General features: G+C 42.5%; 6 protein-coding genes and 1 non-coding gene across 13 annotated transcripts; 3 read left to right on the top strand and 4 right to left on the bottom strand.

The window, feature by feature from the left end:
* Positions 1 to 1,852: 1,852 nt before the first annotated feature.
* Positions 1,853 to 13,856, bottom strand: PLA2G15 (phospholipase A2 group XV). Of its 2 annotated transcripts, none has more exons than XM_047078634.1 (6): positions 13,662 to 13,856; positions 10,657 to 10,813; positions 6,523 to 6,641; positions 6,180 to 6,278; positions 5,555 to 5,779; positions 1,853 to 3,787 (listed from the first exon to the last, which is right to left on the bottom strand). In XM_047078634.1, the coding sequence occupies exons 1-6, from the start codon at positions 13,774 to 13,776 to the stop codon at positions 3,276 to 3,278; spliced, it is 1,227 nt and encodes a 408-aa protein (XP_046934590.1). In that variant the 5' UTR covers positions 13,777 to 13,856; the 3' UTR covers positions 1,853 to 3,275. The 2 variants fall into 2 exon arrangements, with proteins under 2 accessions (XP_046934590.1, XP_046934591.1); XM_047078635.1 differs by having other exon boundaries at positions 3,585 to 3,787; positions 5,555 to 5,654.
* A 7,480-nt stretch (positions 13,857 to 21,336) lies between these two features.
* ESRP2 (epithelial splicing regulatory protein 2) lies at positions 21,337 to 28,439 on the top strand. The gene is made up of 15 exons (XM_047078633.1): positions 21,337 to 21,598; positions 21,687 to 21,815; positions 23,272 to 23,385; positions 23,495 to 23,609; positions 23,944 to 24,042; positions 24,262 to 24,316; positions 24,359 to 24,496; positions 24,575 to 24,707; positions 24,794 to 24,836; positions 24,995 to 25,296; positions 25,410 to 25,622; positions 25,732 to 25,930; positions 26,078 to 26,264; positions 26,574 to 26,739; positions 26,816 to 28,439. The coding sequence occupies exons 1-15, from the start codon at positions 21,401 to 21,403 to the stop codon at positions 26,903 to 26,905; spliced, it is 2,181 nt and encodes a 726-aa protein (XP_046934589.1). The 5' UTR covers positions 21,337 to 21,400; the 3' UTR covers positions 26,906 to 28,439.
* Positions 28,440 to 28,499: 60 nt separating this feature from the next.
* On the bottom strand, positions 28,500 to 166,192 carry NFATC3 (nuclear factor of activated T cells 3). Of its 4 annotated transcripts, none has more exons than XM_047078632.1 (11): positions 165,825 to 166,192; positions 125,006 to 126,140; positions 122,150 to 122,312; positions 91,859 to 92,058; positions 84,603 to 84,775; positions 80,391 to 80,531; positions 73,343 to 73,398; positions 72,199 to 72,325; positions 60,328 to 61,335; positions 41,967 to 42,096; positions 28,500 to 30,754 (listed from the first exon to the last, which is right to left on the bottom strand). In XM_047078632.1, the coding sequence occupies exons 1-11, from the start codon at positions 165,925 to 165,927 to the stop codon at positions 30,472 to 30,474; spliced, it is 3,519 nt and encodes a 1,172-aa protein (XP_046934588.1). In that variant the 5' UTR covers positions 165,928 to 166,192; the 3' UTR covers positions 28,500 to 30,471. The 4 variants fall into 4 exon arrangements, with proteins under 4 accessions (XP_046934588.1, XP_046934584.1, XP_046934586.1 ...); XM_047078629.1 differs by having other exon boundaries at positions 30,665 to 30,754; positions 41,967 to 42,070; XM_047078628.1 differs by lacking the exon at positions 41,967 to 42,096 and having other exon boundaries at positions 30,538 to 30,754.
* LOC124511983 (U6 spliceosomal RNA) lies at positions 31,283 to 31,389 on the bottom strand. Its single transcript, XR_006962021.1, has one exon. It is a non-coding gene; the product is annotated as a U6 spliceosomal RNA (small nuclear RNA).
* Positions 166,193 to 171,604: 5,412 nt separating the features above from the next.
* Positions 171,605 to 221,791, bottom strand: DUS2 (dihydrouridine synthase 2). 3 transcript variants are annotated; one of them, XM_047078626.1, is made up of 16 exons: positions 221,706 to 221,791; positions 208,731 to 208,873; positions 196,812 to 196,857; positions 194,166 to 194,257; positions 193,332 to 193,375; positions 191,647 to 191,707; positions 188,319 to 188,366; positions 183,519 to 183,584; positions 183,263 to 183,333; positions 180,944 to 181,030; positions 179,421 to 179,589; positions 176,751 to 176,872; positions 175,060 to 175,209; positions 173,629 to 173,716; positions 172,415 to 172,488; positions 171,605 to 172,176 (listed from the first exon to the last, which is right to left on the bottom strand). In XM_047078626.1, exons 2-16 carry the CDS (start codon positions 208,854 to 208,856, stop codon positions 171,939 to 171,941), a joined length of 1,482 nt encoding a protein of 493 aa, XP_046934582.1. In that variant the 5' UTR covers positions 208,857 to 208,873; positions 221,706 to 221,791; the 3' UTR covers positions 171,605 to 171,938. The 3 variants fall into 3 exon arrangements, with proteins under 3 accessions (XP_046934582.1, XP_046934581.1, XP_046934583.1); XM_047078625.1 differs by having other exon boundaries at positions 221,274 to 221,757; XM_047078627.1 differs by lacking the exons at positions 188,319 to 188,366; positions 191,647 to 191,707; positions 193,332 to 193,375; ... (2 more) ...; positions 208,731 to 208,873; positions 221,706 to 221,791 and adding an exon at positions 183,996 to 184,186.
* Positions 221,792 to 221,853: 62 nt separating this feature from the next.
* DDX28 (DEAD-box helicase 28) lies at positions 221,854 to 224,372 on the top strand. The gene has a single exon (XM_047079242.1). The coding sequence runs from the start codon at positions 221,855 to 221,857 to the stop codon at positions 223,472 to 223,474; it is 1,620 nt and encodes a 539-aa protein (XP_046935198.1). The 5' UTR covers position 221,854; the 3' UTR covers positions 223,475 to 224,372.
* Positions 224,373 to 226,760: 2,388 nt separating this feature from the next.
* DPEP2NB (DPEP2 neighbor) lies at positions 226,761 to 228,005 on the top strand. Its single transcript, XM_047077407.1, has 2 exons — positions 226,761 to 226,806; positions 227,487 to 228,005. The coding sequence occupies exons 1-2, from the start codon at positions 226,761 to 226,763 to the stop codon at positions 227,783 to 227,785; spliced, it is 345 nt and encodes a 114-aa protein (XP_046933363.1). The 3' UTR covers positions 227,786 to 228,005.
* Positions 228,006 to 229,487: the final 1,482 nt, after the last annotated feature.

Below are 229,487 nucleotides of genomic sequence, written 5' to 3'. Positions count from 1 at the left end.
TCCTCTACCTCGGCTGCTGCTTCACCATCTCCTTCTAGGGGTCCTTTCCTTCTGGTAGCTCTGGGGCTCTTCTAGGGTCTCTCTGACCTCTTGGACAGCTGAGCCTTCCCCCTTAGCTTCCTGTCCACAACCTCAAGCCATAGCTCTCTCCTGGGCCATGGAGTCATTTCCCACAGACACGTGTTTACACCTGCACATCCTATAGTTTGAGACTGACCATACCCAATCTCCTGCTCTGCATCACCCAATGACGCAGCCAGAGATGGGCAGCACCCTGGAAGCTTCCTCCTCCTGCCCCCCAAAGACCTGCAGGTTTTCTCATGGTTTTCTTCTCCCCAGTTATAGTAGCCTCCCAATCCCTACCCTGTTCCCTCTAACCCATCCCCATAGGATAGGGATTGCTCCTAAAATACACATGGGAATGACTGTATCTCCTCTGCCTAAAAACACTTCCATTCTCCTATAGACCTGAGACAGTGATCCTTGAAGGACCCTCATTGCTACTGCGCTCCTTGTGCTCTCTGCTTGGAATACCGTCCTTTAGTGTGAATGAGAGTATGTGCATATTTGGAATCTTTAGAATCTGACCCTTTGTCCCCTGGATCCATTCCTTCTGCTTCTCTGGCCAGGCAAAGTAAGAACTCTGCTCATATGTGTCACTCGGTGGCAGCCAGTCCACTTACCCTTGCAACAGCCACATACATGACCTGCCAGCATCCAGATCTCTGGCTCTGCTCACACCCAGTTATAACAACTCACCATCTGAAAGCCCATTATGCACCAAACACCGAATTGGATGTTCTCCAGCACCATCAGTGTTCCTCAGGACCACCCTGCAGGATACATTTATTCGGCCCCATTCCGCAGATAAGCAAGCTGAGGCTCAGAAAAGTTGGGAGACTCCGTATGTAGTAGCCTGGAGCTGGTAGAACTCAGATTTGGACCCCAGTAGCGTGAACTATAGCCTGCTATGACTCCATGCCCTCTCTCTGCAGCTGTGAAATCGAACATGGCAGTGGGGCTGAAACAGGTCAGGGGTGAGTAGGCAGCTGTAAGGCCACCACAAGGGGGAGTAGGGGATGGTGGCTGTCAGGGCAGAGCTGGGAGTCAGGCTGGGCAGGACCTGGAGGTAAGGACCTTTTGTGTTGTCATCCTTTCACCAAGGCCAGCAATTACAGCTGGACCTGTGTATCCCTTGGCACCTTCCCCCTCTTTGGGCCACATTTCTTCCAGGTTTTGCCAATAAATAGTGCTGTGAGAGGGTTCAGAGTGCCCTCTAGTGGCCCAGGGTGTATTGAAGCCTGAAGCCCAGGCTGGCCCAGGGCAGGAACTGGGGCTCTCACCACCCCACTGCCGCCAACCCCCACTCTGGGCTCTGCACCATAGAATTAAGGCTTGGATGCCATCCCTATGCATGTTTCCCTGTCTCCGGCTCTGTTTCTCTGTCTTTATCCATCTCCACTTGGTTCCCAGTGTTGTTCCTTGTCTCTGTCCACACCTAGTCTCAGCCTAGTCTCTCCTCTTCTGTCAGTCTCTGTCCCCAGAGAGGGACAGACAGTGGGCAAACTGAAGAAACAAAGAAGGATGGCATCCTAAAAAAAACTCTAGGGTCAAAAGACACTGAGACCTGAAAGATGAGAGAGGACAAAAAGGCTGGGAACGAGAGTCCAGCCAGGGTGACCTGCAGGATCGTCCTCAGCCCCCAGCTGTGGGGCAGCATGTGGGGTTTATACACCAAGCAGGAGTAGAGGGAGGCAGGACGCTACCTCTCTAGCGTCTTCACCCCTCCACCCCTCCATTACCTCCCTCTTTTCATGCTCAGAAGAGACTCTAAGCCAGGGCACTTTACAGCATCCAGAGTATTTTTATTGCCAGAATCAAGGTACAGCCTGCTCAGAGCCCCAGTATGGAGCACACCACTCAGGAATAAAAGGAGAGAGATGCTGGGTATGTTCACAATACAAAAAAATCCAGCTCCACAGAAATCTTGTGGCAGAGCAGCACAGTCCAGCCTGACTGTGGCTCTGGGGTCCCATCCTAGAGGTTAGACTCAAGTCTTGGCCTAGAGCCATTGACCACTTGGAGATCACTGCCACCAAGGCAGATCCAGATTCTCCATCCCTGCTATTATAGGGAGATCCATGCAGCACCTCTGGAAAGGAAGGAAATTACCAGGGGAGCCCCAGGGCACCTGGCTCTTTCAGGGGCGACTCAAGCTTCTGGGTTAGTCTCTGCAGACTAAACACCACTGAACTGCCTGGTGGGAGTAGGTGCTGGGCAAAGTGGGAAAGAGTCCTACCTCCTCTCAGCTCTGCACCAGCCCACACGGGTGCTAGAAAAACCCTAGGGCTGGGTGGCAACGTGGTGGTGGATTTAGCAGGGATACCCCGAGCTGCCTTAGCTGCTTCCTTGAGTTCTCTTTCTTCATGAATACCTAAAAGGCCATGGCACTGGCCCTGCTCTCATCCTTGAACCACATTCCCAGAGGGAAGGGAGCCAGCATCAATACTGTGGGTAACAGCCCAACCACAGGAGTCAAGGCTCCTGGAACGCAGCCCCCAAGAACTAGAGGGCCATATGCTGCCCAATCCTGAGCTAGGCTGTTCTTGGAGGTGAGGGAGGTAGGAGTGAATGTCCCAGGACCTGGGAACCATGGAGAACACAACTCGCCCCTGCCTGCAGGAGGAACCAGGCTGCCTCCAGAAAGCCACAGTCAAGCTGTTGAGCAACTAGGCCACAGGGAAGCCAGCAGCTCCAGCCACCCACAGCCACTAGCAAGCCTACCTGTGGCTAGTGTGTGGGAAGGATCCCCTAGGGACCAGACCATCCCTGGGACCTTTAGGGACAGGAACCACACCTCAGTAATATCCCCCACAGGAAGGCTAAGGGGCCAGGGCCCAGTGGGTAAATGTGAAAAGGCCACAGGGGTAGGAGAAACAAATGACCCCTCAGTCCAGGATTGAGGCCAGGTGCCAGCCAGTCCACCTGCGGAGCCAGTCCTGAGGTCACAGCAATTCCATCATCATCATCAGCAGCAGCAGCAGCAGCATTCTTTTCAGCAAGGATCCCTCAAGTGAGTCCAGACTATTTCTTCTTTCCTCACATCCACAGAGAAAAGGATAAGAAACAGCACTTCCCAATGGCAGATATTTCACAACCCCAGACTGAGGACATTAGACAGTCAGTCACAAACTGCTAACCTCACGGGCCACGGTAGCCAAGAGAAGCAGGTGTGGCCACGCCATCCCACAGCCCTGCCTGGCACAGGAATCGAATCAGGGCCCAAGAAGCACACGTTTCAGATAGGCGAGGGTAGTGGCGTTGGCCAGCATCTCGATGTGCTCGCTGCCCGGGAGCGCCTGCAGTGACACTTGGTGCTCCTGGCGGCTGCGCCAGGCCTGGCACTGCAGGGCGCTCTGCAAGTTCACAGTGCCGTCGCCATCACCAAAGCAGATTTTGGGATCACGGTCTGGGAAGCTCTCATAGTAGAAGGAGTCTGGCGTGGGGACACCAGTGCCATAGAGGCAGTGCAGCGGCACGCCAGGGGGCACCGTGGCTTCGACCAGCCCCTCCGTGTCCTGCCGCATGAGCCATCCATCTTTGAAGCCAATGTCCTGGAAGAACTGGCGGTAGTCCCGCAGCGTGTAGTTGGCTGTGGGTGTACGCACGAAGATCTTCTCAGGGGACCAGGTATAGTTGTAGGGCAGCAGCCAGCTGGTGGAGACGGCAGACCGCTGCTGCTCCCGAATCTTCAGGGGCCCAATGACTGGGATCCGATTGTTGTCTCCTGCAGGGAGACGGCTTTCTCAGTCTGTGCTCAGGACAAGCTGGCAGGGCAGCACGGTCCCCACCAGGCCCCCCGCTGGGCCCCAGTCAGGGGCCCGGTCAGCACTCCAGCACCTCTACACCGTCATCCTCATTATAACTCCCCCACGGTTCCCTTTATTTTTGCTCTATCTGGGAAGCACACCGCCATGACTAGTTTCTTTCCTTCTGCATTTCCTCACCAGAGGTTTAGGCAGCACATACCCACAAGGTGATTCATTGTGTAAACAGTACCCTCCTCTGAGCATTTGTTACCAGGCTTGTGGGCACTGACCTTGTGGAAGGTGAATCAGCAGGCTGTCAGCCCAGGGACACATTCATCTTTCTCTTTTCTTACACTGAGTTACAAAAACATTTTTCTTTTCCTAGGCTCAGACCTGCAGCCAGCCAGCCCTGGTCGTACCCCACTCTCCTACGTGTCACTGACCTGGGTAGCCAGGCCTTCGGGAGACACAGCAGGAGGGGAGGCTGCAGGCAGAGCGAGAGTCCTTCTCACACAGGAATGCCAACAAAACAGAGCCAGGGAGGCCTCTGAGGAGTGAGCCAGAACTTGGAAACAGGGGCCCTCTGACCTATTCAGGACCCTGGCCATCCACCAACCCACCTTCTGACTGACCAACAGACTTTCAGCTCTGCCTTGTGAGATCTGGCTGTAGGACCCCTGAGGAAAGAAAAGCCCCTAGCTAGGGGTCCATGACTACCACCCCACCCCCTACCCTACCCCTGATCCAGACTGCCGGGACCTGACAGAACAGTTTCCCAGAATCTGAGGCAGAGATCTAAGGAGACTCACAGGGAAGCTCTGAAAGGCTGAGACCTGAACCTCACCACGGTTCCCTGTCTCAAATTCACGCGGGCCCACATCTGTCCTTTTAGGTCCAGGTTGGACAGAGTAGATGGCTGTCATGAGTCCTTGTTATATCCGGACTCGTTGTCCAGCCAATCCAAGGTCACTACCGGGAGAGGCACTGTGTCTGACCTGATTGCAACCATCAGTTGTCCAGCAAGTAGGTCAGGCAGTGTTGATGACATGAGGAAGAAAGTTCCTCAGACGCTTGGCATAGTGGCTCGTGGCTCCTAAAATGAGGGGCCACGGGTTCAGTCCCAGTCCTAGCAGAGGGAGGAAAGCCCCATGGCTATAGCTGGCAGGCTCTGATAGCCCTGAAAAGGCAGGTGGATTGGGGAGAAACAGGGAAGGAGGTGACTTTGCCAACTGCCAGGCAAGCAGGCCCAAAGAAATCTGCACCTGCTTCCTCCCTGTGTTACCCACAAAGGCTCCCTGCTGCCACAGATGGACGTATGACTCATAAACAGGAAACTGGATTCCAACCTTTCTTCCCTGGGGCAAAGGTGGGCATGAAGAAGGAAAGATGAGGGTAAGAGAAAGGGAGAAGGCTCCCTCAAATAACTTTGGGTCAAACCAAGTTAGGCCAGCCAGGCCAGAGCATAGTGTACATGTGTACACCTGTGCACAAGCAAATACCTGAGTGACCAACAGTTGTGCCACTCCGTGTACATGCCGCAAAAAAACTTACACAGATAACAAGAGCCATCCACTAGAGAGATGAAATTAATTAATGATAGATCCTCTTTTGGAAAAGGAGATGTTTAAAAAAGCATCCCACTCTGGAGAAGAGACATGAGGGTGGCCCAGGAGGACACTGTAGAAGGAAAGAGAGGGCACCATCCCTGACATCAGCCCCCCAAACTGGGTCAGGCAGGGTCTTACCTGAGGCCAGGACACGCAAAGTCTTGGCCACGCCCCCCCAGGGCGCACCCAGTGCCACAAAAGCACGGATATACTTGTTCTTCCAGGCCTGTGGCTGCCGCTGCAGAAAGTAGAGTGTGTACATGTTGCCCATGCTGTGGGCAACCAGCACCACAGGGCCCCCATACAGCTGATGCATCTCCTCGATCATCTCCCGGAGAGCCAGGAAGTAGGGCCCGTTTTCATCTGTAGGCCAGAGCCAGGCGGTGGTCAGGAAGGAAGGGTCCTGGGGCCTGAACCATTGAATGTTTTTCAGGCCAGATCCAGGACTAGGCGGGTGGGGAAAATGCTAAAATCCAACTGGGAGTGGTCTGGTTTTCCCTCCTTTTGCAGGAAAGGAGGAAATGTAGGAGGTCCTTTCCCCCTCCCCAGCCTCATTATCTCTCCCCAGGGCTCAGAGGCCCAGAAATCCTAGGGTGAGGGGTGGAGAAGGACAGGACAGATTGACCAGTGGTGGTAGCTGTGACTGCTAGGCTAGACACCAGAGGCCCTGGGGGACAGGGGAGAGCCCAGGGCCCCTGGGGGCTGTGACCTCCTCGTCCCCACCTCCTAAGACCTCAGAGAGGAAGCAAGAGTGACCACTTACTTGGGGCTCGGCGCCAGTCGTAGGGGGCCCCCCGGACATCCTCACCCCGTGTGTAGCCCCAGCCCACAAGACTCTCTACCATGGTATGGAAATAGGAACCTGTAGACAGAAATGTATGAGAATTGTAGAAAGGACAGCCAGTGCCAGCCACCCACACCACACCCAACAAGGAGACTGTGACATCTACTGTAGGAAGATCCCTGAAGGAGTGCTATAAGGCTCTGTGCCTACACTGATTAGAGACAGTTTACAGGCTCATTTCAAACTAATAGCATTCCTCCCACTCTAGGAATACAGAACTTCCAGCCCCATTCCCTGGAGGGCATGAGGAAGGGCTACATACCCACACTGCTTCTGCTGGGGTCCAGGAACTCCAGTGAGAAAGTCTTCCCAAAGCCAGGAACACGCACATCTACACCATCTGGAAACTGGGTGGCCCGGGATGTTCTGTTGTAAACCAGCCTGTCGGGGGTGGGGGTGGGGATATTGAGCTGGTGATCCAGAGATGACACTGAACATGGTGTGTCCTAATACTTCCCTGTATCCTAAGCCACACTCCCTTACTATTCTCATGTCTGATAAGAAGTATATAAAAAGTAACAAACTTTATAAAGCACAAATCAGAGTAACCAAGTCCAACAGAGGACCCCGAACAAGACTCATTCCAAAGATTAAACCCAGGGCCCCTGTCAAGGCAATATTTTCTTCTCCTCAATGTCATCAACCTCAGAAAGCAGGTCTTGGATTTGGTTGGAAAAGGGAAGTACCAGGCCTGGCTCTGCCATCAACATCATGCTTGACCCAAAAGGCAGGTAGCCTAATCTTACAGGCTCCCATTCCCCATCTCCATGGATTTAGCTCCTACCACCCACCACAATACATCACAGGGCAAAGGAGATGGTAAGTGCAGCATACAGACCCAAACAGAGAAACCACCACCTTAGGGCCTGAACACCTGTGGCTGTTGTGTGGGTGGGTGGGCAAGGTCTGGAAAAATGATGGGACAGCGTGGTGGGAGACAGAAGGAAAGCTTTGTACTAGGCCAGGAACTTGGTTCTGGCCTCCCTGATACCAAGGAGGCAAATGTGCCCAAGAAAACACAGGTGGCTAGACCTGAAGTCCTTGGTGGTCCTGAGTCCTAATCCCCATAAGATCAGCCACAGAAAGCTGACCAAGATACCCAATATAGACCTAAATAATAGGTCCAGGGGGCCCACTTTCTCTAAGGTGATCTGTAGATTATCCCTACAGAAAAGTGTTGAAAACTTTCTACAAGGACAAAGCAGCTCTGTGCCAGATGAAAGTCTAAACAAGTCAGATGTCCCATGAAGGTAGACAAGCCACTCTCAGTATCAGCCTGCACCTCCGATTGGCAGTACCTGAGACCATGTCTCTGGTGTAAAAATAGAATTGCAGATCAACAGCCCAGAAATAACCCTGATCACATACAAAAGAGGAAAGAGTCAACAAAGCAGGCATCAGAAACAACAGGGAAAGGCAAGCCACCTGAAGAACTAACTATCTCCAGAAAAAAAATTTTAATTTGTGAGACTCCATTCAGCTCAAACATTTACTGAGCACCAATTTGTTCCTGGTTCTACCGCTGTAAAGATAAACGAAATATACCTTCTTTCTCTGCCCCTCTGCTGCTTGCACTCTGTCTCTGTATCTCTCTCTCAAAAATAAATAAACATTAAAAAAAAAAAAAAAGATAAAAGAGATATGCAACCTCTGCCTTCAGTGAGCTGTCTTAGCTCGGGGTCACATAATTCTGGGTTCAAATCTTGATTCTGCCACTCATTAGCTGAGTGACCCTAGGCAACTTTGTAACCTTTTTGAGCTTCCAGGTTTCCTCATCTGTAAACAAGGTTGAAAACAGTACCTGTTTCATAGGGTTGCTGTAAGACTAAATGAAAGAAAGTATGTAGCACAGGCTGTGCCTATATTCAATAAGTGATAATTTTCAATACAGTATTATTTTATTATCAGGGAAACATCCTTGGAAACAAAGTTTGGCAACTGATAAGGATTAAAGGGAATAGACATGTTGCATGGAAGAAGGAAAGGTTAAGAGTTCTGGGGGAGTGGCAGGGGAAACTTTACAGAGGGACCAGGCTCAGGTTTTAAAGGGTGAATGGGGGGCAACTGGGTGGCTCAGTCGGTTAAGTGTCTGACTTCAGCTCAGGTCATGATCTCAAAGTTTGTGAGTTCGAGCCCCACATCAGGGTCTGTGCTGACAGTGCAGAACCTGCTTGGATCCTCTGTCTCTCTCTCTCTCTCTCTCTCTCTCTGTCCCTCCCCTGCTCACTCTCTCCTTCTCGCTCTTAAAAACAAATAAACATTAAAAAAAAAAATTAAAGAGTGAATGGAGGGAATTTATCAGGCAAAGGGTATAGAGCTAGATTCCAGGCTGAAAGTATAAAGACATGGAGACATGGTATGTCCCAGGAGGAACAAGAAGTTGAGGGGCCAGTGAGTGGTCAACTCAGAGGCAAGGGAAGGGATGGAGGCCACGTTGAGGCTATGAATAGGGGCTGAAGCATAGAATCCACATGTAAGGGGGTGCCTGGCTGGCTCAGTCAGTAGAGCATGCAAATTTTATATCAAGGTTGTGAGTTTGAGCCCTACGTTGGATGTAGAGATTATTTAAAAATAAAATCTTCTGGGATGCCTGGGTGGCTCAGTTGGTTGTGCGTCCAGCTTCGGCTCCGGTCTTGATCTCACAGTTCATGGGTTCAGGCCCCACATCGGGCTCTCTGCTGTCAGCACAGAGACTGTTTTGGATCCTCTGTCCCCGCCCCCCCACCTCTCTCAGCTCTTTCCCTGCTCACTCTCTCAAAAATAATAAATAAAAAAAATAAGTAAAATCTTCTGGCCAACTAATCTTTGACAAAGCAGGAAAGAATATCCAATGGAATAAAGACAGTCTCTTCAGCAAAAGGTGCTGGGAAAACTGGACAGCGACATGCAGAAAAATGAACCTGGACCACTTTCTTACACCATACATAAAAATAAACTCAAAGTGGATGAAAGACCTAAATGTAAGACAGGAAGCCATCAAAATCCTAAAGGAGAAAGCAGGTAAAAACCTCTCTGACCTTGGCCACAGCAACATCTTACTCAACACCTCTCCAGAGGCAAGGGAAACAAAATCAAAAATGAACTATTGGTACCTCATCGAAACAAAAAGCTTCTGCACAGCAAAGGAAACAATCAGAAAGACTAAAAGGCAACTGACAGAATGGGAGAAGATATTTGCAAATGACATATCAGATAAAGGGTGAATATCCAAAATCTATACAGAACCTGTCAAACTCAACACTCAAAAAACAAATAATCCAGTGAAGAAATGGGCAAGACATGAATAGACACTTCTCCAAAGAAGACACCCAGATGGCTGACAGATACATGAAAAAATGCTCAACATCATCATCATCCGGGAAATACAAATCAAAACCACAATGAGATACCACTTCACACCTGTCACAATGGCTAACATTAACAACTGAGGCAACAACAAATGTTGATGAGGATGCAGAGAAAGAGGATCTCTTTTGCACTGCTGGTGGGAATGCAAACTGGTGCAGTCACTCCGGAAACAGTATGGAGGTTCCTCAAAAAATTAAAAATAGAACTACCTTATGACCCAGCAGTTGCACTACAAGGTATTTATCCCAGGGATACAGGTGTGCTGTTTCGAAGGGGCACGTGCACCCCAATGTTTATAGCAGTGCTATTCACAATAGTCAAAGTATGGAAACAGCCCAAATGTCCATCGATGGATGAATGGATAAAGGAGAATTGGTGAGTATATATACAATGGAGTATTATCAGCAATCAAAAAGAATGAAATCTTGCCATTTGCAACTATGTGCATGGAACTAGAGAGTATTATGCTAAGTGAAATTAGTCAGTTAGAGAAAGACAAATATCATATGACTTCACTCATATGAGGAATTTAAGATACAAAACAGATGAACATAAGGGAAGAGAAGCAAAAATAATATAAAAACAGGGAGGGGGACAAAACATAAGAGACTCTTAAATACAGAGAACAAACAGAGGGTTACTGGAGGGGTTGTGGGAGGGGGGATGGGCTAAATGGGTAAGGGGCATTAAGGAATCTACTCCTGAAATCATTGTTGCACTATATGCTAACTAACTTGGATGGAAATTTAAAAATCAATCAGTCAGTTAATTAATTAATTAAAATCTTAAAAAAAAAAAAAAAGAATCCATGCATAGGGTGTAAAGCACAAGGCATGAACTAGACAGAGTAGAGCCAAGAGCTGCAAGAAAGGGAGGAAGAAAGTTCTGTCTCCGAGAGTGCAGAGGTGGTGCTGACTAGACAGGGGAAATGAGAAGGGCAAGAGGTCAGTGACCTCAGGGTCTGTTGAAGCAGGGATGAGACAGAAATAGGTTCTAGAAATTTCTTTAGGCTCGGTGAGCAGCACCCCATCTGTGCCCCAGCCCCCACCTGATGTTGTCGATCCAGCAGTCAATGATGACAGGTAGCAGCAGCTCGAGGTTCAGCCAGAGGGTGAAGTAGTTGTCCGTCCTCTTGGAGCAGAGGTAGTGTACGACCGTTGGCTTGTCCAGCTTTGCCTCCAGCTGGTTGCCCAAATCACCAGGCACTGCAGGGGGACACAGAACAGTCATGAGGCCCTGGACCGGCAGGCTGGAGATCCTTGAGACTTGAACCCAAAGGCCTCCTACTATAGCTGTCCCAGGCTACAGAGTAGGCCCTTGTTTATTCAAAGGAATGGCAAACAGGACAAAGCACTGGGCCACTTAACTAGCCAAAACTGAATCCAGAGAAGGCACTCTAGGACAGGCTTGTGGACAGGGGTGGCAATGAACAGAAACACAGTTGAGAGAAGTTCATAATGGTACCTGCCAACCTCTTGAGAGCCCAGTAATCTTCCAGAGGGCAGATCATCTGGAGGGCCCTAGGCTCTCAGCACACCTGGACCCTGTGTCAGAGATGGCTACCCTGAAACAACACAACAGTCCAGCCACAGCCAGGTAGGGGAGGGTGTGACAAGGCCCAAGGATAACTTCTCTCTGCCCAAGCGAGTCTAGTCAGTCTATACACACAGAGCCCTCAGGCCCTTGTGACACTCAAACCCATCCCCATGGCTTCATCACCCAACATTCAAGGCCCTTCCCAGAATATTGTTCCCATTGACCTTTCAGGCCTCACTTGGTTCTACATGCCATGCTCTTGCATCTTCCAAGCATATCACCATTTAGGATCCATGATCACTGAGTGAACCATCAGCTCTTGGCTCTCCTGGGCATTCTTTGGGTTCTACAAACCTAGCCCTGCACAGGGCATGCCCTCCCTTTGCATCATCTCACAGTGTCCTCAGGACAACCATGAGATGCAGTTCACCTCCCTTAACCTCCAGTTCACCTGCGTTCACCTCCCTTAACAACACAGATGCAGAAATGGGGAGTCCTCAGCATGACAGTGCAGAGACCTTGGTCACTGTCTCCAGCAAAGAGGAAATGGCTAAAGGAGGAAGTCACCAGATTTGCTGTGCCTGAATGCTCTTTGTCCTGGATAGACTGTGTGGCCTCTAAAAATAGCAGTGGTCATTTCCTAAGCCCCTTTTTGCCTAAAACTAGGACAAAAGACATCCATATAACTTTCACCTCAAATAACGCTGGGAGAGAACATCCTTACTATGCTCACTTTACAGATGAGGAGACTGAGGTTGGGGTAGATATGACTTGTTACAGTCCTCCACCAGCCCAGAGTCTTCTGTATCACTTCTTTGGTCTCTACCACCAATTTGGGTCTCACTCATAGAAGGTGGTCACCCTTGGAGGCTGATCCTCTGATGGTCCCTGCTGTGTGTACAGGAACAGCTCCTCCACTGCCCACCATGGGGTTTCCCAGGATTAATGCCAACAGCTTCACTCTCTGAGAAGCTGGGCAGATTAGGATTCTGTGACTCTGGCTGTGGCGTAAGGCTCCTCTGCTGTGACCTAGGATAAGCAAGAACTGAACTGAATGAATTGAGTATAGTTAGCATCAATCCAAGCAAAAAGGCTGCCACACATCAGGGACCCCATCAGGGACCACACATTTCCCGATGTCACACCCGTCATACTCAGAACTCCTTAGGCCTACCCATGACTTCTTGTGTGCTTACAGGATAAAGTCTAGATGAGCCAACCAGTCACAAGCCCTGCACAATTCACTCCTCCCCTAACTCCATTTCAGACATCCTGGATTGCTTACCTCTCTCCCTCTGAGATGTAATTTCCTCTGCCTGTAATTTCCTCTCTCCTGGCCTCACCTATAGCCACATTCTCCAGGCAGCCTTCCCTAACTGGATTGGGAGACTCTTTGTGCTTACCCAATACAGACCTCATCTCTAGGGATCCCTGTAAACTTAGGGAACACAGGGCCTAGTCTGCCCAAATCCCATGGTGAACCTGAACCCAGCATCCCCCTGGAGTATTTCCTGGCCTAGAACTCCCGGTGGGAACCCCCAGGGACCACATTGTCAGCCAACCCTACCCTTCTGTGATCTGCATCACCCCCATTAAAATACCCCCATCAGAAAGAACATGGGGGTCATGCTGCAGCACACTCAGTATGTGACATATACCTCAGCATGTCTCTGCCCTTATGAATCCTAGCTGGCCACCAACTCAATGCTTGAATGAGGCATCCAAGGCCCCCAAGACAGAGAAATCTCATCTCTGCCCACCACCACAAGGAAACACGGTGGTTCCTGTATAATTACGGGGGCCAGGGCCAAGGGGTTGGCCAGGAAGGTCATCTAGACCCAACATAGCCCAGTCCAAATTGGTCTGGAAAGGGTAAGATGCTCCCTGACATCTGTTCGTAGCCATTGTCCCAACCCTTACCTCTGTCTTTAGCCATCCTCAGATTCCCTTAGGCCTCCTTCCTCAGGCCAATGCCACCCATTTGGTAAGTTGGGGAGGGGGGGTGTCTTAGTGGCAGGATAGGAGAGTCATTCTTTCCCCCAAAAGCTTCCTTTCAGTAATGCCTCCTGAAACACATGTGGCTGGAAGAGTCGAGAGAGACAGCCTCCTAGCCATGCCCAAATCAACAATTGAGGACCCTGGAGACCAACTCCGAGAACACCCTATCCCCCCGCTGACCCTCAGGAGTGGGGCCAAAGGATCTCGGTCTCTCCAGCTAAAAAATGGACATAAAGCGAGGCAAAGGTTGGGAATGACGTAGATAGCAATACTGATAGACAACAGAACAGCAGCCCTCCCATTTACCCCATATTCTACAGGGGAAGGTGAAGAGAGGTTGACCACACCCGCGCCCAGCATGGCGAGAGGTGGACGGACCGAACCAGGTGACAAGACAGACAGTCATATGCTCCCCCACCCCACGCTTAGAGCACAGCAGATCTGGAAGACGGCTCCGCCCCGCACCCCGTCCTGCCGGATGCACGAGCAAACGGACCCACGACTGTACGCGCGCCTCACCCAGCACCACAGGAGGGGGACGTCCGACCGGGAGCGCCGGGTCTACGAGCAGCAGGAGGAACAGGAGGCCACCCAGGAGCAGCGCCGCAGAGTAGGGACAGAGGCGAAGACCCATTGCGTGCCACGGCCGCTACAGGTCCAAGGTGCGGATTCAGCGCCCTGGGAGGGCGCCTAGGCCGGGGCGGCGGCGAAGAGCTTAACCCCCCCGCCCACAGTAGACCACAGCCGCCGGGCCAATCAGGATCCATCTTACCCAAACGGCCTGCCAATAGGAACTCGCCGCCAGACACGTCCCTCCCGTTTGGAGCTCGCTGCCTCTCCCCTGCGGATCCCCTGCCAGCTCCTTGGACCTTGCTGCGCGCCGAGCGCATCGATCGATCCAGGCTCAGCCTGGCTTCTCTGCCCTGAGTCCCCGACCGGTCGCACCCAACTCGCCGCTGCTGGAGACCCAGCACAGCTTTGAGTGTCCACAATCCACGCTGCGCAGCCCGATTCCTGGTGCGTCCCTGCTTTGGGATCTGGAACGGGCTGGGCCGAGGGAGGATTCAGGGTCCAGTGCTTGCAGCTGCTGAGAAACCCTGGTCAGAGCAAGAAGAAGGGGAGAAGTGAGTCTCGGAAAGTTCTTGGGCCTTAGGGGACCGGGAGCTGACCAGGACCTTTGTGCAAACCCTACACCGATTCTATACACCCTGTTCCGATGTCACCTGGGTTCAGGCAACGGGTTCAGGGACCCCCCTGCGTCTGTCCAGGGTGTAGGAATAGGGGCAGGACAGGTCGAGGCTAGGTCAATGTGTTTCGTTTCCGAGTGAGAGGGCTCCCCTCCTGTTTTAGTTGCGCGCAGTATGGAGCCACAACATCAGACTGAGCGGTACTCGCGCCCAGTTGAAAGTGGGTTTGAACCTCAACCTTGCACCATGGCCCATCAGCAAATTTCCCAGCAGAGCAGGGCAGGGACTTCGGAGTCCACCTCCCATCCCAGGCAAACTGGGGATCCAGAGAGGGCAGAGGCTCCCTGCTAGAGGAATCAGAGGTGAACAGAGTGGGTAGATCCGAGGGCTGGTAATACGGCCAGCACCATGGGTCACCCTATGATAGGGAGACCAGCATGTTTGAAAACTGGAAGTCTTGATCCTCCACACACCTCCTCCTGAGGGTTAGACAACACCCTGATCATCCCCTGGCTGGTCTCAAGACCTCTAGCCCACCCATTCCTTCCTTCCTTCCTCTTGGTCAATGGCAACACTTTCTAGCCTTTCAGAGTGCTGCTAGTAGTCACCATTTTGGCCTTCCCTTCTGTGTTCTTATAACATTGGTGGTTGGAGTACCTTACTTTTTTTTTTTAATGTTTTTAATTTATTTTTGAGAGAGAGATTGCACAAGTTGGACAGAGGGAGAAAAAGGGGAACAGAGGATCTGCAGCAGGCTCTGCGCTGACAGCAGTGAGCCCAATGTGGGGCTTGAACTCACAAACTGCGAAATCATAACCTGAGCTGAAGTCGGTGAATGGTGAAATCATGACCTGAAGCGAAGGCGGATGCTCAATCAGCTAAGCCACCCAGGTGGCCCTAGAGTAGCTTACTCTTTTAAGGTCCACCTATCTCCCACCTCAGGCCCTGGCAAGGACCCAAAACTTCTGCCTCCCTCCATCCTAGAACCCAGAAGAGGGGTTGCCAAGGACCAATCTGTTGCAGGCCCACGGTGGGAGACCATAGAGATGATTTTGTCAGTACTAGGGACAGGCAAAAGTCCACGGCCAAGAGTTAAGTGAAGGGAGGGTAGGCATCAGGATGGCCTGGGTTGCTTTGGACTTTGGATAGTCTGAATGTCTTGTCAACCCAGCAGCCTCAGGTGACCATGGACCCTTCACAGGGTGGCCCTGTCCTCTGGAGCAGTTCCGTGGTGCCCCAGTCCCACAGGCCTTGCAGATGATAGGAACCATGGCCATCGGGGAGAGGATGTTAAGGCCTAGTCACAATGATCTGTGCTGGCACTGTGGAGAGGAGAGGAGTCAGAAGGTAAGGGTCTCCCTTTCTCACAATGACCCTGTCATCCACATGAACCTCCTGGCTGCAGAGCTGGGTTCATCCTGGACTCTAGATACTTCCCTGATTCTCAGACCCACAACCAGGTGGTCACCAAGTCTTGCCAGCTCTACCTTCCCAATGCCAAACTTTCACCCCCAAAGTAGCCTCCTTGCTGATATCCCAATTTATGCCCTTATTCCTATGGATTTCTCTCTCTGTGTCAGGTTGTCATCATTAAACATTAAATCGGGTCCATCACTGTCTGCCTAACCCCACACATAATCCTCCTACTGCATGCATCATATGCATCTCAGTCATAGTGAGTGAGGACCCTGCAGGGGACTCTGACCTTTTCCCCCAACTTCCACCTCCCCTCTCTCCCAGATCCCTCATCTCCAGCTTCAATAGCTCGTTGGATCTATTCATCCTTGCGTAAGACAACTGAAAAATCCCTCAAGTTACCAATAGTTATTTGGGTAAAGATTTTTTTTTTTTTTATGGCTTCAAAGGTTTGTTTTTTGCCTTACTGATACAGTATAAAAGGGGAAAGAATTCAGAAACTATTTCCTAAAGTAGATGAATGATACAAATGTTAGTGTGATGCTGTACACTTCAGTTTTATACAGCAAACTGTTCCAACTGTCAGCTTATGGGTGAGTTAGCAAGAAACATTACATGAATTAATTTTAAGATGTAAGCATATTTACATACTTGCTTATTTAGTTTTGAAAATCTAGTGTTCTTTACCCCATGGCAGTCAAGACTGGGGCTTAATGCAAGATGTTTCAGCATGCTTCGCCATTTGCTTTTATGCATATGACAATAAATGCAGTTTTGAAAAAAAAAAATAACCTCATTCTCCCTCAGGACTTCTGCACTTGTTGCATTGGGATCACTCTGCAGCCCCCATTTTGGGGGACTTAATTGAGCTCTGTATTTAGGTCTCAGCCCAGACATGACCATTGATTGACTCTGAAGCAGGCCCTACTTGGCTCCTATCAGAATATAATCGCCGGAAGAGCAAGCCCCTCACCTGCCCATTACTGGGGCTATTGCCTTCTTTGGTTACTAGTTACCACCAGCACAGTCCCAGGCACACAGCAGGTGCTTAACATATATTTAATGAATGAGTGATACACCCCCCGCACCCCCCCCCACCGCCTTCTCTAACCCTTCCCCCTTCCAGGATATGGTCCTAGTGCCAGTCAGACCTGGAGGAGAGAAGGAACTGAGAGGTCCACAGGGCTGGATGTGAATTCTGGAAAATATTGGGAAAGAAGGATAATATTCCTGTGGAGAACACTCTGGGCAAAGGCCAGATGTGGGAATAAGCCCAGAGACTGGGGAGTCAGGTCAGGTGTGGTATCTTTCTCAGGAGAGAATCCAGCCAACAGCCTTTGCCTTTTCTCTTTTACTGGGCCCTTTGCATTCCCTCTTGCTCACCCAAGTTCCAAGCTCCCCTATCTGGACCAGGTGTGTGCCTGGGCTTAGGGCAACCCAACCAAGACCAGGGCTTCTGAGCTGAGCCCATTTGAAGGCCAACTGATTCTCCCTTAAAGCTCATGGCTCATGAGGCTCTTATTCTTCTGCTCCTAGTGCCTCTCTGAGGTCATGAGAGGCCAGACTCGGGGGTTCTGAACAGGGGCCCAGAACAGGGTGTCTAACCTGGTTTAGGCATCAAAGAATGTTGCCTGGAGGAAGAATTATTAGAGATGGGTTTTGAAGGATAAGTAAGAATTTGCCAGGAAAACAATAGGAGTAGGTAGGTGGGTGGTCCAGACAGGGAGCTTAGTATGTGCAGCAGCCTGAAGACCTGAACAATCACACTGTGTCTGGGGTATGTGGTGGGTGGGAGTGGAAGAGAGGTTGAGGGTTCTGAAAACCAAGCTTAACAACTTGGTGTATGTCCAGGAAGCCCGGAGCCACAAAGATGCTCAAGCTGGAGGGAGGCAGGATCAAGGGTCTTCCCTTTTCACTTCTCTCCTGGAGCATTGCCCTAGGCGGAGCTCTCCAGTGGAAGATCCTCCTTCCAGCCTCAACACCTTGTTCAGGGGACAGAGTCAGTGCGCCCTCTGGTGGGTACTCAACAGCTATATGGCAAAGGCGCGTAGCTGGGAACCTGTATGGAGGGGCAATGCACTGGCTACCCTGGAGACCCAGGAGATAAGAAAGGGTAGTAGCGATTGACCCAATTGCCGGCCAAGGGGCTGCGGAGGGTGGGGATGGGCCTGAGCTTGGGAGTGTGGATCGCCTCTGTGGATACCACAAGGCACCCCACTGTAGAATCCTTCCTAGAGGGGTGCCTGGCTGGCTCAGTCAGTAGAGCATGTGATTCTTGATCTGAGGTTGTGAGTTGCAGCCCCATTTTGAGTGTAGAGATTACTTAAAAATACAATCTTTAAAAAAAGGAATCGTCTCCTGCAGTGGGATATTTTCTGGCTTGGGGGGGGAGAGAGAGAGAGAGAGAGAGAGAGAGAGAGAGAGAGAGAGAGAGAGAGAGGAGGGTGCTTTTACACCACTTCTAGACACCCTGTAGGTCCACAAGGATGGTCACACTCCCGGTCCCATGTAACGATCTCCACTCTGTATCTGTCCCAACTTTCACGTCCCAAAGGCTGGAGTGCCACTGGCCTTTGTAGCAGGCCTCAAAGAGCCAAGGTAAGGATGGGATTCCACAAGCTTGTGGTCTAGCTCACAGGACCAAGTTCCTTGCCCCCAAGTACCTGGATTACAGTTTGGGAAATGCAATAGGCTGGACCATCGGAGCCTTACCCTTTTCACCCACCTGATTTCCAGTTCATTCACTAACGATTCATGACTCTAGTAGCTGGGCTGGGATGGGAGACATTCCCAGTGAAATACAGAAATCTCAAACTACAGTGGGGGGACCCTGCTACAGAGGGTAGGGGACGTGAGAGGAGAAAATCTGGAGGAAGAGCACGGGTTAACTAGGGCAAGGGTTGGGTTGGTAGGAGAGGAAATAGCACACACAGATAAGACTCTCGAGGAAAAACCCCTTATCCCCAGGTAAGGTTACTAGTTCTGAAATAGCCAAAGGCTAAAGGTGCAAAGCACTTAGACAACTATTTATTCATTCATTGTCTTGAGCAAGTACTATGTGCCAGGTGCACTGATAGGCACTGAGGATGAGCCTGTCCTTTAGGATCTGATGTTTGGGTGGGGGTGATGTAGGGAGACAATCAATAAACGTTCTATTGTGTTAGAAGTTACTTTAGTGTTGGGGGAAAGGAGTGAAGGTTGTTTCCTATTAGTGGTATGATCTGGGAGGACCCATCTGAAGATAAGTAAAGGAGCTCAGCAACGCAGGGGCTCTAACGTTATTTTAAAGAATTTAGTTTTTCAAGAAGAGTCCAAGCACTATAAATTGTCATGCAGGAGGGCGTGGGCGGATGGGCGCGCAGGAGCTTAGGGGAGCCGCCGCACCCTGCCAGGACGGATAGAGCTGCCACACTGGACAAGTTACTTCTTTTTTTTTTTTTCTTTTTTTTTTTTAATGTTTATTTATTTTTGAGAGAGAGAGAGAGAGAAAGAGAGAGCGCGCGCGAGCGCAGGGGGAGGGGCAGAGAGACAGGGAGACACAGAATCTGAAGCAGGCTCCAGGCTCTGAGCTGTCAGCACAGAACTCAACATGGGGCTCGAACCCACGAACCGTGAAATCATGACCTGAGCCGAAGTCGGAAGCTTAGCCGACTAAGCCACCCAGGTGCCCCAAGGACAAGTTATTTCAAGAGGGTGGCTTCTCTGAGGAGCTGGCGACGTCGAGACCCACGCAGAAGGAAAAATACGGAAAGGCCTAGCGCGAAGGTTGAACGGATGGGGGCGCCAGGAAGGGTCAGACCGAGATCAAGTAAGCACCCAGATGGCAGGGTGCTGACTCCGGGAGACAGGAGCCCGACAAGGAACAATGTACCTCAAGGGAGTTTAGGAGTGCCGCTGGGGTGAAGAGTTTACTGCAAAGGCTTGGATAGAGGAAGCCCCAACTCCGCCTGGCGCAGGCGCGCTCCAGGAAGGGTACGGGAGGAGCCTTACTTCGTTGTTGGGCCCTGCCCGGAGAACAAATATTTGACATTCCAGGCTTATCTAAAAGGGTGCAGGACCCGAAGAGCGACGTTTCCCCCTCCCCCAGGGCCTGATTGGCCTAGCGTTTCCGCCAGTGGGGACCAGCGGGCAGGCGCCCGAGTGGGCGGTCCCCAAAGGGGCGGATACCTGCCCAAACCAGGGGGAAGCACTAATCGCCCGTAGCCCCTAGAGGCTGGAATACCTGCTCCCTCCATACCGCCGAGTCCCGGCGCGAGTCACTTCCGTACTGGACACCTCAGTCTCTTTATCTGTTAAGTAGGGACGCGTTGAAGTGTGGGTTCAGTGGTCAAGGTCTCGGAAGCGCCCCCTCCACCCTGGGCTCTTTCTCCGTCGTCCGAAGGTCCACGCAGAGCCCAGCCCTTACGAAAGCGCGAGGCGCGGCTCTTGCCTCAGTTTTGGCGCGGGCTTGACAATCCCACGTCCCTTCTTCCCGCCGGACTCTTCAGTTTCTCAGTCATATAAATGGGAGAACTTAGGGTAGTCCGGAGCGGTCTGGAAACGCGCCGTAAAGGAGCCTCACTAAGCACAATCGGGCGAAAGGGTGTTGGGAGCCCTCCACGCGCGACGGTCCTTATTGGTTTGCTTGTCTCGGACGGAGAAGAGACAGGATCTGCAGCGCTCACGCCCCCATTACACGGCCAGTGCGCTCACATCTCCAGGCAACAGGCCCGTCGTCAAGCTGGGAGGGCGACGAAAACAGGCTGGAGTCTCCACCTGGGGTAGAGGTGAGGCTCGTGGCCCAGATCATCCGGCTTAGCCCCGTCTCCCAGTGGCGCTCTCTGGAGTTGGAACGGGGCGCTTTCTGCTTACCAAGTACCGAGGCCTGCACACCTCCTACTGGGTTTTGGCATCGAAGGCACTTCCTGGAGCCAGGCTAAGGCCAGGTCTTCACACCTGTGTGGACGAGCCCTGACCTGTGACTTCTGGTCTCTCGACCCCGTGGCTCTTAGGACCTCTGTTGATCCCTGACCCTCCCCCCAATCCCATTGGCTTATGGTGACTTCCCCCCCCCCTCCACGCCTAAGGGTGATATCCAATAACTCACCGCCCTCTTTGACCTTTGGTGACTTCTACCATCCCCAGACCGGCCGTCGTGACCCCCACAGCCCCTAGACTGCCTTCTGGTGATTTTCACAAATCCCGTGTGACCCTTAGGGACTGCAGAAAGCCCCTGGCTTTGCATTTTTCTTGGCGTAGGCCTCATGGTGGGGAGGGACTTGGAGGAAGATGAGATCGCCCCAGTAGTTAGGCAGGGCACGCTGGTGGAGCGGGAGTCCGGGCCATGAGCGCGAATCCCGACCCGGCGTCAGAGCGCGCTTGCCCTGCGTTAGGCTCTAGCAGCCTTCTCCCTCGGTTCCCCAAGACGCCCTCGGTCACGTGGCCGGCGGGGAGGACAGGTAACTCGCCCAGAGAGGGCGGGGGCCAGTAGCCGCCCCGCCCCTCGGGGCGCAGCGGGCGGGTCTCAGCAGCGCCCACTGCGCCAGCCGGGCTGCAGGTGCCGCCCCCGACACACGGTGTCCCGCCCAAACTGATTCGTGTCTGCCGTCGGCCGGTGCGTGCGTGCACCTCGTCGGTCCGCGTGTGTCTGGCCGAGCTCCCCCTTCCTCAGCGGCCATGACTCCGCCGCCTCCCCAGCCACCGCCCCCGGGCTCGAACCCCGCCTCAGACTCCGCCACCGACCCCCGCCCAGGACCTGGACCCCTAGTCGTACTGTTCGGAGCCACGGCCGGTGCGATGGGGCCGGACCTGGGCTCCGACGAGACCGACTTAATCCTCCTAGTCTGGCAAGTGGTGGAGCCGAGGAGCCGTCAGGTACGATGAAAAGGGGGCAGCAGGGTGTCCAGGTTGTTTTAGGATCTGAGGCGAACAGTGGATGATCGGTTACCCCCGCCGCTCGTAGGTGGGGACGTTGCACAAGTCATTGGTTCGCGCTGAGGCGGCCGCACTGAGTCCGCAGTGCCGCGAGGCGAGCGGCCTGAGCGCCGACAGCTTGGCGCGGGCCGAACCGCTGGACAAGGTGCTGCAGCAGGTGAGTGCTGGGGCCCGGGTGAGTGGAGACATGGCCGGGCCGCGGGACATTTCTTGGCGGGAGAGGAGGCAGGCGGCAGGGCCTGGCATGCTGCGACCAACTGGCCTGGGCGGTAGGACGAGTTCCTGTTGTTTAAAAATTTCAGAGATTCCCGCGTGTGCCGGCCATTCGTGGGGGCACCTTACTTTTCAGCCTTTCCAGGGATCCACTCCTACTGAGCCGCGGGATGGAGGCTACGAGACCCCTGCTAGGGTCCCGGCCGGCGTGGCTGTGAGGCTGAGACGCCTCTGGGGACCTGCCTGGCCAGGTCTCCCAGAAAAGCAGTCGGAAGCCAAAAGGGCCGAGGGACCTGGTCTTGGCCATAGGTCACGGTCCCTGCCGCCTGCGTCCTCGGCCCACCCACCCTCCTAGGAGACGCAGGAGCGGGGGCGTAGGGCGGGGTCTGCCTCAGAGGCAGACGCCGCCAGGTGTAAGCTGCTCGTCTAGGCCTGTCCCGGCCGGCTGGCCAGGCGTGGGCGCTGTCCGGACCCCGCCTGGAGGCTACCTGACTCCTGAGTGCAAAGGCCCGGGGTGCCTCCCAGCCCTGGCTGGAGTGGGAGGCGGTTCCCATTGCTGTTTTCTTTTCACTACTGTACTTACCCTGTGCCTGACTCTTAAGTGTAATGAGTTTAAGTGCTTTACACGCACAAATACTTTCCTTTCTCAACAACTCCTCCGGTGGTTCTTGATTTAGGTACAAAGATGTTGAACCTGAGCCTGCTCCTGAAGGGCTCCCAGGCTAGCCCGTACTTGGGGAGTGTGCTGAAGGAGAACTGGGTTGGTTTGCTCTGGGCCCCCGCTTAGTGCTTATACCTGTTCTCCAGAGGTAGTAAGGCTGCTGGAGACTGGGCGAGGAGTCCCCCCGCCCCCCCCCCCCACCATGAGTAAACAAGCCCGTGCCAGCCGGTCGATAGGGTGTGGGTCAAAGCTCATGCTGCCCCTGGCGTCCAGGTATGGGGCTCTGTCCTTGGATTTCCTCTGCTTCTTGGTTGGTCAGACTTAAGAGGCGGGGCTGCCATTGACCGTGAGCCAGCTGGGCCTCAGGCAGGATTGGGCCTCCCCCACCTGTCTGAGGGTGGTGCCTGGTCAGGGACAGGTTTAACCTGCTTTGCCCCACCCCTTCCCACCTGCTTATCCCACTCCACCAGGTGTTTGCTCTGGCACCACTCCAGACTCTTGGAGTGTGTGTGATGGGGGCTTGGGTGATATGTGACTACCCCCATTTGGCCTGGAAGAAGTGACCGTGGACTGGGGGAGAAAAGGGACACAGAGCCAGACCCAACAGGTGTGGCCAACTCCTCCCCAGGCAGGGTAGGGCTGAACATCTAGCTGAACCAGCTTTGCAGCCTGTGCCCTCCCTCCTCCTGCCCACCCAGCTGTGAGTCTGTCTGTCTCTCTCCCCACTCCCTATCCCCAGTTCTCACAGCTGGTGAGCGGGGATGTGGCTCTGCTGGGCGGGGGCCCCTACATGCTATGCACTGATGGGCAGCAGCTGCTGCGACAGGTCCTGCACCCTGAGGCCTCCAGGAAGGTATGCCACTGAGGGCACAACAGGGGGTAGGGTTCCCAGGACCCCCATCGTGGGGGTGGGCAGGGCAGCTCAGTTCCCTCCATTCATGCCCACTCCCATGTGCCCCTAGAACCTGGTGCTCCCCGACACCTTCTTCTCCTTCTACGACCTCCGCAGAGAATTCCATGTGCAGCACCCAAGTGCCTGCCCTGCCAGGGAGCTCACCGTGGCCACCATGGCACAGGGTATCTGTGACCCCAGCAGGGTTAGGGTGGAGGGGAAGCCGCAGGCAGTTTTTGAGTATGTGCATCCTAGAGGGTTATGTGAACACATGCAAGTTTACATTATCTGCTGAGTCCTTGAGGGCACATGCCTCTGTGTCTGTGCTGGGGTGCACTTGAAATATGGACATATGTTTGCATATGTCTGGGATGGGGACTTGTAAGGGCATATATTACCTGGATCCAAACAAATGTTTGCCGGGACTCTGCATTTGTCCATGTAGGGGACTTGGACCTAGGTGGGACCAAGATTGGTGCTCATGCTGGGATTTCCTCACTGTTACTTCCCTGTTCATAGACCTGGGGCTGGAGACAGATGCCACAGAGGATGACTTTGGGGTCTGGGAAGTGAAGACAATGGTAGCTGTCATCCTCCACCTGCTCGAAGGGCCCAGTGGTAAGGTTCCCCTCGCCACCTGTCACCTGCTCTCAGGACTGGGTGAATGTCTACCTCTTAACTTTCTCAAAGTCCCCCTCCCCACTTGTTACTTTCTTTGAGACCACAGGTAGATGCTCCTTTGTCACCTCATCCCCCTCAACTGTCCTCTTTTTGCAGAGCTTGGTGGGGAGACCCCCTCCACCAGACCCTGCTGACCCCCATGCCATCTCCTCTCAGGTCAATTGTTTTCGAAGGCAGAGGTGGTAAAGCAGAAATATGAGACAGGTCCTTGGTGAGTGTGGGGGCAGGGGTGGGGGTGACAATAGCTGGACAGCTCTGATTCTGTGCCCTGCCCCCACAGCAGCAAGGCCGATGTGGTGGACAGTGAGACTGTAGTTCGGGCCCGTGGGCTGCCCTGGCAGTCATCAGACCAGGACGTGGCTCGATTCTTCAAAGGACTCAACATTGCCAGGTGGGTACAGCAGGCAGGATGGGTGGCTCAGGAGGGCAGGCCCGCCCAGGAAGCACTAACCCAGCACTGGCTCCGCAGGGGTGGTGTAGCACTCTGCCTCAACGCCCAGGGCCGCAGAAATGGCGAGGCTCTCATCCGGTTTGTGGACAGCGAGCAGCGGGACCTAGCGCTGCAGAGACACAAGCACCACATGGGTGTCCGCTATATTGAGGTGGGGCTTTGGGCTGGGAGTGAAGAAAGACAGAGCTGAGGCCAGCCAGGCTGGAGACCCATGGGCTGCCCCCACTGTACCCACAGGTATATAAAGCAACAGGAGAAGAGTTTGTCAAGATTGCAGGGGGTGAGTGTGCTCCCAACAGCACCTAGTTCCCTTGGTTCTTGATCCATGTCCCACTTGCCCACCACCCCCTGCCTTTCTGCTCCCCTGTGCCAGGTGTAGGTGGGTATTTGGAAGGGCACAAATGGAGTCAGTAGGTGACTCCCATGCCTCCCACCAAGGCACATCACTAGAGGTGGCTCGTTTCCTGTCACGGGAAGATCAAGTGATTCTGCGGCTACGGGGACTGCCCTTCTCAGCTGGGCCGGCAGATGTGCTAGGCTTTCTGGGGCCAGAGTGCCCGGTGACTGGGGGTGCTGATGGGCTGCTCTTTGTGCGCCACCCTGACGGCCGGCCCACTGGTGATGCCTTTGCCCTCTTTGCCTGTGAGGAGCTGGCACAGGCTGCGCTGCGCAGGCACAAGGGCATACTGGGTAAGCGATACATTGAACTCTTCCGGAGCACTGCGGCCGAGGTGCAGCAGGTGAGCACCCAGGGCTTTCCCTACCCTCTGTGTGATTCTCCAGGGTGCCCCTTCCGTCCCCTGTGCACCGGCCCTACTCGGCATGACTAGCCTGTTGCTGCCTTCCTTACCAGGTCCTCAACCGCTATGCATCCAGCCCACTCCTTCCTACACTCACTGCTCCACTGCTGCCCATCCCCTTTCCACTGGCAGCTGGGACTGGGAGAGATTGTGTACGCCTTCGAGGCCTGCCCTACACAGCCACCATTGAAGACATCCTTAGCTTTCTGGGGGACGCAGCTGCTGACATCCGGCCCCACGGTGTGCACATGGTGCTCAATCAGCAGGTGAAGCTGCTGCCAGTGGGGAGACACACGTAACTAGGAAGGGGTGTGTGGTTGGGAGTAAGGCATTCTTGCATACGACAGATTGCTTACAAGACCACCATGTGTACAGGGCCGGCCGTCAGGTGATGCTTTCATCCAGATGACATCAGCAGAGCGGGCTTTAGCTGCTGCTCAGCGTTGCCATAAGAAAGTGATGAAGGAACGCTACGTGGAAGTGGTTCCCTGCTCCACAGAGGAGATGAGCCGTGTGCTGATGGGAGGCACCTTGGGCCGTAGTGGCTTGTCCCCTCCACCCTGCAAGCTGCCCTGTGAGTGTCTCAGGGGCTGGGGAAAGGAGGCATGTGGGGGCCAAGCTGTTATAATTCTCACTTTCTACAGTGGGGACTCCTTTCTGACTGCCTCATCCAGGGCAGTGCTGGGCTCCCTGCAGATGCACTCTCTACTTCTGCCTCCAGGCCTCTCACCACCCACCTACGCCACCTTCCAGGCCACCCCAACACTCATTCCCACTGAGACGGCAGCTCTATATCCCTCTTCAGCACTGCTCCCGGCTGCTAGGGTGCCTGCTGCCCCCACCCCTGTTGCCTACTACCCAGGGCCAGCCACTCAACTCTACATGAACTACACAGCTTACTACCCCAGGTATCTGCTGCTAAGAAAACTCCAGTCTTGTCCCCATCCTGGTTTGGGGGAGGGTCATGATCCCCTTCCTGCACCAGATAATCCAAGGTCTGTTAGAGCTCAGACTTATACTAAGATGGACACGGGAGTGACAGATGTGGCCTGGCTGATGCCATCTACAAATCAGAATGGAGATGACTCTGTAGAGGCAGAGGTTTTAGGCAGGAAGAAATGAACTAAACAAGGCACAGGCAAAGGAAGAGGGAGGCAGGTCTTGGTCTAGGCCATAAATGGGACTGCTTTCCTAAATTCCTGCCTCTCCCATCCTAGCCCCCCAGTTTCCCCCACCACTGTGGGCTACCTCACCACGCCCCCTGCTGCCCTGGCCTCTGCTTCCACCTCAGTGTTGTCCCAGCCAGGAGCCCTGGTCCGTATGCAGGGTGTCCCATATACCACTGGTATGAAGGATCTGCTCAGCATCTTCCAGGCCTATCAGGTGAGGTGTGGCTGGAGGGCTTGGGAACCTGATTGAGGCTGGAGCTTCCTCCCCTAAATCTCTTTCCCTTCTGCAGTTAGCCCCTGATGACTACACCAGTTTGATGCCTGTTGGTGACCCGCCTCGCACTGTGCTACAGGCCCCCAAAGAGTGGGTGTGTTTGTAGGTGAGGGAGCCAGGAGGTAAGAGCTGGCTGATGTCTAACATGACTCTCTTGCATCCAGAAAACCAGCACCCTCAACCAGGTGGCTTCTTTCTGGCTTGTCCAAGCTCTCAGAAAGCACCTAGAGGAGCTCAAGCCCTAGCTCCACCTCCCACTTATTGCCCTGCCTGTTCACCCCAAAGATGATGGCTGGACCCTGCATGCAGGACTGGGGGTGGAATTGTGTTACCCTGCTCCCAACGGCCTGATCTGGGCCTCCTGAGTAGCACCGAGAGCCTTTGGTCAGCTTTGGCCATGGCCCATACCCTCAGATTCTGTGGGGCTGGTGTCCACAGCAGGCTTGTTTCCTTTTTAAAAATGTAAGTCCGGGTGCCTTCAACGTATGACTCCTGGGAACTTCTGAGTAAAGATCCCAATGTTCTACCTTCCCCTATCCCTCCTAGTAGGGGGCAGGGAGGCAGAGAGTGCTGGCCCCAGCTCCCACGATACTTGGACCTCAATGGCCACGTTGTGCCAGGTGGTCCCATCTAAGGGACCTCCAGCTTGGCACAAGCTTTGTGGCAAAATCACAAGCTGTTTTGATGGACTATACTGCAATATCCCCAGAGGACACTAGGGGGCAGGAGGCCCTCACAAAAACTCAGGCTCAAATTTTAAAGGGGACTTTCTGCCTACTTTTCATGCACACCTTGGGCAGGCCAGTTGTCCTGAACTCAGCAGACACCGTGGAATGTCCTTTGCACCCATTAGAGGGTACAGAACTGAAGCTTCGGAAGGAATTTGGAACTCTACTCACTCCTCCGTAAAATAAACAAAGGTTCTAACCAAGTGGACTTTTTAAAAGCCAAAGTCTCCTGAGCTTTGGACCCCAGAGTGAGGGGCTCCATACCTGCCCCAGGCAGAGGAAAACTCAGGCAGATTTCAAGGACACCGTTGACCGATCACCATTTATTATTTCAGCACTGTAACTGAGGAACCTGAATTGCTGGCTCTTCTCTGTTATTTGTGTAAGGAGCACTATACTCCTACAAAAGGTTTTAAAATACAAAATATGTAAGAAAACAATCCCAAGTGCTGTAAACACAACTGAGATCCAGTTCCTTAACTGAACATTGCCCATTTTATAAAATATAAGGTTTCAAACTTTAGCTCACCTGAGCCTTAAAGATGACCATCTGTTCGGAGTATTAAAAACAGGGCTTCATAGGCAGACCCAGCAGAGCTCTAGTGATAGTGGTTAGCCCTGGGCAGGGTAGGTTGCCCTTCAGACAGTAACACCACATGTGCACCTGAAGACAAGACCTCTGTTCCCTTTCAAGCTGTTTTCAGCCATGTTTCTGTGTGTATCTCTAGTAAGCAGAAGACTGCTTAACCCATGTCTCAATTCAAGATCTAGCACAGGCTGGAAGGGGTAGGAGTGGGTGCTAGGACATGCCCAGTTGCTAAACGTTGCTACTGAAGTCAACTTGCATAGTTCAGTGGATGTGTGCTTTAACACCACTTATGTTGCACAAAGGATTAAAGTCTTTACCTCCAAAGCCAAAAAATATTGACTCGTAAGCCAAAGATTTTACAAAATGATACAAGACTGCTCATATAGTATATAAAGCTCTATTTTAAAATTTAACTTTTATTTTAAATAGGAAAGCATTTCTAGTGCTACAGGCATCAAGGTATTTAAAAGGCATCAAAATTTGGTGCATAGCAACTCTGGATCATAGAGGCTTTTATTCTTGAGGGCAGCAGAGCAACCCCCAAAGGGTCTTGTAAGGGGAACTCTTACAAGAACCTCCTGTGAGGCAGCTACCCCAGGGGCAAGAGGGCGGAGGCAAGTCTGACCAGCTGTCTGAAACTTCGAGTCAGGGGCCGCCTCCCACAACCCCTCCAAACCAAAGGAAGCTGTGGGCTTCCAACTACAGGCCCTGAAGCAAATCTCACTATCCACACTCTGACATAAAACTTACTTTAAAAAGAAAATCTAAAAACACCCTGCTCCAGGAGGGACCAGAGTGATTTGCTGAAGGACAGACATTTTTCTCTAACTAGTTTTAAGGAAAAAATATAAATCATCATGGTTTAAAGAAAAAGAAAAAAAAAACAACCCATACTTCATCCTGTAGGAGGTCAACAGCTCCTACCCGGCTGACTAGAGGTGGTGGGCAACAAACTGGCTCCCGCTGCCTAGGCCCCACTTGGCTTCAATAGAGAGTCCTGGCATCCAGAACTCCTAATCCCCAGGAGTAACAACATCAAGCCCTTTGACCAGCTCAGCACACTGTCACACATAATAGGCACTCAAAAAATTTGCTTCCTGAATAAATGAAATTACATGATTTCGTTTGAAAACATACTGCAAGCTTCAGGGGCTTTGAAATGGGCCCGGCCTTAGAACAGGTACCTAATCCCATTAAAGGGAGGGATAAAGGGGGGTTTGGAAAAAGCACCCAACTCGGGCACCTCCTTTGGTAGACAGCAGGCTGGAGTTTCTTGCTGGCCCCGGCCTTGGGCACCAGCCTCACCAGCAGCAGCACCAGGGTATCTTTGGTGTGGAGGGTCAGGTCTGTGATGCTACTGCATGTTTGGGTTTGCCCCAAAGCCTTTGGGGGAAAAGGCTGGTTTTAGGCCACGTAGACGGGACACGGTAGGCCAGAATAATTTTAGACTGTAAACAGAATGAGGGATAAGCTTTCCATGCCAATGTGAATCTTAAAAGCTCCCATCTGGAGTCCTGCATTTTCTCTACTGTTCTAAAGCATAGCTCATTTGTGCTTAGCTTCTGACACAGCATGGCCTCTAGAAATTAGTTAGAACCAGCAAATTTGCCTAAACCATCATGAGACTGTGGCTTCAAAGGTTACAGAGCAGCCAAATGAGGATACTCCCATGTGGAAAAGGTCTGGGACCAGAGGGCACAAAAGGGAAAAGCAGTCCACAGCCTACTTGTTTGCAGGATGGCAAGATATTAAAGCTACGAAGCTAAAACAACCCACCTTTCAAAGTCACCTTATGCGTAGCTATCTTACCCAAGGCCCTGAGGCAAAAAAGCAATTTCAACATGGAGTCAGTATGGAGAGATTGCAGAAAGATCACCTAGAAAGTTACAAAAGGCTATGCTCTGGAATGTCATTTAATATTCCAACACTTCAATGATTGGAATGGTCTCCTCTTACTTTAATAGTTTACTTTTATAAAGAGGTATGAGCTACATTTGGCTTTATTTCCTATAAATCTATGAAAGGCTTTAGGACATGCTGTTTCTGAGGCATAGGTGTGGGCTTGGGAGAATTTTTTTTTTTTCTATTATGTTTGCCTCTGGAAGGTTTTATCAAAAGTTCCTACTTTAAAAATAATCATCAAAGCTAAAGAGTCCTTCAAATGACCATAAAGGAGTACAAATCACCAATCATAGCTAAGCAACCAGGTCACTTGCAAAAGCAGCACCTCTGAAATGCGAGAGCCTGCTGCATTCACTCAAAAGCACCCATCATATAAAAGTATCCTATTTAAATATAAAAAGCAAAGCTCATTTCCCCAAAGCGCAGTCTATGCTGCTCTTGTTCTTTCACAATCTACCCAAGGCCTGAGGTGGAGGAATGCTGATTTCCCCACATATAGTGATCCCAACTCCTGGCGCCAGTCCTGAAGGCCACAGAGTTGGGAACCCAAGGTCCAAGGAGAGAAACATGCTGAGAAGTACATGGTGGTAGACACATGGCTGCAGGGAGCACTGTCAGAGCCCATCGGATCTTCCCAAATCCAGGGAATCGGGACCAGGGAGGGGAGCCTGCCTGCTCGCCCCTGTTCCTTGGGAAACAGAAATCTGGGACATGTCTCTCCCAATTATCTCGTTCACTGAAAAACAAGAAAAGGGAGAGTGATTAGTGACCTCTGTGTGACTGACCATATGATGCTTAATGGCGAGTTCCACTTCAAAGACATTTTTTCCCTCTCCATGGTTTTCTATAAAGGTAAATGCAGTGCTTTAAAGCCTGCTCCTGGATGGAATGAAGACCTCCTTCCAGAAGCTGTTCAGACACCTCTTTCCCTTTCAGTTCAGTTTGGGTTGGGAAGGGAGATGGCTCAGAGAATAGGAAACATTTTTACCCTCCCTCTAAAAGCTTATGCTCTAGAGCAAAGGATAGGATATATCTGAAATGTGTTAACATTCACCTAACTTTTCCTTAATTTACATCTCTACAGGAGGGTTTTCCCTTTCTGATTCCTGCAGTGTACCCTGTATGAAAAGTGAATGAAAATAAATACTTTGGTGAGACTAAGAGATTTGGGAGTTATTTTGTTATGCTAATAAACCATTCTTTACTATATGGGCCTTTTTTATTGTTTCTCATCCTTTCAGAAAAGACCTTGCTTTTTCTTTTTTTTAACATGGACCACTTTGTGAATTTGCATGTCATCCTTGCGCAGGGGCCATGCTAATCTTCTCCGTATCGTTCCAATTTTGGTATATGCACTGCTGAAGCGAGCACCTTGCTTTTTGTTGGTTTCTGTGACAAGCCAAGCATTCCTAGAAGCATAGTGCTCTGTGAGGTCTAATACAAAAAACTCCAATCTTAAGAAATGAGTATGGAAAGAAAACCCCAAAGTCCCCCTCAGTAAGAACCTTCAGTTCTCTCATCATGAGAATTCTTTTGCTTTGAAATGAAAATTCTTTGCTTTGTCAACTGAAGATTATACTCCTAAGCCTATATTCAAAAGAACTGAAAACATACGTCCACATAAAAACTTACGCCTGGGTGGTTCAGCTGGTTGAGCATCTGACTCTTGATTTCAGCTCAGGTTATCATCTCATAGTTGTGGGATTGAGCCCCACATCAGGCTCCACACTGAGCTGAGTGTGGAGCCTGCTTGGGATTCTCACTTTCCCTCCCCCTCTCCCTCACTTGTATGCCTGCATACTCTCTCAAGATACACATTAAAAACAAAAAAACAAAAAAACTTTGTACCTGAATACAAATTCATAGCAGCATTTTCATAATAGCCCTGAAGTAGAAACAACCCAAATACCTACCAGGTGATGAATGGATAAGCAAATTATGGGCTATCCATAGAGGGAAATACTATTCAGCTTTAAAAAGAAATGAAGGGGTGCCTGGGTGGCTCAGTCGGTTGGGCGTCCAACTTCAGCTCAGGTCACGATCTCGTGGTCTGTGAGTTCGAGCCCCGCATCGGGCTCTGGGCTGATGGCTCAGAGCCTGGAGCCTGCTTCCGATTCTGTGTCTCCCTCTCTCTCTGCCCCTCCCCCGTTCATGCTCTGTCTCTCTCTGTCTCAAAAATAAATAAACGTTAAAAAAATTAAAATAAAAAAAATAAAAAGAAATGAAATTCTAATACATGCTACAGCATAGGTGAACTTTGAAAGAATTATGCTAAGTGAAAGAAATCAGACACAAAAGATCATATATTGTCTGATTCCATTTGTATAAAACAGCCAGGACTGACTAACCACACAGACAGAAAATAGGTGGTTGACAGAGGAGTTATGGTGAGGAAGAAATGGGGGATGACTGCTAACAGGTATGGGATTTCTTTTTGGAGTAATAAAAATTTTCTAAAATGAGATAGTGGTGATATTGCAGAACTCTGTGAATATACTAAAACCACTGAATGGTATATTCTCAAGGGTGAATTTTATAGCAATAAATTATATCTCAATTCAGCTGTTATAAACAAAAATAGGCCAAGACAAAAAAAGTTCTATACTTAGAATGTGATGTGATCATAGAGCCAAGAAGACACTAATAGTCACTTAAAAAAGCTTCAAGTATTAACAGCTTTTTTTTTTTTTCTTTCAAAGAGAGAGAATTGAGAGAGACAGCATGAGCAGGAGCCCAATGCAAGGTTTGATCCCATGACCCTGGACAGTGACCTCAGCCCAAATTAAGAGTACAATGCTCAACCACTGAGCCACCCAGGCGCCCCTTTCAAGTATTAACATCCAATCTTTTTACAGTTTAGGTAATTTAAAAAAATTTTTTCAAATTCATATACTCATGGCTATCAGAAGGGAACATTCACTTCATATTTATTGAGCATCTATGAGAGTTTGCAACTGAAATTTTGTATCTTATTTCAATCTTCACAACATTTTAAGATAACTATTACCCCACTTTACAGATCAGTTAACTGAGGCTTTGACAGTTCACCTAATTTGCTCAGTAAATAGTGGGATCAATTTCCAAAAACTTATCACTTCTTGGAGGCCAAGAGTAGAGAAACTGGTGGGGGGGAGGGGGGAATCATTTAGACAAAGAAGATGCAAAAGATCCAGACACATGTGTTGATGCCAGGGGAGGGAGAATGAGTGTGTTAACAGAGAGGAGAGGGAGTCAGGAAAGAGAGAATATAAAGGGGACATAAATAGACAAGGCAGCCGTTGGCACCTGTTATTCCAAGCCACATAACGAGCAAGGAACAGTGTTTTCAGTGTGGATTCCATGTTTAAGTCAATGGGCTAGTCTCATGCTGAGAGGGAGCCCAAGGATGGCCCATGATCTCCATGCATAACCTCTAACATAATACATCACATTAGATTATCAGTAGGGGTCATCATTATCTGTCTCTCCAATAGCCTGTGAGCTCCTGAAGGGCAAGGACCTTACTAATGAGGAAACATCAATTTCAGATGACTGAATAAATGGATCCTAATTCAATACAATTACTTGGAGACTACTGGGAACTAGTATACTAGTTCACTAGGTGATAGGATAGGAAGGGGACCAGAGAATGTTATTAAAACTAACACATGACATCTGATTTTGATTTTGACAGTCTCTATGTGTCTATTTTAGACAGGTCTCCCAGCTGTGGCAACAAGCCAAATATAGAAGCAAGTACCAGCTGTCAGTCATCTTTTCCCAACACTTATCCTTTCCAAGGATGGTGACTTCAGAGATGTTCCAAGTTGCCATGTAACATTGTTAAATTATCTCACTGTTCAAGTTTTAAAACTACAAGGTGATTACAAATGGTGCTTTATCATCATCAAAAACCAGGACGCCTGGGTAGCTCTGTCAGTTGAACATCCAACTTTGGTTCAGGTCACAATCTCAGTCCATAGGTTTGAGCCCTGCGTCAGGCCCTGTGCTGACAGCTCAGATCCTGGAGCCTGCTTCGAATTCTGTCTTCCTTTCTCTGTCCCTCTCCTGCTTGTGTGCACACACTCTCTCTCTCAAAAATAAACATTAAAAAAAAATAAAAAGACACCCCCCCCAATACAATGTATTGTTTTCCTGTGTCTTTATGAGAAAGTCAGTGCTTACATTTTGAGGATGAGGGTATATATCCAGCATTATCCACCCACTTACCAAGTACACTTTGATGAGAAACACATCATTTTTTAAGGTAGCCAGGTGATGCTGTTTATAGCAAAAGCCTGATCAAAGCTATGTTATTTCTGCTCCCCTTAATCAAAGTTCTGTTGTTCTTTTGCCTGTTGTGCCTAATCTCACACAGTTGAAGCAATCTGGAAGGTTCCTTGACTGGGATTTAAGACTATAATAAAGCTAAGATTTTGCACAAAAAAAGCACTCAGGCTGACTATACTCAAACATACTTTAACACATAATATTAATACATAATAATTAGTCAGTAGATTTAAGTTCCAGTAGGGCAGGGACATTATCTATCTTGTTCTCCACCAAACCCTTAGAGCTTGGTACATTCTGAGTGCTGAGTAAAATTAACTTGCCAAGTTAATCTTTTAATATAATTTGGGGACTTGGAAAAACAACAAGAATTATGCTCAAATAATTGCTACAGGTGAATAGTGAATATGAATTTTAGGACAAGGAGTCAGAACTACAACAAAGCACTCCTTTTGCCATCCTTTAGCAATGACTCGAGCGCAGTGCGGTATACAGAGTCCACTGCTCTTCTTTGCTTTTCACTTCTCCCTAAGGCTGGGAGCTTTGGGCTTGGGCGCCTACCTCTAGATTCCTGAAATATCTTTCCATTGTGATCAAAATTTGAGCGTCAACTTAAGCAAGTTAAAATTATTACTGGTAAACAAACTTATGGTGTAATTTACATGTAAATTATCAGCAATATTTACAAAACAATATTTAAGTTACTTTTTAAAAACATTTTTTTAATATTTATTTTTGAGAGAGAGACAGAATGTGAGTGGGGGAGGGGCAAAGAGAGAGGGAGACACAGAATCCGAAGCAGGCTCCAGGCTCCGAGCTGTCAGCACAGAGCGTGCTGCGGGGCTTCCTGAGTATAGATGACATGTTGCATTAGTTTCAAGTGAACAACTTAAGTGATTTGACATTAAGTTATTTCTCAAAAATACTAAGGCTTACAACTTCATTTTCCACTTTCTTTTAATATATATATATGCATGAATTTATTCATTTATTTAAACCCTAGTCTAGAAAGTATGTGAGATGGCTTTTTTTTCCCACCAATTTAAGAGCAGAAAGAGTTGTATACCCCTACTATACAATTTTATCATTTCTCTCCTTTAAAGAGTAAAGTGAATTAAAAACATAGAACAAGAGTCAACAACCCTCAACACCCATGTGAACAGGTTATATGGGTCACAGCATTTGGCCCACTTGTGACAGGTGCCATCAACTCCCACTAACCCAACACCTGGATTGTCTGTGCCACCACAACAGAAGCAGTCAGAACCATCAGCAATATTTGCTGTAAGAACAATTTTTTTATACAAAAATTGCTATCCAAATTACCAGTCCATTGGAATGCTATTTCTCCACAAAAGAATATGGTGTCTGAGTAACAAAAGGCCTCTTATTTAGAGCTTAAGGTTTCAGAGCTAGAGCTGACAAGCATGGTATGGTATGAAATCTCACCACCCGGGGGAGAGGGGCTGGGTAACCCAAGACACTGCTTCTGGAGTAGGCAGATACACAGTCATATATGCAAAAGCCCAAAGGGCCTTTCTAACAAGCAACTGAACATCTTGGAGCATTTTTGTAAAGTATTTCTGGGTATAATTAGACTCCATTTATGTGTTATTTCATCTTGAAACTGCAATGAACATTCATCCAAGTTTGGCAAATTCACCTTTTCTTCCCTTCCCTGTACCCCAAGTTAAAAGTATTGTCTGGTGAACAATTTTATGGAGACATTATTGTTTTAAGCTTATTTATTTATGTATTTAGAGAGAGAGAGAGAGAGACAGACAGACAGACAGACAGACTGGGGAGCTGGATCTGCACTGCCAGTGTGTAGCCCAATGCAGGCTTGAACTCATACACCATGAGACCATGACCTGAGCCGAAATCAAGAGTTGGGATGTCTTAACAACTGAGCCACCCAGGCACCCCGGAGAAGTTTTTTGGGTTTTTTTAGTTTTTAATTTTTTTTTTTTTTATGTTTTATTTATTTTTGAGAGAGAGAGGGATAGTGCATGAGCAGGGGAGGGGCAGGGGGAGTGAGACACAGAATCCAAAAAAGGCTCCAGGCTCTGAGCTGTCAGCACAGAGCCTGACACAGGGCTTGAACCCACAAACTTTGAGATCATGACCCGAACCAAAGTCAAACACCTAATGGACTGAGCCACCCGGGTGCCCCTGGAGAAGTTATTTTTTACAAAATGAAGATTGCAATCATTTTCTGAATTTTACTTGAAATGAAAAAATGAGAAATTTGGAAATAAATAGAAATGATTTTAAATGGATGAGAAATATAGAATAATAAACCATAAAGTAATACTAGAACAGTTTTGCTAAGATAGACTTAGGTTTTTGATGAGTTGTAAGAATACCATCTAAACTAAATACATTAAATAACTGAATTCACTGATTTATGGCATGACCTGAAGAATTAATCTGTATTTATCAAAGTTTGATTAACATACCTTCTTAAGCTAAAGACAAAAAAAAAAAGAAAAAAAAAAGTTCCTGAAAATTTAGAAGGTGTCTATATAATAGACTGCTAACTGTCCTAATTCATTCTTAAGTAATTGAATTTAACTTGTCACATGGCCACTTAGCTACAAACTACATTCACAGCTTCCCTTTCATAGGTAAGTATGGCCACATAATTTGTTCTTTTCCAATGAAATGTGAATAAAAGTGTATCTTACTCACTGCAGACTCAATAACCTACTTCCCTTCCTTTCCCCCTACCTCTAGCTTCAAAGTGGTGACTCTACTCTGACAATACCTAAGGAAATACAGGAACAATGAAATAAAGGAATCCTTATCTCTGGATTAACCTGTGGTGTAAGAGAAACTTCCAATGTGGTAAAGCCACTGTATTTGGAATCTCTATTATAGTAACCTAGCTTATACTGTTAACAAAAATAAAACTCACCACCATAAAGTAACACAGAAAGAATAATTATTTTAAGAACCAAAATAACCAGTTTGAGCTTTATCACACCAAGTTTTTAACTAAGTCATTTTAAAATTCACCCTGAATACTAGACAATTTCCAACCACAGGACAACCTGAATATATATATACAGATCAAAAGAGATCTTTTACTTTTAACACTAGCTTAAAAAAAAAGTTTATATATTTGTTTTTGAGAGAGAAAGAGACAACATGAACAGGGGAGGGGTAGAGAGAGAGGGAGAGAATCCCAAGCAGGTTCTGCACTGCCAGTGCAGAGCCTGACTTGGGGGTCAACCTCATGGACTGTGAGATCATGACCTGAGCTGAAATCAAGAGTTGGACACTGGGGCGCCTGGGTGGCGCAGTCGGTTAAGCGTCCGACTTCAGCCAGGTCACGATCTCGCGGTCCGGGAGTTCGAGCCCCGCGTCGGGCTCTGGGCTTATGGCTCAGAGCCTGGAGCCTGTTTCCGATTCTGTGTCTCCCTCTCTCTCTGCCCCTCCCCCGTTCATGCTCTGTGTCTCTCTGTCCCAAAAATAAATAAACGTTGAAAAAAAAAAAAAAAAAATTTAAAAAAAAAAAAAAAAAAAAAAAAAAAAAAAAGAGTTGGACACTTAACCGATTAGCCACCCAGGCGCCCCTTCACACTAGCTTTTAATACGAGTACAGGAAAATTATGACACTTGTTTTCAATGAACCTGACTAGAGGGGTATCAGTCTTGTTACTGAGAGTCCTTTCTTTTTTAAGAAATTTCTTATGTGTATGATGCTATACTCAGTGTCATACAGACCTTTCCTCTAAAAAAGGTTGTAACTCAAAACATTATTCAAAGAAAAACAATATATCTCCAGCTGAGTAAACACTACACAGGTACCTTAAAGTGTATTCAAGTACCAGCATGTATCCTTTTGTATCAGCAAAAAGTGAAATGTGAAAAAATAAAACCCCCAAATCAAAAACCACTTCTTTTTTGCGTTAAGACGTTGGATTCAGAAGAATTTTAAGATTATAAGAAGATTCCTTCCTTATACCTATTTTTTGTCACATTGTACATTTTCTGTGAATAGTCTTGTCCACTTTAAAAAAATTTTTTTAATGTTTATTTATTTTTGAAGGAGAGAGACAGATCATGAGTGGGGGAGGGGCAGAGAGAGAGGGAGACACAGAACCTGAAGCAGGCTCCAGGGTCCAGGCTGTCAGCACAGAGCCCGATGCGGGGCTTGAACTCACGGACCGGACCGTGAGTGAGATCATGATGTGGGCCGAAGTCGGACACTCAACCGACTGAGCCACCCAGGCGCCCCCTGTCCATTTCTAAATACATACTGTTGACACCCAAATTTCTGACCTCCAGGGGCCTAACCTGAGCTCCAAAGCCATAAATCTACATGGCGCATTCACCATCTGAGCTACAGATGCTATATGCTTCCCTCTTCAAGACATGCTCCAAGAATTTTTCTTCACTCTTCCAGCTCTTCAACTGATCTACCTACCTTCCCTTCTGGATCTTTCTCAACATTGAGAAGTATGGTATGTCTATCTTAAACAAGCAAGCAAACAAATAAAAACCCTAGACTCCATGTAACCCTCTATATCTATTTTTTTCTTTCATTGCTTAACTTTTTTTTTTTTTTTTTGGAGGACTTGGCAAAGAAAGCTTTTTTGTTTGTTTAGAGAGGGAACAAGTGAGTGAGGAGCGGGGGGGGGGGGGGAGAGGGAGGAGAGGGAGAGAGAGAGACAGAGAGAGAGAGAGAGAAACAGAATATCCCACGAGGGACAGAGAAAAAGACTGGGAGAGAGAAGCAGGACTCACCCAAAGCAGGCCCCAACTGAAGCATGCCCTGTGTTCACCTGATGCAGGACTTGAACTCGCAAACTGTGAGACCATGACCTGAGCTGAAGTCAGATGCTTAACCAACTGAACCACCCCCAGGTGCTATGATTGCTTAATATCTTAAAGGAGTTATCTACACTGCCTGCTGTTTCTATGTTCTTACTTCCTGTTCACCCCTTAGTCATACATTGATCCCCTCATTCCACAGAAATGCTTCTTACCAAGATCACTAGGACCAACTTACTTATTGCTTCATGCATGGGAAGAGCTATGGGGTAAACTCTAAAAGAGAGCAAACTTTAATCTTTGGTTCAGCTGAGATATAACTAGGGTGAATTACTTAATCTTCCAGCTATAAAACAGACAAGTCATGGGGTTGTAATGTACAGCATAGGAAATATAGTCAATAATATTGTAGTAACTTTTTATGGTGACAGGTGGCAACTAGCCTTATCACAAGCATCATTTTGTAATGTATAAAAATAGCAAACTGGGTGTTGTATGGAAATCAATTTGACAATAAATTTCATATATTGAAAAAAAAATAAATAAATAAAAAATAAATAAAAATAAATAAAATGGTAACAAAAAAAAATAGAAAATCACTGTGATAGACACCTGAAACGTAACAGAATATTATATGTCAACTATACTTCAATTAAAAAAAAAAAACCTTCAGGTTATAACTCTCCTTAGACAGATGCAGGAATTTAGTTGCTATTTCTACTCCTCTCATGACTAGAGACAAGAGTGATGTGAGACCAGGGTAGGCTCAGTTTCTGGGAGAAGCCAATGTTTTGGTGCCTTGTCTAATCAGGAGGCTTAGTATCTCATATATAAAGATCTGGGTAGTTCCCTTCCAAATCTAAATGCATTAAATTTAAATTCAAATGGCATGTTGAGAATTACAACTTATATATTTATAATTTCTATCACATATGTTCTCAGTGGCTTTCAGAGTCTTTATTCTATTTCTCAATTAGAAAAAATTTTCAGGAAGCACCTGGGTGGCTCAGTTGGTTAAGCGTCCGACTTCAGCTCAGGTCATGATCTCATGGCTTGTGAGTTCAAGCCCCGCGTTGGGCTCTGTGCTGACAGCTCAGAGCCTGGAGCCTGTTTCAGATTCTGTGTCTCCCTCTCTCTCTGCCCCTCCCCTGCTCATGCTCTGACTCTCTGTGTCTCAAAAATAAATAAAAACATTTAAAAAAAATTTTTTTTTCATGGGTGCCTGGGTGGCTCAGTCGGTTGGGCGTCCGACTTCAGCTCAGGTCATGATCTCACAGTTGGTGGGTTTGAACCCCATGCCGGGCTCTGTGCTGACAGGTCGGAGCTTGGAGCCTGCTTCGGATTCTGTGCCTCCCTCTCTCTCTGCCCCTCCTCTGCTCGCTCTGTCTCTCAAAAATAAATAAAAATGTTGAAAAAAAATTTTTAAATCTTTTTCATAATATTTATTTTTGAGAGAAAGAGAGTGAGCATGAGCAGGCAGAGAGAGAGGAAGACACAGAATCTGAAGCAGACTCCAGGCTCTGAGCAGTCAGCACAGAGCCCAACTCAGGGTTCAAACTCATGAGCCGTGAGATCATGACCTGAGCCGAAGTCAGATACTTAAACAAACTCAGCCACCCAGGCACCCCTCAGAAGCTTTCAGAGTCTTCAAAGAAAGGAGCTGCATGATAGTGAGGGAGAGTTGTGTTCCTGGTGGGTTGCTGAGGTAGAGTGGCCTGAGGCCCAGCCCCCTCCCTCATGCAGACTTCACTTATATGGATTCTTTCCAAATGGAGTCCCAGAAGAATTATTAGTAATGCACACATGGGTCTACAGGGGAGGCTCAAGGGTAAAGGATCCAGGTTTCCTCTGGCACATGGATAAAATGTCCTGCTTTATTTTCATTCCAAACTGTCTCACGTCAAAACTTAAGAGTACTTGATTGACCAGAGATGAGCAGACTTATACACTTGACTGACAACCAAGTTTACTCAGCACCCAAGCCACAGAATTTTTTTAAAGTTTATTTACTTATTTTGAAAGAGAAAGAGAGGTGGAGAAAGAGGGAGAAAGAGAGAATCCCAAGCAGGCTCTGCACTGTCAGCACAGAGCTTGATGCTGGCTTCGATTTCATGAACTGTGAGATTATGACCTGAACTGAAATCAAGAGTCAGATGCTTAACCAACTGAGGCACCTAGGCACCCCCAAGCCATAGAATTCTTACAGATGGGCTTCTCTGCTTTGATTTAATAAATTCAGTTAAACACTTGCTTTCTACTCAAACCAGATTAAATTCATAAGTACTAGTGTACAAGCCTGAATATGGTTCGATTTATAAAGTAGTTTTGGGGTGCTTGGGTGGGTCAGTTGAGCCTCCAACTTCGGCTCAGGTCATTATCTCATGGTTCATGGGTTCAGGCCTTGCATCAGGCTCATTGCTGTCAGCATGGACCTTGCTTTGGATCCTCAGTACCCTTCTCTCTCTGCCCTTCCCCAGCTCACGTTCTCTCTCTCAAAAATAAATAAATAAATAAAAAGCAGAGTCTTGGGGCCCTGGGTGGCTCAGTCAGTTAAGCATCTGACTCTTGATTTTGGCTCAGGTCATGATCTCACAGTTCCTGGGATCGGGCTCTGCCCTGACAGCGTAGAGCCTGCTTGGGATTCTCTCCCCCTCTCAGCCCCTCCCCCACTTACACAAGTTCTCACTCTTTCTCTTAAAATAAATAAATAAACATTAAAAAAAGTTTTTTTTTAATAAAAAGCAGAGTCTTGCAGTCAAAGTGTAGCTCCAAAGATAATGAGTGGACCTACCAAGATGCCCATGTATACCCCATCCTCTGTAGCACATGCAAATCCAGCCACTGCATGCAAATACCAGACTTGGGTATAAAAACAATGACACATTTCAATCAACACTCACCCTCTAGATTCTCCAGAAAGGAGCTGGACATGAGAGCTCACTGTGGTTAGGCCATTTCTCTGCTGAACCTGATGGCTGGTGTTCCAAGTCAGACATAAACTGGTCTGTGTCAAAGAAGACAACATCACTACTGAATGGAACAAACCAGAAAGTAACTTAATCTACTACATGCCCAGCCTGTTTTTTCTATAATAGAGGAATTTAATCATCCTTTGTCTGTCAATCACTACATAAAATGGCTCACCAAATTACATTAGATAATATGAATATTGGAGTCTAGAGAATTTAGGTAATGGCTGATTGATTTCCTAAAATTAAAAGGGCAATAATTTTAAAGGTCATGATGATGGTTTCAGCAATTTTATTTTATTTTTATTTATTTATTTTTTAAGCAAACTCTACCTCCAACACGGGGCTCGAAATCATGACCCCAAGATGAAGAGTCACATACTCTACTGAATGAGTAAGCCAGGTGCCCCATTTTCTGCAATTTTATATGACATATTTAGTCTTAAACAAAATAGTTTATATTATATTGAATATTAGTAGTTCCCAAATACTTGCCCAAGGCTACATCAAAATTATCACTTAATAAAAACAGAAACTCCTGGGTTCCACTTTAGGCCACAGAATCAAAATGTGTAAGGGCAGAAACCCTAAAAACTTCATGCACAGGTAAGTTTAGGGGTCATGGAGGAATATTTTTTAAACTAAAGTGCACATTTATTTGTAAGATTATGAAATCAATTCAGCAAGTTGAGATCAGTATCTTTTTAAAAAGAAATAGAACAAAACAGACCATAGTAGGCTGCATCTTCTTTAATAAGAGTTAAGAACTGGCCTTTGAGGGGCACCTGGGTGGTTCAGTTGGTTAAGCATCAAACTTTGGCCCAGGTCATGATCTCATGGCTTGTGGGTTTGAGCTCCATGCTGGGCTCTGTGCTAACAGCCTGGAGCCTGCTTCAGATTCTGTCTCCCTCCCTCTGTCTCTCCCCTGCTTGTGCTCTGCCCCTCTCTCTCTCTCTCTCAAGAATAAATAAACATTAAAAAGAATTAAAAAAAATAACTGGCCTTTGAGACTTTCATGTTAGTTGTATATATATTTTTGTTTGTTATGTACTAGGTCATGCTATAAAACTTACTTTTTTAATGTTTATTTTTGAGAGAGAAAGCATGAGCAGGGGAAGGGCAGAGAGAGAGGAAAGAGGATCTGAAGTGGGCTCTGCTCTGACGGCACCAAGCCTGACGTGGGGCTCGAACTCATGAATTGTGAGATCATGACCTGAGCTGAAGTCAGACACTCAAATGACTGAGCCACCCAGGTGCCCCAAACTTACTTCTTATTGTAGGAAGCTATCCAAAATGTTTAAAAGTCACTGTAGTCAAGAAGAGTCACCACTGGTCAGTTTTGTGATAATGGCTGACACATTCAGATGGCCAGTTAGAGAGCCCCAACACAAGGGATGAGAAGCCTCTTCCTTTGGTCTCTAAGGATTTATTTTTAGCCTTTGTTTGCTCAACCTCAAGCAAAAGCACCTAACCTTTTAGACTCTAGAAGAATGCTTATTTTATCTTAGCAGAGGAGAATCTGTATATAGTCTCTGTGAATAATAATCAATACCCTTGTCTTAGGTTGATAAAGGAGGTAAAATAAAGGAGGAGGCAATCTGTGCAAAATGCAGCCTTAATTAAGAAGTCAAAACAAAACACAAAAGCCAGAAATTCTTCGTGTTTACAGGCAAAATTTTCCTAAGCTTATTACTAAACTTGAGATCATTCACCAAGTTTTCAAAGGGGATTTAAGGATTACAGTATATGTGAAATATTTTATTTATTTTTTAAAATGTTTATTTTTGAGAGAGAGAGAGAGAGAGAGAGAACGCAGGGAAGAGGCAGAAAGGGAGTTGGAGGATCCGAAGCAGCTCTGTGCTGGCAGCAGAGAGAGTGATGCAGGGCTCAAACTTACAAACTGTGAGATCGTGACCTGAGCCAAAATCCACCCAAGCGCCCCATGTGAAGTATTTTAGAGACTGAATATGTATAGTCAAAAGTCTCCTTTCTGTGGATGCCCAATCTCCACAACTGAATCCTCCAAAACAGACATGAAGGTATAGACCATGTGATTCAAGGTACAGTAGCACATAAATAAGAAGAAAGAAGCCCAGGAACAAAGCTAAGAGGCCAACAGATCCTAGTGACTTCTATGAGTTGGTTTATGCAATGGTAGTTTCATACTGTGCTTATGGAAAGCTGTCCTTAAGACAGCTTTCTATTTCTTGAAACATTGTTGACAGATTCAAAAAATACCTGATTCGTTTTTTCCTATCACAAAAACTTTGACAAAACTCTTGAAGAAGAATTAGCATCAATCCTCTCTTAAACTCTTCCAAAAGATTAAAGAAGAAGGAATACTTCCTACTCATTCCAAGGTCAACGTTACTGATGCCAAAGCTAGACAAAGACACTACAAGTAAAGAAAACTACACAATGCACCCTATGAATACAGATGCAAAACTCCTCAACAAATACTAACAAACCAAATTCAGTAGTATATTAAAAGTACTACAGCAAAAATGAACTACTGGGACCTCATCAAAATAAAAAGCTTCTGCACAGCAAAGGAAACAATCAGCAAAACTAAAAGGCAACCGACAGAATGGGAGAAGATACGTGCAAACGACCTATCAGATAAAGGGTTAGTATCCAAAATCTATAAAGAACTTATCAAACTCAACGCCCACAAAACAAATAATCCAGTGAAGAAATGGGCGAAAGACATGAATAGACACTTTTCCAAAAAAACATCCAGATGGCCAACCAACACATGAAAAAATGCTCAACATCACTCATCATCAGGGAAATACAAATCGAAACCACAATGAAATACCACCTCACACCTGTCAGAAAAGCTAACATTAACAACTCAGTCAACAACAGATGTTGGCGAGGATGCGGAGAAAGAGGATCTCTTGCATTCCTGGGGGAATACAAGCTGGTATAGCCACTCCGGAAAACAGTATGGAGGTTCCTCAAAAAATTAAAAATAGAACTACCCTACGACCCAGCAACTGCACTACTAAGTATTTATCCAAGGGATACAGGTATGCTGTTTCCAAGGGACACATGCACCCCAATGTTAATAGCAGCACTATCAACAATAGCCAAAGTATGGAAGGAGCCCAAATGTCCCATCGATGGATGAATGGATAAAGAAGATGTGGTATATATACAATGGAGTATTACTCAGCTATCAAAAAGGATGAAATCTTGCCGTTTGCAACTACGTGGATGGAACTAGAGGGTCTTATGCTAAGCAAAATTAGTCAGTCAGAGAAAGACAAATATCCTACCACTTCATTCATATGAGGACTTTAAGACACAGAACAGATGAACATAAGGGAAGGGAAGCAAAAATAATATAAAAACAGGGAGGGGACAAAACAGAAGAGACTCTTAAATATGGAGAACAGAGGGTTACTAGAGGAGTTGTGGGAGGGGGGATGGGCAAGGGGCATTAAGGAATCTACTCCTGAAATCATTGCTAAACTATATACTAATTTGGATATAAATTAAAAAAATAAAATTAAAAAAAAAGTACTACACATCAAGGCCAAGTGAGATTTATTCTCAGAATGCAAAGATGGTTCAGGATATGCAAGGCAACAAATGTAATTTACTATGTATTAGAATGAAGGATAAAACATTACAGATGATCTCAATTGACACAGAAGAAGCATCTGACAAAATTCAATTCACTTTCAAGAAAAAAAATACCCAATAAACTAGGACTAGAAGGGAATTTCCTCCACATGATAAAAAGGCCATACATGACACATCATACTCAGTGGTGAAAGACTGAAAGTTTTTTCCCTGAGATTAAGAACATGATAAGGATGTCCACTTTTGCCACTTCAATTCAAAACAATACTAGAATTTCCAGCCAGAGCAATTAGGCTAAAGAAATTTTTTTAAAGGCATACAAATTGGAAAGGAAGAGGTAAAATTATCTCTGTTCACAAATGACGTGATCTTACACATAGAAAGCTTGGAAGAATCAACATATAAAAAATATTAGCATTAATAAACTAAGTCAGTAGTTACAGGATATAAAATCAACAGACAATACTGAGTTGTGTTCTATACACTTTCAATGAACAACCAAGAAGGAAATTTAAAAATCAATTCCATTTACAATAACATCAAAAAGAATAAAATATTTAGGAATTAGCCAAGGAGGAATAGGATTTATACACTGAAAACTAAACATTGGTGGAAGAAATTAAGGTTTCTAAATAAATGGAAAACATCCCATGTTCGTGGATTGGGAGACTAATATTTTTAAGATGATAATATTACCCAATATTCAGATTCAATTTGTTGTTCCAAGTACAGATTCAATTTTTAGCAATTCCTAACAAAATCACAATACCATCTTCACAGAAATAGAAAAACCAATCCAGAAATTCATATGGAATCTCAAAGAACCAAGAAGAGCCAAAACAGGTTTGAAAATAAGAACAAAGATAGAAGGGTCTCATTTCCTGATTTCAAAACTTACTACAAAGGTACAGTAATCAAAACATGATACTGGCATAAGGACATATGTACACACCAAAGGAACAGAGAGGCCAGAAACAAATCCTCACAATATATGCTCAATTCATTTTCAAACATTCAATGGGGAAAAGGCAGTCTTTTTAACACACAATACATGTTTCCACTGGATATCCACATGTAAAAGAATGGAAGCTGGACTCCTATTTCACTCCATATACAAAGTTAACTCAAAATAGACCAGAGACTTAAGAGCTAATATAAAACTCTTGGGGCATCCGGGTGGCTCAGCTGGTTGAGGGTCCGACTTGATTTCAGCTCAAGTCATGATCTCATGGTTCATGAGATTGAGCCCCACCTTGGCTTCTCCACTGACAGTGTGGAGCATGCTTGAAATTCTCTCTCCCTCTCTCTCTCTCTCTCTCTCTCTGCCCCTCCCCTGCTCACATGCTGTCTCTCAAACATTAAAAAATTTTTTAAACATTGCATCCGGATCATTAAAATAATAAATAATAAAAAATAATAATAAAATAAATAATAAATTTAAAAATAAAATATATAATAAAATAATAAAATATATAATAAAAACAATAAATACTTATAATTATTAAAATAATAATTTTTTAAAAATAATAATAAAATTATAAAACTCTTAGAAGAAGAAAACATGGGGTAAATAAATCTTCATGACCCTGGAGATTTAAATAGAACTCTAAAAGCACTGGCAATAAAAGAAAACATAGATTACAAGGACTTCATCAAAATTAAAAACCTCAAAGGACACTATCATGAGTGGAGAGAGGGGCACTTAGTTGGCTTAGTCAGTAGAGCACAGTGCGGCTCTTGATCTCTGGGTTGTGAGTTCAAGCCCCAAACTAGGTGTAGAGATTAAAAAAAATTTTTTTTAAATCTTAAAAAAAATAAAAAGAGAGTGAAGAGAGAGCACAAAGAGTGGGAGAAAATTTCTGTAAATAATACATCAAGTAAGAGATGAGTATCCAAAATGTATCAAGAACTCCTACAACTCAACAACAAAAAAACAATGAGAAAATGAGATTTGACTGTTTTCCCAGAGAACAAATAGAAATGGTTAAACAAGAAAAGACCATGAGAAGAAAAAAAAGAAAGAAAGAAAGAAAGAAAGAAAGAAAGAGAAAGAAGGAAAAGCTTATGAAAAGGTGGCTAGCATCATTAGTTACTAGGGAAGTGCAAATCAAAATCAGAAAGAGATACCACTTAATATCCATTCAGTATGGCTATTATTATTTTAAAATGGAAATTAGTAAGTGCTGGCAAAGATGTAGAGCAATTCGAACCCTCAATACACTGTAAATGTAAAATGGTGCAACCACTGTGGAAAAACACCAATTTCTCAAAAAGTTGAACAAAGAATTTCCATATAATCCAACAATTCCACTCCTAAGTACCCAAAAGAATTGAAAAGAGAGATTCAAAGAGATACTTGCACACCAATGTTCACAGCAGAGTTATTCACAACAGTCAAAAGGTAGAGATGAATGTCTTTCAACAGATGAGTGGATAAACAGTATGTGATTATACATAAAATGTTAATATTATTTATTCATAAAAAGGAAAGAAATTCTGATATATGCTTACAACATGGCTGAACTGTGGATACATTATGCCAAGTGAAATAAGCCAAACATTAAAAGGACAAAAGTTGTATGATTCCACTATTTACATGAGATACCTTGAGCAGGTAAAGTCATAGAAACAGAAAGTAGAAGTTACCACAGGCTGGAGGTGGGGAGAATGAGAGGTGGGGAGAACTGCTTAATGGGTACAGAACTGTTGTTTAGAGTGAGGCAAAAGTTCTCAAGATAGTGGTGACAGTTACATCATACTGTGAACGTACTTAATGCTACCGACCTGTACACTTAAAATGCTAAATTTTTGGTTATGTACATTTTACCACATTAAAAAAAATTTCAAACACATATCTTGGGTTTTCTCATAGGAAAACACTGTATGAAAAGACTGAATTAGGTTTTCACAGCTCTAACCATTAACTCAAAGCAAGACCTGACAGATGTAACTTCCTCTTACCATTTTAAAATCTGGAATACAGAATTTGTTCCTTTTCATCTCAAAGTTTTAACAAGTTAACTATTTACAAATCCTGGGGTGCCTGGTTAAGCATCTGACTTCAGCTCAGGTTATGATCTCACAGTTCGTGAGTTCAAGTCGCACATCGGGTTCTCTGATGTGAGTGGACAGCATGCATCGGGATCCTCTGTCTTCCTTGCTCTCTGCTTCTCCCCTGCTCACATGCACTCTCTCTCTCAAAAATAAATAAACATTAAGTAAATAAATATTTACAAATCCTGAAATATGTTTGTGGAAAGATGAGCAAAATTTCCTACTTGTCCAAGCTGCCTCTCCACTTGACTAAGCTGCTTTCTTTACCCACCTAATCAATATATAGACATTTCTGGTTTATACAAACAAGGCCATGGCCTGGTGGGCATGTAAAAATAAAGGCTTTGGAACGCTAGTTTCATCCTTTACAGTAATGGTGACCCAAAGGAAGTCATTTAATCTCTGTGAATCTGTTTATTTATTTACTCAAAGAAGGTAGAATCTCCTGAAAGGTATGTGCAGTCACTCTACAACATTATAAAGAAACACAATTATAATATACTTAGATTGATAAAAGCAAGACAAGTAACTTACCACTTAGTGACCTCATCTAGTGTCATGGCTTCAAATACCATCTGCATGCCCTCAACTCTCAAATTTGTATCTTTAGTCTAAAACTCACTTCCAAACTCTAGACTCATTCATCCAACTGAGTACTTGATTTCTCTACTTGAATGTTCAACAAGTATCTTAAACGCAACACAACCAAAACTGAACACCTGATCTTTCTCCAAAGCTTGCTTCATCTATAGCCTTCCCCATACCAGTTGATGGCAACTCCATCTTTCCAGTTTCTCAGAAACAAAACAAAACAAAACAACCCTTGGTATCATCTTTAACTTTTTCTCTCATACTTTATATGGAATCTGTCAGGAAATGCTATTGGCTTTGTCTTTAAAATACATCCAAAATCAGACCATTTGAAGACCCCTTATTTCACCACCAGTCTAAAACATCATTTCTGGCCTAGATTACTACAACAGCATTTTACCTGGCCTCCTTGTTGCTGCCCTTGCTTCCCTACAGTCTTTTTTCTAACCAGGATCAATTTCTCAGACATTCCACCAAAATAAATTCCTGATCAATTAAAGATTTACAACATCATAGAAGCTATGGGAGACAAAACAAATGATTTATAAGTTATATAAATGCAAAAAAAATTCTTTATGTAAAGAATTCATGTTACCTTGGGGAAAAACTTTTGTCAACTCCTAGCTCAATGAGGTAAGGAACCTAAGACATAAAGAGCTTCTATATTCTATAAGTGAGTAAGAAAGGATTAATAATCAAATAGAAAAGTAAATAAATACTATCAGAGATCACAGATTTGTGACAAAGATTTTCTCTTAAGCACATGAGAAGGTACACAAATCTTACTCCTAAATGAAGTGTAAACTAAAATTATACTGAGAAGCAGGTACCAGGGTGGCTTAGTGGGGTAACATCCGACTCTCGATTTTGGCTCAGGCCACTATCTCACAGTTGGTGAGATCGAGCCCCACATCAGGCTCTGCACAGAGCCTGCTTAGGAGTCTAACTCTCCCTCGCTCTCTGCCCCTCCCCCACTTGTGCACACTTGTGTGCGCGCTCTCTCTTACTCAAAATAAACTAAAAAAAAAATTGTATCAAGAAACTATTTTCCACTTATCCCACTGGCAAATAAGATGTCTGACAGCAGAATGTGCTGGTGAAGATACTCTCTTACAATGACAGTGGCAATGTAAAAAAAAATTTTTTAAGTGACGTGCCACATTTTTTTTAAAGTTTTATTTATTTGAGAGAGACAAAGACAGTGCAAGTGGGGAAGGAACAGAAAGAGAGAGGGAAAGAGAATCCCAAGCAGGCTCCATGCTGCCAGCACAGAGCCTGACTCAGGGCTTGAACTCACGAAACTGTGAGATCATGACCTGAGCCGAAACCAAGAGTTGGACGCTTAACCAACTGAGCCACCTAGGTGCCCTATAAATTGGTAAAATTTTTATGAAAGACAACCTGGCAATCTTTCTCAAAACACTTCTAGGAATTTATCATATATACAAACATACACAGATGTCTATAAAAAGGTAGGAAATGAAATTTGTAAAAAATTATTATACTTATTAAATAGATAAAAGTACAGTTCTGAAAAATGTCCAAGAGTCAACATATAGGAAAAGCAAAATGCTGAACAATATACATGCTATACTAGTAAAAATAAGGAAAAAATGTACACAATTGCTTACGAATGCATAAAATACCCCTTTGGTGACAGCCAAGCAATTGGTAACCCAACTGTCCATACAGAGGACAATTAGGTACCTAGGAGAGAGAATTTTCACTATGTACTTTGTTGTACCTTTAGCATTTTTTTTTTTTTTTTTGAGAGAGAGAGAGAGAGAGAGAGAGAGAGAGAGAAGGAGAGAGAGCATGCGCCCAAGTGAGGAAGGGGCAGAGAGAGAGAGAGAGAGAAGCAGGGCTCACGGGCTCGTGTTCACATGATGTGGGACTTGAGCTCACCCGAAGCGGGGCTCATGCTCACCCAATGTGGGATTCAAACTCATGAACTGTGACATTGTGACCAAAGCCAAAGTCAGATGCTTAACGACTGAACCACCCAGGCACCCTAAAACTCCCATTCTACATAAAACCATCTACAGATGCTTTTAAATACACAATATGATTATAAGGGACTTAATTTATTATGATTCTTATAGATGTAAAGCTAGATTGCCTGTACCCAACACTCTCAACCCTATCCTATCTTCCACCAGAACTTAAAGAGTTTCATACTTTTCTTCCTGACCAGATAGACAGGCTAACGGTAGGTAATGTAAAAAAAAACAAAAAACAAAAAACCTTTTTAAAATCAGGTATCTTCAAACAGAGAAAAGCTGTTTGAGTATATTTAATCTATGTTTTATCAAAAGCTAAGATCCATGGCAAGAGGTTAACCCTGTCACACAAAGCCACAGAACTATCAATTCCCACCAAACCATAAAAAGCTGAACTGGTCAGCCTAAAATTATTTCTTTCACTTAAAATATTTTTCTCTTTGTGAATGATCCATCTCCAAAGGAACTCAAAAACAAGATATAAATTTTAAAACATAACACATTTTTAGACACTGGTTTTGTATCTTACACATGGAAGACACAAGAAGTTACAATTTTTTGTTTTTGAATGTTTATTTTTGAGAGAAAGAGAGAGCGCATGTGCACAGGAGTGCAAGTGGGGGAGGGGCAGAGAGGGGGGACAGAGGATCTGAAGCAGACTCTGTGCTGACAGCAGCAAACCCCATGTGGGGCTTGAATTCATACAAACCACAAGATCATGATTTGACCCAGTCAGACACTCAACTGATCAACTGACTGAGCCACCCAGGTGCCCCAAGAGTTACTATTTATTGTGTTTATAAAGGTGAGATTATAATCAATCATAGCTATTTCAGAAACCACTGAACATTTGAGACAATCTAAATTTCAGGCAGACTTGGATTCAAATGCCAGTCCCAGTGTTTGTGGCCATATAACAATGGGAAAATAGTTAAGCTTTCTGAGCCACATCTCTAAAAATAAAGCTAATAATTCACTTTTCATAAATTGTTGGGAAGAACTAATGAGCTACTACTATACTACCAAAGAGCTCAAAAATGATTATCAAGAAATAGTAACCATAATTCATTTTTTATTTTTTTAAAAAAAAAAATTTTTTTTTTTCAACGTTTATTTATTTTTGGGACAGAGAGAGACAGAGCACGAATGGGGGAGGGGCAGAGAGAGAGGGAGACACAGAACCGGAAACAGGCTCCAGGCTCTGAGCCATCAGCCCAGAGCCCGACGCGGGGCTCGAACTCACGGACCGCGAGATCGTGACCTGGCTGAAGTCGGACGCTTAACCGACTGCGCCACCCAGGCGCCCCCATAATTCATTTTTTAAAGTGTATTTATTTTTGAAAAAGAACGAAAGCCCAAGTGGGCGAGGGACACAGAGAGAGGAGGACAGAGGATCTAACGCAGGCTCTGTGCTGACAGCAGAGAGCCCGATGCAGGGCTTGAACTCACGAACCATGAAATCATGCCCTGAGCCAAAGTCAGATACTTAACTGACTGAGCCACCCAGATGTCCCTCATTAATTATTTTTAAATATAGTTTTTTTTTTTAATGTTTATTTATTCTTGAGACAGAGACAGAGTGTGAACAGGGGAGGGGCAAAGAGAGAGGGAGACACAGAATCTGAAACAGGCTCCAGGCTCTGAGCTTTCAGCACAGAGCCTGATGCGGGGCTCGAACCCACGAACTGTGAGATCATGACCTGAGCCAAAGTCAGACGCTTAACCGACTGAGCCACCCAGGCACCCCTAAATATAGTTCTTAAAGTTAACTCCTTTTGAAGGCTTTTTTATTTTTTATTTGAGAGAGAGAGAGAGAGAGAGAGAGAGAGAGAGAGAGCACGCGCGCAGGGGAGAGGGGCAGAGGGAGGGGGTTTGAGGGAGGGAGAGAGGGAGAGAGTGAGTCTTAAGCAGGCTCCACACTCAACACAGAGCCCCACTTGGGGCTAGATCCCATGACCCTGGGATAATGATATGAGCTGAAATCAAGAGTCAGGTGCTCAACTGACTGAGCCACCCAGGCAGGCACCCTTTTGAAGTCTTTTGATATGCTGTGATATATGCCAGTTATTTAGTGGTAGCCTCTCTTGGGTTTTTCCTAGTTTATGTACAAATTTGTGTCAAGTTGATTCAAAGAAAAATTTTTGTTCGAATGGAGTACAGTTAATTTGTGTCTACGGAGATATACAGACACACTTGACATAAGAAATAAAAGATCTTTTCTGGGGCACCTGGGTGGCTCAGTCGGTTGAGCGTCCAACTTAGGCTAAGGTCATGATCTCACGGTTTGTGGGTTTGAGCCCTGAGTCGGGCTCTGTGCTGACAGCTTGGAGCCTGGAACCTGCTTTGGATTCTGTGTCTCCTTCTCTCTCTGCCCCTCTTCCACTTATGCTCTGTCTCTGTCTCTCAAAAAAAAAAAATATGAAAAATAAATAAATAAACAAATAAATAAATAAATAAATAAATAAAAGATCTCAAATGCTTGCAGTTGCTTCATTGGTTCTGAAATTAAACTTTCTTATCATATGTCTAAGAGTTGCTATGTCTAAGGTCCTGAATCCCCAGCATGGTCTGTTCTGTATGAGCCACTATCCAAAGCCTACCTGGGCATTATTTATGGAACTTTCCTACCTCTGGAATTATTCATCATAAATATGTTTGATGTTCAGGAGTACATGCATGCTTCCTACACGAGGACTCATGAGTTATCCAGAGTCCCAGTTAAAGGAGAAAGTTCAGGGGCACCTGGGTGGCTCAGTCAGTTAAGCGCCCTACTTCGGCTCAGGTCATGATCTCGCAGTCTGTGAGTTCAAGCCCCGCATCGGGATCTGTGCTGACAGCTCGGAGTCTGGAGCCTGCCCTGGATTCTGTGTCTCCCTCTCTCTCTGACCCTCCCCCGTTCATGCTCTGTCTCTGTCTCAAAAACAAATAAACGTTAAAAAAAAAAAAATTAAAGGAGAAAGTTCAGTACATTCTACCTCCCTTTTACCTCAGTGCCCCAAAGTGATTAAATACCTCATTTGTGGCCCATTCTCACCATTGGCTATGTATGGCTTTATTTCATTTTACTTAAATACAATAAACAGCAGTGAAATTAATATCCAACAGGTAGAAAAGAACACTGACAATATTGACCTCTGCTCTCACACCAGCCTCTTGCTTTCCCCATCCTTAATCTTGTGTTTATCATTCCCTTGCTACTCAAAAGTAGGCACTTCTGCTTATCATTTATATACTGAACTGCAGTATCTGAGGTCACGTCTGGAGTTCCTGTTTACAGTCAAGTTAGTAATTGCCCTACATTTAGGATCAGCAAGTTATTGCACAGAGCCTGCAAGTGTCAGTGTCAGTTTTCACCACAGCAGTAGGTCAGGCTATATTTAACATGGAGCCTCTTCTCTGCTGAAAAGCTGCAGCTGCAGCTCTCTTAGTTTGTGAACAAAGGAGGATGAGTGGGAATTCAGGGACTCTAATGGAAAGCTGTAACAGGATTCAGCTCAATCAGAAATTAAATGGGCCTGTATTTAAAGGATAATTGTAAAGTTTAGTCTTGGGTTCCAAAACCAACATATGCAAAAACCCAAGGGGTAGGGAGTGGGGAGAGAAAGGATGTGATTTAGCATTACTTATGACTCACTAAATCAACAGTAAGATGGAGCTAAGAAAATCCCCTGACCTCAGGCCATATTGATACAATAAAGACTTCTGAACAAGGAAGGTGATAGTCCCAATACACTCTGAGCTGGCTACAGTATGCTCCCCTCTGGATACTTCATAACAAAAAGGAATTAAAACACCAGGGTTAAGCAGAGGGTGGTGATGGTGCGGGAAAGGTGAAGTTGCTGGTGTGTTTTTAAGATGGGGAAAGAGATCAGATTTCACAAATGTGAAGGGCTATTACAAGAAGGACTAGGTTTGTTTTGCATGATTCCAGAGGCATCAGAGCCCACATAAAATAAGGGTAGCCAGAACTCAAAAGGCCCAGAGATGTTCCAAAGAAGGTAAAAAAGAAGAGACGAACAGGAATACAGTATCACTAAAGATACCAGAGTATGAACCCTGGTGTCAAAGAGGAGGAGAGAGAACCGTAGTGTCAGAGAGTCTTTTAAAGTTCTTTTATAGTGAGAATTTAAAACTACCCTGGTCCCTCTCACAAACAGAAACTCTATGGAGAAAATGGCTGTTTCTTTCACATATTTGGCTTCCTCTACAGCAGCAGTCTCAATTCACAGACGGATAACAAACATGAAAAACACCTAAAATACTGAAGCAGGAACCAGGAGACTTGGGTTTTAGTCATGTCTTTTTTTTTTTTTTTTTAAAGAGAGTGAGAGCGTGAGAGTGGGGACAAGGGACAGAGGGGGAGAGAGAGAGTCGTAAGCAGGGTCCACATTCAGCACAAAGCCCAATGAGGCGCTCGAACCCACAACCCTGGGATCATGACCCGAGCTGAAATTGAGTCAGATGCTCAACCCAGAGTCACCCAGGTGACCCGGGCTTTAGTCTTTATATGCTATTAACTGTGTGTTACCCTGAACGAAAACCTTAGGCTCTGTAAAACTCAGATTCTTCATCTATAAAATGAGAGAGCTGTATGAGAGGTATTTCTAGTTCCGTAAGTCTTCAAATTCTGAGCTTAGGGGCACTAATATCTTCTCTATTAAATGTCACTAAATTTATAATAAAAACTTAAGGTGTGAATGTCCACATTTCTAAAAGTCACAAGTAATGACTGAATGATTCTTGACTCCATCTTATTAAAAACTGCAAAATAGGGGTGCCTGGGTGGCTCACTCAGTTAAGCATCCAATTCTTGATTTCAGCTCAGGTCATGATCTCCCGGTTGGTGGGATCAAGCTCTGTGTCAGGCTCTGTACTGACAGCATGGAGCCTGCTTAGGATTCTCTCTCTCCCTCTTTCTCTCTCAAAATAAACATTAAAAAAATCGTAAAATAAAAAGGATATTTTATCTTTAATCTTTTAAAATCTCTAATGGGATTTTTTTTTAATGAGGGTTAAATAAATATAAAACAGAAATATGCTTAACACAAGTTATTAGGATTAGGGGCACCTGGGTAGCTCAGTGGGTTAACTACCCAACTCTTGTTGATTTCGGCTCAGGTCATGATCTCACAGTTGCTGAGTTCGAGCCCCGCATCAGGCTCTGTGCTGACAGTGCAGAACCTGTTTGAGATTCTCTTTCTCTCTCTCAAAAATAAGCAAACACTTTTTAAAAAGTTCTTAGGATTAGTGTATTTAACTAGTATATTTAAGTATATTTAAACTAGTATATTTAAGTTTATTTAACTAGTATAATACTAGTTATTTAACTAGTATATTTAACTAGTATAATACAAATTATGAAAAATTATTTGTGTCCTCTAGTTGTAGAGTAGAAATTAATATTTAACACAATATAGAAAAGTTAATATAAAATCTGAGCTTAGGCTAACTGCTAAGTTCACTTTAAGTGCTTCTAATCCTTTTTGGGATGTTTCATGGCTTCCTTTTAAAGGTAGCCAGAAAGGGGACATTAAAATGCTAGGAGTGCCAGGCCTATGAGATATGTTGTTGTTTTTCAATGACTTTATACTAAAACTTTGCAGAACTGTAGGGTTTTTTTTAAAACATTTTAAAAAAATATTTTAATTTATTTTTGAGAGAGAGAGAGACAGACAGAGTATGAGTGGGGGAGGAGCAGAGAGAGAGGGAAACACAGAATCCGAAGAAGGTTCCAGGCTCTGAGCTGTCAACACAGAGCCCGACGCGGGGCTTGAATTCATGAACCGTGAGATCATGACCTGAGCCAAAGATGGACACTCGACTGGCTGAGCCACCCAGGTACCCTTGTAGGATTTTTTAAGTACCTAGAATTTTACCTTCAAAGGCAAATCAAAATAACATTATCAATGAGTTAGTTGGCAAATCTCTTACATCTAACAATTCAAGGTGCCGAGGACTGCATTTTCGTCCCTGCCCCCTTTAATTATTGCTAGCACCACTGAGGTTCTGTCAAGTCTCATGATAGGTGGCAAAGAATTCAATAGCCAGTCTTCATCCTCTGTAGGGCTACAATTTGGGAACTTTACTTGATTGTGTGGCTTATACAATGAATGGAGCAAAAATGAAGGTTTTTTTTATACGTGCCCTCATAGGCCTCATCAGCAACACATTTTCACATATTCAAAAGGTGAAATAAAATTTTAACAAAACCTTTCTAGAAGGTTCCAATTTGTTGCCCCCAAAATATCACTCCATCTGTGATAGAGCAAGTTCCACCACCTTTGTCCTTTTTTGGTTCATTCGGAAAGAAAATGAGCTAGAATACACTTTGAGATGTGTTCAATGAATCTCGTGTCTTCAGTTCCATCACAAATGGGTGGTAGGTTATCATTCAAGGTCTCAACCCTCGTTTCAGGGATTAAAATTCTAAACATACACCCTACAAGCATGATGAATAGTCTAAAACTGCTGCAAGAATGAATAGGTAACATTTTTAAAAGCCTATGTTCAATTGAAAATCTTTTACTTATTTCAAATCTGTTTTGCATCAAAGTAGAAGCCTCCTCTCTACCTGGTGCTCTAAAGTATGACACTTATGCCAGCTGTGCAGAAAAAGCACAGCAAGACACTTATACGAGAGCCATCAAGTACTCCCAATACAAACGTTGACAGATCAGGTACAGTTGTGAATATGTGTTCATGTAGTGAAGTTCTGCACACATGTTCCTCTAGGAATTAAAAAAAAGCTTGAGGGACCTTCTTTAGTAGAGTTCTAACCACCATGGCCTGCTGTTGCTGGAAGGCAGCTATACTGCTGCAAGAAAAAGACCAGAATGAAAAGATCTGATTCCAGTCTTAGCTCCTACTTAACAGTCGTGTGACCTTTAGAAAGCTCAATTCTTTAAATCATCACTATCTAGGTCAGAGACAGGATTAATAAGGATCAAATGAAATAATGAATAGGAAAATACTATTCAAATTGTAGGTGATACTTGAGTTTACACATATACAGTTGACTCTTGAATAACATGGGTTTGAATCATAAAAGTCCACTTACATGTGGATTTTTCACAGCACAGAACTGTAAATGTATTTTCTCTTCCTTATGATTATTTTTTCTTTTTTAAATTTTTAAAATGTTTACTGATTTTTGAGAGAAAGAGAGACAGAGTGTGAGCCATGGAGAGGCAGAGCGAGAGAGGGACACAGAATCCATAGCAGGGTCCAGGCTCTGAGCTGTCAGCACAGAGCCTAATATGGGGGTCGAACTCACGAACTGTGAGATCATGACCAGAGCCAAAGTCGGATGCCCAACGGACTGAGCCACCCAGGTGCCCCTCCCTCTTCCTTATGATTTTCTTAGTAACGCTTTCTTTTCTCTAGCTTACTTTACCATAAGAATATAATATAAAATGTATATAACATACCAATATGTGTTAACTGTTTATGTTATCAGTAAGGCTTTCAATCAACTTTCAATCAATAGTACACTATTACTGGTTAAGTTTTTGGGGAATTGACAGTTATATGTGGATATTTTGACTGAGTGAGGGTAGGTGCCCCTAACCCCCAAGTTGTTCAAGCGTCAACTGTATCTTATATTTACACACAAATTACCTGGCACATCCCCTTGTGGCTTTCAAAGCCATCTTTTACTATGCCATTTACCCACTGATAATCATGCTTTCCTAGACACAGCTGTTTCTGCTTATGTTGTCTGATTTGCCCTCTGATACTCATTTACTGAAAACATATACTCAATCCTCTAAGACTTGGCTCAAATATCATCTCCTCAGGGAACCTTTGCTGAATCCTTCTTCTTCCTTTTTTTTTGAATAAGCTCTAGGCCTGATGTGGGGCTCAAACTCACAACCGCAAGATCAAGAGTCACATGCTCTACTGACTGAACCAGCCAATCGCCCCATTGCTGAATCTTTCTTAAGGAATCTGTCACATCTCTCAGATGATCTCCTAATATGCTTTTTTTAGATCTTGGTTATAAGTGTCCCAGACCCACTGTGCTATAAAGTCAGCTATGTACTGATCTGGTGGAAGCCCTGGGAGTGGGGATGCCACATTTTATTTACCTTCCTTTCCCCTTATGTTTGGAATCTAGGATGTGACACCAGCTTTGCAACTAAGCAGTAAACTCAGTTCCTCCACATGTGTAAAAGAGATGACTAACAAAGAATTACTTTTCTATACAAAAAAGTACAGATTCAGAGAGAGAATTAAATTTCTATATCGATGTTTTTAGAATTGTTAGAATTTTCATGATGAACAACAGTTACAGGTAGCTTTCACTAAATTCCTATTTAGGCAAAACTTCACTACCACATAAATGATAGAGCCAAGAATAAACTCTAAGTCATTACCTGAAAATCCTATCTTGGGGAATTTTCAATTATTGAAATAATTAATATTCTAGAGTTTGTTCTCTAATTTAAAAAGAGGTCTGTATACCAACTTGCTACATTTATATAAATAGCTTCTTCTTATCCTGGTGCCAACAGCTGTACCAGCTACAGCCAACCAATCTGGTCTTGCACCATCACCACTATCTGACTCAGCAAGTTGGCAGAGCCACAGAGCAACAAGTTCTTTACTTGTGTGAGTCTCAAGGACAGGAACTCTATCTAAATATATTCCTAGTATTCCCAGCATCTAAATCGGTGCCTTCCAAATAGATGGCATGTAGCAATATTTACTGAATTCCATTTTCCAGACACTGTGACCAACTGTATGTTCTAAAAGAAGAGATGCCCAATAAATCTCATGTCCTTAGTTCCATCACAAATAGGTAAGAGACTATGATTCAAAGTCTTACCTTTTGCAGTAGGTATTAGTGGTAAACTAGATTTCAAAGTATAAATTTTCATGTCTATTCTCAAAGTCTTTAATTAACATATTTCTAGTGACAACAACTATTAAAGAAAAAAAAAAAATCCCAACCATAGGCCATATGCCAATAAGCAATCCATGGTAACTTTTTTAAGACTATCAGAGAAGAAAGTTCCTGGATCTTCACTGCTTGAAGGAGAGAAAGATGAACTTACCATCATCTAAAGTGATGTCATGTAGACCAATTGTTGAAAAGTTAGGTTCCTGCTCTTCAGGTTCAGGCTTAATGTTCACAGTTGCCTCATCAGGTGGAAATGAAGCTGGATCACACAAATTGCGACATATTAAGGATGAAGGTGCAGAAAGACCTCCCTGGCCTGTACTTTGTGCTTGAGTTGAGTGCTGTCCAGAATGCATTCTGGTGGCTAGAGATGGTGATGAGGCAGTTCCTGAGCTAGGAGATTGGTAAGGCATAGGCTGTAGCTGAGGAGATGGTGGCCCAGAAAGTGGTGAACTAGCCAGGGGATGAGAGGCTACTGGGGAAGCTGCTGTACCAGACCCTGAATGTGAAGGACCATATGTAATGGGCTGTAACTGAGGGGAAGGCTGGCCTGCAACCTGGTCAGCCCCTGGAGAAGAAAGAGATCTCTGTCCTGTGGTTGAACAATGGTATCCCATTGACTGCAGATGAGGCAGGGTCTGTACCGAATGAGGTGTGTGGGCTAAGAGATGTCCTGTTGGGCCTGAATTTGAAGAATGAAAAGGTATGGATGACGATGGTTGACAGCCAAGATTTATTAAAGTAGGAAGAGCTGCATCCTGTGGAAACAAAACCGGATCAAATTCTTGACTAGAGGCAGCATTAACTGGAAGACAAGTTGGTCCGTTGTACACAACATTAGTTTGCATAGGCTGATAGGAAGACCCCACAGGAGGTGTTGGTGTGACTTGAAAAGGCTGGTGCATGACTGAAGAAGGTAACATATGCTGTTCTTTACCAGCGCTTTCATCCCTACACTGCAACTGTGGCAGATGAGATGAAGTTACCATGGATGCATATGTTTGCTGGATGGGACAAACCAAGCTTCTCTGTGTTGACAGTACACTGTTATGTGGGTGTCCTGTGTCTGAAGAAGGCCTCTGGGTCTGGGCAGGATGAGGCACAGACAATGACGGAACTGAAGACAAGTCAACCTCTTCTTTGTGTTCTTGCTTCATCAAAACTAAAAAGAAAATGATTAAAGCAAACGTTATTACATAATACATACAATGATAATCAAAGGACTTCATTCTAGGCTACATAACTATAGCATGTATCCAAGTCAGGGGTTAAAAATTCAAATGCCTTCAAAAAAAATTCAAATGCCTTCAGAAAAGGCAAATAACATAAAATATGTGAAGTCAGCAAGCAAAAGACAACAGGGAGTGGTTCTTGTTCTAAAAGTACTCACATTAAAAAAAAACAGTACCACATAGAACTCTATGAAGAGATGTGGAAAGACCTCTAATACGTTCCTAAGTAACAAAAAAAGTGAGGTGCAGAACAATGTGTACATATCACAATTCTTTTAAAATACAGTGTATGTGTGTGTGTGTGTGTGTGTGTGTATATGTGTATATGTGTGTGTGTGTATGTATATATATATATATATATATATATATGCATACGTACATGTACACATGTTTTTGCTTATACAGGTATGGATACGCAAACCTGGTAACTGCTGTGTTTACTGCTGGGAACAAAACTAGGTGACTAGGGAATAAGAGCAAGAGGCAGATTTAGTTTTTACTATGTAAATTTTTGTGCTAGACTAGCAATACACAATCTCAATGTTTTTAACCAAGTATATACATTACCTATTTAAAAATAAATGATTTTTGGGGCGCCTGGGTGGCGCAGTCGGTTAAGCGTCCGACTTCAGCCAGGTCACGATCTCGCGGTCCGTGAGTTCGAGCCCCGCATCGGGCTCTGGGCTGATGGCTCAGAGCCTGGAGCCTGTTTCCGGTTCTGTGTCTCCCTCTCTCTCTGCCCCACCCCCGTTCATGCTCTGTCTCTCTCTGTCCCAAAAATAAATAAACGTTGAAAAAAAAAATTAAAAAAAAAATAAATGATTTTTATGGGGCGCCTGGGTGACTCAATTGGTTGAGTGACTGACTCTTGATTTCGGCTCAGGTCATCTCATGGTTTGTGAGATTGAGCCCTGCATCAGGCTCTGTGTTTGGGATTCTCTCTGCTCCTCCCATGCTCACCCTTCTCTCTCTCTCAAAATAAATAAATAGGGGCACCTGAGTGGCTTAGTCAGTTAAGCGTCTGACTTCAGCTCAGGTCATGATCTCTCAGTTTTTGGGTTTGAGCACCTTGTCGAGCTCTGTGCTGACAGCTCGGAGCCTAGAGCCTACTTCAGATTCTGTGACTCCTTCTCTCTCTGCCCTTCCCCCACTCACACTCTGTCTCCGTCTCTCTCAAAAAAAAACATTAAAAAATTTTAAATATTAAAAAAAATAAATGAGTTTTTAAGATACCCCAAACTCTACAGCCTAATAAAAAAGCTTGAATTTGCAATCTCTGATCTGAAACCTACCAGTCCACTGTTTTTGCATAATGCATAATATACCAGAGATCATGAATCTAATATTCATAGAGATTCTAGTTTACAACGGTTTTCACATGTACCTCATCTGAGGAACCTCATCTGAGGCACCTCATATGTACCTCATTTTATCCTCAACCATCATCAGGCACATTTACAAGAGGAATAATGAGTGATCAAAAAAGTACTGGGATGCACAAAAAAAACTGTCAGAGCTAGTAAACAAATTCAACAAAGTTGCAGGACACAAAATCAGCATGTAGAAATCGATTGTATTTTTATAGACTAGCAATACACAATCTGAAACGGAAATTAAGAAAACAACCTCATTTGCAATAGCATCAAAAAATAAAATACTAAAGAATAAATTTGACCAAGGTAGGCAAAACTTATACACTGATAACTACAAAACAGTGCTAAAGAAATGAAGGAAGACCTAAATACATGGAAAGATACCCTGGGGTCATGGACTGAAAGACTTAATTAACCACGAAGAATGCAACACTCTCCAAAACAATTTTCAGATGCAATGAAATCCCAACTATGTTTTTTGCAGAAACAGACTTATCCAAAAATTCATACCAAATCCCAAGGGACTTCAAATAGTCAAAAACAATCTTGAAAAAGAACAAAGACAGAGTACTCACACTTCCTAATTTCAAAACTTACTACAAAGCTACAGTAATAAAAACCAAGTGGTACTGGCCTAAGGACAGATGTATAGACCAATGGAATAGAGAGCCCAAAAGGAAACCCTAACATAAACAGTTAATTGCTCTTCATACAAGGGTGCCAAAACTATTCATTGGGGGAAAGAACAGTCTCTTCAACAAATGGTACAGGAACAATGGGACATCACATTCAAAGTAATGAAGATGGAACCTTATCCGAAAATCATACACAAAATTAACTCAAGCGGATCAAAGACCTAAACGTAAGAGCAAAAACTAAATTCTAAGAAAAAAACAAAGGGCAAAAAAAGCTTCATGACATTGGATTTGGCAATGGTTTCTTAAGTATCACGTACCCTGAACATACACACAACAAAAACAGATAAATTGGACTTCATCAAAATTAAAAACTTCTGACCATGAAAAGACACTATCAAGACAGAGAAAAGATGGCCCACAGAATGGAAAATCTACTTGCAAATAATATTTCTGTAAAGGGTTTAATATCCAAAATTCATAAGAACCCCTACAAATGCCAACAACAGACTGAACCAAAGACTTGAGTGTGACCCCAGGACTGATCTAGATGGAAGTGTGTGTGGGTGGGGGAAGGTACCAGCTCTCTTCTCTAGGATTGCTAATTATGAAGATGAAACAAACCTAGAGATGCCATGTAAGTAAAGCCTGCCCTAGAGCAAAGCCAACAGAAAAAAGCAATGTTAAGATGAAGAGAAAGCCTAAGCCCTGGGACCACATTGCTTGAGCTGAAGCATGCCTAAAGCCAGCATTCCAATTAACTGTCCAGTTACATGAGCCAATACAATTTTTTTTTGTTAAGCTAGCTTGAATGGAGTTTTTGTCATTTGTACCCAAAAGTCCTAATTCACTTCAAAACAACTTTAAGAGGCAAGGATTATTATTACCCCTGAAGACACTAAATCTCAAAGTGGTGTCACAAGGACCTGAATCCAGGTTTTTCTGCTTTCAAAGTCCATGCTTTTAATCACTGCACTATACTATATTAACAAGAAAGATTACAGTTCATCATTCCATCACACAAGCAGAGGCTATGAATACCAACCACTATCCTTTATCACATCAAAAAATGTATTTAAGATGATTTAAGATCTACCTGGTGAAAGGACTGCTTAACATAGAAATCAATGTATTTTGCTTATTTTATTTAATATGTTTATCAAAACAGAAAAGAACCATCAGTTAATTTTTTGTATGTCAAAGCAATGGACTTTATTGTTTCTCTTGGGCAATACTTCTTCCAGTCCACTTTTCTAAAAGTTACTGACTTTATCCTCCTACTGAAGTACTATAATTCATTTAAAAATAATTTTCCTAGGGGCACCTGGGTGGCTCAGTCGGTTAAGTGTCCAACTTCGGCTCAGGTCATGATATCACGATCCGTGAGTTTGAGCCCTGCGTTGGGCTCTGTGCTGACAGCTCAGAGCCTGGACCCTGCTTCAGATTCTGTGTCTCCCTCTCTCTCTGACCCTCCCCTGTTCATGCTCTGTCTCTGTCTCAAAAATAAATAAACATTAAAAAAAATTTTTTTTAATAATTTTCCTAAATTGACATCTCATTGTTCCAAGTTTGTATGAGTTAAACTAACATAATTAAAATTTTCATGATCTTCACTAAAATGTAAGTACTTCATTTTATGTCAAAAGAAAGTAACAGTGAGAAGCCAAGCATGGTCAAACCTCATCTGGCCATTTAACAAACCCATCAAGTACAAGTCTCCTCACAAAAGCATGTTCTCAATCTGAGGAAATGAAAGTAAGTAAGATTTAAAATAGCCTTGAGGTGACTGGGTGGCTCACTCAATTAAGCGAACCAGGTCGCTCGGCTCAGGTCATGATCTCATGGTTTGTGGGATCGAGCACTGTGTTGTGCTCTGCGCTGATGGCATGGAGCCTGCTTGGGATTCTCTCCCTCCTTCCCTCCCTCCCTCCCTCCCTCTCCCTCCCCCTCTCTCTCTCACACAAAATAAACAATCTGCCAACTGGTGAGCCCACTCCTAACAATGAGACAACACTTAAAAGAGAAAAAGTGTATCATGAGTCTTCTTATTGCTTCTGCACCAAAGTTAACATTCTAAACTAGGCTTCCATCCAGTTTCTGATTCTTGCTCAGGTATTTCAAGTGTGGTTCACCATATCTAACAACTCCAACCTCTCTAATGTTTTGGCGTACTCACTTTTTTTCTGACTTTAGCACAACTAGAACTTTTCCCCTGGACTATTGGATTCTTTTTTCCTCTTCTACTTCAGCTCCTACTCCGGTCCCAGGAAAGTCACAGTAAATTCCATATGCAGAGTTACATTTCTATATAAAAGAGGGAGAATATGCAAAAAAGCCTACTCTCATCTTAATTAATCCTGAATGGAGCAGGTAAGGCCCTTGGTTACCTAAGTGGTTGGTTGTCATGCACTAAAAAGGAGACAGAGGGACTAAAAACTGTAACATAGTATCTTTTTTTTTGCATGACCCAATCTTTATTTTTATGTTCCTGACCCACATCTGTGTACTCAGATTGAGAGTTCTGCTTTCCTAAATTGAGTATACTTTCACTCTGCCAAATCAACTGTCACTTTTTGTCTATGAAGGATTAAGACTCCAACCAAATCTAAGAAGTCCTCATTGACAGTCTATAGTAATTTATTCTTATTTGGAGGGAAGTACAGTTAAAGAGACCATACATAACTAGAATGAGTTGAATTTTAGAAACAGATTAACTCTACCTTTTGTGTTAAATATCCTCATTCTCGGGAAAAAAATCTCCTGGTCTAGTGCTTTTGAAACCATAAGAAGCCTCACTGTCTTCTTCAAGTAGTGGATGTGGAAGAGTAGCATTCAAAGAGCTGGAGCTCTCTGGATTTCCCCCTTCTAGTACAACCAGAGTATCAAAGCTAGATTTTATCCTTTTTATATATTGCCTTTTTGCCTAAGATTTTGTTTGGGGAGTAAAACAATTTAAATTTGAAAAACCCTGCTTTAGACTTATGCCCTCATTGTATAGAGATTAACCAAGAGGGTACAGTCTATGGCAGAGCTGAATGTGACCTAACTGTAAGGCAGGCGTTCTCTCCCAAATAAAGAATCACAATCCAAAAGTCTCTCCAATCAACTATTTAGAACATAGAATACACTCTCCTACAGGTAAAATATTACACATGAAAGTTTATCTCTAATGTTGTCCCCTAAAGCCCCACTAGTCTAAAACCAGAGATCACATGGTACGTCCAGTCACAAGTAACTACTGCTAGGCCTCAGAGGGAGGTATATTCCCTCAAAAGCTTCAGGGATACTGGGGTGGAAAAGAGGGCTCCCACATCAGAAGATCTGAAGCTAGTGGCTGAGCAGAAATTCAGGTAACGCCACTAAGGAAGGGTTCTGTAATTAGGGTAATTTGTGAATCATACACATAATACTGGGAACAGTCTTCAAATTACTAAGTAAACTTGACTATTGGACAAATAGTGCTAAATGTAATTTCTTTTTTTTTTAATGTTGCAATTTCTTTGTTTTTTATTTTTTTCTAAGAGAGAGAGAGAATCCCAAGTAAGCTCTGCACTACTCATCCTGCACTACTCTGCACTACTAATCCCAATGCAGGACTTGATCCCACAACCATGAGATCATGACCTGAGCCGAAATCAAGAGTTAGATGCTAACCAACTGAGCCACCCAGGTGCCCCACTAAATGTAATTTCTAATTTAAAAAAAGTTATAACAGGGGCACCTGGGTGGCTCAGTTAAGCATCTGACTTCAGCTCAGGCCATGATCTCATAGTTCATGACTTTGAGCCCCACATTAGGCTCTCTGCTGTCCATACAGAGCCCACGTTGGATCTTCTGTCCACCCTCCTCTTTCTGCCCCTCCCCCACTTGCCTCTGTGTGTGTGTGTGTGTGTGTGTGTGTGTCTGTGTCTGTGTACACGCATGCACTCTCTCTGAAAATAAACATTTTTTAAAAATTTTAATAAAAAATAAGTTATTACACCTGAAAGTGACAAAGTATTGTACATCAACTATACTTCAATGATAAACGTCAAAACAAAACAAAACAAAACAAAAAACTCCGAACAGTTAGCCATTTGCAACTGATTATTCTTTCATTGGATATTTATAGTGGTCAGACTGCTACTGCTAGAGGGTTGTCAAAAAAGTAACAAATGGACAAATCCTTGAATAATAAAGAAGCAACTTCTGAATATCTAAAATTTTTGTAAGTAAAATTTAAAAGAATTGTCAGAAACAAAAAAAGGCTAAAATCTTTAATATAAATAGTTCATACAAATTAATACAACAAACAACTCTAATATAAGTATCACAAACTAGAATACGAGAAGCTATTAAAATTCTATAAAACTCTATCTGTTCATGAAGCAAAATAAAAATGTTTAGGTTACAAAATTAGTATACTGTATACATTTTGGTCCCATTTTTATTAAAAAAACCTTTTTTTAATGTTTATTTTGAGAGAGAGACAGAGACAGAGACAGAGCATGAGTGGGGGGGGGTGGGCAGAGAGAGAGAGGGAGACAGAGAATTCGAAGCAGGCTCCAGGCTCTGAGCTATCAGCACAAAGCCCAACATGGGGCTCGAACCCATGAACCATGAGACCATGACCTGAGCCAAAGTCAGACGCTTAACCGACTGAGCCACCCAGGCACCCCCAATTTTTATTTTAAATTGTGTCTATAAATGGATCAAAAGGATCTAGGACAGAATAACAATTTCAGAGTGGAAGACAATTTTCGGTGTTTGAAATTATATTTTCAACTTGTCTGTTTTAAAAAATAAATTCACAGGAATATATTTGCTTTTGTAAAGATTTTATTCCAAATTTCACTTAAGAAAAAAAATGAAAAAAGCCAAATGCTACAGAGAAAAGATAGTAATCAACCAGAACAAGGGCTGTCCAAACACTTCTTGAATCTATTCTTCCGTTAGTGTGTGCCACCTGATTTGTATTTTGTCAATCATAAGCCCAGTGATGACAGTTGTAGTCCAATCCAAAATTCTTTCTGCACTCTGGGGCCCCAATGATTTCCATTCTCATATAGAATGCCCTCCAGGACTCTGCCTTTATGTTGTCCTCCCAACTCATGAGCTGATAATGTAAGAGCATTATATTCTCTTTGTTCAATTACTACCACTATGATGGTAGCAATCAAAACCTCTATTCACTTATCCTGAGCTTTTTTTTTTTTTTTTTAACTTTTTTTATTTTTGAGAGACAGAGCAGGAGGATGGCAGGGGCAGAGAGAGAGGGAGACACAGAATCCGAAGCAGGCTCCAGGCTCTGAGCTGTCAGCACAGAGCCCAACGCAGGGCTCAAACCCACGAACCGTGAGATCATGACCCAAGCCAAAGTCTGACACTTAACTGTGAGCCACCCAGGCACACCTCTGCCTTTTTTGTTTCAACAGTCCCAGAAGCTCCTCTTCTTTCTTATTCAGGTTAGATTCTATAGTCTCTCATCTCCACAGCATTTGATAACATTCTTGGACTGTATGTCTTTAATAAATATCACCCTGGAGGAACCCTACTATTAATATTTTACCACCTGCCCTAAAGAATCTGAGTGCTGCTTAAGAAAGTTACACAGCCAGGCTAATTAATATTCATAAATTTATTAATATCAACATTAAAGGTACCCTGTGATCATGCCCAGAGTCCAATTATATTTCTGTGGTAACTTACTCCCCCCTTTCTTTACAACAACTATTTCAAACTTGTCCATATTCTTTAAACTGCCAAAACACCCACAGTTCCCTCTACTCAACAAAAGACTGCATGTCATTCTTTAAAGAAAAAAAAGTCAATGCTATTATATGGAAACTCCCTAAACTCTCCACTATTAAATTTACAAACCTAATATATATCCATCTTTTTCATCTTTACCTTCCCTCCTTTCCTTCTCCCAACTAAGGCCCATTCCAACTTTTATATTTGAAATTATATTCCTTCCCACCTTTCTCAGAAACCTGATATGCTTTATTTAATGTTGTCTCTTCTGTATATTCAAAACACTCTAGTTATCTGAAGCATATTTTTAACCTTCTTGGGTCTCTGCCATACAAATCTCACTCTCCATAGTAATCTGAGGAAAGACTAAACTGGTCATTGACAACTTATAAGAAAACAGTAGAAATATGAGAGAAATGATTTTAATTTTTAATTTTTTAATGTTTCTTTATTTTTGAGAGAGAGAGAGACAGACAGGGAGACAGAGTGATCAGAGGAGGGGCAGAGAGAGAGGGAGACACAGAATTTGAAGCAGGCTCCAGGCTCCATGCTGTCAGCAAAGAGCCCAAAACGGGGTTCAAACTCACAAACTGTGAGATCATGACCTGAGCCGAAGTCAGATACTCAACCGACTGAGCCACCCAGGCACCCCTATTTTATTTGTTTTTTGAAATTTGTTTGTTTGTTTATTTATTTAAAGAGAGAGGCAGAGCAGGAAGGAGAGAGAATCCCAAGCAGACTCCTCACTGTCAGTACAGAGCCCAATGTGGGGCTTGAACTCATAAACTATGAGATCGTGGCCTGAGCAAAGTCAAGCAGGCACTCAACTGAGCCACCCAGGCGCCCCTATTTTTAACTTTTTTTTTAATTGAAAATATTTGACATATAACATTGTGTAAAATTTAAGGTATATAAAATGTTAATTTGATACATTCATATATTGTAGAGAAAATGATTTTATTGTAAAGTAGGCTCCACACCCAATGTGGGGCTCAAACTCACAACCCTGAGATCAAGAATTGCATGCCCTACCAACTGAGCCAGCCAGGTGCCCCGAAAAAAATTTTTTAATACATATTTGATCATGTCACCTCTCCGTTAAAGCTCATTTCTTACAACTCTTTTATTTTAAAAAAATTTTTTTCTTAAACCTTTATTTATTTTTGAGAGAAAGACAGAGTGTGAGCAGGGGAGGAGCAGAGAGAGAGGGAGACACAGAATCCGAAGCAGGCTCCAGGCCCTGAACTGTCAGCACAGAGCCTGATGCGGGGCTCGAACCCACGAATCATGAGATTATGACCTGAGCTGAAGTCGGACGCTCAACAGACTGAGCCACCCAGGCGCCCCATTTTAGAACTCTTAATACTCCATTATCCAACCAACCACACGACCTTCGTATATGTTGCTACCTTTAATTGGAATGTTTTCCCCCTACAGCCAGATTGCCTGGATTCAAATCTCACCTCTGCCACTTACTAGCTGAGTGACCTTGGTTCACGTATTTGCAAAATGGAGAGGGCAATATTACTTATCTGAGATGTACTCTAGCTTAACAGTTAGGAGCCCAGACTCTGGAACCAGATTGCCTGTGCTTGACATGTGGTTCTAAGACTGTGAGACTCTGGGCATATTACTTAGCCACTCAGTTTCTTCTTCTGTAAAATAAGATAATAACCTACTATAAAAGGTCTATTATGTGGATTAAAAGAATAAATACACAAAGGGCTTAGACAGTATTATTTTTACATACATTATATATACCATATATAGAGTATGTATACACACACACACACACACACACACACACACACACACACATATACATATATACACATATATCCTGGTTTTCTCAAGCAGTTAACCCAAGCAAGGGTCCCTCTGTTATTTTTACCTATAGTATTGTATCCCTTTTAATCAGAGTCCTTATTTCAGTTTCTAATTATACATTTGTTGGTAATTAATTTATTGATTCACTAGATTATAAGTTCCATGAAAGAAGGAACTGAGAGAGGTTTTGTCCGCTTAGGAGGCACCCTCAAATACTTACTCAATTAATACTGAAATGACTAACCAAAATCTTTCAAAAGGGTTGTATTCTATTTGAAAATGAATAGAAATATTTTATTACTAATAATGTATTAACATGATCAAGTAATATTAATTTTCAGATCTGGGAATATAAATGGCCTTTAGAGGCTTAAAGTGGAATACAGCCAGGCTTTAAAGAATAGGAATGACAAATAAGTGATCATTAATAACTAGTACCTTCTCAAATTTAAGTGTTTCTGTTTTTCATTTACTATAAACCATTTAAAAGTTTTTGCAACAGGGGTGTGTGGGTGGCCAGTCAGTTGAGCATGTGACTTCAACTCAGGTCATGATCTCATGTTTCATGAGTTCAAGCCCTGCATTGACACAGCACCTAGGACAGAGAAGGCCTCTAGAAATATCTGTTCTCTAACTATGTAAACATCAGCATGAATTACTGCATATAATATTTATGTGTTACCACCAAGAGCTGGAAAGTTACAGCATTTGAATTGCTGCAGAAAGAGGTATGGCAGCCTCCTTTGTTAGGGCACATCTATAAAACCAGAAACTCTGGAATCGACTTTATATAACCCACAGACCACAGTATACTACAGTTGCTACTTGCCAAATGAAAATCTAATGAGAGATTTTTCATCTGACTGGAAATGCTTGAGATGAACACACTGCCTTCTTGCAGTGTGCTAAGGGCACAAAGGAGTTTCACACATATTCACAAACACCTGCCCTTACTGTAGTGCTGGGGATTTCTGGTAGCTCCAGATAAACAGACTTAAAATCAAAATTCAACCTTCTAATCTCCTTATAATAAATAACTACAAAATAACAGCTAATATCACATCTAATATTTAAAGTCTACACAAACTTTACAGACGAGGCATATGTTAGGATTTTTATTGATTACAAGTACTCTATTGTAAACATTCTAATACAGGTTTCATTGAATAAGTTTTTATTCATTATGAAAGCAAGCTCTGTGGTAAACCATCACAACTCCCCATACCTGGTGTATAAGTAAAACGTTGAGACTGGCTTTTTTTCCTCTTGCCATTGCAAAGATAAAAGTGCACCTGCACTGCAGCTGTAACTGCTGGGTTATGATATGGAGGAACTTCAAGGACAATGTGAGCCTAAGGAGCATGGAAAGTAGTAAGATTGTGTTACATTCAGAACTAAAAATGAAATGCACCTGCTAAACTCAGCACAACTCATGAGGCTTAACTACCCAGTGTCTCCCATCATAGATCATTATGCACATCAATTGGTCATGTAAGTCATCTGGAGATTTACTCTATGAAACTCTAGTCTCAACAGAGATAAACTCTTGAAAGTAAACCATTAAAGGAGAAATTGCCTTTTAGTCATCCAATTGGGTTTCTAGTTGGAGCAGAAATAAAAACAGTCTTATTATGTACCATGTAGTGAGATATTCTGCACTACTGAATATTACACGTTACTATGTATCTTAACTGGAAGTCTGTCCTGGTTTTCAATCAGGTTTAATGTTTCCTCAGTTGTGTTATAATTTAGATTTCTTACCTTAAATTTGATATTCAGAATGTTCTAAACTAGCAATATAAAAAATTCATTTCCATATAAAAAATAATTTTACATAAGCAGAGTGAAACTGCAATCCTTAATCTAATTTCTCCAGGTCTCTGGAGAGCACTGTGGAAAGTGTTATTCTCTAACCCACAAAAAATTCTGTCTCCATTCCAATCAGGATGAAGGGACCACAGTGTTTAGTGTTGAATCCCGGAAGGCTTAATGCTGAAAAGTTGCAAAAATTGCGCTAAATACACAAACTCCTTAGGGCTTGTTCTCTCCCTATTTTTTCCCATTCTATGTGGGCTTTACTGAATTTGATTTTTTCACTGAATTCAGAGAAATAAACTAATGATAACAGTAGTAAGAACCTTTTAATTTCTCCTTTCCTATACACAAAAAAGGCAAAGACACCAATTGTTTATCTTTCCTAAACTTTAATTTTAGAATAAGGAGAGTACCTATTTCATGTCCAAACTTCTAAAAATTCTAATTTACTTTTCTATTACTCATTAGATAAAAGACTCCTCATCTATAATATAAAGTAGCATTATCCAGTGTTCTAAGCTTCTTAAATGTTTCTGAAGAAATAAATTTCTTACCCCTTGACATTTTTCCCGGATTATTTTCCCTTCTACCTCCCACTGAGGTCGTCCATCTATTAAAAGAAACAATTTACAGTTAAAAGTAATTCAAGTCACAAAGTATATAAACAAAATCTAATGTATTTAGTATCACAAGCTTATTGGCAAAGGGAATCTTTTCCTCAATGACTTCCATTATGAAAATAAAACGTGTACCCATGAGAAAAAATGGGGAGAAAGACTTTGGGCTGCCTTAGTTAGCAGGCCTCACAGTTTATTTATGTTTGAAAATCCTCTGAGAGCACCTTCACCAAGTAGTAGCCAACTCCTGCTTGTATGCCTTAGGTAATGAGAAACTCACTCTCTCACCAAGTAACCCATTTGATCTTTGGACAATTGCTGTTCGAAAGCCCTTCAGGACAGATGAAATCTGCCTCCTTCCAGTATCCCACCACTGGTTTAAGAACTACTCTTTGCAGCCCCCCAATCCAAAATATTTTGAGTGGTTTTCTGAGACAGTATTTAAGATGTTTAAAAACAGCTATGTTTGGGGGCCCCGGGTGGCTCAGTCAATTGAGCATCCAACTTTGGCTCAGGTCATGATCTCAGGGTTCATGAGTTCGAGCCCCACATCAGGCTTGCTGTTGTCAACACAGAGCCTGCTTACGATCCTCTGTTCCCTTCTCTCTCTACCCCCACTCACACGCACGCTCTCAAAAAAAAAAAAAAAAAAAAAGCCCAGCTATGTTTACATGTGTCTCCTTCTACTGATTAACACCCCCAGTTCTGCATTTACATCTTACACAATATTTAGCCTTCCTGCCCACTCTTCTATGAACACCCCTCCAGTGTGAACATCTCTCTCCAAATGCATCAAGCCTAGAACTGAATAGCCCAGGTGGGAAATGACACAGCATGGTACAGAGTGACTAAGGCTCTAATTTCCACTTTATGTGAAGATGCTGAGTCTGTTAATAAAAGTTTTCTGGGGTAGGTGTGCCTGGGTGGCTCAGTCAGTTGAGCATGGACTTCAGTTCAGGTCATGATCTCGCAGTTCGTGAGTTCGAGCCTTGCATCGGGCTCTCTGCTGTCAGCACAGAGCCCATTTTAGATCCTCTGTCCCCCTCTCTCTATGCCCCTCCCCACTTGCTCTCTCTCAAATATAAAAACATTAAAAAAAAAGTTTTGGGGTAGCTGCACCATGCTGCCTTACACTTAGTGTGTGGTCAGCAAGATTCCCTCAGTCTACTACACTTCCTACTGCCAAGTTCAAACTCCCACGCTGCACTTACCTGGTTTTTCCCCCAACCCTTCTTAGGTTAACTTCTCCCTACAAGACTTGGTTTGCCAGGATCTTTTTAAATACTGACAGTCTTTGAATATATTTGCTAGGCTTTCCAGATTTGTGTCACCTAAAGATCTGGCCAGCACATTTTCTGTCTCTTCATCCCAAGTGAATTGTCACCTGGGGAGAACCCCAACTGCTACTATAGCTCTTACTCCAGTCTGATGTTCAGTACTCTAAAGCATTCTTTTTTAAGTCATGAGCATCTGCCCATTGACTAAACCCACATAAGTATCTTCACAGCTTGCAGGACTTCTTCATCTGGTCTGTGAAAACATCAGAAAAGACTCAATCCAATGCCTTCTAAATTGTGACTCTCATTTTTCAGTCCAATAAATAGATAATAGCTAACCCTGTGTATAACAGACACTAGAGACAAATGCTATGTCTACAAAGAAATACAGCTTAGTTCAACAATCGTTTGTTGGGTCCTGACATGCCAGGCACTTTGGGTTACTGAGATAGTGAAGATAAGATACTCTTACCTTCAGTCTATGAAAGGCAAATAAAAACAGTTCATCATAATAAATCGTGGTGGTTTCAATGACTAATAAAGGTGTACTCTAGATATGCCAAGAAGACAGAGTTCAGGGTCCTTACCCTACTCTTGGCATAAGGATAAGAGACAAGGAAGGCTTCCTGAATTCTTGAACTGAGGCTGAAAAAGAAGGTAGAACTCAAGTGATATGGGTGGAAGGTTGGTCTAGGCCTAAGAGCACAAGCAAAGCCAAGATGGCAAGAAACTACACGACAGAGGAAACCATAAGCAGCTGTGTTGATGGAGTAAAAAGTATGAGGTAGGGAAAAATAAGAAATGAGGCTGAAAAGAAAAGCAACAGATTGTGACCTAAATGCCACATGAAGGGACTTAAATATGAAAAGATTACTAAAGGTGCTTTCAGAATGGGAGTTACACAGTCACAAACTGCAATCTCATCTGAAACCAGTAATTGTATTAAGTCAAAAGTTCTTAAAGGTAAAGCTCTAGTTAAATGTATTCTATAATGAAACTGCATTATATACATACATATTTATTATATTCAGGCACAAATGAATTTTTTTTAATGTTTGTTTATTTGAGAGGGAGGGTAAGTGTAGAGAGAGGGGGACAGAGGATATGAAGCGGGCTCTGCACTGACCGCAGAGAACCCGATGTAAATCTCATGAGATTATGACCTGAGCTGATGTCAGACGCTTAACCAATTGAGCCACCCAGGCGTCCCTCAGTGGGTACTTTAAAGTGCGTGTTAGGGGGCTTCTAGCTGGCTCAGTTGGTAGAGAATGCGACTCTTAATCTCAGGTTTGTAAATTCAAGCCCCACATTGGGCATGGAGCCTATTTAAAACAAACAAAAAACAAAAACAAAAGAATAAAACACGTCAGAAGTTTGAAAGAAATAATGTAGTTATAGACAAAGATTTGACCAGCTGATGAAATTTCCTAGAATGAGGGAATATAATGAAAAGAAAGCTGAACCACAGAACCTTGGGAAACATCTATTTTTAAGGGCCAGAAAAATTGATTAAAAAAAACAAAACAAAACAGTGGAGACATTTAAAAATGCGCCAAAAACCAGGTGAGTACAATCACACAAAGGTCAAGAAAGAAAAGAATGTCAAGGAGGAGGGTGGGTAGCTGAGTGTCAAATTTTTAGGTTATGATTTCAATATAATGGAAGTCAAAAGAGTACACAGCAGGTAAGGAAATGGCAGATGGTAGTTGACAGATTACTTGAGAGGCTGGATGATAAATGAAAACAAAATAAAACAACAGCTTATGAGGTTGACAGAGTCAAGGGAAAGGAAATGGTTTAGTATGAAAAGATTTAAACTTACTTAAACTCCAAGAAAATGTATTCGGTGAAAAAAGAGGTAATAAAATCATAAGAGATAGGCAATGAAAGCAACGTATAGCCTTAAATCTGTAAGTTTCAAAAGGATAAAAAACAAATGAGATTACCATTTAAGAAAAAGAAACAGGGGCACCTGGGTGGCTCAGTAGGTTGGGTGTCCGACTTCAGCTCAGGTCATGGTCTCACAGTCCGTGAGTTCGAGCCGTGTGTCGGGCTCTGTGCTGACAGCTCAGAGCCTGGAGCCTGCTTCTGATTCTGTGTCTCCCTCTTTCTCTGCCCCTCCCCTGCTCTGTCTCTCTCTGTCTCAAAAATAAATAAAAACAAACAAACCAAAAAAAAAAAAAAAAAGAAAGAAAAAGAAACATATTGGGGCGCCTGGGTGGCTCAGTCGGTTAAGCGTCCAACTTCAGCTCAAGTCATGATCTCATAGTTTGTGAGTTTGAGCCCGGCGTGGGACTCTGTGCTGACAACTTGGAGCCTGGAGCCTGGAGCCTGCTTCAGATTCTGGGTCTCCCTCTCTCTGCCCCTCCCCCAGCTCATGCTCTCTCTCCCAAAAATAAATACATTAAAAAAAAAGAAAAGAAAAAAAAGTGAAAAGAAAAAAAATACAGACACTTGGAAACAGAAAACAAATACACAACTTAAAGGACCAATAAAGCCAAAGTACTATGGAAACACTGACTAAAAAACCAGAGATGGCACAAATAAATAATAGCAGGAATAAATTTTTTAAAAGGGATATAATTCCAGGGGTGCCTGGTGGTTCAGTCAGTTGAGCACCCAACAGTTGATTTCAGCTCAGGTCATGATCCTAGGGTCGTGATCAAGCCCCAGGTCAGGTTCCACGCTGACAGCAAGGAGACTGCTTGGGACTGTTTCTCTCTCTCTCTCCCTCTCTGCCTCTCCCCCTCTCTCCTGCCCGCATGTGCGCTTGCTCCCTCTATAAAAAGGGAGGGGACATAATTCAAATGCAGAAATAGAGTATTATAAGCAAACAAATGTCAACAAATTTGAGAACTTGGGTGAAATAAGTAAAATCCTAGTGTGAAATAATAGGGAAAATATATATTGATCTCTGCCTCTGGCTCCTGGTATAAAGCTCCTAAAATTCTTGTAATTTCCAAGTGGTAAGAAGAACACTAGGAGTACCTTTTGTTTTTATACTTGGTCTTTGACCCCAGTTATGACACACAGAAGTCCTAAATCCCTTGGAATTTCCTGTGATAAGACTATCTTTTGTTCTAAGGAGGTGATTCTTAGTAGGCTCCTGGATGGAGGCTGGTCACTAGAAAGACTTTCAGTTCTACCCCTATTCTCCAGAGAAGGAAGAGGGGCTGGAAATGGAATAGTCAATCAAACCTGTGTGAAGCTTCCATGAAAATTCCAAATGCAGTAGAGTTCAAGGAGCTTTTGGGTTGCTGAACACATGGAGGTGGCTGGGACAGGGGCAATGTCTATAGAGGACACAGACGCTTCACACCCCCTTCCCACATACCTTATTCCATGTATCTCTTTCATCTGGATGTTCATCTGTACCCTCTGATATCCTCTATTATGTAACAAACTGGTAATGGTACCTAAGTGTTTCCCTCAGTTCTGTGAGCCGCTCTACCAAATGATCAAAACCAAGAAGTGAGTCATGGGAGCCTCTGATTTGTAGCCAAGCCAGACAGAAGTGCGTACCTGGGCATCTACTACTTTTGATTGTCATTTCAAGTGACGGGCAGTCTTAAGGGACTGAGCCCTTAACTTGTGGGGTCTGCACTAACTCCAGTTAGTGTCAGAACTGACCTCATTCAGAACACCCAACCCAGCTCATATCAAAGAATCAGCTGATATATGGGAAACCCACACATCTGGTGTCAGAAGTGTTTTGAGTGTGGTAACACTGTGAGAGTAAAGGAGAAACACAGAGTGTGTTTTTCTATTTACCTGGAAAAATAAAAATCATGAAAATTAACTCAAGAAGAAATGGTCCCGGGGCGCCTGGGTGGCGCAGTCGGTTAAGCATCCGACTTCAGCCAGGTCACGATCTCGCAGTCTGTGAGTTCGAGCCCCACGTCGGGCTCTGGGCTGATGGCTCAGAGCCTGGAGCCTGTTTCCGATTCTGTGTCTCCCTCTCTCTCTGCCCCTCCCCCGTTCATGCTCTGTCTCTCTCTGTCCCAAAAATAAATAAACGTTGAAAAAAAAAAATTTTAAAAGAAGAAATGGTCCCATACCTATGAAATGGCCCATACCTACTTAAATGGTCCCATACCTCTGAAAAGAATTATATCAGAAATTAATAGTACCACAAAGCCCCCAGCCCAGAAGGTTTCAGAGATGAGCTCAGCCACATGTTCAAAGGAAGGTGAAATTACAGGGCACACACTTGGTAAGTGGGAAAAAATGAGGCACTTTCCCAACTTGCTTTGACATCCAGAATACTATAAGGTAGTAAGGAAATGAAAACTGATTCAATGGAAAAAAGTGGACAAAAACATAAAGACATTACACAAAAAAGGAAACATGAATAATAATCACCTCAATAAGATCAGGAAAATTCAAATCCAAAGTTCAAGATACATTTTACATCTACCAGATTAACAAAATTTAAAAATTATGACATTCTTACCTATGTCTACCAGGTGATAAGAACCAAAATGTTCATGGCCACACTATTGGCTATTGTTTGGTAGTGCCAAAAACTAGACACAGCCCAAAAGTCCAGTAGGAGAGCAGATAATAAATTGTAGCACGTTCATACAGTGAAGCTATATAGTAGTAAAAGTGAATGATCTTCTGTTACGTGGATCGATCTTAAAACATTAATGTTGACTTCCAAAAAAAAGCAATTTTCAGAAGAATACATGAAATGTTATATACATAGCCCAAAACCAGAGAAAACGCATAAAACTATAAAGAAAAGCATGGATTGATTTAGGAGTGGGATCCATTTGGGAAGGGACATCAAAAGGCCTTTCAGAGATAAATGTCTTACTTCTTCAACTGGGCGTCAGGTGTGTGGGTATCTCTTATATTATTCTCATAAAAAGGTATTTCACAATTTTAAAAATGCTTAAAAAATGAGAAGGAATAATAGATGAAAAAATGTTTTAAATACGCTCAGAAAGGTTTTAAACACCCTGAAAGACATAGGATTCTTCTACACTTACAAAAATGAAGATATAATTTATATATTTATATATAAAATACATAAAATTCACCCTTTTAAATTATATAATCAGGAAGTTTTCAGTATATTCACAGAACTGTACAACCACCACCATTATCTAATTCCAGAAACCCTGTGCCCATCAGCACTCTCCACTGATCCCTCCCTCCAACCCCTGGCAACCACTAATCTACTTTGTCTCTATGGATTGCTGATTTTGGATGTTGTGTGCTGAATCCTTTCACTTAGCATGTTTTCAAGGTTCATTCATGTTGTGTTATGAATCAGTACTTTATTCTTTTTTATGGTTGAATAATATCCCATTGTATGGACATCCCCATTTTGTTTAGCCATATAACAATTGATGATTGTTTGGGTTGTTTCCAGTTTTTGGCTATTATGAATAATGTCGCTGTAAGTTTTCTGTGCAACACATCATCAATTCTCTTGAATATATATATATATATATATATATATATATATATATATATGTAGAAATACTGGGGATTCTTCTACTTTTGAGATACCCTTAATGAGAATTTAACATTTATATGAAAAATTTAAGAAATATACGGCTTATCAAAAAATCTGTGTAAATGATGTTTGTAGCTTTAGAAAAACTATTTTGTTTTTGTCCGTGAAACATGGGAATAATTCATTTTACTCATTTTGCCCCTTATTTTGAAGCCAATCAACTCAAATCTTATGTTATTACCTTGTCCTTTCTCAAGAAAAATGATTTTGGATTCTGGAAGAAAATTAGATCCAGTCACAATCATTTCATGACCTCCATTTACAGAACAACTGTTGATACTATACTTCTCAATATGAGGAAGTTCTTGAGCAGACCGCTGAGCTGTTTGTTTTTTTTTTTAGGAGTTGAGAAGAAACAAAATATTAGTTTACAATCTTTCATATGTAAATGACAAATTCAAGCTATACAATGAAAATAGAAGCAAACTCTGGGCTTTGAAAATTCAAGACAACAGTAACAAAATCCACTAAAATAACCACATTATTTAGAAAATAAGACTTATTAGATTTGTGATTTCTAAATAATTTTCTTACAACTGTAAAGAAACCAATGACGAAAAATTAATCAATGCTTGCAACTTCATATTGACTCCAAAACATTAATTTCATCCACTTTCCTCTTTTTAGCTTAAGTCTTCAATGTATTTCTTCCCTACAACTGTTAAAATTGATGAATTTAATATAACTATAAAAAGCAAATTAATCCAAACATATGTAATTATACTGCATACAATTAAAAGACAAGTTTCTGAAGGATAAACACGAATTAGCTCTTTCATCAAGAAAATATCCAGGTCAGGGGTGCCTGAGTGGCTCAGTCGGTTAAGCATCCAACTTTTGATGTCAGCTCAGGTCATGATCTCACGGTCAGTTGTGGGATCGAGCTCTCTCCCTCTCTCTCTGCCTCAACCCCTCCCACATGTGAGTGCATGTGCTCTTTCTCTCTCAAAAATAAAAATCATGTTTTTTTAATTCTCTTAAATAAAAAAGAAAGAAAATATCTAGATCATCACCAAGACAACAAGATGCCATTCTGGACAATTTTCCAAATAACTAAATAACTGAAGCATACATGAAGTACACACTAAATTTTTAAAAATGGAAGTAAACGTTTCTACAGTGCACTGCACTTTTCCTTCTAGGGTATGTGAACATAATTTTTAATGCCTCAGAGCCATTCTTTAAATTATCAACTTTTATAAACAGTACCGTTGGTGCCACCTTTCTCTGATATTGCCTGATTCCAAGTTGTTATATTTTGTGGAGATCCTATTTCTGGATTCTCTTTCTTTATTTCTTTTTTTTTAACTGCTTGAGCTTTAAGCTACACATTACAATTCTTTTGAGGGCTTAGGTCCTCTAGGGGTTTCTTGCAAATGCCTAGATAGTTAGGTTTTTCTCTGAATTAAAACAAAAAAAGTGTGGATTATGCTCTCTTCTTCACAGTTGGAAAGTAAGTCTACTTTTCTACTTCCTGGGTGGAAAACTGGTAGCTCTGAGGGTCAGCTGTTTTGTTTGACTAGAACAACATTTTAAAGAAATTTAAACTTGAATGCCTTTAGGAAGCACACATTCTCAGTTCACTGTGGCTCTTATTTCTCCCAACTATTTAAAACCAAGCCACAAAATGTATTTAAATTGGGATCAATGCTCTATTCAAAGAGAATGCTAGGGGCACCTGGGTGGCTCCGTCAGGTAAGTGTCCAACTCTTGGTTTCAACTCAGGTCATGATCTCATGGTTCGTGAGTTCAAGCCCAGCATCGGGCTCTGCGATGACAATGTGAAATCTGCTTGGGATTCCCTCTCTCCTTCTCTCTCTGCCCACCCCCCTCTTGCACACACGCATTTGCGCTCTCTCACTCTCTCTCTCTCAAAATAAACAAAAATGAAAAAAAGAGAAAGCTAAAATAGACCCTTTCATAGGACATGGGTCTGGGACTCAGGACCAACTATCACTTGGAAAGTATCAAGCACCAACCTAGATCTCAGAAAATACTTATGTCCCTACTTATGTTCCAAATGACTCACAGAGAAGGGGCATGAAGACAAGCACTGGCTGGCCTAGGAAATACATTAATTCATGTTTTAGATATTTATGGTGGAAACTAGCCATCATGGGTACATTCAAAGTAACAGCAAAACTGTGTTCACCAGGGGAGCCTGGGTGGCTCAGTTGGTTAGGTGTCAAACTTCAGCTCAGGTCACGATCTCAGTCTGTGGGTTCAAGACCCGCATTAGGCTCTGTGCTGACAGCTCAGAGCCTAGAGCCTGCTTTGGATTCTGTGTCTCCCTCTCTCTTTGCCACTCCCCTTCATATATATGAAGATACTTCATATATGTGTGTGTGTGTGTGTGTGTGCGTGTGTATACATATAAACAATAAAAGAAAAAAGAAAGAAAATCCAAAGAAAGTTAATAGTGACTACACCACAGGGTAGTGATTACAAAAGATTTTGCTATTATTCCTTGTACCATTCTGCATTTCTTCTTTTTCCATTCTGTGTTTCTATATTCTCAACAATAATCACATATTAATTTAATAAACTAAAAGAAAAAATAGAAAATCATTTTAGAATAACTTCATCTCAAAAACTCAAACTACTCTATGAACTTAAATTACTTAAATTAACTCTGGGGCACCTGGGTGGCTCAGTCTGTTAAGCTTTCCACTTCTGCTCAGGTCATGATCTCGTGGTTTGTGAGTTTGAGCCCTACATCGGGTTCTCTGCTGTCAGCGTAGAGCCCATTTCAGATCCTCTGTCCCCTTCTCTCTCTGCCCGTCCCCACTCTCAAAAATAAACAAAACAATTGAAAAATTATCTAAATGAACTTTGCTAAAAAATAGAGGCATATATGCTTATATGGGCATAGAAAAGTCTGGCAGGAAAATAAAAACGCTGGCAATGATAGCTGCTTATAAATTTTTTTTCAACATTTATTTTTGAGAGAGAGAGAGAGAGACCACACACGTGAGCACGGGACGGGCAGACAGAGAGGGAGACACAGAATCCAAAGCAGGCTCCAGGCCCTGAGCAGTCAGCACAGAGCCGGACACAGGGCTCAAACCCACCAACTGTGAGATCATGACTTGAGCCAAAGTAGGATGCTTAACTGAATGAGCCACCCAGGCGCCCCCCAATAGCTGCTTCTAATAAGGGGAAATAGTTGACCTGGAAATTTGCTTTTCACTCTATATTCTTTTTGAATTTTAGTAAGTACCTGTATTGTCTGTTAAAAATACAAAACTATTTCTATACTGAATTCTATTACTATGTATTTACTCAGTGATTTCTCAGTTAACTGTGAAATAATAAAGTAATAGTTCAATTTCATAAATAGCAAAAGGAGGCACAGAAAGGTACTACAGGTTTGATCCCAAATAAAGAATGCACGTGTTTAACAGAAATAACATGGTATAATTGAAAGAGTACTAAGAAAACCTGTGTTCTAAGCACAGTTCTGTTACTAACAAGCAAATAAGCTTGCAGGAGTACTTCAGACACTTGTGCCTCAGTTTCCTCCAACACAAAATTAAGACATGAATTGGAACACTTATAAGTCTATGCCCTGAACATCTAAACAGCAGTTTCAATACTACAGTACTACCAGCTAACCTATCAGAGGCCCACAGTTCTCCAGGGTGTAAGTAGGTACATGTTCTAGGGCCTGTTCTCATTTCTTGCCTTTGTAAATCAGGGGAAAAAAGCATTCACTTTCTCAATCTGATGTTGTAAACAGGTTAATGGTTTAAAAAAAAAAATCCTTTAAGTCTTTATTTAGCTGAGGTGTCAGCTTGCAGAGATAGGCATCTTCCAACAAGGCGGCTCATGTTTTAATGAAACAAAGGTGACCAAGGGATACTTAATCATAGATTCATTTTGTCCTCAGGTGTCATCAAGCCCACCTTCCTCATTTATAGGTTAAAAAAAAAACTGTGGTCAATGGGGCCCCTAGGTGGCTCAGTTGGTTAAGTATCCAACTTAACCTTAGCCCTGAGGTCATGATCTCAGGGCTCATACCCAGACCCACATCACGCTCTCTGCTGTCAGCACAGAGCCCACTTTGGATCCTCTGTCCCCCACTCTCTCTAGCCCTCCACCCCCCTCTCAAAAATAAACATCAAAAAAACAAAAACAAAAACCTGTGGTCAAGAGAATGTGTTTATAGTCCCACACAACCTATGGTCAAATTATAATGAGAACCATTTTCTAACTCCAAGATCTGTACTCCTCCCACCTAAACACATAGCTTATTTCCATACAAGAAAATCTCATCAGCTATCCAGACTCTGTGCCTCAGTTTATACTTTTAATCCAAATATTACATTAAAAGCAAAATAGGAAATTGCCTATTATAAACAAAATTTGAAAACATCATCACAAGCTCACTTACAGCACTCAACAGGTATGGAAGCTGTCTGAAGAGAAAGGACTTTTCCATTGGGCTGTGGGATGTGCACACGGAATACAAGTCGTACTCTAGTATTCTTTCTGCCAATATCAGTTTCTCCTTTTCGAAGTTCTATATCTGAATTGCGGAGTTTCAAAATACCTGCACAGTCAATACTAGGGAGAAAAATATACACATTTTATTTGCTTACTGATATTTAATGGTTCCCAACAACTTAGCTAAACGTGGCAGGGAAGAACTATCACTACCTAAAATAAGGTCCAAAAAGAAAGATGTATGATTGCTATTTCAATTCTGAGATTAAAAATGTTTTGAATGACAAAAGTGTAATAATGGTAAGTATGGTAGATTGTCTAAAAAGATGGCTGTCAATTATTCCCCATTCTTGCACCTGCATGCCACTTTTCCCATTAAGAGGTGAAAGCTGGCCTTATGATTTGACAAACAGAATGTAACCAAGTGATGCAGTATAAGTTATGAGCCCAATATTAAGCCTCTTTTGCTCTCTTGGAGCCCTGAGCCACGATGAAGTCCATCCAGGAAGCTGGAGAGAAAGGCCAAGCCAATCCTCAACTACTCCAGTCACCCCAGACAGCTTGTATGTTCCAAATCCAGCTGAGCTCCCAGCCGAATTTAGGTGCATGAGTGATCTCAGCTGATACCACATGAATAGACCAGCTGAGTCCAGCCAACCCTAAGAATCATGAAAATAATGAACAGTTATTACTTTGAGCCACTAAATTTTGGAGTGCTTTTACAGAACTAGATAAGTAATACAAAGTAAAAAGACCTTAATTCTATGTAAGTAACTAAGCCAGAAAAGATTAACCTGTAGGACTCTAAATCAGTCATTAATAGCATATTTAGACTTTTCTAGTGATAGGTTTATTAGTAAAAACAATCCATCGGGCTAAGATTCTTTTATTTTTAAAGAATACACATATAAGATTAAAGTTTCGGCATTTAGGGTCTAACTTTTCATTATCTTCAAAATGCATTACTTGTATGGCTGCTTAACACACAATCAGGGTAGGAAACAGTACCTACAACATGTGTTTGTTATTCACATATTGAAAGAATAAAGCAAATGGAAAACTAGCAATCAACATCCTAAAGTTTACTCTCCCTTGTGGTATTACTTGTCATCCATCCCTTTGCCTTATCTACCAATAGTCCCAACTCTAGTGCTCAACTGTCCAGAGGCCACAGAAGTTGCTGTAAAGGACAATATGTGTTAGAAAACTAGGTTATCAAGTTAAGAAACAGTAAAGCACAAGAAAGAATCCCAAAGGGTGAATATTTTCACCTTCAGAAAGACACAGGAGAAGAAATTTCCAAAAAAGGAAAACACTCTTGAAAGTATTTGTCATTTATGGATAATGAATTATACTTAATTAATATTGAACAATTGCACTTTAGCTCAAAGCAGTACTGATCAAATTGTATCAAGTAGTGATTATTCATGCTAACATGCCAATGAGCCTTTAGGGGGAAATGCCAGAGATCATCCATTTTATTGAGTTTTGAGGAAAGGTATTTTATTTTATTTAAGTAAACTCTTATGGACATGGGGCTCAAATTCATGGCCTCAAAATCAAGAGTCATGGGGCGCCTGGGTGGCGCAGTCGGTTAAGCGTCCGACTTCAGCCAGGTCACGATCTCGAGGTCCGTGAGTTCGAGCCCCACGTCGGGCTCTGGGCTGATGGCTCAGAGCCTGGAGCCTGTTTCCAATTCTGTGTCTCCCTCTCTCTCTGCCTCTCGCCCGTTCATGCTCTGTCTCTCTCTGTCCCAAAAATAAATAAACGTTGAAAAAAATCAAGAGTCATGTGCTCTACTGAGGAGCCAGCCAGGTGCTGAGAGGGAAGGTATTTTAGCAGAGAGCTAAGTTTCTAAGAGAAGAGTTAGAAGAAGAGTATCAGAAATGACGATCTTAAAGCTCTGCCTATGAATTTCAAGAAAAGATAAGACCAGACCAACAAGAAAACTACACATGTAGGAATAAATCACTATTAATTCTGTTTACAGATACAACTATATTTTATTTATTTTTTTAAGTACGAGTATATTTTAGATCAGAGTATAATAATGCCACATCCGTTTTCATCCAGTTTTATTTTTTTTTTTAAAATTTTTTTTTTTCAACGTTTATTTATTTTTGGGACAGAGAGAGACAGAGCATGAACGGGGGAGGGGCAGAGAGAGAAGGAGACACAGAATTGGAAACAGGCTCCAGGCTCTGAGCCATCAGCCCAGAGCCTGACGCGGGGCTCGAACTCACAGACCACGAGATGGTGACCTGGCTGAAGTCGGACGCTTAACCGACTGCGCCACCCAGGCGCCCCTTCATCCAGTTTTAAAAACAGGGAGGAGTTATGAGTAGGATAAGGCAGTAAATACTGGAATCCATACTGAATGGCCAGAAAAACTTCAGGTGTGTGTGTCTCTAAGCTGGGTGGAATGAGAGCAGTAGCTGTGTTTGTTAACTAGAAACAATGATATTTCCGCAGCTTTGTCCTTTCTGGATTTATCCAGGTAGGCAGTATATGCCAGAACTGGTTGGGCAAGGGACATGAATTCTGACTACAACCTATTTCATGTGCTAATAGATGAGAAAAGGAGAAGGTAGATATGTTCAGATCCTACTATTTTTATTTTTTCACCTTATTTGATATGTGAAGCTTTCCCAATTTCTTGAAAATCTTACAAACTCATGTACTCTTTTTAACTGAATTCACTGATTTATACATCACTTTTAAAAGGATGAGGCATTTTACAACATAAATACAAATAAGGTCAAGGAAAAACAGAAAAAAAAATTAAATAGAAGCAACAGGAAATAAATATGTTCCAAATCTAGGGGTATACAAATTACTATACCTGAACTTGACCAAACTTCCCAGAAGCCAAGGCAAAAAGGAAATGTGATAAAGTTTACAGGTCTCTCCTTGTCTGGTAAAGCAAAATCTACCATGTCATCAGCCTTTTCCCTTTAACTTGAAAAGATTCTCTCTCTCTCTCTCTCTCTCTCTCTCTCTCTCTCTCTCTGTGTGTGTGTGTGTGTGTGTAATGACCAAGAGATAATATCTTTAATAGTGGTTTTTCAGATTATGAAGAGTTATTCATATGGATATTTCTTATTCTATCCTTCAAACAAAGTTAAGAAGTATAAGAAGCTTCTGGTGATTTTCTATTTAAATTTAACTTGATTCAAGTCTAGTGCTTTGAACACCCAGAAGAATGAATGGAAACGTGGCCTATAAACCATATCCTAGGGATCAATTTTATGAGTTCTTAGAAAAAGATGATTCAAAACTGAGTTTTAAATTTCCCTCTGCAGCTACCTGTATATTCATATGCTTTTTTTTAATGTTTATTTATATTTGAGAGAGACAGAGCATGAGAAGGAAGGGGCAGAGAGAAAGGGAGACAAAGAATCTGAAGTAGGCTCCAGGCTCTCTGAGCTGTCAGCACAGAGCCTGACTCAGGGCTTGAACCCACGAACCATGAGATCATGACCTGAGCCAAAGTTGGACGCTTAACTGACTGAGCCACCCAGGCGCCCCAGTATATTCCTATGCTTTTGATTCTAGATGAAAAAGTAAGATCTTAGAGTAAAAGAAACCTACATGCATGCATTTCTCATTCAATGGTTGGCTACCTCACTTATTTGAAAATGGGTCAAGGGGCCATTAAGCGTCAAACTTTGGTTCAGGTCATGATCTCATGGTTCGTGAGTTTGAGCTCCGTACTGGGCTCCATGTTGACAGTGCAGAGCCTACTTAGGATTCTTGCTCTCCCTCCCTGCTCCTCCCTCATTTATGTGTGTTCTCTCTCTCTCTCTCTCTCTCTCTCTCTCTCTCTCTCTCTCTCTCCCTGCCTCACTCCAAATAAATAAACTGAAAGAAAGAAAGAAAGAAAGAAAGAAAGAAAGAAAGAAGAGAAAAGAAAAGAAAAGAAAAGAAAAGAAAAGAAAAGAAAAGAAAAGAAAAGAAAAGAAAAGAAAAGAAAAGAAAATGGGTCAAATGGATGCCTGGAGGCAGATCACTGTTCTCTTCAAGAAAGAGCTTTGCTCAAGTGGGAAACAAGCATTGGTTGAGATTCCAAAGTTCTTTCTGTATCAGAGAACACAGAAATTTTAAGAGTAGAGACCACTGGGGCGCCTGGGTGGCTCAGTTGGTTGAGCGACCAACTTGAGCTCAGGTCATGATCTCATAGTTCGTGAGATCAAACCCTGCAATGCTGACAGCTCAGAGGCTGGAGCCTGCCTCAGATTCTGTGTCTCCTTCTCTGTCTCTGTCTCTGCCCCTCCCCCATTCATCCCCCCTCCCCCTTTCTCAAAAATAAACATTAAAAGAAAAAAAAAAAAGAGTAGAGATCATCACGGCTCAGTTAAGCATCCAACTCTTGACTTTAGCTCAGGTCATGATCTCGTGGCTCCTGAGTTCAAGCCCCGCACTGGGCTCACTGACAGTTTGTGGGGCCTGCTTGGGATTCTCTCTCTCCTTCTCTCTCTGCCCCTCCCCTGGGCTCTCTCTCAAAAATAAATAAATAATCTTAAAAAAAAAAAAAAGAGTAGAGACCATCAGCTAGCTATCTGCTTTGCCTTAAAAGAACTCTGTAGTAGCCCCTGTGTGATGACTTACTGGGTTGAGTTCTCCTGTACTGCCCATTTGAACAAAGCAGGTAAAAATAAGGTTTTTATCTCAAATTACTTGTCTTTCCCAGTAATAAGTAGGTAACAAGGTAAGTTCTTAAGGCAATTCTTATAATAATATAATTTTATCACAATATTCAGTTTACCTAAAAAGTTATTTAAGTAGGGGCGCCTGGGTGGCGCAGTCGGTTAAGCGTCCGACTTCAGCCAGGTCACGATCTCGCGGTCCGTGAGTTCGAGCCCCGCGTCAGGCTCTGGGCTGATGGCTCAGAGCCTGGAGCCTATTTCCGATTCTGTGTCTCCCTCTCTCTCTGCTCCTCCCCCGTTCATGCTCTGTCTCTCTCTGTCCCAAAAATAAAATAAACGTTGAAAAAAAAAAATTTTAAAAAAAAAAAAAAAAAAAGTTATTTAAGTATAAATTTAAAGGAAGAGATCTAGAGACCAAAATCTAATTTTATATAACTGTTCTTGGAATAGCCTGGGACAGATGTTACTGCCATTTTAAGAAAGGTAGTTTGAAACAATTTCTGTAATAAACCTCACTATAAGTTTCAAATACCTAGTTGTGACGGGATTAACAGTTGCCTACTAAATAAATATCTATTTCCCCCTTCTTTCTTAGTAATAGATCCCTGCATCATTAGAGGTAGCAATGTGCTCAGGTAAAAACAAAACAAAACAATCCCAGACCTTCCTTATTTACAAGGATGAACAATAAGATATGCTAGATAGGTTTCTGTAACAAGCCTCTTGATAAAGACAGATTAGACAGACTAACTTGTGGCACCTGACTGGTTCAGTTGGTAGAGGATGTGACTCTTGATCTTAGGGTTGTGAGTTCAAGCCCTACAATGGGCAGAGAGCTTATTACTTTTAAAATATATATAAACTGGGGCGCCTGGGTGGCGCAGTCGGTTGAGCGGCCGACTTCAGCCAGGTCACGATCTCGCGGTCCGTGAGTTCGAGCCCCGCATCGGGCTCTGGGCTGATGGCTCAGAGCCTGGAGCCTGTTTCCGATTCTGTGTCTCCCTCTCTCTGCCCTTCCCCCGTTCATGCTCTGTCTCTCTCTGTCCCAAAAATAAATAAACGTTGAAAAAAAAAAATTAAAAAAAATATATATATAAACAAATATAACACAGTAAAATAAAGAGGCTAACTCAGATGGATGTTTTCTTTAGCCCTTTTTCCTTATTCCTTCTGGGACTATGGTTGTGATGGTTAGAGTTCCAGCAGCCATTTTGTAACATGAGACAATCTTGAGGACAGAAATCACACGTTAAGAATAGCAAGGGGGCGGGGGGCACCTGGGTGGCTCAGTCGGTTGAGTGCCTGACTTCAGCTCAGGTCATGATCTCGCGGTCTATGAGTTTGAGCCCCGCGTTGGGCTCTGTGCTGACAGCTCAGAGCCTGGAGCCTCCTTTAGATTCTGTGTCTCCTTCTCTCTCTGCCCCCACCCCTCCACTTTCTGTCTCTGTCTCTCTCTCTCAAAAATAAACATTAAAAAAAGAAAAAAAAGAATAGCAGAAGGGGCACACGAGTGGCTCATTCAGCTGAAGTGTCCAACTCTTGATTTTGGCTCAGGTCATGATCTCAAGGTTCATGAGATTGAGCCTCACATCACGCTCTGTGCCAACAATGCAGAGACTGCTGGGGATTCTCTCTCTCCTTCTCTATCTGCCCCTCCCCTGCCCACATGTGCACACACTTTTGATCTCTCTCAAAATGTACACACACGCGCACACACACACACACACACACACACACAAAGAGGGGCACCTAGGTGGCTCAGTCAGTTAAGCGTCTGACTTCAGCTCAGGCCATGATCTCATGGTTCATGAATTCCAGTCCCGCCTCAAGCTCTCTGCTGTCAGCACAGAGCCTGCTTCAGATCCTCTGTCCAGACCCTCTCTCTCTCTGCCCGTCCCCCACTTGCTTTCTCTCAAAAAAAAATATTTTTTTTAATTGGAAAAAAAAAAAAAAAGACCAGCAAAGAAGAAAAACAGAGTTTGGGGCCCCAATGACTTATGGAGTTCCTGTGCTAGCCCTAAAAATGCCTATTTGTACATTTCTTTTATGGAATAACAAACTAAACGTCAACTGTTTAAGCCACTGCATTCCTTGTGTGACATATAATCCTAACCTGAACAAAACTCTAAAGCATTCTCATTCAGAAGCTAGCCACCTCATTTTGTTTGGAAAGGAGTCAAACAAGTAAGCCTGGAGATAGTAAAAGTTTCCTTAAGGAAATTTGACAATCATAATAATTGTACTGCAACTGTTCTTTTGTCTACCCTATTAGACTGTGAGCTACTTGCAAAAAGTCCATATATTTTTATCTTTAACATTTAACAAAATGCTTGGCTGGTACCACATGGTTCATAAACTTCTGCTGAAGTGCATTTCCTTTCTGGAAATCTGCTACCAACTTTAGCTAATGTCTTACAATTATCTACATAATGTTATTCTGTTAATTTAGAACCATGAATAATTCATTTCTGTACTATAAAAAGAAGTATGTTTTTCTCTGAAAGTTGTTTTAGGGGAAAAAAAAGAACTGCCCATTTTGGGGTATGTTTCCAGATACCTGGCTGACATATTGTTTTCAGGAAGAAGGGGAATTTCCAGAACCTTTGTGCTGGCAATTATTATCTCTTGACTTGCAGTAGCAACAGTCTTCCCAGTGATTCGATGCACCTGGTAAAATGCATGAGGTCGTAAATATCGATCATCTGCTGTTCCAATAAACATCTGTAGGTTTATCGGCTTTTCATTATAGCCCAGGAGCTAATTAGAAAGAACAAACAAAAATACAATTCATTATCCATTATATTTATAATAAGTTTACAACAGGAAGTTTATTATATCTGTAACATATGTTATTGGTACACAAAATGTTATTTCAAGAAGGTAACAATAAAAATGTAATAAGTGAACAATCTTCCAAATTTCAGAAGATTATGAGTTGTAAAATGCTGGAATGTTACAAAGGAATGAGGGGGTTTGGGTTTTTTTGTTTTTTGTATATATATCCGGAATAAAAATTTTGCAAAGCTTTCTTATAGAGTACTGTGAAAAACCACAAGGAAAGGGTGCCTACATGGCTCTGTTGGAAGAGTTGCAACTCTTGATCTTGGGATTGAGTCTAAGCCCCATGTTGGGTGTAGAGATTACTTAACAATAAATTAAAAAAAAAAAAAAAAAAAAAAGGTGCCTGGGTGGCTCAGTTGGTTGGGCATCCAACTCTTGATTTCGGCTCAGGTCATGGACCCAGAGTTCTGAGATCAAGCCTCGTTTCGGGCTCCGGGCTGAGTATGGAGCCTGCTTAAGATTCTCACTCTCTCAGCCTGGGTGGCTGTCAGTTAAGTGTCCAACTTCAACTCATGGTTCGTGAGTTTGAGCCCCATACCAGGCTCTCTGGTGTCAGAGCAGAGGCTGCTTCAGATCCTTTGTCTCCCTCTTTCTCTGCCCCTCCCCCAGTTTACTCTCTCTCTCTCTCAAAAATAAATATTAAAAAAAAAAAAGAAGATTCTCTCTCTATCCCTCTGGCCCTCTCCCCAACTCGTGCTCTGCAAACAGAGAAAGGAAATAAGGAAGAAAGGAAGGACAGACTGACTCTGTATTTTAGGCAACATTAACCATCCAGCCCAGACTTAAAAGACGTGGGTGTACAGGGGGCACCTGGGTGGCTCGGCTAGTTAAGTGTCCAACTCTTGATTTTAGCTTGGGTCATGATCTCACATTTTGTGGGTTCAAGCCCTATGTCGGGCTCCATGCTGACAGCGTGGAGCCTGCTTGGGGTTCTCTCCCCCCCGCCCCTGCTCCTCCACTGAGTTCTCAATCAATCTCTCTCTCTCTTTCTCTCTCTCTCAAAATAAACAAGTAAACTTTAAAAAGACTTGGGTGTACAGGAAGGTCCTCTAACAGGCTATTAAAATCAGAAAGTTTGTTTTAGTAAAAAAATCTCAAAAAGCCTATTATATATGTTATCAACTTAAAATTTCAACTGACTTAACAGGCTGGGCTACTTGACTTTCTCTGGTGTCCTTCACTATTTTTGAGGTTAAGATGTGTATATAGGAGTAGGACCAGGAGGTGCTGGAGGTAAAAATAGCAACCACCAAAAAAGGAGGAAAATAAAAGAAATAGAGCCTGAAGAAGTACACAGATAGCACTTAGGGAGATTCCCCTGTCCAATCTGATGCTGACTAGCACCCAAATGACCCACCATTATGCAGGTAACAATGACAAACAGGAACAAACATAAAGAACTACTTCAAAGTATGGAGAGCAAATATAAGCATATACTGGAAGCAAAGTGACACATGCTAGAATTGTAACAAAACAGTGTTTCCTGTTTTTAAGGCTTTCAACCTGAGGGAAGGCCACAGACCATGCCTTACAAAGTGGTTGACTTTGCTGTACAAAATCTAGTCTTGAACGGCCTCAAGAACCAAGGACAGAGTTTGGGACAACTTCAGCCTCTGAGGAACTCTGAGTTCCCTCAGAGTAAAAGGGAACTCCCAGAAAGGAGACAGCCAGAGAAGGGGAGCTCCAAGTTATACAAATAAACTTTGTCCAGTCCTTTGGCTGACCTGGAAACCATCCATAACAGGTCAGATCCCAAGGAGTCTAAGGCTAATATAACTGAAATGAGACTATGAGCTCCCACCAACCAGAGAGACAGATTTTACAGGCTGACTCTAAACAAGTTTGTTGCTTAAACAACAAAAAAATTCATTCTTTGGGGTTACATTTGGGTATATATGTATATCTGGTTTTGAATTGAATTTCTTTATATGTTCTGAATCATTAATCCCTTGCAGATATAGGATTTTTACAAATATCTTTCATTCTGTAGGTTGTTGGGTTTTGTTTTGTTTTGTTTTGTTTTTCACTTTCTTGGTGGTGTCCTTTGATGCACAAGTTTTTAACTTTCATGGGAGTCCAATTTATCTAGTTTGTCTTGTTGCCTGTGTTTTTGTTGTCATACTTGAGAAAGCACTGCCAAATCCAATGTCAAGACTTCCTTGAATGTTTTCTTCTAAGAGTTTTATAGTTTTAGTAAAGTCTTACATTTAGGACCTTGATCTGTTTTGAGTGTATTTTTGTCTATGATGTAAGGTAAGGGTCCAACTATATTATTTTGTGGGTAGATATCCAATTTTCCCAGCACCATTGGTTGAAAAGACTGTCCTTTCCCCCAGTGAATAGTCTTGGCATTCTGTAGAAAATGAACTGACCATGTGTGAGGGCTTATTTCTGGGCTTTCTATTCTACTTCATCAATCTGTTTGTATGCCAATACCACAGTGTTTTAAACACTGCACTTTTGTAGTAAGTTACAAGTTAGGAAGAGTAAGCCCTCCAAATTTATTCTTCTTTTTCAGTGTTGTCTTGCTTATTTGAGGCTTCTTGCAATCCCACATGAATCTGAAAATATGCTTTTCCATTCAACAAAAAAGGCTGTTGGAATTTTGGTAGGAGCACTCACTCTCTAGATTGCTTTGGGGGGATACTGATGGCTTAATGTTAAGTCTTCCTATCTATGAACATGGATACCCATTTATTATGTGTACTTACATTTTATTTTTATTTTACTTGTTTCCATCTATTTTTCTTTCTCTCAGCAATATTTTATAGTTTTCAGCATATAAGTCTCGACACCTCCTTGGTTCAACATATTCCTAAGTATTTAATTCCTTCAGATGCTACTATAAATAGAATTACTTTTTAAATTTCCTCTTCAAGTTGTTCATCACTGGTACACAGAACCACAAATGGTACCTGTATTTTGATCTTCTACCCTGAAACGCTGAATTCTTTTATTAGCTCTAGTAGCTTTATTGTGGATGATGTGATATTTTCTATGTATAGGAATATGCCATCTATGAATAGAGACTATTTTACCTCTTCATTTGCAATTCAAATGCCTTTTATTTCTTTTTATTGTATAGTTCTGGCTAGGACTTTTAGCACAAATGCTTAACAGGAGTGGTGAAAGTGAGCCTCCTTATCTTGTTCCTAATCTTAACTCAGTCTTTTTTTTTTTTTAATGTTTATTTATTTATTTGAGAGAGGTAGAGAGTGAGTAGTAGAGGAGGACAAAAAGAGGGAGAGAGAGAATCCAAAGCAGAATCCAAATCCACACTGTCAGCACAGAGCCCAAAACAGGACTCAAACTCACAAACCATGAGACAATGACCTGAGCCGAAATCAAGTTGGATGCTTAACCAACTGAGCCATCCAAGTGCCCCTAGCTTTCAGTCTTTTACCATTAAACATGATGTTAGCTGTGGGCTTTTCATAAATGACCTTTCATGGTAAGGAATTTTCCCCTTTTCCTAGTGTGTTGAGTGTTAGGGTTTTTTGGTGGCTTTTGTTTTTGTTTTTAATGAAAGGCTGTTGGGGCACCTGGGCAGCTCAGTTAAGCATCTGACTTCGGCTCAGGTCATGATCTCACAGTTTGTGTGTTTGAGCCCCGTACTGGGCTCTGCACTGACAGCTCAGAGCCTGGAGCCTGCTTTGGATTCTGTGTCTCTTGTGCGTGTTCTCTCTCTGTCTGCCCCTGCCCCCAACTCACATTTGCTCTCTTTCAAAAATGAATAAATTACAAAAACAATTTAATGAAAGGCTGTTAAATTTTGTCAAATGGCCTTTTCCGTGTCAGCTGAGATGATCATGTGTTTTTTATCCCTTCTATTAATGTGGTGTATTACATCAACTGATTGTCCTGTGTTCAATCCCCTTTTACATTTCTGGGATAAATTCCACTTGGCAATGCTATATAAACCTTTTAATGTGCTGTCGGATTTGGTTAGTTTTTTTGTTGAGAATTTTTGTGTTTAGATTCATTAGAAATCCTGATCTCTAGTTTTCTCTTCTTGTATCTTTGTCATTATTATCCTTTTGATTAAAAATTTTTTTCATGCTTCTACAGAAATCCCTCCATCTCTTCACATACCTAGCCTACTTCTACTAACTGGTTTAGTATTTTATTATGGTTAAATTAAAGACTCTTTCTGGTAACTCCAACATAGATGAAGAGGTAGAAGATCTAAGCCATCTCATCTCTAGGTCTGCTTCTACTGATTGTTTTCTTTTCACTGTGGGTCACACTTTCGTGTGTGTGTGTGTGTGTGTGTGTGTGTGTGTGTGTGTGTGTGTACTGTTGAGCATATACTGAACATTCTGTATGACAGACTTCTAAAGACTCAAGTAGAAATGTATTTACCTCCAAAAAGAGGTATGCAATTTCTTTTGTCAGGTTACAGTTCTTAAGCTATGTCTCGTCTTTGTTGCAGATTTAGTCTCATTCTTCTGCTTTGAGTTAGTCGCTTCCTTATAGTTGGTGGTCTTAAAAGCTTCAGAGAGATTTCTCTCAGTAATCTCCACTGCTACTTTTAGCCACAATTGGGAGAAAGATGTGTTCCATGGCTGCTTTAATCCATTGAACCAACAAGGGAGCGACATGATAATACAGGTTGCATGAAGTCCATTTTTCAGTATGCAGAGTGGAGGAGGTGTCCAGCACTTCAAGGCAGTACTGGAGTTTCTGGCACTCAGTCCCTAGCACTGTCAGAACAAGTTGTGGTCACGAGTTACAGTGTCAGTGATGTTTTCACTACAGCAGTACTGGGTAGGATGGCTAGATAATGTTCTAGACCATGTAGCTTCCAAGCCTGAGATTTTATAATACCCTTTTAAAAAATTATCTTCTATTTCTGTACTATGACTTATAAGTTATCCTGATAGATGATATCAATATAAAGTGCCTAGTCATGTCATATAGGCAGTGATAAACAAATATTAGCTATTATTCTGCATCCATGATTCTAGGTATATAATATAGTCAGAGTTCAAATGTGTAGAAAGAGTTTTTTTCTACTATGTAGTCTTTCAGATGAACACTTTACTCCCCCTGCTTGCCCATCCCTAGATTACAGTGGAGTTTGTAACCAAGCAACATCATAATTCAGTGATTATCCTCTACTTAGGAAAGGACATGAAGATTTCTGCCTATTATTGGGTAGTATAATTTACCTAGGATGGTTTCCAATACTGTAACATTTATAAAGAAGCAATCAAAGCTTGGACCATTGCAATAGCCTCATAACTGTTCTCCTTGTTTTCACTCTGGCTCCTTTACAGCCTACTCGCTGTGCAGAAGCCAGAGCAAACTTTAACTAGATAATTTCAAGCCCTGCTCAGAATTCTCTAATGGCTTCCTTTCAACACTCAACTAAATTAAAATGTCCTATGATGATTTACAAGGCCTATGTGATTTGATCCCTGGCCAACTTGTTGCCTTACCTTCTTTAACTCTCTTCCCTTCAATGATTTGCTCTGACCATCCTGGCCTTAATGCTTGAACCACCCAAACTCATTCCTAACCTCAAGGATTTCACACTTGATATTTTATCCCTCTGGAATATTCTTCCCTCTGATCTTCATATTACCTCACTCCTTCAGTTCCATACTCAAAGGTTACCTCCTAAGAGAAGACCACCCTACCTAAAATACCACATCTCTGTCCCCTTATCCTGTTTTATTATTTTTCATAGTATGGATCACTATGAAAAGTGTATTATGTATTTATTATCTATTTCCCTCAGTACCATAAGTTCCAAGAAGGCAGAAACTTTGTTTTGTTCACTCCTCCACCCTTTCCTTTTTTAACTGAGGATCTATTATAAAAATATCCATATTGAATGCCACTGCTTCAGCCAATATTATATAGGTGACACTAAAATAAAGAACATACGCTATATGTTAACTAAAACTTATTTAATATTTATTTTTGAGAGAGAGAGCGTGGGCAGGGGAGGGGCAGAGGTGGGGGGAGGAACAGAGGATCCCAAGTGGGGTCTGTGCTGACAACAACGAGCCCAATGTGGGGCTCAAACTCACGAACTGTGAGATCATGATGTGAGCCAAAGTCAGACACTCAACCACTGAGCCACCCAGGCACCCCAACTAACTAGAATTTAAATAAAAACTTGAAACAAAAAGAATTTTTAAGAAGTAAAATTTAAAAAATAAAATAAAGAACAAAGTGGCATGTACTAAACTTTAAGAAATTAGTGAAGACTCTAAAAGGCAGAAATTTACTTATAATAAAAAGGATGTACGGAAGCATATGATAAAAATCAATGAAGGCTCTATGAAGGAGAGAGAGGACAGAATCATGGAAATCAGTTAAGAGGCTGAAGCACTAGGTACTAACATCACATGTATTGGAAGTTTAAATTAGGGTGGAAGTGAGAACATAAACAGAAAATAGAAATGAAGAGGGATGAATGCAATAAATATTTCCTTAAAGAAATTTTTTTTAACTGACTACACACATAATAACGAGAAAGGAAAAAAAAGAGGTTAGAAGTTGTGAGCTTCAGTATTTAGGAGAATGGTGGTATCACTAGCAAATAAATGAAGAAGTCACTGATTCAGAACAGGTTTGGAGGGAGATAAGGTAAGGTTTTCTTTTTTTTTTTTTTTAATTTTTTTTTCAACGTTTATTTATTTTTGGGACAGAGAGAGACAGAGCATGAACGGGGGAGGGGCAGAGAGAGAGGGAGACACAGAATCGGAAACAGGCTAGGTAAGGTTTTCAATGTTAGTCATGGAGTATTCAAAGTAACAATGAGACAGCTAGATGGAAATAATGAGGCTATATAAGATGTATAACCTTGTAGCCCAGCCAAAAAATTACTTAACAATAAACACAATGCTTTGCTATCTATTTTGATAACAAAATAATACAGTCTAGTATTAAAGGATGTCTTTAAAGGATGACATTTATCCATTTTCCTTTCCTTATTTTGACATGATGAGCATGGACTGTACAAGTTCCAGTATAGCAATACTCAGAGGACTTGAAACACTACTGAGTTTTAACTTCAACATTGTGGTTTACAGTGCCCTGAGCAAAGTGTGAAGTGGTAAGAATACCACACATGTTCTAACTACTCTACCATCGTTGCACGAGAACAGTCACAGTCAATACATAAATGAATGAGCATGGCAACACAATGAGTGAGGTACACTACAGGCATTTTATGACAAGGAGCCAAAGACTGAAACTCCTATCAATGCATGGGATAACTAGTTCTTCAAAGTACAGAACTAGCCTATGTTACGTGGAACTTCAGAATGTCCCACATATATTTATGTATATAGAGAAACTTATGAACTCAGAACCCAACTCCATAGTATAAATAAGTACCAAAAAAACTGCAGTTTTAACACATGAATTTGTAATGAATATGACCACCATATAAATTGAAGAAAACTTTAGCAAGAGTTCATCATTTCAGAAAATCATGTCATTGCCAGTAATGCCACTCATTGATGGAATTTAGGGTGCTAATCAATATGCCCGCCTCTATACCTGCAACACTTGCAGTGATACTGCAGCTACAAATATCTAACTGCTTCACTGTCAAGCCTTTTCAATGTCAATGTCAAGCCTTTTCATTTTGAAATGTAACTATTTTGTTATAATTTAGTTCTAAATTTATTTCCCTGTAATATTACAGTATTATATTGATATTCTTACATTTGTATGTGCAAGTTGATTATATAATCTTTGCATTTCCATTTCAGGTTAATGAAGTAGTACTATAAAATATTTGTTCAAAACAAAAAAGTGGGGTTGAGTATGACAGAGTTGAGAATCATTAGTCTAGAAGATTTGCAAGTCGAGGCACATATGAATTTTCTCTTGGACCGGTCTGTCTAAAAGCAAATCTTCCAGTCTCGTCTAGGGAGCATAAACTTGTCATAAACATTTTGAGAGTTAAGAAAAGGGGTCAGGGGCGCCTGGGTGGCTCAGTTGGTTAAGCGTCTGACTTCGGTTCAGGTCATGATCTCACAGTACGTGAGTTCGAGCCCAGCGTCGGGCTCTGTGCTAACAGCTCAGAGCCTGGAGCCTGCTTCGGATTCTGTGTCTCCCTCTCTCTCTGCCCCTCCCCTGCTCATCCTCTGTCTCTCTCTGTCTCAAAAATAAATAAAAACATTAAAAAAAAAAGGGCAGGGGGGGTCAGAAGTCTCCATATTCAGTATGCAGACTTTCCTTATGCCTCTCCCTCCATCCACCCTCCATTTTCTGTACAGATCTTCAATCTCTGCCTTCAGGTATTCTAGAACCTAGAATGTCTATTTCATTCCTGCTGAAGAGCAAATCTCCAATATTCTCCCAGGGTAAGACAGTGATAATCACTTCACTATACTACATAAGAGAAAAATCTGCAAACTCTAACTGCTTCTTTTGTAGACTTTCAACTAATCCTTCTGTTTTCAGCTTCATCTCACACCCCACTTTCAGAGATACCCAGTGCCTCAAATTCCTGAGTCTTTCCACGGTTCTTTGATATAAAATGACTTGTGCTCTTTATTGACTCTTTCTCTCTATCCAACAAGGTTAAGTTACAGCTGTCTAATGTCTAATGAGAGTAAACACATGTGTTCAATTTACTATCTTTAACTGGAAGTTGCAGTTTTCTGTAAATATTTATATAGTCAAAAAAATCTATCAATATTTTCCCTTTTAAAAAAGATTTTATTTTTAAGTAATCGCTATACCCAATGTAGGGCTCAAACCTATAAGCGCTAGATCAAGAGTCGCACACTCCACTGACTGAGCCAGCCAGGTGCCCCTCAATGTTTTCAGTTGTGATTTCTTTTTATATATTTTGGTAGACAAAGTTAATAAATTTTACATCGGTTTAATTAAATTGAAAATATTCCAGGGGCACTTGGGTGGCTCAGTCAGTTAAGTATCTGACTTCGGCTCAGGTCAGTTCATGATCTCGCTGTTCATGGGTTCAAACCCCGCATAGGGCTCTGTGCTGACAGCTCAGAGCCTAGAGCCTGCTTCAGATTCTGTGTCTCCTTCTCTCTCTGCCCCTCCCCTAATCCTGCTCTGTCTCTCACAAATAAATAAACATTAAGAAAAAATTTTTAAAAAGAAAAAAATATATTCCATAAAAAAATAAAATGCCAACGCAATCACAATAAAAACAAAAAAGCCTAAATAAGTCAGTAACTGAAGAAGAAATTGGAAACTCATGGCTAACAAGTGGTTATTCTGCTATATCCGTTGCTCTTTCATGTCTAATCTAAATTGAACAAATTATTCTATGGAACTGTTCATCTGGGGAGGAAGAAACACCAACAACTTTACAATTTGCCCCTAACTACTGTGAAGGGGACAGGGTCCATCTTGTTATCCCCAGAGCCCAATATGGTACCTCGCACATTACAGGCATTCAATGATTGTTGAATGAATGAACTTTGGAATAAGAGTACAATTTGGTGGCAAAAAATAACTCATGAGGTTTGTCAACAGAATTATTTAAATAAGAATTATAGCCACTAAAGTAGGCTGTTCAAAATGAAGTTTAAAATAGAAAATACAAATAAAAACTTTATTACTATCTATTAAGCTACCCAAATATCACATAACGTACCTAAGTATTATATACCAAAGTATCCTAGTCATATTAGATAGCTCACTTTAATACCAGCTTGGCAAAGACATAAGCCACCTGTCCTTTATACTTCGATAGTAAAATAAACCAGTGATAGGGGAACGTAATCATGCATATAAGATTTCAAAGGGAACATAGTTCATAACACATACTTCAGCCAACATATGCTCCAAACATATGTACTATATAATATATGAAAAATAGCATTTTTCCTATGCATCTTAGGAATTCTAAAGCAACATCAAATAAATTACCCGGTCTTCCCATCTCATTTCCAGATGAGCATTATGTTGAGATCATAAACAAATTATTGCTTTTAACAGTACTCTCCAAAAAAACTCTCATCTAGTATCAGTATACCTCTTTTCAGGCCACCTTCTGCTTTGTAGAAGAAAGTAAGCCAAGTTGTTTGTTATGTTTCCGTATCGTTTCCATAGCAAAAGTCTGTGCCTGCTTAATTTAACTAAAGCTGGAGTGTTAAAGCCGAAAGGTCACTATAGGACAGACTAGAGCAGCTTCAATAAGAGCAATTCTATTATCAGGTCTGCTAAATTACTTGGGGGGAAGGAATCTGAATATATCAGAAACATGAGAACACATCATACAGATACTAAAAATAATTAAATTTCCATAATATAAACTGCTTCAAACTGAAAATGTGCATATAACATCATAATAAAAAATCACCTGGAAAATGATCTTGGTATATGATGAAATATAAAGTCGAAATATGAAAAAAATTCTACAATCCCCATTTTAAAAATTTTAGTAGCTTTTGGGGCACCTGGGTGGCTCAGTCGTTAAGCGTCCGACTTCAGCTCAGGTCATGATCTCACAGTTCATGAGTTCAAGCCCCGCACTGGGCTCTGTGCTGACAGCTCAGAGCCTGGAGCCCGCTTCAAATTCTATGTCTCCCTCTCCCTCTGCTCCTCCCCCATTCATGCTCTGTCTCTCTCTCCTTCAAAAATAAATAAAAACATTAAAAATAATAATAAATTAAAAATTTCAGTACCTTTTGAGCTACTGAATTAAAATATTTATGTCTGTTTTTAAAATGTTTATTTATTTTTGAGAGAGACAAAGAGAGGGCAGGGGAGGGGCAAAGAGAAGGAGACAAAGAATCTGAAGCAGGCTCCAGGCTCTGAGCTGTCAGCACAGAACCCGACGCAGGGCTTGAACTGATGGACCACAAGATCATGACATGAGCCAAAGTTGGACATGTAATCAAGTGACCCATCCAAGTGGCCCTAAAATATTTATGTCTTAGTAAAATTATTACTGTATAATATAACGTATGTGTGGTTTTATGTAATTTTATCCCATGTGTAGATTCAAGTAATCACCATCACCATCAAGATAAGGAACTCTTCTGGGGCGCCTGGGCGGCTCAGTCAGTTGAGCATCCGACTTCGGCTCAGGTCATGATCTCGCGGTTTGTGAGTTCGAGCCCCGCGTCAGGCTCTGTGATGATAGCTCAGAGCCTGGAGCCTGCTTTGGATTCTGTGTCTCCTTCTCTCTCTGCCCCTCCCCCACTTGTGCTCTGACTCTCTCTGCCTCTCAAAAATAAAATAAAAATGTAAAAAAAAAATTTTTCTTTTTAAAGATAAGGAACTCTTCCATCACCACAAAGCAACTCTCTTGTTCTACCCCTTTCATATTTGCAATGTTCAACCTATCTCTGTTCCCTGGCTTCTAAACTAGCACTGCCCAACAGAATTTTGTGCAATGATAAAAATCTTCTACATCTGCATTAAAAAAAAATCCATGAGGAGTGCCTGGGTGGCTCAGTCGGTTGAGCGTCTGACTGGCTCAGGTCATGATCTCGCAGTTTGTGAGTTTGAGCCCCACGTCAGGCTCTATGGTGATAGCTCAGAGGCTGGAGCCTGCTTCAGATTCTGTGTCTCCTTCTCTCTCTGCCCCTCCCCCACTTGTGCTCTCTCTCTGCCTCTCAAAAATAAAATAAAAATGTAAAAAAAAAAATTAAAAAAAAAAAAAGGAACTCTTCCATCACCACAAAGCAACTCTCTTGTTCTACGCCTTTCATATTTGAAAAAGAGAACCTGTCTCTGTTCCCTAGCTTCTAAACTAGCACTGCCCAACAGAATTTTGTGCAATGATAAAAATCTTCTACATCTGCATTAAAAAAAAAAATCCACGAGGGGCGCCTGGATGACTCAGTCAGTTGAGCGCCTGACTTCGGCTCAGGTCATGATATTATAGCTCATGAGTTCAAGCCCCGCGTCAGGCTCTGTGCTGACAGCTCAGAGCCTGGAGCCTGCTTTGGATTCTGTGCCTCCCTCTCTCTCTGCCCTAACCCACTCGCATTCTGTCTCTGTCTCTCTCAAAAATAAATAAACAATGAAAAAAAATCCATGATTCATGTACAATCAATTCTTGTGTAAGATGTGAGGTTTAGGTTCCAATTTATTTTCTTGCCTATGGATGTGCAATTGCTCCAGCATCATTTGTTAAAAAGACAATGTTGTCTGTCATTAGACACATGCCTACCAAGTCTTGAAGTTCTGTTGATGCAACTCAGAACTGAAATTTTAATTTTGGTTAATTTAAATTTAAATGTGGCTAGTAGCTACTGAATTGGATAGTGCAGCTCTAAACTCTTCCCTAAGGAGGTTCCGTGGCTCAGTCAGTTAAGCATCTGATTCTTGGTTTTGGCTCAGGTCGTGATCTCACGGTTCATGGCTTCAAGCCCTGCATCAGGCTCTGCTCTGACAGCAAGGAGCGTGCTTGGGATTCTCTCTCCCTCTCCCTACCCCTCCATTGCTCTCTCTCTCTCTCTCTCTCTCTCTCTCTCTCCTGTTCTCTCTCTCTCAAAATAAACTTTAAAATAAATAAACTCTTCCCTCTGCTTCATACCTTTCCTTACTTAGTATCTACCTTTTCTCTGGCTAATGTTTTTAATTAGCTAGGAACTTTCCTCAAATAAGCAGTGCCCATTTCAACCCCTTCAGCTATGTCCTCTTTTAGAGATGTGAATTTCATCCTTTAAACCTTTATCATACTTTATTGTTATCTCATTTGCAAGCTTCACCAAACTGTAAATTTCATGGGAGTAGGAAACATGTCTGATCTCCCCCCATTGAATCCCCAGCTAAGTAACAGACTGTCTTGGATGTATTAAATAGTTGCAGACCACATTAATTACTAAGGTTGTTTACTTTAAATAAAAGAAATCAACTTATTAGTTGGCTAGAAGGTAGGAGGTATTTTGCAAAAGCTTCAATTTTGAGTTCTTCCATAATTTCAAAAAATATATACTTCAGAAACTTCTTAGCTCTCAATGTATAAGTATACTGAGAACATCTGAAATTGTCCTTTAACAAATACCAGAAAGATTTCTACAACTAGTGCTTAAGTGCCCTTCTCTTTTCATTTTGATACAATACTAGCCCATGGAATGCAAACACAACTCTTTCAAATGACACTAATCATTCCAGGTGAATTCTAGGATGCCAATGTTGATATCTTACTCAGCTACTTACTCTTCATCAGGGTTCACAGAATACTGATCAACATTTGTTGACATTTTCTGAGCATTTACTATGTGTAAGGTACTATGCCATGTTCTGTCCATGCAGTGTTTCATTTAATCCTCATATCAGCTCTTAGGATATTATCCTTGTTTTATAAAAAAGGAACCAGAGGTAAAGTTCCTCCCATAATTAGCCTCTTATATCATATTCTAATTCTTAATATTTTACCTAATACATTACAATATTATTTTATTTACTTACTCATTGTCTCCTCTCAGTAATAATGTAAGAAAGGCCCATGTGGGCAGAGACTTTATTTTGTTCATCTCTAGATCCCCAGCATCTACAATACTGTCTGTAAGGTAGCGAGCAATCAAAAAATATTTATTCAGTGAACGAAAGGATAGATGGGTGAATAAATTAGGCAATGAATGATTTAATAAAAAAAAAAAATCTACAACATTTTAGTTACTTGGCCAAAGACACAGTACAGCCCAGGATTCAAACCTAAGCAGTGTGACTGAAGAACCCATATTAGTCACTTAGCTACTATTAAACTCCTGAATATAATCAAAAGACCATACCGTATAGGGGATATGGCAGAGGAGACACTGACACCAAAGATTTATGCAGAGCTGTGATGTATAGTACAGTATAGAGTTGTTGCTGAGGAAAGGCTCCCAACAACAACTACTTTTCACAGGGACTACTTTTCACAGTCCCCTTGTATTTAAGTAGGGCCATATGACTACTTTTGGCCAGAGGTCTGTGAGTTGTAATAACTGGTAGTAACTTCCAGGTTCAAGCATCTTATGTGCCTTCCCTATACTCCCTTTGCTTTTCTCAGGAACCATGGAGCCTATGTGTTGAAGATGATGACATCACAAGAGGACAGACCTTGAATTCATGAGCGACAATCTAAAAGAAAATAAATAAGCTTCCTTTTTTTAGGCCCTAAACCACTGAGCACTGGGAAGTATTGGTCACAGTAGTTAGCATAACATGATTAATCCAAGAGAGTTTAAACTATAATAATGGAAAACAAAAGTCTAAGATTTTGACTGAGGACTTTATATAAAGGTAGTAGAAATAGCACATGACTTTAAGTCAAAGACCAGGTTTCTAAAAAGGCTTATCTGGAGAATTAAATGAGAGAATGTGAAAGCACTTAATAAAAAGAACTATGACACTATAACATAGCTGCAGTCTAAGAGGCAATATGGTAAAACAGAAAACAGAGCAGCAGAGTCAAAAGACCTGGGTTTAAGGTCTCTGCCAATTACATCATGTGTAATCTTAAATCATCTGCACAATGTACTTGCCTTGCCCTTTACCAAGAACTCTTGTGAATATTAAATATAAACTCTGAGAAAACATTTTATAAACTACAAAGCACTGAAAAAAGCAAGTTTTTGCAATTAACATCAGCACAAATCTGCAAAATGTCACTGAATTTGGCATTGTTGTGAAGTTGCATGTTGACTTTTAGCACTTTGGGGATACATGTCCATTTGAAAATCAAATTATTTTATTTTATTTTATTTAAAAAATTTTTTTAACGTTTATTTATTTTTGAGACAGAGAGAGACAGAGCATGAACAGGGGAGGGTCAGAGAGAGGGAGACACAGAATCTGAAACAGGCTCCAGGCTCCAAGCTGTCAGCACAGAGCCCGACGCGGGGCTCAAACTCATGGACCGTGAGATCATGACCTGAGCCGAAGTCGGACGCTCAACCGACTGAGCCACCCAGGCGCCCCTTTTATTTTATTTTTAATGTTTATTTATTTTTGAGAGAGAGAGAGAGAGAGAGAGAGAGAGAAAGAGAGAGAGAGAGAGACTAAGAGTGGGGGAGGAGCAGAGAGAGAGGGAGACAAAGAATCTGAAGCAGGCTCCAGGCTCCAAGCTGCCAGCACAGAGCCAGACAATGAACCCTGGCATCATGACCAGAGCTGAAGTCAGATACTTAACTGACTGAGCCACCCAGATACCCCAAATTCTTTTAAAATATCTGTTCTAAAACTTACTCTAAAAGATAATGAGAATCTGTAATATGTTAAAACATTTAAAATAAAATTCAGAAAGTTAAGAACTGCAAGACTCTTCCAATCCTAGTGAATGAAAACGTACATTTTCACTCTACAACTCCAATAAAAAACTATGGACTTTATTTTCCCGTATTTAGATAAGTATTAAAAAGAAAAATAATCTGATTAAATACTCCTTATAAACTATATTAAACTTATTAAAGATTAATTTCCTGGCAACAAGTAAACAATTTAGTTTCATTTCAGACTAAACTGCATCTCTTTCTCAATTGTGCTTATGCATTCTAAAGGCACTATAGAAATTTTTTACCCCACAAAACAAAAACATTGTGAATGTGTAAAACCCAAAAAAACCCCACTGGTAATGTGGAAGAAGAACAGTGCTGCATAATTCTATAGTCCCTAACCATAAACTGAAAAAAAAAAAAAAAAAAAGAGAGACTATACACACACACACACGCACACACACCATACATCTACCAGACCAATTTAATAATAAAAGAACATTCAGTTTCTATTTTTGCACTCTCCATTTATAAATTCACCACATTTTTCTTTTTCCCCTTCTGGAAGACACATATTTAGACTAGGATATTAAAAAAACAACTGGGAAAATTAGAAACTAAACACTCATGCTTAGGGAAAGGCTCAGAAAAGACCAGGGAAAAAAAAGACCAGAGATCTTAAATTTACACCTCAGGCTGATCCTTGGTAAAGAAACAGCCTACAGCAATCAAAACACCAGAAACAGGGGTGCCCGGGGTGGCTCAGTTGGTTAAGAATCCGACTTTTTTTTTTTTAATTGTTTTTAACGTTTATTTATTTTTGAGACAGAGAGAGACAGAGCATGAACGGGGGAGGGGCAGAGAGAGAGGAAGACACAGAATCTGAAACAGGCTCCAGGCTCTGAGCCATCAGCACAGAGCCCGACGCGGGGCTGGAACTCACGGACCATGAGATCATGACCTGAGCCGAAGTCGGACGCTCAACCAACTGAGCCACCCAGGCGCCCCAAGAATCCGACTGTTGATCTCATCTCAGGTCATGATCTCACAGTTCGTAAGATCGAGCTTCGCGTCAGGCTCTGTGCTGACAGCACGGAGCCTGCTTGGGATTCTTTCTCGCTCTCTCTGCACCTCACCTCCCTGCGAGCATGTGTACATTTTCTATCTCTCAAAATAAATAAACTTAAAAAAAAAAACAGAAACAATAATAAAAAACAGCAATCCTTGTTGGAAGAGGGGGGGATTCTGATTTCTAGTTGTAAATTCATAACTTTATAACTTCAGGAACTAGAAAAAGGAGGACAAACTAAACCTAAAGCTAGCAGAAGGAAGAAAATAATAAAGATTAGAGCAGAGATAAATGAAATAGAGAAGAGAAAAACCCTAGAGAAAATCAATGAAACCAAAAGTTGGTTATTTGAAAAGATCAACAAAGTTGACAAACCTTTCATTCACTAGATGGACTAAGAAAAAAGAGAGAAGACTCAAATTACTAAAATCAGAAACGAAGATGAGGACATTACTACCAACTCTACAGAAATAAAAAGGATTAAGAGTACTATAAATATTTGTATACCAACAAATTGGATAACCACACTGGACAAATTCCTAGAAACTCAAAACTTTCTAAGACTAAACTATGAAGAAATAGAAAATCTGGGGGTACCTGGGTGGCTCAGTCATTTAAGCATCTGAGTCTTGGTTTCGACTCAGGTCATGATCTCATGGTTTGTGGGATCAAGTTCTATGTCAGACTTTGCACTGACAGTGTGGAGCCCGCTTGGTATTCTCTCTGCCTTCCACCCCCAGTTCATGCACTCTCTCTCAAAATAAATAAATAAACTTAAAAAAAAAAAAAGAAATAGACAATCTGAAAATTCCTATAACTAGTATGAATACTGAATCAGTAGTTAAAAATCACCTCAAGAAGGAAGTCCTGGACTCAGTGAATTCAACCAAACATTAAAGAACTGATACCAATCTTTCTCAATATTTTCAAATAAACTGAAGAGTACTGAACATTTCCTAACTCATCCCATGAGGTCAACAGTACCCTGATACTAAAGCCAAAGACACAACAAGAAAACTACAGACCAATATTCCTTATGAACACGGATGCAAAAGACCTCAACAAAATACTAGCAAACTGAATTAATCAGCATGTTAAAAGGGTTATATACAGTAACCAAGTGAGATTTATTCCTGGAATGCAAGAATAGTTCAACATATAAGCATCTATCAATATAATATACTACATTAATAGAATGAAGGGAGGAAATCACATGATTATCTCAATTGGTTCAGAAAAACTTTAGCAAAATCCAATACTCTTTCATGATAAAAACACTCAACAAACTAGAATAGAAGGAAATTAGCTCAATATAATAAAAGCCATATATGAAAAACCCACAGGGGCGCCGGGGTGGCTCAGTCGGTTGGGCGGCCGACTTCGGCTCAGGTCATGATCTCGCAATCTGTGAGTTCGAGCCCCACGTCGGGTTCTGTGCTGACAGCTCGGAGCCTGGAGCCTGTTTCAGATTCTGTGTCTCCCTCTCTCTGACCCCCCACCCCGTTCATGCTCTGTCTCTCTCTGTCTCAAAAATAAATAAACGCTAAAAAAAAATTTTTTTTAAAAAAAAGAAAAAGAAAAACCCACAATGAACATCATACTCAAAGGAGAAAGACTGAGAGCTTTTCCTAGAAGACCAGGAACAACCCAAGTATGCCTGCTTTCACCAGTTCTAGTCAAAACAGTACTAGAAATTCTAGCCAGAGCAATTAGGCAAGAAAAAGAAATAAAAGGCACCCAAATTAGAAAGAAAGAAGTGAAGTTATCCTTGTTCTTAGATGATATGATCTTATATAAAGAAAACCCTAATGATTACACACACACACACACACACACACACACATACACACAGCTATTCACAGAATTCAACAGAGTATCAGGACACAAAGTCGACACACAAAAATCAGTTGGTATTTCTATATACAATCTGAACAATCTAGAAAAGAAATTAAGAAAACAATTCCATTTACAATAGTAAGAATAAAACATTTTGGAATTAAGTTAACCAAGGAGCATGATCAACAACAACCAAACTATGGAAAGAGCCCAAATGTCCATGGATGGATAAAGAAGATGTGGTACACACACACGTACGCACGCACACACACCCACACACACACAGGAATATTACTCAGCAGTCAAAAAGAATGAAATCTTGCCCGTTACAAGGACGTGGATGGAGCTACAACATATTATGCTAAGTGAAATCAGAGAAAGACAAATACCGTATATTCCACTCACATGTGGAACTTAACAAACAAAACAGATGAATTTTGTTTGGGTAAGGGGAAGGGGAAGGGGAAGGGAAGGAGAAGGGGAAAAAAGAGGGAAACAACCATAAGAAACCCTTAAAGATAGATAAGAAAAACTGAGGGTTGATGGAGGCAGGTGGGTGGGGAATGGGCTAGATGGGTGATGGATATCAGGAGGGCACTTGTTATGATGAGCACTAAGGTGTTATATGTAAGTGATGAATCACTGAATTCTATTCCTGAAACCAATATTGCATTGCATGTTAACTAACTAGAGTTTAAATAAAAATTTGAAAAGAAAAAAAAAGCTTATCAAGGAGGTGAAAGACTTGTATAATGAAAACTATGAAACACTGCTGAAAAAAGTAAAGACACAAATAAATGGAAATGCATCCCCTGTTCATGGAGTCAAGATTTATACTGTTAAGATGACAATACTACCTAAAGCAATCTGCAGACTTAATGCAATCCCTAAGTAAATCCGAATGACATTTTTTGCAGAGATAGAAAAACCCACCCTGAAACTCATATGGAACCTAAGGGACCTAAAGAGCCAAAACAATCTTCAAAAACAAAGAACAAAACTCGGGGCCTCACAATTCCAAATTTCAAAACTTACTACAAAACCACAGTAATAAAAACACTGTGGTACTGACATAAAGCCAGACATATAGAGCCACAGAATAAAATTAAGAGCTTCGAAATAAACTCTTGCACATACAAACAATTTTTGACAATAGTGTCAAGACCATTCAACGAAGAAAGGATAGTCTTCAACAAATGATGTGGGGACAACTGGATATCTACATGCATAAGTATAATGCTGAACATCTAACTTGACATTTATCAAAAATTAGCATGAATGGATAAAAGATCTAAATGTATGACTTAAACTACAAAATTCATAGAGGAAAACCTAGGGCAAAAGCTTCACAACACTGAATTTGACAATTCTTTCTAGGATATGAAGACAAAGTCAACAAAATAACAGACAAATTGGACTTCATGAAAATTAGAATTTGGGGGCATTAAAGACATTATCCAGGAGAACCTAGGTGGCTCAATCAGCTAAGCATTCAACTCTTGATTTTGGCTCAGGCTGTGATTTCATGCTCGTGGAATCAAGCCCCAACTCAGGCTCCATGCTAAGCGTGGAGCCTGCTTACGATTCTCTCTCCCTCCCTCTCCTTCTGTCCCTCTCCACCGCTCTATCTCTAAAAAATCTTTTTAATAGTAAAAATCATAAGGGGCGCCTGGATGGCTCAGTTGGCTGAGTGTCCAACTTCATGAGGATTTGATCTCATGGTTCGTGAGTTTGAGCCCCCTTCGGGGTCTGTGCTGACAGCTCAGAGCCTGGAGCCTGCTTCAGATTCTGTGTCTCCCTCTCTCTCCACCCCTACCCTGCTCATGCTCTGTCTCTCTTTCTCTGTCTCAAAAATAAACATTAAAAAAAATTTTTTAATAAAAATCATAAAAACTAGAAAGATTAAAAAAAAAAAGACATTATCCACAGAGTAAAAAGAGAACCAAAAAAAGGGAGAAAATATCTGCAAATCATACATCTAATAATATAAATATATAAATTACATAAATATAGAGGCCCCTGGGTGGCTCAGTCAGTTGAGCGTCTGACTTCAGCTCAGGTCATGATCTTGTGGTTCGTGGGTTCGAGTCCTGCGTCGAGCTCTGTGCTGACAGCTCAGAGCCTAGGGCCTGCTTCGGATTTTGTGTCTCCCTCCCTCTCTGCTCCTCCACAACCCCCCACCAAACCCTGTCTCTCTCTCTCTCAAAAATAAACATTTAAAAATTTTAATTACATAAGTATAAACTACATATATGTGTGTGTGTGTGTGTGTGTGTACACACACACACACACACAAACATGTGTTTTTATACACATATACATACACAGAGGAAGAGAAAAAGAGAGAACTCCTAAAACTCAACAACAGAAAAACACACCACCTATTTCAAAAAATGGGCAAAAATTTGAAAAGACATTTTCCCAAAGAAGTTATACAAATGGTCAATCAATCTAAAAAATGCTCAAACTCAATAACCAGAAGGAAAATGCAAATCACAACAATGAGACACCATTTCACACTCACTAGGATGGCTGCTATCAAAAAAACAGAAAACAAGCATTGGCAAGGACGTACAAAAACTGGGACCCTTGTACACTGTTGGTGGGAATGGTGGTTAAAAATTAAAAGTAGAGGGGCACCTTGGTGGCTCAGGTGGGCATCCCACTCTTGATTTCAGTTCAGGTCATGATCCCAGGGTTGTGGGATAGAGCCCTGCATCAGGCTCCATGCTGAGTGTGGACCCTACTTAAGATTCTTTCTCTCCCTCCCTCTGCTCCCTCCCCTACTAATGCTCTCTCTCTCAAAAAAAAATTGTTTTTAATAAAAAATAAATAAAAAATTAAAAGTAGAATTACCATATGATCCAGCAATTCTACTTCTGGGTATATACTGACAAGAATTGAATGCAGGGTCTCAAAAAGATATTTGCATATCCATGTTCATAGCAATGTTATTCACAACAACTGAAATGTGGAAGCAACTCACATGTCTATTGGTGGATGAATGGACAAGCAAAATGTGTATACAATGAAATATTATGTAGCCTTAAAGAGGAAAGAAATTCTGTTATATGTTACAACATGGATGAACCTTGAGACTATTACTAAGTGAAATAAGCCAGTCACAGAAGACAAATACTGTATGATTCTACTGATATAAAGTACTTAGAGTAGTCAGCATCATCGTAGAGACAATAGAAGAATGGTGGTTTCTGGGAGCTAAGGGGACAAAAAAGAGGGGTATAGAGTTTCAGTTTTATAAGATGAAAAGAGCTTTGGAAATGGATGGTGGTCAAAGTTATACAACATTATGAATGTATTTGATACTACTAAACCATACATGTAAAAATAATTAACATGATAAATTTTATGTTAAGTGTTATTTCACCACAATAAAAGTTTTAGGGAAAAAAGGTATAAAAATTATAGAGGTAAAACGGTTATTATTCAAAGATGACCCAACTATTTAGAAAACCCAAAAGAAGCTAAAATAAACTGTTAGGTCAAGAAATATAAAGTCAGTATTAAAAAAAATCAATTACATTTCTATATTCTAGAAACAAAACGTAAATAAAATAAAAAATACAATAATAGCATTAAAAACACTGAAACTGGAAATAACAAAAGATGTGAAAGATTTCTACCTGGAAAACTATAAAACACTGCGGAGAGGAATTAAATAATACCTAAATAAGTGAAGGGATAAACTATATCCATGGACTAGAAGCATCAATACTATTAAGAGGTCAGTTCTTTCCAAACTGACCTATACTTTCAAGGTAATCCTAACCAAAATCCCCATGGGTTTGTTTTTTTTTAAGGGGGGATGGAGAATGACAAGCTGACTCTAAATTCATACAAAAATGCAAAGGACCTAGAATAGTCAGAAGAATCTTAAAAGAAGACTCACACTACCAAATCATAAGATTTATTGTAAAGCCATTGTAATTAAGGCATTGTAATGATGGTACTAACATAGACCAAATAGTCCAGTGGCATGGAATGAAGAGTTAAGAAAGAGTGCCACAGTATACAGTCACCTGATTTATGACAAAGGCACCAATGCAGCACAAGAGAAAAATGATGGGCTTTCAATTATGGTACTGAGTCAACTTTTATCGATAAAAAAGGGGGGGCTTAATCCTTACCTCTTTAGTCCATACACAAAAAATAATTTGAGAAAGACCATAGACCTAAATATAAAAGGTAAAGCAATAAAGCTTCCAGAATAAAACACAAGAGACTGACTGCCTTCATAACCTTGGTATGTAAGCAAAGGTTCTTGAACAGGATATAAAAGCACTATTCAGGAAAAAGAATACTAATAATTTGGACTTCATTAAAATTAAAAACTTCCATTCATCAAAACACACATCAATGGGCGCCTGGGTGGCTCAGTGAGCTAAGCGTCCAACTCTTGATTTCAGCTCAGGTCATGATATCAAAGTGGTGAGACAAAGCCTCACCCTGGGCACGGAGCCTGCTTAAAATTCTCTTTCTCCCTAGGGGCGCCTGGGTGGCGCAGTCGGTTAAGCGTCTGACTTCAGCCAGGTCACGATCTCGCGGTCCATGAGTTCGAGCCCCGCGTCGGGCTCTGACCTGATGGCTCAGAGCCTGGAGCCTGTTTCCGATTCTGTGTCTCCCTCTCTCTCTGCCCCTCCCCCGTTCATGCTCTGTCTCTCTCTGTCCCAAAAATAAATAAACGTTGAAAAAAAAAATTTATATAAAAAAAAATTCTCTTTCTCCCTCTCCCTCTATCTCTCCCTCTATCTCTCCCCTACTTAAGCTCCCTCTCAAAACAAACAACAAAAAAGTAAAACAAAACAGTGAAAAAGCAAGCAAAAGACAATGAGAAGAAATTATATTTGCAATGCATATACCTGACAAAAAACTTACATTCAAAACACTAAAAAAAATTAAAAAAAAAAAAAAACCTACAAATCAAAAAGAAAAAGACAATTTAAAAACTGGTGAACCGACATTTCACAGAAGAGGACAGCCAAATGTCTGAAAACAAACGTGAAAAGATGTTCAACATCACTGGTCATCAGGAAACCACAAATTAAAACCAGTGTGATTCTTCTACAACCCTACTGAAATAGTTAAAAAATACCAGCAACCAAGTGTTGGTACCGGTGAAGATGTGGAGTAACTGAAACCTCCATATTATGACTGGTCAGAAGTAAAAACTGGTATGGGTACTTTGCAATACCAGCGATTCCACTCAACGGACATATTACCAAAACAAGTGAATGCCCTGTCTGTCAAAAGATAGGTGTAGTACATCTGAAACTAATGTAACACCATATGTTAACTACAGTGGAATTAAAATAAAAAATAAAAGAGATGTGTTAAAAAAGAGAAAAAAGAACATAGGTTTATTCAAAACAGTCCAGCAGCTTTATTCAAAATAGTCCAAAACTGGACACAAACCAAGTGTCTATGAATAGGAGGACAGATGAAGAAATTATAGCAAATTAATACAACAGAGTACTGCACAGCAAAGAAAAAGAAAAACTACCCGCCGCAAATGGATGAACCTCACAGTCATAATGTTGAATAAAAGAAGCCAGACAGAAAATAGGATATTCTATATGATCCCATTTATATGAAATTCAAGAATAAAAAGACAAATCTATGATGAGAAGAAGTTCAGAAGCATGATTAACTTTGGCTGGGGGATACAAACTGGGAAGGGCACAAGGGAGTCTTCAGGGTGCTTAAAATACTCTATATCTTAACCTTTGTGGTAGTTATATGGGTATGTGTATATTAAAAATTCACTGAGCTGTACATGTTAAGACTTGTGTACTTTAATGATGTGTTCTTAGCAACAAAATGTTTAAAAGAAAATAAGCCACTACTCAGCAATTCAAGGCTTTTTTTTTTCTTTTTTGTCTTGAGAACCAAGCATGCCACTCTTATGTGTGATGCTCAGACCAGTCTGGAATAGCAAATGATGCCGTCCTTTCCCAAGCATTACAAAATTCTCAGAATAGCAGAGAAATCTACAAATAGTCCTCTTAGTTGCTGAAAAAGGGCCACCTCTGTTAATGGAAAAAATGAAGTCTCAGAAGTGGACATACAGAAATGAAGAGTGTCCCTACAAAGCACACAACCCTGCAAGTGTGGTAGAGTATATAGAGTTAGGCATCAGTTTCATTTCCAATTTGAGATGACCTGTTCTCATCATGTAATGCTTATTTGTCTCTGATTATGAGGAAAATGATTTCTCTGATTATCTGATTTTGCATAAAGACAATGGAATGCAGTATCACAATCTTCTTTACTCAATAGCTAACAAAATAACCAAAATGTATGTGTGTGTGGTGGTGGTACGAGGAATGTGAAACAGAGGATTAAGATTTATATGGCACAACTACTAACTAATCCATACCTCATCCACCAGGAAAAGCAACAGCAGTAAATAAAATTAGTAAGTATAAACTAACTAACTAACTAACTAACTAACTAACTAACTAAATAAATAAATAAATAAATTGGGGCACCTAGGTGGCTCAGTCAGTTAAGCATCCAACTCCAGGTTTCTGCTCAGGTCATGATCTCATGGTACTGAGATTGAGCCCCAAGTTGGGGTCCACACTGGGGTGGAGCCTGCTTGGGATTCTCACTCCCTCTGTCTCTCTCTGCCCCTCCCCCAACTTGTGGGCACATACTCTCTCACTCCCTAAAAATAAATTTTAAAAAATAATAAAAATAAAAAAAATAAAATAATTACATTAATGGTATAAAAGTAATAAAATGAGAAAACAAAATAGAAAACACTAACTCATGCTAATTGACAGCAAAGTAAATCAAAGTTCTAAGTAGGTAGCTCTGAAAAAAGTCAAGGAAAAACTTTTCCTCAAGAATAAAAGATACTACATTATGCTCCAGGGCTTCTGGCAGGGCAGAAAAGGTCAGGAGTGCTGACCATCTTCCAGGACTCTGTGCTGTATTAGGGGAATAAGCACAGCTCATGAAAATATGATACACACCAGAGTTCTGGGAGTGGGCCATAATACATGATATTGTTCACTCTCTTGAGCCAAACCCAACAAGGCCTACCCTAAAGTAACTCTGTACCTCTTTACCCCAATCTCCTCAGGCTACAGACCAAAGCTCTCAAACAAAATGGAGGAGAAAAGGCATGACAATTAGGCAATCATAGTATACAGTTTTTGTTCTTCTTTTTATTTAATGAAAAATGGAACAAATTATATAAGACATTTGACTAATGAAATAAAAATGAAAACAAAACCTCCCCCTCAAAAAAAACATACACACAAAGACAAAACCCAGAAATTGATTACCAGTTAATGTTCCACACTAAAAAATCTAAGAATGTAAATTCAGTAGGGGTTCAGTCCGTTGAGTGTCTGACTTCAGCTCATGTCACGATCTCATGATTTGTGAGTTCAAGCTCTCATCGGGCTAGCTGCCGTCAGCGCAGAGCCTGCTTCGGATGCTCTGTCCCCCACCTCCCTCTGCTCCTCCCCTGCTCACACTCTCTCTCACACTCTCTCTCAAAAATAAACATTAAAATATATATATATAAATTCTTTTTTATAAATATATTTATACAAATATAAATAAAGAATATAAATTCAATAAATCATGAGATAAAATATAATGATAAAATATCAAATGAGTGGAAAATGGACCTAAAGAATCAAATTAAAGTTCAAGACACAACTGCAGATCTAAAAGCTAAATTAGAGAAGCGCCTGGGTGGCTCAGTCGGTTGAGCATCCAACTTCAGCTCAGGTCATGATCTCACGGTTTGTGGGTTCAAGCTGCACATCAGGCTCTGTGCTTACCGCTCAGAGCCTGGAGTCTGTTTCAGATTCTGTGTCTCCCTCTTTGTCTGCCCCTCCCCTGCTCACACTTTGTCTCTCTCTGTCTCTCTCAAAAATAAACGTAAAAAAAATTAGAAGCTAAATTAGAAACAGCAAGTGACGAATAGATCAAAAACATCAGAGCAGAGCTTTAAACACACACACACACACACACACACACACACACACACACACACACACACTAAATAGTAAGACATTAAAATAACCAGAGGAAAAAACACAAAGACATGGGGGATAAACAAAGACAAGTTGACATTTGACTAGTAATTGGAGTCCCTGAAGTAAAGGACAAAACAAATGGACAGGAAAGGTATACAGATACATAATACAGATTTTCTTGTACAAAGGAAGAAATAATCTCAGATTGAAAGGGAGTATCATAGGTACTTGGAAAGACTGATAAAGAACCATCAGCATCCAGACATATTCTGGTTAAGTCAGTAATTTCAACTGTAATGATATAATTCTTTCTCTACTTTTTTTTTTTTTAATTTTTTTTTTCAACGTTTATTTATTTTTGGGACAGAGGGAGACAGAGCATGAACGGGGGAGGGGCAGAGAGAGAGGGAGACACAGAATCAGAAACAGGCTCCAGGCTCCGAGCCATCAGCCCAGAGCCTGACGCGGGGCTCGAACTCACGGACCGCGAGATCGTGACCTGGCTGAAGTCGGACGCTTAACCGACGGCGCCACCCAGGCGCCCCTGTAATGATATAATTCTTCAGGTAAGAAGTTATAAAAAAAAAAAAAAAGTCACTCACAAGGACAATATAAAGCAACGATAATAATACCAGAAGTGCTAGTCTCCTCCTAAGAAGAGAACCAGTTTGGTTTTTTAAGTAATCTCTACACCCCAATTTGGGGCTCGAATTTACGACCCTGAGACAGAGTTGCACGCTCCATGGAGCCAGCAGGAGCCCCAAAAGAGAACCAGTTTTTATTTTTTATCTTTTTAATTCTTCTTTTAAATGTTTATTTATGTATTTTGAGAGAGAGAGAGAGAGAGAGAGAGAGAGAGAGAGAGAGAGCAACCATACAAGCAGGGGAGGGGCAGAGAGAGTGAGAGAGGGAAAATTCCAAGCAGACTCCACACTGTCAGCACAGAGCCTGACACAGGGCTAGATCTGATGAACCATGAGATCATGACCTGAGCCGAAATCAAGACTGGATTCTTAACCAACTGAGTCACCCAGGCACCTCAGAGAACCAGTTTGTAATTAAAGGAATACTGTGGCAACAAACCACTTGGACTCTCAAAAAATTTTTGTTCACTTAAGGACTTATAAATAATTTCTTTCCTGGTAAGAAAACTCAAAGATACAGTAAATGAAGCAATCTTCTTCCTTAACAAAACTGAAATAAGCTCTCATTTAAGAGCAAAATGTGACTCTAAGAACAAACGGTAGGGCATGCCTAGGTGGCTCAGTCAGTTGAGCATCTGACTTCGCTCAGGTCATGATCTCATGGTTCATGGGTTCGAGCCCTGCATCAGGTTCTGCCCTGACAGCTCAGTGCCTGGAGCCTGCTTCAGATCCTGTGTCTCCCTCTCTCTCTATCCCACACCCACTCATGCATGCTTTCACTCTCTCTCAAAAATAAACATTAAAATAAATTTAAAAAATTAAAAAAAAACAAATGAGAGAATTCTTTTTTTTTTTTTTAATTTTTTTTTCAACGTTTATTTATTTTTGGGACAGAGAGAGACAGAGCATGAACGGGAGAGGGGCAGAGAGAGAGAGGGAGACACAGAATCGGAAACAGGCTCCAGGCTCTGAGCCATCAGCCCAGAGCCTGACGCGGGGCTCGAACCCACGGACCGCAAGATCGTGACCTGGCTGAAGTCGGACGCTTAACCGACTGCGCCACCCAGGCGCCCCTAAATGAGAGAATTCTTATGACAATTGACATAAAATAGTACATAAATTTAAGGTATATAAATAACTTGATTTTTATGTTGTGAACTGATTACTATGATAAATTTAGCTAACATCCATCGCCTCATATACTTACCAAAAACTGACAGAGATAGAGGAAAAAAAAGGTTGTTTTCCTTGTGATGAGAACTTTCAGGATCTACTCTTAGCAATTTTCAAATATACTATATAGCAGTGTTAACTGTAATCATTATGTTGTACACTACATCCTCAGTACTTATTTATAACTGGAAGTTTGTACCTTCTGACCACCTTGATCCAGTTCCCTCACTGGTAACCACAAACCTGATCTCTTTCTGTAACTGCTATTTCTTGCTACAAGTCATTTACTATGTGCCCCATGCTGTGCAGGGCACTTTTTTTTTTTTTTAACGTGTATTTATTTTTTGAGACAGAGAGAGACAGAGCATGAACAGGGGAGGGGCAGAGAGAGAGGGAGACACAGAATGTGAAACAGGCTCCAGGCTCTGAGCTGTCAGCACAGAACCCGACGCGGGGCTCGAACTCACGGACCGTGAGATCATGACCTGAGCCGAAGTCGGATGCTTAACCGACCAAGCCACCCAGGCGCCCCACTACAAGTCATTTAAAAACCCACCTAAAATGTAAAGCTTTGTCAAGAACTATTAAATATTGTTTAGATAATAATGATAAATCATAAATCATGGCTGATACAGGAAATGATAGTTCATAACCTGTATTGTTCAAATTCACTTCAGATAAAACTAATTCGTCCTCAATACACAATGCTGTTAAGACAAGTCCTGAGAGAGAAAATAGGTGACTCGAGATTATTATATACAGGCCATTCTGATGTTTGGGTATTTAAGCCAACAAACATTCTCAAACATGAAAGAACCCAACAAATACAGAATCCAAAGCCCTCCTTAAACAAAACATTTAACAATAAAACATGTAAAAATTAGTAGTAATCACTGAATCCAACTAGACATAGGACTAAAGCTAAACAATGGAGTGTGGAAGGGTACAAGGGTGGGAAGATGGCTGTAGATCTGCAAGGGAAAATAACAGAAGCAACAAAATTCAGGAGGTAGAACCTGGGTAGAGCAGGAGAAGTTTAAGACAATCATCTCATTTTTCAAAGCAGGGAGTCAAAATTCAAACCATCTAAAACAGTGATTCAGTTTCTCAATAATTTAGTATCTTTAACCTTAGATCTTCTTAGGATCTCTGAGCGGGAAGAACAATATCTAAGATTCAGTATAAGTTCTTACTTTTTACTTCTGTTTCATTTTATAAATATTTCATTCAAATATTAAAGTTAACATTCAACTATTACGATTCAAAATTTACCTATTAAGTATATTTCACATGCTCAACTATTACATATTTTTATGATTTCATGTTAGTTTTTCCTAATAAATTCAAATAAAAATGAATTAAACATTTTCATCACAAAGATGTTCAGTATAATACTATCCATAAAAAAATTCAATCTATTTTCTAGCCATCCATTCAGACTTACACTAAATATACACAGAGAATTATCTGGAATGTTAATCAAATATTAACAATTGCTTATTTCTGAGGGGTTTGCATTTGGGGTAATTTATTGCTTTATTTTTGGTATTACTTGGATTTGGATTGAAAAAAATTTTTTTTAATGTTTATTTATTTCTGAGAGAGAAAGACAGAGCATGAGCTGGGGAAGGGCAGAGACAGAGGGAGACACAGAATCTGAAGCAGGCTCCAGGCTTTGAGCTGTCAGCACAGAGCCTGACGTGGGGCTTGAACCCACGAACTGAGAGATCATGACCTGACATGAAGTTGGAAGCTCAACCGACTGAGCCACCCAGACGCCCCAGTATTACTTCGATTTTAAACGAGCATGTATTATGTTTACAATACAGTTGTTTTTTGTTATTTGGGGTTTTTTAATAAGAAAAACAACTGTTTGACCACTACAATCTTTCCTCTCAGCGGGAGAGTCAGTCCACAAGCAAAAGAATATGTTTCAACCTAGCAAAAAAAATAACCTCAATGCAGAAGTGCCATATGAACAAAAACATAAAACCTCAACAGAAGTTTTAAGCTTTGAATTTTCTTTTTGTGCTCAGCAGTACCTAAATGAACAGACTTTATCATTAAAAAATGTATGATATCTCCAAAATAAGTCCCAACTCATACCTTAACAACAGGATGTCCCCCAGTAGATGCTTTTACTGCTCCTCGGCTACCTTCAGTTTCATAATGGGCTCGATGATGAGTTTTAGGTTGCACTTCTATTTTCAGTTCACATTGTCCAAAATGAGTTGGTAAAGGCCAGTCTAGTGGAGGTAATGAAGATGTGCTATAAACGAAACACACAAAAAATGCATTTCACCATGCTATTACTGCCAAGCAAGGATTTAAATCCCTTCTTTGCCAGCAACCAACATTTTTTTCCTCCTGTGATCTCTGAAGCAGAGTATTCCAAAATAAAATTTTACTTAATAAGTTATAACACTGGATATGATGGGTACTTACGAAATAATTCTTTAACTCAAATCCATTTCATTTACATTTTGGTTTCCTGTATTTTTTAAAAAGGACAAATTCTAACATTTTGCAAAACTAAATGATTTTCAACTATGTGTACCTAATTATAAAAAAACAACCAAAGAATAATTTAACTTTTAAGCAAAAATGTCCATTTCTGGGGCGCCTGGGTGGCGCAGTCGGTTAAGCGTCCGACTTCAGCCAGGTCACGATCTCGCGGTCCGTGAGTTCGAGCCCCGCGTCAGGCTCTGGGCTGATGGCTCGGAGCCTGGAGCCTGTTTCCGATTCTGTGTCTCCCTCTCTCTCTGCCCCTCCCCCGTTCATGCTCTGTCTCTCTCTGTCCCAAAAATAAATAAAAACATTGAAAAAAAAAATGTCCATTTCTGTATATGTGCTATCAGTGTCTAAGGATCCAAATACTCCTGTATCTCAGTATATATGTCTCCATCCCTGGTGTGTAGCTATAGAAGTTAGTCTATTATACCTGTTGCTTACCCACTTCCTTCTTATTCTTGTTTCTCTGAAATACTGTACACCGCTTATAGGCAGCAGTATACTGCAATTTGAGGTACAATTTAATTTCACTACACATTTGGCTGAAAAACTATAAGGTCTATCATTGCAGATTCTAAATGTCAATTTTAGAGAAAACATCAATTGATCAATAAGATAATTTAAACAGCTTAAAGGGATATAGGTTCATTTAGATATTTATGTATACATATTTTTTAAATGTTTATTTATTTTTGGAGAGAGAGAGAGAGAGAGAGGGAGTGTGTGTGTGGGGGGGGGAAGGACAGAAAGAGGGAGACACAGAATCTGAAGCAGGCTCCAGGCTCCGAGCTGGCAGCACAGAGCCAGATGCAGGGCTCGAACTCACGAGCTATGAGATCACGATATGAGCCAAAGTCAGATGCCTAACTGACTGAGCCACCCAACCACCCCTCATTTAGATACATTAACAATGAAAATACAGGATTTAAAAAAGAAACAACTTATATGTCTGTAGGTCAAATATTAAAGGACCCAACCTACAATAATTTCTATTAAAAACATCTTTTAGGGCACCTGGGTAGCTCATTTGCTTGAGTGTCCAACTTTGGCTCAGGTCATGATCTCCTTCAGGAATTCGAGCCCTACATTGGGTTCACTGCTGTCAGCCTGTCAGCGCAAAGCCTGCTTCAGACCCTATGTCCCCCTCTCTCTGCCTCTCCCCTGCTTGCGCTCTCCCAAAAAATAAATATTAAAAAAAAAAAATCTTCTTAGTGACTGGTGAAATTGGACTTTTAAGGTCTCTTCCACCAATGAAGTGCTACCATTCCTACATTGCTTCATTCATTCACTGCTAACATTCCTAAATTGCCTCTCTCAATGTCTTCAGCCTAGCTTTGTTATGAAGCTCAAAGGTATTAATTTTTATTAGTCTGAAACAACTCAACTTCAACTCTCAGCTAGTTTCTACACTTGTTCTGCAGACTTAAGCAAACCCCTACAAAGATTAAGATACTTTTCAAAAGCAGAATGATAGGCTCAAAGATATCTTCAATACCATAATTCCACATATTTTTCTAAAGATCTGGATCCAGAAATAAACACTCATACCACTGAAAAAGCATTTTAAAAAAAGTTCTCTTCTAAACAATTATATAGACTAGATTGATTCTATAAAACAGGATTATGACAACTGAGAAGTCATTTGGAATGAGTCATGCTGTTCTTACTCCAGTTATCTAGAATTACTTACTTGCTCTTACACTCTTACTTACTTTTAAACTGTTCTCTACTCCAGCTCCTAGCTAGACTCAAAATTCAAATATATATTCATATATATACAATTATTAATATATAATATATGCATGTACATATAAATATAATTAATATGTATTATATACATTATAAAGCTAATGTATACATAAAATTTTTATTAAAAACATGTGCAAGTTAGATTGTTATTTGTAATTATTTTAGACTGGGGTAAGGCTTTCAAATATAACACAAAATCCAAAACCCATGCAGAAGACAAATTTAAATACATAAAATGTTAAAATTTCTCTACAATAAAAAAGTCAAACTTATAAAATCAAAAGATAAAAAATAAATTATGAAAAGAACTTGCCACAATAAACAAATTTCATTTGTATAATAAGGTCTTAAAAATATAAAACACATGTTCCCAATTAGTATTTTTTTTGTAATTTAACTCATACTGTAATCAATGTTTTACAAAAAGCTTTTTAAATAAGAAAATTCTTTCTAGGGAATCTTCAATATAATTTATTATTATCTACAATTCATTATCTATATACTTTTAAAATGATAAGCCTAGCCTATCTGAAGGCTCTTTTAAGACTAAAGGGAAAATAAATGCAGACTTTAATTGATTTGTCTGGAAGACACCAGAAAAAAAGGGGGGGCATCAAACCATTCCATATATATAATGCAGTCACATGCCACCAGTAACACATAAGCATGAAAAATGACCAGCAGCCATTTCCATCGACTCACCGAAATATTGGGGTGTGGCCAGGCTTTGGTTTGCTCCAGGTAAAAGGTGAAGGAACTGAAAGAAATTGGTCACCAGATGAATCTTTCTTTAAAGGATACTGAGATCCAAGGCCATCATCTACTGAAGTCTCCCGGGATGGTGATAAACTCCCTTGGTCATCTGAACAGAGCTCTAATTTTCCTGGTAGTATGGTAGCTTGATCTTCAGAAGTCTTCCTTGTTTTCAGAGGGATATCAGTCTCTACACAGTACTGAAATGGAAAAAGTGCAGGGCCAAGGCCTGATCCACCCTGGACTGAAGCAGTAAGCCAGGTATCTTCTGTTACACTTCCCCTGGGGGAGTGACCAGGAGAAGGAACAGGTGAATGATGGGGTGAAAGGGACCCAGCATAACAAACCTCAGCACTGGAGTGCCGTCGTTTCCCACAGGGGGAAGTAGGCCTTGATGAGGGTCCTGAGGCTGGCCTGGGGCTCAGCCAATTCTCATCAGTAACACTAGATCTAGGAGAGTGGCAAGGAGATTGCCTGGGTGACAAGGAGTGTCCAAGTCCATATTGTTGATGCCAGGACTCTTCTCCAGGGCAACCTCCTGGTGAGCCACCAGGAGAAGTCAGAGGGGATCCAAGAGTAAATCGGGCAGCAGCTTCATTCAATTCCGAATCCACATCATCATAAATGTGTGAAAGAGATTCGCAAGAAGATGCATCTGAGAACCAGCTCCTAGAAGAGATGCTGCTGGCAGGACTAGGACTAAGGGAAGACTCCCGGTAGGATGGCTCAAGAGGAAGATAGAGATGATCTCTAGAAGGCCTTTCCAAATATTCCCTTTCTGGATCATTTATGTGTAGGTCATCTTCATGAGTATCTATTTCTTGATGACAGTTAGGAGAGATGGATGTAATTTGAATACTTGGACACTCAAAGGGTTTGGGACCACTTAAAGGGCTGTATTTAGATTCAGGAATCTCACAAGTTCCTTCATAGTTTTTGTGACCTTGGAGCTGAAACGATGGTGACAAAACAGAAGAGTGAGACGGTAATCCATGATGTGGTAAGCAAAGTGGTGAGTTTAAAGTAGATGGAGGTGGATCTACATTAAAGATGTAAATGGATGCACAATCATCTGGCTCAAGATCTATGGGGGGAAAGCAAAACAAAAACAAAAACAAAAAAGAACAGAAAAAGAAAAAGAAAAAAATCAACAAAACAAGAAATTAGAAAATTTAGATGTATAAATTACTGGATGAGAAAGTAAATAATAATCTTGAGAGAAAAAAGTAGGACATAAAATGTGTACCATTAGCTCCACTAAGAGAATGGTATGTATGTTTTATTTACATTCAAACCACTTCTTTGCCAGCACCAACAATTTTAATTTTTTTTAAGTAATCTCTACGCCCAACGTGGGGTTCGAACTCACAACCTCAAGATCAAAAGTCGCAAGCTCTACTGACTAAGCCAGCCAGGCGCCCCGACGGGTGTTTTTTTAAAAAGTTACCTGGTTATTTCCACAGATACATGTAATTATTACATATTTATATTTGTGGTTATATATGTAATTTTTTTCTCTTCTTGTTTCCATTTTCTAAAATGAGAATCAGAAACCATCTGAAAACAAATGTTTCTATAAAAGAAATAATCATATCCATAATTCTAAAAAACATTCACAGAACTATAAAATGATATAATCACGTAAATTGAGCCTCATCTGGGGTCTGCAAGTCAAAATGGAATAAAGGATAGAACAAAGTCTTTGAAAGGTTTTTAGTTATAAGCACACACACTACTAAGTTTACTAATTAAAAGAATTACAGACTCAACTCAGGAGACCTAGATTCTATGAGCTCTTAGTCATATCATTTAACCTAAGACCTCGGTCTCCTTGTAGTAATCCCAGAACTTTTCGATAAAGAAATTTTTATGATTAACAGTAGTTTTTTGCTCCACTGTCATACCATCAAGAATTTGTATCTTTTAATATAGCAAACCAGGTTGCAAGAGCCACGTGATCCCACTGGATCCTTTACCTCAATTAGAAAATAACTCATCACAGCTTTTAACTTATGATAGATTATTAAAGTAAACCTCATAATGGCAGAACTTTTAAAATGTGGTTAGTGAACACATTCAGTAAAGAGTTTTTACATGTACTAAACAACAAAACCCTCTAGGTTTAAACCCTGGCTCTGCCATTCCAAAGCTGTGCAAACTTGGACGAGTTATTTAACCTCAGTTTTCTAAGGCAGCCTTTTTTTCTATAAAATTGTCAAGAGGAGAGTATCAACATCAACTAAAACACACAAGACAATTTGAAGACAAGCAACCTAATATAATGACTAATATTTAGCAAGAACTCACTACCTGCTAATAACCTTATCTTTCCCTTTTTAAAATTTAAGATGGGTATGTTATATTATTTTTTTTAACTCTGAAGTATTTCCTAATAAATTGAAACATCCTTTGAAGTACATCACTCAGTCAACTCTCTCACTCCACTTACTGAATCAAGATAAGTAAGAAGGTCAGAGCTCCAAAGAAGAAAACCCACATTTGACATTAACAAAAGGTGGAGGAAAAAGCTTTTAAAAATAAACAACTGTGGTAAGCATAGCATAATGTACAGAGATACTGAATCATTATGTTGTACATCTGAAACTAATGTAACATTGGGTATCAACTATATTCAAAAATAAATAAATATTAATTTAATAAACAACAAAAAGAAGAGGTTTGGGGAAAATGGGAAGTAACTTCTAGTGGATATTGGGTTTCTTTCTGTACTGATGAAAATGTTTTCATATTGACTGTAGCGATGGTTACACTACTCTGTAAATATTGTATGGTATATGAATTGTATCCCAATAATGCAGCTATAAAAATACAAATAAAAAGCATAGCATTGTGTGTGTGTGTGTATGTATATACACATACACACACAATGCTATGCTTTTTATTTGTATTTTTATAGCTGCATTATTTAAATATATATATAAATTTTTATTAAATTTTTATATTATTAAATATATATATATTTAAACTTTTAAGTCAACTCTGCACCCAATGTGGGGCTTGAACTAATGACCTGGGGATCAAGAGCTTCATGTTCTACCAACTGAGCCAGCCAGGCATCCTTAATATTATGCATATTTTATCACAATTAAAAATGTTTTTTAAAAGTTAAAAACATTTGTTTCTTATCTGACTTTAAGAAAATCATAAACAAGTGCTATCACCTAACACTTAATATTTTCATGTATATATTTGTCTATATATGTATATATTTTTATAAAGCCATGGATCATAATATTTTGGAGGTTTTTTCCTAAAAAAACCTTTTATTAAAGTACAAGATACATCATAAAAGTGCACACATCATATATAGCTCAATAAACTGTCACATAAGACATACCCTATAACATTACCCTTAAAAAAAAAAAATCCTGGGGCGCCTGGGTGGCTCAGTTAAGCATCCAACTTTGGCTCAGGTCATGATTTCACAGTTCATGGGTTTAAGCCCCACACTGGGCTCTGTGCTGACAGCTCAGAGCCTGGAGCCTGCTTCAGATTCCGTATGTCTCTCTCTCTCTCTCTCTCTCTCTCTCTCTCTTCCGTATCTCTCTCTCTCTCTCTCTCTCTGCCCCTCCCCCGCTTGCACTGTGTGTCTCTCTCCCCTAAAAGCCCCTTTTGGCTTGCTTCCAATCATTACCTTTCCACCAAAAGTTAACCACTATACTGACTTCTAACAGCCTAGATATGTTTTGCCTATATAACATACAACCTTGTCCTTTAATGTTTTTTATATTTTATTGAAGCTTATAAGAAATTCCTAAGCAATTTTCAAGGCCATGTAAAATGTCAAGTCAATGATCATAGCTATTTCCTACTTTTTATTTTTATAAATAACGTAGCATTGAACATGTCTATACATACAGCTTTTTCTCTTGTTTTGAATCCCTCTCCAAGAATAAATTCCTAAAGGTAGAGATACTAGACCTTAGGGCAACCATTTTTAGCACTCCTACTATGTAGAAACATTTGTTTTAGAAGACTTGTTTTAATATACAACATTAGGACACAGTATCAGTTTTACTTTAGTTTCTCCAATCAGGATATTATTTTTAATTTTAATGTAATTTAAGAGTTAAATGGTTCTGTATGAAATACAATGTTCTAGGCTGCAAAAACCAGAAAACCCAATTAAAGTACCTGAAGGGAGGGGAGGGTATTTTCCAACATTAACAAGAGGTCCAAAGGTAGGACAGTCCCAGGACTGGTTATTTCATCAGTTCAACAAGGTCATCAAGAAATCAATTTCTTTGTATATTCCCATTTTGCCACTTCTGGGGTGCTAACTTTGTGCTTTTCACTTTTCAACCATATATGTGTATTTTGTCCGAAACCAGAAGCAATATGATCATTCATTTAAAAAAACATTTTCTGAGTAGCACTATATAATGGTTCAAGGCATGTTCAAGACACTGAAAACACAAGAGTGGACAAAACAAAGTCCCCATTCTCAGAGAAATTTCATTCTACCGTGAAAATTAATAAAAGGAAACTTTATTTAAAATGGAGTCAGGAGAGGGGCGCCTGGGTGGCGCAGTTGGTTAAGCGTCCGACTTCAGCCAGGTCACGATCTCGCGGTCCGTGAGTTCGAGACCCGCGTCGGGCTCTGGGCTGATGGCTCAGAGCCTGGAGCCTGTTTCCGACTCTGTGTCTCCCTCTCTCTCTGCCCCTCCCCCGTTCATGCTCTGTCTCTCTCTGTCCCAAAAATAAATAAACGTTGAAAAAAAAAATTTTTTTTAAATGGAGTCAGGAGGCCAGCAGGGGGAGCTCTCACACCCTACAAGCGTGAGAATGCACAACTGCAGAATGAACGGGAAGTTAGGAACGTTCCAAATGGATACCAGTTTACCATCCCAAGGAGGAAGAAAAGCTTTTCTCCTCCCCAGGCAACCACCCAGCCAATGAGAGGCTGTCACAACTCAGCCAATGAAAAGCTAGTGTACTTTGAACTCCAATTAACGTCAAAGTACTTTTCCTTTAAAACAGCCCTCCTAACTCCCCCCACTTTACTCCGTAGAAGAGCTTCCCTCTCCTTTGTTCTCAGATTTGCCTATGGTTTTGCCATTGCTTGCTCGCCCCAAATCACAGTTCTCTGCTATTCTAAACGAACCCATTTTTGCTGGTAAAATAACTGACTGGTTGATTTTTTTTTTTTTTTAAGTAGTCTTCATGCCCAGCGTGGAGCTCAATGCGGGGTTTGAACTCTCCACCCCGAGATCAAGACCTGAGGAGAGATCAAGAGGGAAGCTTAACCGACTGAGCCAATAAGCCAACCTTATTTTTTTTATTATTTTTTTTTACATTTATTTATTTTTGAGAAACAGAGTGAGACAAAGCCTCGAGTGGGGGAGGGGCAGAGAGAGAAGGAAACACAGAATCTGAAGCAGGCTCCAGACTCTGAGCAAGAGGTCAGCACAGAGCCTGATGCGGGGCTCGAGCCCACGAACTGTGAGATCATGACCTGAGCTGAAGTCAGACGCTCAACTGACTGAGCCACCCAGGCACCCCAAGCCAACCTTATTTTTAAGGTTATGTCAGGTAGTGATATTTGCTATAAGGAAAAATCAAACAGGTAAGGAGAATAGAAGTGAGGGAAGGAGTGAAATTAATTTAGATAAGGGGGTCAGAAAAGTATTTTCTCCAATATTTGTTAAGATTTTATCCAATACCTGTGACTGTTTCCCCAAAAGGATATGAGGAGCTGAGCTATACAGAAATCTATGGGAGGGGAACCCGGGAGGTTCAGTCAGTTGAGTGTTGGACTCTTGATTCTGGCTCAGGTCACAATCTTGCCGTTGGTAGGATTTGAGCCCTGCACGGGCTCCATGCTGACAGTGCGGAGCCTCTTGGGATTCTCTTTCTCCCTGTCTCTCCTCTGTTCGTGCTCTCTCAAAGTAAGTAAACATTAAAAAAAAAAAAGATGATGAAATCTACGGGAAAAACACTGCAAATAGAAGAAATAGCAAGTGCAAAGGTCTGAAGACAGAATTTTTGGATTTTATGAGGAAAAGCAAGGAAGCCAGTGGGAAGAGAACTGAGTGAGGGGGTACAGTTTAGGGCTGGGGATAGAGCAGCACTGACCATAAAGTGAGGTCTCATAGAAAAGTAAGGACATTACAACTGGTTTTTATTATGAGATGAGAAAATACTGGAGGGCTCTAAGCAAAGGAATGACACAATCTGATATATTTTACATATTTAAGAGACTATTGTAATAATCCAGATGCAAAATAATGGAGCATAGGACATGAGTGGTGGTAGGCTGTAAAGGTAGAAGAAATAGTAAGAAGTGAGTTGTGGTTTCTGTTTTGTTTTGTTTTTAAGGTAAAGCTGACAGAAATTAGACTGGATGTGAGAAAGAGAGGAAAGTCAAGGATGATACCAAGGTTTAGGGCCTGAACTATTATAAGATCAGTATTCCTAATTACTGAAATGAAGAAGAAAAGTGAGATAAATGTGGGAGACAGGAAATCGAAAATCCTACTTTGGACATAAATGTGAGATGCTAATAAGCTTTCCAAGTGGAGGTATCAAGGAGACACTTCTACCTAAAGTCTCAGGTTGGCCATATAGATTTGGGAGTTATTAATCTATAAATAATATTTACGGTTATTAAGACTAGAAGAGAGGACAAGGGAGTGAATGCAGAAGGAGAAGAAAGCAGGCAACTGAGGCATAGGAGATTCCAAGTTTAGGGATCAGGGAGACAAAAATGAGGAAGGAGAAGGGACAGTCACCTAAATGGAAGAAGAATCAAAAGAGGGAGGCATCCCAGAAACCAAGCGCTCACTCATTCAACGATTTATAATGTCATTATTTTCTAGCAACTGTTCCATATGCTAGATATCTGGAATAGTAAATGAATAGTAAATAATATATAAGCAGAAAATAAGACATGCATGGTCCCTGCCCTCATAAAGTATACAATCTCAGAGGAGATTTACAAAAACACAAATTAAACACTGAAACTACTACTAGGTGATAGAAGTTTCGGAGACTAAAGAAGGAACCTATTTTACAGAAAGTACAGGGAAGGCTTTTTGAGAAGGTGGTACATAAGCTAAAACCTAAAAGATTAATAGGAACCAGAAAGAAATGAAAAGGGGGGTGAGTATGGGCAGGCATAGGTGGAGAACACAAGGAGACAGTATAAGCAAACACTGAGTCAGATATTACCTTAGCTTCTTTGAGGAAGTGGAAGTCCCAATATGTGGCTAGAGCTAACAATAGAAGGAGGAGAACTGAAAAGCAGTAGAACGTAGAATGATCACGGTAAGAAGTGTAAATTTTATTCCAAGGATAATGGAAACCATCAGTTTTAAAAGGGAAGTGACAAGATCTCTATTATATTTGAGAATAAGGGACCACTACTTATCTAGTACCTAGAAAGTTCCTGATGTTTATTGGAAGGTCTATATAAAAGACCTTCTAATATAATTGGAAGGTCTATATAATATATTTGTTAAAATTGTTGTCTTAAATGTCTTAAAGCATTGCAGAGATCTGAATACAAAATTTGGGAGAGTGATGTTTCATCTTCTTCCCAAGTATCACCAAAGCCCCAGCTCTGGAAAAATACGGGCATCTGCTATAATCTCTCCACAATAAATAATTCTAGGTCCAGATTTCCAACTGTAGAATTCTCAAATTCATGGTGCTTCAGAAATTTGACCATCTCAAGGCTTATTTGCTCTGTTCCTTCAGCCATCACAGGACCCCACACAAGGATGTGGTAATATACAATGTCTTACAAGGGTTGGCAAAATATAGCCCATGGACCACACCTCGCCTCCACCTGTTTCTGTACAGCCTACAAGCTAAGAAGAGTTTCAAATGCTTGGGGGAAAAAAATTAAGTAATACTGTTTCAATGACACATAAAATGATATGAAGTTCGAATTCTGATGTCCACAAATAAGGTTTATTGGAACATATTCATTCGCTTATGTATGGTCTATGGGTACTCTGCTACTACATGGGTAGAGCTGAGCAGCTGTGAGAAATGACTGCTTCCCACTGCTACTTGGTGAGCTAACAAAACTGCAGTGACACAGTTCTAACTTAACAGCATTTTGAGTGCAATGCATATTGATGTACTGCAACACTGTTTTAAACTTAGCAGTACACACCTATAAAATCAAAACAGGACAGAGAAAAGGGGACTTCAAATTGAAATTCCACTTCTAAGGCACATTGGAATGTGGGTTATTTTGTTATCAAATTAAATGGCAAAGCATTATGTTTATCATGCAATAACATTATGGCTGTGCTGTAAGAGTACCTTATTCATCAGCATTACTGCATTAATACACCCAACCACACAGAAAATACACCCAAACACAAAATACACCCAACCCACAAAAAAACTAGAAGAAAAATTAGAGGGGCACCTGGGTGGCTCAGTCAGTTAAGCGTCCAACTTCAGCTCAGGTCATGATCTCACACTCCGTGAGTTCAAGCCCCACATAGGGCTCTGTGCTGACAGCTCAGAGCCTGGAGCCTGCTTCGGATTCTGTGTCTCCCCCTCTCTCTGCCCCTCCCCTGTTCATACTCTGTGTTTCTCTATCTCAAAAATAAATAAAAACATTAAAAAAAAAAGAAAAATTAGAAAACAAAACCAAAAATAATACCTTATCACAAGAGGATTTCTTCACAAAAATAAGGAAAAATGAGGCTGCAACCAAAAAACGTTTCTGAATGACTCATTTGTTAGCCAACTGCACTAATGGTAATTTATTTAAATTGAATGCAACAATTGAAGAAACCAGCTCAGAGAAAATAAACTTGTATTAGCCTTTCAGCAAGAATGGTTGATTTAAAAATTGAGAATGTTGTAGCAACATCAATAGGCAATTACAAAACAAGGCAAATGGTTTTCAAGTGGTTTTCTCTAGGTCCTGATGTGTAACCAGATGTTACAGATTCAATTACTATTTATTTGAAGAGTCAAGGCAAAACTTAAAAGTGCCTGAGGAATTAGCCTCTATGAATAGTCTGCATGTAACACCTTCAGGCAAGAATACTTCTGAAAAAGTTGAGAAAACAACAGTTTTAGTACAACTTAAATGGACCCTGTTAGGATATATAATAACTGTTGGTGGTAAAAATACATACGAGAATACTATGATAATAATACTATGCAAAATTAACACCACCAAATTAGACAATGTAGAACAAATGAGCAAATTCTTACAAACACACAAATTACCAAAACAGACTCAGAAGAAATAGGAAAATCTCAACAGACCTATACCAAGTAAAGATATTGAACTGGTAGCCAAAAAATCTCCCAACAAAAAAGTCCAAAACAAAATGGCGTCACAGGTGAACTCTATCCAACATTTAGAGAACATTCCACGAGACTACCCTATTACCAAAGCAAGACAACGATATAAGAATACTACAGACCTGGGGTGCCTGGGTGGCTCCAGTCAGTTAGGTGTCCAACTCTTGATATCAGCTCAGGTCGTGATCTCGCAGTCGTGGGATCATCCTGCTTAGGATTCTCTCTCTTTCTCTCTCTACCCCTTCCCTGTGCGCTCGTGCTCTCTCTCTTGTTCACTCTCTCTCAAAATAAATAAACTTAAAAAAAAAATACTACGGACCCTATCTCTTATGAATATAGACCTAAAAGTCTTCAACAAAATACTAGCAAACCAAATCTAACAGCCTATTTTTTTTTTAATTTTTTTTTTCAACGTTTATTTATTTTTGGGACAGAGAGAGACAGAGCATGAACGGGGGAGGGGCAGAGAGAGAGGGAGACACAGAATCGGAAACAGGCTCCAGGCTCTGAGCCATCAGCCCAGAGCCCGACGCGGGGCTCGAACTCATGGACCACGAGATCGTGACCTGGCTGAAGTCAGATGCCCAACCGACTGCGCCACCCAGGCACCCCAGCCTATTTTTTTTTTTTAATGGAATTTAGCCCAGGAATACGAGGGTGATTTGACATTTGAAAATTAATTACTAGAATGAAGGAAAAAAAACATGATTGAATTGATACAGAAAAAAACATTTTACAAAATTCAACACTCTTTCATGATAAAAGAAAAAAAAAAACTTAGCAAATTAGGAACAGAAGGGAACTTCCTTAAAAATGATCAAGGGATTTATAAAAACCCCAAAACTAACATCTTGCTTATTAGTGAAAATTGAAAGCTTTTTCCCTAAGATCAAGAACAAGACGACAATGCCACTTTCATCAGTGCTATCCAACATTGCACTGGAAGTCCCAGCCAGAGCAATTAGGCAATAAAAAGAAATAAAAGGCATCCAAATTGGAAAGGAAGAAGTAAAACTATCTCTTTGCAGATGGCATGATTCTGTATATAGAAAATCCCATAGAATCCACAAAACACAACTAGAGCTAACAAACAAATTCAGGAAAGTTGCAAGGTAGAATATCAACACATAAAATTCAGTTTCGCTTCCATACACCAACAAAGAACAATCCAAAAAGTAAATTAAGAAAATAATTCTATTCACAAAACCTCCAAAAGAATACAGTACTTAGGAATAAATTTATGTGTACACTAAAAACTACAAAATATTGCTAAAAGAAATTAAGGAATTAAATAAATGGTAAGAATTCCTCCCTTTTTTTTTTTTTTTTTTGACAGAAAGAGACAGCATAAGCAGGTGAGGGGCAGAAGGGAGAGAGACAGTATTCCAAGCGTGCTCCACATCCAGCACAGAGCCCGACATGGGACTAGATCCCAAGACCATGAAATCAGGACAGAAGCTGAAATCACGAGTCAGATACTTAGCCAACTGAGCTACCCAGGTGCCCCAGTGGTTAAGAATTCCCTTGTTCAGGGATTGGAAGATATTCTTGACACTGAAATATTCCACAAAGCAATCTACAGTCAATGCAATCTCTACCAAAATTTCAACGGCTTTTTCTGCAGAAACAAGAAAACTAATGCTCAAATTTATATGGAACTGAAAGAGGCTCGGAGCAGCCAGAATAATATTGAAAAAGCAAAAGCAAAAGGATTCCCACTTCACAGCTCAAAACTTACTACAAAGCAACAGTAATCAAAACTGTGGTATTGGTATAAGGATAAACACATAGACTAATGGAAGATAAAAGAGTCCAGAAAAAAAACAAAATATCTATGGTCAATTTGATTTTTTAAGATGATTAAATGGGAAAAGAATAGTTCCTTCAACAAGTGGTGCTAGGACAACCGGATAACTACATACAAAAGAATGAAGTTGAACCCCACCTCACACCACATACATAAATTAACTCAAAATGGATCAATGGACATAAATATAAGAGTTAAAACCATAAAACTCTGAGAAGAAAACACAGGTGTACACCTTCAGGACCTTGGATTTGGCAAAAGTTTCTTAGATTTGATATTAAAAGCAGGAGCAATAAAAGAAAAACTGGATGAAATGGACTTCACAAAAATGAACTTTTGTGAATCAAAAGATACTATCAAGAGAATAAGGGGGTTCCTGGGTGGCTCAGTTGGTGGTCTGTCCGACTCTTGATTTCGGCTCAGGTCATGATCTCACAGTTCATGAGGTCGAGCCCTGTACTGGGTTCTACGCTGACAGAGCCAGTGTGGAACTTACTTGGGATTTTCTCTTTTCTCTCTCTGTCCCTCCCACGCACATGTGCGTGCACACTCCCTCTGCCTCTCCAAATATATAAACCTTAAAAAAAAAAAAAAAGGACAACCCTTACTTAGCCATAAAAAGAATGAAATCTTGCCATTCATACCTAGAGGGTATTATGTTCAGTGAAAAAAAGGGAAAGACAAATACCATACGATTTCACTTCTATGTGAAATCTAAAAATCAAAACAAAAACCAGAAAAAGACTCATAAATAGAGCGAACAAACTGGTGGTTGCCAGAAGGGAGAAGGCAGAGGGATGGGCAAAATAGATGAAGGGGATTAAGAGGTACAAACTTCCATAAAATAAATTAAGTCACAAGAATGAAAAGTACAACATAAGGAATATAGTTAATAATACTGTAATAACATTATTTAGTGACAGAGTAATTGTACTTATGTGGTGAACATGAGGTAATGTACAGAATTGTGGAATCACTATGTTGTACACCTGAAATTAAGATAACACTGTATGTCAACTCTACTTCAATAATAAAAATTTCTAAATAAATATTTAAAAAACAGTTCTTGACTCCCTCTCTCTCTGCCCCTCCCCCGTTCATGCTCTCTCTCTGTCCCAAAAATAAATAAACGTTGAAAAAAAAAATTTTAAAAACAGTTCTTGAAAAATGCCAGACCCAACAAGCCCCTCTGCAGATGATTTTCTGTAATAATGACATTTTCCCTTCAAAACTTGATTTCCTCCATATATTAAAAAAGAAGGGTACTTGTGTGGCTCAGTCAGTTGAGCGTCCAACTTCAACTCAGGTCATGATCTCACAGTTCATGAGTTCAAGCCCTGTATCAGCCTCTCTGCTGTCAGTGCAGAGCCCGCTTCGGATCTTCTGTGCCGCCCCCCCACTCAAAATAAACAAACATTTAAAAAAAAATTAAAAATCTGAAAATTGACAGTGGGGGGGTGAGACAACCCAGAGAATGAAAGAAATTACTTGCAAATAATATATCTGATAAGGGGTAAGTATCCAGAATATATACAGAACACTTACAGCTCAAAAACAAAAAGACAACACAATTTTTAAAATAGGCAAAGGACTCAAACAGACATCCCTCCAAAGAAGATATGTAAACTGCCAACAAGCACAAGAAAAGATGTTCAACACTGGTCATGTAAATCAAAACCACAACAAGACACTACGTACGACACACTCGCCAGGATGGCTTTAATTTAAAACAAAAAAACAATGCTGGTGAGGAAGCAGAAAAATGGGAATCCTCATATATTAGGTGGCAATGTAAAAATGGTATAGCCACTGTGGAAAACAGTTTGACAGTGCCTCAAAAAGTTAAACACACGGGGCACGTGGGTGGCTCAGTTGGTTAAGCGTCCGACCTCGGCTCAGGTCATGATCTCACAGTTCGTGAATTCAAGCCCTACATAGGGCTCCATGATGACAGCTCGGAGTCTGGAGCCTGCTTCAGATTCTGTGTCTCCCTCTCTCTCTGCAACTCCCCTGCTCATACTCTCTCTCTCCCTCTCTCACTCAAAAAAATAAACATTGGGGGAAAAAAAAGGTAAACACAGAATTAGCATAGGACCCAGAAATTCCACTTCTAGGTATACACCGGAGAACGCAAATGTACAGTCTTCATAGAAGCTTGTACACAAATGTTTACAGCAACATTATTCATAATAGCCAACAGGCAGAAACAACCCAAATGTCCATCAATGGATAAATGGGGAAGCAAATTATGGTGCATACAAACAATGGAAGCCATAAAAAAGAGTCAAGTATTCACAGATGTGCAACCTGGATGAACATGGAAAACATTCCCAAAAAAATCACATATTGTATGATGTCTTTTATATGATGTACCTAGAATAGGTAAATCATGGAGACACAAAGCAGATTAGAGGTTACCAGAGGATGCAGGGAGAAGGAAATGGAGAGTGATGACTTAATGGCTATGGGGTGTTTTTAAGGGTGATGAAAAAGTTTTGAAACTAAAGAGAGCTGTGGTTGTACAACATTGTAAATATACTAAATACCATTTAATTGTATACTTTAAAATAGTTCATTATATACTTTAGAATGGTTAATTGCATGTTGTGTAAATTTTACCTCAATAACAACAAAAACAAATAGAACTGCCAGAGAACTGAAGACATACATTTGCCCATTCCCTACTGAAACTCCACGGAATGATAGTAAAGGATATTTTTTAAGGGTATAAATTCACACAGACACACACACACAAAAAACATGAAGTCATAGCAACAAAACTTTTAGAAGCTGGAATGCAGAGCACATGGTAACTGATTTAGCATATGAAAACTGTGAACACTGATTCCCAACAAAGAACTCTAAACACTCAGGAAATGAACTACCAGGTACTTCCAGTGAAGGCAAAAATGAAAACAAGATTGGCACAAAGTTTAATGACTCACTAACCTTCCCAATTTCCCAAACCACCTCACTTTGCGCTCCTGGATGACTGTCTCCCTAGGCAGAACACTGGAGACTTTCTGAAGGGGTAAAACAGAAGGAGAAAGAGAACCAGGGTAACCATACTGGAAACAGAGTTGATGAAATAAAAGTCTCTCTAAAACTTGCATATTAAAGCCCCCAACACTCTTTTCTCCCTTGGCTCACAGTACAATGTGCTTATACTCTGCAAGCAATAAATGAAATTCTTCTCTTGGGAACCTAATTAACCTAAGAGAAAAGACTCACAGTCAATGACATCATAAGGTACCCTAGTAAAAACTCCTACAATGAGGCCTGTAAGTTAACAAGTGCCACTTCTAAGCACAAAATTGCTATTAAGGTTTGGTGCCTCTTTTTTGTTTAAGATTTTATTTTTATTTATTTTTATTTTTTTATATATATGAAATTTATTGACAAATTGGTTTCCATATAAGATTTTATTTTAAGTAACCTCTACACCCAACGTGGGGTAACCTCAAATAACCCCAAGACAGAGTCACACACCACCAACTGAGCCAGCCAGGTGCCCCTTGATGCCTCATTTTTTAAAATAAGCAGATAGCCACAGATCATGGAATATCTGAGAAAAGGTTCAACGATGAATAAAGAGGCAAAAAGAGAAGTGGGGGGAAAGGCTATGCAGTAAGATGGAAACCTCAAAAATAAGAACAAAACCTACCCTCAATAACCTCAAAGAAAAAACAAGATACTGTAACCTTGAAACAAGAACATGTGCTTATTTAAAAGATGAAATAAGAGCCCCTAGGAATGAAAGCAAATTGAAGTCTCCAAGAAAAACTGAAAGATCAAGTTGAAGAAATTCTCCAAAGAATTAAGCAAAGAGAAAAATAGGAAATAGGAAAGAACATTAGAATCTGTCCAAGATTAGAATCTCAAGAGTTGAAACTTCAAGTTCCAATAGAAGAGAATACAAAATGAAGAAAGAGTAGGGGCACCTGGATGGCTCAGTCAGTTAAGCATCCAACTCTTGATATCAGCTGAGGCTGTGATCTCACAGTCATGTGATTGAAAGCCTGCTTAGGATTCTCTCTTTCCCTCTCCCCAGCTCAGTATGTGCGCATGTAAGTGCTCTCTCTCTCTCAAATAAATAAACATTAAAAAAAGAAGAAGTAAGAAAGAAAATGAAGAGGAAGAAATAAAGGATCACTAAAGGTCAGATAAAAACAGATCCATACTAATGCACATTATCATGAAATTTCAGAACACAAATGACAAACAGAAGAATCTAAAAAACTGGGAGAGAACAGGTTATACATGAAGAATTAAGAATCAGAATTTCAGGGGCGCCTGGGTGGCTCAGTCGGTTAAGCAGCCAACTTCGGCTCAGGTCATGATCTCGCGGTCCGTGAGTTCGAGCCCTGCGTCAGGCTCTGTGCTGACAGCTCAGAGCCTGGAGCCTGTTTCAGATTCTGTGTCTCCCTCTCTCTGACCCTCCCCAGTTCATGCTTTGTCTCTCTCTGTCTCAAAAATAAATAAACGTTAAAAAAAAATTTTTAAAAAAAAAAAAGAAAGAATCAGAATTACATCAGACTTCTCAAAAGTAACAATGGATCCCAGAAGAAAGTGGAAAGTAGTACCCCAAAAATTTGAGAAAATGTTATATCTAATGTAGAATTCTACAGCCAGCAACAATTAAGTGTGACAGGAGAACAAAAACATCTTAAAATATGCTTCCCATTGGAGTGCCTATGTGGCTAAATCAGTTGAGAGTCCAATTCTTGATTTCAGCTGGGGTCATGATCCTGGGGTTGTGGGATCAAGCCCTGCGTTGGGCTCTGAGCTGAGCGTGCCGTCTGCTTAAGATTCTCTCTCCCTCTGCCTCTCTCCCCCGCTCATGCTCTTTCTCTCTCTAAAATAAAAAAACTATTAAAAAATTAAAAAAATATACACCTCCCATTACCTTCAGTAAGCTACTGGAGGAAGTACTCTACTAAAAAGAGTGCAAAGTAACAAGCAAAAGGAGAACATGTCCAAGAAACAGGTGATCCAACACAACAGAAAGGCAAAGAAAAGGCACTATTCAAGATGATAGAGGAGATCTCAGAATGACATGTACAACAGCCTGGTTAACAACCAGTCCAGATTACAAAAGTTCAGAAGGTTCTGAGAGAGAAATCTCCAAGAAAATAACAGACTAATTAATGTATTTACAAGTACTGAGATTGAGATTAAAGCACCAGGAAGAGACTTTAGGAACAAATTAGCATAAAAGTACACAGAACTTTAACAAAAACAATCATTAACTCTAGAAACAATAAGAAATCGTACAAGGAAAGAAAATAATAGTATACTATAATGACTTGACTGTGAATAGCACAATATATAGTTATAATATAAACAATATTAATTTAACCACAATTATGATACAACCACATTGAAGAATGAGAAATGTGCCCATTGTAATTGGGAATGACTGTGTGCTAAAACTTCATTTTCCATAATGGGAAGTCAATAGAAAATGACTAAAACTGAAAAATCAACAAATTGCTGTGCTGTATGAGCATTTTACCTAGAGCTGTGAAAGTAAATACCAAAAGAAACTGATGAAAGGGAAAAAGGCAAGGTAGAGGCAGAGTCAAGGAACTACTTTTATCCAGAATTAGCTTTACTGAACAATTTGATTCTTTTTTTATAATTTTTTTTTACATTTATTATTTTTGAGAAACAGAGTGAGACAAAGCATGAGCGGGGGAGGGGCAGAGAGAGAAGGAGACACAATCCGAAGCAGGCTCCAGACTCTAAGCAAGCAGTCAGCACAGAGCCTGATGCCGGGCTCAAACCCACGAACTGTGAGATCATGACCAGAGCCGAAGTCGAACGCTCAACCAACTGAGCCACCCAGGTGGCCCTGAACAATTTGATTCTTTAAACAAAGGCATGTATGTCACTTTTTTTTTTTTTAATTTTTTTTTTCAACGTTTATTTATTTGTGGGACAGAGAGAGACAGAGCATGAACGGGGGAGGGGCAGAGAGAGAGGGAGACACAGAATCGGAAACAGGCTCCAGGCTCTGAGCCATCAGCCCAGAGCCTGACGCGGGGCTCGAACTCACGGACCGCGAGATCGTGACCTGGCTGAAGTCGGACGCTCAACCGACTGCGCCACCCAGGCGCCTCTATGTCACTTTGATAATACTTGTAATAACTAAAAAAAGAAATAGTACTCTGTAAGAAAAATGAGAGTTAACAAGCTATTTATGGGCTAAATTCAAAACGACTCAGAAACTTGTAAAGGAAAACAGAACACTACAAAAAATGAGAAGTAATTTTAAACAGGAAAAATTACCAGAGGCGCCTGGGTGGCTCAGTCCGTTAAGTATCTGACATGGGCTCAGGTCATGATCTCATGGTTCATGGGTTCAAGCCCTGTGTCGGGCTCTGTGCTGATAGCTCAGAGCCTGGAGCCTGCTTCAGATTCTCTTTGCTTTTCCCCCAACTGTGCTCTGTCTCTCTTTCTCTCTCTCTCAAAAATAAATAAACATTAAAAAAAAATTTAAGGGAAAATTATGTTGAAAATGAGATTATATTAGCACAGCTAGAATCTGAAAAAATAATGCAAAGAAGAGAAAGTGAACTAATTTATACCTCAAATTCATTAAGCAAAGGAAATCCACTTTATTCTAGAACATATTAAGAAGCAGTATGCTAGAATGAATGTGGAATTTTACACAGGTACTTAATTATACTATATCCCACCAAAGCAGGAAGAAAATACTGAGTTTTTTTTTTTTTTAATGTCTGTTTATTTTTGAGAGAGGGAGAAAGAGCATGAGTGGGAGAAGGGCAGAGAGAGGAGACAAAGAATCTGAAGTGGGCTCTGTGCTGACAGCAGAGAGCTCGACACGGGGCTTGAACCTACGAACCATGAGATCATAACCTGATCGGATGTCAGACACTTAACCAACTGAGCCACCCAGGCATACCTTGAGAAGAGTTTTAAAAAGCAAAGGATTCCCTATCTTTAGGTTCCATCACTGCTAAAAACAAACAAACAAACAAAAAATAGTAACAATGAACAATTGCTCAAAGGAATTCTCACATGAAAAGAAAAAACCAGGAGAATCATTCAGCACTATTACACTTGATTACAAGGAAACAGTCAACAATGAAGAAATGATGCTGCAATGACAGCTGAACATCCACATACAGGAAAAAAATAAGTAAGGTCAATTTATAGTCATCTAAGAAAATACAGAATATATACTAGAATGATTTTGTAAAAAAAAAAAAAAATACCAGAACAATTTAATTTTTTCCTAAAATAGCCATTATAGTGGGCTATGAGAAGAAAACAATTAGGAGAAAATCAAATCTACCTAGATTATAATAATAAGCCTTTGTTTGAATCCATCACATATGATATTATGACCAACAGGGCAAGAAATCATGGTAGCAATTAGGTACATAAATTGTTTTGGAAACAGTGAGTGACCCATAGATATCAACTTGTCCTTTTCAAATTACTTATGAATAAATAATATATATTCATGTTTCCAAATATTATAGCATAGTAAAACCTTGGATTGCGAGTAACTTGTTCCGTGAGTGTTCCACAAGACGAGCAAATATTTCTAATAAATTTTAACTTGATAAACGAGCGATGTCTTGCAATACAAGTCTTAAGTGATGCCCAATGTCACATGATCACAACTGAGCCAATGGTTCTTGAAATTTGCTTTGAAACAAGTGCTTTGGATTGCAAGCATGTTTCTGGAACAAATTATGCTTGCAAACCAAGGTTTTGCTTCATTTGTAATAACTATACATAATGGCATGGGAACTACTATAGAAGACAAAATTCTAAATGACTATGAAAAACTATGGCAAAATTTCCAAAAAGCAAAGAGAAAGCAACAGTCATAGAATTATGATTACAACATAAATACAGACTACAGTAAGACCACATTAGACAAAAAATGGATTGTGTATCATTTAGAAGGTAGTGTAGGCTAACACACAAGTCCAAGGTGAGGGGGAATCAAAAGAGAAAAACACAATGAAGAACAGTGACTCAGGCACCACCTGGGTGGCTGGCTCAGCTGAGCGTCCGACTTCAGCTCAGGTCATGATCTCACGGTTGGTAGGTTCAAGTCCCACATCGGGCTCTGTGCTGACAGCTCAGAGCCTGGAGCCTGCTTCAGATTCTGCCTCTTCCTCTCTCTCTGCCCCTGCCCTTCTAGCACTCTGTCTCTTAAAAGTGGATAAACAAAGAGAAAGAAAGAAAGAAAGAAAGAAAGAAAGAAAGAAAGAAAGAAAGAAAGAAAGAAAGAAAGAAAGAAAGAAAGAAAGAAAAGAAAAGAAAAGAAAAGAAAAGAAAGAGAAAGAAAGAAAGACGAACGAACACTGACTCTGGAGTCAAATATACCACTTACTAGGCACCTTTACCTTCATCAAGTTAATTAATCTGAGTTTCAATTCCCTTATCAGCAGATAAGGATAATATCTACACTGAAAGGTTGTTTTAAGGATTTTGGACAATCTGTATCAATACCTGCCATTGTAGCTGGAACAGACATCAAATAAATGTTTATATATATAAAATATGTTGAATATATGGGTAACATTTAACAGAACAGAAGTATATCTGGTTCTCAAATAATCTATGTATTACTATTGACTATAATTTTTAAGTCAACAATAGAGTTGCATTATTTAAAAAACAGCACATTATCAGAGAATAATAAAAGCATAATACATGAACTTTAAAAGTAGTCCTCTACTTAGGGGTGCCTGGGGGGCTAAGCATCCAACTCTTGATTTTGGCTCAGGTCATGATGTCATGGTGGTGAGATAGACCTAGGGTCCAGCTCCCTGCTGGGCATGGAGCCTGCTTAAAATTCTCTCTCTCCCTGTGCCCCTCCTCTACTCTTATGTACTCTTTCTCTCTCAAATAAAAAATAAAAATAAAAATAAATGTAGTCATCTAATAAACCACATCAGTAAGTCCTTTACCATAGTGACACAAATGCTGACCGATATGCTTCCAAGATCCATGATTTCCAAAAAAAAAAATGTCATGTACTATATAGTCCCTCCATTTCTCCCAAAACCAGCATTCTCTTTTAGATACCATTTCTTTTCTTAATCCTTTATTACTTCACACTTTTCCCCTAGACATCAGGCTACCAACAAGGATGACACCTCCCACCAGACCCCTCTCTGGTCTTAATCTCTTAACAGAAGAGATCCTCTATCCCCAGCTCTCAAACTTAAGGCTAATTCCTTTGAGGACACTGCTTCTCTGGAAGTCACTGTAGTGTACAGCTGTTCATTCACCAATTCTCAAATGTGTACTCTGGGGCCGCTCTCTCAAGTACTCCCACACATCACTTTCAGTTTTTGGAACATTTCTTAACAGTCTTAGGAAGGCCCACACCATCCAGCTAAATCACCTTCCATCTGTTATTACCATTATCTTATGTCCTCTAGGTCACTGGCGTCTGACACAGGCTCCCTGTATACTCCAAGTCTACTTGACCCTGGGCATTTTCAACAACCAAGTCCCTCACCATCACCTCACTTCAGCATCCAACTCCCAAGAACACAACTTGGACTTTGACATTGCCAGGGCCCATTTGGTTACTATAATATTAAAACTCTAAAATTCCTATCTCTGACCACTATCCCTAACCATTCTTCACTCTGTCTCTTACTTCATTACACCGTGTTATCTCACCTACGTGCACAGTCTCTTAACCCCTCTCCTTTCTCTCAATCTGTCTTTCATCTCCTGGCTTTACTTATTACCTTATCTAGTCTATATCTCAAATTCCATCACTTCAACTACCTTCTTCCAGGCAGCGCATTTCCATCCACTCTTTAACCTTCCACCCAGCAAATTTCAGCCCAGAATCAATCCACTCATCTTTTTATGTTATTACACACAAGCAGGTGGGATAGATGGGGTGAGGTGGCACATAACCAGGGGCGATAGGTGGGATGAGGTGGTTGGAACAGGACAACAACCATCCAGACTGGTAGAAACACAAACAGCAGATAGCAGAGAGGCACTCAAAAATACATGATCTCTACAAACATCTATATTTACCCTTTTCATTGTTTTCTTTCTCAGAAAAAAGTGGCCTGTCTCCCAGATAAAGCTACTCTTCTCCATCTATGCTCTAAATTCTATTCCCTAAGTCCCATCAGTTATCTTCACTTTCATAGCTGTAATCTTCACATTCTCTCCACTGGCTACTTCCTTCAGTCTGCCAGTTCCTTTAAAAAGTTTCCCTGAGATCGGAATTCTTCAGGGTCTTCACTCTTCTTCACAGTCTAAAACACTGTTCTCAAGACTAGGCAATTTTGTCCCCAGGGAAATGTGACAATGTCTGGAGGCATTTTTGGTTGTGACAGCTGAAGGAGTACTACTGGCAAATAGCAAGTAGAAGCCAGGGATGCTGCAATGCACAATTCAGCTCCCTAAAACAAAGAATTATCAAGTCTAAAATGTCAACAGTGCCAAAGCTGAGAGACCCTGCTCTAAAAACTACACTTCAGAAAGAGTTGTATACTGTTACTGTCTCCATTTCCTTGTTTTTCAGTGTTATCTGGCTTCCATGCACTCTAACACTTCTTAACACAGCTAATTTTCATCCATCTCCCTGAAGAAGTAGATATTAACCCCTTCTCCTTCCTAAAATCTTCTACTTGAAAAGCAGCAATGAAGACATGAAAGCAAAAAATAAATGAAACAGAAAATAGAGAAAAATAAATGAAACCAAAATATGATGCTTTGAGAAGATCAAGTAAACTAAAAACTTATGTTTACACAAAAACCCGTGTGTAGCTCTGTACAGATTTATTCATATTTGCCTAAATCAGGAGGAACCAGGATGTTTTCCAAAGGATGAATGTATAAACTAACTCTGGTACATATATAATGGAATACTTCATAGTGATTAAAAATAACTAGCTATTGATTCATATGATGATATGGATGAATCTTAAACGCATTTTGCAAAGTGAAAAAAACTAGACATAAAGGAAGAGGGAGTGACTACAAAGAGGACTCATGGGAGAATTTTTAAGATGAGAAAATGTTATATGGTAATGGGGTAAAGAATATGTAACTCTATGCATTTGTCAAAACTCAGAGAACTGTACATCACAGAGAATGAACTTTAATGAATGCAGACCTTTTAAAAAACCAACCAGGAGTCTGGGGAGTTCCAGGATAGAATGCACACAACGTAAAAAGAATGTACTGTATACAGCATATGCTATAACCTCAAAAAAGTAGCCATAATATAGAAATAACTTTTCCAACTCAACAACAAAAACTCAATTTTATTTTAAAAAAAAATTTTTTTTAACATTTATTCATTTTTGAGAGGGAGGCAGAGGGGCAGAGAGAGAGGGAGACACAGCATCCAAAGCAGGCTCCCAGCTCTGAGCTGTCAACACAGAGCCCAATGTGGGGCTCGAACCCATGAACCATGAGATCATGACCTGAGCTGAAGTTGGGAGCTTAACCAACTGAGCCACCCAGGCACCCCAAGACAACTCAATTTTATTTTATTTTATTTTATTTTATTTTATTTTATTTTATTTTATTTTATTTTATTTTATTGTTTATTTATTTTTGAGACAGAGAGAGACAGAGCATGAATGGGGGAGGGGCAGAGAGAGAGGGAGACACAGAATCGGAAGCAGGCTCCAGGCTCCGAGCCATCAGTCCAGAGCCCGACACAGGGCTTGAACTCACAGACCACGAGATCGTGACCTGAGTTGAAGTCAGACGCTTAACCGACTGAGCCACCCAGGTGCCCCTCAATTTTATTTTTTAAAAATTTTTTTAATGTTTATTTATTTTCAACAGAAACAGAGCATCAGTGGGGGAGGGGCAGAGAGAGAAGGAGACACAGAATCCAAAGCAGGCTCCAGGCTCCAAGCTATCAGCACAGAGCCTGGCGCGGGGCTCGAACTCACAGACAGCGAGATCATGACCTGAGCCCAAGTAGGACGCTTAACTGACTTAGCTACCCAGGCACCCGGACAACTCAATTTTAAAACAGGATTATTTTTAGGACTTGAATACACATTTCTCCAAAGAAGATACACAAATAGCAGATAAACACACAAAGAGATGCTCAACACCATAAGTCGCAAGGGAAATGGCAATCAAAACCACAGTGAGAAACCAAAAACAAAACATAACAAGTATTGGTGAGAATGTGAAAAAACTGGAACTCTTGTACACTGCTAATGGGAATGTAAAATGGTGCAGCTAGTGTGGAAAACAGTTTGGCAGTTCCCTCAAAAAGTTAAACACAGAAGGGTACCTGTTCAGTTGGGTTCAGTCGGTTAAGCATCAGACTCAGTCGGTTAAGCATCAGACTCAGGCCATGATCTCACAGTTCGTGAGTTCAAGCCCCGCATCGGGCTCTGTGCTGACAGCTCAGTGCCTGGAACCTGCTTTGGATTCTGTGTCTCCCTCGCTCTCTGCCCCATTCCCTGCTCCCACACTCTCTCTCAAAAGTAAATAAACATTAAAAAAAAAGTTAAACACAGAATATATGATCCAGCAATTCCACTCTCAGGTATATACCCAAGAGAAACGAAAACATGTCCACACACAAACTTAGTCCATCAATGTTTATAGAAGCACTTACAATAGAAAGACCTACACATTGAAAACCATAAAATATTGCAGAGAGAAATTAATAGCAATATATAAAATAATAATAATGATATATAACAAAATAATAAAATAAATGCAGACATTTTATCTATTTATCTCCAAAGGCAATGCTATGGAGAAAGAATAGCCTTTTCAACAAATGGGGCTGGAAAAATTGGATATCCATATAACAACTGGATATCCAATAACAAATGAACTTGGGTTCATACCTCACACTACACAGAAAAAAATTAACTGAGGGGTACCTGGGTGGCTCAATCAGTTAAGTGTCCAACTTCAGCTCAGGTCATGATCTCACAGTTTGTGAGTTCGAGGCCTGTGTCAGGTTCTGTGCTGACAGCTCAGAGCCTGGAGCCTACTTCAGATTCTGTGTCTCCCTCTCTCTCTGCCTCTCCTCCACTCATGCATGCTCGCTCGCTCTCTCTCGCTCTCTCTCTCTCTCCCTCTCAAAAATAAAAATAAACATTAAGAAAAAAAGAAAAGAAAAAAATTAACTAAAAATAGATCACAGACCTAAATGTAAAATCCCAAGCTATAAAATCTCCAAAAGAAAACCTAGGAGAAAATCTTTGTGAACTTAGGTTACACAAAGATTTCTCAGATATAACATCAAAAGCACAATCCATAAAAGAACAAATTGATAAACTTCATCAAAACTAAAAACTTCTACAAAAAACCGTTAGTGAAGAGACAAGACATACATAGGGAGAAACTCTTTGCAAACATCTATCTGATAAAGGACTTATGTCTAAACACAGTAAAGAACTCTTAAAAATTAAACAATAAGAAAACAATCTAATTTTTATTTATTTATTTTCGAAAACAACCTAATTTTTAAAGAGGCAAAGACATGAATGGACACTTGACCAAAAATGATATACAGATGATTAAAAAAATGCTTAATAGTATTAGTCATTAGGGAAATATAAATTAAAATCATAATGAAAAAACACTACACACCCATCAGCAGCTACAATAAAAAATTGTGATAATACCAAATGCTGCCTAAGATTATGAGAAACTGGGTAAATCTGTGCACTGCTGGTGGGAATATAAAATTTTGGCAGTTTCTTATAAAACTAAACTCACATGTTGGAGGTTGGGAGGCAACTGTACTTTTGTGCTTTTACACAACAGAAATGAAAACTTCAAACAAAAACCTGTATATAAGTAATGTTCACAGCAACTTTATTCATAATAGCCAATAACAGGAAATAACCAAGTGTCCTTCAATGGGTAAAAGGTTAAACAAATTGTAATACATCCCTTTCATAAAATACTTCTCAGTAATTAAAAGGAACAAACAATATAGACAACAACTTGGAAGGATCGCCTGAGAATTATACTGAATGATGAAAGCCAAACTCAAAAAGTTAAATACTGTATGACTCAATTTATATAACATTTACTTGAAACAAAATTATGGAGATGGAGAATAGATTAGTGGTTGCCAGGAATCAGATACTGGGGTGGGGAGGAAGGAGGGAAGTAGGTGTGGTTATAAAGGGGTGAGATGGAACTTTGTGGTAATGGAACAGTTCTGTATCTTGATTATGGTGGTGGTTACATGAATCTACACATGATAAAATCACACAGAATTACACATACAAATACAAACACACACACACACACACACACACACACGAATGAATGCATGTAAAACTAGTGACATCTGAGTAAGTTTCGTGGACTGTATCAACGTCATTTTCCTGGTCTTGATATTATACTGTAGTTATGCAAAATGTTATCATTGGGGAAAAGACTGAGAGCCCAATGTGGGGCCCGAACCCATGAACCACGCAAGACCTGAGCAGAAATCAACAGCTGGATGCTTAACTGACTGAGCCACCCAGGTGCCCCCCAAGGTTTTTGTTTTTTTTTTTTTTTCCAACATTTTCTTATTTATTTTTTTGGGACAGAGAGAGACAGCATGAACGGGGGAGGGGCAGAGAGAGAGGGAGACACAGAATCGGAAACAGGCTCCAGGCTCTGAGCCATCAGCCCAGAGCCTGACGCGGGGCTCGAACTCCCGGACCGCGAGATCGTGACCTGGCTGAAGTCAGACGCTTAACCGACTGCGCCACCCAGGCGCCTCCCCCCCCAAGGTTTTTTTAAACAGGCAAAAAACCTGAATAGACACTTGATGAAAAAAGATATACAGATGGTGAAAAAAAAGCACATAAAAAGATGCTCAACAGCAGTAGTCCTTAGGGAAATATAAAATAAAACCACAAGGAGATACTACTACATACCTATTAGAATGCCTAAAATTAAAACGACTGACAATACTAAATGCTGGTGAGGATGTACAAATGTACATTTCCACTAACAGGAATGTAAAATGATACATCCACTTTTGAAGTGGAAACAGTTTGACAGTTTCTCATAAAGTTAAACTTACACCTATCACATGATCCAACCATTCTGTTCCTAAGTATTTATCCAAGAGTAAAGGAAATATGTGTTCACATAAATACTTATACATGAATGTTCACAGCAGCTTTATTTGTAACAGCCAATAGCTGGAAACAATCCAAAAGTACATCAAGAGGTGAATGGATAAACAACTGTGGTATATGCACATACAATGGAACCACTTTCCAATAAAAATGACCTGATATACTCTTTAATATGAAAGAATCTCAAAATAACAATGCCCAATAAAAGAAGTCAGACCAAGAAAAAAAGTACATACTCCATGATTTCATTTACATGTTTTCTATAGTGACTTTAGTGGTTATCTGGGTAAAGAGGAAAGGTGAGTGGGAGGGAATGACCACTAGTGGGACACAAGGAAACTTTTGGGGGTAATGGATATATTCACTATCTTGAATGTGGGAAAAGTTTCATAGATAACACGTGTCAAAACTTATCAGACTGTACACTTTAAATAAGTATTACAGGAGATCAGAATATACCACCCCAAATATGTCACTTTGGCATAAGGATTATTTGAGCTGAAGGCAATTAAAAAACACCAAGCACAGGAACAACTCTGCCCTCTCCCTTTCTGCCTAAAAGCAGGGCATAAATTTTCCTTCACCAAGGTGATATAAATTTCCATTTGTAAGTGTTCCTCCTCTTCAGTACCAGGAAGAGAAGCACTCTTATCTGCTTAACAAATCTTACTAAACAACCCTTATTTATCATACATTTCCCAATCGCCTTCCCTCAACTAACACCACCATGCCCGGAAGCCCAAACCCCCTTTTTACTTTGTCTAGTCTCTTCTCCACCATTTATCACCCAGGTAAAATGGTATATAAGCCTCACAGACTTTTCATAATGCTTAGCATATTTTATTAAATGGAATCACCTTTCCCTCTCCCCACCTCCAAATCTGCTTCTTTCCCTACCACAACTGACCTCAACTAGAAAAGCAGAAATAATCTAGCTTCCTTCCTCTCCTTATTCAATGGATACCAGGTCCTATTGATTTATTTCCCCTAAATCTATTTCAGTTTTATTTCCACCTTGCCATCTCTACTCCTTTGCCCTTAACTATTTCTCAGATACATTTGCTGCCCCCACCCACCCCACTCCCTCGATTCCTGCCTTAATCCATGATCCAATGTAGCCCAGTGATCTAAGCCACAGATTTGGCATTCCTACCCAGTTTCAAATCCTTCAGTGGCTCCCTGCTATCTTCATTCTCATATCCAAACTCTTCATTATGGCATACAAGGCTCTCCTTCTCAGACCAAATCTGGATACTATAGCCTGATCTTCAACCTTTCCAAATTAAAGGACTCTCTCTCTAACTTGGGTCTCTGGATCTGGTCATCAATGAACCTGAAATATACTTGCCTCCTTTATCTATCTAGAAAACTCATTCTACTGGACTCAGCTCAATGTAACTTCTTCATTGACCTCTCAAAGTTAAGCTTTTTCTCATTTATGCTTTTAGAGGATCTTCTCTGTACCTGTATTATATAAATATTGTTGTGTTTATTTACATGTCTGCTCCAATAAACTGAACCATATTCAAACATAATATTGATATAATAAATTTTGTTAAAAGATTGAATGATTTTGTACATTTACTCAGCTAATGGTTTTAAGGTCCCCTCCCTCTCAGTTACTCTAAAATCTTATATAATGTTCCTGTCTGGTTTCTACTTTCTCTTCCCAGTGCACATCCTTCTATTTTACCACTTAACAAATGCTAGGTTCCTTTCAGACTAGTCTTAAAGACAAAGAGTGAAATAAAACACTTAACCTATGCAATTTTGAAAAATCAGGACTGGATTAACTAGGTGACTGTCTTTATGCTTCTGTATGTCCGCACAGCCACCCAATTCCACTTGAACAACAGAAGGAACATGAATTTGCTGTCCCACATATCCCACTTATCAGACACCAAGCCACCAAAACCTACTAGCCATAACTCATTCTTTCTCTGCATTTATAGGCGTTTCCATGTCCACCCCAAGAACTTTGACAAAGCAAGAAAAAAAGCATGTGCCAGAAAGAGTAACTGCACAGTAAAAGTTGCATTTACATTTTAAAGTTCTTCAACTGCTAGGGGCACCTGGGTGGCTTAGTCAGTTGAGCATCCGACTTCGGCTCAGGTCATGGTCTCACCGTTAGTGGGTTCAAGCCCCGCATTAGGCTCTGTGCTGACAGATCAAAGGCTGGCACCTGCTTTGGATTCTGTTCCCCCGCTTGCTCTCTCTCTCTCTGCCCTTCCCCTGCTTGTGCTTGGTCATTCTCTCTCTCTCTCTCTCTCTCTCTCAAAAATAAACATTTAAAATAATAATAATAATAATAATAATAACAACAACAACAACAACAAAGTTCTTCAACTGCTAACAAAGTGCAGAGTATTCTTTTGGTTGATCCTCCCTTCCCCCTCCATTTTCCCCTTCCTCCTTAATATCTGTTCTTCCATGCATCCACTCCTCTCTCATGTACCCTGTGCTTCAGGGGAAGTCAACCAGGCCAAGGGATGGGCCTGGTTGGCTAAGAATAATTCTCTCGGTCTTTACCAGTGACTAATTTAGGAAAGGGAATGTAACCCAATTTTGGTCAATGAAATGAGAGGTTAAGTTTGCTATAGGCTTCTGGAACAGTCCTTCCTCGCTCTCAGAAAGATTCCACGGGTTTATGTCTATTTCCCCTACCAAATATATTTTGTTTATGTGTAAACTAGTATTTAAAGTATTACTATTTCTTTCAAATAGTGATCAAATTATAAAAGTCAACAAAGTTTCAAAACAGTGATCAGTCAACATTTACTAGGTAATGTAACAAAAAGGCTTTCTTGCCTTTGCTCTGAAAAGTAGAGTTCTGGTAAAGCTCAGAGACAATTGGGTGCATGTAAAAACAAACAGGTAGTAGACAAAAACGAGCCCAAAAGGCAGTGCTGATCCTGAGAGATAAGAGTAAGTGACAGATGGCAAACTGACCAAAATATCAAGGAAAAAAATGTGAATCAGTGTTAGTGGCTATAGAAGGTACATCAGTTTTTATTTAGGTTCTAAATTCAACCAAAAAAAAAAAAAAAATAGTATGTACATATCTTTTGGAACACATGAAAGCAAAATTCAAACTTAAAACAAACAACCAAAACAAAACTGCCCTGGGGCACCTGGGTGGCTCAGTCGGTTAAGCATCTGTCTGACTTCAGTTCAGGTCATGATCTCACTGTCAGTGGGTTTGAGCCCCATGTAGGGCTCTGTGCTGACAGCTCCGAGCCAGGAGCTTGCTTCGCAGTCTTTGTCTCCCTCTCTCTCTGCCCCTCCCCCGCTCACGCTCTGTCTCTCTCTTTCCTCAAAAATAAATGCTAAAAAAAAAATTTTTTTTTAATTTTTAAAGCAACAACAACAAAAAAAACTGCCCTAACTAGTAATTTCACATTTTTTAAATTCTGAACTTTTCCCTCATTTCAGTTTAGAGCAATTCTGATGACTAATCGAAAAATGCTTTACATTTTAAATCATAAGCACAAAATAGCCTGCAAAGGTCACAAATCAGACCCTAATCAGGACAACACGGGAGGGAGTTGCCAAAGTGAAAGGCCAAATCCTCATTACTTGAAAACCTAGAACAACATGACCTCTTGACCTCCAGGTCTGCAAGGAAGCAAAGAAAAGAGGCCTAATGGCTAAATTTGGGCCTAGCACAGTTAGCTGTGCGGTACCTTCTATTGATCTGGCTGTAATGCTATACCATTTTTCTAGAGCAGGCAGGAGTAGAAGCATCATCTCTCAAGCAGCCATTCTGAGCCAAAGCAGAAAATCTAGTCACAAGAACACATATGTAACTTGTAAGCCCTGTTTCACCATGAGTCTTGGTTTCATCAAATGAAAAACTGACTATTTCTGTACTTCAGCTCTGAGAGGTGAGAGGCATAGGAGAAAGAGCCGGGGGGGGGGGGGGGGGGGGAAGGAGAAAAAAAAGGGTTCAAATGCCAAATCTTCCACTCTCTAAATGCTCAAATCTGGCATTTCTGTTTCCTCAGGTATAAAACGGAAGTAACACACACCTCTTCAGATTATCCTAAGACTTAGAAATAATGTACATAAAAATATCTTGCATACAACAGGTACTCAATTAAATTAAGTACTTACCTAATAGAACACTAACAAAAAAGGAACAGTTACCAAAATGATCAAAATTATAAGCCGTGCAAAAACAACTCTATAATTTTCAAGCAGAAATCAAGCAATTTACTAGACAAGAATGAAGGAGTAGGAGTCAGGTCCTCAGATCTTCCTTTTAGAAACTGTTTAAATAACCCTGGACAAGTAAACTTAAACCTCAGTTTCCTCTCTTATAAAACGAAAGGACTGAATTAGCCTAAAACTATCGTGTGCTTTTTAAGCAATGTCACACAACCAGCAACAAACAGGAATCTAGAACTTAGACCTAGCTCAGCACTACCTCAAAATAATATTTCTAGAGTGACTCAAAAGAGAAAGGCACATGGATGGCAGAGGCAATTCAGATAAATGGGTTCAGGGAAAGGTTTCACACTGGGACTTAAAAGAGATGAATAAAATTAAAGATGACAAACTTGTTATTAACATACAGAGTGAGGGATATAAAACAGATAGAGCATAATGAAAAAGACCAGGGTGGAAGCAGGTTATAGATGCAAGCAAGGAGCAGGAATCAAAGATGCCCTTAGCTGCGACTTTCAAAACAGATTTTGGAGGAATAAAATATGAAGAGAAAATTTCATGAATCCAAATGTCATTTTTACTGAACAGCCTCTACTGAAAGGAGATGAAAACTATAAAGAATTTAATAGAAAATTATCAGGCTTCTTTGAAACTCTTATGTTGCAATAAAAAATGAAAAAGTAACATTTAGATGAAACTTTATTTTCCCCAAAGGGTTTTCTTTTATAAAGGACAAGTTTATTACTTCTATTCCTTTAGTATCCAATATGATCTCACAAATGGCAAGATGTAAGACATAAATTTCGGATCCTGTTTGCTCTGAAATGTTCACAAATCAGAAGATTTTATATGTCAGTTATTTTTGTGAGTTAATCTCTATCAATTATATAGTAAACTTAAAAATCTAGTCTTAAAATTAAGACCAAGTTCAGTAGTTTAATTTCATCATAAATCTAAAAGTTCAAGGAAAGTGACAGTACTTAATAAATATTAGACTGATAGATACAAGCAATATGATCAAACATTAACATTTTAAAAAACAATTTCAGGCCCTTAAATTACCAAACAATAAGTGAATTATTCTGAGCCCACAGTTAGAAAACATTTTAAAAATTAAAAAATACCTATTTAAAAGCATATCATAAGATCCGTTCACCTCCTATTTATGTATACTAACTCACTTCACCATCCTACTACTAATTAAAGAGTGAAATAAGTTTTGTAAATCAGATATACCACAACTAATTTTTATCCTATTTATTTGTTAAACCAGTTTTTTAAAAAATTACACGCAACAGGGGCGCCTGGGTGGCGCAGTCGGTTAAGCGTCCGACTTCAGCCAGGTCACGATCTTGCGGTCCGGGAGTTCGAGCCCCACGTCAGGCTCTGGGCTGATGGCTCAGAGCCTGGAGCCTGTTTCCGATTCTATGTCTCCCTCTCTCTCTGCCCCTCCCCCGTTCATGCTCTGTCTCTCTCTGTCACAAAAATAAATAAACGTTGAAAAAAAAAATTAAAAAAAAAAATTACACGCAACAGCAAATCTCACTAACTTCACAATGCTATTTTAAAACACTTTTCCTGGGGCGCCTGGGTGGCGCAGTCGGTTAAGCGTCCGACTTCAGCCAGGTCACGATCTCGCGGTCCGGGAGTTCGAGCCCCGCGTCGGGCTCTGGGCTGATGGCTCAGAGCCTGGAGCCTGTTTCCGACTCTGTGTCTCCCTCTCTCTCTGCCCCTCCCCCGTTCATGCTCTGTCTCTCTCTGTCCCAAAAATAAATAAACGTTGAAAAAAAAAAAAAAAAAAAATTTAAAACACTTTTCCTGGGGTGCCTGGAGGGCACAGTCAGTGAAGTGTCCAACCCTTGATCTTGATCTAGGCTCAAGTCATGATCTCACCGTACGTGAGTTCAAGCCCCACATCGGGCTGTGTTGATGGCACAAGAGTCTGCTTGGGATTCTTTCTCTCCTTCTTTCTGCCCTTCACCTGCTTGTGCTCGTGTATCTCTCTCTCTCAAAATAAATAAACTAAAAAAAAAGAAAATTTTTTTTTTTTTTTTTTTTTTTTTTTTTTACTATCCTAACCTAGAACTTTAAAAACTTGAAGAGTTTCTGAATGCCATTTTTTAAACTTTCTATCATGGAAATTTAAAAACATACACAAAAATACAAAGACTATTACAACAAACTCCCATATACCCATCATCTAGCTTCAACAATTTTTTAAGTTTATTAGATTTTTTAGGTAATCTCTATACCCAACATGGGGCTCAGACTCACAACCCCAAGGTCAAGAGTCAAATGCTCTTCTGACTGAGCCAGCCAGGCACCCCTAGCTAGCTTCAACACAACTTTTGAATGTCATTTTTTTCCTGTCATTTTTATTTAACAACCTTTTTTACTTCAAAGCAATACCAAAAAATATTTACATTTAAGTACAACTCACAAACTGTCCATTAAAGTGTTCTGGCCAATGATTACCTTGATAGGAAAAAATGCTTTCAGAAATATTTTTCAGGGGCGCATGGGTGGCTTGTCAGTTAAGCATCCAACTCTTGATTTGGCTCAGATCATGATGTCATGGTTAGTGATATCAAGCCCCGAGTCGGACTCTACACGGATAGCCTTGAGCCTGCTTGGGATTCTCTCTCTCTCCCTCTCTCTGCCCCTCCCCCTCTCAAAATAAACAAATAAACATTATAAAAAATAAATAAACATTTAAAAAGAAGTATTTTTCAATGATATAAATTAACATCACCAGAAGTTATTAATATTAATCTCAAAGCTCATACAATCCTAATTTCTAATTAAAATAAACAGCAAAGCTGATAAAAATTTAACACAAAATTCAGAAATATAAAAATTATTTTAAAATACTAAAAACAGTTATTTAACACATTTTAGGGGCGCCTGGGTGGCTCAGTCGGTTAAGCGTCCGACTTCAGTTCAGGTCACGATCTTGCGGTCCGTGAGTTCGAGCCCCATGTCGGGCTCTGGGCTGATGGCTCAGAGCCTGGAGCCTGCTTCCGATTCTGTGTCTCCCTCTCTCTCTGTCTCTCCCCCGTTCATGCTCTATCTCTCTCTGTCTCAAAAATAAATAAAAGACGTTAAAAAAAATTTTTAAATAAATAAATAAAACATTTTAAAAAATTTAAACTCTCACCTGCTTTTGTAACGTAAGACATACTGAAACTTTACATTTTGTAGTTAAATGGAGCTTCAAAGTTACTTCTCCGGTGTACCTGGGATTTTCTAGCTTTCACAGACATGTAGTTCCCTTACACGCAGGAATACCAACATGATAACCAGAACTGTCCCAATGATTAAATTTCAGCTAGCAATTCAAAGAAAGTTCATAGCCAACACTATTTACTTATTTATTTGTTTCTTTTTAGGTTTTTTTTTTTAAGTTTATTTATTTTGAGAGAGAGAAAGAGAGCAAGTGTGGGAGGGGCAGGGAAAGAGAGGAAGAGAGAGAATTACAAGCAGCCTCTGCACTGTCAGCACAGAGCACGATATGGGGCTCGAACTCACAAAGCATGAGATCATAAACTGAGCCAAAACCAAGAGTCAGAAGCTTAACTGACTGAGCCACCCACGTGCCCCTAAACCACACTACTTAAATCTTTCAGGTCCAATTGTTCTTCTCTTCTAAAGTCTACCAAGCAGGTGAGAGTCGTGCAACACAATTATATAAATATTACCAGAAATGCTAAAATATATGCAGATTCACACTATGTTTAAAGTTAAAAGTATGGCTCTTTAAAAAGCTTACTCCTGTTTGTGACTCTGCTAAGCCTCCAAGAACAAACTCACTCCTCTTAAATTCCACTGTTACTTGAACCTCAAACGGCATGCCTGGGCAAATTTGATGACTTGGATTTTGTTTTAGAAGCCAGGCTTACTGCCAACTCGGTTGTGTCTACTCCCCTGACCCACCAGGACAGCTTTAGACAACACCTCCCTTATTTATGTTACTGCTGTGAGCAAACTACAGCTTACTATCAAATGTGACTCAATCTACTCAGGTTTCCTATCTCTTAAGAGTAATGCGACTGACTTCACGGTATTATGGCTTCCTCAACCCCACCTCTTATTTAAAATAAAACATCACCATCATCATCTACCATCATTATCACCATCACCAACTACTCAATACTAATAAGGAAAGTAAAGGATGCATTAAACTTCATCATCAGTAACACAACAGCGTATTTTCTCTTAATAGGTATCCATTTTTATATATCAGTATTTTGTTATTTTCTCTGAAGAAAAACAAATTTCATATTTTCTTACCAAAAATGTCCTTGTGATCACATCTCATTGAAAAAGTAAATAAAGAGCAAAACTCAAAAGCAGGACTTGGGATTTGCCCTCAATAAAAATATATACAAATACTGGCAAAGTTTACTGGTTGCCCCAGAAAAGGCAAGTCATAACAGTAAGTTGATTCTACAACTTACGCTAAATTAATAACTTAAATGACTTTAAATGCCTAAGATACAGGCCTTACAAAACTCCTACAATTTCTTGACCATGTATGTAATACTCAACTGTTATATTAGATAATATAACTACTACAGTATTACCTCTACGAATAGTTTAGAATATATTCCAAAATATCCCTTTTGTATTGGCAAATGGAAAACCTAACAAAGTGCAGGTATAGCAATGCTCTTCCACTTTTGAAGTTTCAACACAACATGTGACATTGAAATTTTTCTTCTTCAATTTTCCCCATATTCACTCAACTACATTTATTCATTAACCTCCATCACAAAATTCTGCTAATGCCCCCAGGAACATCTACCCTTATCAGGGAAAGTGTCAAACAGAATATTAAGTTATTCTTCCAACTGAAATGCTGAAATGTTTATCAGTGATGCAATCACCAAATACATATTCTCACTTATATTCAAGACTAAAGAAAAAGCTGACCTATGGTATGAAAGTAAGGCTCACCAGTAAACATCTCCTCTATACACTACCTAACGTGCTGTACAAACATACCATTAAATTTCTACAGGAAACCAGAGAAGTAACTTCCCTTTTTTCATACTGATTTAAATATCCAATTATACTTAGTATGGGTAGCAAATCTACCAACTTTCACACCATACTGAGTAACAATTTGATTCAAGACACTAGAAAAATATAAAAGCTAGGGACCTTCAGCACTTTTATTTAGTAAGATATGACAAATGAGGTTAACAAAAAGAATAAAAGATAAAATACAAAAGTCTATGACAAATATTTCAACTTACCTAAGTAAGGTTTAAATAACTGGATCTCCTATCTGCCCCTATTCTCTCTCAGTGTTTTAGTTTAGCATAGGGAAAAGGATCTAGGGAAGAAGAGGAAATAAAAAATAACCTATCATCAGGGTGTGTGTGTGTGTGTGTGTGTGTGTGTGTGTGTGTTAAGAAATGTTAACTACCAGCACTTAATGAGTACTACTGGACCAAGAACTGTGCTAAGAGCTTTAAATACATCATCTCATTTAACATGGATAAAACAAACACTTTAAAAATTATCAATAGGGGCACCTGGGTGGCTCAGTAGATTAAGTGTCCGACTTCAGGTCACAATCTTGCAGTTCCAGAGTTCAAGCCCTGCACTGGGCTCTGTGCTGACAGCTCAGAGCCTGGAGCCTGCTTCAGATTCTGTGTCTCCCTCTCTCTCTACACCTCCCCCACTCATGCTCTGTCTCTCTCAAAAATAAACATTAAAAAAAAAAAATAAAGACTATGACAATCATCTAGGAAAAGTTCCTCAACTTTATATGGGAAAAAGTTGTGTACTGAAGTACTATCTGATGAAATTACACTTCCTATCCTAAAGTAAATTTCTTATAAAAATACACATTGTATCAACGATATTTCTCCCCTCTTAAAAAAGCAACATTAGGAAAGATATTATGCAGTCAGTATACAGCACACACTCCTCCCAGTGACTCTCATTCAGGACTAGAGAGTCAATATTTAACAACGAACCAAACCCTGAGAGTGAAACTTTGAATGTGAAAAATTATGACATCAAACTAAATTAGAGATATACAAATAATAAATAAATAAATACATAAAGCACCAGAGGCTGCCCTTTATAATGGCAAATAATGCTAGTGAAATACATGAAACACTTATCAATTTAAAATTCTCTATTTACTATTGAAGTATGTCTTCATTTTGAAGCTAGGTTATTAAGAAAAAACTTAAAATAGTTTGATTCATTTATATATATATATATATGTGTGTGTATATATATATATATATATATATATATTTTAATGTTTATTTTTGACAGAGAGAGAGACAGAGCACAAGCAGGGGAGGGGCAGAGAGAGAGGGAGACAAGAATCCGAAGCAGGGTCCAGGTTCACCTGTCAGCACAGAACCTGATGTAAGGCTCAAACTTGGTAATGTTGAGATCATGACCTGAGTCGAAGTCGGATGCTTACCATCTGAGCCACCCAGGCGCCCTGATTCATTTTTAACTGGAAAAATTAAAACTAGCACTGACCTCATATTAAAAAAGAGAGAGAGAGAGAAAGAAAAAGGCTAAGGACTCCAGGGTCTTAATCTCTCTCTTCTCTCTCTACTCTCTCTCTCTTCTCTCTCTCTCTTAATCTCTCTCTTCTCTCTCTCTCTGCCCCTACCCCTTTGCTCTCTCTCTCAAAACTAAACAAGCATTTTTTTTAAAAAGTCAATCATAAATGTATCCAACATTATCAAGTATCAAATCATCTAATGTGTACTTTTAATAAGCTTGCTCTTAGGACATTTACTAATTCGGCCCCTTAGCTTGTCCTCAGTTCCTGTCCATTATCCTCTCCACCAAATATTTTTCAAAAGTCTTCTGTATGGAAAGTTAGAGGTGATACAAGGACTCTTACACCCTCAGACAGATGGAAAACCTGCTGCCAAAATTACCAAGATCTACTGTCTTATGGAACTGACTGATAAAAGCCAAAGAATTGAAACAAGTCTCATTAACTTCCTCTACCACAAAAAAAAAAAAAAAAGTGAGCAATGACTCAAAACTTAAGGAGTATTTATTAATTCAACAAATACTGGGTGCCCACTCTTATGATAAAGGCACTGTACTAGGCACCGATCATATAACTATGAACAAGATACAGACACTATCCCTGCCTTCATGGAACTTTCAATCCAGTAAGGAAAAGAATCCAAAAACAAGTAAACACACTGATATAACCCAACATTGATCTGAATTCTACCAAGCAGTTTTATTCTCATGGCCCACAGTACTGCATATTATCATCCTAAAAGCATGTCAGTTAATCCACTTAGTTCCTTCAAACTACACACTCTAATTATGCTTATTAAAATGAAAACGTGGGGCTCCTGGATGGCTCAGTCGGTTAAGCAAATGACTCTTGATTTCAGCTCAGGTCATGATCTCCTGGTTCAAGAGTTCGAGTTTTGTACGCTAATAGTGTGGAGCCTCTTGGGATTCTCTCTCTCTCTCTCTCTCTCTCTCTCTCTCTCTCTCCCGCTACCCTCCCCCTTTCTAAAGATAAATAAGTAAATTAAGAATAAATTTTGGGGCACCTGGGTGGCTCAATCGGTTGAATGTCCGACTTCAGCTCAGGTCATGATCTCACAGTTCGTGAGTTCCAGCCCTGAGTCAGGCTCTGAGCTGTCAGCACAGAGTCTGACTCAGGACACGAACTCGCGAACTACTGACAGCTCAGAGCCTGGAGCCTGCTTCAGATTCTGTGTCTCCCTCTCTCTCTGCTCCTCCCCTGCTCACACGCTGTCTCTCTCTCAAAAATAAAGATTAAAAAAATTTTTTTAAGAATAAATTTTAAAAAATAAAATAAAATGAAAACTAATTTTGCAAACAAGTAGTTTTGAATATACAAAACATCCTGCCCAGCAGAATTTTTAACTTAGCTGCTACGTGTTCAAAGCAGCACTAGTCAAGATAACCGAAGGATAGAAACAACCCAAATGCCCATCAATGGATGAATGGATAAAATGAGGTATATATAAAATATTCAGCCATAAAAAGGAATGAAGTACTGCTGTATTCTACAACATGCATGACCCATGAAATACTACGCTAAGTGAAAGAAGCCAGACACAAAAGCCCACATTTGTATGATTCCATTTGCATGAAATATCCAGAATTGGTAAATCCATACAAACAAATCCCATATTAGGGACTGGGAAGCCAGGGACTGGGAAGGGACAAAGGAGAATGAGGAGCAACTACTTAAATAGGTTTGGGATTTCCTTCAGGAGTGATGGAAATGTTTTGGAACCTGATAGAAGTGGTTGCACAACACTGTCAATGCACTAAATGTCACTGAATTGCTCACTTTAAAATGGTTATGTCATGTATATTTCATCTTAATTTGAAGAAGAAAGAACACTTAAAAACAGCTGCCGTAATATTTTGAAGTGGATTTTTTGTCAAAGGAAACTATTCAAGTTTAAATTTGGGAATTTCAGTTACAAGTCAAGTTTCAAACCTTAACACCTACTAGACCCATTTTAATACCGAAATGGTTTGGAGAGTTTTATGGCAAAAGTAATCTCTTAAAAAGCTGTTTTCGGGGCGCCTGGGTGGCGCAGTCGGTTAAGCGTCCGACTTCAGCCAGGTCACGATCTCGCGGTCTGTGAGTTCGAGCCCCGCGTCAGGCTCTGGGCTGATGGCTCGGAGCCTGGAGCCTGTTTCCGATTCTGTGTCTCCTTCTCTCTCTGCCCCTCCCCCGTTCATGCTCTGTCTCTCTCTGTCCCAAAAATGAATAAATGTTGAAAAAAAAAAAAAAAGCTGTTTTCATAGCTTTAAATGCTGTCCAATACTTTGGATGTACGTACAATTCCTACTTACATGAGAATACTACGTTATTGATCATGAATTTGCTTTACAGCATTCTCTAATCACATCTGTCCTCAGTAAAAGTTTGCAGACATCAACTATTTATTTTCTTATAAAAATACTCATTAAAACAAGTTGTTTTTACTTTGTTAAATCTCAATAACCTAAACACATAATTCAGTGCCACTACTCTCCACACATGTCACTTTCCCATTTGTGCCTATGTTATAACACACACCACCATTCAGTCTGCCTGGAAGCAGAATTACTTGGGTTATATGTCCCTCTCCCATTTCCCAAGCTCCTTGAGGGCCCTTCAGTCCTTTTTTGCACCCATCATAACACTACAAAGTACCTAACAGTATCTTCAACATACAAGGTGCTCAAGTAATGTCAGTGGAATTGAAATAAATGTATTTTGCTGAAATAATTATGCTAAAAAGACAACATATGAAGACTAAAAGGACTAATAAGACAATACCGTCCAGAGAATCCTTAAGCCTCACGTTTAGGCATGTTTTTCATTGCAACTCTACTGAACAGTCTACTGAACATCATGAAGTAACTCAACTAATACCCAGAAAGAATACGGATTAATCTTATCCATCTCTTTTGAAGTTCGTCTACATATGAAATAGGGAAACTGAACTTAATGAACCACAGTATTCCAAACCAGGTCACAGGAGAGCTCTAAGTCCCCAGCCATCCTGTTTCTATTTCCTGATTGGTCTGACCTCCAAGCATTACGGTGTTCAACTTTCCCAATTCACGACCTCCTTTAAAACATCTTCTGAGGTGGGCTTTTAATTAAAATAAAAACTGACTCCCAGAACTTTCTAGAATTATGAACAGGGCACCCCACTTTTCTTAATCTTTCAAAACACTCTGCTCAAGAAATGTAATTTTCAGAAAAGACCCGTTATAGTTACACTTCGAATTAAATGTGGGCCATAAACTTGCCCAAGTGTTAATACGATGGCATTACTCTAAGAAAGCAGATTTAAACAGACATGTGCACGAATTTCAGAGAACCCTTACACCTCAAGAATGTGCATCTTTAAAACAAAAAATATTAAAAACCTAGGAAAGATGAAAAGTTAAGTGCGCTTACACTTCACAGGGTCAGCTTTTTCTCCGCACCACGCTGGCAAAGCAACGACAAGCAGACACCACTTGGGCAGCGGCCCCGACACTCAGCCTCCAAACCGCAGGCGTCCACTGGCCATAGGAGTCCCGGAGTCGAGTTCCCCACTAGTTCGCATCCAGCCAAGCCCGCGGCCACTTCCACGTCGCTGCGACCCACACAACTCTTCAAGCGATTTAAATCTGCTCTTCATTCACCGCAAGCACAAACACACACACCCACACCCACACACACAAATCCGCTCATCGCGCGCGCGCGCGCGCGCGCACACACACACACACACACACACACACACACACACGATATTACTAAGCCCCAGACAACCAAGCCACCAGGGAAGCGGCGAGCTCTTGCGAACGAGGAGAGGAGACGCTTTTCGGTCCCGCCCCGCCCGGCACCCACCTGCAGGCCGCGAGCCCGAGGACGGCGGCGCCGGCGCCCCGTCCTCGCCAAAGACGAGTTTGAAGTCGAGCTCGTCGTGGGCGCCACAGTTTGCAGTAGTCATCGGCGTGGCCCAGGGTGCTGCGGCTCCTCCTCTGGCGGCGACGGAGGCGGCGGCAGCAGCAGCGGCGGCGGCAGCTCCTCAGCGCCGCTTCATGCCCGGCCGCTCGGGCCAGGAGGTCGCGGCTCCGCGGCAAAGTTTCCGGGCAGGGACCGTGACACCGAGCGTTCCGTTCCGAACTTGAGAGCTGGCCGCGCGCCGAGCCGCACCAGGAGCCGCCGTCACAACCCGTCGCTGGTGCCCAAGCCGCCACGGTCGCCTTAGCTGATATTCCCCGCCCCCCAACAGCCGCCTCAGCCAGCGCGCTGCCGCGCAGGGCTGCACGACTAACCCCGCCCCCTACCGCGCGCCCATCAGAGCGTGCTGCGCATAGGCCACTAGCGCCCCTGCTAGCCCAATGGCTCCGCCCCATCAACGGCCTACCGCGTGATTCCCTCTCCGGGAGAAGGAAGTCACGTGCATAAGGAGAGCTGGATAACCCCAGTATCTCTTGGGAGTTGTAGTTCGGCCGCTATCCTTTCCTCAACTTCTAAACCAGGGCCCTACACCCGCGTGTGAGGCGGATAGCCCTCTGTTATTGGATTGAATGCAATCCAATCCACCCGCCAATCGAAGATCCCATTCCTTACTGGGCAGAGCTCACGTCGAATATGGTTATGGCTTCGGTGAAGGGCGGCTGAAATGTTACTCTAATGGCTGGGTTTGGGGAATGTGTCAGGGCCCCGGAGGGGTATTACGTGAACGCCACTCACACTCTCATCCCGCCACCCCAACCCTAATGGCGGAGCCTGGGGTGAGGCCCGCTGAGCTCCCAGCTCGGTTGGGGCGGAGTCCGAGGAGACCTGCGCTGCGCGAGGAGTCCGGAGTCTCTGCTCCTCAACGATGCAGATCCACCCCTTCGGGGCGGGGCCCGCTCCCAGTAGCGGCGCCTTTGTCCGCGTCGGCTAGCGAGCAACTACTCCCTGGAGGACAGCCAGCGCGTTAGAGGACTCGGCAGAGCCCCATGGGCAAAGTCTGCCCGTTGCTGTAAGCCGACTGAACCAGAAAGCCCGTCGTGAACTCGCACCACTCACGGGCTCGGAGACCTCAGCATCCCGGTGCACATCCGTGAAAGGAGGGCCCGATACCCAAAATGAGTGGTTTGTTAGTGGAGAGGAAGTGACACTGTCTGAAGAACTGTTTTTCGCTCTCGGTTCCTCCCCAGCGAGACTATCTTCCCTTGAGACCCAAGACGCCTCCTCCTGGGCCTGGGGTGGAAGCTGTGCCAGGGGACGCTAAGCCTGGATTGTTTACTTAGGACTCCAAGAGGCAGGGTGGACTGGGAGCTCGAGAATTGGGAGAAGGAGCGGTGACCTACTTCCCTAGCTCTAGGCCCCAAAGGGCACAGTATCAATAGAAGCATGTTGCAGGAACTCAGGGCACTAGGTCTCGGCCTTGGGTGCAGGTGCAAAGGCCCAGGAGCTCTCCCACAAAAAGGAGAAGAGGGCAAAGTGGAGTGCTTTGCAGAAAGGTTTCAATATATGGACCGATACCTGAGCTACCAGGGAGCCCTAGGGAAGGCCTAACTAGGCCTCAAGTCAGGAGGACAGGTAATGTCCAGAGCAGATAAAATGTTCATCTTGGATTGGGCAGAAAACTTTTCCTGCTGAGTGCTCTGTACCCATACCTGTGCTGAACCTAGGAAAGCAGAGATAAATTAGTCTCCCTTCAGGAGAGGGGGAGAGGACAGCAAATCTATAATCACTGTGTGAAGAGATTAGGCTTGTGCCAGGATCTCCAAGAAGGTTCATAATTCCACTGGGGTTACAGGGCCTCCACAGGACTAAGTAGGAATTGGAAAGATGGCCAAGAAGTGAGGAAGATGGTTCCAGGCAGAAAACAGATTGCCAAAAACTTAGAAATCAGAAAGTACCTGCAGTGAGCAGAAGCCAAAGATAAGGCCAGATGAATGGGCAGAGTGCTGCAGGCCACTACAAAGTACCTAGATTTTATCCTGAGGGAAGCAGGGAGCCATAGAAGGGTTTAGAGCAAGGAACTTAACATATTCAGAATTTTGGATGAATTACTGAGTTGTACTGGGGGAGGGTGAAATTAGGGGTAGAAGAAAATAACAGGTCAAGGAGAGGGAGCCAATGGCATTGTGTGGGTGGTACCCTCCTAATGAGCAATTTCAGGATGTGTTGTCATCACCACCACCGACCTCCCCCCAACATACTTTCCAGGTTATTTATCATCTGGATTGAGAAAATGGATCTTTACCTAGCCCCTCTGCCCTCCAAACAAGGGACCCAGCTAGCCAGGCCACAGAGAATGCAAGAGGGAGACCCTGGACCTATCAGCCCTACCACCAGGAAGGGACCACAGAAGCTGGAGATGGTTTGAACAATTCACCAAAGCATCCATCTGTGTGTCTGTTTTACTCATCTGTGTTCCCAGCCACTGTGCACCTGGAGAACACTTAGAAGGGGTCATTTCCTGGGAAGGCTTATGGGCTGGAGAAAACAGAACTCTAACCTAGATTGATAAGGGCTAGAGCATCAGTAGGCACTGACTGTAGGAAAAGTGTCACCATCTTTGTAAGAAAAGCAGCAATGGCTTAGAGCTCTGCAAGGTGGGACAGAGGTCTACCCCACTCACACACACCAATACCTGAACTCTCTCCACTCCTTTTCCTCAGCCAAGGCCTCCCTATCAGCTCTTCCTCAGGCCAGCTCTTCCTCAGTCCAGCTCAAAAGCTCTTTTAGATGGTAAGAGGTCATCTGACCTGCCTCCAGCCTTCTGAGGGCCCTGTGAACCAGGAGGCCAGGGGACCAGTGCAATGGGACTCCTGACTGGTGGACAAGGACTACGGGGATTGCTATTCACCCCCTTCTTCCTCCTCTGTGAATTCCAGCCAGGCCTGAAACTTAAGAAAAACCATTACTTTCATCAGCTGCCATAGGCCTGGACCTGAACCCCACTGCTGAAGGCTCTCCCATGGCCTCTGAGCCATGGGATGGTACAGCTTAGCCCGGCAGGGCCCAGCCCAACCCCTTTTATTCCACATTAGGGAAAATAGGAGCTTTGGAGGAAAGTCAGAGTTTAGAAAAGTTCTTTCTATGCCACATATCCCATGCAACAAGCTTATTTGAGTCTTCTTTTGTGCCTGTTCCCTACTCCCATACTGAGGCTGGCCATAGGGAACACGAGGACTGCCCTTGAGCAGCTCTCAATCTGGGCAAAGGCAATACCAGCCAACTACAAGTGACCAAAGTTGTTTGCTGAAGTCAGCACAGGGTGCTGAGAAGACAAGGTCAGCATTTTGTCCTCAGATGCCAGGCTGAGGAGTTTGGACTTGATCCAGAGGGGAGTGGAGAGCCATGGAAGAATTCTGAACAGGATTGACACTTGGAAGGAACTAAGTGTGCAGGGCTGGAGGGTTAAGAGATTCCCCACTCATCTTTTTACATTTTCTTTCTTCCTTTCTTTTTCTTTTTTCTTTCTTTCTTTCTTTCTTTCTTTCTTTCTTTCTTTCTTCCTCTCTCTCTCTCTCTTTGAGAGAGCATGAGCTGGGGAGAGGGGCAGAGGGAGGGAGAGGGGGGGGGAGAGAGAGAGAGAGAGAGAGAGAGAGAGAGAGAGAGAGAGAGAGAGGATCCCAAGCAGGCTCTACACTCAGTGCAGAGCCCAACATGGGTCTCAATACCATGACCCTGGGATCATGACCTGAGCCAAAATCAAGAGTCAGACACTCACTTGACTGAGCCACTCAGGCGCCCCAAGATTCCCCACTCGTCTTTGCACAAAGTTGTCTTCTTGCTGTGACCTTTGGAAGATGCGCCACCCTCTCCAGCTTTATTCATCCCGCCTTCTCATGTGTCCCCAAAATGTGATGAGCTAAGAGCAAGTCCTCAATCTAGGTGGCTGGAATGGATGACTACGTGTTGTGGACACTAGCCCAGAGAGAGGTTTGGGCATCTAAATGGCCTTAGTTTAAGGTGGGCATGGTGAGAACAATAAGTGGAGCTTTCAGACCCAACTGGGCCCTCCCAATTGGTCCCAGACCTTGGGAAGGTCACTGTGAGACCATGGCAGGCATCATTGAGGTATGCTAAGATGAGACCATTTGAGAGCCAACATATTCAACCAGGAACTTTGCCAGACATCCTCAGTTATGGAACATACACTAGCCCCTCCCTCACCTGCTCCCCTGTGAATGCCCCTCTCCCCAGTGCTTTTCCTGGGCCCTCTAAACCATGGCCTGGATAGCGTGAAGTTCCCACAACACCTTTACTTGACCTCTGCCTTGGGCACAGCTCTCCCGTGCACACACAGGCAGGACTGTGAGCACCTCCAAAGTAGGCACCAGAGCTTTTCAGCTGTCTACCCCTCAGGGGATAACACAGGGACTTGCTCTTTGTAGCTGTTCAGTAAATGCTGAATGAGATCCTTTCATAAGCTCTGACTAGCTCAGGATGCCTGGGGGTCCACTGGGGCCTCTCTGTCTGCCCTGTTCCAGTTGGGATATGACGAAAGACCAAGGGGCATTTTAACTGAGATAGTTTGTGAGAAAAGTCAGAAACTGTGCCTAAAGCTTGATGGTTAAGACTGCAACAAGCCTCAGTCTGTCTCCTGGGTGGGGCTCCTTCTCTTGGAGCACTGGTCTGGGAAGCTAGGGCAGCCCCAGCATAGAGTGACCCCATTAGCCACAGAGTGCCCTATCATAGGCCTATTTATCCTCCAGTCAGCCTCATGCAGGCAGAGCAGCTGATCTCCCTCTCAGAGAGGGCCCTTAGGCCCAAAGAGAACTAGAAGTGACTTGCCCAAGGTCAGACAGCAATGGGCTCTGGGAGGCAGCTGGTAGTGCAGTATCCTTATCTGCATACAGAGGAACAAGTGTGCAGACAGGTGCAGCTCCAGGACTGAAACAGAGGCATCACCGCCTGATCTCAGGCCACCAGGGCCAGGGGCTGCTGGCTGGCATAGGGGCCTGACCCTAGAGACATGGGAGAAACATGGCCTTGGCCTAGAGGGGAATGCCCCTCCCTACAGCACTTGGAAAAGGGGAGGAGAAGTAGTGTGTTTACAGTGGAGGAAGCGGGGGTGGTGCAGGGCAGGGACCTTTGGTCAGAACGCCCCTCCCAGTAAGAGGGGGAGGCCCCATGAGATGTGGTAGCCGTTTGTTTGCTTCTCACTGCCAGGAGGAAATTAAAGAGAATCTGCCACTTCCTTCCGGCCCAAGTGGGATAGTGGGGGCTGGGGGCAAGCAGCGGCGTGGGTGGACAATTTTAAGGGACCCAAACTGCTGGCATCAGCAACCTGTGTTCTCAGTGTCCCCTACCCAGAGCAGACACCTCAGAAGGTCTGAACTCCAGCCAGCTGGGGGTCAGACCCAGGACCTGCCCAACGTATCTGAGCTGGTCCCTCACTAGGGTACCAGATACCCTAACTGTTCCCCAGATTCTATAGCACCTCTCATCAAGAAAGTCAGTTGATGGGCAGTACCTCAGGTTTGCCATCAGTAGAATGGGCTTCTTGGGCCTTTCTGGCTCAGCCCAAGTCCAATGAGCATTAAAGGATACACCCAACCCCCTACTTCCAACCAGATCCATAAGGATGGGTAGGGGATATGCTGTTGGAAGCTCTAGCTCTGCACAGAGGGTGGGAGTGAAATAATTATGCCAGGCCATGAGTCTGTGTGTGACAATGCCCAGGGCTGAAGCAAGTAGCCATGGGTAAGGGTAGAGGTGTCTTTATTGCACTGTACCAATGTCAAGTTGAGGAGGTGCCACCCAAAAAGTTCCTGTTTTCAAAGAAAATACTGAGGTCACTAGGAACTTGGCCCTGTTACTCAGATCCACCAAAGAAGATGTGCACCCTAGGAACCCTTTGGTTCAGGCTGATGGACCAGGCCAGGACCTCTTAACTCCTGCCAGGAACAGTCAGCAATTTGTCCAATGGCATCAGATTCATGCTTTGCACCCACAGCCAACTTACGGCCAGGCCCCTGAGGGGGATGGCCAAGGTAGGGACAATGGTCACCAGCCTTCCAGGGGGCTCTCTTCACCACTTCCCAAGGCCACAAAGGGCTTCTTGCACAGCTTCCCAGGCACTGCTGGCTCCTGAGCTCTGGGACCCCCAGGATCTTGGTCAGGGGCTTCCCGCTTGCGCTTGTGCAAGGAGGGGCTCTCTTCACCCAGCCGACCTTCAGGGAGGCCCCGGCTCCGCAGACAGACGATGGCCGCAGCCTGCTCTGCCAATTTCTTAGACTTGTCCCTGGGCAGATGAGGTATGGGACAGTAAGGCAGGTAGACAGGCAGGCTGGCTCCAGGACTAGAGGCTGGAAAGGCCTGACTCTACACACCCTTGACAAAGATTCTGACAAAACTGAGGAAGGGGTCATTACCCAGGGATGCCACTGCCCAGGTACACCATCCTCCCCAAACCCTCTTACATCAATGTTGGGTACAGGCCCCTCATCCCAAGCCCCAAGCCCACTGATGAGGAAACTCACCACAAGGTGGACTGGTACTTTTGCTCAGCAACAGTCACAACAGAGCAGAAGAGGCGATCCAGGGGGCGCTGAACCTGGTGCAAAGAGAGCAAAGGCAACAGGGATGGCTACATGGGGACGAGAGGAATGAGCCCTGGGGCTCACCTGCCAGGATCACAAGGAAGGCAAATAAAGGAAGTACTTCCCACCTAAGTTAAATGAAGGCTACTTGTATCACATGCTCCTCCCTAGCAGAAGTGCCTGGGCATCTGCCAGGGAAGAAAGACAGATACACAAACAGGTAACGACATTCCAGTATTTCAGGAGTTCAATCAGGGACCTAAGCAAAGGGCCATCAGAGCCCTTAGCTGCGCGTGACTATGGATCCTGCTTCTACTGACATCTGGATGGGCTAGGTCACCCAAAATGAGGAGGAGTTCACCAGATGGCAAAGGGGTAAGACGGGGCAAGGATGTGGCAGAGAAGGTACACTTGGCAGAGTGACCAGATGATGTGGCTGGACAGAGAGCAGAGTGGACGAGACATGAAGCAGAAAGGCATGTGGGAGGCCCTGTGCTCTGTGTTGAGGTGCTGGAGCTTGATCCCAAAGGCACTGGGGAGAGGATGAGGACTTGAGCAGGGAGGCAGAGGTCAGATTCGCTTTGGAAAACTCGCTCTGGGAGAGGGGGACACAAGTCCCAGAAGGTACAAGTTTAGAGGTCAGAAGGTCAGTCCAGAAGAGACAGTGCAGCTTAAACAAGACATGGCCATGGGGACCAGAGGAGGTGAAGCAACACTGTCTTAAAGTTTCCACCAAGGGGCCTCAAGTCTGGGGCCCAATTCTGTGCCCCAGTGGCTAAGGCCTGGTCCAAAAACATGTCTAACTTTTAGGTTTGAGCATTCTTCCTAAGTAAGCCAATAGGCCCTTTCCAGAGAAGTCTCCCTTGTCTAAGCAACACCACTGGCAGGGACTGGCCCAAGCAACCCCTTACATAGGCCTCAAGTTCAGTGTTATGAAAGTGGCCAGAATTAGACAACAGGCTCACTGACACAGAGAAGGGGCTATCATATCAGCAACTGGTCCGGCCGCCAGCAACCATTGCATATTGCAAGCCCACGGAAGACAAAGCCAGGCTCCAGCCAAGTAGTCTTGAGTTCAGGGTACAGGCTATGAGTGTGTTGGGGGTGATGACATCGGCCGTGGGAGCACTCTAGGGCCAGGTGCAGGACCTCACCGTGTCATACACAGGCTGCGCCAACTTCTCCCTCCGGCACCACTCCAGCAGGCACATCTTGGGGGTGATCTGGGGTGAGTATGCCCTCCTGGGAAAAGGAGAGGAAGGAGTCAGGGCTCACCCACCATCACCACCAGGCTTCTGCCTCAGGACTTCTATACTTATTCCCCTGAGCTCCCATTTCTGTTCCACCAGTGGGGTGTGGCCTGGGTTCTGCCTAAAAGGAAGATGGGCTTCAGCATGCTTGAGGAATTGCGATAGGATGTGAAATCCCGGCACTCTGAACTCTAGCCTGGAAAACAGCCTTCAAAAGCCAAAAAGGAAGGTCCAGTTTGCCTCTTAAAACAAGACAGGGGGCGCCTGGGTGGCGCAGTCGGTTAAGCGTCCGACTTCAGCCAGGTCACGATCTCGCGGTCCGTGAGTTCAAGCCCCGCGTCAGGCTCTGGGCTGATGGCTCAGAGCCTGGAGCCTGTTTCCGATTCTGTGTCTCCCTCTCTCTCTGCCCCTCCCCCGTTCATGCTCTGTCTCTCTCTGTCCCAAAAATAAATAAAAAACGTTGAAAAAAAAATTAAAAAAAATAAAAAATAAAAAATAAAAAAAAACAAGACAGGAGGGAGTGGGTGGTGGTTGGGAATATAGATGGCCACACAGCGGTCTCAGATCCAGCTTACTACCCACCCTTATCATGTCCCCTGAGTATCAAGATGATCTGTTTCTGCCTCGGACACAGTGTACTCTTATTTCCAGAGTCAGAGCCAGTCGGTGATAGGGTGACAGAGTGGGAGGCACTATGTTCCAACTTCCCACCAGGAGCTCTCCCCAGATATGACTGACCAACTATGCCCACACTCCTTCCTCCCAAGCCCTTGCCAGACAAGACTGGCTCCCAGTATGGGCCCAGGGACCTGAGAAAGGCTCAGATCCCAGATGGCAGAAGACAAGGATGAGGACCTTACTCCAAGCTGAGTCACACTCTGAAGGAATAATCATCTTGAGGCTACTTCTGCCTAAAGAGGGAACCACAGGGCTGGTATGGGGCAGTGAGTATGGGGCAGTAGGTATGGGCAGGGGTTGCACAGCCAGATGAGGGCGAGGATACCACTGCCTTGGAGGCAGCTAGATGCTCAGAGCCAGGGGAATAGCATAGACTTTCAAGAACAGGAGACAAGTTCTCCATCCCAAGTTGTGGGAGGGGGTGGATCAAAGAAAAGGTGTTTAGTCACACTTGAGACAACATGCACACCTCTGACAGTGCTGCCTGGGCTTTTTCAGGGGCCGTGTTCCTCAAAACGCCATCTCTGGGACACTGAAAAATGAGAACGAGTATCCAAACCCAGAAGACTTGTAGTCCCTAAGCTTAGCATTAACCATGTACAGCAGCCAGCTGAGGGCGCTGGCCCCAGCCAAGCTGAGGCCAAGCTGCAGACCTACCGGTCAAACTTGACAGCCATCTTAATGATACCAGAGGTGTCTTCAGCTGGTTCCCCCACTGCCTCTGGGGTCCTGGCTAAGAACTCAGCCCGCCGGGCATTCAGCTCTTGTGTCATCTCCTCGTAAAAGGCACCAAGGCCAAAGGCCTCACTGTGGAGGGATAAGCAATGCAGTGTAAGTCCTTTAGTGGAATCAACATCTAGGAAACTACTGCAGGAGCCCAGGGCCTTGCCATTGAGAAATGCCCCTCCTCCCCACCGCCGCCCCACATATATATGAAAACACCACTGAGATCTAGCCATTAGGGGGTGCCTCCTACCTACCCCTGGGATCAGCCTGGACTGGCAAAGAGTGAATGTGAGCCTCTGGGGGTGGACACTGGAAGACAAGCTGGGGTGGGTGGAAAAGGCTGTAAAGGTCACCTCTACCACCTAACCCCAGACTCTCTTCCAAAGAAGAAAACACATGCAAGTGACCCTAGCCAACAGTGAGTGAACTGACCTACACTGAACAAGCGCCTGGCTTATGCACAGCCTCATCCTCATGTGGACCCAAGGGAGAAAGAGACAGAGGCCACGACCACTAAGTGGTTCCCCACTTCCTGCCCCAGCCACAAGCAGTTAGGCCTAGACTAAACTGAGGTACCATCAAGAGCTACAAAATTATACTCTTTCTCTTGAGCTCATTAGACACCTGAGTCAACCCTGGTTAAGCTATGTGGGATAGGGACTGAACCAACACCACAAGCACAGGGTTGGGAAGAGTCTTCTGGCAACTCTTTTCCCTGCTAGGAAGCATCTTGAGGACCAGAGGGTATTTGTGAGGATGGGTGCCTGGGCACAAACATAGTTTAGAAAAGTTTCTTTGATGGGGCACCTGGGTGGCTCAGTCGGTTAAGTGTCCAACTTTCAGCTCAGGTCATGATCTCACACTTCATGGGTTCAAGCCACACACTGGGCTCCGTGCTGACAGCTTGAAGCCTGGAGCCTGCTTCAGATTCTGTGTCTCCCTCTCTCTCTGCTCCTCCCCTGCTCATGCTCTGTCTCTCTTTCTCAAAAATAATAAACGTTAAAAAAAATTTTTAATTAAAAAAGAAAAGTTTCTTTGAGGAAGGAGGAAGCAGACAGCCAACATGAGGGGGAGAGAGCATTCAGGCAGAAGACCCAGTTTGAGTACAGGTGTGGGCCTGGGGAAATAGGTAAATATGGAGCCAAAGGAACAAGTACTAGGCCACGTTGTGAGGGGCCCCAAAGGTCAACCACCTGAACTGGAGCTATATCAAATGTAGAGGACCATGGGGTAGCCTCCCAGACTGCAAAGTGATGGGGTGTGGGCACAGGCTCAGGCCAGGGGCTCAATTCTGACCATTGGGTCTTGATGGCCTGGTGTGTGACAGATCTGTTACTGTGAAAGTCCCTTCTTCCCCAGGAATTCCCAAGCCCAGTCCCCAGATTCCTCCATCCTACTGGCACTCTAGTTCCCAAAATTCTGCTGTGAGATCAGTCCAGAGATGGAAATTTCCAAAGGTTTCTTAAGTATCCTATTCTGTGAGGCAAAACTGCATCACCACCCCACTCCAGTACATCCACCTCCAGAAGTTGTATCCCTGGTCCCCTGATAGTCAACTAGGGCTCATAGTCAAGTCTGGGCAACGTCTGCAAGTAATTATGGACAGCCATTGCCTCTCTCACCAAATTTCCTGGGAAGACTGGGCGGCATGGAGCAACCTTCCCTGGGGCGACTCCAACTGTTCTCGTAGCATCTGGCACAAGCAATACTTGGTGTTGGTGTAGTGGTTTTCATACTGCACAGCCTGAGGGAAGAACCAACATGAGCCTACTTGCTGCCCAGGTTCTGAGGCCTGAGCTATGGCAGGGAAAGGGCCTCCAAGAGGGCATCAGAGGTATGCTTGCAGATGAGGTAGTGTGACCTCATAAGAAAAGCCATCTCCATCCTGGCCATTTACTCCTCCTGTGGCACAACGCTCAAGAGTCATAGCTGAGGGTCAGGAGCATATTCTACTGAACAGCCTGACAGAAGTCCAGATGTGTGGGGACCCCTTCCTGCTTCAGCCACCATAGGCTACCACAGAGGACCTGCCGCCATTCCAGGGCAGGGAGGAGGAGCAAGTCAAAATCTGGTGCGACAGGAACAGCACCAGGACAGGGGTGAGATTCTTCTATCTCTAAACACAGTGTAGAACAGCCTGTCTCCAGTCTACGGCCATACCACCCTGAACGCGCCCGATCTCGTCTGATCTCGGAAGCTAAGCAGGGTCGGGCCCGGTTAGTACTTGGATGGGAGAACAGCCTTCTCCAATCTCCCCCGCCATGGGTAAGGCACAGCACAATGTGCCAGTCGTGTTCACATGTTACTTGTCAATTCACTGAGCTTCACAAGCGTGAGGTGCAGTTGTTACCCCTACTCCACAGACTGGAAATGCAGCCTCGGGAAGCAAGCTGACTGCACAGGGATACCCAGTAGAAGCCTGCCTGGCTGGGTAGACAGAAAAGCAGTGAGTGGAGGGTGCCCCAGCCTCTAGAACACCCTCCCACCCTTCGCCCCCTACACTCTTCTAATCTCTCCACCTAGGCCTGTATCTTCAGTAACCGGGAAGGTACCGTGACATGCTGAGGACAAAGCAGAGATACGTTGGTAAAGCCCCAGCCGGTGGCAAGGCCTTGATCCAGCTTGTCAGAAGGCACCTGACGAGACCAGCAGCAGCCCTGCCTAAGCTTGAAAGCCACTCCCCTCCTTCAGGACTACAGCTCTTGAGAAACTGCCAAAGGATGGACTGAGCAAGAATGACAACATCACCTTTTACCCAGTGAGCAAGCTCAGCACAGCTGAATGTATCTTCTCTGCTACAGACTTGCTACTCAGGTGGAAGAGCTAGATAGGCGACCTAGGCTAAGGCAAGGTCTCTAGCTGACTCAGGGTACTGGATGGCCTGGTGGTCACAAACCTGCCCAACAGGACACCTGGAACCCAGGAGATGAGGGCTGTAGTATCAAGCTGGGGAGGCTCTAGGGACAGAAACTGCCCATCTTTGGGCAGTTAGAAGCCTCAGGGCCTCCTACCATACCCAGCTTGCACAGTCCCAGGGATACCTACATGCCATGGCAGCCACAGAGCCAAAGGCATGGCCATGGCCTGAAGGGGGCATGGGCAGTCTGAGGATCTGAGAAGCTCCTGACCCTCCTAGGAGGGTGCAACTCCCAGTATCGAAGAGGATGAGGGCTAGACTCTCTGCTCAGGCCCAGTGCACTGATGAATTAGAAGTCCACCGACTGTCTCTCTGCCTGCAGACATGTACAGCTAATCACAGAGACTCACACAATTCCAGGATTGTACCAAAGGGACAGGGCAGGTGAACTGGTCAAAAAATTCCTTTAGAGGGATGGGGCACCTGGATGGCTCAGTCGGTTGAGCATCTGAGTTAGGCTCAGGTCATGATCTTGTGGTTCATGAGTTCAAAGCCCACGTTGGTCTCTGTGCTGACAGCTCAGGGCCTGGAGTCTGCTTTGGATTCTGTGTCTCCCTCTCTCTCTGCCCTTCCCCTGCTCATGCTCTCTCTCTCAAAAGTAAAAAATAAATAAATAAAAAAAATAAAAAAGAATTTTTTAAAATTCCTTTAGAGGGAAATGTTTCTGGCACTACAATCAAGCTCTCAGTGAGAGGAAAAAGCTAGTCCCTAAGGAGAGGGTTAAAGTTAGGCTATTCCCTAAGTCAGAGGTTAAAGCGTTCTGGGAATGAGCAAGAGAAGAGTTTTATTTTATTTCAAATAAGTCAACTCTACACCCAGTGTGGGGCTTGAACTCACGACCTCAAGATCACCAGCCACATGCTCCACCAACTGAGCCAGCCAGGCACCCCAGCAAGAGAATAGTTTTAGAAGTGATTCTGATGCATGACAAGATGCAAAGTCTCTGTACAGATAATCTATCCTCAACAATAGTTACAATGGCTTTTCTTAGCTGTAGCTGTTCAGGCACCAACCACTGGCATGAGTGTCTTCAGTGACACAGATCCCATTGTCGTTGTGCATGCGTGTATGTGTGTGTGGAGGATGTGAGAGAGAAAGATTCACATGTTTGGGGCCTTAGCAGCATCCTGAATCCCAGGGTCCTTGATAGGACCTCATTGCCTAGAAAGCTTTAGAAGGAGGTGATGGTAGGGGTTGCCCCAGCATCCTCTCTTCACATTGAAACCAAGGAGACCCAATGCTACATTATAAGAACTACAAAGAGAAGGAGAGGAACAACAATGGCTGCTGGGGGCTGGGGCTCACCCAAGGCACCTTCTGCAGGAATGTGGCAGACAGTGAAAAATGTTTCTTTTGAAAAAGTGCATAGACGTACATATCGGATGTACTTCTGCATGACCTCCTCCAGGGGTCGCAGACCCTCCTTGAGGAAGATGGATGGGTTCCACATGGCGGCTCGGGCCACCATCACTGAAGAGGCTGCTGTGGCTTGTCGAAAGTCCTCTATGTCCAAATATTCTTGGATGTGGTCATGAGATCCTCCGCTGAAAGGCAACAGGGGAGTGAGGGGTATCCTCATACTAGCATCTTCAGAAAAAAGCAACTCCCAGATCTGCTACTCATTAACCATGTGGCTTTGACCAAATCCTTCAGCTGTGAGTACTTTGGGAGACTGGAGGTTAGAACACACACCCCACTGTGGGGTCAGAAACACCAAGTGAGATAACACAGTGAAACAGCCTGAACCAGGCCTGGCACTTAACAGGTGTCTCAGAGATTTTACCTTCCTTCCCTCCTCTTCATTCTAAACAGTGGCTAAAGCCAACCCAAATCTGAAGACATAGGTCTGTTAAGTGGATGCTGGGATCACAGAAAGATCCCCAGCCTGGAGCACCTATATACCTACTAACAGGTGGGTCAAAAACCACAGACACAGTGGTGATCATGAGAGGAAGGAAGGAGGCCCAGTTTGGTTGCAATTTCCCTTCCTGCCACCCCGAGGCCCCAAGGGCCCCCTTGGAAACTGCTCCATTTGCATCTGTTCCATTGGGGGCCAGGTGGCAGCCTCAATCCAGGCACGGCCTTATATGTATGGTGGGGAAGACCCTCAGGTGGCAGCAGCAGCAACAGGATCCAGGGTCTTGAATACCCTACCCTCTCCACGCCAGCCCTAAAACTCCTGGCCTGGGAACAACCAAGCCTGGCTACCACCCCCAACCTTAACTCGCTCCGTCCTTCCCACCAGGCAGGCATGCCCTTTGTCAGGACTTCGGGGCTTTAGAATTTCTGTTCCCATCTTGCCATCAGGCTCTATGCCATCCTAAGGTGCAAGGCTGCACTGGACTGGCCCACATGGCCAGTGCCCCAATGACAACTGGACACTGTCTTACTGCTAAGCCTCTGGGCTGGTCACTGGTACCTCAGAACTGTCAGTCTCATTCCCTGGTCCTATGGCTGCCCAGAATGCTTGTCTGGGCTTTGGACTGTGACCTGCCTTATGCCCCCTGAGCCATACTTCTGTATGCCCTGGCTTGGGACTACTCACCCTACACCCTGCACACCTAACTCTGGGTGTGACATCACTTTTGCCTTGGGTCTGCTTCAGCGGCCACTTTCTTGCTCTCCCTGTCTCCTGAACACTCCTACCCTCAACCCATCTATCAAAATGCCCTGGGACCCTGCCTACTGCACACCTACATCGGCCACTCACCAGAGGCTAGTGGACACAATAGGTACTTTTCAGCTTCATGTCCAACCTCATTTTTTTGTACTACCCTTTTTTCCTTTTCCCTTAGGTCATTTTTTAATGCTAGCTCATTCCATTTTTTGTATGCCAGCTCAAACTTCTCTGAGTGAGGTGGAGCACAAAAAAGTAAACGATGAGGAAGAGAGGCTTACTTGGCTATGACAGGAATGGAGAGGGTTTCAGCAATGGCTCTGATGGCTTCACAGCTTACAGGGTGCTGAGGTCTTTCTTCCCGCTTTCTTGGAGATAAAGAAAAAAGGATGGGCTGAGGGCTGAGGCCATATCACAGTTCAAACTAAGGTTTACCTTAGCCAAACCCTACCATCCTCCCTACTGAACCTCAGGAAGGCCATGTGGCCATGAAGGACAGGGTTCTGGGCTGCAGAGGATGGCTCTCCATGACCTCTGTTGTAAGGGGCAGGAGCAGCAGAAGTCCCTGCTGAGAAGGCAAGTCCAGCCCTTGCAGGCCTGCAGGTGAGGTGTGGCTGCACAGGGCTGGTGTGGGTGGCCTGGCTCCCAAGGTCACACTGCCTTTCCTTGGCTTCCCTTCACCTGTGCCAGAGATGAGGGACAGTGCTATAAGAACGCTGCCCCTACTGTCCCGGTGCTGCCCTCCCCACGAGACTGGGAACAGCTGCTGCCCTCAGACTGGCCACTCCCACACAGCTGCCTATGCTGAGGCTGAGTTGGGCAGCTGATCCTGGGGAGAGGCACCTGGCACAGGGCAGACCCAGCAGGCAGGACAGGCCACAGATCATGGCTGTCACAACAAGCCCCGGAGAGGTAGGACCACAACCTAAGCCCTCTCCTTCCAAGGTCAACTGCAAGAGGTTCTTGTGTATGAGTGAATGAGTCTTAGAGATGCTGAAGTGAAGCCTGATCTAAGCTATGCTCAGGAACAAGCAAGAGAGATGGTCAACCAGACAGCCCTTGCTCAGGTCTTGTCTGCGTGCATCTCCTCTGGTATGCTCCTCAACAAAAGAGTCAGGAGGCTCAACAAAAGCCTCAGAAGGCCCTGTCAACCCATCCTCACCTCTATCTCCCCACACCCCAGCAGCCCGTTTCAGCCCAGAACCCATCCTCAACAGCTCTGATGGCCAGAAAGCCCCTCTTTAAACTCACCCGAATCTGTCTTCCTGGTGTTTCCAACTACTGGTAAAAAGGAATAGCTGTATTTATTCAGAGAACACCATATGCCAGGCACTGTGCCAAGGCTATATATTCACAACCTCATAAAAGCCTCAAGACAACCTTATAAAGCAGAAATTATCTTAATTTCCAAATGAAAAATGTGGTACTCAGAGAGGTTAAGTGATTTATCCAAGGATATACAGCCAACAAGCAGCAGAAATGGGAGCCCAAACCAGGCAGTCTGAGCCTAGAGCCTGCTGCCACAGGGAGGAGCTTGCATGTACACGTGTGTAGCCTTTCCCCGCCCCCTACTGGCTTCAGCCCACACAGCTCTCCTTTTCTCTTACACATGTTGGGAGTTAACATTTTCTCTGAAAATGCTGTCATAGACACATCCAGCAAAAAGTGGGCTGTTCCTATAAGAACCCTGAACCCAAAAGGAACATCACTCAGAGAAGAGAGGTCACTCTGGCCAAAGTCTGTTGACCTGGGATTCTGTACAAAACTACATCATAGGGGTGCATGGGTGGCTCAGCCGGTTAAGTGTCCAACTCTTGATCTCACCTCAGGTCATGATCTCACGGTTCATCAGGCTCTGCACTGACGGCACAGAGCCTGCTTGGGATTCTTTCTCTCCCTCTCTCTGCCCCTCTCTCACTCGCATTCTTTTGTGTGCTCTCCCTGACTCAAAATAAGTAAACTTCACCAAAAAAAAAATGTACATCATGGACACACGGAACAAATCTAACTGGGAAACCAAAAGTAGCCTTCAGCAACACCTCAGCTCCCAGAAGACAGCATATTAGCTACAGATACAAGAGCTGCTTAAAGTAGTCACTGTGACAGCTGGCAGTCCAAGAAGGGCAGACAAAAGAGACAATGACGTTAAAAGCAGAGCCATCTGCATGGGGTCATTTGGGGGAGAAGCTATTGCTCAATGTATTGGAAAGCAAATGAGATTCAGAGTCAGAGTTCTAATTCCACCACTTCCTGGCTGCACAGTACAACTGTGGACCTATCACTCAATCTCTACCATTTACACATCCTGAGGGTAGGGGCGTTTCCCCTTCCTCTTGTGTCTTTAAACTCAATCTTCCTCTCCTTCTCTGTCTCTAAACTCAGTGTAGTGTCTACCACCAGTAGGTGTTCAGTGAATGAAACAAAGAAAAATGCCCACCCATGAAGGGTTTAGCTGCCCTCAGGACTCAAAGGATGTCAAAGAGCTACGCAGAGGCAGGCTGCATATGTAGAAGAAAAGTTGGCTGTCACCTAGGGTCTGACAAAGGATTGTTACGATGGTTGAGGACTGCAAGTCAGTCACTAGATAGGGAACCACTCACCTCCCATGAACTGCAACGGCAGCAATGCCAGTCCTTTCTATCCGCTTCACAAGGCTCAGGGTATCTTCCAGCTGGGGAAGAGGACAGTCCAGGGTGGTTAGAGAAGCTACCCAGCGAATAGCTGCCAGCTCCAAAAGTGAGCTCAGCCCCACTCCCTCCACCAACCTAAGTCAACTGTCCTCGAGAACCATTCACCTCCTCCCAAAACAACATCCTTTGAAAAAATGGACCTTGAAATGTAACACATCATCCTTACCGAGGGCAGGATGCGAATCTTGCAGGTCACAGGTCTGCGAGTCCCTTTAACAAGAGTGCTGAGGATCTGCAGAGAAGAAAACACAAACATTTCTGGAAAAACCACCACAACTGCTCATACCAATTAACTCTGTTACAGACCTGTGCATTAGGTGCATACAGTGATGTATGTCAATTCCTTGGTAAAACTAGAAAATCTTTCCAATTTTTAAAAAAGTTTCAGCTTGGGGCGCCTGGGTGGCTCAGTCGGTTAGGCGGCCGACTTCGGCTCAGGTCATGATCTCGCGGTCCGTAAGTTCGAGCCCCGCGTCGGGCTCTGTGCTGACAGCTCAGAGCCTGGAGCCTGTTTCGGATTCTGTGTCTCCCTCTCTCTGACCCTCCCCCGTTCATGCTCTGTCTCTCTCTGTCTCAAAAATAAATAAACGTTATAAAAAAAATTTTTTTTTAATAAAAATAAAAAAGTCTCAGCTTAACATACTCCCTCCTCCAAAGGATTCTGAGGCCCAGTCCTGGTTGAGAACACACGGCTGACAGCTTCATTCCTGCGTGAAAGCAATGTTCCCTGAGTGCTGTTCCAGGATCTACTGAGTGAGAGAGCAAGGAAGGTTTTACAGGTCCTGGGCCCTGTCCTCATATGCCTCTCTTTAGGTGAGTCAGATATACAGAAGTGAAATGGCAAAGGAAAAAACAACATATTCAACACATTATAAAGTGTTAATTTGCACAGTAATTGCAAAGGACTTCAAAGAAAGATCAAGAAGTTATACAGGAAAGTGTCAGAGAAGTGTCAAGGCCAGGTCACGTATGAATCAGAGATCAAGAGACATGCAGATGACAGTGAATGTCTGTGGCATTGCTATCTTCTTCCCTTATCGAAAATTTCAGGCCAGGGGTGCCAGGCTGTCTCAGTCACACAGCATCCAACTCTTGATCTCGGGGTCATGAGTTTGAGCCCCATGTTGGATGTAGAGATTACTTCAAAATAATAATTTTTAAAAAACTTTTTTTTTTCTTTTTAAATTTCAGTCTAGACAAGCTGGAGGGAAGGTGATCCCGAGAGCTCTCTTCTAAGAACTGACTGCCAGAAGAGCAGAAAGGACACCCACGCAGCTGGTGCCAGTCTTGGTTCTAGACAAGTGGGGGCAGCAGAGAGCGAGACTGAAAGAACCAGTCGAGGAGGCCTTTCAGGGACATTCTCTGGCAAACCGCTCGAGAAGACATGAGACGAAGAGGCTGGGCTGACAAGGCACGTTAACAGATCACAGGCAAGACAGGGCCTGTTGGCCCAAGGACCAATGCCAAAGACTGGCAGGAAGGAACAGTCCCCAGATGCTGCCCCAGGAGGCATACTGGACCTGTGGTCCTAGGGTCACTCTGGCAGGCCTTAAGGGGGCAGCTACCCTTTAAGGCAGTGGGGGTGGGGAACTGCCAAGTCCACTGAGATACACAATAAAAAAATTCTCCCTTGAGTCCTATCCCTCACGCTAACCATAGCATATCTGGAAGGTTCCTTTGCTATTGTGGACTTAGAATCCCATAATGTTTGGGGTGCCTGGGTGGCTCAGTCAGTTGAGTGTCTGACTATTGATTTCGGCTCAGGCCATGATCCCATGGTTGTGGGATTGAGCCCCGCTTCAGGCTCTGCGCTGAGTGTGGAACCTGCTTGGAATTCTCTCTCCCTCTCCCTCTGCCCCTCCCCTACCCATGTGTGTGTGTGCTTTCTCTCTCTCTAAAATAAATACAATGAAAAATTTTTTTTTAAAAATACAAGAACCCCCTGATATTTGGTGACTGAAGCAACATGAGCTGGTTTGATCCAGTTCTCTGTTTTGCAGAACTTCCTTTGCTGTATTTCATCCAAGTAGCTCTAAGCACTTTCTTTGGTATTTCTGTTCATTTCATGTGCTTGTTCAGAATCAGGAAGGAAATTAGTAATCAAAATGCCCAGCCACCTGCAAAGGTCACGTTAAGGGGAACGGGTGACGAGAATCTGTCTTCTGGCTAGGCCCTAGCATGAAACCCCCCCAGACTCAACTCTCCCAGATCCAAGTCACACCACCTGTCTCTGTACTATGAAAATCAGTGAGGGAGAAGGACCTGAGATAGGCTCATAACAGATAACACAGATAACACAACACATCTACCCACAGGCAGGCTCAACTCACCAGATCCACCAGCTGACTCAAGAAAAGCGGACTCTTAGCTCCCCTGGTTGTTGGGGAATGAGTGGAAAGGAGGATGGAGAGCATAGGCTTAGGTATCACTGAGAACTGAGTTCAAGTTCTGGCCCTGCCAGTTGTTAGCCTTGGCCCAAGTGCAACATGCACAGGGGGATGCCCTGGGCAGCCACCGGGGTCAGATCTTGGAGTCCAGGGGTTAGAGAAAGGATATTACTAACTAAGAGTCTAAAACTAAGGTCCTTGGGGCACCTGGGTGGCTCAGTCAGTTAATTGTCCGACTTCAGCTCAGGCCATGATCTCGTGGTTTGTGAGTTAGAGCTCCGCATCGGGCTCTGTGCTGACGGCTCAGAGCCTGGAGCCTGCTTTGGATTCTGTGTCTCCCCTTCTCTCTGCTTCTCCCATGTTCATGCTCTGTCTCTCTCTGTCTCTTGATAATAAATAAATGTTTAAAAACTTTTTTTATTAAACTAAGCGTCTTAACCTAGGAAAGATGTATCAGTGTTACCATGAAAGATTTTTCAAAAGACTAATTAATACTTCCTCCCTGCCCCTATCTACCCCACGCCTATACAGAATTCTCAACAGATAGAACACCAAAAAGAGAAGAAGCAGAATGAACTGAGCAGTTTAACTCTTCTGCCTCATGTGTGAGACATGTCTTATCCAAAGAGGGGCAGTGGAGAAGACAGAGCCAACAGCCTAGGTAGGAGAAGCCAGAAAACTGGAGAATAATAAAGATGTCTGAGTGCATGTGTTGTGAAGCAACACCACCCCATACCGGGCCCTCTTCCCCAAGGCGGGGTGATGAATTTGACATCCACAGTTGTCCACATCCACTCCATCCTACACAGAGGGGTCTGACTAGAGGTTCCTAAGTACAGATGTCAACTGAGCCGTAGCTAGACACTTCTGAACTACACCCAGGCACCTCTAAACTGAGATGCCATCAAGAGGGAGCACTGATATTGGCATAGGGGTCACAAGACCATGGCTCTAGACACTGCTCTGCCTGCTACTTACTTGCTATATAATCTTGGGCAAACTACTTTTATCTCTCTGTGCTTTAGTTTTATTATTGTTGATCAAATAGAGATAACAAATGCCTGCCCTATTTACTTCAATGGGTTTGAAGAACAAATGGAATAAATGCTAGAATATATTTTGAAAAGGAAATTACCCTACAAACCGCAGGGATATACTATAGGTACTATATACGTATATAGGCACGTTATATATATTACTACAGTACATAATATATGTATTACGTGTTATGTTATTTATATATAAGTATTATATATTATTATTATACATACAGTGTGCATATATATGTGTGTGTGTGTGTGTGTACCTATCTTCACGTGGAGAAAATGAAAAGGCACCAAGCCCCTCAACACATTGGTCTTCCAATATCCCAAAGACAGTGGGGCTGGAGGAATAGATATGGTTGAGCTGCTGACACAGCAGCCAGCACAAATAATGGCAGCTTTTATTGGTGGTGCCCTATCCCAAGTTACTCTAGCCTATGAGAGGCACTAGAAGGTTTAAAGCGCAGACAGGGAAGCCGGAATGGAGGATGAAAACAAAGGAACTAAGAAGAGCAACAAGGAGAGAACTGGTAGACTGACAAGGAAGTAAAAGGTGCATATGGCTTGGTAGAAAATGTCACCCCTACAGGCCCTGGCAGCTCACAACACGGTGACAAACGCCAACCTGGCTGCAGGGCCTCATAAACCTGACCTTTGGAATCACCAAGGGAAGGGGAGCAGAGGCGACCAAGCTCAACTTGCCTCACATGACACTGGCCAGGCTGCTCTCAAAGGCTGGTGGTGGACTCTGCCAGTGTGGAGGGGACGCAGTGTTGCTCTCAGCAAGCCCGCTGGGAGAGGCCAACCCCCACCACCACTGGCACAGAGTCTGTCCATAATCTACAGATAGCCTGGCCTATGCTCACATGATCTTCTCAAAAGGTAGATAGGCAATACAGAGGAGCCTCTAAATGACTCCTTAAGCCCCTCGGCTCTCAGTTGACATGTCTCCAAGCCCCGGACTTTGGAGGAACTCCAAGGCTGCTATTGGTTCGTTCAGGGGTTCCCAAACCTAACTGTATGTCACAATCACTGGGAAGCCTTTCAAAAATTTTCCAGACTCCAGGGGTGCCTACCTGGCTCAGTCACTAGAGCATAGGACTCTTGATCTTAGGGTCGTAAGTTTAAGCTCCACACTGGGCACAGAGCTTACTTAAAGAAAAAATTTTTCAGACTCCAGGTGGAGTAACTGATAAACTGAGTCATTAAATCTTGGGGGAGGAGGGGTGCCTGGGTGGCTCAGTTGGTTAAGCGTCCGACTTTGATTTCGGCTCAGGCCATGATCTCATGGTTCATGAGTTCAAGTCCCACATCGGGCTCTCTGCTGGCAGTGCAGAGTCCACTTTGGATCCTCTGTCCTCCTCTCTCTCTGCCCCTCCCCTGCTCACGTGCACATACTCTCTCTCTCTCCGTCTCAAAAATAAACTAACATTAAAAAAAAGTCTTGTTGGGGGAGATGAGGGTGGGTGCATGTTCAGACAACTCTAGTTCACAAGCAAGTTTAAGGACCTCTATTTTCACTCCTGCAGGACTTACCTTCTCAATCTTGTCAGGGTCTGACAGCAGGGCAGCTCCCATTCCCCCCTAAGAAAAAGCACACAGAGGGTCTTCTTACACTTGGAGAAGGGTGGTCCCTCCCCATGGTATGGCAACGTGGTGTGGCAACCTGGCACTCACAGCTAAGAGACCAAGCAAGGTTCACTGGCAATTAGCACTTCCCCTCAGCAAGAAGGAAAGCAGCAGCAACTAGGCTCACAATGCCAGGGATCAGAGTTTGATGAATTCTAAAAGTCATCACTCTGATCCTCTTAGCAAAATCCACAGATCTATCCAGAAGTGGGTTCTACAAAAATTGTTTTTCAGGAGTGTCCATTCCCTACTCAGGATCTCAGTGTCTCAATAAGCTAAACCCCACAATCTGCCAAGCCCTTTAAAAAGCAATGAAGCATTCTCCCTTCGAAATGAGATCCAATGTACCTTCCTCCTATCCTACCAACACTTGCTTTGGTACCACCACCGCCAGCAAAGCCACTTAGAGGAATATAACCTGCAAATCTTGTCCAGGCTCTTCTTCCCTGCCAGCAACAATGCTCCAGACCAGCATCAAACTCTAGCAAAAGCCCCAGCTAATGGAAACCAACAACCTGAGGAGCTACTTAAATCCTGACATTAACAACACCAGTTGAGTTTTGATGGTGAGATTATTAGTGATTGGTGTTTTTTGTTTTGGGGGGGGTTTTTTGTACTTTTCTATATCACACAAGTTCTGGACAATGGTATGAATTACTTCAATAATCAGGAAACGGGAGGATCTCTACAGCGGTAAAGGGAAAAAAACAAACCCAATAAATAAATCGCTTGTCAGTATATAGACTGCATGCCAATGAATGCTCATAGGATGGGCTCAGAAGTTTTAAGTTCAGTTATTACAGTGTAATTTCCTATTTAAGGATGACAGATTAGAATCAGAGAACTCTGAACCACCGCAGACTCAGCCAGCCTGAGCTTGCATTTCAGAGGAAAATGGGAAAGGCAGAGGAGCTACCAGCCCTGGCCTACCTTGTTACAGATACAACCTTAGAGGCCTTAAGGAAAGCCCTGGCCACTCACCCCAACTCCGTGTGTCCTCACGCATGATCCGGCCCTTCCTTGGGTAATCACAGAATCTAAAATCCAGTCTTACTGGCCCTTCCACAACAATGGTTTTCTCAATTAGTATTTCCTTCCTTCCTTCCTTTCTTTTTAACTTATTTGCTTTTTTGAATAGGTGACACATTAAAAATTTTCAAGGTTCAAAAGGGAAAAAGTAAGAACTCTCCTTCCCTGAGGAATGGAAAACTTTTCATATTATGTTTTCTATAAGGCTTCAATTTTTGAACCACGAGAAGAGAGTGGCTATTCAGGTGGCATGTACTGGTATAGCACACTGGTAGACATCTGTTCTGACCGGTCAGGGCCAGTGCTGTACCAGTTGTTAGTTATTTTGGGAAGCACCCCTATAATGGGAATTTATTCCCTATGCCAAACCAAAGAAAAACTTGGTTTCCTTCCCCAGGGAAAGGCAGTGTTACTAGTTTCCTGTGTGTCTTTCCAAATACATTCTATGAAGAGAAATGTAAATATATACATAAATATTCATTCCCCATTCCTCATATATAAATGGTGGTATACCATATCTAATTTGGCTCCTTGCTTTTTCATTCCACAATGTGTCAAGGAGATTATGCCACTAATTTAAACTCTGCTCCTTACATAACTCAGAAGCACAAAGGAGTAATTAGAAGACAGCAAAATATGGTCCCAAGTTTTCAACTCCTCATAGACAATTTCAAACCTCCATAATCCCTTGAAATAGCTGTCGACAAGCCCTGTGGTTTTCAAGCATCCAAAGATCCTTTCCCTCAAGTAGCCTTCTGCCTCCTGGCCTAAAGCCAAAGCCCCAAGCCACATAACTCCTGGGAGCAGAGTGGCTGACTCTGGGCAGTGGATCCAGGGGGACATCTACTATGTCTACACTGCAGATCCTGACCATGAACCCTGTGATAAGATTCCCAGCGGCAGCCCTGCAGTCAGTCCCAAGCTGTTCTTGTTTTCTGCCCCACACATGCTTTTCTTCCAGCAGTCCCAATCACACTGAAGACCAACTGTCCTCCTGGCTACTGGTCTTTCCTCCCTCTCCCGCAACCACTCACCCCACCTCCCCACACCCGGTCTGATCATTTGCCACCCAACTCCTATCAAATTCTACTCCAGTTTCACTTCTCCTCTCCCCATCCCTGGTCTCCCCTATGAACCCAGGACGTTCATCTCCTAAATCTGTGTTTCTAAGTATTTCTACACAGAATATATTTGGAAAGAGATAAGAAAATAGTAACACTGGTTTCCCCTAGGGAAGGAAACTAAGTTTCTGATCACATGCCTTCTCTGTTCAAAAAGGTGAGAAATATCAAAAGTCCAAGTTCAGCTAATCTGGTCCTAACCAAAATTTACAATCCTGTGCTCCTCTGCTTTCTCTGTCTTCTGCTACCCAACTCTCAAGTCAAATCAAGGTTCTCTGCCTCTACCTCATGTTGGCCTCCAGGCCCCTGCCTCTGCCACTCCCTCTGCCTGCAGGGTCCCAAATCTCCTCATCAAGGACTACATTTCCCTATATGATACTGAGTTTAAGGGCTGCCTTTCCACTCCTTTCTGTGAGCTACCCTAGCACTGTTCTGACCTTCTGATATGACAATGGGGACACATGTATTGCATGCTCTATTTTTTTAAATATATATCTCAGTTTTATTCATGAAACAACAAAGTCCTGTTCACATTTTTTCTTTTAACATTCACATCATTAATTACTCACACATAAGTGCTCTGTGTGTGTTTATCTATGTGTGTATGTGTATGTGTATGTATATATATAAAATTTTTCCTGAACTATTTCCAGGTAAGTTACATTACATGATAGCCCTTCACATTGAAATATTTCAATGTGTATTTTCTAAGAATAGAGATATTCTTGGGATGCCTCATTGGCTCAGTCAGTGGAGCATGCAACTCTTGATCTAAGGGTTATGAGTTTGAGCCCCACATTGGGTATAAAGATTACTTAAAAATAAAATCTTGAAAAAAAAAAAGAATAGAGATATTCTTACAAAACCATAGAAGAGTTATCAATTTGATAAATTTACACTGATACAGTATTTCTAGCTAATCTAGTATGGCCCATAGTCCAATTTTGCCAGTTGATCTAATAATATCCTTTTGAGCATTTTTCCCATCTACTACAGGATCTAGTCCAGAGTCAGGTACCATACTTAGCTGTAATGTCTTGTTAGTTGCCTTTGTACTTATAAGGCATATAAACAAATCAGTTTACCTTGGTGGAATACTCTTTTGGGCAGCCCATGTTGACATCAATCCCAGCCACATCATTTTCCCTGGAAAAACATGAAATAGTAAAGGTAATAAATATTCAACTTAAGGAGAGAAGTTAGAGTCAAAGGCACAGGTCTGTGTTCATGAACCTCTTGCTGTGTGCCTCAGTAACAGAAGGTGAAAAAACTGGTCTCTGAAATGTACAACTGCCTTCCCTGAGCAGAGCTCAAGAGGAAGAGCATTTTGTGCTCAAACATCTACAAAGGGCTAGTTGTAGAGGACTTTGCTACTTGGGAATTTTACCAGATAATCCAAATACTGAGTGACAGCCACACTGAACCCAGTCCCCAGAGTTCCACTTCTGACTGGGGTAATGAAAGCTATTTGTCAATGCAAAGAAGTGACATGAGTATAAGAGCCCCTTCCCAGAGCACTGGTTCTAGTAGAAGTTACAGGACTGTCTTTTGTTTGCTGGGCTGCACAGATGGCTTACTCCAAACAATTTTCCGATGTGGAAGGACCCTTAGCTCATCTTCCATTAGGTATACAGTTAACAGTCTGTAGCTACTGCCTGTATTCCTTCTCACCATTATTGTAATTAATAACAACAGCTAACAGGGCACCTGGGTGGCTCAGTTGGTTAAGTGTCTGACTCTTGTTGATCTTGGCTCAGGTCATGATTTCACAGTTCATGAGATCGACCCCTGCGTCAGGCTCTGTGCTGACAATGCAGAGCCTGCTTGAGATATTCTCTCTCTCTCTCTCTCTCTACCTCTCCCCAGTTCACTCTCTCTCTCTCTCTCTCTCTCTCTCTCTCAAAATAAATAAATAAACATGAAAAAATTTTTAAAAATAATAATAGCTAATACTAAATGCTATGTGCCACTTACTGCAAAGACATCTATATGCATTATTTAATTTACCCTCCCCTATAATGTTAGAGGTAGGTAGTACAACAGGTCTCTTTTTTTTTTCTAAGATTTTACATTTTATTTATTTCTTTATTTATTTAATGTTTTTGAGAGAGAGAGAGAGAGAGAGAGAGAGTGGGAGAGAGGCAGAGAGAGAGAGGGAGACAGAATCCGAAGCAGGCTTCAGGCTCTGAGCTATCAGCACAGAGCCTGACGCAGGGCTCAAACCCATGAACTGCGAGATCGTGAACTGAGCCAAAGTCGGACACTTAACCGACTGAACCACCCAGGCATCCCTATAGGTTTCATTTCAAAAATAAGGAAACTAAGTTCTCAGTATGGTTAAGTAACTTACCTACGGTCACTCAGCAAGCAGCAACCCAGAATTCCAACCCAGGTCTGTCTGACTCCAAAGCCTATCTCCTTAACCACAGTACACTCCCGCCTTCATTAATTTAGGCAGCAATGAGCCTTACCTACATTACATGAGACTTAAAACCTTAGGGCTCATAGTCGTAAGAATCCCTGGAAATCCATGAATAACCCCTAAAAAATAGTCACCCAAGCAGAGGTTATCTGAGATCTGGGCACAGTGGGTACATGTGAGTCCCAGGTCCGCCCTTGAATGCCACAAAGAAAGAAAAAGAAAACAGACATTCTTCACCTGGAAAGAGAAGGTAGTGAGTTAAGAGTCAGGAAGGTGGTCACCTCCAAAGTCACCAGAAATAGTAAAGCTTCACAGGAGAGGCAAGGCAATCCCAAACGGAGAACTTACACAAGTCTGGCCACAGCAAGGGCTCGCTCTGCATCTGAAGTCCCCTGGGAACACAAGAGGCTGCATCAACCACCATCCCTGACACAGAAACACATGCACAAACACATCTGTGCATGCCGTACGTGCGCATGCGTGCACACGCAGCCACAAACAGAATCTGCTGGCATTCTCTTAAACAGCCAGCAGCCCACTGGACTGGGTCACTGTCGGAGGTAAAAATTGGACTTAAAAGGGCTAAAAAATGTCCTCAAAGCTGTGATTACTTTCAAACATATAAAAAAGTTAACAAAATTTTATAGTGAACATTCATATACTCACTACTTACATTCTACAATTAACATTTTGCTATATTTGCTTTATCATGTCTACCCATTATTCTTAGCATTTTTTAAAAAATTTAAACATCATTCAAAACCTATTCCTGAAAAGTCACCAAAAATGCCCAATGTGAGAGAAGAGCACTAGGCGTCATTATAACCCTAACATAAACAAACTACTCTTGAGGAAACCTAATTTTCTTTCTATGGGAAATATATACAGACTATACAAAAACAAAGAACATGAACTAAATAACCAATTGTAGGGGGTAAAAATATTTAAGTCATGCCAAACAAATAATTCCTACAACTAAGGAAATTAAACTTGACACTGGAGGCATGTAACAGAGAACTATGGCCTGATTTCCTTAAATTGTCTCTACCAGTGTAATTGCTCATGAACAAATCTTTGAAAAACATTAAAGCAGAATCTTAGGAAACCACAACTACGCAACAGAGCCCAGGCGTTTAAAGATGGGTGAGCCTTGGGAGGGCGCTCAGCCCTGGGATCTCATACCATCTGGAAGACAACCCTGCTCTGTTCTCTTTTGCAGGTGCGGAAGACTACTCGGTCATCAGGAGCAACAAAGTCCACTGTGCTCAGCACCTCTGCAAGAAAACACAAACACATGGGGCCACCCAATGAGGAAGCAAGTTCAACCTAGCCTATTCCCTGGAAGAAAACACAGCAAAAGTATCACTTCGAAGGGGAAAAAGGGATACTGGAAGTACACACAATTCTTAAAAGAAATCAGTGTACACATGGAGGCTTCTGAGGTGCTGATGATGGTCCCTTCCCTGACTTAGGTGATGGTTAGTTACATGGTTGATTGCTTTACAGCTATTTGTTATACTGCATGCTTGTGTTTTATGCACTATCTTGGTGTAGTGTTTACATTTCACAATTTTTAAAACACTGGAAAAAAATGTACATACAAGAAACCTTGTCTATGTTTCAGATTTGGCCCATATTTTCCCAGCTGTCACTCTGAAGTTCAATAAAGTTGCCCTTGCTTTTTGTTTGTTTGTTTGTTTGTTTGTTTTTAATGTTTACTTTTTAGAGAAAGGGAGAGAGAGACAGAGTGCAAGTAGAGGAGGGGCAGAGAGAAAAAGGGGGTTGCACAGAATCCGAAGCAGGCTCCAGGCTCTAAGCTGTCAGTTAAGAGCCCAATGCAGGGCTCGAACTCCACAAACCGTGAGATCATGACCTGAGCCAAAGTCAGACGCTTAACCGACTGAGCCACCTAGGCGCCCCTTAGTTGTTCTTAATTATTTATCATGTGCTAAGTACTACGAGTGGAGATTTATTCAATTACAGTCAACTCTCATTATGTGGACTTATGTACTTGCAGATTTGCCGGCTTGCTAAAATGCATCTATAACCCCAAAATCAATATGTAGAACTACCAAAAAATATTCGGTCACCTGATGCATGTCTTCCCAGCTGAGATCAAACAAGGCAATACTCTACCTTCTTGTTTCAGCTGTCATTCTGTAAATAAATGTCCTTATGGTGGTATATTTAATGCCACATTTATGTGCCTTTTGTTGCTCCCACCGTTTAAAATGGTCCCAAGCACAGTGCTGAAGTGCTATCTAGTGTTCCTAAGCACAAGAAGGATGTGAAGTGCCTTTTGGAGAAAATGCATATCAAACAACCTTTGTTCTAACATGAAGTTGTAGTGCTGCTGGCTGTGAGTTCAATGCTGGAGTAGAAACACACGTAAAACAAGGTTATGTATCGATCTGTTGGTGAAAATGTTGTGACCAGAGGCTCGCAGGAATCTAATCCTGTATTTCCCTTAAGAACAATCGTTCAGTATTTGCTAGTTTGGGTTTCAAAGCAACTTTATAGAACATAACTATTGCAAATAACAAGAATTTCATATGCTCCTTCAAAATAGAGCTCTACGGTAGGTACTACCATTATTAGCTTTCAAAGATGACTGCCACATGAAAGAGATCCAACGTAGCAGATGAGAGAATACGCCTACCTTGTGCATTTATTTTAAGAAATAAATGAGATCTTTAATACATGTCAAGCACTTCCACAAATGGAACCAGTTATTATCACCCCAGCACTAAACAGATTAGAAGGTTAAAAATGTAGGATAGAGGTGGTGACACGTTGGGAGCGGTAATTGAAAAGAATTCCCACAGTACAGGCTCATGACTGGCAGTAGAAAGACTGGGAGAAGAACCACAAAAACTCAGTGTGTTTATACTATAGCTTTATTATAACAGCAAAATACTGGAAACCCGTTAAAGCACGGATGAAATCAATTCTGATATAGTTATCTATAGGTACTAACATGGGAAAATGTCCTAGCAAAAAAGTAAGAGGCAAAATATGCACAGCCTGATCCTAAGAAAGGGTGTAGATATAAACATGTTCTATTTTTATATACACGCTTTACTAAATGTATAAAAAATATACATTATTCCTCTCTGTGATTACTTCTTCAAATAGGAGATTATGGGGGATTTTCATTTTCTAGGTTATACAGGTCTATAATAATAAATTTTTCATAACAAAAAAACTATAAATCTAAAACAATTAAAGACAAAATTGAGTCATAACTTCTGGCAAACTGATATTAAGGTTTCACAAACGTGCGTACATTTCGAAAACCTCAAACAATACCACAATTCTAATCAAAACAGAATCAGCCTCATCAATAAAGCACCAGCAAAACCACAATTTAGCACAACCACTTCTATCTGCAAAGTACTTACATGTACCTTATCTTATTTGATTCTCACTCCAACCCTATGATTTAAGTAAAGCAGGGATTTTGATTTCAATTTTACAGCTGAAGAAATGGAGGCAGAGAGGTCATATGACTTGCCCAAAGTCACACAGCTATCGGGTGGCAGAGCCAGGAACAATGCTGAAGCCATCCCAAGCCCAAGGCTTTTCTATGTCAATTTCTATGCCAGCAAGCCTGTGATGGAAGGTTATCTCAGCCTGTTCCACATCTGGCTCTTTGTCACAGTCTCTGGAGAGTAGTGACTCTTTTCAAGGGAGCACATGATCCACAAAATTACACAGCCAGACAAGGAGCACACTGGAAGGACACCGTCACCGCAGGCAAGGGCAGTGGTAGTGCTGCATGGCCCTGACCAGGCACATGCACAATCCTGGGACCAGAACTGCACTCACCATTAACAACTCTCTTGCACTGAAGCATCTTGAGATCAATCAGCTCCTGCAGAGGAATCAGAGGGCATTTGTCAGTGCTGGTCATGTAGGTAATGGGTACAGGGGAGGGACCTTCATCACAAACCTAATGGGGGTCACTTGGCCTGTCACCCTACTACTAACAACAAATTATGGCTTTGGGGAAATGTAGTGCTGACCTCCTCACCTAAACATGGCAAGCAGGAGCCTGAGTGAGCTACCCTCAATCAGCTGCTCTTCCCAGGGCCCTTGGAGATGCTGGGAGCCTAGAAAGGGTGAGCCACTCAGGGAGCCAAAGACAAGACAACGGCCCAGATTATGGACACCTAGACATTCTCCTCACCTACTAATCTCAGCTCCAGTCGATCCCCTCAAAGAACCTCGCACCTCATCCTTATACAAACAGCAGACAATGAAGGGCTCCCAGGAAATATCCAAATGACAGAAGCAGGACCAGTGAATAAAAGTAGAGGGAGAAGATTTGAGTCTAAAACTCCTGTCCAACATGGGTCATACTGTGTGGAAACAAAAGGGGTGAGCTCTTTAGCTCTGGACATATTCAAACAGACTCAGGAAAGAAAGGACAAAGAGGTTTCTTCAAAATCAGTATCATGAAAATGAATGACAAGCTCATGTCTCCTGAAGGATTGAGATTCTCTGCCTCTTGGTAGGAGACAACTGTTTTGCTTTGTTCAGCGATCATTTCAACAAATGTGTAAAATAAATCACAAGAGCCAGGCACCTGTCACACTTCCCAGAAACTTATGCCCAGGGGTTCTGGGGGTTCAGAAAAATACAGGAAGGAACTCTGTCCCCTGGTCCTCATCCCCATACTGACTACCCATGAGCCTCAGCAACTCTAGCCAGGTAGGCACAATAGCCTTTGCTCCCTCAGGGGAGCATGTAGGGCTAAAGTGGCCAAAGGGCACCTACAGCATCCGTGGGGCTCCCCCTAGCATACTCATCATCAAGGTTAGTACACACTGTTGGTGTTTCTGTGGCTCCCCACTCCATGTTGCAGTCAGGTCAACAAGTATCTAATGTCCACCAGGCCTGGCCAAACAAATCACCATTACCAAACAGTTATGGATAAACAGATGCCATTTAAGCCCCAAGAATCAATGTGGTGTCTCAAGGGATGGACAGAGCCCAACCAGACCCCTATAGCCAGTGATCTCAGTTGCAGGAGCAAGCAAAAACGCAAGGGGACAAGTGGGCGGCACTGAGTGGCCTGTACTCATAAAAAGAAGTTCTGCAAGGGCGACTGGGTGGCTCAGTCTGTTGAGTGTCCAACATTAGCTCAGGTTATGACCTTATGGTTTGTGAGTTTGAGCCCCGCATTGGGCTTTCTGCTGTCAACATGGAGCCCACTTTGGATCCTCTGCCCATCTCTCTCTCTCTGCCCCTCCCCCACTCGTATTCTCTCTCTGTCTCTGTCTCTCTCTGTCTCTCTCTCAAAAAATAAATAAAACATTAAAAAGAAGCAGCAGCAGCAGCAGCAGCTCTGCAGCCAGGCTGGGCTTTGGCTGGAGAGGAGCTGGGTAAAGCAAGGGTGGCCCGTGCTGGGGCCCCAGCCCTGCCAGCAATAACTCGTCCTCCCCAGGATTCCCAAACCACCCTCTGCCGAGTCCACCTTTACTACTTCTTCATATGCCAGTTATAGATACACCTGTCATATCTTTACCATTAGACTGTGAACCCCCCGAGGAGGATCCTGTGTCCACACAAGAGTAGGCTTTGAGGACCCAGGCCAGGTAGCCTGAGCCCCAAGAGGAGGAGTTAAGGCAAAATGGTCCTTGAGATGTCTTATTTTCTTTTCCGTTGCCCCACCATACCTAAAGAGTTTTTGGGGCCTGGGTACTGTCTCATTCATCTTCAAATCACCAACATCCAGCACATTGCAAGTTCTCACTTAACATCTGCTGAAACCTCAAGACCTTACACAGACCTTACACAAGATCTTACACAAAACCTTTCTCAACTGCTTAAGTGGAGAAATTCATTTAAATTGTCACCAATAAAACCACAAGTGTGTCTGCTTACTCACATACCCTCAACACCACTGTTCATTTTAGTTAGTTCTATGGGTATAAAATGGAACCTCATAGTTTTGTTTTGTTTTTCACTGTATTTCCTTAATTAGTGAAAACAAACATTGTTTTTCCAAGTGGGACAGTTTATCATCTGTGAATCTTTGTAGAAAACTGCCTTTTACAAGTTGCAGGAAAAACTCTATTCTTTGTCAAATTGGATATTGAGTTTTTCTGTCTCTATTATCACAAATACTTTTCCTATATCACTACCACTCCTCAATTTTTTTTTTACCTACACTCCATTTTTTTTCTATTTTTAATTGACATAGTTGACATCATTTTTTTTTTTTTAAGATTTTATTTTTTAGTAATCTCTACACCCAACATGGGGCTTGAACTCACAACCCTGAGATCACCAGTTGTATGTTCTCCCTACTCAACCAGCCAGGCACCTCAGCTGACATATAATATTACTTTCAGGTCTATAACATAGTGATTCAACAATTCTATATGTTATGAAATGCTCACTACAAGAAGTGTAGTTAGCATGTGTCACTACACAAAGTTATTACAATATTATTAACTCTCTTCCCTATGCTGTACTTTTCTTTTTGTTTTTTCCTTTTAGGGAACTATGCTATACTTTTCAACCCTGTAACTTTATAACAAGAAGTCTGTACCTCTTAATCCCCTTCACCTATTTCATACATCTCCCCTACCTCCTCTCCTCTGGCAACTACCAGTTTGTTCTCTGTATTTAAGAGTTAGTTTCTCTTTTCTCTGTTGCTTTTTGTTTATTTGCTTTGTTTTTTAGAGTCTACACGCAGTGAGATCACACAGTATTTTTCTTTCTCTGTCTGACTTATTTCACTTAGTATAATACTCTCTAGCTCCATCCATGTCGTCACAAACCTCAATTTCTATCAGACATAACATTCTATTTTTATAGAAGAGACCACCCTAACTTTGCCATGAACAGTGCCTTCTCATTGCTAAATATATCTCTATCGTATGGTTAAGAATATAATTTTAGGGGCGCCTGGGTGGCGCAGTCGGTTAAGCGTCCAACTTCAGCCAGGTCACGATCTCGCGGTCCGTGAGTTCGAGCCCCGCGTCAGGCTCTGGGCTGATGGCTCGGAGCCTGGAGCCTGTTTCCGATTCTGTGTCTCCCTCTCTCTCTGCCCCTCCCCCGTTCACGCTCTGTCTCTCTCTGTCCCAAAAATAAATAAACGTTGAAGGAAAAAAAAAAATTTAAAAAAGAATATAATTTTAATTGTTTTTTCTTTTTAAAACTAATTTAGCTTTTTAATTTATCTGAAAATTAAGGCCATTTATAAGTCACTTTTTCCTCACATGGCTATCCAATGTTCTGAACATTTAATTTAATTTGACTTAATTTAATTTAATTTTAATTTTAATTTTTTTTTAACATTTATTTATTTTTGAGACAGAGAGAGACAGAGCATGAACAGGGGAGGGGCAGAGAGAGAGGGAGACACAGAATCTGAAACAGGCTCCAGGCTCTGAGCTGTCAGCACAGAGCCCGATGCAGGGCTCGAACTCACGGACCGTGAGATCATGACCTGAGCCAAAGTCGGACACTTAACCGACCGAGCCACCCAGGCGCCCCAATTTTAATTTTTTTAAAGTAGGCTTCACACCCAACATGGGGCTTGAACTCACAACACTGAGATCAGGAGTCAAGTGCTCTTCCAAATGAGCTAGCCAGAAGCCCCACGACACTTAATTTAAAAAAAATTTTTTTTTAACATTTATTTATTATTGAGAGACAGAGAAGAGACAGAGCATGAGCCTGGGAGGGGTAGAGAGAGAAGGAGACACAGAATCCAAAGCAGGCTCCAGGCTCTGAGCTATTAGCACAGAGTCTGACATGGGGCTTGAACTCACAAACTGCAAGATCATGACCTGAGCTGAAGTTGGACACTTAACTGACTGAGCCACCCAGGTACCTGATCACAACATTTATTTTTAAAATGCCTTATCAGGTGGGAATGCAAGCTGGTGCAGCCACAATGGAAAACAGTATGGAGGTTCCTCAAAAAACTAAAAATAGAACTACCCTACAACCCAGCAATTGCACTACTAGGCATTTATCCAAGGGATACAGGAGTGCTGTTTTGAAGGGACACATGCACCCCAATGTTTATAACAGCACTATCCACAATAGCCAAAGTATGGAAAGAGCCCAAATGTCCATCGATGGATGAATGAATAAAGAAGATGTGGTGTATATATATACAATGGAGTATTACTCGACAATCAAAAAGAATGAAATCTTGCCATTTGCAACTACGTGGATGGAACTGGAGTGTATTATGCTAAGTGAAATCAGTCAGTCAGAGAAAGACAAAAATCATATGACTTCACTCACATGAGGACTTTAAGAGACAAAACAGATGAACATAAGGGAAGGGAAACAAAAATAATATAAAAACAGGGAGGGAGCCAAACATAAGAGACTCAAATATGGAGAACAAACTGAGGGTTACAGGAGGGGTTGTGGGAGGGGAGATGGGCTAAATGGGAAAGGGGCACTAAGGAATCTACTCCTGAAATCATTGTTGCACTATATGCTAACTAATTTGGATGTAAATTTAAAAAAATAAAAAATTAAATTTAAAAAAAAGTTAGCATACTAAAAAAATAAAAATAAAATAAAATAAAATAAAATAAAATAAAATAAAATAAAATAAAATGCCTTATCAGGGGCATCTGAGAGGCTCAGTCAGTTAAGCACCTGACTCTTGATTTTGGCTCAGGTCATGATCTCACAGTTAGTGAGATTGAGCCCCACGTCAGGCTCCATGCTGACAGCAGGGAACCTGCTTGAAAATTTCTTTCTCTCTCTCTCTTGCCCCCACCCCTGTTCACACATACTCTCTCTCTCAAAATAAATGAAATGAAATGAAATGAAATGAAATGAAATGAAATGAAATGAAATGAAATGAAATAAAATGCCCTATCATTCATGTATGGGCTTATTCTTGTCTGTCACATGTTATGCTCCTGTGTCTAAAATATGCCCTGCACCTTCATCTCCTCCATTCTACTGGGCTTGCTTTCTGTCTGAGCTGGTCATAAAGTTTATCACCAGTGTGTCTCTTGGGGCACCTGGGTGGCTCAGTCAATTGGATGTCCATCTTGATCTTGGCTCAGGTTGTGATCCCATGGTTCCTGGGATCATGCCTAAAGTCAGGCTCTGTGCTGATGGTGTGGAGACTGCTTGGGACTCTCTCTCTCCCTCTCTTTCTGCACCTCCCCTAGTCAGATGCATGCACACGAGCTCTCACTCTATATCTCTCTCTCTCAAAATAAATAATAAACTTAAAAAAAATCCAACTGTCAATCAATTGATGAACGGATAACCGAATTGTGGTGGACACATACGATCATTAGTCAGCCACTAAAAGGAATGAAGCACTGATACATGCGATGACATGGATGAACCTTAAGAACATTATGCTACAGAAAAGAAACCAGGCATAAAAGACCACATATGGTATGATTCCATCTGTATGAAATGTTTAAAACAGGCAAATCCATAGAGACAGAAAGTAGAATAGTTTCCAGAGATTGGGAGAGACGGAAACTGGGGAGGGATTGCTAACGGATAAGAGATTTCTTTCTTTTTTTTGGTTAAGGTTTCTTTTTGGTGTGATGAAAATGTTCAACAATTGATTGTAGTGATGGATGCACAATTCTGTACATATACATATCTGCATACAACCATATCTCAATAAAGATGTTAAAAAATGCTTAGAGGAACAAAGTTGGGTCAACTGACAAAATTAGAACATGGAAGGTAGATTTTAAAAAAGTATTGTATCAATGTTAAACTTGCTGAAGATGATGCCTATGTCATAACAGTACAGAAAAAAAGACTTTATTTTTAGAAAAAATATATACATTATATATAATATATATACATTAGATACAGCACAATTTATAAAACAAATCAAGCAAAAATGTTGACCATAGGTCAATCTGGGCAAAAGGTATATGATGCTGTCTATTCCTGCAACTTGCCTATAATTTTCCCTTTTTTTAAATTTTTTTAAAAAATATTTTCTATTTTTGAGAGAGAGAGAGACAAGCGCGAGTCAGGGAGGGGCAGAAAGAGAGGGAGACACAGAATCTGAAGCAGGCTCCAGACTCTGAGCTGTCAGCACAGAGCCCAACATGGGGCTCAAACCCACAAACCGTGAGATCATGACCTGAGCTGAAGTTGGACGATTGACTGAGCCACTCAGGAGTCCCTAATTTTTTCCCTTTTTAAAAATTTTATTTTTTAAATCCTTTTTATTTTTTTTTAAGTTTATTTATTTACTTTGAGAGAGAGAGAGAGAGAGAGAGAGAGAAAGCAAGTGGGGGAGGGGCAGAGACAGGGGGAGAGAGAGAATCCCAAGCAGGCTCCTGACACTGTCAGTGCCACCTAGGTGCCCCTAAAAATTTTATTTAAAAAAATTTTTATTTTTTATTGAAGTATAGACATACAACAAATTATCTATAAATCTGAATACTTTTTTAAGTTTTAAAAAAGTATCTATTCTGGGCAGAGGACTTGAATGAAAATTTCTCCATGGGTTCCTGGGTGGCTCAGTCAATTAAGCAACAGACTCTTGGTTTTGGCTCAGGTCATGATCTCACCATTTATGAGTTCGAGCCCATGTCAGGCTCTGCACTACTGGTCTGGAGCCTGCTTAAGATTCTCAATCTCTCTCTCTCTCTCTCTCTCTCTCTCTATCTCTATCTCATTCTGTATCAAAACAAATAAACTTAGAAAGAAAAATTTCTCCAAAGGTGATACACCAATGACCAACAAGCACATGAAAACATACTCCACATCACTCATCATCAGAGAAATACAAATTAACACCACAATGAACTATCACTTTTCACCCATTAGGATGGCTGCTGTTTAAAATAAAAATAAAAATAAAAAAGAATAAGAAGAAAGAAAAGAAAAGAAAAGAAAAGAAAAGAAAAGAAAAGAAAAGAAAGAAAAGAAAAGAAAAGAAAAGAAAAGAAAAGAAAAGAAAAGAAAAGAAAACAGACCAAAGGGGCCCAAGGGATAGCTCAGTTGGTTAAGTATCTGACTCTTGATTTCGGCTCACGTCATGATCTCACCATTTGTGAGATCGAGCCCCCCATCAGGCTCTGCGCTGACATTGTGGAGCCTGCTTGGGATCTTCTCTCTCTCCTTCTCTCTCACCCCTCCCCTGTGCGCGCTCTCTCTCTCTCTCTCTCCCTAAATAATAAATAAACTTTAAAAAATAAAAATATAAAAGTAAAAATAAATTAAAAAAAAAGAAAAGAACAAATGTTAGCAAGGATGGGCAGAAATTGTGCACTGTTGGTGGAACTGCAAGATGGTGCCACTGCTAGGGAAAACAGTACAGAGTTTCCTCAAAAAATTAAAAATAGAACTACCACCTGATCTAGCAATCCCACTTCTGGCTATATATATCCCAGAATTGAAAGCAAGATCTCAAAGATTTGCATACCTACGTTCACAGCAGCACTATTCAAAATAACCAAGAGGCGGAAGCATCCAAATGCCCATCAACAAAATGTGGCATATACATACAATGGGACATTATTCAGCCTAAAAATAGAAGGAAATCCTGTCACATCCTACAACATGGATGAACCTTGAGGAAGTTAGCCTAAGTGAAGTAAGCCAGTCACAAAAAGACAAAAATCGCATGCTTCTACTTACAGGAGGTAGCTAAAGTAGTCAAATTCATAGAAACAGAAAACAGAATAGTGGTTACCAGGAGCTGGAGAGATGAGGTAAGGGGGATTTGTTTTATGGGTATAGAGTTTCAGTTGTGCAAGATGAAAAGGTTCTAGAGATCTGTTTCACAACTTAACCCTACTGAACTGCACACTCAAAAAAATGGTTAAGATGATAAATTTAATGTTATTTTTTTTTAACACAATAAAAAAAAATTTTTAAGTACCCATTCTGGCCATCGGGGCCTCTTAAGAACACTGCCTCGTCCCTTAATCTTGCTTATTAAAAGTTTTAAATCTAACAGGTAGGTGTCCTCTCACAGTCTGGGCAACTAGAGACCCCTTGTTTTTATAAAAAGGAATAGATACAGGCCATTTGAGGAACTCCTAGAAAACCCCTATCAATGTGGCAGACCTTAGCAGGGATTCAGACTACTCCTCCCTTGACTTTGGCTAAGCTAGTTCATCCTTTCTTCACCTCCAGCTGCTGAAGGCTCTGAAGGGCTTTTAAGGAGGTGCCTGCATGCCTGGTATGCCCTAGATCCTATACTCTGGTTCTGTGAAGTGGGTGGGGTGGTTTAACTAATCCACAGATGGGCCACCTCATGTGAACCCAGGAAGATCATCCTGCAGAGAAATGCCAGCCTGCACAGACAGCCTGCAGAGAAATGCCAGATCCACCAGGGGGCACCAGGCACCATACTACGCCACACCACGCCACATCCAGTACTCAGCCTAGTCCCTAGCCACCTACCCATGCCAAGCAAGGGTCTCTGGCCAGCTTGCTTCTGCACTCCATAGGGTATAGGCCTGGATGGAAGGCCTAGATGTCCTCTTCCAGAGGCCTCTCTGTTTGTTCATAAGCCATATTGACTCTCCCAGAGTAAGCGTCTATGAAACATGCCAAGGGAGCATCACAACCAGCAAAACAAGTTAAGTTCTCTGGGATTTGGTCTTTTGATACCTGTTCCTCAGGCTCTGAGACCACGAGTCCTCACAATCCCTCACAGTCCATGAGTCCTCACAGTCTTTCCTTCCTCCCAATCCCTTTCTAAATCCAAGAGGTTTTTCTGGAGGGCAGGAGGGTGCAGGCCAGGACAGGCTATAGCTAACCCATGGCTGACCACTTGGGGGCCTGAGTGTGGGCTCAAAGGATGAGTGACAAGATTAATAATGCTCAGTGCACTACCACATTTCCCTGGGACTGGCCCCTGGACACAGGTTCCTCCCTGCCCTAGGCACATTCTAGCAGCCTGTCCTCAGCACATTCTGGCAGCCTGGAAGTCTTATGGATGCCCAGCTCTCATTTCTTGGACCTCCTTGCCTTTATTTCAACAAACTACTTAGAAGTCGGGTCCTAACCCTGTGATCCTGAACACGGGAACCTCCTTTTCTGACTCCCACATTTGGACAACACATACTCCCTCCCTCCCATTTCACCTTGCTAGCACCCTAGATGGCTCTGCCCCTGCTGTGCTATAGACACTGGCATGCCAATCCCCAGCCATGGGCATCCCCCTGCCAAGCTTTGCAGATCTCCTTCCCATAAAGTTAAAAATCAGTATGACTATACACACCTAGCTGCTAGGCAAACACCCAGACCATTCTCCACAGGAACAAGACCAAAATGCCCTCACTTTCTTTCCTCAGTCCCCACTCCGCTCCCGCCACCCTCACTGCCAAGATGTGGGACTGGCTTCCCACATCTTATAAAACAAGTCTCTCAGGAAAAAACCCTTGGCTTTCCTGCCTTCTACGGTCCTACCACTCTTCTCCTTGCCCTATCTTGGAGCTAAGCCCCACCACCTCATCTAGAATCTATCCCTCCAAGACCAGGCCCTACCTATTCCCCACTGATCTGCCGAATCTTCAGGTCCCTCCTCACTGCTAAGTGCTTCCTCTTATGTTGCAAACATGCAAGTCACCTAAACACAATTCCCTTCAGGGGTGCCTGGGTGGATCAGGAGTTAAGCGTCCCATTCTTGATTTGGGCTCAGGTCATAATCAAGCCCCATGTGGGGCTTGACGTGGGGTCCCACACTGGGCATGGAGCCTGCTTAAGATTTTCTCTCTCCCCCCCCCCAAAAAAAAAACAGGGCAGGGGGTGCGCCTGGGTGGCTCAGTTGGTTAAGCATCCGACTTTGGCTCAGGTCATGATCTTGTGGTCTGTGAGTTCAAGCCCCGTGTCGGGCTCTGTGCTGACAGCTCAGAGCCTGGAGCCTGCTTCAGAATCTGTGTCTCCCTCTCTCACTGTCCCTCCCCCCATTCATTCTCAATCTCTCTCTCTCTCTCTCAAAAATAAACACTTAAAAAAAAAAAAAGAATTTTCTCTCTCCCTCTGCCCCTCCCCCACTTGCATGCTAGCTCGCGCTCTCTCAAAAAGAAACAAAAAACAAAAAATACCCAATTCCCTTCATCCAGCTTCCTTTGCCTCCACTACCTACATGTACTCTTTTCCTCCCCTCACCTCCTGAATTCCTAAGGGGTAGTGAGCAGCTCTGCTTCTACTTCCCCATTTGCTGCTCACTCCACAATCCATTGCCCTGTCAGATGTATCTCGGTACACTTTGGATTTTCAAATCAAACACATTTTTGGTCTGTTTGCAATTGGACTTCTATGCATCATCTGTCACACCTGACAAACTTGACTTTTGCCTTCCCTGACACACATTCTTCTTAATTTGCCTATTTCTCTCACTCTTTTACTTTACTTTCTTTTCTTTTTTTTAAATTTTAAGTAGGTTCCATGCCCAACATGGGGCTCGAACTCACAACCCTAAGATCAAGAGTTATATGCTGTACTGACTGAGCCAGCCAGGCTCCCCGCTCTTACTTTTCTATCATAAATTACTAGCCCGTCCCACCCACACACAACATCCAATACATTAGGGTGTACTCTTTCCAAATCCCCTCTTAAGCCCTTCCTTCTCTCTATACCAGTGGCTTTCTTTTCAATGAAAATTTTTTTTATTTTGAGATAATTAGAGGCTCACATGCAGTTGTAAGAGTGTGAGCTCCTATGTACTGTTTGCCCAACTTCCCCAATGGTAATATCTTACAAAAGTACAGTATAATGTCACAACCAGCATACTGACATTGATACAGTTAAGACACAGAACAGCTCCATCCCCACCGGGATTCCTTGTGTTGCCCTTTTGTAGCCACAGTCCCCATCCCACCACCAGGGGGACAAAAATATCAGAAGCATTTGAGCAGCTTCTTCTTCAACTTCTCACACATACTAGGGGGACATATCAGGACTGGGGCCTGGAGGGAAGCTCTCCAGATAATTCTGTTAGATATCCAGCTGAGAAACACTGCTCACACCTCCACACTATCCAATATCAGCTACTCCTACAATGCTGTTTTTCCTAGAAAATGCTTTTTATTTATTTTTTTAAATGTACGTATTTTGAGAGAGAGAGAAAGAGAGAGAGAGTGCACATAAGTGGGGGAGGGGCAGAGAGAGGGGAAGAGAAAGAGAGAGAGGGGGAGAGACAGAGAATCCCAAGCAGGCTCAGCACGGAGCCTGATGTGAGGCTCAAACCCACAAACTGGGAGATTTTGACCTGACTCCAAAAATAGGAGTCAGACACTTAACTGACTGAGCCACCCACGCGCCCCTAGAAAATACTTTTTAAACCTTGGTCTGAAGTCATACTATTCTCCAGAGCAGCCAGGACATACACAACCTACCAGTTACTGCCACCAGAAAACCCTACAGCTCCCAAAACCAACCCCATACAGCTTCCTTCTCTTCCTAACCTTGAGTTCATTCATTCATGCACTGAATGTATATTAATTCCTACAGGGGCCAGGGCTGTGACCTGACACAACACTCATCTATCCACCTGGCCCAAGCATTCCACAATGCCTCCTTGCTGCCCAGGCTCCTGGCCCTCAACAGGGCTTAGAGAACTCCTAAGTGTCATACATGTTTATCTCCCACTGCCTTCAGCAAGCACCTGTGATGTGAGTGCCCATTCTGCCTCCCACCAACTCCTGATTACTCCCACCTACAGAGAAGGAGGCTGCACTGGTGAGGAAAAAAAAAAAAAAAAAAAAAGAAAAAAAAAAAAAAAGCCCTCCAGGAAAATCAGGAGCCCCTTACCTCACAGTACACAATATCTGCTCCATAGTCCAGGGCCAGCAGCCGCATTGGGAGAGTGCCTACCCGAACCATAGGGGCTAAGATGAGTTTGTTGTGGTAGCACAGTGACAGGCTGTGTTCAATCATTCCTCCTCTGATACTGCCTGCAGAAAGGGAAAACAAGAGTCAGAAATCCAAACAAAGAAATATCTTCTGGGGCGCGTGGGTGGCTCAGTCTGTTAAGCATCCTACCTACTCTTGATTTTGGTTCAGGTCATGATCTCTTGGTTCATGAGCTTGGGCCCAGCGTTGGGCTCTGTGCTGACAGTGAGGAGCCTGCTTGGGGTCTCTCTCTCTCCCTCTCTCTCTCTCTCTCAAAAATAAATAAACATTTGGGGCGCCTGGGTGGCGCAGTCGGTTAAGCGTCCGACTTCAGCCAGGTCACGATCTCGCGGTCCGTGAGTTCGAGCCCCGCGTCAGGCTCTGGGCTGATGGCTCAGAGCCTGGAGCCTGCTTCCGATTCTGTGTCTCCCTCTCTCTCTGCCCCTCCCCCATTCATGCTGTGTCTCTCTCTGTCCCCAAAATAAATAAACATTAAAAAAAAAAAATTTAAAAATAAATAAACATTAAAAAAAAGGGAAAAAAAATCTCTTCTGTTACCCAGGGCAGGCTTTTCCTCTTCTTTCCAACACACAGGACTTTGTTTTCCTTTTCTCTGATCACAAAAATAATGCTTCCTTATTTATTCATCTAAAGAATATTCATTGGGGCGCCTGGGTGGCTCAATCGGTTAAGCCTCTGACTTCAGCTCAGGTCACGATCTCGTGGTTCATGAGTTTGAGCCCCACATTGGGTTCTGTAGCACAGGGCCTGCTTCAAATCCTGTCTCCCTCTCTCTGCCCCTCCCCCATTCACTCTCTCTCTCAAAAATAAAAATAAACATTAAATAAATAAATAAATAAATAAATAAATAAATAAATAAATAAAACTTATTAAGTGCCTAGTCTTGCCAGTCACTGTCCTAGTCTGATACATCAGAGAATGAAACACAAAAATTGCTGCTCTGGTAGAGCTTTCAATCTAGCAGGGGAACAAAGGCAGAAAACAATACGTAACAAACTATATAGTATGTTGGAAAAGTGGTAATGCTACAGATTAAAAAAGCAGGGAGAAAGGAAATTGAAAACACTGGGGATGTGACTGACACATAATGCTGTATCAGTTCAAGGTGTACAACAAAGTGATTTGATATACATATATACTACAAAATGATTACCACAATAAGTTACGTCCATCACCTCACACACTAATAATTTTTTTCTTGTGATGAGAACTTTTTTTTTTTTTTTTAACATTTATTTATTTTTGGGACAGAGAGAGACAGAGCATGAACGGGGGAGGGGCAGAGAGAGAGGGAGACACAGAATCGGAAACAGGCTCCAGGCTCTGAGCCATCAGCCCAGAGCCCGACGCGGGGCTCGAACTCACGGACCGCGAGATCGTGACCTGGTTGAAGTCGGACGCTTAACCGACTGCGCCACCCAGGCGCCCCTGTGATGAGAACTTTTAACATCTACTCTTAACAACTTTCAAATACACAAAATTATCAACTATAGTCGCTATGTTATACATTACACCCCTAGAACGTATTTATCCTCTCACTGGAAGTTCATACCTTTTGACCACCTTTACCCATTTACCCCACACCCCCAGCAGGAAAAATGTAAATAATTGGTATATCAATGGTATATTTTATATGAAAATATTTACATTAAAATATGAAAATATTTATATTAAAATATAAAATTTTAAATAGGTAAACCAGGGCACCCGGGTGGCTCAGTTGGTTTAGCGCCCAACTCTTGATTTTGGCTCAGGTCATGTTCTCATGGTTCATGAGATGAAGCCCCAAGTCGGGCTCTGTGCTGACTGCACAGAGTGTGCTTGGGATTTTGTCTCTCCCTGTCTCTCTACTCCTCCCCCACTTATGCTCTTGCTCTATCTCTCTCTCTCTCTCTCTCTCTCTCTCTTAAAATAAATAAATAAATAAACAAACCAAAAAAAGCTCAAAATAAAATAAATAGGGAAAACAAGATAGACTTCAATGGGAAGATAACATTTGAGCTAAGATATGAGTTAGCCAAGTTGATATCTAGTAGAAGAATACACAGAAGAAACAGCCAGTGCAAAGGCCCTAGGGCAGGAGCTTGCCTGGTATGTTAGAAGAACATCAAGGAGACCAACATGGTTGGCACACAGAGAGGAGAAGAGAAACTAATGTTTCTCATTACACGATGTTTCTCAGATACACAATGTCACAGCAGTAAACAGGTAGGGTCAGATCCCATATGGCCTTTGTTAGCTCTTCATGAAATAGAAGTCAGCAAAGGGTTTCAAGTAGAGGAGTAGCATGACTGAACATGTTTTCTCATGATCACAGTGATTGCTATAAAAAGAGCAGTCTGTTAGGGGCCAGAGTAAACACAGGGAGAGCAGGTACAAGGCTCTTTAGTAACCAACACAAGAGATGAGATAATGGTCGCTCAGGCCAGGTGGTGAGAAGTGGTCATATGCCAAAAATACTTTGAAGGTAGAGCCAACAGGAATAAAAAGGAGAAAATCAAAATCCCATATCCCAGAGAGAACTGCTCATATTAATTTATTTATTCTAAGCAAATATGGACCCCTCCAAAAAGTCATAAAGCTGGCTAATCAATGCTGTGTTCTGCTCCATTACTAATACTGTCTCCATTTTCTTTTTACTATTCAGCCCATTCTGGTTGGCCCCCACCTCCACTGTTCTATCAAAACTGCTCTAATTAAAGTCACCAATTACCTGGAAGTTGAGCAATCAACCAGACACTTACTTATGACATGGTTGAAACTCCCCTCTTCCTTGATCTCTCTCCTCCCTGGGCTTCTCTGACCCCACACTTTCCTGGTTTTTCTCCCACCAGTCTGCCCTGCTTTTCAGTCTTCTTTGCTGGTTTCACTTCCTCTACTTACCTGTTGAGGTTCTTCCTTAGTCTTGAGTCCTCTTTCCTTCTAATTCCACACATCCTCCCTTGAAAGTTTATTTACTCCCATGGCTTAAAATGTTGATAAAATGCTGGTGATCTCATACCAACTGCTCAAAACACGTCCCTACCTGGCTATCTTAAGGGCATCTCATACCAAACATGCACAAAACAAGATCTTGATCTGCCCTCCAAGCCACCTCCTCTGTCTTCATTAATTCATTCAACAGAAATTTATTGAGCCCCTCTGATATGCCAACCACTGGCTGGCACTAGAAATAAAATGATGAGGAGAAGGAGGTACAGTAGAAGAGAGGGTTATAGAAAGGGAACTTAGAAATACGTGTGAAATTATAATCATGTACAGTGCTATGTGAAGGACATGAGGATTTAGGAATTTGTGTCAGAAGGAAAGGGATGGATGGGGGTTGAGGAAGGCTTCCCTTAAGAAATAGTTTCTGGGGGCGCCTGGGTGGCGCAGTCGGTTAAGCATCCGACTTCAGCCAGGTCACGATCTCACGGTCCGTGAGTTCGAGCCCTGCGTCGGGCTCTGGGCTGATGGCTCAGAGCCTGGAGCCTGTTTCCGATTCTGTGTCTCCCTCTCCTCTGCCCCTCCCCCGTTCATGCTCTGTCTCTCTCTGTCCCAAAAAAAATAAATAAACGTTGAAAAAAAAAATTAAAAAAAAAAAAAGAAATAGTTTCTGATTCGAGATCTCAAGGGAGAGAATTAATCAGGCCAATACATGGAGAGAAAATGTTTCCCATTTCAGCAATTAGCACCTCCATTCACCCAATTACTCATCATTAATCCACATTCTCCACATTCAATCTGTCACTAACTCCTGTGAAACAACCTTCAAAATATAACTCTAATCCATCTGCTTTGCTCCAGTGCTATCCATCTCCAGTGCTACACTGTGCACAAAGCCAGCCTCCTAATGGGTCTCCCAAATCTAATCTTACCTCCTCCTATCCTCTTTGTGATACTGCGTGGCATTTGAAAAAGGCAACTCTGATAATACCATTCCCCTGTTTATACCCTTCAATGGCTTCCCACTAAGTTTAGGATAACTCCCAAACCCTTCTGCTGGCCCAAGAAGCCCTGCATGACCTGTCCCTGCCCACGTCTCCAGCTCACCTTGAGCCTTTCTCCCACTCACTCTCCTTGCTCTGGCCACACTGACCTTTGGAAGTCTCCCACACCAAGACCTCTGCTGCCCTGGGGCCCACGTACTCGCAGTCCTCTGTCTGGAACACTCTCCCTGACTCAATCACACACACTCCCACTAAGATCCTCTTGACTTTGAATGTCCCCTTTTTGGAGACATTTCCCTACCAGACAACCGTACTTCAGGTCCCTGGTCACATGCTCTCACAACACTTTGTGCTTCCCGATAGCTCAGTAACAATCCATGTGTTCACACTTATTTGTGTGGTCTCTTCTTTAACCCTTAGCTGGTCCTCTAGATCACCAGCACAACAAGTTCCATAAAGACAGGAGCGTGGCTGTCTAGTTTACTGCCAGGCTTTAGCACGGAGCCCAGCACTTGCCCCTTAGCAGCTGCTTTGTAAGGAAGGTGTGACTGAACACTCACCTCTCTGGTGGCTGAGGACACCCTCCTGCAGCGTGGTTGATCCAGGAACTCCCTCTGGCACCAGGCCAGCAGTGCCTGACAGGGCCTGCCTCCACGAAGGCTCCTCTCAGAGAAGCTAGGCAGCCCTACCCTTTCCCAGCTACTGGCACAACCATTCACCCGGCCCTGAGATCACACCCAGATCACCATTTTAGCACAAACAGAAACAATCTCTCTACCATGCTTTCAAGGAAGGGCTGGTCTTCTCTATGACAGTTTTGATTGCCTTCTCAGACTATAACCTTAACTTCAGTCGCATGGATACAAAATTCCATTAGTTATAATGCCTTCAGATTGAAGATAACAGTATTCAGGAAAAGCAATGAGTGGAAAAAACTTTACCAGTCCCATCCATGTAAATTTTCCTGTAGACTACGACCTTGCTTAAAAAGCAATTTCTTTAAAATACAAATTTAGAGTTAAAATGACAGTCAATTAGGATTAAATATTTAGAGAATTATCCTATTTCCCACTCAAACCTGTGTAGATAAGAAAAAAATTGAAGCAATCTATTATATTTGTAAGACAAAGAGGTGATATAGCATATCACCATTAAGATTCTGATCTCTGGAATCAGACAGACCTGCAGTGGAATCCCAACTATGCCCCAGGCAGATGCATTAACCTAGTGGAGGCTCAGCCTCCCTCTCTAGAATGAATTAACCTAGTAGAGGCTCAGCTTCTCTCTTTAGAATGAGGCTCCAGCAGAATCTATGTCAGGTGAGACACTGTGAAGAGTCAATTCTAGGACACACAATAGTTCTCAACACAGAGTAAGGGTTAAATGTTTTGTTTTTTATGTTTATTCATTTTTGAAAGACAGAGAGAGACAGAGCACAAGCAGGGGTGGTGCTGAGAGAGAGTGGGACACAGAATCTGAATGAAGCAGGCTCCAGGCTCCGAGCTGTCAGCACAGAGCCTGACACAGGGCTCGATCTCACGAACCTTGAGATCATGACCTGAGCCGAAGTCAGATGCTCAACCGACTGAGCCACCCAGGCGCCCCTGTAAGGGTTAAATGTTAACTGCTCTCATTATCAGGCTTTTTACACTTGCAACACATTCTATGATTACATCAACAAACATCTACCAGTTCTTTTAGGATCAAGGCACTGTGTGGGGTGTTGAAGGTAAAGAAATGGAAAGAACTAAGCTCTTGACTTCAAGGAGCTTCTCGGTTCTGCCACTGCCACCTATAAAGTGAATGATGGCAACAGCCTGCAAACCAGTCTCTGCTTCCAGGCTCATTATGTTCAATTTATGTTCTTTCCAGCAGTCAGAGGAGTCTTTCAAAACACAAATCAGGACAAGATATTCCATTCTCCAAATGGAATTCTTGCCCTTAGAATTAAGTTGCAGCTCCTTAATATTGCAAACAAGTCCTCCCCCTGCCTTCCTCGGAAGCACTATCTTTCATCACTTGCCTCCTGCCCTCTTACCTCCCCCATGCTAAGCTTCAGCTATTCTCAAGTATTTCTAGTTCCCAAATGGCCTGCTCTCTCTCTCTGAACAAGTTGCCCCTACATAGAACACACATTCCTATTCCCCCACCTGGCTGACTTCCAGTAGCCTTTCAGAACCTCAGTACAGATGTCACCTGCTCCAGAAAGCCTTCCCTGACACTTACCTTCCAGAGTAAGGGCACCTCCTCTTAGCTCATGTCTTTCTTAGCATTAAGTACACTCTTGTAATTCCAAGAGCAACTAACTATCAATCTGCCTCCCACATCACAAGGTGAAGGCAAGCACTGCACCTTGCTCATCACCAGGTCCTGTCACAGAGCACACAGTCTGGCATAATGTAGGTGTTTAGAGTTGGTTGTAAAAAGAAGTTAACAAGTCAAGTGGCAACGAGAATTTATGGTTCATGCTTCAGCCACAGAAGAGCTCTATCAAAGACAAATGTGCTCTATCACAGAGCATTTAAAGTGCCTCATCACAACCCCTATCAAAATAACACCAGCATTCTTCACAGAGCTAGAACAAACACTCCCAAAATTTGTATGGAGCCAGAAAAGACCCCGAATAGCCAAAGCAATCTTGAAAACCAAAGCTGGAGGCATCACAGTCCCAGGTTTCAAGCTGCATTACAAAGCTGTAATCGTCAAGACAATATGGTACTGGCACAAGAACAGACACTCAGATCAATGGAACAGAATAAAGAACCCAGATATGGACCCACAAACATATGGCCAACTAATCTTTGATAAAGCAGGAAAGAGCATCCAATGAAATAAAGACAGTCTCTTCAGCAAGTGGTGTTGGGAAAACTGGACAGCGACATGCAGAAAAATGAACCTGGACCACTTTCTTACACCATACACAAAAATAAACTCAAAATGGATGAAAAACCTAAATGTAAGACAGAAAGCCATCAAAATCTTAGAGGAGAGGGGCACGTGAGTGGCTCAGTTAAGCGTCTGACTTCAGCTCAGGTCATGATCTCGCAGTTTGTGAGTTCGAGCCCCGTGTCAAGCTCGGTGCTGACAGCTCAGAGCCTGGAGCCTGCTTCAGACTCTGTGTCTCCTTCTCTCTCTGCCCCTCCCTCTCTCTCTCTCTCTCAAATATAAATACACATTAAAAAAAATTTTTTTTAAATCTTAGAGGAGAAAGCAGGCAAAAACCTCTTTGACCTTGGCCACAGCAACTTCTTACTCAACACGTCTCTGGAGGCAAGGGAAACAAAAGCAAAAATGAACTTTGGGACCTCATCAAGATAAAAAGCTTCTGCACAGCAAAGGAAACAATCAGAAAAACTAAAACGTAACCGATGGAATGGGAGAAGGTGTTTGCAAATGACATATCAAATAACATACCAGCTAAAGGGTTAGTATCCAAAATCTATAAAGAACTTATCAAACTCAACACCCAAGAAACAAATAACCCAGTGAAGAAATGGGAAAAAGACATGAATAGACACTTATCCAAAGAAGACATCCAGATGGCCAATCGACACATGAAAAGATGTTCAACATCACTCATCACAGGGAAATACAAATCAAATCACAATGAGATACCACCTCACACCTGTCAGAATGGCTAACACTAACAACTGAGGCAACAACAGATGGGGGTGAGGATGCAGAGAAAGAGGATCTCTTTTGCACTGCTGGTGGGAATGCAAACTGGTGCAGCCACTCTGGAAACAGTATGGAGGTTCCTCAAAAATTTAAAAATAAAACTACCCTATGATCCAGCAATTGGGCTACTAGGTATTTATCCAAGAGACACAGGTATGCTGTTTCGAAGGGGAACATGCACACCAGTGTTTATAGCAGCGCTATTGACAACAGCCAAAGTATGGAAATAGCCCAAATGTCCATCGATGGATGAATGGATAAAGAAGATGTGGTAGGGGCGCCTGGGTGGCTCAGTCGGTTAAGCGTCCGACTTCGACTCAGGTCATGATCTCGCGGTCTGTGAGTTCAAGCCCCACATCGGGCTCTGTGCTGACAGCTCAGAGCCTGGATCCTGCTTCAGATTCTGTGTCTCCCTCTTTCTCTCTCCTCCCCTGCTCATGCTCTGTCTCTCTCTTCTCAAAAATGAATAAACGTTAAAAAAAAATTTTTTTTAAAAAGATGTGGTACACACACACACACAATGGAGTATTACTTGGCAATCAGAAAGAATGAAATCTTGCCATTTGCAACTACATGGATGGAACTAGAGGGTATTATGCTAAGCAAAATTAGTCAGCCAGAGAAAGACAAATATCATATGACTTCACTCATATGAGGACTTTAAGAGACAAAACAGATGAACATAAGGGAATGGAAGTAAAAATAACATAAAAACAGGGAGGGGGACAAAACATAAGAGACTCTTAAATATAGAAAACAAAGACAGGGTTGCTGGAGGGACTGTGGGAGGGGGGATGGGCTAAATGGGTAAGCGGCATTAAGAAATCTACTGAAATCATTGTTGCACTATACGCTAACTAACTTGGATGTAAATTAAAAAATAAATAATTAACTAAATAAAATTAAATAAATAAGTAAATAAAAATAAAGTGCCTTGTACCTCCAGTTTTGGTTACAGAGCAGACAAATGCCGCCCCACTCTCTTGCTCACCCAGTAAAGGACTGTAAGTTCTTTTTTTTTTATTTTTTATTTTTTTTAATTTTTTTTTCAACGTTTATTTATTTTTGGGACAGAGAGAGACAGAGCATGAACGGGGGAGGGGCAGAGAGAGAGGGAGACACAGAATCGGAAACAGGCTCCAGGCTCTGAGCCGTCAGCACAGAGCCCGACGCGGGGCTCGAACTCACGGACCGCGAGATCGTGACCTGGCTGAAGTCGGACGCTTAACCGACTGCGCCACCCAGGCACCCCTGTAAGTTCTTTATCCTACTCAAATGAGAGCTACCACTTGAGTGAACAAGATTCAGATAAGAAAGCAGCAGGAGATGAAGTTGAAGCCAGATTCTGGAGAGTGACTAGGAGATAAGCTGTAGGCCATGGGCATCCATTGATGGCTTTTGAGTCAAGGGGTGACATGGCCATGGCTGTGCTTAGGAAGATCACTTGCACAACAGACGATAGGCTGGAGGGTAAAGGACAGGAAGGAGATAAGGAGTTGGATTAGAAAGAAGGTGAAATAGTCGAGGCATATAATGACAAGAGCTGAAAAGAAAATGGCCAGTACTTACACAACAGCACTGATGTAGGCTGGGAAATGAAAGAACGGGGAAGGAATACTAATAGCCACTTTTCATTTTTATAATGCCTTGCAATTCTCAAAATGCCTTATTTATAAGTATTGTGATTCTCAAACCTGGCAGCACATTAGAATCATCTGAAAGGCTTAAAAAAATACCAATGTTCAGGGGCATCTGGGTGGTTCAGTCGGTTGAGTGTCCAACTTCAGCCCAGGTCTGATCTCATGGTCCGTGAGTTCAAGCCCTGTGTCGGGCTCTGTGCTGACAGCTCAGAGCCTGGAGCCTGTTTCAGATTCTGTGTCTCCCTCGCTCTCTGACCCTCTCCCATTCATGCTCTGTCTCTCTCTGTCTCAAAAGATGAATAAACATTTAAAAAAAAAATTTTTTTTTTTTTTTAAATACCAATGTTCAGGCCTTACCCCAAACGAATTAAGTCAGAATGTAAACTCCTGTTTTGTTCACCGTCTCTTTGAATAGTACCCAGCACATACATGGTGCTCAGGAAATAGTTACTGAATGAATAAATGAATGAATGACTGTACCATTATCAGCTGAGATCCAAGGGACAATTGCGTTGAAAACTTACGGAGTAACCAGGCAATATGAATTACCATGGCAGCCCTGGGACAAAATACTACCAAGTTAGGCCCCTACTCCCAGGAGCTTACATTCTTTCCACAATAAGTAAACCTTTCTTATTTCTAAAGCACTATACTATAAAACATGTATCTCAATAACAACTAGAGGTTACTCAATGTCTGCTGTGAGCAGAAGGAAAAGAAAGGGGACTTATTCAGTGGCTGATAAACTGAGAAGAAATTAAGGGTCATAGGCAGAGACCAGCTCAGACAGATTCCAATCCTTATGAGATTCTGAGTTAATCATATTGTAAGGGCTCAAGCATGATGAGAAAGCAGCCATATACTAATCAGCTTCCCTGCCCCAAATATTTGGACAGAACCCAAACGCAAGTACATACCTATGTAGCATTCTTTTCTGATAATTCTTTTAATGTATCTGTTCTGGCTTTGTGCAAATCAAGTCTTTGTTTTACATCTGAAATAAGCAGTGGCACATGCAAATGGATAAAACCTGTTGAGTTAGATATACATAGCTAAGAAACAAGGAGCCCTGAGTCCTTGAAAAGAATCATAAAAGTAGTATAGAATTACAATCTGTCTGACCATTCATTCAGAATGTCAACAAAGATATGGGCAATTCTAGTTGTTACAGCAGTTCTTTGTATCAAATTCAGAATCTGCCAGTTACCTATAGGTCCTAGTTCTGCCTTCTGGAATGGTATACCTCACAGCATACCTCATCTCTTTTCTTTTCTTTTCTTTTTAATGTTTATTTATTTTTGAGAGAGAGAGAGAGAGAGAGAGCATGGGCAGGGGAGGGGCAGAGAGAGGGAGACAGTATCCAAAACAGGCTCTGCACTGACAGCAGAGAGCCCAATGTGGGGCTCAAACTCACAAACTGTGAGATCATGACCTAAGCCAAAGTCAGACACTTAACCAACTGAGCCACCCAGGTGCCCCTGATCTCTTTTCCATCTGGTATACTGCCCAAATACATGAGGACAGTTTTGTACTCCCTAAACTTCTCTTCTCCAGCTTCACTCTCTTGAATCACTTTTTCTTGCGTTTATGATTTTCAGGGTCCCCAACGTTCCTGATCTCAAGGGCACAGCAAGCAATGGCATCAGTGTACTTGGCTACAGATTCTGGGGATGAGGCGGACTCAGTGCAAGAGCTTCCCAAATGTGCCTACCTAAAGGGAAAGTACATGTACCTCAGCCTCTCTTCAGTCCTCATCCTGTATGCAGGGTTTCTCAACAACTCACTATTCATGTATTGGTCAGATAATCATTTTTTGTTAGGGGCTTTCCTATGCATTGTACAATGTTTAGCAATATCCCCAGCCTCTACCTACTAGATGCCAGTAGCAACTTCCCAGATGTGACAACTAAATATGTCTCCAACCTCTGTAAAATCTCCTGGGGCGGGGGGGGGGGGGGGGCGGGCAAGTAGGGAGGGAAGGATGCAAAATCACCCTCACTACAGAGTCACTGCTCTATCCAACGACTCTGTTCCCTGTTACTACTCAAAACTCTCTCCTCTGCTGATTCAACAGGTAACTCTCCAGGAAGTCTACTTATATATCAAAATGGCATTTGAAAATTTAAAAGTATTTATCTTTTTGGAAACAACATTTGTTGGCGAGGCTGTGGAGAAAAAGGAACCCTCCTGCACTGTTGGTGGGAATTCAAACTGGTATAACCGCTGTGGAAAACAGTAAGGAGTTTCCTCAAAAAATTAAAAATAGAATTGCTACATGACCCAGCAATTCCACTACTGGGTATTTACCCAAAGAATACGAAAACACTAATTTGAAAAAATATATGCACCCCTATGTTTATTGCACCATTATTTACAATAGCCAATCATGGAAGCAACCTAAGTGTCCCTTGATATTTGAATAAAGAAGACCAGGGGCGCCTGGGTGGCGCAGTCAGTTAAGCGTCCGACTTCAGCCAGGTCACGATCTCACGGTCCGTGAGTTCGAGCCCCGCGTCGGGCTCTGGGCTGATGGCTCAGAGCCTGGAGCCTGTTTCCGATTCTGTGTCTCCCTCTCTCTCTGCCCCTCGCCCGTTCATGCTCTGTCTCTCTCTGTCCCAAAAATAAAAATAAACGTTGGAAAGAAAAAAAAAAAATTAAAAAAAAAAGACCATAAACACACACACACACACACACACACACACACACACGATACATATATATGATATATATCGTATATATATACGATATATATACATATATACGATATATATCATATATCATATATATATAATTCAGCAATTAATAAAGAATGAAACCTTGCTATTAGCAACAACATGGATGGATGAATGATCTAGAAAGTATAATGTTAAGTGAAAGAAGTCAGTCAGAGAAAGACACAAAAGACATGGGGGTTTTGTAACCTAAACATCCGAATTCAAGTAAAATATTGTGTCTGACTAGGGCTATGTGAGGCAACCCACATATCTGATCACTCAGCAGAGTAGAAGGACCCTCCTCACCACTATTCAAGCAATTTAGCTATCTGACTGGGATGCTGGTAGAGGTGAGCAGACTGCAAGAATGTAAGGTTCAGAATGAAAAGTTGGGAGTGGTGGCAAGAGAATGGAGAGTGAAAAAGAAGGGGAAAGGTATAAAGAGAAGGGTCTGCTTGAAATAAAGCCTGAAGGTCTTACCTCCCACTTCACAAAGAGGCCATCAGCTTGCCCTCTCGGCTCTCAGCTCTCGGCCAAGAGGAATGGGAGTGCCTAGATCTAAGACATCTGGCTCTTGTCTTGTCCCCCAGGCCTGACCATTCATTCAGAGTCTCAACAAACATTTATTACCAGACCTTGCGCGTGGACCATATTTGGGAAGGCACCACCGCACCCTCCGAATTTACAGGAGGAGACCAGCACTGGACAAGTCATCAAAGGTGCGGTGAGAGCGAGAAAGGAGAATGGCAGGGATCGGACTCCCGATCACCAGAAGCCCTCCGCCCTCTGGTCCAAGAGGCCAGGCCTCCATCGCCGCTTATCGCCAGACCCGGGAGCCTGCCTCCATCGCACCCTTTTCCCCAAGGTTGGTCCGGGTCTGGATGTCACCAACCCCGGTTCAGACCTACAGACCTCACCACAGTTGAACTTTACAGATTCCCCCTCCTTCCTCACGGTTCGCCGACTCCGCAAGCCTTACTGAGCCACGCCAGACACCGTCCTCGAGGCTCTTGCGCGCCCGTGACGTCATTGCCGTGCGCCTCTCCTACACCAAAGGGACTATGGATCTCACACGGCCGCCGCGGATGGTGTGGCTCGCATCTCGGTTACTTCTCGCTCCTCGACGAGGCCTGGTGGTCCGCCGTCCCGACGAGCCCTTGCCCGTGGTGCGCATCCCGCGGGCTCTACAGCGGCGGCAGGAACAGCGGCAGAGCGGGCGGAGCCCCCAGCAGCTGGTGTTGGCGCGACCTGGCCCGCTGCTGATCTCAGCGCGGCGGCCAGAGTTGAACCAGCCGGCGCGCCTCACGCTGGGCCGGTGGGAGAGCGCGCCACTAGCTTCGCGTGGCTGGAAAAATCGGCGCTCCCGCCGGGACCACTTCTCCATCGAGCGTGCGCAACACGAGGCGCCGGCTCTTCGGAACCTCTCGTCCAAGAGCAGCTTCGCGGATCTGGGTCTGGAACCTCGCGTGCTGCGTGCTCTACAGGAGGCTGCTCCTGAAGTCGTTCGGCCTACAACCGTGCAGTCAAGCACCATCCCCTCCCTACTTCGCGGCTGCCACATCCTTTGCGCGGCGGAAACCGGCAGTGGCAAGACTCTCGGATACCTACTACCTCTGGTTCAACGGCTCTTGGGCCAACCAAACCTGGACTCCCATAGTCTGCCTGCTCCTCGAGGCCTGGTCCTTGTGCCTTCGCGAGAATTAGCCGAACAGGTGCGGGCCGTGGCGCAGCCCTTGGGCAGCTCCTTGGGCCTTCAGGTGCGGGAGCTAGGCGGAGGCCATGGCATGAGTAGGATACGAATGCAACTGTCCAAACAACCTCCAGTAGATGTACTAGTGGCCACTCCAGGGGCTTTGTGGAAGGCCTTGAAGAGTCAACTAATCAGCCTGAAGCAGCTCTCCTATTTGGTATTGGATGAGGCAGACACGCTTTTGGATGAAAGCTTCCTGGAACTAATGGACTACATCTTGGAGAAGAGCTATATAGCAGAAGGCCCAGCTGACTTAAAAGACCCCTTCAATCCCAAAGCTCAGTTAGTGCTGGTGGGGGCCACATTTCCCGAAGGTGTAGGCCAGCTGCTGAGTAAAGTTGCCAGCCCAGACTCACTGACCACCATTACCAGCTCCAAGCTCCACTGCATCATGCCTCATGTCAGACAGACATTTATGAGGCTGAAGGGAGCAGAGAAGGTGACTGAATTAGTGCAGATTCTCAAGCAACATGACAAAGTATATAGGACTGGCCCCTCCGGAACTGTTCTAGTGTTTTGTAACAGCTCAAGCACTGTGAACTGGCTGGGATATATTCTGGACGATCACAAAATCCAACACCTAAGGCTGCAGGGACAAATGCCAGCCTCAATGAGGGCCGGTATCTTCCAGTGCTTCCAGAAGGGCTCCCGAGACATTCTTCTCTGCACAGACATAGCCTCTCGGGGCCTGGACAGCTCCCACGTAGACCTAGTTGTCAATTATGATTTCCCCCTCACTCTGCAAGACTACATCCACAGAGCCGGGAGGGTGGGCCGTGTAGGGAGTGAGGTGCCTGGCACTGTCATCAGCTTTGTAACCCATCCCTGGGATGTAAGCCTGGTTCAGAAGATTGAGCTGGCAGCTCGCCGGAGAAGAAGCCTTCCAGGACTAGGGTCCTCAGTGAGAGAGCCTTTGCCCCAGCAAATCTGATGGCAGCCGGCTTAAATATGATGACATTAACAGGGATCCTTCCCTTTGTCCTGGGTGGGTGAGCACACTTATCGTAGGATGCCCTGGGCTGCCCAGTCACCCCCCCTGAAGCCCTGGTGAGCTGCTATCTGGCTTCCAAAGGTAAGATGTGGCCAGATGTAGAGAATGAGCTACTGAGGATGATTCCTTGTGGGCTTTCACATGACTCATGAAAAATAAAGTAGATTTTTGTCTTTGTATTATGTCATAGTTTCTAACAGTAAATGATGTGTTCATTGAACTGTGAGAAGATTCACACTCCAGACTACCACACCTAGGACAGAGGCTCTTTCAGTTGCTGTTTGAATTAATAAACGTTTAGATTTTATTTCCTGCCCCCCAAAACATCCATTAAGCCCCCAGAGAAGGGATAGGGGTTGTGACTAGCAGTACAGAGATTTTCTTCACCAACAGTGCCCATGGCAAGCTTGGGCATTCTCGGTGAAATCTCTCTGGGAAGTACTGGCAGAAGAATAAAAAACAGGCTGACACAAAAGTACTGCTTGGTGTGCATTTCCAGGCTCTACCTTCTTTCTCATCTCTTCACGGCAGGGGAAGAGAAGAGAAACAAAACTGTTTACAAAATTGGCAAAATAAGCATATAGCTTCCTCTCACTATCTCCTAGGTTCCGGCTTCTGCAGCATTATATAAGCCTAAGTAATGAGGAGCAGCTGAGGTCAAATATAATACTGCACAAAACAACTTAAAAATACTTACACACTGAAACAGATAAGGAGGCAGAGAACAGAAATGGACCCATGGGAATCTTTGCCAGAAGACAATGTTGTACTAAATGTATAATCATAGCTCTCTTTTTCATGTGAGGAAACTTGAGGCTCAGAGGGATAAAACAACTTGCTCAAAATCATATGCGTAAGTATGATAGAATCTGGTCTGTCTGCACTGGGGGTTGAGTTATTTACCAACTTTTAATAGTGCCCACTTGGACTCTCAAAAGCAACCCAATTTGGACAAAATTTGGTCACTCTTTCCATGAATCAGTGTGGCAAAACTGCCCAGGAGGCTTGTCTAAAGTACAGATTCCAGGGGCCCCTGGCTGACTCAGTCACTAGAGCATGCGACTCTTGATCTCAGGGTTGTGAGTTCAGGCCTCACAATGGAGGGAGAGATTACTTAAAAATAGTCTTTTTTTTTTTTTTTTTTTTTTAAAGTACAGATTCCTGAGCTCAGAACCATTTGTCTATGCCATTCTGCTTTCCCCAGAGACCCAGCCAGGTCCTGATAAGGTATCAGTAACCCCACCAGGTCAGAGTGATGTTCCCAGACAATAATCTCTCTGGAGCCTTGGAGAATCTAAGTGGTCTTATGCTGGCCCACCTGCCAGAATGAACCTCCTCCAGAGCTCTCCCCTTCACATTTTACCTCCTAGCACTCCCTAGGGGCAGACCTGATTTTGTGCTAACTTGCATCACACTAATTCAAGCAACTTAGGAATAGAAAATGATGTGGTTCTCAACCAGGGTTGCCCAACCTCTAAAATAGTGGTCTAATCATTCTCTACCTCCGGGACATATCTCCTTCCCAACTGCCCCAGGAAACAAGCATCCCATCTTTGCATGTTCGAGGTCGGCAACAGGGGGCCCCCTCACAAAGAAGGTTATCTCTAATTGCTAGGAAGTCCTTGGCTGCACTGTATCAAAGTCGGGCCCAAATATGGTTCCTTCCTATAGGCCTGATCAGGCTAAGGGCAGAGTTATCTATTTACTCCTCCTCTCAGGAGGATCCAGCCAACACAGTAACACCTCTTACAGTTTGACCACGTTTTTCACCTGGACTTCTCCTAAGCCCATCCTAAGCTTCATCCTTTCATGGTGGTAGTAGCATTGTTAATACAGTATTTGCCTTTTGGGGGGAGAGATGAATGTAATGATTAGGTTGTCATTTTGTGTTATGTCATTTTGTCATGAATTTGTTTTGAATTTTATATTAAAATGGGCCCACTATTCCCACTTTGTGAAGCCATTCAGGACCCTCATTTTGCCTTGGAACACATTTGATATCTCTCCCAGTGTCACTTTGAAATGTGATGAGCTTGCCCACACATTTCTATCGGGTATAAATCCAGAGCCCAACATGAAGCCCTACCGTCCAGCAGAACACTTCTCCACTACCTGTGGAACCTTGGCTAGGCCCCTTAACCTCCTGGTTTTTTGAGCCCTCAGTTGTAAAAACGTGAGCGGTATGTGAATTTACATTTGGGGCACGACAAGTTCAGTAAGAGCTTGTCTTTGCTTCTATTATTCCCAGCTGGAATGTCTTCCCTCAGCTCTCCATGGGTCCAAATCTAACTTGTCTTTCAGGCCCACTGCCAAGGAGCCTTCCACACAAATTTCTGCCTGTCTAGCTATTGAATACTTAGGGTCAGTACCATACAACCAGGCTGTGTCTTAGGTTAATCTTTCCTCTCAAGCCAATGGCAGAATGTGGGTTTTTCTTGCCCTCTTTTGGTCCCTGGGGCTGTGCTGGCCTATAGGTATGCTCCACGGGGAGTGGCTGGGTGAGGAGAAAGATGGGAGGGCCCAGGCAGAGTGTTCCTCTGCCTCCACTCTGCTCTCCTCCATTAAAACTCAGAGAGCCTAAAAGCTGCCCCTCAAGTCACAGATTCCTTATGTGACCTCACTGGGTAGTGATGACCTCACAGGCCTTTTCACAGTTACCATGACAGGGTAACTACACAAACGTGGTGCTTTCAGGAAAGCTTCCCTACCAGTTCTCTACCAGATACCAGTCTGTTTGGATGCCTGAGAGAGAATGTCTGACCGGATCTTCTATATTCATTCTAATTTGTCCTCTGTCCCCTGGGAGGGCAGCACAGCAGGTGAGCGTAGGCCAGGAATCTGTACAAGAGTCACTGGTGTACACATAACTTCACATGGCTGCCACATGTTGCTTTGGGGCTTGCCTGCCACACCTCTGAGCTTCTCCAACTGTAAGTAATAGCCCTCAGGGACCTACAGTGTTCCTACTCATTGCCGAAGACATGTAAAATGTCATTCCTGGGCAACTATTCAGAAAGCTTCTAAACTTCATAATTGTAGCTTTCCCTTTTGGGCTACAAGTTGCTTCCATTCTGACACTTTCCTGATCGGCCTCTTAGCAATAGTCGAGCGAATTTTTGTTGGCAAGTAAGAAATGGAGCAGTTTGAGGAAGAACCATTGAGGTCCGCTCATGAACCTCCCCTTCAAACCCAGGCACCTTCACCATGCTGTCGTGTAAACATCCACATGGGGCCCCTCAAACACACCCCAGACAGAGCTGCTGAGTACTGGGGTAAGGGTGGTGGTGTCATGTGCACGGGCAGAACAAAAGAGCCAAGGAGAGTGATGAAGTGATACCAAGACTGGAGGGTTGATGAAATGGTGTCCCAGGAGATTGGGTTGATGTGAGCCTAGACGCTACCCAGAATCTGTCTTTGAACCTCCTGATCATTCTGCCTTAGTATTTGGCCATTTTCTAATCTAGATAAAAATATTAGAGGGCTAGAGGACAGTGTGGTTGAAACAGGCAGTATGAATGGGGCCCAAGAGGAGTTGCCCAAGAGGAGATGGGAGGGTTTCTTAATCCATTTATTTTAGGTTATTTTTTCCAACACTTGAAAGGTATTTCCATTAAAGCTTCAGAAGTTATAGACCTTAGGAATTTCCCCCCTATGGAAGGGAAAGATGGAGGGGATCCTGGTTGCAACTGTTTTCAGGATCTACTGTTTCCTCTGAGAATGGGGAACAGATTTCCAGGTCTCCTGTTGCTGCCATGAGCTCCAGAGAATCACCTTTGCAGCCATGTTCCTTCTCTAGGGGACTCATTGGGGTGACTGGCCAAGGCTGTGTTTTGAATACCAAGCAGATTAAAGGTCTTCAGCCAGAAACTGGGAGAGACATGAGAGGGTAGGTCCTGGCAGGACACTGTATACAGCAGAAATGACTGATTAGATCTGATTTTCTTTCCAACAGCAGGGGCTCCCTCTTCTCCCACACCTGGTCACTACCATGTCCTCTACCGAGGGTGTGGAGAAACCCAGGTGGGCTGGCATGGGGAGACGTACTGCCTGGTTGGTGGCTACCGGACCTATGGGGATGCTCCTGTGGCCACCCCAGCAAAGACAGAAGCAGAGAAACCAATTCCCAGCCAGGCTCCCAAAAGACGTCGAGCTATGGCAGAGTCAAATAAAGACGTACGTTGCTCCAGCCCCAAAATTTGGCGATTGAAGCATGGTGGCAGGAGGATGACCCCAAAGAAGCTTGCTGACTGAGCCACTTTACAGGAATGGCAAACATTTAACTGCCTAAGACAGCTAATGCCTCTTACTGAAGTGACCCCCCACTGCCCACCACTGGAGATTAGAACCTGAGCCATTCTGTCGGAGCCTTCTTCAGCCAGGAGCCTCCTTCCATACTAACTGGCCATGGGCAAGGAGCCATAGAAGCTGAGGTTTGAAATGAAAGCCTGCTCTGAACATCCCAGAGCCAAAACTGGCCTGGAAGAAAACCTGATGTTTCTCCACTCAATCCTGTAGAGTCCCTTCTCGGGAAGAAGAAAGCAAAGTTTGCACTCTTTGAACCAAGGAGGATGCAGGAGCAGAGGGAGGGTTCAGAGTGGCCTTAGCAGGGACTCAGTCCATCAGATGGACTCTTGCCCTGAGTCATTGCCAGCAGTCACCAATTAAACCAAGAGGAGCTGGACTTTTTTAAACTGAAAAAAGCAATCTGGGTCTACCGAGGGAGCCCCTTGTCTGGAGTGGCAGGAGGCAGAATAAGGAAACCCAGGAAGACCCGCTCCCCAGAGCAGGAAGAAAATGGAGAGTTGGGTGGCGCCACCACTGAGGCTCACGCGCTCCTTCATTCCCAGTCCTTCTTAGCCCCAGTGGGATTTCTTACTGTTCAATAAAATGGTTTTCTCTAACATATTTGACTTGAAATCCAGCTTGTCCAAGGCCAGGCCCCAAATCTCCCTTTTCCCTTGAAGTACATTTCCACATGGGGTATCGGGTGCTCTAACACCTTCTGCCTCCAAAAAAGACCCGTGAGTGCAGCTTCTAACTGTGTGGCTACCATAATGACAGCCGTGCAAATTGGGGCAGGACACAGGCAGGTTCTTTAGGAGCCCAAGGGTGGCTGGGTGGTTCAATTGGTTAAACGTCTGATTCTTCATTTCGGCTGAGGTCATCATCTCACAGTTCGTAAGATTGAGCCCTGTGTCGGGCTGCACGCTGACATCAGGGAGCCTGCTTGGGATTCTCTGTCTCCCTCTCTCTCTCAGCCCCTCCCCGGCTCATGCTCTCTCTCTCTCTCTCTCTCTCTGTCTCTCTCTTGCTCTCGCTTTCACTCTTGCTCTCACTCTCGCTCTCTGTTGCTCACTCTCTCTCTCTCAAAGTAAATAAATAAACTTTAAAAAATGGTGAGCTTGGGGCGCCTGGGTGGCTCAGTCGGTTAAGCGTCCGACTTCGGCTCAGGTCACGATCTCGTGGTCCGTGAGTTCGAGCCCCGCGTCAGGCTCTGGGCTGATGGCTCAGAGCCTGGAGCCTGCTTCCGATTCTGTGTCTCCCTCTCTCTCTGCCCCTTCCCTGTTCATGCTCTGTCTCTCTCTGTCTCAAAAATAAATAAAACGTTAAAAAAAATTTAAAAAAAAATGGTGAGCTTGATGAGAACTTCCCCCTGTTGTGTGTGTGTGTGTGTGTGTGTGTGTGTGTGTGCGTGTGTGTGTGTGTGTATAAGGAGATGGGAGGCAGGACTGAGAAGATGTTCTGTGTGTCAATCCACTATCCAATTTACTCAACAAATATTTATTGAGCACCTGCTAGTTGCTTGGAGTATATCAGTGAATAAGATTATTGAAACCCCTGTCTTCAAAATACCCACAAACTAAAGAGACAAGTAAATTTATATAGTTTAAATTATTCCTGCTATAAAGAAAAGTAAAATAGGATATGAGTATAGTGTGATGAGGGGGTGCTA

The sequence above is a fragment of the Lynx rufus genome, unplaced genomic scaffold (genome assembly GCF_022079265.1).
Source record: "Lynx rufus isolate CCGP_SWC_20201006 ecotype Redwood Valley unplaced genomic scaffold, mLynRuf1.p SCAF_16, whole genome shotgun sequence".
In the NCBI taxonomy this organism is placed as follows: domain Eukaryota; kingdom Metazoa; phylum Chordata; class Mammalia; order Carnivora; family Felidae; genus Lynx; species Lynx rufus.
The sequence above is the reverse complement of the archived record's forward strand: the minus strand, read 5'-3'. Positions and strand labels throughout refer to the sequence as shown.

What these genes read in the sequence shown, in the direction of transcription:
- PLA2G15 (XM_047078634.1), bottom strand. Translation starts at nt 13,776, where the DNA reads ATGGGTCTTCGCCTCTGTCCCTACTCTGCGGCGCTGCTCCTGGGTGGC. An exon ending in TCCCCCTCCTGTGGTGCTGG is followed by an intron (nt 10,814 to 13,661) that starts GTGAGGCGCGCG and finishes GTCCCCCTGCAG; the next exon opens with TGCCTGGTGATTTGGGCAAC. An exon ending in CGACTGGCGCCGAGCCCCAA is followed by an intron (nt 5,780 to 6,179) that starts GTAAGTGGTCAC and finishes TCTGGCCTACAG; the next exon opens with ATGAAAACGGGCCCTACTTC.
- ESRP2 (XM_047078633.1), top strand. Translation starts at nt 21,401, where the DNA reads ATGACTCCGCCGCCTCCCCAGCCACCGCCCCCGGGCTCGAACCCCGCC. An exon ending in ACCCTGAGGCCTCCAGGAAG is followed by an intron (nt 23,386 to 23,494) that starts GTATGCCACTGA and finishes ATGTGCCCCTAG; the next exon opens with AACCTGGTGCTCCCCGACAC. An exon ending in ACATGGTGCTCAATCAGCAG is followed by an intron (nt 25,623 to 25,731) that starts GTGAAGCTGCTG and finishes CCATGTGTACAG; the next exon opens with GGCCGGCCGTCAGGTGATGC.
- NFATC3 (XM_047078632.1), bottom strand. Translation starts at nt 165,927, where the DNA reads ATGACTACTGCAAACTGTGGCGCCCACGACGAGCTCGACTTCAAACTC. An exon ending in GAAAACAATATGTCAGCCAG is followed by an intron (nt 84,776 to 91,858) that starts GTATCTGGAAAC and finishes TTTTCTCCCTAG; the next exon opens with TATTGACTGTGCAGGTATTT. An exon ending in CTTTCTGGAGAATCTAGAGG is followed by an intron (nt 30,755 to 41,966) that starts GTGAGTGTTGAT and finishes CTTGTTTTTCAG; the next exon opens with TGAACGAGATAATTGGGAGA.
- DUS2 (XM_047078626.1), bottom strand. Translation starts at nt 208,856, where the DNA reads ATGATTGAACACAGCCTGTCACTGTGCTACCACAACAAACTCATCTTA. An exon ending in GTGCAAGAGAGTTGTTAATG is followed by an intron (nt 194,258 to 196,811) that starts GTGAGTGCAGTT and finishes GTTTTCTTGCAG; the next exon opens with AGGTGCTGAGCACAGTGGAC. An exon ending in CGCAGCCTGTGTATGACACG is followed by an intron (nt 172,489 to 173,628) that starts GTGAGGTCCTGC and finishes TCTTTGCACCAG; the next exon opens with GTTCAGCGCCCCCTGGATCG.
- DDX28 (XM_047079242.1), top strand. Translation starts at nt 221,855, where the DNA reads ATGGATCTCACACGGCCGCCGCGGATGGTGTGGCTCGCATCTCGGTTA.
- DPEP2NB (XM_047077407.1), top strand. Translation starts at nt 226,761, where the DNA reads ATGGGGCCCCTCAAACACACCCCAGACAGAGCTGCTGAGTACTGGG. An exon ending in CAGAGCTGCTGAGTACTGGG is followed by an intron (nt 226,807 to 227,486) that starts GTAAGGGTGGTG and finishes TCTTTCCAACAG; the next exon opens with CAGGGGCTCCCTCTTCTCCC.